Source organism: Nycticebus coucang, chromosome 4 (assembly GCF_027406575.1).
Source record: "Nycticebus coucang isolate mNycCou1 chromosome 4, mNycCou1.pri, whole genome shotgun sequence".
Lineage (NCBI taxonomy): Eukaryota > Metazoa > Chordata > Mammalia > Primates > Lorisidae > Nycticebus > Nycticebus coucang.
The window spans coordinates 68786188-69073021 of record NC_069783.1 but is presented as its reverse complement, the minus strand read 5'-3'; the positions used below and the strand labels follow the sequence as shown (position 1 = coordinate 69073021).

General features: G+C 43.6%; 5 protein-coding genes, 1 long non-coding RNA gene, 2 other non-coding genes and 2 pseudogenes across 29 annotated transcripts; 8 read left to right on the top strand and 2 right to left on the bottom strand.

Moving 5' to 3' along the window:
- The first annotated feature begins 45981 nt into the window (after nt 1-45981).
- Nucleotides 45982-54736, top strand: LOC128583178 (uncharacterized). Its single transcript, XR_008379401.1, has 3 exons — nt 45982-46411; nt 46912-47039; nt 54613-54736. It is a non-coding gene; the product is annotated as an uncharacterized LOC128583178 (long non-coding RNA).
- An 8140-nt stretch (nt 54737-62876) lies between these two features.
- On the bottom strand, nt 62877-83400 carry PCYOX1 (prenylcysteine oxidase 1). The gene is made up of 6 exons (XM_053587118.1): nt 83227-83400; nt 81669-81875; nt 80470-80644; nt 68635-68846; nt 67820-67972; nt 62877-67225 (listed from the first exon to the last, which is right to left on the bottom strand). The coding sequence occupies exons 1-6, from the start codon at nt 83336-83338 to the stop codon at nt 66567-66569; spliced, it is 1518 nt and encodes a 505-aa protein (XP_053443093.1). The 5' UTR covers nt 83339-83400; the 3' UTR covers nt 62877-66566.
- LOC128585037 (uncharacterized) lies at nt 68953-69032 on the top strand (annotated as a pseudogene).
- Nucleotides 83401-92761: 9361 nt separating the features above from the next.
- TRNAG-CCC (transfer RNA glycine (anticodon CCC)) lies at nt 92762-92832 on the top strand. Its single transcript has one exon. It is a non-coding gene; the product is annotated as a tRNA-Gly (tRNA).
- Nucleotides 92833-93115: 283 nt separating this feature from the next.
- FAM136A (family with sequence similarity 136 member A) lies at nt 93116-109677 on the top strand. Of its 2 annotated transcripts, none has more exons than XM_053587142.1 (3): nt 93116-93348; nt 105980-106120; nt 107955-109677. In XM_053587142.1, exons 2-3 carry the CDS (start codon nt 105986-105988, stop codon nt 108141-108143), a joined length of 324 nt encoding a protein of 107 aa, XP_053443117.1. In that variant the 5' UTR covers nt 93116-93348; nt 105980-105985; the 3' UTR covers nt 108144-109677. The 2 variants fall into 2 exon arrangements, with proteins under 2 accessions (XP_053443117.1, XP_053443116.1); XM_053587141.1 differs by lacking the exon at nt 93116-93348 and adding an exon at nt 104791-105159.
- A 1864-nt stretch (nt 109678-111541) lies between these two features.
- Nucleotides 111542-120223, top strand: SNRPG (small nuclear ribonucleoprotein polypeptide G). Of its 3 annotated transcripts, XM_053587146.1 has the most exons (4): nt 111554-111731; nt 115926-115948; nt 118006-118130; nt 120043-120223. In XM_053587146.1, exons 1-4 carry the CDS (start codon nt 111700-111702, stop codon nt 120091-120093), a joined length of 231 nt encoding a protein of 76 aa, XP_053443121.1. In that variant the 5' UTR covers nt 111554-111699; the 3' UTR covers nt 120094-120223. The 3 variants fall into 3 exon arrangements, with proteins under 3 accessions (XP_053443119.1, XP_053443120.1, XP_053443121.1); XM_053587145.1 differs by having other exon boundaries at nt 111543-111731; nt 118006-120223; XM_053587144.1 differs by lacking the exons at nt 115926-115948; nt 118006-118130; nt 120043-120223 and adding an exon at nt 111792-113102 and having other exon boundaries at nt 111542-111731.
- Nucleotides 120224-145899: 25676 nt separating this feature from the next.
- TRNAG-CCC (transfer RNA glycine (anticodon CCC)) lies at nt 145900-145970 on the top strand. The gene has a single exon. It is a non-coding gene; the product is annotated as a tRNA-Gly (tRNA).
- A 347-nt stretch (nt 145971-146317) lies between these two features.
- TIA1 (TIA1 cytotoxic granule associated RNA binding protein) lies at nt 146318-183423 on the top strand. Of its 16 annotated transcripts, none has more exons than XM_053587120.1 (13): nt 146331-146596; nt 159592-159694; nt 162730-162828; nt 163869-163923; nt 164096-164128; nt 165363-165450; nt 169497-169572; nt 173498-173606; nt 173995-174090; nt 174197-174281; nt 176760-176883; nt 178012-178160; nt 180743-183423. In XM_053587120.1, exons 1-13 carry the CDS (start codon nt 146571-146573, stop codon nt 180867-180869), a joined length of 1170 nt encoding a protein of 389 aa, XP_053443095.1. In that variant the 5' UTR covers nt 146331-146570; the 3' UTR covers nt 180870-183423. The 16 variants fall into 16 exon arrangements, 14 of the variants coding, with proteins under 14 accessions (XP_053443107.1, XP_053443108.1, XP_053443109.1 ...); XM_053587121.1 differs by having other exon boundaries at nt 146332-146596; nt 159592-159688; XM_053587122.1 differs by lacking the exon at nt 164096-164128.
- Nucleotides 183424-191355: 7932 nt separating this feature from the next.
- On the top strand, nt 191356-231006 carry C4H2orf42 (chromosome 4 C2orf42 homolog). 4 transcript variants are annotated; one of them, XM_053587109.1, is made up of 10 exons: nt 191356-194593; nt 204978-205247; nt 205929-206763; nt 207933-208043; nt 213542-213646; nt 217541-217645; nt 222975-223082; nt 223732-223832; nt 226531-226693; nt 230334-231006. In XM_053587109.1, exons 3-10 carry the CDS (start codon nt 205941-205943, stop codon nt 230540-230542), a joined length of 1725 nt encoding a protein of 574 aa, XP_053443084.1. In that variant the 5' UTR covers nt 191356-194593; nt 204978-205247; nt 205929-205940; the 3' UTR covers nt 230543-231006. The 4 variants fall into 4 exon arrangements, with proteins under 4 accessions (XP_053443084.1, XP_053443088.1, XP_053443087.1 ...); XM_053587113.1 differs by lacking the exon at nt 213542-213646; XM_053587112.1 differs by having other exon boundaries at nt 204978-206763.
- A 4249-nt stretch (nt 231007-235255) lies between these two features.
- On the bottom strand, nt 235256-286360 carry LOC128584324 (charged multivesicular body protein 5-like; annotated as a pseudogene).
- Between the last annotated feature and the right edge of the window lie 474 nt (nt 286361-286834).

Below are 286834 nucleotides of genomic sequence, written 5' to 3'. Positions count from 1 at the left end.
GTTTAGCCAGTGGCTTGAGTTTTTAATCAAGCCAGATGTATGACTGATGTGCTGCAACTGTGTGAAATGGTTGAGTGCGGACTGGGTATATATGTATGTAAAAACTTCTGTCAGATGCTGCTGTTGCCACCGAACATTGAACTTGTTCTAGTAGATTTTAATCACAGTGGCTAGTTCTATGATACTGTCTGTATTGTACAGCTGATGACAGGAGTAAGACTTTTTATTTGTTAAATTTTATTGTTTTGGCCAGAGATAATTTCAGAATAAAATTTTAATATCCTACCTTAAAAAATTTTTAAAAATAAAGTAGATGCCTTTAACTCATGTCTGTTTGAACAGCTCTGCGAGGAGGTGGGTGCAGAGCACACACGTCTTCTCTTGTCCACAGAAGTAGGATGACTTTCTAAAAGTAGATGGCTGCCCAGAATTTGCGGGTTATGAGGGCCACTTCACAGATTTCTTTTAGAATAATAGTCCCCACTGGCAGCACATTTCAGTGACACAGGATAGGTCGCAAAACTTGCTTACTTGTGTGACATATTCAACCTGCTCAACAAACTCAATCTGTCACTTCCGGGGAGAATGACAACTGTATTCAAGCTGGCAGAGAAAGTGGCCACTTCAAAGCCAAACTGGAATTATGGGGGCAACAAGGGAACACTGGGATTTTTGGCATGTTTGAAACATTAGCGAGACTTTGAAAGAGAGAGCCAGGGCCTTCTTTCTCCCAGCTGGTGCATGATCAACTATCTCAGCTTTCTAAAGAGTTTGAACATTACTTCCCAACCACAAAAGACCCCCAAACTGAGAAGGAAAGAATCCGCAACCCATCTGTGAATAAGCCAGATGAATCGACTTTGTCTGTGATAGGGGAGGAGCAACTACTTGAGATCGCAAATGACAGTAGCCTTAAAAGTATGCTTGAGATGACTTCAAATCTCTATACGTTCTGGGTTAAAGTCAACAGAGAATATCCTGAGATTGCCACAAAGCACTGAAAAGCCCGCTTTCATCTCCAACATCCTCTCTTTGTGAGGCAGAGTGTTCTGCAGAGACAGCAACCAAAACAAGATTACGGAGTAGCCTGGATGTAAGCAACACACTTCGGGTGTCACTGTCTCCCCTCACTCCCGGATGGGACCGTCTAGTTGTAGGAAAACAACCTCAGGGATTCCACGGATCCTGCATTATGGTGAGTTGTTCAATTATTTCATTATATGATACATTACAAATGTAATAAAAATAGAAATAAAGTGTACAATAAATGTGATGTGCTTGAATCATCCTGAAACCATCCCCATCCTAGCATGTTAAGAATTAAAGGTAGGAGGATTGCTTAAGCCCAGGAGTTTGAAACTTGCCTGTGTAACATAGTAAAACCTCATCTTTACAAAAAAATTTTTATCATTAGCCAAATGTGGTGGCACCCACCTACAGTCCCAGCTAGAGGAGGCTGAGGCATCACTTGAGCCCAGAAGTTTGAGGCTGCAATGAGCTATGATGATACCACTGCACTCCAGCCTGGGAGACAGAGTAAGACCCTATCTAACAACAACAACAAAACTGGAAGGAATATTTATTGAACTTCTTGCTTAGCTAAAGAGGTTTCAGGAAAACTCAGAGATAGAAATTACAAACTTACGGGAACCTGGCCCAGAAGCATTCTGCCTCATTCTCCTTAAGGTCTTGATCTTGCATCTTTTTATCTTCCTTTGCTCTTCTTTGTTTTTCTCTTTTTTATCCTTCATTTGGAAAACTACTTGTTTTTTTAGGACACTATCAAAATTTGTTTTAAATGCTTCTTTGGGGAAGGGGACACCACACTTCTACTCAATGAAGAGAAATATTTTTACAGTGGCCTTTTATTTTTGACACCTATTAAGCCATGAATTCATTGGGAAAAGGTTCCCGCAATTTACGCGCGCACACACACACACACCATTCATCTGCTTCTCTTGTTTCTTCTATGTGCTATGCTGTACACCTGTTATGCCATGAATTCACAGGGAATAGGTTCGAGCATGTTGTGTTCCTGTTCCATTGGTTCTCTTGGTTAACCTGTATGCTACACTGTGCACCTATTATGCCATGAATTCGTAGGGAATAGTCTCCAGCACCTTATACCCCCGTTCATCTGGTTCTCCTGTGTGTTACACTGTATGGCTGTTAGTCCACGAATCCACAAAGAATGGGTTCTGCAAGCCAGGCTCCTTTCCATTGGTTCTCACAAGTACTCTTCGCTGGGTAGAGCAAACTAAGTTTCAGTTGAACCCAGGTACCTTTCTCTTTGGCTTCTGATCATATTTTTCTGAACATATTTTTGATCATATTTTTCTGATCATTTTCCTTCACGCATTTTAGGAAGCTGTCTCGGCCCTTAGTGTGCTTAATATGCTCAATACGAACATTAATCCTCTTGGGAAGAATCTTGCCCTTAACATGAAAACTGCTTTTGTTCTTTCTTTCTACTGGCTACATTCATATAAGACACCTAAGTCAGAACAGCCCTACTGAACCCTCCCCAAATTCCTGCCCCACAGAAAACATGAAAGATAATGAAAATATCACTGTTGCTTTAAGCCATTAAGTTTTGGAATGCTTTGTTGTGCAGCAATAGTTAACTAGGACAGTGGATCATGAAATCAACCTAGTGTATCACGACTTTAAATATTAAGCGTAACAGAATAGAATGGAAAATGTAATGAGAAAAGTATGATTGAAAAAATTTTGTCAAATGTGTACATTTGCTTGTGTATGCTAAATCAAGTAGTATATATTTCTGTGAGTCATGTAAATTTTTTTAGGTTTTAAGAAACTAAACTATTGTTGCAATTTCAAAAGCTACTAAAACCAGCTGCCACTGAGGCTGACATCATCTCAGTGAGTCAAGGAGGCTGGGAATCCTAGTACGTTGTAAGCAAGTTACAGGTGGGCCCATCTAGTTTTATCATCTAAACTGGGGGCACATATATCTTCTGCCTGGGACAGCAAGAAAAAAAAGGCACTTCCTAGAAAGCAGTGTCCGCCAGTGGGTCTTATGTGTTTCTACTATAATACCTGGTACACTGATTCTCTGAGTAAATACTCTGCTATATTAATGGAATTTCTGAAACAGTTTGAAGATAAATTTCTCCATAGAACTCCTGAATCAGAATCACCTGGGGGCTTATAAAAATGCAGATTCCTGGGTCACTTTTCAAGCTTACAGTATCAGCGGCCTGGGGCTCAAGACTCTGCATCCTAAATCAGCTCCCCAGGGGATCATAGGCACACTAACCTTTGAGATCTACTGAGTCACAGGGAGGACTGTCGGACTGTCAGAGTATTTGAAATTCAAATTCTCCTAGAAAATAAAGGTTAATTCTATCATGCAAAGACCTTTATGTCAGAGTACTGACAGGTCTCTATGACACCATGGATGTACCTGGAAATAGCCCTGATTATCAAGAAAGCTCATCCAGAGCACCTATAAATCAAGAATCAAGGCTGGAGGGTGGCACCTGTGGCTCAGTGGGTAGGGTGCTGGCCCCATATACGGAGGGTAGTGGGTTCAAACCCAGCCCCGGCCAAACTGCAACAAAAAAATAGCTGGGCGGGTGCCTGTAGTCCCAGCTACTCAGGAGGCCAAGGCAAGAGAATTGCCTAAGCCCAAGAGTTGGATGTTGCTGTGAACTGAGACACCACAGCACTCTACCGAGGGCGATAAAGCAAAACTCTGTCTCTAAAGAAAAAAAGAATGAAGGCTGGAAACACCTTCATTTGGGAAAAAGGAGATTATATTCTGAGAAGTTGTGTGTGTGTGTGTGTTTGTGTGTGTGCAAACATGCACTTGTGCATGTCTGTGTGTTTGCATATGTGTGTCAGTCTATGTGTGTCTCTGTGTGTGTCTGGGTATGGATGTGTGTTTGTATGTGTATGGATGTGTGTAGGAGTTCTGACAAGAGCCTTTAGACAAGGTATTTTGCGATAAGCTCCGGGAACATTCCTATATATTCAGGTTATTTAAGCTTTGCCATATCTGGGTGTTTTTCTCACCCACCCACTGCACATGCAGGTCCACACAAATACACATACCTGTAAATTTCTACCTCCTCTTTTTTCTTCTTTATTTCCCAGAATAACATCCATATTAGTATAGACTCACCAGCCTAAAAAGAACTTCAGAGATCCTAGAATTCGATGCTTTCTTAAAAAAATTTAATAATAACACCTTTTAAAAATCATCGTGACTTGACAAAATGCTGGGAGGCCCTTGGATTCAACTAAACAGCCAAAATGGTTTCATGGGAGAGTTAAGTGCTACCCAAGATGATCCAAAGCTTATTCATATGTTGTTTTATCTCATAATGAAGTAAAAAAAATCAGATAAATTAAATCATTCTTATGACATTAAGAACAAAAAGCACGAGTGGCGCCTGTGGCTCAGTGAGTGAGGCGCCGGCCCCATATACCGAGGGTGGCGGGTTCAAACCCAGCCCCGACAGAACTGCAACCAAAAAATAGCCGGGCATTGTGGCGGGTGCCTGTAGTCCCAGCTGCTCGGGAGGCTGAGGCAAGAGAATTGCAGAAGCCCAAGAGCTAGAGGTTGCTGTGAGTCCTGTGACATCATGGCACTCTACCGAAGGCAGTAAAGTGAGACTCTGTCCCTACAAAAAAAAAAAAAAAAAGAACAAAAAGCACAATCTATGACCAAAATGTGTAATAAGACAAGAGACCTAACACAGAATGGTATCAGTTGGTAGCCACCGTCCACATGTGCAGCACACACGCCTGGTGTTCCCAGCCTGGAGTCATCCCTTAAAGTGTCACTATTATTACATAATAATAACAATATATGTGTGTTTCTATTTTATTCCATGTGCTTAAATACATTTGAGGAAAAATATTGTCTGCATTCTTTTAAGAGTTTAGTTTTGGTTGGTTGTGGGATGTTTGCGATCATTTCACAAAAGAGAGACTTAGAAACACCATATGTCTGTGTGTCTGTGGATGTATGTATGTTACTTGACCTCATTTTTAGTAGGCAAAGCTGAGGCCAAGAAGGAGAAATAACCTGGCCAGGATCATAGATTATTTTTTGCTTCAGTCTTTCAGGAGGAAAAAGGACTTGGGGAAGATTCACAGGCACACTAACTACCTCCTGGTCTCTGATCCTGAGACTTTGCTGGGATTCAAAGGCAGAATCAGAAGAACTGGAATTCTTCTATTACCAGAATTTTCAAGATGACAAGTATTTAAAACAGAGATCTACTCCTTGGATCTTATTTAAATCTTTCATTATTTTCTTAATATGCATAACCATCCAGAGAACTTATAAGTAACTTTTTTTTTTTTTTTGTAGAGACAGGGTTTCACTTTATTGCCCTCAGTAGAGTGTCGTGGCGTCATACCGCTCACAGCAACCTCCAACTCCTGGGCTTAGGCGATTCTCCTGCCTCAGCCTCCCGAGTAGCTGGGACTACAGGCACCCGCCACAATGCCCGGCTATTTTTTTGTTGCAGTTTGGCTGGGGCCGGGTTTGAACCCGCCACCCTCGGCATATGAGGCCGGCGCCCTACTCACTGAGCCACAGGCACCGCCCTATAAGTAACTTTTAATCTAATTGGGTAGGTCTAATTTGTCTGAGTATGTCCTTAGTACCAGCGATAGACTTGGGGAGTGGATACACTGCCATTTACTGTGACAATGCTGGCAAAAATCCCAACAAAGTCAGATCCACTGTTCTGTTTGGCTCCACTGTTCACTTGGCACGGTTACACAGAGCCAATGGGATAACCAGCCAGCGCCAACCTGCCCTGATTTCCCTTGAGCTAACTCTGGGAAGCTGGTGAAAAACAGGCACCTGGTTATAATCTTACATACAGTGACCTCTACTGCCAGGACCTGGAGACACATGTGTCAATCACAGTGCCAACCTCAGGAGCGGCTCTGCCCCACCCCAGTTGGCATTGGTTGGTAAGTTCAGATTACAAGTGTGGACCAGGAAGTGACACTGCAGAGAAGCTTAGGAAGTGAAGAACAGCTACAAAGGCATTTCGGTGAGCACAGACACTCAGAGGGAACCACTACCCACACACACCCCAGCAGAAGGAGTAGGGCCAGACAGAGCAATCTAGAGCAGTTATTCTCAAACTTGAGGAATGCATAAATTTCTTTTGAGGGAAGGGAAAGTCCAGACCTGAGACTTTCCCACTAGCCAAAGCCCACAGATGAAGACATTCTCAACTTTGAAGTTAAAAACACCACTTTGGGGCATCACTTAATGCCAATGTGAGGGTAAACTCAGATACAAACAGGAACCCTGAAATCACATGAAACAATCTATTTCGTCATCTAGATAATCCAAAACATAGTTATATTAATTTTTTAGATGATCACAAAATAAAAATACAATATTTAAAATTTACATAGACTACACAAACTGGAAGAACACACCTGAGGCCTTCAGTGGTTCATGAACCCTAGCTGGACAACCATTAGATGGACTAAGTGTGGACTTGTACAGATGGCTGTGACCTGGAGAATCAAGGTGAGCGTGCTATGCTCAGAGAGCAGTTTGACTCAGGTAGAAAAAATATTCCTAAGAAATAGCAGATTTGGATTGACAAATAATGTAGAGGGTTGTTGGGCCTCACTTCTGGACACTGAGTCTTCTGACTTTTACCACACTTCCCATCCCGCTCCATCAGCCATGAGAGACAGGCAAAGCTAAGGGTGCATAAAGACCCTCCCACTTACATGTATTGAGAAGGTGGGGGTGGGGCAACCAGGGGCAGAAGAGCCCATCCTTGAATGAGCTGAGGAGGACGGTGCTCAAGGCTGGAATGGCCCTGAATAAAGGAGGGATGGGATGGGGTCACTGGGTTCAGGGACACAAACTCAGGACTTCCCAAGGTCACCATCCAAGTCACTATAGAGAAGCAGAAGATTAGTACCTCGGTGGTAACCAGACTACCCAGTCTGTGTTAGCCAGACTAACACAGCTGCTGTCTGGGGAAAGGCCAGTCACTGCAGTACAACCAGAGACTTCCAACTCAAAACTCAGATAAACTGCAGATAAAATCTGACTGTAGAAAATGAAAAGATTCCACAATCCCACATAGTGTGGAATCCAAAATCGGTCAAGAAAAGTGCAAGCAAAAATATGACTTAACCCATTATCGCTTAGTTTTTTTTAATCCTAAATAAAACGTCAATAAATTGAACTTAGTAGTATTTAAAAGAATTATATATAACAACCAAATATGATTTAACTGAAGAATGTAAAGATAGTTCTACCTTATAAATAATATTAATGTAATTTATTACATTAATAGATTAAGAAAGACAATCTCTATGAGCATCTTAATAGATACAAAAAAAGAATTTGACAAAATTCATTGCTCATTCTTGGGAAGGAGAAGGGGAACTGGTAGGAAACCACAAAAATACAAAAAAAAGAAAGAAAGAAAGAAAAGAAAACTTCCTGAACTGGATAGTTTACCATTAACCAAAGAAAACATTGTACTTGAACTGACAACTAGCAGCATTTACTAGAGCCAAAGAAAAGACAAGGATGTCCCTATTATTAATATCACAACATTGTGTGAGCGCCCTGACCAATCCATCAAGACCAAAAACAATGCACACAGGCTGGGCGTGGTGGTTCACACCTGTAATCCTAGCACTCTGAGAGGTCAAGGTGGGTATACTGCTTGAGCTCAAGTGTTGGAGACCAGCCTGAGCAAGAGCCAGACCCATTTCTACTACAAATAAAAAACTAGCCCAGCATTGGGGCAGCACTGTAGTCCAAGCTACCAGGAGGCTAAGGCAAGAGGATTGCTCAAGCCCAAAAGTCTAAAGGTGCTGTGAGCTATAATGACACCACAGCTCTCTACCCAGGGCAACAGAGTGAGGCTCTATCTCAAAAAAACAAACCAAAATACAAAAAAACAATGCACATGAAAAGAGACAGTCATGGCTCAGCACCGTAGCTCAGTGGTTAGGACACCAGAGGGTAGATTCTAACCTGGCCCAGGCCTGCTGAACAACAATGACAACTACAACAAAATAGCCAGGCTTTGTGGCAGGTGCCTGTAATTCCAGCCACTTGGGACGCTGAGGAAAGAGAATCACTTAAGCCCAAGAGTTTGAGACTGCTGTGAGCTGTGATGCCATAGCACTCTACCAAGGGCAACATAGTGAGACTCTGTCTCAAAAAAAAAAAAACAGAAAGAAAAAGAAAAGAGTAATTATTTTCATTATTTGCAGACAATCATCTATCAAGAATATCTAAGTAAAACAATTGGCAAACTAAAAAGGGAGTTTACCAAGGTAACCTAACACTAAATCACTAAGAGCAAATCTATAGAGTATCTATACACCAATAACAGGTTCTCCCCTAGAGCCTCCAAAAAAGATCATACTGCCCAGACCTATATCAGATTCTGATCTCCAAAACTGTAAGATAATAGGTTTGTGTTGTTTTAAATCACCAAGTTTTTGGTGGGGGGGCTCACACCTATAATCCTAGCACTCTGGGAGGCAGAGGTGGGTGGATTGCTTGAGCTCAGGAGTTCAAGACCAGCCTGAGCAAGAGCGAGACCCATCTCTAAAAATAGCCAGGCATTGTGGTGGGCACCTATAGTCCCAGCTACTCGGGAGGCTGAGGCAAGAAAATCATTTGAGCCCAAAAGTTTGAGGTTGCTGTGAACTATGATGCCATGGCACTCTACCAAGTATAACAAAGGAAAACTCTGTCTCAAAAAAAAAATGTTTTTTGTTGCAATATTTGTCACAACATATATTCAAAATTAATACAGGAAAGAGTTGATACCATAAAAATAACAATTATTCTTAAATTATCCATATAGTCAGCATAATTCAAATCAAAATCACAATTTTTTTATAAAGATCATAGACTGACTTTAGAACTCCACCTAGACGAGTAAATGTACAACAGCCATGGCCTTTTTTAAAGGGAGCCACCATGTGCATAGTCTCACCCTTCCCTCCCAACTTGAGTTTAATTGTGTTTTTTTCTTGTGTAGGTGTGTATTTGATCATCTGGATTCATATTAGTATTGAGTACATTGGATACCTACTTTTCCATTCTTGTGATACTTTACTAAGTAGAATGTTCTCCAACTCCATCCAGGTTAATATAAAAGATGTAAAGTCCATCTTTTTATGGCTGAATAGTGTCTATAGTGTGTGTGTGTGTGTGTGTATCACAGATTATTAATTCTTTTATAAGTTGATGGACATTTGAGTTGATTCCACATCTTGGTGATTATAAGTTGAGCTGCAATAAACATTTTCATGCATATGTCCTTATGGTAAAATGATTTTTTTTCTTCTGGATAGATACCTAGTAATGGGATTGTGGGAGCAAATGGAAGATCTACTTTGAGTTCTTTGAGGATTTTTTATATTTCTTTCCAAAGACACTGTATTAGTTTGCAATCCTGCCAGCAGCATAAAAGTGTTCCCTCTTCTCTACACCCTCACCAGCATCAGCAGCTTTGGGACTTTGTGATGAGGGCCATTCTCACTGGGGTTAGGTGATATCTCAAAGTGGTTTTGATTTGCATTTCTCTGATAATTAGAGACAATGAGCATTTTTTCATGTGTTTGTTAGCCATCCATCTGTCTTCTTCTGCCCAGGGATATATGGGATTGTTTGCTCTTTTTTTGTTGATTAATTTGAGTTCTCTATAGATTCTAGTTCTTAACCCTTTGCCAGATTCATAATATGCAAATATCTTTTCCCATTCTGAAAGTTGTGCATTTGCTTTGATTGCTGTGTCCTTAGCTGTGCAGAAGCTTTTTGCCTTATTAAGTCTCATTTATTTATTTTTCTTGTTGTTGCAACTGCCAGTGGAGTCTTCTTCATAAAATCTTTCCCCAGGCCAATACCATAAGAGTTTTTCTCACACTTTCTTCTACGATTTTTATCATTTCATGTCTTAGATTTAAATCTTTTATCCATCAGGAGTCAATTTTTATAAGTGATGAAAGGTATGAGTCCAATTTCAGTTGTCTACATGTGACTATCCAGTTCTCCCAGCATCATTTGTTGATAGGGATTCTTTTCCTCAGTGTATGCTTTTGTTTAGTTCATCAAAGATCAGATGGCAATAAGAGGCTGATTTCATATCTAGGTTTTCTATCCTGTTCCATAGATCTATGTCTCTATTTTTGTGCCAACACCAAGCCATTTTGATCACTGTGGTCTTGTAGTATAACCTGAAATTCTGGTAAAGTGATACTTCCAAATTTGTTTTTATTGTTAAGTATTGCCTTGGCTATATAGAGTTTTTTCTGGTTCCATACAAAACAAAGAACTGTTTTTCAAGTTCTTCAAAGTATGATGTTGATATTTTAATGGGTATTGCATGCAATGTGTAGAATGTTTTGGGTAGTACAAACATTTTAATAATGTTGATTCTAGAGGAAAGAATTCTTCATTTGCCTGATTACAATACATGTTTGGATTGTAACATTCTGGGACATCTCCCCAGGTCCTGGTAGCTGATAGCCAGGACTGCATGGGACTCCTCTGCAGAAAACAAATGCTCCCACAGATGGTGCTGCAAGAGCATGCCACATGCAACCCCAGAGGCTGCTGTGGACCAGATGAGAGCTCCAAACTGACAATGGCCTGTGAAGGAAGACCAAACCCTTCACATGAAGGACAGTTAGGAGAGGACATAGAATGTGAAGAAGTTTGGCCAAAGCAAGCGGGCAAAGAAAACCTAACTATGTCCACCAGAAAGGTGGGTGCATATCTGGAGGCAATCTTCCCCAACTGCCCTTGACCCTGACAAAAATTCAGGATGAGAGGAGAAAACAAAATGTGTCCCAGCTGCATATCCCCTGAAGTGAAGACGAGAGACCATGTGGCTTCCCTGTCATACTTTGTTGTCATTCTCCAGGCAGAGCATATGACCTAGAGCCTTCTCTAAGGGACACTGGGGACAGAAGGAGTCTTGAATACAAAGCATGATCCCAGAAACTGATCTTTATCTTATTAAATTCTCCCCTACACTTCACATTTTTTTTCTTCTCAAGAATGATTATCAAGCCCAAATTACTATCTTTCTCTACACTTCACATCCCACCTCTCCCATCCCCACATTTGGTGTTGCCATGATGCCCCCATTAAAGCACATTCCTCTGATCTCAACTGTGCCTGCTGTCAACAGGCAGCCTTCCTGAGGGAAGAAGTATCTATGAAGTTTATTCTGTCAAATTAGGCAGAGGACAAAAAGAACTTGGCCCTGAAATTGGCCCTGGCTCTGGGTATGAGGCCCTGAGCTGACAGGGGCAAGGAAGGGGTCAGTGGCTGGTGACCTCTCAGACTGTGAGCTGGCTCAGGCCTGAGCGACCTTGATAAAAGCCTCCCCATGGAAACTGGGGACCTTGGCCATTTGCTCTTCTGTTCAGGCTACTCTTTCCCTCATGATGGTCACATGTATCAAAGTAGTGTGCAGGGCCCTTAAAAAATATTTGGCGAAATACTGAGAAAGTAGAAAGATGAACACAATTTCACCTTTTTTAATCATCAAACCATCTTTATAAAAGTGTATCTCCTTTTAAACTTTGATGAAATTTACAGTTTGCTCTAACTTGGAGCATTACCATCAAACATACTTGGTGGCCCTACAAGTCACCCCTTCCATCTCCCAACCTCTCTGCCCCTCCCTCAGCAAACTGCTTCTTCAGCCGTGTAGGGCACCAAGCCCTGTCAATCTTGGCAACCTCAGACTTGCCATTCTGCTCCTGATTTGCTGCAGGTGCTCACTTGGCCAAGTTCACAAACTCTCACTGGTCAAATCTTGCTTCTGGGGTCTCTCTTGGCATCTCTTTACCTTTTCCAAATGATACACCTCCCAATTTGTAATGATGCTCTTGATCTATTTGTTGGAGAGACATGAGCAGGGCCACATCTATTTTGTTTACCTCTGTTAATCTCCTCATTAGTGGTCTCTTATTTCATCTGCTGTTTCATCTGCTCCATCCCAACTTGCTCCCAGGCCTATCAGCTTCCAACCTCATGGTTGAAATCCAATTTACAGCCTCTCTTTGCATCCCCCACATAGTGTCTTCAGCCATGACCTCCACTTCTTTCAACTAGTGGGAGGCAAGGTGCATCCTGCTTCTCTGTAAGTGAACAGTTCCCTCTGCCCCCACCCAGCCTTACCTAAGCAGTGACCTCTACCTGGCCCCAGAATTTCCTACTGAGTTCTCTCTGCCCCTGGAATCAGACATGTCCAGTGACTTCAAGTTTGAGCCACAAACTTCCAGAGGCGCCAGTGGGTTGCTAAGAGGAGCAGGCAACAACTCATGCCAGTGTCTGCATATCAGGATTCAAAGGAGAGAGAGCCCCCCTCTGAGCTCACAACCTGAGTGCTGGAAGCCCAGGCTGCAGAGCATGTGCCACCAATGCCTTCGCTTGAGATACGTGGCCACTCAGATCTTCATAGGCACTTATGAATCTACATAGGCAAAAGGCCCCACCATCTTCAGTGAGACAAAGTACAAGAAATCTTCAGTATTCACAATAGTCATGTTCAGAACACTGAGTATAACATTCCCCTCCCTGAGCAAGGACTACCAATTGGCTACTCACATCCATGGCCAGAGCACCAGGGCCAGCCAACTAGAAAGCAACCAATGTATACTACTGGTCCAGAGGTTCCCTGCTATCATGTGGCCCTAGCTGACAATTCTAGGAACAGATCACATGACCCTTTTATCATTAACTGGCTCAGCAAAGTACAGCAAACTGGCCAAGTTGGAGGGTCTGTGCTGCAGGTGCTATACCTGCTCCAATGGGAAGGTTCAGACCAGGGTAATGCTGGCAGGAACCTTCATCCCACTTCATAAGTGCTCCAGAACATGTGGGTTAGTCCTGGCTCTCCAGGGAAACAGAACCAACAGGATGGAGAGAAAGACAGAGAAGTGACCTGGCTTGTGTGATTGTGAGCTGGCAGGCTAGAAATTCCAGCAGGAGTTGAAGTTTGTATGCTGGAGTCCGAAAGCAGTCTGGAGACAGAATTCCTTCCTCCTCGAGGAATCTTAGTCTTTGTTCCTAAGGCCTTCAACTGGTCGGATGAGATCCACCCACGTTATAGAGGGTAATCTGCTTTATTCCTCTACTGATTTATTACATGCCAACGTCACAATGTCTAGACTAGTGTTTGACCAAACAACTAGGCACTACAGTCCTGCCAAGTTGACATATAAAACTAACCATCAAAGCATGTTTCAGCACTTCACGGGAAGACACAGGGAGTGCCAGCTCAGCCCCTCTCAGCAGGACCCTCACATTGGAAATATGTGAGGGCCCTATCCTGTGGTGTAACATGATAGGGCCCTCATGAGCACTAACGCTGCATGGCCCTTGGAAGCCCCTGTGCACCATGTCTCCTTATACACGCCTCCTTCCAAAATCCTCCCACTGTTGATGGCCTTGGTCCTGCCCTCTTGCCCTCACCCTGTGGTGTTCTCAGGCACTACTTGCTCCAGAGCCTTCTGGTTTCTGACCTACTCACTGTATCTAATTACAGCCTCACATCCTCTTCAGATCCATCCTCAACATCATTTTTTGAGTTTTGTTGGGGAGGTTGTTTTTTTGTTTGCCTATAACCCTAATTTCTCTTCTAAGGGATGGTAGCATCACTCAGGTTCTCCCTCTGGACACACTGTATTCAGAAAGCCTGTATTCCTATTTAGGACAGACCCCAAGCACACTGGAGTTAGTAGGGGTGGAAAAAGAGAGGGTGAGTATTCAAGAACAGGCGATCTGGAGATGGAAATGAGTGTGGTTCACCATTTCTATGGTATGAAGAATACCAAGAGCCAACCCCAACTTCATGGTAGAGTTGTCCAGTCCAGATGCTCTGGGAGGAGAATCAAATACAGTCCCCACTAAAGCTTGGTGGCAAAGGTTTTATACATTCCTTCACATGCCAAAGTATGTCCCATGGGTAAGTTTGGATGGCCAGGAGCTCTTCTAAAAATTGACCAGTAGCTTAAGTCCAGAGTGTGCTGATGAAGAAACATAATTATTAAAGAAAAAGGGGTTTTCCATGTAGATAGAGGGCTGTTAATAAACACATGTAGAATGGCCAGGAAAAGTCAAGAATATGCAGTAAAATTTGAATCCAAGATAAGCAATAAATAATTTTATTTGCATAGGGTATACCTATACCAAAAAATTATTCATTATTTATTTTATGTATTGATTTATTTAGAAATAGGGTCTTGCTCTGTCATCCATGCTAGAGTACAGTGGCATGATCATAGCTCATTGTAACCTTGAACTCCTAGCCACAAGCAATCCTCCCACCTATGCCTCCCAAAGTGCTGGGATTACAGGCCTCAGCAACTATGCCTGACCTCATTGTTTATTTTAAATTCAGATTTATCTAGTATCTTGTATTTTTGTTTGCTGAATTTATTTACTTATTTATTTATTTGAGATAGACTCTTACTCTGTCACCATCTCTCACTTTTGCTCAGGCTAGTCTTGAACAGTCCTGAGCTCAAGCAACTCACTCTACTCAGCCTCCCAGAGTGCTAGGATTAGAGGTGTGAGCCACCGCACCCGGTCTTATTTGCTGAATTTAGCAACTCTGAATACTTGCCAATTATCAGGTGTGGGGCTGAGCCTTTTTATCCAGATGGGGCTTAGCTCCATCAGTGATATAGGAGTCCTTTCCCATGTTCTTTCCACCTCTCAGTTTGTGGATGTTGAAATTGGCATTTGACAGGTACTGTATATTTAAATTTGGAGTTAAAAGGTGATTCTTTCAATTCAGAGAATGAACTACGGCCCATAGTGAAAAAGAACAGCTTCTTTTGAATAAAAGAAGCCCCTCCTGGGCTGGAGGATAGGCTGGCCCAGATATAAAGTAGTCCTTCCTGCTCAGGACACCTCCTGGAAGAGTGTACATTAAAGAGTCTGCATGGAGAAGAAGGCAAAAGAAAACCTAAAGTTATAGCCACCCCATGCTTGAGTGTCAGTGTGACCCAGTGTCTAGGGCCCTCGATCAGGGCACTCTCTTCGATGGGTTCCTCTGGCCCTATAGGGGACCCATGTATCTGAGATCAATAAAATAAGTATTTATAAATAGATTAATTCATATAAAATAAATATTTATGGAACAGAGTACCTCATAGGTACATGATACCGACCTGGGAGTCAGACTTTCTCCCTAGCTGTAAGATCCTTATCTTCTTAAAACTCCCTTTCCTCATCTATAAACTGAAACCAATAGCAATAGCCAAGAGAGAAAGTAGTGTAGTGGCTGAAAACACAGACTCTGTCAAGAGCCCTGACTGCCTTGGATTCCCACCCCAGCTCTGCCATTTACTAGCTGTGCAACCTAAGGAAATCACATCAAGGCTCTATGCTTCAGATCCAGCCCTTAAAAATGGAGATGGTGACTCACTCCTGTACCCCTGGCAATCTAGGAGGCTTAAGTGGGTGGATTGCCTAAGCTCAGGAGTTCAAGACCAGCCTGAGCAAGAGCAAGACCCAGACTCTACTAAGAATAGAAAAACTAGTTGGGCGTGGTGGCCTGTAGTCTTAGCTACTCACGAGACTGAAGCAAGAGGATGGCTTGAGGCCCGGCGCCCATATACAGTGGTTACAGTGCCAGCCACATACACCCAGGGTGGCGGGTTCAAACCCGGGCCAACTAAACAACTGCAACAAAAAATTAGCCAGGCATTGTGGCGGGTGCTTGTAGTTCCACCTACTTGGGAGGCTGAGGCAAGAGAATTGCTTCAGTCCAAGAGTACAAGGTTGCTGTGAGCTTAACACCAAAGCACTCTACCAAGGGTGACATAGTGAAACTCTGTGTCAAAAAAAAAAAGGAAAGAAAGAAAATGTAGATGGAAGTAACAGTACTATCTCTTACTGTGATTGTGAGGATTAAGTGAATTGATGCACATGGAAATGTTTTCAACCATGGTCTGCCTGCTATATAATGAGCACTTCATGGGTACCATTGTTGTTGACAAGTATTATACAGCACAAGAGAGGTTACCAATATATAGCTGATGAATGAACTAGCATTTATTAATTGACTACTGAAGATATGCCAGTTTCAATCATGTGGTTATTTTATTTACTCCTCAGAACAATCCAGCAATGCAAGGCAACATTTTGAAGATATAAAACCAGTAATCCAAGGTCTCTGAATGTGCTCTTTGGAAACCAGAGTGCTTATTAGAGTGCCTGGCACATGCTGGATGCTCTGTAAATGTCACTTCCCTCTACAGCATGTTGAATAGTCCCTAAAAAACACAACGCAGGCTCTGCTTCTGTGAAGATGCTTAAGCTCTGGTCATGAATCTCTCCTTAAGAGGACAAGCTACTCCAGTGTCTGTCTTTGATTTCTTCCCATCTTCCCAACACTGATGAGCTCAGAAAAAATCAAAGCAAAAGGTCAGTGAGGAGTATATCTGATAAGAAAGTAACTAACAGGCCAGGCATAGTGGCTCACACCTGTAATCCTAGCACTCGGAGAGCTGAGGTGGCTGGACTGCTTGAGCTCAGGAGTTCCACATCAGCCTGAGCAAGAGCGAGACCCCATCTCTAAAAATAGCTGGACATTGTGGCAGGCACCTTTAGTCCCAGCTACTTAGGAGGCTGAGGCAACAGGATCACTTGAGCCCAAGAGTTTGAAGTTGCTGTGAGCTATTATGCCACAGCACTCTACCAAGTGTGCCAAAGTGAGACTCTGTCTCAAAAAAAGAAGAAGAAGATAACAATTGTAGAGCACTATAGCTCTTGACATATTTGTGTGTGTGTGTGTACACGTAAATATATGGGAAGGTTGACAACAGATCCTCAGGACTAACTACCTTACACAAGTCGCCAGGGTGCCTTCTCAATGAGAACTGTTTTGTACACCCTGGCAACCCATCAGAACAGAAGTCAAAGCACCAATGTGGCCCATCTGCACTCTGTACTCCAACTCATTTGCTTTCCCAAAGTGATGGACAGAGGATGGACAACCTTATGCAGCTTCACAGTGACTACCCTGGGCAGGGTGGCAGGAGAAGTGAGTAGGAGGTATTTTCTTCAAGTTGAAGGAGATGAGAAGAAAACAAATCCAGTTGTAGCAATCACATTGTTAGTACCAAAGACAGAGTGACTCAGCCCAAGTCCTTGGCAAATAGGCAGTGGGCCCACACCCTGGAGAATCAGAATAGCATTCTGTGACCCAAGCAGGAAGGAATGCATCCGCTCAGGAACCAGGTGAGGCAAGGCTGTCATTATGGTAATATGGGCAGAGCTGTGAGTACAGCTGGGCCACTCTGTCAGGATGAACACCGAAATCCCCACGTTTGCTCACTGCCGAGCAGCCCGCTTGCCCATGCTGCCCTTTTATCCAACTAATGTATCTGGCAGGGACGTGGTCTTCAGTGTTTGTGGATAAAGCACCTGAGAGTTAGTAAAAATAGTAATAATTTAAAAGTGCTGTGGAGTGAGCTGTAGTTTTGCATAAAGTGATCAATCTTTGTTCTTTTCCTCATTAACTAGAATGGAATGTCCTAAATTTAGAGACTTTTTATGATATATAATGAAGGGAGACACATTTCTTGGAGAAAATGTAGAAAGCCCATACAAACATTCAGAAGAAAGTTACAAATACGTTTAATCCCCTCACTTGTATAAACAACCCTTAACACTTTGTGGTGAGACTCTTCAGACTTTTTCTCTGCCTGTATATGTGTATATGTTTGTTTCTTTTCTTTTTTCTTTTTCTCTTTTTTTTTTTTAACTTTTTTTATGGTTAAATCATAGCTGTGTACATTAGTGCAATCAAGGGGTACAATGTCCTGGTTTCATATACAGTCTGAAATATTCTCATCAAACTGTTCAACATAGCCTTCATGGCATTTTCTTAGTTATTATATGTAGACATTTGTGTTCTGCCTTTAGTAAGTTTTGCCTGTACCCATTCTAAGATACACCGTAGGTGTGGCCCGACCCATTACCCTCCCACCACCCTAACCTCCCCCCTCCCTTTCCCTTCCTTGGCCCTTTCCTCATAGTTTTGTGCCGTAGTTGGGTTACGGCTTTCATGTGAAGGCTATAATTTGGCTTCATAGTAGGGCTGAGTACATTGGATACTTTTTCTTCCATTGCTGAGATACTTTGCTAAGAAGAATATGTTCCAGCTCCTTCCATGTAAACATGAAAGAGGTAAAGTCTTCATCTTTCTTTAAGACTGCATAATATTCCATGGTATACATGTACCACAATTTGCTAGTCCATTCGTGGGTCGATGGGCACTTGGGCTTCTTCCATGACTTAGCAATTATGAATTGGACTGCAATGAACATTCTGGTACAGAAGTCTCTGTTAGATTGTGATTTTTGGTCTTCTGGGTATAAAACTAGTAAAGGAATTATAGGATCAAATGGCAGGTCTATTTTTAGGTCTCTAAGTATTCTCCAAACATCCTTCCAGAAGGAACATATTAGTGTGCATTCCCACCAGCAGTGTAGAAGTGTGCCCTTTTCTCCACATCCACACCAACATCTCTGGTTTGGGGATTTTGTTATGTGGGCTACTCTTACTGGGGTTAGGTGATATTTCAAAGCAGTTTTGATTTGCATTTCTCTGATGATTAAGGATGATGAGCTTTTTTTCATGTGTCTGTAGATCGTGCATCTGTCTTCTTTAGAGAAGTTTCTCTTCAAGTTCCTTGCCCACCCTAAGAAGGGATCACGTGTTCTTTTCTTGCTAATATGTTTGAGTTCTCTGTGGATTCTGGTTATTAGACCTTTATCGGAGGTATAACCTGCAAATATTTTCTTCCATTCTGAGGTCTGTCTGCTTGCTTTACTTACTATGTTCTCGGCTGTGCAGAAGCTTTTTAGTTTGATCAGTAGTGTATTTTTGATACTGCTTCAATTGCCTGGGGAGTCCTCCTCATAAAACATTCACCCAGGCCGATTCCTTCAAGAGTTTTACCTGCACTTTCTTCAAGTATTTTTATACTTTCATGTCTTAAGTTTAAATCTTTTATCCAGTGAGAGTCTATCTTAGTTAATGGTGAAAGTGTGGGTCCAGTTTCAATCTTCTACAGGTTGCCAGCCAGTTCACCCAGCACCATTTGTTAAATAGGGAATCTTTTCCCCACTGAATGTTTTTAATTGGCTTGTCAAAGATCAAATAACGGTAAGTAGCTGGATTCATCTCTTGGTTCTCTATTCTGTTCCAGACATCTACTTCTCTGTTTTTGTGCCAGTACCATGCTGTTTTGATCACTATCGATTTATAGTATAGTTTCAGGTCTGGTAGCGTGATTCCTCCTGCTTTGTTTTTATTGCTCAGTAATGTTTTGGCTATTTGAGGTTTTTTCTGATTCCATATAAAACAAAGTATTATTTTTTCAAGATATTTAAAAGATGACAATGGAGCTTTAATAGGAATTGCATTGAAATTATATATTGCTTTGGGTAATATAGACATTTTAACAATGTTGATTCTTCCCAGCCATGAGCATGGTATGTTTTTCCATTTGTTAACATCTTAGCTATTTTTCTTAAAGTTTCATAGTTCTCTTTGTAGAGATCTTTCACGTCCTTTGTTAGATATACTCCCAAATATTTCATCTTCTTTGGCACTACTGTGAAAGGAATAGAGTCGTTGACTGTTTTTTCAGCTTAGTTATTGTTGGTATATATAAAGGCTACAGATTTATGGCTGTTGATTTTGTAGCCTGAGACATTGCTGTATTCCTTGATCACTTCTAAAAGTTTTGTAGTAGAATCCCTAATGTTTTCCAGATATATGATCATGTCATCTGTGAAGAGTGAAAGTTTGATCTCTTCTGACCCTATGTGGATACCCTTGATCGCCTTTTCTTCCCTAATTGCAATGGCTAAAACTTCCATTACAATGTTAAAGAGCAATGGAGACAATGGGCAACCTTGCCTGGTTCCTGAAGTGGAAATGATTTCAATTTAACTCCATTCAATATGATATTGGCTGTAGGTTTGCTGTAGATGGCCCCTATTAGTTTAAGAAATGTCCCTGCTATACCAATTTTCTTAAGTGTTCTGATCATGAAGGGATGTTTGATATTATCAAAAGCTTTTCCTGCATCAATTGAAAGAATCATATGCTCCTTATTTTTTAGTTTGTTTATATGCTGAATTACGTTTATAGATTTACGTATATTGAACCAGCCTTGAGACCCTGGGATAAATCCCACTTGGTCATGGTGTATAATTTTTTTTATGTGTTGTTGGATTCTGTTTGTTAGGATCTCTTTTTTTTTTTTGTTTGTTTGTTTTTTATTTTTTTATTGTTAAATGATAGCTGTGTACATTAGGGTTTGTTAGGATCTTATTGGGTATTTTAGCATCAATATTCATTAGTAATATTGGTCTATAATTTTCTTTTCTTGTTGGGTCTTTCCCTGGTTTGGGGATCAAGGTGATGTTTGTTTCATAGAATGTGTTGGGTAATAGTCCTTCTTTGTCTATATTTTGGAAGAGGTTTAGTAATATAGATACTAGTTCTTTAAAGATTTGGTAGAATTCTGACGTAAAGCCATCTGGTCCTGGGCTTTTCTTTTTAGGGAGATTTTGTATAGTTGATGCTATTTCAGAACTTGATATAGGCCTGTTCAACATTTCCACTTCATTCTGGCTTAGTCTTGGTAGGTGGCATACTTCCAGGTATTGGTCGAATTCTTTCAGATTTTCATATTTCTAAGAGTAGAGTTTCTTGTAGTATTTGTTAAGGATTTTTTTGAATTTCTGAGGAGTCTGTTGTTATTTCCTCATTACCATTTCTGATTGATGAAATTAGAGATTTTACTCTTTTTTTTCTGGTTAGGTTGGCCAAAAGTTTATCTATTTTATTGATGTTTTCAAAAAAACAACTTTTGGCTTTAGGGATCTGTTGTATAATTCTTTTATTTTCAATTTCATTTAATTCTGCTCTGATTTGGTTATTTATTTTCTTCTGCTGGGTTTGGGGTTGCAGTGTTTTTCCTTCTCCAGTTGCTTGAGATGTCCCATTAAGTTATTAACTTCCTCTCTTTCCGTTTTCTTGAGGAAGGCTTGCAGTGCTATAAATTTCCCTCTTAGGATTGCCTTTGAAGTATCCCAGAGGTTCTGGTAATTCGTGTCTTGATTGTTCTTTTGTTCCAAAAATTTGGTGATTTCCTTCCTAATCTCGTCTATAACCCATCTATCCTTCAGCATAAGGTTGTTTAGCTTCCATGTTTTTGTACAGGTATGCAGGTTCCTGTTGTTATTGAGTTCAACTTTTATTCCATGATGGTCTGAGAAGATGCAAGGAATAATTTCTATTTTTTTATTTTTTTGTGGCCTAGGATGTGGTCGATTCTGGAGTATGTTCTGTGGGCTGATGAGAAGAATGCGTATTCAGTTTTGTTGGGATGAAATGTTCTGTAGATGTCTATTAAGTCCAGGTGTTGAATGGTTAAGTTTAAATCTAAGATTTCTTTGCTTAGCTTCTTTTTGGAGGATCTATCCAGCACTGCTAAAGGGGTGTTAAAATCTCCAACTACTATGGAACTGGAGGAAATCAAGTTGCTCATGTCTGTTAGAGTTTCTCTTATAAATTGAGGTGCGTTCTGGTTGGGTGCATAAATATTAATAATTGAAATCTCATCATATTGAGTATTACCTTTAACAAATATGAAGTGTCCATCCTTATCCTTCCTTATTTTGGTTGGTTTAAAGCCTATTGCACCTGCAAATAGGATTGCAACACCTGCTTTTTTCTGTTTTCCATTTGCCTGGAGTATAGATGAGCATCCCTTCACCTTGAGTCTATATTTGTCTTTTAATGTAAGATGCTATTCTTGTATGCACAGATATCTGGCTTGAGTTTTTGTATCCAGTCAGCCAACCTGTGCCTCTTTAGAGGACAGTTTAAACCATTCACATTAATTGAGAATATTGATAAGCCTTTCCAGAGTCCGGTGGACATTTTTAATCCTTATGCGACTGTGGAAGTTGGAATTTGATCAAAATTTTCTGGGTGTGTTTACATTTGTGGTGGAGGATTACACTGGTATTTATGGAGAATAGGTCTGAGAATATCCTGGAGAGCTAGTTTAGTTATGGCAAATTTCTTTAACATGTGAATGTTATTAAAGTATTTAATTTCTCCGTTATAAATGAAACTCATTTTAGCTGGGTACAGGATACTGGGTTGAAAGTTATTTTGTTTTAGGAGATTAAAAGTCGATGACCATCCTTTTCTAGCTTGAAAGGTTTCAGCAGAGAGATCTGCAGTTATTCTAATATTCTTGCCCTTGTAGGTGATTGTTTTCTTTCGTCTGGCTGCTTTCAGAATTTTCTCCTTCATATTAACTTTAGTGAAATTGATTATGATGTGTCTGGGGGATGTCTTATTCAGGTTGAGTTGTGCTGGAGTTCTGAAACTGTCTGCTATCTGAATTTCAGAATCTCTTGGCATGTCTGGAAAGTTCTCCTTCATAATCTCATGGAGAAGAGACTCTGTGCCTTATGAAGCCACTCCATCACTTTTGGGGATCCCTATAAGACGAATATTGATTTTCTTCGAATTATCCCAGAGCTCTCTGAGAGAGTGATCTGTTTTTGCCCTCCATTTCTCTTCCTCTTTGAGAGTTTGGGAGCATTCGAAAGCTTTGTCTTCAATGTCAGAAATCCTTTCCTCTGCTTGGTCCATTCTGTTACTGAGGGATTCTACTATGTTTCTCAGATCTTTGAGGGATGCAACTTCTTGTCTCAATGTGTCCAAATCTTTGGTCATTTGGTCTTTGAATTCGTTGAATTCTTGAGATATCTTTCAGATTATTGCTTGGAATTCTAATTCGATCTTATTTGCTATCCAGATTCTGAATTCAATTTCTGACATCTCAGCTATTTGTTTGTGCATGGGATCTTGTGCTGTGTCTGCCCCATTGATCCTTGTGGGAGTTGATCTACTCTGATTATTCATGTTGCCAGAGTTTTTCTGTTGATTTCGCCTCATGATCGTTTTCACCATTGCCTCCCCATCCTCAGAGTTGGGGAGGTGTCTCTCCAAGATTAGACCCCAGCAGGATCACTCTATTGTTGCTGGATCTTTGTAGGGAGTGACCCTGTGTAGTTCCCCTGGGGCTGCCCCAGCCAGGGAGTTCTGGCTGTGGAAGCAGCTCTGGAGTGTGACACACCCAGATCCAGCAACAGGGCAGGAGGTGGTGCGCATGGTTCTGGGAGTGCCTGGCACCCAGTGACTTTGGCACGGAGAGCCCAAGGCTCCAGCAGTCTCTGGCCAGGAGAAGGGCTCTGCGCAGAGGCAGGGAGGGCTCCAGAGGGCACATGGCTACCAGAGTCCCTGGCCAGATAAGCTGTCCGGTCTGGAGGCAGGGAGGGTCCAGGAGGGACAACACAGGGTTGCGTGGCTCCCGCCGTTCCTGGGCAGGGCATGCGGAGGCCCAGCAGGCACGGGGCGCAGGTCAGGGGTTGCAGCACAGCTCTTATGGAGGTCCAGGCAGCGCCAAGCCCAGGAGTTTGTGGTTGCTATGAGCTGTGACTCCACAGCACTCTACCCAGGACAACACCTGAAGCTCCAGTGTGCCAAGACCAGTCTCACTCTGCCCCTGAGGGTTAAGGCTGTAAGGCAGCTCAGTCCCCGCCTTTAGGCTGCTCAGTCACTAGGTTACTAGCTCCCGCCCAATCCTTGCTCTGTGATCCTGAGGGTGGAGTTTGCTGGGGCAGTTCTCTCACAATGGCTCCCTGCGGCCCACAGCTGAACACTATTAGCTCTGTCGGCTCAGCGGCTCAGTCTGGGGCCCTAGACAATGCCCAACATTCTCCGCACTCGTGCTCAAGCTCTCCCCAAGGCAATTCAACTAAGTGCCAAGTCCAAAAACACCAAAACAGTTCACAGGTAAGGCCTTTCCAGTTTGTATTCTCCCTGCTGCTTGTACTTATGGCTGCTGGCAGGATTAGGTCGATCGAACACACACAACCACTTGCCAGTTTTCCACTGTTTTTGTCCTCCTCTTGGGGTCCAGAAGTCCCTTGCAGACTCCTTTGCACATCTGTGTGCCCTCGGTGGTGTGCCCAGGTCTCCGCTCCCCTCTGCTCCTGGCTGACCCAACCTTCGGACCCGGTCCCTGCCAGGCAAAGGTTGTAGCGAGAAAAGAACAAGCTCTGGGGACCGCGCAGCTCTCCTTTTTTTTTTTTTTTTTTTGAGACAGAGTCTCACTTTGTCATACATGTCATACATCTCAGTAGAGTGCTATGGCATCATAGCTCACAGCAACTTCTAACTCTTGGGCTCAAGCAATCTTTTTGCCTCATCTTCCCTCGTAGTTGGGAGTACAGGTGCCCAACACAGTGCCTGGCTATTTTTAGAGATGCGGTCTTGCTCTGGGTCAGGCTGGTCCCCATCTCCTGAGCTCAGGCAATCCAAGAGTGCTAGGATTACAGGCCTGAGCCACCGCATCCCCAGCCTCATCTGTTTGTTTCTTATAAAAAAAACAGCATCGGCCTGGCGCCTGTGGCTCAAGCGGCTAAAGCACCAGCCACATACACCTGAGCTGGCAGGTTCGAATCCAACCTGGGCCTGCCAAACAACAATGACGGCTGCAACCAAAAAATAGCCGGGCGTTGTAGCAGGCACCTATAGTACCAGCTACTTGGGAGGTGGAGGCAGAAGAATCGCTTGAGCCCAGGAGTTGGAGGTTGCTGTGAGCTGTGATGCCATGGCACTCTACCCAGGGCAACAACCTGAGGCTCTGTCTCAAAAAAAAACCAGCATCATATGTACAGGCTCTTCTGTTTTTCAGGGTTTTTTTTCACCCAATCAAAATATAACATACATCTTTCTGTGTCAAAAAAAAGAATACTCCCACAATGTCATGCTTTACGTCTGCAAAAAAACGGCAAGGTATTCCATTGTATGGTGTTTTTGTAAGTTATTGAATCTGTTTCCTGTTGTTTCACTTAGTAGCTTTCAAATATAGAATATTATAAATATTATACTAAAAGTGTTAGTTCATATATTTCTCCAAACATGTCTTTATTTCCCTGGGTTCCTCCTTGAAGAGGAATTGTTGGGTCAAGAGTGTTTTGTGTATTTGTGGCTTGTGATATTCATTGCTAAATGGTTTTGCTCTACAGACTAGTCATACCATGTGCCTCTCTGCCACCACTGTGTAAATGTTTCTTTAACCTCTCTCTGTCCAAGGTTTTATCCTAATATCTAACAGTGGTTGAACAGTGATATAAAGAACAGTAATTTCTTATTTTTTTATTTCTTAAATTTTAGTGGAGCAGAATATTATTTCACATGTGTATTCCTTTCTCAGGGATGTCACTAACAAAGTGTGACAAACTCAGTAACTTAAAAAAACAGAAACTGATTATCTTACAGACCTGGAGACTAAAGCCCAAAGTTCACGTGTCAGCAAGGCCGTGGGCCATACTCCATTAACATGCCAGAGAAGAGCCTATTCCGGGCCTCACTCCCAGCTTCAGGTGGCCTTAGGTGTCCCTTGGCTTGTAAATGGCCATCTTCCCTGTGTGCATGCCTGCCTCTGTCCAGATTCCTCATTTTATAATACAAGGACAACAGTCATATTGGATTAGAGCCCAACTTCATTTTACCTTGATTACAAGTAAGACAGGGAGACTGACTCCATTTCCAAACAAGGTTACATTGTAAGGTGCTGAGGGCTGAGACTTCAACAGATCTTTTGGGGGGACATAATCTCCCCCCAACAATGTGGTTATTAGCCATTTGTATTTTTTTCCCCGTGAATTGCCTACTTTTCCTTTTTTTGCTTATTTGGTTTTTTGTTTTTGTGTTTGTGTTTTTGAGACAGGGTCTCATTCTGTTGCCCAAGCTAGAGTGCCATGGCATCATCATAGCTCACAGCAACCTCAAACTCCTGGGCTCAAGTGATCCTTGTACCTCAGCCTCCAAAGTAGCTGGGACTTTGGTGCCCCTGACCACACCTAGACCCAGATAATTTTTTTTATTTTTTGTAGAGACAGTGGTCTCACTATGTTACTTAGATGATTTGAAACTCCTGCTCCCAAGTGACCCATCCTCCTGCATCAGCCTCCCAAACTTCTAGGATTACAGGCATGAGCCACTGGCTTGTCTTGCCCACTTTTCAATTATTTGCCTTTTTTAAAAATTGGTGGGGATTGCAAGAGGGACTTTACCTAACAATTGCAATCAGTGTAACCTGGCTTATTGTACCCTCAATGAATCCCCAACAATAAAAAAAAAAAAAAAATTGGTGGGAACATCTTATTACTAATACCCTGTTTCCCTGAAAATAAGACATCCTCCAAAAATAAGACCTACTTACAGGAAAGATAAGACATCCCCTGAAAATAAGACCTAGCACATCTTTGGGAGCACACCTTAAAATAAGACACTGTCTTATTTTCGGGAAAACAGGGTATATACCTTTAATGTGATACATATGTTGTAAATGCTTTCCCAGTGTGTGAGAAACAAGGGTTTTTCATTGTTTTACCTTTAATATTTACCTTTTCTTTTTTATTTCTCATTTTTATGTCCTACTTAAAACAATTCTACCTAAAGATTATAAAAATTGTTTGCCTCTGTTTCTTCTAGGACTTTTTGTTTTATTTTTAAAATTAAAATCTGGAGTTTATTTTGACATGAATTATAGAATGACTTTTTCCCCAATGGCTAGCCTGTTTATTGAACCACTCCTCTTTTTTCCCAGTGATCTGAAGCATCTTTATCTTTTATTACATTTTTTTATTTTTCTTCAAGGCAACATTTCCTGTGACTTTCATTAAATTCCATGATACTCCTCGGTCTATTTCTGGGCCCTTATTCTGTTTCATTTTGCTTTAGGTCTATTGGTGCTTCTCACTTCATAATGTATTTTAACATTTGAAGTAGATATTCTTTATCATATTCATGGAAAACTTTTGATTCTTAACTTTTTAGTTTGTTTCACCAAAAAAAAAAAATTGTATCAAATGACTTCTTACGCCAGGCATGGTGGCTCACACTTATAATCTTAGCACTCCGGGACGCTGAGGTGAGTGGATTGCCTAAGCTCAGAAGTTTGAGACCAGCCTGAGCCAGAGTGAGACCCCATCTCTAAAAATAGCCAGGCGCTGTAGCCAGCACCTGTAATTCAAGTTACTTAGGAGGATGAAGCAAGAGAATCACTTGAGCCCAAGAGTTTAAGGTTGCTGTGAGTTACAACACTATAGCACTCTACCAAGGGTGACAAAATGAGACTTTGTCTCAAAAAATAAAAATAAAATGACTACTTAATATATCTCTAGATAATGATATAATTTTTTCCATTTCTTCATTTATTCAAGAAGAACACTTTGAACATATACGCTTTGCCAGGCCCCATGCTGGGTAGTGAATACAACCATGAGCAAAACGTGTATGGCCTCTGCCTACCTGATGCTTATTAGAGTCCAGTGGAGGACATAGATGTTAATCAAATAATCCCATAAGGAACGTAAAAGTACAACCACAACTAGTGCCAGGAAGAAACAAGTTACAATATTTAATGATTCATGGACCAGAAGCATGGGCTTCATCTGGGAGCTTGTTAGAAACACAGAATGTACACAATAATTAAGAAAATGCCAGGAAGGCTATGCTAACCAGTGTGATGAAAAATGTGTCAAACGGTCTATCAAACCAGTGTATGGTGCCCCATGATTGCATTAATGTACACAGCTATGATTTAACAATAAAAAAAAAGAAGAAAAATGAAAAAAAAAAAAAAAGAAAGAAACACAGAATGTCCGGCAGTGCCAGTAGCTCAGTGAGTAGGGTGCCGGCCACATACACTGAGGGTGGTGGGTTCAAACCTGACTCAGGCCAACTAGACAATGACAACTGCAACAACAACAACAACAAAAAAATAGCTGGGCGTTGCGGTGGGTGTTGGGAGGCTGAAGCAAGAGAATCACTTAAGCCCAAGAGTTTGAGGTTGCTGTGAGTTGTGATGCCACAGCACTCTACCAAGGGCAACATAGTGAGACTCTGTCTCAAAAAAAGAAACACAGAATGTCCAGTCCTCCTAGACCTTCCAAATCGGAATCTGCATCTTAGGATGCTTCATGCACACACTGCAGTTTGAGAGGCACAGGAGTAGGACTTGAGTGATTGGAGAGGTAAGGAAAAATTCCTTAAGGAAGCAATGAGTAAGTAATCTTAGATCTGATGGGAGAGGAGGCATTAACTAAGTTGAAAAAGGAGGGAAGAGTGTTGCAGGCGAGGCAACACTATAGGCAAAGCCCCTGATGGAGGAAGCATGGTGCACAGGAAGAACTAAACAGGCCAACGAGTCTGAAACACAGAGTTTCAGGATGAGCACAGGGGAGAGGAGCCTGGAGAGAGGAGGGGCCCAACATAGACAGCCCTGTGTACTAAGGAGTTTTGTCTTTATAGTAAAAGCAGCAGGAAACCATGGCTGCATTTACTTACATGGGCAAAAAAGCCTGGAGAGAGGAGGGGCCCAGCATAGACAGCCCTGTGTACTAAGGAGTTTTGTCTTTATAGTAAAAGCAGCAGGAAACCATGGCTGCATTTTAAGCTTGGGCAAGAAAGTTACATTTGAACTATAACTTGTTCACTTCTGCTGCTTTTGACCCCCTGATGTGATATAATATGTACTAATAGACCATCTTATATTGAACAATATCAACATTCCTGGAATAAATCCTACCTAAGCATGGTGTTTCATCTTTAAATATACTCCTAAATTTTATTAAGAATGTATTCTACGGGCGGCGCCTGTGGCTCAGTGGGTAGGGCACCAGCCCCATATACCAAGGGTGACAGGTTCAAACCCGGCCCCGGCCAAACTGCAACCAAAAAATAGCCGGGCGTTGTGGTGGGCGCCTGTAGTCCCAGCTACTTGGGAGGCTGAGGCAAGAGAATCGCTGAAGCCCAGGAGTTGGAGGTTGCTGTGAGCTGTGTGAGGCCACGGCACTCTACCAAGGGCCATAAAGTGAGACTCTGTCTCTACAAAAAAAAAAAAAAAAGAATGTATTCTACTTAGCACTGATTTATTTTTAGAAGCGACATATTCTAAACCTATCTACATAACATTTTTTTCCATATTTATTCATTAGTCTACAAGTTCTACTTGTTTGGAGGATGTTTGGTTCTCTTTCTCTGTCATGATAGTTTTGTGAAATGAAATCCTCTGCTATCCACAATTCATATGTCATGGGAATTCTTTTATTTGAAGACTTGAGAAAACTTCTCTATGAAAGAATCTCCTTCTTTTTTCTTTTTTTTTTTTTTGACACAGAGTCTCACTATGTTGCCCCTGGTAGAGTGCTGTGACATCACAGCTCACAGCAACCTCAAACTCTTGGGCTTAAGCAATTCTCTTGCCTCAGCCTCCCAAGTAACTGGGACTACAAGTGCCTGCCACAAGGCCTGGCTATTTTTTGGTTGTAGTTGTCAATTGTTGTTTGGCAGGTCTGGGCTGGATTCAAAACCGCCAGCTCCGGTGTACGTGGCTGGCACCCTAGCCACTGAGCCACAGGCGCAGAGCTGAAAGAATCTTTTTAAACATATTTTGATAATTTATATTATCTTCTTAAAAAATTCGACTCGGGGGCGGCGCCTATGGCTCAATGAGTAGGGCGCCGGCTCCATATACCAAGGGTGTTGGGTTCAAACCCAGCCCCGGCCAAACTGCAACATAAAATAGCCGGGCGTTGTGGCGGGCGCCTGTAGTCCCAGCTACTTGGGAGGCTGAGGCAAGAGAATCACCTAAGCCCAGAAGCTGTAGGTTGCTGTGAGCTGTGTGACACCATAGCACTCTACTGAGGGCAATAAAGTGAGACTCTGTCTCAAAAAAAAACGAAAGCATAAGAGGCTATAATGAAAGTAATAAAGGTTGTTCTAAAAAAAAAAAAATTCAACTCGGCACCTGTAGCACAGTGGTTACAGCATCAGCCACGTGTACCAAGGCTGGCAGGTTAGAGCCTCACCTGGGCCAGCTAAGCAACAATGACAAAAACAACAACAAAAAAAAAAAAAAAATAGCCGGGCGTTGTGGCGGGTGCCTGTAGTCCCAGCTACTTGGGAGGTTGAGGCAAGAGAACAGCTTAAGCCCAAGACTTTGAGGTTGCTGTGAGCTGTGACGCCACAGTGCTCTACCAAGGGCGACATAGTGAAGCTGTCTCAAAAAAAAAAATTCAATCATGTTTTAAAACATATTAGCATAGGATTATGCATCATATTCTCCTAATAACTTTTGTTCACCATGGTATCTGTGTTTGAGTCCAGTTTTTTCTTTTTTTTTTTTTTTGAGACAGAGTTTCACTATGTCACCTTCAGTAGAGTACTATGGTGTCATAGCTCACAGTAACCTCAAACTTCTTGGGTTAAGCAATTCCCTTGCCTCAGCCTCCCAAGTAGCTGGGACTACAGGTGCCTACCACAACACCTGGCTATTTTTTTTGTTGCAGTTGTCATTGCTGTTTTAGCCAGCTGGGGCTGGGTTCGAACCCACCAGCCTTGATGTATGTGGCCAGCGCCCTACCCACTGAGCTACGTCCATTTTTTGATTACTCATTTTATTGAAGTAGATATGGTATATCCATTTTAGAGTTGCTTTATTGTTAATAAATTTTTTATTTATGGTAGTGGTTATTTTTTATAAATATATCTGGCAACTCTCTTCCAGACCCCTTTTTGCTAAGAAACCTAGTAGCCTTAACTACGGGGTACACATTGAGGAAACTGAGCCATCATAAGGCTTCAGCAACCTCATGACAGCAAGCGGACCAGAATTTACATGGGACCCAGCCAGGCCAATCAGAGTTCTTTCCCAGGATTTTTCTAGTAAAAGCTAGCAAGTCTGCCTCCTTTCCCTCTGCAGGCACAAGCTAGAAGGATGTCATCCTCAAGTTGCCAAGATCCATGGTCTTTTCCATGTGGAGGATAAAACAAAGGCAACACCAAAAGAAATGGAAAAACCAGAAACAAAAAGCACTTGGACTGCCCTGGGGTCCTTAGATTCAGGCAAGGCCAGCTCTATCTCTCTTCTTTCTTTGATTCGATGGCATAAATCAATAAATTCCTTTGTTAACTTCAGCTGGTCAGAGCTGGGTATTAAACTATGGGATTCATCTTTTTCCTTGAATGTCTAAAACAGTGGTTCTCAACCTTCCTAATGCTTTTAAGACAGTTCCTGTGGGTCGCGACCCACAGGTTGAGAACTGCTGGTCTAAAAGAACTTCAGTGCGCTCTTACCTTGTACTCATTGTTTCTGTTAATACTGGTTTCTTTTTGTCCCCCTTTGCGAGGCCTTCTTATTTGCATGCAGCCTTTCTGAGTTGCTTTGTTTTTAGTTGTCCCCTGACAAGAGCAGCACACACCCCCGCCAGGCTCACTCTGCCTCACTCACATGACCACATGGTGTATAGGACCCTCTGACTATCTACTCCAGTATTTTTGTCATCACCCACTCGAGGTTTCCAGGCCCTGACTCCACTTCTTTCCGTTTCTTTCTCTAACTTTTCCAGCATGCCCATCAGAATTAGTTCTGCATGTAATAAATCCCTCATACTGTCAACCATTCTATTTCCTTTAACGCCTTGCCTTAACTGAGACCTAGACTTTCCCACAGGATCCCCACTTTGAAAACATGCTTAAATTCTGTGGAACTATCACCACCAGCATTTCATTTCAAGGCATTCTTTCCTTTTTATTTCACCTTCCTTCCTTTCTGATTTATGTCCGACAATAGGCAGTTCCATCTTTATTTCTCTTATCTTATTAGCTCATCTTTTTTCCCATTTCCTAGAAACCACATTTTCTTGGCTTTTATCTAAAGAACAATAGAGACATTACCTGAAATCTTTTGTTTCCTGCAACGAATCTTTTCAAAGACATTTTTCCTCCACCTATCCTGTGTTATAATATCCTTCCTGCAAGTTACAGAAACTTTTTATAGGACTCTTTTTTTTTTTTTTGTCCTCCCTCAGTTTACTCATTCCTAAGATGTAAGCATCTTATCTGACTCTGGTGTTTTCTCCTAGAAACTGGGTGAGTGGGTTCCTATTAGCTGTCCTCACTCTCCATTTGTAAGCCAAATGTCTTCTGCCTCCATCTGAAGGATGTGGTACCTGTTCAGTGACCCAGGTGTCCAAGAGGAACCAGGGCCATTGGCCATCATGAGAAGGGAAATTTCTCTGCGTCTTCTCCATTTTTAATGTGAAGTTGCTGTAGTACTATGTAGCACCTGGCGGCTCTGCGGCCCTACTTAACATCCGTAACAAATCTTGCAGTCTCCATTGTGGCAACCTGCCCAGAAAACCAACACTTTTATCTACAATAAAAACAACGGAGGAAGCCAGCCCATTAGAAGTCAAACTTGCAGGAAGCTGAATTACTATCTCTAGTGACAACCTAGGAAGCAAAACAATAACTTCTGTAACAGCGCAAAATGGCCAGGACTGACAGCTTCCCTGATTGTTGGTCCAGCTTAGGACCAGCCAGAGACACCCAAATATGCCTCCCTAACAAGCCCCATAGGATGGCCTGCTTCTCCTCAGTCCCCTACAACTTCCCCATGCTAGCTGCCCCCAATCAGGGCACCTGAAGCCTTCCGTTTGTAACCACTATGCAGCATTCCCAGTCCTCTTCTTGCCAAACACGAACGATGGTGGCTGCCTCCCCTGCTGTAGCAAGGTCAGAGTAAATAAAAAGCAAAGCACCCTTTGCTTTCCTCTTTCAGTTGGGCTTTCTTTATTTCCACAGACCCAAGGGATGATCACTCCACATGATGCCCACCTCTCCTGGTTACAGGGACCTCAGTTACTATCAGGATATGGCATTTCCCAAAGAATAGTGATAGAAGACAAAAAAGTAGGGGGAATCTGGAGCTAAAATATCTGTGAGGCTCATGTACATACAACCTACCTGTACTCCAGGCAGTTCTTGGACACCTACGAGCTGGTTCCTTCCTTTTCCCTTACCTATCAGATAGCTCCCACACGGAGCACACGGAGCCCACTCCTCTGTGGCTGTCCAGACCTAATATCTTGTCTCCGTCCTTTCTGCCTATCCAGTACATTTCAGCATTATTAGTCCCGTGTAGAAATAATGGAGAAACCCAGCCTTATCCATGCCCTGGGTTGCACTCCTGCAAAGAAGACACAGTCTCACCCCTGCTGGCTTAAGAGCCTCTCGTGTAGGGGTTCCACTGGCACAGGCAGACCAAAGGCATTTGCTTTTCCTTTTCTGCTCCTCCATTAAGAATGTGCTTACCTGGCCCTTTAGTGAGGTACTCTCCATGCTCCTACCAAGCAAGAGAGAAACTCACACTGGTCTTGTGGTCATTGCCAACATTATCTCAAGTCAGGAAAAGATATGCACCCCACTTACTTTGCTGTTCAAAGGAGCCTCCCTGCAAGTCTGCTAAAAGTTTCACTGGCAGGATGACAGTCCCTCACTGCCTTCAACATCCCTCACCCCCCAACAGCACAGACCACCTACATGGCAGCCCTCCCCGCCCTGCCACATCACCCCCCTCATATACCACCAAGCTGTGTGGACTTAATGACACAGGTAAATGTACAGATCTTGTCCTTTGAAGTGGAAGGCACCCTTTTCATTTCATTTCCAGGATTAAATGCCCACAGCAGTCTCAGGCCAGATAAGAAAAGAGGTGCTTGTGCTCATCCTGTGAGATGTCAGATGTGACCAGTGACTTTATTTCAAGTGCCACTGACATCCTAATATCACCAAGAGAAACTACATCTGGTCCACTTGCATCACTCTTCTTGCTGAGTTTGGGTATATTTTCAGTATCTGTGCTGCCTACTTACATAAAGTATTCAGTATTTATTTTGAATTTTTTTTTTATTGTTGAGGATTCATTGAGTGTATAAGAAACCAGGTTACTCTGATTGCATTTATTAGGTAAAGTCTCTCTCAGTATTTTTTTTTTTTTTTTTTGAGACAGAGTCTCACTATGTTGCCCCTGGTAGAGTGTCGTGGCCTCACAGCTCACAGCAACCTCAAACTCTTGGACTTAAGTGATTCTCTTGCCTCAGCCTCCCAAGTAGCTGGGACTAGTATTCGGTATTTATAGTAGATAAAATGTCTTTGGCAACTCAGGATTCCTTCTCAAAACTCCTCACCTAATCCCTAGCTCTCTCAGGAGCCCAATGTCCTTATTCAGCTCTCTAACTGTCACACAATTTTGGCAATATTCCCTCTACCCCCACCATCTCCACTCAGTCATCTTTTTTATTTGTGGAGATGGGTTCTCATTATGTTGCCCGGGCTGGTCTGGAACCCCTGGGCTTAAGTCATCTTCCCACCTCAGCCTCCCAAGTGACAAGGCCTCAGAATGGATCTCTCCTCTACTCTTACTCTTCAAAATTTGGCTACCAGTATGTTCCTGGATTAGGGAGAGGCTCTCAGGCTCTTTAGTAAAGGGAGTCATAGGCAGCAAAGTTGATGAAAACCACAGAGATGCTTTAATCCAATCATGTTCATTTTATAGATAAAGAAACTGAGTAACAGGAAAAGGAAGGCCTAAGATCCAACCAAAGATCCAAAGATTTCAAGAAAAGTTCCCAAAACTTCTACACTGCTGGTGGCATTGCAAACTAATACCTTTATGGAAAGAAGTATGGAGAATTCTTAAATAACTAAAAGTCGACTTTCCATTTGATCCCACAATTCCATTACTAGGTATCTACCAGAAGAACAGAAATCATTTTACCACAAAGACATCTGCACCAGAATGTTTACTGCAGCTCAATTCATAATTGCCAAGTTGTGGAAGCAGCCCAAGTGCCCATCAGCCCATGAATGGATTAACAAATTGTGGTATATGTATACTACAGAGTACTATTCAACCATAAGAAAAGATGGAGCCTTTCATCTTACATATTTACCTGGATGGAGTTGAAACACATTCTTCTTAGTAAAGAATCTCAAAAATGGGGGGCTTGCAGGGGTGGAAATCCAATGTACTCAATACTAATATGAAACCAATATATGAACAACTACATGCCCACACAAATGATAAAACACAAATATAGTCTAGCAACAGGAAAGGGAGAGGAGGGAGTGGGGAGGGGACAGGAGGGAAGGCAACTGGCTGGAGGAGGGAGAGCAATTTGCGAGATCTCACCTAATGTGCACAATGTGAGGGTGTTCAGCGCACCCCCTGGGTAAAGAGCTCTACAACTTGAAGTTTACCTTAGAATTAAAAACAATGGTAACCTAAAAATTTGTACCCTCATATTAATTTGAAATTAAAAAAAAAAGAAAAGTTCCCAGAATGGGTCTTTGCTGTCAGGAGAAGCAGAGTCCTTTGGGCCAAGAGTGCACGTGACAGGCTCAGGTCTCCTCCTCCTGGGTGAACTGAGCACAACCACACTAGAGCCCTTCCTTGAGGCTCCTCACCACTTGTGCTCCCAAAGCCTGGCCCAAGAAACTTCCACAATTATTATCACTACCATCATTGTTTTTTTGCTACAGCAACCACAGTAATAAGGGGGGAGAGAGGGAAATACAAGATTCCCAACAACAATAATAATTATTTATTGCATACTGCAGAGACACTAACTCATGACCTGCCACCACACCCTTGAGAGTTAATAGTATTGTCCACGATTTATAAAAGGGAGAAGGAAGGAAGAGAAAAGGGAGTGGCTCTATCATTGAGTTATCTGAAGGACAGATTGTCAGAGGTAGGCTGAGAACACAGAAGAGTTAGATGCTCAGCCCAAGATTGAATTGGTAGACCAGTGTTTTTAACAGAACCTAGATCTGTGACCTACAAAATACTTGAGCTCAAGCCTTTCCAAATTCTTTTGATCATTACCCACAGTAAGAAACATACTATTAGCTGTGCATATATATAACTGAAATGAAGGCTGTCACAAAGGTGTCCTTTAAACATATTGTGATATTTTTTATTTCATTCCAATATGTTCTACTTTGTTTTTTAAAGTACTGATTGCAATCCATTAAATGTATTTTACCACACACTAATGACTTGTGTCTCACAGTTTAGAGAGGGAAGATGAATGAGCAGTCCTAACTGGAAAGGACTGGATGAGATTATTCCAGAAGAAAGTAGTAGAAATGTAGTTATGAGAGTAGAAGGAAATGAGTATAGAGTCAAAACAACATCATCTATGTAGAATTTTTACCCAAAAGTTGAACCTGAATCCAGTCATGCAGACACAATCAGGCAAACCCTGATTATGGAATGTTATAAGGCAACAAGCCTAGAAGTCTTTAAAAATCTAATTGTCATCCAGACAAGAAAGGCAAGAGACAGTTGTAATTGGCTCCATGAACAAAGTGACATTTCCCCCTAATATGTTTTCCCTATATATTTCTTATGCTTTGGATGTCCAGGCCAGTAAAGGCATAGTGACCAGAACATTATAATCCTTCTGCTTAACTAGCCCTTTCACCTTTTGAGTTGTCTCCCCAAAATAGCAGACTCTTTGCTGAGTAATAATGCCAAAATTCACCATCCATCGCCAACCTATGGTTTCTAAATTAGACTTCCTACACATGTTGCTTTCAATACAACCCATCCTGATACATACACATAGCCACCTTCCTGAACCCTTTATAAAAACCCCTACTTTCAGGCCAGGAGCACTAGCTCACACCTGTAATCCCAGCACTTGGGAGGCCAAAGCAGGTGGATTGCCTGAGCTCACAAGTTAGAGACTAGCTTGAGCAAGAGAGAGACACCATCTCTAAAAAAGAAAATAGCCGGGCATTGTGGTAGGTGCCTTACACCAGAGGCTGAGGCAAGAGGATCGCTTAAGCTCAAGAGTTGGAGGTTGTTGTGTGTTAGCTGTGATGCCACAGTACTCTACTGAGGGTGACAAAAATGAGACTCTGTCTCAAAAAAAAAAAAAAAACCCTACTTTCAATTGGTCAGGGAAATGGATTTGAATTAAGACATTTCTCCTATCTCTCAGATGATATCATCTGTAAAAATTCCCTTTCTTCTTTGGCAATTGTGTCAGTAATTGGCTTTCTGTGTAGTGAGCAATCAGACCTAAACCACTGACAAATTTTGGGTTCAGTAACAAATTTTGATGCCTCATACAGGGACTCGTAGCTCGCGGCTTGGGTGAAGTCTTGAAAGCCTCCCTAGCAGCTTCCAGCTAAATTTCTGAATGGTTGTGTTACTTAACGTGCGTGTGGCTGTGGAAGATCAGAATTTAATCCCAGAATGCAGTCCTCGGCACTGCATTCAAAACTGGTCTAAATATAGCTTTGAGCCTATAAAAGAATATGATATTTTCCTGTAATATTGTTTGGCCTCAGTACTCTCTCAACTCAGGAAAATATGACCCCTTAATGGATCACTAAACTATAATACTACTTTCCAATTAGATTCATTCTGTCCTTGTGTTGGGAAATGTTCCTGTGGAACTTAATCCTTTCATTCTCCTTATTCCTTTATCTGGAAATTCTGCTTGGTTCTCAGTGACAGATTAAAAGATGCTTTCTCTGCATTCCCCTTTCCCCTGAATCCCAAGAATGATTTTCTTTCCCATGGGAAGATTTAAGATCTCTAAAGCTGGGGTTGGAGTGCTCTCACTGAATGGGCACAGGGTGAGGGGAGGTGGCACACCTTTTATGTGTGGGACATAACCACAAGTTGAACTCAACCTAACAAAATCAAATATTTTGACCTAGTTGCTTGTACCCTCATATTAACCTAAAATAAATGTACTTAAAATTTTTAAAAATCTCTAAAGCCAAACGCCAATACTGTTGGACCATGCTCAGATTATTGACCAACTGTATTCTAGTTGCCTAGATTTGACTGATCAACCCTTTCCAGCCTGAATGAGGACCGCATTGTGGATGGATGGAAAGAGCTTTATGGAACAAGAACCACACAAATCTGGGTATGTAGTGGTTACTGGCCAAAAGGTAATTGAGGCACAACAGGTAATTCAGCCCCAAAAGGCTGAATGGATTGTGTTGACTATATCATAGGAAAAATAAGCATATCACTATACTGATTCTAAGCAGGCTTTCATAGAGCTATTTGAAAAGGGCAAGGGTATTTTACCTTTGGAAATAAGAAAGTTAAATGTGGGCCTCAGATTCTTGAATTATAAAATCTTGAATTATAAAATTATAAATATATACATATATATATATATATATTTTTTTTTTTTGGAGACAGAGTCTCACTATGTCACCCCTGGTAGAGTGCCATGGTGTCACAGCTCACAGCAACCTCAAACTCTTGGGCTTAAGCCATTCTCTTGCCTCAGCCTCCCAGTAGCTGGGACCATAGGCACCCACTACAATGCCTGGCTATTTTTTTGTTATTGTTGTCATTGTTGTTTAGCAGGCCCTGGCCAGGTTTGAATCTACCAGCCATGGTGCATGTGGCTGATGCCCTATCTTCTTGATTTTAAAATCAATTTTGCTGCCTAGGGAGGTGGCCATCATACACTGTTGAGGACATCAAAAGAAATACTCATTTTCCTAAAGGAAATGCTATGGCAGACTTGATGGCTAAGAAAGCAGCCCAGCAAATGAACAGCCAATTGACTTTGATTCCCTCTCTTCAATTAGATAATGATCCCTGATAATTCTGAAAAAGATTTAGAAAAAGTTAAAGAATGAGGATTCTCAAAGTATAATCAGTCAGGCATGGTGGCTCATACCTGTAATCCTAGCACTCTGGGAGGCCCAAGGCAGGAGGATGGCTTGGACCCAGGAGTTCGAGGAGGTTGCTGTGAGCAGGCTGACCCTATGGTACTCTACCCTGGGGCAACAGAGTGAGACTCTGTCTCAAAAAAACAATCTATAATTCTTGATCAAAAAAAGAGATGATAATCTTAACCTGTGATCACTCTTTAAAATATCAAGAAGTCTATTACCTAAAGAAAAAACTAGGCTCGGTGCCCATAGCACAGTGGTTACGATGCTGGCCACATGCACCAAGGCTGGTGGGTTTGAACCCCGCCCAGGCCAGCTAAACAACAATGACAACTGCAACAAAAAAATAGCTGGCTGTGGTGGCAGGTGCCTGTAGTCCCAGCTACTTGGGAGGCTGAAGCAAGAGAATCACTTAAGCCCAAGAGTTGGAGGTTGCTGTGAGCTGTAACGCCACAGCACTCTACCGAGGGTGACATAGTGAGACTCTGTCTCAAAAAAAAAAAGAAAGAAAGAAAACTAGATTCATTCTTCATGGACTGAATGGTTATAGCCATCACTGAAGTAAAGGTCACAGACCACGCTATGAGGTAGACATTTTAATTACCAACGATTACAGATAGAGGTTATTAAACAACTTGTCTAACATTACAAAGTAGCAAAACAGAACTTAAACCCTAACCTGCCTCAAGTTCTTAACACCATTATGCTGAATTTTCTGTTGACTTGAGCACCCAGAGATGCATATATAACAGAAAATACTAATTCATTGTACGGAACATTTCAGAAGCCACATACTTGCCTGTCTGTGTTATCTCCTTGGAACTAAGCTCTATGTCTCTCCAAGGAAGACTTGCTCTCTGCCCCACCAGGATGTTGGCAGATAAGAATTAGAAAAGGAGCTGCTTTAGATGCAAACCCCCTGAGTCTTGTCATAGGTGAATCATAAAATCCCCCACATTTCACCTTGTTCTCTATGGCAGTGGTGGCTCATGTGCTCAATGATTTGATTCATTACTATAATCCTTTGTATTGAAAAGGAGTTTTCTTCCAGGAACCTAAAACCTAAAAATACTACGTTCTTCTCACGTCTCTGAAACTGGCTGGATTATGAATTTTCCTCTCTCTCTCTCTCTCTCTCTCTCTCTCTCTCCCTCCCTCTGGCTCTCTTCCAGATTAGGAAACAGAGGCCTAGAGAGATGAAGAATCCTGGTCAGAAGCATCTACCCAGAATTCAGCAGGGCTAGGAACAACTTCCAGCCAGATTATCCTCACCACCACTCCCCTGCCACCCACCCCCTCCCAGATAAAGCTATTTCTCCACAGAGGCTTGGTTTTGCTCCTTTTATTCCAAGGGCCTCCCCTCAAGTGCCCCAGAACCATCTCGAGCATATAGAAGAAGCCAGAGGCCATGTAATCCACAAGGCTGACTTGGAAGGAGAGAAATTTTACAGAAAGGTGAGGTATCACCTTCCCTTTTATTAATTTATTCAACAAATATTTCCTGATCAAGTGTGTATGCTGCACCAATTGGTGCTAAGGAAGATACAGATAGCAAAGCATCTTCTCAAGAGCGGTGTTGTCTAGGGAGTGATAAAACCAGCATCAGGCTGGCCGAGGTGGATCGCTCCTATAATCCTAGCACTCCTGGAGGCCGAGGCATGCAAATCACCTGAACTCAGGAGTTCGGGACCAGCCTGAGCAAGAGCAAGATCCCATCTCTACCCAAAATAGGAAAAACTAGCCAGGCACTGTGGCACATGCCTATAGCCCCAGCTACTCAGGAGACTGAGCCAAGGGGATCACCTGAGCCTAAGAGTTTGAGATTGCTATGAGCTATGATGACCCCACCACACTCTACCCAGGGTACAAAGTGAGACTCGGTCTCAAAACAAACAAATGAAGAAAAATACAGACTCCCCTCAATGAATCCCCAACAATAAAAAAAAAAAAAAAAGAAAAGAAAAGAAAAATACAGACTCAATTACTTTGCTGAAGAGTTGTTTAGACAAGTTGTTTAATACTTTGTCTGGGCCCCATGGTGTTAGAGGAAATAAAATTGAGAAGCCTCTCCCAGTCTGCCACAGTTCCCATCACTCTGCACATGTAGGTACTTGTGCCCGCGCAAATCCACTGACCTGTGCTCTGGAGGCGTGAGATGGAAACCCCTCCTTCCCAGTGGGCTAAGAAAGGCCTCATGAAGAAGGATGGCAGAAAACATGAAGTGCTACGGGGGCAGAAAGGAAGGAACACCAGTTGTGGGGTGTCTGATCCAAGTTTAAAGTAGGAGCCCAAAGAGTGGAGAAAGGCGGTAGGAGGAGCATCCTGGACAGGGCACAGCATGCGCAGGGCCTGGGAAGGGCATGTTTAAAAGACTGAGTATTTGGGCACAGGCAGCACATGGTGAGGAGAAGTCAAGAGGTGATGTGGAAAGATAGGGTCCAGACATATCCTCATAGGCCTGGTAGTCATCCTAAAAAGCCTGTAAAAAGCTACTGGGGGACTCTGGACAGACAATGGATATGGGAGAACTACAATAAACAATGCCAGGGTTATACTTTAGAAAGCTCACTGAAGTTTGGAGGGCAGACTGTAGCAGGGCGCACTAAACCAAGAACTATTACTACAACAGTCTTGGAAGGATGAGGGTGCTGAGCCAAGGCAGATGCTAACATCATTCACGTCCCATCACTGATACTGGTGTCCTGGCACAAAGAACTAGAACTCATAATTTCTTTTTTTTTTTTTTTTATTTGTAGAGACAGAGTCTCACTTTATGGCCCTCAGTAGAGTGCCATGGCATCACACAGCTCACAACAACCTCTAACTCTTGGGCTTAAGCTATTCTCTTGCCTCAGCCTCCCGAGTAGCTGGGACTACAGGCGCCCGCCACCAACGCCCGGCTATGTTTTTGGTTGCAGTTTGGCTGGGGCCGGGTTTGAACCCGCCACCCTCGGCATATGGGGCCGGCGCCCTACCGACTGAGCCACAGGCGCCTAGAACTCATAATTTCTTAGTCACCGTGGAGTCCCACACAGCTAGTTGATTTTAACAATTCTTCATTGTACACAAACTCATACAAATCCCAATGTACAAGAATTGTAACTCTATTTTTCTCAGACTAAAGAATTTCTAATGTCATTGCCCTCTCCTGCGCAGCAGAGACAAAGTCTCAATCAATTAAGCAGCCCATCCCAGAGACGCATCTAAGCGACAAGATGTCTAGTGGGAGGGTGGGTTGGATCACCTGTCCACATTGGCAGCTGCAAAGGAAAATGTCTCCCTTCTTGGCTCACGCCAGCTGCCTCAAAGTCATCCCTCTTCCCAACCACAAGATCTGTCCAGGGCCTGCTCTCTCAGCTACTTCTAGGCTCTGTGCTTCTCTCGGTTGCATGGACAGCATTAGGTAGTTCCCATTCTGAGCCATGGGAAAGAGCTAAGCTTGGGCTGTCTGCAGCCCTATCTGGTTTCATGCTGCTTTTCACACTGAGTTTTAAAGAATGCTGTGGAGCTGCCTAAGGCCCTCTCTGCCTTGATCCCTCTCCACAGCCCTTTTTGGTCACCTCCTGGGGCTCTGTGCAGGCTTAGGTGCCTCCTCTGTTCCTGAATTGCTCAACCTACTGGGGCAGGATGGAGGGCGGGGGTGTTCTATCAGCCCCTATGCCAGGACTTACTTAAATCTTTGCATTTGTATTAAAATTTCGGTCCTCAGCTCGGCGCCTATGGCTCAAGCAGCTAAGGTGCCAGCCACATACACCTGAGCTAGTGGGTTCAAATCCAGCCTGGGCCCGCCAAACAACAATGACAACTGCAACCAAAAAATAGCCAGGCGTTGCGGTGGGTGCCTGTAGTCCCAGCTACTTGGGAGGCAGAGGCAGGAGAATCGCTTGAGCCCAGGAGTTGGAGGTTGCTGTGAGCAGTGATGCCATGGCACTCTACCCAGGGCAACAGCTTGAGGCTCTGCCTAAAAAATAATAATAATAATAATAATAATAATAATAATAATTTTGGTTCTCTTCTAATTAACATTGATCAGTGGCCAAATGCTATGTTCCTTTATTTGAATATTACATGGAAACATCTATAATTTATAATATAATTGTAAAAACAAGATAACAAAGTATATACATTTTAGTAATGCAATGTTAAAAAAAAAAAAAAAAGCCCACAGGCCAGGTGGACTTTTTTTCTGCCTTGACCCCTCACATGTGTAATCCTCGCACACATGTGTAATCCTCGCACCCCAGGAGGCCGAGATGTGTGGATTGCCTGAGGTTACACTTTTGAGATCAACCTTAGCCAGAGACCTTGTCTCTAAAAATAGCCAGGCACTGTGGTGAGCATAACCAAATTTTCAAATGTTAACGTATCTTTTCTTTTCTTTTCTTTTCTTTTCGAGACAGAGTCTTACTTTGTCACACTCAGTAGAGTGCTATGGTGTCACAGCTTACAGCAACCTCAAACTCTTGGGCTTAAGCAATTTTCTTGCCTCAGTCTCCCAAGTAGCTGGGACTACAGGGGCCCACCCCAACACCTGGCTACTTTTTAGACATGGGGTCTGGCTCTGGCTCAGGCTGGTCTTGAACGTGTGAGCTCATACAACCCACCCTCGTCAGCTGCCCAACTGTTGGTACAGGCATGAGCCACTGCACCCGGCAATGTATCTTAATAAAGTATTTGTGACTCCAAAATGTTGAATTCTTCATTCTACAAAAGACGATGGTTTTCGTGAGTTTTCTTTTCCCCAGCAAGGCATCCTAATTTACCAAAGAGTATAATGGCTAGAGAGTGATATCATAAGAAGTGGTTTCTAAATTATCCATTTAATTCACAAAGGTTCATCTGGAATTCTTCAACCAAGGTCGATGGTACCTGGGTTTACCCATTGCTAACCTGAGGGTAGAAAAGGTAGCCAGGTCTCCTGGCTCCCATTTAGCTCACCCATATCCTGAATTTGAGTAACCAGAATACAATCTCAGTCTATCTAATGCCATTATTAGCCTCGGGAAAAGAAGCTGAAAGTATATCTGCCACTATCAGGCCTGGGTTCACCAAATGCCATGCATGAGATGTGGGAAAGGAACTGACTACATAACTGACTCTCCAAGATGCTGAAAGCATTCAGACTTCAGTGGTCCACATAACCCTGAAGCCCCATTTCCCACCTCCAAAGCACCATATAGTAACCCAAACAGACATTGGAACTTCATAATATAAAATTAAATGTCAGTTCCACCATGACTCCTATTTGGTTTCCAAAGCCAACTCACCAGAAGTCAAGAATCATTTTTCATAAATACTAAAGAACCATTAATTCTATACACAAACTGACAAGACTACATTACTCAATGCATTACTAACCTCATTTGAATGTGATTAACTTGGCTCCTACAAGTAGGAGTTGTTGGAGAGATTCATTCTGGTATTCTAGGAATAAGGAGGAAAAGTAAGAAGTTAAAGATTGTTTTATACAAAAGAAAGGACTTTCTGTGGAATTTGAGACATACGACTAAACATTAAATCAGTCACAACAGATATTTCCTACTTTCTACAGTCTGGAGTCAGCCTATCAGGGATAGAATTCTAGCTCTACCAGTTCCTAAATGAGCAAGCTTTGGCAAGTGGCTTCATTTCCGTAGGCCTCAGTTTTCGGCCCTGAGTGGGAGAAAAATGGGTAGCAAAGTACCCACCTCCTGTGGAAACTCAATGAGATAATCCCATGTAAAGCACTTAAAACAGTGCTTGGTACATTGTATATAGCTGGGGCATCACCCTCCTCCCAGCTACTACTGAAGCCACCTCTAGTTGGGCTTTAGGTGGAAAGAATATTTCAGACCTGAACACTGGTTTCTGAGGAGCACAGGAGCTAGGGCCAACCTGGTTCTGGAAGAGCACAGCTTTCTGAAAGGACCTTGAGATAAGGCAAGGTCCCCACTGCCCTCAAACCAGAGATCTTCTGCCACCTAGTGCCCAATGTCAGCAAATGCCTAAATTCCCATGACGGGGCCTCCTTCCTTTCTGCGCCCACCCGCACCACCACCACCACCAATCCCAACGACCACTACAGATCTCCTCTTCTACTCCAGGTCCAGATTCAGCGTTACCACTTGGCGCCCAGCTTCAAGCTCTTTAACACTCTGCTTTGTGCATGGCAGCCCCCCATACCTACTCATCTCAATTCAACCCTAAAACTCAATTAAAGTCTTACCTCCTCCAAGAAAATGTTCCTGAGGCACATGGGTGGCTCACTTCCTTCTTGCCAGCCTGTGCCACCTCTTTTCCAACATTTCCCCTGTATCTTGCCCCATTCCTCTCACTGATGTGCCCCTCTGTACCTCAGGCTCCTAGAACAGCATCCAATGTCTATCAGGTGTCCAGTATTGTTCGATAGATGAATGCATAGGACAGTCAAGTTGGGAGTGGAAGGATAGGGCATTCCAGACAGAACCGTCCCAGGAATTCAGAAGCAGTTCCGTGTTGCTGGCATATAAAAGCCTCATTGTTGATTGAATATCTGAAGCCCCTGTTTTGCCTTTGAGGCTTATTTTTTATTAGAAAATAATGCATAAACATGCAGCTAACCTGTGTTTCAACAATTCCACTTCTACATATTTACCCAAAAGTAAAGAAAATCTGTGTCTACAAAGGATCTTGTTCAAGGATGTCCACAGGATGTCACTGCTTTATTTATAACAATGACTAAAGGGAAAAGGCCCAAATGCCCATCAACAATTCTACTCAGCAAGGAAAAGGAACCCACAGCATGGCTCATGCTCGAAAGCATCATGTTAAATAAAGAAGTCAGTAACATGAGTACATACTGAATATTCACGTACGTATGAAATCCTAGACAGGGAAAATGTAGTTTTCAGTGACGGAAAGCAGATCCTGGAGTCAGGAGTGTGGGGATGAGAGAGAGAGGGTGGAGACTGTCAGGGTAAGGAAAAGGTTTGTTAAAGCTCATCAAGCTGTACATCCAAATCTGGGTATCGAGCTGTTAAGTTACATTTCAATCACTTAAATATGTTTTAAGACTTTGAAGGAAAGGCTGGAGGAGAGGGAGGAAGGCAGGCAGGCAGTCTGGTGGGTGCACCCGCCCAGCTCCTGGCCCACTCGGCCCAGCCGGAAGCCAGCGCTGCCGCCCGGCGTGCAGTTGCTCCTCTCAGCCGCCAGGGGGCGGCGTGGCCCCGGGGAGGGCGGGCACGTGCGAGGGAGCGGCGGCGCGGGGGCGGGCCCTGCGTGGAGTCCCTGTGGGCTCCGGCGCGGAGCAGCACCGGGTTGTCACGGCGGTGGTGTAGCAAGTGTGTGCGCTGAAGTCAGGAGGTTTGGGGTTTGTCTCCACACTCTCGCTTCAGTTGCGGCCCTCCCGCAGATGAGCAGCCCGAGGCTCAGACAAGCCCCAGCCAAGGTGAAAGAGCCGAAAGGCGAAGGCTCCGGGTCTCCCCGCTGACCCGGTCGTGCCCGCTGCTGCTTCACCGCTTCACACAGCGCTGGTTACGTGCGGTTCTGCCATACCTTTCGCGTGTTTTTGTGGTGTTGGTCCTGCTTTCTCTTCCACGTAGCGCTCCTTTTTTTTTTTTTCTTTTTTTTATGAGACAGAGTCTCACTTTGTCACCCTCCGTAGAATGCTGTGGCATCACAGCTTACAGCAACCTCCAACTCTTGAGCTCAAGGGATCCTCTTTCCTCAGCCTCCCAAGTAGCTGGGACACAGGTACCCGCCATAATGTCTGGCTATTTTTAGAGACAGGGTGTCGCTCTGGCTCAGGCAGGTCTGGAACCTGTGAGCTCAGGCAATCCACCCGCCTTGGCCTCCCAGAGTGCTAGGATTACAGGCGTGAGCCACCTTGCCCGGCCTGCGTAGTGCACCTTGAGTCGTTAATTAATGGGTTGGCTGCCCTCTGGTGGGATGCACCTCTAAACTCTGGGCACCTTGTTTTCAGAACGTGTCCTCCTCTGACCCAGACCGACCTTCCCGATCCACCAAGCCTTCCGTACAAGTGCCAGTGATCCACCAGTAAGGAGCCATAGGACACTCAAGGCCTCGAGGATAATTTTCCCCAGTCGTGGTTGTGAAGTCCTGGCATCTACCCTTAGGAAAAGTGACAGCAGTGGAGAGGGAGGCACAAATACAGACGTGGCCTTCTGAGCATGCCCCGTGGTCATCTCTGTCCTCAAAGGCCTACCTAACCCCTCTCTGCCCTCTCTCCTCAGGGTGCAGCGCCAGCTGCTGTGAGGACAGCCAGCCGTCCCTGCAGCAGGTGCACCAGTGCATCGAGCACTGCCTTAGGCCTCTGGCTCAAGCTCAGGGTCTGGTGACCCACTAGTTGGAAAAGTTCCAGGTGAGGAATATGCCAGACAGAGCCCTGAAGTCCTTGATGTGCTTATTCTTTTACAGGAGATGACAAGCATTTGTGCAGAACTCTTGGCTTGTTCTGTTAACATTTCTGATGGTCCTGTGACCAACCAGTCTCCACAGGTTTGAATTTTAGAAAAAATCCTGGCAGTAGAGTGCTGTAAGTTGAACCATATTGTGGTGTTATGATATATGTATTGGTTTTCATCCATGGTTCCCATGGAGTTTCATAACTCCCACAGTCCTTGTAATGCTAGGGCACTTTAGGCTGAGGAACAGCCCTCCCAAGATAGAATTTCTCTCTCTCTCTCACCTTCCTGGGTCCTCTTTCACCTGCCCAAGGCAGGACTCTAACCTGATTGTGGGTCAAAATACCCTCATTTCAGAGATGGTCCAGCCCCATACCCTGGAGGAAGGAATGCTAGACAGAGAGGCCAGGAGGAATCTGAGCAGACAGGCCTTAGAACATGTGCTTTTTGTCCAGTCACATCTGTGCTCAGTTGTCAGTCATGCCCAGGTAATGAAGCCCCATAAAATACCCAGAGGACTGGATTCCAAGAGCTTCTAGATAGTTGAAGGTGGTGGTCCCAGGAAGGACATGGAAGCTCCACGCCTTCTCCCACTTACCTCACCCAGGGCATCTCTTCATCTGTGTGCTTTGTAATAGCCATTATAAGAAATTGGTAAGTATAACTGTTTCCCTGAGTTCTGTGAGCCGCTCCAGCAAATTAATTGAACCCAAAGAGTGAAGGGGACAAGGGAACCCCAAATTGAAGCCAGTCAGAAGTTGCACAGTCAGGACTTGTGACTGAAAGATGTTGTGGGGACTGACTCCTCATCCTACGGGATATAACATTCTCTCCAGGTAGAGTGTGATTGTGTCAGAATTGAATTAGAGGACAGCCACTTAGTGTTTGTTGCATGGAATGTGAGGAAAAAATGCCACATTGGGTCATAGAAGTTCTCTTCTGTTTTGATTGTTGTGAAGTTTAAAGGAAAACACAGTTTGGGGAGTGAGTTTTTTTCCCAAATCACATAGTTTTTCCATAAAAACAATGATGTGGGGCAGCGCCCATAGCTCCATGGGTAGGATGCCAGCCACATGTACTCAGGCAGGAGGGTTCGAATTTGGCCTGGGCCTGCTAAACTACAATGACAACTGCAACAAAAAAAATAGCCAGGTGTTGTGGTGGCGCCTGTAGTCCCAGCTACTTAAGAGGCTGAGGCAAGAGAATCACTTGAGCCCAAGAGTTTGAGGGTACTGTGAGCTGCGACACCATGGCACTCTACCGAGGGTGACATAATAAGACTCCATCTCAAAAAAAAGACGTAAGAGGAATATACCAGGAGAGCTCATGACCAAGAACCCTTCTTATGGTTCTAGGGTGTTCTTTGCCATAAGCCCTAAATATAATATGAATGTTACATATTATAAAACTTCCAAAAACATGGGGCGGTGCCTGTGGCTCAGTGGGTAGGGTGCCGACCCCATATACCAAGGGTGGTGGGTTCAAACTCGGCCCCAGCCAAACTGCAACAAAAATAGCCAGGCATTGTGGCAGGTGCCTGTAGTCTCAGCAACTCAGGAGGCTAAGGCAAGAGAATCACCTAAGCCCAGGAGTTGGAGGTTGCTATGAGCTGTGTGACACCTACTGAGAGTGACAAAGTGAGACTCTGTCTCTAAAAAACTTCCCAAAACATATTCATTTTAAACATTTAAAACTTTTAAAACACCAAAGTCAGGCTGGGTGAGGTGGCTCCAACCTGTAATCCAAGGCAGACAGATTGCTTGAGGTCAGGAGTTGATGACCAGCCTGACCAAGAGTGAGACCCTGTCTCTCTGAAAAATAGAAAAATTAGCCGGGCATTGTGGCAGGCACCTGTAGTCCTAAGCTGAGGCAGGAAGATTGCTTGAGCCTAGGAGTTAGAGGTTGCAATGAGCTAAGATGATGCCACTGCACTCCACCCAAGGTGACAGAATGAGACTCTGAGACTCTGTCTCCAAAAAATACGTAAATAAATAAGTAAAACACCAAAATCCCCAAGAAAATGGAATAGGATAGTTTTGAAAAGGTACAGATTAGAGCAAGACCTCTTTATGGACCTGTATACCCACTCAGGACTACCCCTACTCAGTACACCCACAGGGAAGCTCCTCTGTCACTAAAGGGGAGTCATTTATTCAAGTGTTATTGTTGATTCACTAGTGCCTGGTACACACACTGCTCTGAAGTTACTAAAAGAACTCCCTTCTTCCCTCTCTGGATCAAAGAGTATCCACAACTTAATTTTATTCCCTTCCTCTAAGTATATTTTTCTGGAATTTGGAGGGAAACTGGACTCACTTCCAAACCAGTCTTTCACATCTTGAGGTTCTATCCACATGGAAAAAGTATACCAAGTGGGATATAATTTTACATTCTGCTATATAAAACTCTTCAAAATTACCACCATTATGAAGGAATAATTTCTTCAAGATCATGAAACCAAAAGGTTTCTGTGTGTTCATTTTGACAGGTAATTTTATAGATGGAGTGTTTTGAAAATTCATTCTTGGATGGCTGTATAATTTTCTCCTTACATTTTCTTATTCCTCTCGAAGCAGACTTTCATTCCTCCACTGTGCCTAAACAGCTCTTGACACTCACTTCCTTTTGACTTCCCGCTAGAGCATGCTGGGGAGCCACAGGTTACATTTCTAGTCATTTCTAATTGTGCCAGGTAGGTCCCATGAGTAAAGTTCACCCTGCTGAGTTAAAAAGTATGTGTGAGAGCTGCTTGGAAGTGTGTTCCCATCCCTCAGGTCACCCTTCCCAGTTTGCCAGCTGTGATGGGCTAAATGGCTTGGACCCTTTCATCTCTTTTTTTTTTTTTGAAACAGCATCTCACTTTGTCACCTTGGCACAGCAACCTCAAACTTTTGGTCTTAAGCAGTTCTTATGCCTCAGTCTCCCAAGTAGCTGGGACTACAGGCACCTGCCACAATGCCCAGCTATTTTTGGAGACGGGGCATCGCTTGTGAGATCAGGCGACCCGTCCACCTCAGCCTCCCAGACTGCTGGGATTACAGGCCTGAGCCACCACACCTGGCCTTTCTTTTTTTTTTTTTTTTTTTTTTTTTTGAGGCAGAGTCGCATTCTGTGACTGTGGGGCTGTGGGTAGAGTGCCATGGCCTCATCATAGGTCACAGCAACCTCAAACTCTTGGGCTCAAGTGATTCTTTTGCCTCAACCTCCCCACCAGCTGAGACTACAGGCACCCGCCACAATGCCTCATCTAGTTTTTCTAATTTTAGTAGAGACAGGATCTTTCTCTTGTTCAGGCTAGTCTCAAACTCCTGAGCTCAAGCAGTCTACCTGCCACAGCCTCCCAGAGTACTAGGATTACAGGTGTGAGCCACCATGCCCGGCTGACTCAGTAGTTTTTAAATGGGGAGTAGGGAACCTGTGCTGCCAGCTTGTAGTGAGTGGGTAGAGGCCAGGGATGCTGCTGAACATTTTACTGGACAGCTTGCAACAATGAAGAATCATCTAGCCCCAAATGTTAGAGCTGAAGTTCAGATACCCTGGCTTACCTCTTAAAATTTACTGCCATAGTAGTCTTACCAATGACTGACTGCCTTAATAACTTATCAGGATATGCAAAATCAAGTCCCAACATTTAAGCCCCTCCACATGAAATCCAAGCACCAAATCTTACAGCCACTAATAATTAAGTGGCTGTTCTTTAATGTCACTGAACCATGTGTGTTTGCTGAAACTTTCTCGCTTGATGCGTGGTTTTGGACAATATAATTGACCTTTTTTTTTTTTTTATTTGAGACAGTCTCACTTGTTACCCTCAGTATAGGGCCATGGAGTTACAGCTCACAGTAACCTCACACTGGGCTCAAGCAATCTCTTGTTTCAGCCTCCCAAGTAGCTGGGACTACAGGCACTTGTCACAATACCCAACTATTTTTAGAGATGGAGTCTTGCTCTTGCTCAGGCTGGTCTCGAGCCTGTGGACTCAGGCAATCCACCCGCCTCAGCCTCCCGAGGGCTGGGATTACAGTTAGCCACCATGCTCGGCCCAATATAATTAACCTTTCTAAGCCTAATTCCCCAACTATAAAATGTCGTGATAATAGTACCTAATTGAAAAGTCATTGTAAGGATTTAATAAGCACTTGTGTGTTAGATTTACTGTGACTTGTATAGTATATACTATTAAAATATGTGGTTTTATACATCATACCACATAAATATATTTAGCTCTGTAAATGTATCTATTCCCACCTTCAGTCAGACTCCATGTTTAACTTGTCTTTGAATTCTTCCATGATATCTTTTTTTTTTGTTTTTAGTCAGAGCGTCAAGCTGTCACCCTGGGTAGAGTGCTGTTGCATCACAGCTTACAGCAACCTCCAACTCCTGGGCTCAGGCGATTCTCTTGCCTCCACCTCCCCATGGGTAGAGTGCTGTAGCTGGGATTATAGGCGCCTGCCACATTGCCCGGCTATTTTTTTGGTTGCAGCCATCATTGTTGTTTGCCAGGCCTGGGCTGGATTCGAACCTGCCAGCTCAGGTGTATGTGGCTGGTGCCTTAGCCGCTTGAGCCACAGGCACCGAGCTCTCCCATGATATCTTATACATTAAAATTCATTTCATGTTTTATAGCCTATAACTGAAAGAGATAAAGACTCCTTTACATGGCTTAGTTTTCCATTCTATCCCACTAAACTAGAATTTTCTCGTTTAATTCAAATTCAGTTTATTTTACTAAAATATACTTACATGTTGAGAACTATTCTGAACATTTAAACTTGATACTTTCATACTAAATAAAACACCACTATGTGTTATCTTAAATATAAAGTAAAATATCTATCTAATTAAATATGGTTTGATTACTATTGGCTGTCTTTACAACTTAGTTTATTTACTGGGAGATTGAGGCAGGTGGATTGCCTGAGCTCACAAGTTTGAGACCAGCCTGACTCAGAGCAAGATCATGTCTCTAAAAATAGCTGGGCATTGTGGCAGGCACCTATAGTTCTAGCTACTTGGGAGGCTGAGGCAAAAGAATGACTTAAGCCCGTGCGGCACCTGTAGCTCAAAGGAGTAAGGTGCTGGCCCCATATGCCAGAAGTGGCAGGTTCAAACCCAGCCCCAGCCAAAAGCTGCAAAAAAAAAAAAAAAAACAATACTCTACCCAAGGCAACTTTCTTGGAGACTTGATCTCAAAAAAAAAAAAAAAAGAAAAAGAAAGAAAAGAAAAGAAACTTAGTTTATTTAGTTTGGGAAATAATCAAAATGCAACCAAATCATTACTTTTCTATTATTACTATACTATAAAATCCAATCATTGAAAGTTAAGTCAGTGACAAGAGGGACTTTACCTAACAATTGCAATCAGTGTAACTGGCTTATTGTACCCTCAATGAATCCCCAACAATAAAAAATAAAAATAAAATAAATAAAAAAATTGGGGATAAAGAATAAATGAATTTTTAACAAAAGAAAAAAAAAAAAAGAAAGTTAAGTCAGTGAAACAACAATATTGAACAATAAGAATGTTTTTATAATTCACATTAGTATAAGTATGTGGTTTAATGTAAATTAATATAGGCTAAATGCATTTCATTTTCATGATCTAATTTTCCCCCTTCCCAATTTACATTTCTTTGTTGAATGTCTTATTTGAATAACCCTTTAGTCCTTCACTCTATATAGCAATACAAGGTTTTTACAGTTTTAAATGTCATTATCTCTTTTGTGTAAGTTTAACAGATAATTATTATCTTATGCCTTCTACCTACTTCTGTGCTTATTTATGTTTAAAATTTCTAAAGCAGTTATATAATCTTTAAGCTTTTGCTTTGTCATATTTATGGACAAAAAGTCATCATGTAAGTTTGTTTTGTTAGGTTTTTTTATTTTTTATTTATTTTTTAATTTTTTTTTTTGAGACAGAGTCTCACTGTGTCACCCTCAGTAGAGTGCCATGGTGTCACAGCTCACAGCAACCTCAAACTCTTGGGCTTATGTGAGTCTCTTGCCTCAGCCTCCCAAGTAGCTGGGACTACAGGCGCTTGCCACAATGCCCAGCTATTTTTTTTGTTGTCGTTGTTGCAGTTGTTTAGCAGCCCGGGCCAGGTTCAAACCCGCCACCTTCAGTGTATGTGGCTGGCACCGTAACCACTGTGCTACAGGCACCAAGCTGTTGGTTTTTTTTAATTATTCATTTGCTTTTTAGAGCAACTTTATAAAAATTCAAAGCACACAGAACTTCTAATTCATGTTTACTAATCAAGCAGATTAAACTCCTAACTAGACAATTTTATCTGCCAAATTTCTGATATTTAGTAAATTTTTTTTTTTTTTTTTTTGAGACAGAGCCTCAACTGTCACAGCAATCTCCAACTCCTGGGCTCAGCGATTTGCCTGCCTCCGCCTCCCAAGTAGCTGGGACTACAGGCGCCTGCCACAATGCCCGGCTAATTTTTGGTTGCAGCCATCATTGTTGTTTGGCGGGCCCGGGCTGGATTTGAACCCACCAGCTCAGGTGTATGTGGTTGGCGCTTTAGCTGCTTGAGCCACAGCAGCCAAGCCAATATTTAGTAAATTTAATAGCACTTTTTTTTTCTAGAGTCTCACCCTGTTGTCCCAGGCTAGAGTCCCACGGTGTCATACCTCACAGCAACCTCAAATCCTGGGCTCAAGCCAACCTCTTGCCTCAGACTCCCACATGGCTGGAACTACAGGCTCACACCAACACACCCACCTTATTTTTCTATTTTTAGTAGAGACAGGGTCTCGGTCTTGCTCAGACTGTTCTTTGAACTCCTGAGCTCAAGCAGTCCACTCACCTCAGCCTCCCAGAGTGCTGGGATTACAGGCATAAGTCACCACGCCCAGCCTTTAGCTTTTTAGACTTTCTTTTTTTTTTTTGTGGTTTTTGGCCGGGGCTAGGTTTGAACCCGCAACCTCCGGCATATGGGACCGGCGCCCTACTCCTTGAGCCACAGGCGCCACCCGTAGACTTTCATTTATTTTCTGTAAGCCCTCACTTTGGAAGAATGAACAAGATTTTCCTGTGTTGTAATATTTGAAAATTTATCAACTCTTTTTCCTTTAAACACACTACAAAGGACTCAGACAAGGAGCAATTATTCTATTTTGGGGGGAGTATGTATGAAAAACAGATTTATTCACCCTAACTAAAAATCTGACCCACACAGTATTTGAAGGATATCTGTGGATAAAAGCAATGGGCTTTAGAGGTAAGCAGCTTTCAGTTTGAACTCAGCTCTACCTTACAATAGATATGTAACCTTGAACCCTCTTATTTAAAAGCTCTGAACTTCACTTCTCTCTTGTAAAGGTAATACTAATTTATAGGATACTTATAAATTAAAATATGAAAGCAAATATAAAACACACATAACCCAGTGCTTGGCATATAGTAGGGATAGTGGGTTAAACATCTCAAATACCCGTGTTTTATCTCACCTAATTATTAATGAATAGTTGATGGATAGTGGACAGTTTTACTAAAACTTTTTCCCTTTATAATAGTGAAATTAAAGGGCGGCAGACATGTCCAAAGAATATTGTAGGGATTTGGTCCCTTTATGAATCTTGTGATGGATGAATGTGTGGAGACGGCAACTAGTGAACAACAGAACAATATTGGAATGGTGGTAAGTAAAGATACAAGACATCTCTTAGACATTTCTTTTTTTTTTTTTTGAGACAGAGTCTCATTATGTTGCCCTCAGTAGAATGCTGTAGCGTCACAGCTCACAGCAACCTCAAACTCTTGGGCTTAAGCAATTCTCTTGCTTCAGCCTCCCAAGTAGCTGGGACTACAGGCGCCAACCACAACACTGGCTATTTTTTTCTTGTAATTGTCATTGTTGTTTAGCAGGCCTGGCTGGGTTCGAACCCACCAGCTCCAGGGCATGTGGCTGGCGCCCTAACCACTGAGCTACAGGCACTGACCCTAGACATTTCATTTTCTTTTGGAATGTGTATTTACTTTCCTTATATCAAACTCTTGAATTAAATTGGAGTTAATAACCCCCAGAAAAAGCAAATAACTGGCAAGATTAGACCTCCTGTCTCCTTTTTAATGTATGGCAGTCTTTCAGCTGTGGTAGTTACCTGTAGGTAAGATCCCAACCATACAGAACTTGTAAGGTCCTAGAGCTTAAGATAGTTGTTGGAATTTTTTTTTAATTCTAATTTTTTGAGACAGAGTCTCACTCTGTCACCCTTGCAGTGATGTCATCACAGCAATATTATCACAGCTTACCACAACTTCAAGCTCCTGGGCTCAAGTGGCCTTCCTGCCTCAGACTCAGAGTAGCTGGGTCTACAAGCTCACAACACCATGCCTGGCTAATTTTTCTATTTTTTTGTAGTTACAGGGTCTCGCTATTTTTCAGGTTGGTCTTGAACTCCTGAACTCAATGAATCCTCCCAGGGCTAGGATGAGCCCCTATGAGCCCTACTAGAAATAGTTTTTGACCTTTATAATATGTAGTAGTGGCCCATAGTCATTCATTACAGCAGTAGTTCTCAAACTTTAACGTGTGTATTAATCCCTGGGAATCTTGTTGATGAGGTCTTGCTCTGGCTCAGGCTGGTCTTGAACCTGTGCACTAAGGCAATCCACTCACCTCAGCCTTCCAGAGTGGTAGGATTATAGGTGTTAGCCACTGTGCCAGGCCTTGGCAGCCAGGTTCTTATAAAAACAGTTTCTAAATACTCCAAGGTTTTCTTCTAACCCTTTTTTATACAAACTGGGAAATTTTCATTCTAATAGAGGATAGATTAGGTTTTTAGTTTTTTCCAACACATTTGCTGAAAAAGATTCAGAAAGGTCTTGGAATATTAAATGTCAGTTCTGATTTGAAAAGGTAACTTCTTAGAGACTTGCTGAAATACTGCTCATTGGAGCTTTATCTGCCACGGACCACCCTGTCGGTGGGCTCCAGTCCGAGGGAAAGCAGGGAGAAGGAACGAGGAAAGTTGAGAGGTCGGCGCAGGAATGACAGTCTGGCACACTACGGGTTAAAGTATGCAGCTGCGAATTTTACTGAGAGTATATGTTGGTATTTATACATTTTCTTTCCAAGGTTCAAACAATGCAATCTTCATTCTGCTTATGCTTGTAAACTATCTTTGTGTCTGCATATGCGGTTTATCATGCATTACATGTTTTCAAGGTTTTGCTCTCCGGAGGGAGGTGGTTTATCAGTAACACCTGCTTACTCCCTCTTCAGGAATGTCAAGGCTTACAACTTCTCTCAGTCCTGCAACTCTTTTCAGTTTCTTATGATTTTATTTTTAAAACAGCTGAACATATTCTTTTATGTATAATGCTTGACTACTTCTATATATATTTTCTATATATTTTTACTCTTATTAGTAACTATACTTTGATTCATAATTGATTGTTTGTCAAACATTAAAATTCCCTATTGATTTGTATTACATATGAAAATTAGTGAAGCAAGATGTTTTTCTAAGTAAAGTTTTACTGCAGGTGGTGATGGTGCATGTCGTGATGGAACATCTTGTTTGCTGTGCCTGCATTGTCTCAGTTCACTGACATTTATGGTGGGAAAGTTCTGTTGTGCAGGTTTTCTTGGAGCCATTGAGTCTGGCACAGTCACACTTTTTGTGCTGTTTCTGGACCAGCTACCTTTGTGTTCATTCTTATTGCTTACTTATCAGGACAAACAGACATTCAGTCTAACATGCACATACATTGTAACAGAAAGCCATACCCTTAGATTAATGCGATAGAAAACAGCATGCTGGGCAACATCTCTGTTGCTGCGCACACTGGGGGTGCTGGGGGCTTCGCTCCGGGGAGCACAGACCACCTTTCCGTCGCTTTACAACGCGGACAGCGCCACCTCGCTGCGGCTTGGTGCCGAGGGTGCAGCATTTATCAGAAAAGGAACTGAGTTTAGATCTTGAATCCTTTTCACAACTTTCTCCCTAAACTGATCAGCAGAGTCTTCACTTTGAAAATGAAGTAATGATAACACATCAATGATCTTTAATAAAAAGACATTTTAAAGAAAATGCAAGGACAGAAATGGACTTTTGACTTTTCTGAAGTTGGAAGAAGGGAAACAAACAGGTTAAGTTTATGTTCGTTTTGTTTTGTCAGAAAGTTTTTGGTAGACAGTTTTATAAACACCTGGTCTATGTCAGTGACCCATAAAGGTCATTGAAATTACTTAATACTACTGTATTAAGAATGTGTGTATTTTGAGGGGGAGTTAATTTATTTTTAGGATCTGTCAGCTGAATAGTTACCTAATGGTAAATCTTAACTACCCTCTTCTGAGACATCCCAGAGTGGTCAGTGGCATGACTTATTTCCTTTAGAGTCCACTACACCCCAGGTTACCTCCAAGAATGTAGTAAAAATTCTACATTTTATTATGCTACACAGTTCAGGAGCTGTTGCTACAGTTCTGCTTTTTTTTTGAGATAGTCTCAAGCTGTCGCCCTGGGTAGAGTGCCGTAGTATCACAGCTCACAGCAACCTCAAACTCTTGGGCTTTAAGCGATTCTCTTGCCTCAGCCTCCCAAGTAGCTGGGGCTACAGGCGCCCGCCACAATGCCCAGCTATTTTTTGGTTGTAGTTGTCGTTGTTTGGCAGGCCCAGGCTGGATTTGAACCCGCCAGCTCCAGTGTACGTGGTTGGTGCCCTAGCTGCTGAGCTACAGGCGCCAAGTCATACAGTTCTGCTTCTATAACGCCATTTTGGGTTCATATTCTTACTAGATAGCTGCCCTTTCAAGAGGCTGATAATAATTCTGGACCTGATGATTCCAGCTTTTTTGTATTTTAATTTTTATTTATATTTTTTATTTCATTTGTACCATAATATGATGGTACAAATGATTAGGTTACAGTGTTTGCATTGCTAGGTAAGGTCCCTATTGCAGTTGTGTCCTGAACCCAGGAAGTGTGCCATATATCCTTACATTGTGCCCATTAAGTGGGAGCACACTGATCTTCCCCCTTCCCCCCCTTACTCCTCCTCTTTCTCCCCTCACTCCTTCTCCCTCCTCCCCCAATTTGAATTTCACTGAGTTTTTCTCTTGTGTGGGTGTATATTTGTTCATCTACTGGTTTCATATTAGTGTTGAGCACATTGGATACTTGCTTTTCCATTCTTGTGATACTTTACTAAGGAGAATGTTCTCCAACTCCAACCAGGTTAATAAAAAAAGATGTAAAGTCTCCCTCTTTTTTATGAGTGAATGGTATTCCATGGTATACATATACCACAGTTTATTAATCCATTCATGGGTTGATGGCCACTTGGGTTGTTTCCATGTGTTGGCAATTGTAAATTGAGCTGAGATAAACAATGTAGTGCAAATGTCCTTATGATAAAATGATTTTTTTTTTCTGGGTGGATGCCTAGTAATTGCAGGATCAAATGGGAGGTCTATTTTGAGTTCTTTGAGAATTCTCCATACTTCTTTCCAAAGAAGCTGTATCAGTTTGCAGTCCCACCAGCAGTGTAAAAATGTTCCCTTCTCTCCACATCCACACCAGCATCTATCTGCAGCTTTGGGACTTTGTGATGGTTTCAGTTTGATTTGGATATTAGGCCTCAAACACAATGACAAAAGAGGAAGACCATTACAGACCTCCTTATCCTCAGAGTAGATGCCTAAAACCCCAGATAGTATCAAACTATATATATGTATATATATACTGTGTATGAATTGATTTTTCTTTCTTCACAATTTCATGCATAGAAGGTTGGTTCTTACTGTAGATCTTTGCAACCTCAGCATGTGATTTTTCTTTCCTTATCGAGGACTTCCATGCTTTCACTTTAAGGAAGCACTTTATGGCTTCTCTTTGGCATATATGTATTGCCAGAATCACTACTCTGGAGCTATGGGTCAATTATTAAGTAAAATAAGGGTTTCTTGAACCAAGTACTGTGATACTGCAACAGTCAGTCTGATAACTGAGATGGCTAAGTGACTAACAGGAGACTGACAGACACTGGACAAAGGGAGGATTCACATCCATGGCAGGACATCGTGAGAGTTCATCACACTACGCAAAAGGTAGGTAATTTATCTTCAACAGAGGTGCAAAACTACAGTGGGGAGAGGACAGTCGCTTTAATAAATGGTGCTGAGAAAACTGAATGTCCATATGCAGAGGAATAAAATTAGACCCTTATTGGGTGGCGCCTGTGGCTCAGTGAGTAGGGCGCCGGCCCCATATGCCGAGGGTGGCGGGTTCAAACCCAGCCCCGGCCAAACTGCAATAAAAAAAAAAAAATAGCCGGGCGTTGTGGCGGGCGCCTGTAGTCCCAGCTTCTCGGGAGGCTGAGGCAAGAGAATCGCGTAAGCCCAGGAGTTAGAGGTTGCTGTGAGCCGTGTGATGCCACGGCACTCTACCAGAGGGCGGTACAGTGAGACTCTGTCTCTACAAAAAAAAAAAAAAAAAAATTAGACCCTTATTTCTCACCGTCTACAAAATTGGATCAAATGTATTAAAGACTTAAATCTAAGACCTAAAACTATAAAATTAATAAAAGCAAGCAGTGGGGAAACACTTCAGGACATTGGTCTGGGCAAGGACTTCTTGGGTAATACTCAAAGAATAGGGCGACCAAAGCAAAATTGGACAAATGGGATCATCAAGCTAAAACAATTCTCAGTAAAGCTGCTCTTTAAATCTTTGCCACCTTCTCAACAAACTCATTGCTAATACTGTCAGCCTAGATCCAAGACATTCTTCCCACCAGTCATTTTCCCTTCTAATCTGTCATCTGCAGTAGTCACATGTGAGTTCATTTGTTTATTTAACAGGTGCTTGAGCCCTCTGCGTGCCTGTGGCTATCTTAGGCACTGGAGATTTCACACCAGACACTGCCCTTGTACAATTACATTTGCACAGGAAAGATCATAGTGTGTATATAAATGTAGCAAGCATATGAAGGGAGACAAGAACAAGTTATAATTATTTTTATTCTTACATAGCGCCACTTTGAATCTTTATTTTTTCTTTTTTAGAAACAGGATCTTACTCTGTCTCCTGAACTGGAGTGCAGTGGCATGATCATAGCTCATTGCAACCTTAAAATCCTGGCCTCAAGGAATCCTCCCACCCTGGCTTCCCAAAGTTCTGTCATTATAGGCATGAGCCACTGCACCCAGCCTGAATCTTATTATTCAGAATGCCTCCACTTGTAATAAGCAATTCAAGTTAGTATATTTTCTCTCATTTCCCCCCCTTCCCCTTTCACCTATTCAAAACTGATCACTACAGATTATTGTGATCTATAACCTATTGGGGAGTTCTTGTTTTCATTCCCCTAGCCTCCTAGTTTCGTGTCTTTTTCTACCCTCTTGAATTCAAATGCCAGCTGTTTCACCTATGCTTTCCTCAGTATTATTGCTTACCTTCATTTAGGCATGTCTATTATATCAGGTACTGTTCTCTTTGGGCCCTTTTTTGTCCTGCCTCTAAACTCTCTCCTATTCAAACTTCTATACTATATGTTGTTGCTAGAATAGTTGTGATTGTCATTCCCCTAACTATAACTTTCATTGGGTCATTGTGGGTTTCATGAGGCCCTTGAATACTTTAAGGTTGGCCTTTGAGGCCTTCTAAGATCAGATGCCAACTATCTCTGTTTCCCTTCATGCCACTGAGTCAAATTATTTTCCTATCCCTTTATGCTTCTTAGTCTGCCTAGACTTTCCTATTTTCTTCTCAAAATTCTACCTGATTTCCAAGGCCTAAGTAAAATGTCATTTTCATAAAGTCTACCTTTAAGAACTTCCATCCTAGGTGGTCCCTGTGGCTCAGTGGGTAGGGCGCCAGCCCCATATACCAAGGGCAGCGGGTTTAAACCCAGTCCCGGCCAAACTGCAACAACAAAAAAAAAAAAATAGCCAGGCATTGTGGCGGGCACCTGTGGTCCCAGCTACTGGGGAGGCTGAGGTAAGAGAATCGCCTAAGCCCAGGAGTTGGAGGTTGCTGTGAGCTGTGTGATGCCACGGCACTCTACCCAGGGCAATAAAGTGAGACTCTGTCTCTACAAAAAAAAAAAAAACTTCCATACTGGTTTCGTGATCTTACACCTCTAATAGGTACCTAACCTATTCTACTGTACCTGTTTGTCCTACTAATTTTATTACCTTAGGAATAGGATGAGCATATTTATTTGAGTCTTGCAGTTTAGAAGGTGAAGAGTAAGTGGAGACTTGGCATCTCATAATGGTAATTGTTAGCCTATGATCTTGAAGATGTGAATCTTACAAAGGGCTTAGTGCCTTTATGTCTAGACTTACTTGGTGTCCCTATGGCTTGAAAAAAGCCTCACAAATTGACATGTAATATTGAAAAACCATTAATGAGTTTGGCACCTGTAGCTCAAGCAGCTAAGGCACCAGCCACATACACCTGAGCTGGTGGGTTCAAATCCAGCCTGGGCCCGCCAAACAACAATGACAGCTGCAACCAAAAAATAGCCAGGCATTGTGGTGGGCACTTGTAGTCCCAGCCACTTGGGAGGTGGAGGGAGGAGAAACGCTTAAGCCCAGGAGTTGGAGGTTGCTGTGAGCTGTGACACCACAGCACTCCATCCAGGGCGACAGCTTGAGGCTCTGTCTCAGGAAAAAAAAAAGAAAAGAAAAAGCATTAATGATTTGGTCAAAATTCTTTTTTTTTTTTTTTTTTGTGGTTTTTGGCCAGGGCTAGGTTTGAACCCACCACCTTCGGCATATGGGACTGGCGCCCTACTCCTTGAGCCACAGGCGCCGCCCATAAAGCGGGTTTTTTTTTTTTTTTTTTTTTTGTTTTTTGGCCGGGGCTGGGTTTGAACCCACCACCTCCAGCATATGGGACCGGCAGCCTACTCCTTGAGCCACAGGCGCCACTTGGTCAAAATTCTTTAATCATCATTGATATTTTAAATTAATTACTCTCTTCAGATATACTTTTCTCTTTTTTAGGTAATATGAAGAAATAGTACGATGTTAGAGCCTAATATAAATAACGGGCATTCAACAGAGAAATCTGTGTCCTATAGGCCATTTGCAGAGAGGACACAGATTTCTCTGTTGAATGCCCATTATTTATATTAGGGTATTTAAAACCAGGTCATGAACATTTTCATATTAAACTTTTTGTTAAATTTTTGTAATAAAAACTTTCTCAGATGTTCTGAACACAGAATATTAACTTTTTAAAACTTTTTCTAACATGTATTTTAGAAACTAATTACTCTCATGGTTGACATTAATTTCTTTCTTTTTTTTTTTTTTTTTTTTTTAGTAGAGACAGAGTCTCACTGTACCGCCCTCGGGTAGAGTGCTGTGGCGTCACAGGTTCACAGCAACCTCTAACTCTTGGGCTTACACGATTCTCTTGCCTCAGCCTCCCGAGCAGCTGGGACTACAGGCGCGCGCCACAACGCCCGGCCATTTTTCTGTTGCGGTTTGACCGGGGCTGGGTCCGAACCCGCCACCCTCGGCATATTGGGCCGGCGCCCTACTCACTGAGCCACAGGCGCCGCCCGGTTGACATTAATTTCAAAGAGTTTTTTTATGCATTAAAGTGGAAAAATCTTATTAAATATAAAACATGGCAAGGATTTATTTTCTCCATCTTTCAACATTGAACAGATAAACTACAGACCTGAGGGGGTTTATTCTAAAGCATAACTGTAATTTTCAAAGTTTAAGGGTAGCAACTTTGATCACACATTTTTCCAAGTACATCTACATTCCACATATAGTACAACAAAAGTAAAACAGAGAAGTAATGTCGGCAAGTATTGATATAGTTGTTTATTTTGAAGAGAATCATTAACTGGGGAAAAAATTGAATACAATAGTAGAAACTGAATTCCAGAGAAAAAACATTCTAGTGTATTTTTTTTTTTTGAGTAGAGAAACAGTAGTGTCCACAATATATTCATTTAGTTGATGCATTTTATAGCCTACAAGCTCAGATGAGAGATATATTACAGATGGCTGTATTACAAACCTAATCTTAAAAACCCTATCGCAAATGCTTAAGGCCTATTCTTTTTGTGATCTAGTAAAAGTCTTGCAAATCTTGAATTACTTTAAAATGTATAGAATGGAATATACATTATAAGTTGCGTACAAGGTTCTTGTAAAGCACAGAACACAGTAAATGGCTTTTGTATCTCTCTAAAATGGTATTTCCTATTTATAGAAAATGTTTACAACAAAAGAACAGCTAGAGAGACCAAGCTAAATCACACTAACTAGAGTTGATGTGAAGTCCACACATTTTATTCTTCATTTCTTCATCAGCTCCTTGTAAATCTTACCAGCACTTTTTCACAGCAACATTGAGCTGAATTGTAGAACAAGTTCTCCAAGTATGGTTCCTAAAACAGTAGTTTCACCAGAGAACTTTTAAAAAAATGTAAATTTTTTGTCAGACTATTAACCTGTTGAATAAATAAATTCTGAGGGTCGGGGGCCAGCAATGTTTTAATAAGCCCTCCAGGTAATTTCTGATGCATGCTCAACCACTGGAGAGAGCCGACTTTCACTCAGAACCTGCATCATTTTTACCAGTTTATCTGTAAAAATTAGAGTACTAGAGTGGTCTCCTAGAGTAATAAGCCCTAACACTACTTTTTCTTCCCATAAAATTATTCTTTAATACTATGATTACATTAAAACTAATAAGCCTGGAGCAGCAAGATCTGATAGAATTTTTCTCTCACTAGTCTTTTAATACTGTAGGTGCATTAAAATTACCTAATATGCCTGATATATTGATAACCTGTTTTGGTTTTGAGAAAGCAATAATACCAGCAACATTTTAAATTGGTATTCTTAAAAGTAAAACTATGGGGCGGCACCTGTGGCTCAAAGGAGTAGGGTGCCAGACCCATAGGCTGGAGGTAGTGGGTTCAAACCCAGCCCCAGCCAAAAACTGCAAAAAAAAAAAGTAAAAATAAAATTCATTGCAAAACAAGTTTACAAAGTATAGAAATTAACTTATTTCATTAGTATGTACCAATATTTAGCATATATGTAACATTACATTCTCCACAAATTGTCTTCATTAAGACCACAAGAGGAAAAATATGTAACATGACATTCTCCACAAATTGTCTTCATTAAGACCATAAGAGGAAAAAAATATGAATGCCTCCTAACATATGTTCAGAATGAAATTACAAAAAAGCTGACCTTTGACAAACTATGAGTTTAATCCCTGCCTCTATATCAAATGTATCTTGGCAGTTTTATCAGCATATTAATAGTCAAAACTATAATAGGGAAATTATTTTTATTAAAAATCAATGTTCTTTTCACCACCATTTTGCTAAAGTAGCTATGCCAAAATCTGGGGAAGAACTTTCTCTTTAATACGTGTTAAACTTGCTTGTAGTTATTATTAGAATTCTTAAGTGTTTACTTTTCTGTTCTACCAGTGCTTATGATACCCGATCATGATCTTTGTACAGCAGGCGTAGAACTGCTTCTCAAGTTTAGGCTGCGTATTACAATTTGAGATGCTTTACAGCCCTATAGGCAATTCCAATGTGTAGCCGAGATTAAAAGCCACTGTCTATAGATTTCAGCAACCAGTTTCTCAACCAGAATGCTACAGTAACCGAAATATTTAATACTTTGAACACAGGCTAGATTTGGCCAACCTGGTGTCATTCTAAGAACATCTTGCTTTAGTGGTAACTGCTCTGGAGTTACCTAAGTTGCCTCTGCTGTTAAGACTGTCAGTGCTGGGCGGCACCTGTGGCTCAGTGAGTAGGGCGCCGGCCCCATATACCGAGGGTGGCGGGTTCAAACCCCGCCCCGGCTGAACTGCAATCAAAAAAATAGCTGGGCGTTGTGGCGGGCGCCTGTAGTCCCAGCTACTCGGGAGGCTGAGGCAAGAGAATCGCTTAAGCCCAGGAGCTGGAGGTTGCTGTGAGCTGTGTGATGCCACGGCACTCTACTGAGGGCCATAAAGTGAGACTCTGTCTCTACAAAAGAAAAAAAAAGACTGTCAGTGCTTCTTAATATCAACAGTACTACTAAAGTTCTCACTGAGTCAAATCATTCCTTGCAAAACAGATCCGCTTTGAAGGTACTAAAAACCCTCTGTAGACATCTTTTGCCCCCACATCAGTGGTTCTCAACCCTGACCACACACTGGGAATTTTTAAAGTTATACTGCCAATGTTCTATCCTCAATCCATTAAACAGAATCTCTGGTTGTGGGGGTCTCTTAGTATTTTTAAGAACTCCTTAAGTGGAGAAGTAATAGAATGCCAATTTCTAATGTAATAACCCACATTTGCTTTTTTTTTTTTTTTTGAGATAGAGTCTCACTATGTTACCCTCAGTAGAGTGCTGTGGCGTCACAGCTCACAGCAACCGCAAACTCTCGGGCTTACACGATTCTCTTGCCTCAGCCTCCCAAGTAGCTAGGACTACAGGTGCCTGCCACATGCCTGGCTATTTTGTTGTTGTTGTAGTTGTTATTGTTTTTAGCAGGCCCGGGTCAGGTTCAAACCCACCAGCCCCGGTGTATGTGACCCCACCCTAACCACTGAGCTATAAGCACCAAGCCCATATTTGCTTTCCATTAACTTGAGATTTTTGTATGACATCTTAAAAGTTAAACCACTAAGGCATAAAATTTTACCCCTAATAAAATCAAAACAGAGGCAATCAAAAGACAACATTCTGAAAGTCAAGGCTTTAGGCATGGGCACATTTACTGCAGAACAAGGTATAAAATTACTAAGAGCCAGGCATAAATACACCATATCCCCTATTAGTTTTATCTGATTGATGATCACGTCCAGATGTAAAGCTCAAATGGACTAGTCCCCAAATAAAATGTCTTTAAGATCTCAATTGCTCGACTTAAAGTGTTACATGTTTTTGATCAAAATCCAGGGCCCTGCCCTTTTTTTTTCTTTTGAGACAGTCTCACTTTGTTGCCCTCGGTAGAGTGCTGTAGTATCACAGCTCACAGCAACCTCCAGCTCTTGGGCTCAGGTGATTCTCTTGCCTCAGCCTCCCAAGTAGCTGAGATCACAGGTGCCTGACAACACCCGGCTATTTTTTTGTTGTTGTTGCAGTTTGGCGGAGGCCGGGTTTGAACCTCCCACCCTCAGTATATGGGGCTAGCGGCCTACTCACTAAGCCACAGGCACTGCCCGAGAATCCATATGTTTAACAAACTCCAGGTGATTCTTAGGGTGAAACAAGTTGAGCAACACTGCTAATGGACATTGAAAGAAAACTTGAGAAATTTTGGAGATGGCAAAAATGCAACAGTTATATCTTCACACTTAGTTAGAACCTTGTGATTTCTTATGACCTGCAGAGATGACTTTTGTTAAACAATGATAATAGCAAAATATTCAATTCAAAATTATCTCTGCTCAGACTCTGTACTTTTTTGCTAGTGATACTCATTTGGAACTAGGAGGGGGTAAGAAAGAGAGTGTTATTTTATAGTTCAGTCTTAAGTTTCTCATATAAACCATCCTGGTCAATCATGTCTGTGTTTTCATTCCAGCGGTGATAGGCAAGTAGCGCAGCATTGTAGCCTGCGATGGCACTCATTTCCATGGCACTTGCTGCACACTCTATGCCACTGGTGTAATAAAGTCGATCATGAAGTATGATGGAAGGACATTTCTGGGGAGGCTCATAGTGAGGATATGCAAGCCATAGCTTCTTCACAGCATAATCATAGGACAAAAAGAGCTTTAAAATTTGTGCTTTAGTAAGAGTTTCTGGGGAAAACATCTTCCAAACATATGTTCCATCTGTTGATGGTTGAGGACTTTCCATTTTCCTTATAGAGGACATGATCCCAAGACTATTAATGAACAAATCTGAATTATCAGTGGTTAAAATTGTACTAAGGCCAAAGTTATCTAAAGCTCTAGAACTAAAAATAGAAGAATTCAATTCCCCCTTAACTAAAGTCGCCACTATATGTTCATAGTATTGATGGAATTCCTGAATTGGAGGATCAAAGTTGAGAAAAGTAATATTGGACATTTTTCGATTCAATGGAGTGGCTACCAAGACGATATCATAGAAGTCTGAATGAGTCTCAGATCCAGTTTGATAGACCACTTCATACATCTTTGTGGGATTTCCTAGAATGAATAAGAAAGCAAGTATTTCTTTAGTGTTTCCAACATTCTATTTTTTTACACCTCCTAAAAATAATTCTATACCACCTGTTTTTTTGAGATGGAGTCTCACTATGTCGCCCTCAGTAGAGTGCTGTGTCATCACAAATCACAGCAACCTCAAACTCTTGGGCTTAAGCGATTCTCTTGCCTCAGCCTCGCAAGTAGCTGGGACTACAGGCACCTGCCACAACACCCGGCTATATACCACCTTCTTAATAGTTTCTCTATAATTCTAAAGATCTAAAGAGGTTTTATCCCTTAACATAGCTATTCTTTGCACTTTTATTACATTGAGGACAGTTTCCTCTTCAGAATGTCAGTAACTTCAAAATATGGAAGTTTTACTTTTGAGGATGAGATTATGTGTATTTTTTAAATCCAAGGAATCATGCCACTATATCTGGGTACATTTGGGAATATTTCTACATGGCATAACTTATAAAATTTAGCATTCCACCATGTGTAACTGAGTGAGAGATGGCAAAAAAGAGGTCTTTCACCCTGAGCAATCATTTTCTACAGAGGAAATGAGAAACAATGAAAGTTCAAGCTTACCTTTCTGCTTGGTCCTTGTTTTCTCCTCTATGTACATTACTGAGCCAGGTATAAGATTGCTTTTGGAAGCCTGAAGGAGGCCTGAGCAAACAAGCTTATTGCCACCTTCTACGGCCCAAAGGCCAGAATCAGAAGCAGACAGTGATACTGCCCCTGTCAACAGGTGGGAAAAATGTGTTTTAATTCTGAATCTTGATGAGATACTCTACCCAACTCCCCCTTCCCAATGAGATGTTCTGCTCTAAATCTGCCATCCCCAATCCCCAGGCCTAGCAATCCACAGAGCTCTGCCTCCTCATCCTCCACTGACCCCTCACCCAGACCCCCACTATGGGTCTGTAGAAAAATTGTCTTCCATGAAACTTAGGAACAAGGCCACACAGCAGGAGCTGACCAGTGGGCCATCCCAGCGAAGCAGCTTCATCCATATTTATGTATTTATAGCTGCTCCCCATTGCCGCATCACGGCCTGAGCTTGATAGACCTCCACCACCATCCGTGGAAAAACGGTCTTCCATTAAACCTATCCCTGGTGCCAAAAAGGTTGGGTACCACAGCTCTAAATGTTTCTAGACATTAAAAAATGTCTGCTAGGGTCAAAATGTGCCCTACTTGAGAACCACTGAACTACTGAATACTAAGGACCCTCTCCCCCTACAAATGCATATTTACATATACAAAATTTTGCTAACAATGTCTGAGGTTCACAGAGGAAGGCAGTCTTCCCAACCCCTGGCCTAAAGTCAGGGGCCACCATAGCATCAGATGAGCCCCTTTGTGAACTAATGCCCCAACTATTCCAAGCCCTGGCTTACCTACAAAAGTATTAATGCCCATGCTTTGGCCATAATTGACCCTCATAACAGGAGCAACCACTTCGTTGAGGAATTTCGCAGAGAAGCCTGCTTTCTGCAAGGTTTCAAGAAGTGTTCTGTTAAGCAGTCCAAGGAAGTCATCCCCTCCTACAGCATGTAGTAATTTTTCTACACTACTGAAGGCATAGTCGTGAGATTGGTAGCGGTAGATCCTTTTGAAAAGAAGAGAAATGGCCATTAAACACCAAATAAGAAGGGAAATCATGTCATTAAGAATCAAACTGACAACAACAAAAAAAAAAAAGAATCAAACTGACTAGCTTTGTGCAGTGGCAGTATGGTAGCCAATGAGGTGTATCCAAGGCACGATTATTGCTAATTGAAAAAGAATCAAACTGGTGGCACCTGTAGCTTAGTGGGTAGGGCGCCGGCCACATGCACTGAGACTGATGGGTTCAAACCCAGCCCAGGCCAGTTAAAGCAACAGTGACAACTGCAACAACAAAAAAAAAAATAGCCAGGTGTTGTGGCAGGTGCCTACAGTCCCAGCTACTTGGGAGGCTGAGGCAAGAGGATCACTTAAGCTCAAGAGTTAGAAGTTGCTGTGAGCTGTGATGCTACAGCACTCTACCGAGGGCAACAGAGTGAAAAAAGAAGGGAGGGGAAGGAGGGAAGGAAGTCCTCATCAGTGATCATATGTGGACAGTGTTTATACCAAGTTTCTTTTCTCAAAATAAATTTTTTATAGAACAAGGAACAATATAACTATTTCAATTTACCTACTGTCTGAGAGTGTAGTGTACAAAATGTTGAATAAATTTTTATTGGAAACATTGATTAGATATCAATGCCAAAACTGAAAAGGTAAAATAATGCCCTCAAACCCTATCATTTGGGTTCCACTCTACAGAAAACAGAAAAAAAATAGGGTGGAAATGCTGAACTCTTCAGAAAAATAATAAGACTGGATCTCTCATAAGATGAAGAATGATTTTTTTTTTTTTTTGAGACAGAGTCTCAAGCTGTCACCCTGGGTAGAGTGCCATGGCGTCACAGCTCAGCAACCTCAAACTCTTGGGTTTAAGTGATTCTCTTGCCTCAGCCTCCCAGCAGCTGGAACTACAGGTGTCCACCACAACACCTGGCTGTTTTGGGGGGGGGGGGGTTGCAGTTGTCGTTGTTTAGCAGGTCTGGGGCTGAGTTCAAACCCACCACCCTTGGTGTATGTGGCTGGAACCCTGCCAACTGAGCTACAGGTGCAGCCCATCTTTATTTTTTGATTTTTTGATTTTTGGGGGTTTTTTGACACAAGTCTTATTTTGTCGCCCTCAGTAGAGTACCGTAGCATCACAGCTCACAGCAACCTCAAACTCTTGGGCTGAAGTGTTTCTATTGCCTCAGCCTCCCAAGTAGCTGGGACTACAGGTGCCAGCCACAACACTACTTTTAGAGACAAGGTCTCTTGCTCAGGCTGGTCTTGAACGGTGCACCCAGGCAATCCACCTGCCTCAGCCTCCCCGAGTGCTAAGATTATAGGCACGAGCCATGGCACCCAGACAGATGAAGAGTGATCTTAAGCTAATGGTCTGCCTGATAAAATAGTAGTCAGTTAAGTAACCTATAACTGATGCTGTAAGAAATGTATTTGCTAACTCCTCCTGCCTGAGCTGCAATCCCACTCAAGCAAGCCTCCTAAGGAAAAGCCACCTGAAGGGTGAGATAAGACTGCATACACAATATAAAAACAGCACTGTAATTATTTAATGATACACCTTGTTGCCTGGAATCCCAACACTTGGGAGGCTGAGGTGGGTGGATTGCCAGGAGCTCACAGGTTCAAGACCAGCTTGAACAAGAGTGAAACCCTGGGCGGCACCTGTGGCTCAGTGAGTGGGGCGCTGGCCCCACATACCGAGGGTGGCGGGTTCAAACCCAGCCGGCCAAACTGCAACAAAAAAATAGCCGGGCGTTGTGGCGGGCGCCTGTAGTCCCAGCTGCTCGGGAGGCTGAGGCAAGAGAATCGCGTAAGCCCAAGAGTTAGAGGTTGCTGTGAGCCGTGTGACGCCACGGCACTCTACCCGAGGGCGGTACAGTGAGACTCTGTCTCTACAAAAAAAAAAAAAAATAGCCGGGCTCAATTGATGCCTGTGGCTCAAGCGGCTAAGGCGCCAACCACATACACCTGAGCTGGCAGGTTCGAATCTAGCCCAGGCCCGCCAAACAACAATGATGGCTGCAACTAAAAAAAAATAGCTGGGCATTGTGGCGGGCACCTGTGGTCCCAGCTACTTGGGAGGCGGAGGCAGGAGAATCACTTGAGCCCAGGAGCTGGGGGTTGCTGTGAGCTGTGATACTGTAGCACTCTACCCAAGATGACAGCTTCAGGCTCTGCCAAGGCTTATTGATTCAAGAAAAATGGGGCTGAATCTCAGTAAGAACAGTGAACCCTATGGCATTTTAATTTGCCCTATTCCCATCCCCCTCTTGCTAGCTCTGCAGTAGCCTTGAAAAGCAGTAGTCTTGTGACTGCAACAGATGTGAAAGCAACAAGTTATATGAAACCAGAGAGGACAGAGCACATTTGGAGTTCCCCAAAAGCACCATCCCCAGCGAACTGTCACTATATGACCCATGTGGCAGCTCCTATCTTCAGGGATTAGCAGCACTCACCCCAAGGGCACAGATCAAAAAAAAAAAAAAATCAAGACAGGCTCAGCATCCATAGTTCAGTGGTTATGGCACCGGCCACATAAACCGGGACTAGAGGGTTCAAAGCCAGCCTGGCTGCTAAACAACGATGACAATTGCAACAAAAAAACAGCCAGGCGTTGTGGCAGGCACCTGTAGTCATAGCTACTTGGGAGGCTGAGGCAAGAGAATCCCTTAAGCCCAAGAGTTTGAGGTTGCTGTGAGCAGCGACACTACAGCACTCTACTGAAGGCTATGTAGAGACTGTCTCAAAAAAAAAAAAAAAAAAAGGGTGGTGCCTGTGGCTCAGTGAGTAGGGTGCTGGCCCCATATACTGAGGGTGGTGAGTTCAAACCCAACCCCTGCCAATCTGCAACAATAAAAAAAAAAAAAAGAAAAGAAAATCGGGCGGCGCCTGTGGCTCAAGGAGTAGGGCGCCGTTCCCATATGCCGGAGGTGGCGGGTTCAAACCCAGCCCCGGCCAAAAAAAAAAGGAGAAAAAAAAAAGAAAAGAAAATCAAGGCAATTATTTAACTCACAGCATCCTGAGACTGTGATACCAACTGGGGCTAAAAGAGGCTGACCAAAAAACTTTAAAAAGAAATGCTAGGGAATGATATTAATGAACATGTTCCCAGAAATCTAGAAGGACATGTAAATATACAAGGCTGTTTCATTGGGTGGCACCTGTGGCTCAGTGGGGTGGCGGGTTCAAACCCAGCCCTGGCCAGCTAAAAAAAAAAAAAAAAAGGCTGTCTCATGACCGGCAAAGATATAAAAAGGCCCAAATCTGTGGTGACTTTGATGCTTTGAGCAAGCAGGAAATAAAGGCCAAAGCAGAGCTGTAAAGTGCCTGACAGAACATTGAAAACGTACCTAACACACATAATTCTGTGGCCTTACAGAATGAAGGATACAGACTTCACAGAATTACTCCTAGAGGGCAGTGCCATATACCAAGTGGCGGGTTCAAACCTGGCCCAGCCAAACTGCCAACAAATAATATAGCCGTGTGTTGTGGCAGGCACCTGTGGTCCCAGCTACTCAGGAGGCTGAGGCAAGAGAATCGCCTAAGCCCAGGAGTTGGAGGTTGCTGTGAGCTGTGTGATGCCATGGCACTCTACCAAGGGTGATAACATTAAGACTCTGTCTCTACAAAAAAAGAAAAATAAATAATTTCTCCTAGAACATCGCTAAACCAGTAGCCCTGAGATGAATGTGAATCTGATTTCCAGAGTTGCCATGTAATATTACTTTAAATAGCCAACTTTCAAAACTAGATGATGAGATACTCAAAGAAACAAGAAAGTATGGCCTATACACAGAGAAAAAAATTAAAAGGAGTCAATAGGAAATGGTCATTGAACTTACTCTAGATAAAGACTTTAAACCAGTTAGTATAAATAAAGTACTACTGGAACCCATGTTTAAAAAAATAAAGCAAGTGGCTCAGCGCCTGTAGCACAAGCAGCTAAGGCGCCAGCCACATACACCAGAGCTGGCAGGTTCAAAACCAGCTTGGGCCTGCCAAACTTCAATGATAACTATAAACAAAAATAATAATAATAGCCGGGTGTTGTGGCGGGCACCTGTAGTCCCAGCTACTTGGAAAGCTGAGGCAAGAGGATTGCTTAAGCCCAAGAGTTTGAGGTTGCTGGGAGCAGTGACACCACAGCACTCTACCAAGGGTGACAGCTTGAGACTTTGTCTCAACAACAACAACAAAAAACTAAAGCAAGTATGAAAGCAATGTCTCCACAAATATATATAAATATATATCAATTAGAGAAATGATTTAAAATTCTGGAATTGAAAAGTACAATATCTGAAATAAAAAATTCACTACAAGAGCTCATCAGCACATTTGAAATTTGAGAAGTAAGTAAACTGAGATTATACAGATTGAGGAAACAAAAAGAAAAGCTAAAAGATGCAAAGCCCCAGAAACCTCCAGGGCAACATGAAGCATACCAACATTCAAATAAGGGGAATCCTAGAAGGAGAGAATCCCCAAAACTTCTCAAATTTGATGAAAAACATTAATTTGCACATCTAAGAAGCTCAACTAACTCCAACAGGATAAAATCAAAGAAATTAATATCTAGATACATCATAGTAAAGATGTGGAAAGACAAAGAATCCTAAAAGCAGCAAGAGAAAAACAACTCATCCATAAAAAGATGCTCAGACAGTACCTGCAGCTCAGTGGGTAGGACGCCGGCCACATACTCCCAAGCTGGCAGGTTCCAACCCAGCCAGGGCCTTCTAAAGGACAGTGACAACTACAACAAAAAAATAGCCGGGCATTGTGGGAGGAGCCTGTAGTCCCAGCTACTTGGGAGGCTGACGCAAGATAATCTCTTAAGCCCAAGAGTTTGAGGTTGCTAGGAGCTGTGACACCACACACTCTACGGAGGGCGACATAGTAAGACTCTGTCTCAAAAAAAAAAAAAAAGATCCTCAATAAGATTAAGTGCAGGGCAGTGCCTGTGGCTCAGTGAGTAGGGCATCGGCCCCACATACCAAGGGTTCAAACCCAGCCCCAGCCAAACTGCAACAAAAAAATAGCCAAGCGTTGTGGCAGGCACCTGTAGTCCCAGCTACGTGGAAGGCTGAGGCAAGAGAATCCTCTAGGCCCAAGAGCTGGAGGTTGCTGTGAGCTGTAATGCCATAGCACTCTACTGAGGGCAACAAAGTAAGACTCTGTCTCTAAAAAAAAAAAGATTAACTGCAGACTGCTCATCAGTAACCAAGGGTACCAGAAGGTACTAGAATGACAAAAAAATGCTGAAAGAAAGTGTCAACCAAGAGTTCTATACCAACAAAATTATCCTTCAGAATGAAAACTTAAGGCATTCCCAGGTGTACAAAAACAGAAAATTCAACACTAGCAGACCTGATCTACAAGAAATAGAGAACACTAGGCAGAAACTTGAATCAAACATAAAGAACACCAGTAAATGTAATTACAATAGTAAACATACAAAAAAAGTATGAAGATATACTGGTTTGGAACTCTTTTATCCTATCTCACTTAAGAGAAACTGCATAAAATAATTATAGAACTGTGGTAATGGGCTTCTAATGTATAAAGATATAATTTGTATGACAATGACAAAAAGAGGGGTGAGATAATGAACTTAATTATAACAAGTTGGTAATGGTTTGAAACAATTAAGATAATAATTATCATTAACAATAAAGATTGGGGCCAGGCATGGTGGTTCATGCCTGTAATCCCAGCACTCTAGGAGGCCAACGTGTGTGGCTCAACTGAGCTCAGGAGTTTGAGGCCAGTGTGAGCAAGAGCAAGACCCCAGTCTCTACTAAAAATAGAAAAACAAGCCGAGTATTATGGTGGGCACCTGAAGTGTGCCCAACCAACTACTCAGGAGGCTGAGTATGGCTTGAGCCCAAGAGTTGGAGGTTGCTGTGAGCTATGACACCACAGCAACAGAGGGCAACAAATTGAGACTCTGTCTCAAAAAAAAGGAAGATTGTTTTAAGCTGTCAAGTAAAAGAAAATAACTAAAAAATATGTTGAAAAAAATTAAAATGATACACAGGGCACTTCTGTGACCTCCATTTCACCTGTTTTTAAGACACAAGCTCCCTGTCACGCAGCCCAGTGTACACTGGTGCCATCACAGTTCACTTCAACCTCATCCCAGGCTCAAGAGACCCTCCCACCTCAGCCTTCTGGGACTACAGGCCCAAACCACCACACCAAGCTGAAATTTTTTTTTGTAGAGATGGGGTCTATGTTGTTCATGCTGGTCTCAAAATCCAGACCTCAAATGATTCTCAAGCCTTTGCCTCCCAAAGTGCTGGGAGTACAGGCATGAGCCACCACACCTGGCCCCATTTCACGTTTCAACAGATAGAACCTAATTTCCTGCATTTAAATGGTAAAACTCTACCACAAAGTGAACATGGGACATATGTAACATACATGTTTACTTACTACATATGCACACACCCCCAACTGTGTAAATGTTCATAGCTTCTATAAATTGCTGAATATTTATCCTTAGCCAATCTGTTTAGCATAAGTTCCTGTCTTCCCCTTTTTCCTTCGAAAGGTCTCTGTCAACACAGATCAATAAATGTCAGAGATCTAACATGTTTTCAGAAATACTCTGAGTCTAAGAGACAAGAAAAAAGTTTAACCTAGCCTATAAGCCAAGATATCTCAAAAGGAAGCTGTTGGTAGACCAGAGCATTCAGTTCAACAAACATCTGAGCGAATATCTACACCATTCTAATTTTTGTGCACACTACAGAATAACACTAGCACATGGTATGCACCGTAAGACTCAGGGATGAATCAAAGGATGAACAGTAACTAAGTATTAGGGGAAGGCTTTGCAAAAGGGATTAGATAACAAGTTGGACATTGAAGTAAAGAATGTATCCAACCAGTGGAAAAGCTTTGTTGAAAGGGATGAGATAAGAGATTGGACTTTGGAGTATACAATGGCATCCAAGCAGAAGAAGAGTGTAAACAAACATACAGAATTGGATATTAACCTGGCAAGCACAGATTTCAGTACCACAAGATTTCCAACTTCCCACAGCAGAGAAGATATGCTAACGGGCTCAAGTGTTGCCTGCCACAAACTTCAAGCCCCTTCTGAGTTTCACAATTTACTATCATCACATGGGCCTTAGCTCAGTCTATGTACACTCTGAAGTGGTGGAACACAATGACAATGTGCTTCCCTAAACTGGTTAGCATAGCCCTAAATGTTTCTGCAGAAGATCACACCAGCTACTTTCAAGAGGACTGAATCTTTTTTAAAGGAAAAAAAAAACTTAAGAATATCCTCCAATTACACATTTTAACTGATGTTTCTCAACTTTGGCTGCAGGTATCTCTAGGGGTGAAGTTCAGCATTTGAATTTTAAAAAGACACCCCTGTGATTCTAATGTGCACTCAGGGTTGAGAACTACTGCTTTAACTGAAATGGAAGGGAATTAGTTGTTCTGCATTCCTCTCTGGTAACCTCTGTGGTTTCCCTTTTGAATATTTAGCAACCCATATCTGGCTATAGGTCTGGAACTAAATCAAAACTCAATGCTGGGGTCAGCACCGTAGCTCAATGAGTAGGGCGCCGGCCACATACACTGAGGCTGGCGGGTTCAAGCCTGGCCCGGGCCTGCTGAACAACAATAACAACTACAACCAAAAAAACAGCTGGGTGGGCATTGTGGCAGGTGCCTGTAGTCTCAGCTAGTTGGGAGGCTGAGGCAAGAGAATTGCTTAAGCCTAAGAGTTTAAGGTTGCTGTGAACTGTGATGCCACAGCACTCTACCCAGGGTGACATAGTGAGACTCTGTCTCAAAAAAACAAAAAACTCCTCAATGCTGGGGACAGAAAAAGAGGGACCTTGGGGAAGGGCCTCCGCACTCAGGCAGCAGCTATGTCACCAGTCCAGCAGTATTTCACTACTTTCAACAACTGAATACCACACTCTATCTCACAGGGCATGATAAACTTATCAAAACAAATTTACATGACCTTCATTTGCTGAAAGAAACAAGACATGTATGATGCAACATTAGCAGCATAAAGGTCAGTGTTGTATAATCAAATATCAAAGATGCAGGGCAATAATTCCATAAGGGTTGGAAATTATATTCTAAGGTAAAAAATAGCATAATCTATTATTCCTTCACTGAGTTTTTTCACAGTTCTATAATACTCTGAATCCCCATCAAAAGCAATTTCTTAATTTCTCAAAGCAAGCAATTTTTCATTGTCAAGCAAGCTATGGGTTAAAAAAAAGAAATGACACACCAACAAGCAGGGCTGCATCTGAACCTGACCTGCCTGCAACAGGCCACCCACCTTCTACAAAAAATGACTGGCTGTCTCTACACAGGTCCTGCCTATTTTCTTAGTTATTCATTTAGTGCCTGTCTCTCCACTAGAATATTTGTTATTTTTTTGAAACAAGGTCCTGGGATATTGCCAGGCTAGTCTCAAACTCCTGGCCTCAACCTCACACCTCAGCTTCCCCAACCTCCTGAGCAGCTGTGAGTACAAGAGCATGCTGCTCTGCCTGGCTAATTTTTTTTATTTTTAGAGGTAGAATCTCATTATGTTGTCTAAGCTGTCTTGAACTTCTAGCCTCTGGCAATCTTCCTACCTCAGCCCCCTGAGTAGCTGGGACCACAGGTACAAGCCACCATACCTAGCTTAAAATATACACACTTTGAGAATAAGTACATGTTCTAGTACGTAAGGCCTCTAACTAAAATAATGCCTGGCACGTAACAGACGTCTACTCAGTATTGTGTGAATGAATGAGTACTTTAAAATATGCATTGTAGCTGCACTTAATGTACCCAGAGGAAAGGCATTCAAGGAACTGACCTAAGAATCATGTTTTGTTTTGTTTGAGATAGAGTGTCACTATGTCGCCCTTGGTGGAGTGCTGTCGTATCACAGCTCACAGCAACCTCAAACTCTTGAGCTTAAGCAATTCTCTTGCCTCAGCCTCCCAAGTAGCTGGGACTACCGGCGCCCACCACAATGCCCGGTTGCAGTTGTCACTGTGGTTTAACAGGTCCAGGCCGGGCTCAAACCTGCCAACTTTGCTGTATGTGGCCAGCGCCCTACTCACTGAGCTACGAGTGCCGAGCCAAGAATGAGAAGAAACCCAAGAGAGAAAGAAATCCCTAACTAGGGCGGCGCCTGTGGCTCAGTGAGTAGGGCACCGGCCCCATATGCCGAGGGTGGCGGGTTCAAACCCGGCCCCAGCCAAACTGCAACAAAAAAAATAGCCGGGCGTTGTGACGGGCGCCTGTAGTCCCAGATGCTCGGGAGGCCGAGGCAAGAGAATTGCGTAAGCCCAAGAGTTAGAGGTTGCTGTGAGCCATGTGATGCCACGGCACTCTACCCGAGGGCGGTACAGTGAGACTCTGTCTCTACAAAAAAAAAAAGAAATCCCTAACTACTGTTAAGTTGTAGAAGCTACAGAAACCTCTCAACCCACATTAGTCATGTTCAATATTTGGTCACATGTCATTTTGCCTTTTTAACTATTATTTTATGTTAAAATAGTCACAGTAATGAAATATTAACATTTACAAGCCGAATTTCCCCTACACATAAAACTGTAAACCAGCATAAAAATTAACACACTCAATAGCTTTTAATTTTTTTTTTTTTTGATATAGAGTCTCACTATGTTGTCCTCAAAAGAGTGCTGTGATGTCACAGTTCACAGCATCCTCAAACTCTTGGGCTTACACAATTCTCTTGCCTCAGCCTCCCAAGTAGCAGGGACTATAGGCGCCCACCACAACGCTCAGCTATTTTGTTGGTATTGTTGTCATTATTGTTTAGCTGGCCCTGGCCAGGTTAGAACCCACCAGCCCCAGTGCATGTGGCCAGCGCCCTAACCACTGAGCTATGGGTGCTGATCCTCAATTGCTTTTTTTTTTTGAGACAGATCTCACTATGTCACTCTCGGTAGAATGCTGTGATGTCACAGCTCACAATAGCCTCAAACTCCTGGGCTTAAGCGATTCTCTTGCCTCAGCCTCCCAAGTAGCTGAGACTATAGGAACCCGCCACAACACCCGGCCATTTTTTGGTTGTAGTTGTCATTGTTGTTTGGCAGACCCAGGCTGGGTTCGAACCCACCAGCTCCAGGGTATGTGGCCAGCACCCTCGCCACTGAGCTACAGGCGCCAAGCTGCCCCAATAGCTTTTTTTTTTTTTTTTTTTTGTAGAGACAGAGTTTCACTTTATTGCCCTCGGTAGAGTGCCGTGGCGTCACACAGCTCACAGCAACCTCCAACTCCTGGGCTTAGGTGATTCTCCTCCCTCAGCCTCCCGAGTAGTTGGGACTACAGGCGCCCACCACAATGCCCGGCTATTTTTTTGTTGCAGTTTGGCCGGGGCTGGGTTTGAACCCACCACCCTCAGTATATGGGGCCGGTGCCCTGCTCACTGAGCCACAGGCGCCACCCGCCCCAATAGCTTTTTAAAAAATAGATTATACCCTTCAGAATTTGACTGGCTATTCATTTTACCTGATTACCAAAGTGATGTATATTCACACACATAGAAAATTTTTCAACTTTAGAAGAACAGGCGGTACCTGTAGCTCAGTGGGTAGGGCGCCAGCCACATACACGGAGGCTGATGGGTTTGAACCCAGCCCAAGCCAGCTAAAAACAACAATGACATCTGCAACAAAAAAAAAATAGCCAGGTGTGGTGGACACCTGTAATCCCAGCTACTTGGGAGGCTGAGGCAAGAGAATCGCTTAGGCCCAAGAGTTTGAGGTTGCTATAAGGTGTGACGCCACGGCACTCTATCCAGGGTAACAGCTTGAGACTCTGTCACCAAAAAAAAGAAAGAAAGAAAAAAATATTTAGACCAGCATAAGCAAAAGAGGGTACCTGTATTCTCACTACCCAGGACAGTGCTGGAATTTAATATTCTAATTTAAATTATCAGGGTACAGAATTTATACTGTAGATCAGACTGCTGGCTCCACTGAAACATGTTGTTATTAAAGCCCATTTACATTTGTTGATCCTTTCTACAAGCTCTTATATATGTTATCTCATTCATCTACACAACGCCAGCTCAGTGCAGGGATTAAGAGTAAGGACTCTAGAGCCAGACTGCCTGGGTAGGAATTCCAATTCCACCACTCACTAGGTGGGTGAACTTGCAAGCTCACAACCTCTCAGTGCCGGGCGGCGCCTGTGGCTCAAGGAGTAGGGCGCCGGTCCCATATGCCGGAGGTGGTGGGTTCAAACCCAGCCCTGGCCAAAAAAAAAAACCTCTCAGTACCTCCACCTTCCACATTTGTAAAAAGAAGCTAAAAACAGTACCTACCTGAGAAAGACATCATGAGAATTCAAGCAGTTAACATTTGTAAAACATCTAAGAGCATCTGCCAACTCTAAAAAGGCATCTGCAGATATTACGTCAAAATCAAAACTAAACTTCTTTTCAATTTCCAAGTTGATAGATTGTCTGCATTATTTTCCACAAAACATTTTGCCTGGCTATCTTACAAACAGGCTTGCAGTTAGGTAAAGAACTGTTTTAAGGGATTATAATTTCTAAAGTTCATCAAACTAAAAGGTCTTAGATTAAATGAAAGGGAAAAAATTACCTCATAAACTTGCCTAACAAGTCCTCTACCCACATGTGCATTCGGAGGGGCTGAAATCCGTAATGCCAAATTAGTTTGATCATGTTAATTATGAACCAGTTGCTCTCCTCAAACACTAGAGTTTCTCCATCATACACTCCCACGAGGCCACCAGAGACCTGAAGAGCAGAGAGACCTGCAAAAACAGAGAAAGGATAGCTAAGCCAATGGTTTCTAGGCTGATCAAATGAAAGATGGTAATCTAAAGCCCCTGGGGACACTCTGAAGTGAGTGAATTTGGGGGGCTTCCCTGGGTTCTCAGGAGACACATTAAAGGACCTCTATCTTTAGAATACTCATTACAGTCCAAAAGCAGATTCTCTAGACAATGGCTCAGATGATCATGCAACATGTCAAAATCAGATGTATTTTATCTGGCTGTTTTTAGTCTAAAAACACTAAATAGTCTAAGGAAACAAGCCAGAGAACACCAACTGAATACAATTTAAAAACAAAAATGTCAGACATGACTCTCTATGGCATGACTTGCTCTGGGTATACATTTACCCTCCTAGAGGACATGGAATAACAGGAAGCATCCATGGGGGATATGGACAGCAGCTGAGGGGAAAGAGGCACTTCCATTCCTATTAGAATCCTATTTTGCATAACTAGGAATTTCAGATAAGTGGTAGGAGGCCAAAATTATACAATACCCCCAGGAAAGGAATTGCAGAGGGCCTGGCAGACTTTCCTCACAACCTGTCCAACATCTCTGTGGCAGGGCAGCAATTGGTCATCACAAGTTCTAGGCACAGATCTGCACACACAGCTGTGTGACTGACAAAAAGCCAGACACTTTGAGCCTCTGGGTCTCACTTCTTCAGCTGTTAAATGAGCACACTAAAGTGGTCACTAGCTCAAAACAGTCTCTGATCTTTCTACACAGAACCAGAAGTTTAAGAACTGATCACAGCAGCCATGCCCTCTCCCACCTTGTCTGTAATTCCAGATAACAGAAGATACTGATAACTAGTGTTCTGTTACAGAAGAGCGGCTCCTAACTAAGGCAGTAGAAACTGCTAACAAGAAAGTGAGGAAAACAGTTTGTACCAACTTCTCTGTAAAAGACAACAAAAATTTTCAGTTCTGCATTTGATTAAAACTATCCGGAGATGTCACACAGAAATCTGATGAGCTTTAAGATTAAAATTACATACCCAGGTCTTTGACAAAACGCTTCATGTGCAGATTTAAAGGATGGATGATAGAACCTCCTGCCTCATATTCTTGCCCCTGCACCATCATAGTGGCCAGACGTCCCCCCACCTCTTCTCTTTCAAAGACGTCAATCTTCACATCTTTCCCAAATTTCTGGCGAAGAATATAGGCAGCTGAAGTGCCACCAATTCCAGCTCCAATTATGGCTAAGTGGAAAAAAGAAACAGTTGTGTGGGGTTTTTTTTCCTCCTCCCCTCTTATCACTGTGTGGGTTGTTTTTTGTTTGTTTGTTTGTTTTGCAGTTTTGGGCCAGGGCTAGGTTTGAACCCGCCACCTCCGGCATATGGGGCCGGCGCCCTACTATTTCGAGCCACAGGCACTGCCCTGGGTTGTTCTCTTTTATTTTTGAAAGGCCATTAGCTAATAATGGCGGTCACTCAAAGCTATTACCAACAATTTAGGGAAGCCAGGAGAAGAGGGGGCAACAACACCTGCAGGGAAGATGCAACTCTCCGAATGTAGACATACAATGCCCCTGACAAAAGCAATAGTACCTTAATATAAAAACTGATACTAATGAGGTTTGTTTTTGTTCTTTTCAAAAGTCCAGAGAGTCTCACACGTCTTTATGTCGGTACCAGTGGACCTGCACACCCCTCTTGGAGCCCAACTCATTGGAACAGAAGAGGTGGGCCTTTCTAGGAAGCATTTTAAACAAAGTTATCTCCTTTTCTGCCTAGCTTTGTTCTGTCTCACTATAGACTTAAAGTAGATAGGTTAATGATCCTGAAGAGCACAACTTTTTTTTTTTTTTTTTGTAGAGACAGAGTCTCACTGTACCGCCCTCGTTAGAGTGCGGTGGCGTCACACGGCTCACAGCAACCTCCAGCTCTTGGGCTTACGCGGAGCACAACTTTTAAAAGCGCGGGGTTAGGGAAACGGGGTGGGGAGGAGTAGCGAGCAAAATACCAAAACGTCTGAAATCTGTACAAAGAACAGATTCTTTCAGCAGTTGTGTTAGTCCTAAGCAAAGAAATTATGCAAGCCAGGGCCCTCTGACAGCAGGCCGACCTCAGCAAAGCGGAGATGGGGAAAGGGGGTTGCAGCATATCAAGTGAAGCCGACAAGCTCAGCTTGTTTCCACTGCCCTGTGCTGTGTCTGCGGGCGCCTGAAATCTGCACAGCAGGGGAGGTCCGGCACTCCAGGGACAGTCAGAAGACTGGCCCCCCCAAAGTGCAACAAAGCGAAGGGAGTAAGAGGGACCTTGGCCTCCCTGGACCCCAAGCCTACGAGACAGGGGCTGCAGAGACACCTGGCGTCCACCTGCCCGTGTCCCCATCCACGCCCATTCCTCAAGTGGGCACCTCTCCACTCCTGGGAAGGCAACAGCCCACTCCCAGGAGGACCGAAATCCGCCCGGAGGAGTGAGTGGGGTGAAGTACGCCCTGCGACGAGGGTTTGGCCCTCGCAGCCTGGCCTCCTTCAGGCCTGCAGAGCCTGGGCGCGCTACGCAGCGGCTGCCCCACGCTCTCCCGCACTGCCCCCTTCTCGCTTACCGATCTTATTCGGCGGGGCCCGAAGATCAGCGCTCCCGGGTCGCCCCCAGCTGCACAGCAACAACCACAGCCCCAGAAGCCACGAGACGAGCTTTGCAACACTGTGCCTCATGGCTTTCCTAAGATCCCCAGGCTACCGGTCCAGCAGTCCTCTAGCTGCTGCCCGTCCGTGCGCCTGCGCATTTGCATGCTCCACCCGCCTCGCCTCCAGCCCAGCGGCCCCCAGCCCCGCCCAGGTCCTGAGCAGACTTGCCTGCCTCCTCCCACCTTTCAAGCCCCGCCCTCCTCCTCCCACGTCCCAAGCCCCGCCCAGGCCCCTCACCTCTGGTCCGCCTGGCTGTCCAAGAGCTCTCCACCTTGCACACTCCACACTAGGCCCTCTAGCCCGCCTCACCCCTCCAAAGCCCACCCTTCTTCAGAAGACGTCAGAGGCACAGGTTGAGACGCACCCCCTTCCTCCCTCTCTGTTCGGTGAAACACCTTAATTCTTCACTTGCGGTTTTTCTGTCCTTCCAGTTGTTCCCTCTCAGAGATGCACACATAGCTAACACCTGCCAGAAACAGACCACTGGAGCAACAGTGTTTACTGATAGATCACTATGCTCTGGGAACTGCTGGGTGGGAGATGCATGGGCTAATGGTACAGGCGAAAGAAAAATGAGGGAGACTAGGGCTGGAGTGGTCGGAGGTGAAGGGAATGGAATAATAATGACTAACAGCATGAATAGAAGTAGTAGTCCTGTAAGGAGACCAGAATGTCCCACCCCAAATATGCCTCTTTGTAAGCCCACCATCCATTCAGACTACTGGTAGGATAACTAAAGCCATTTCGTTCCTGTTTATTTTTGGCTTGTTCTGTCTTAAAAGTTTAAAGTTAACATGCTGCTTGCTTACAAAAACCAGATTAAGAGTCAGGAACAGGCCAAGCATGGTTGCTTATGTCTATAATCTTAGCACTTTGGAAGGCTAAGGCAGAGGATTGCTTGCGACCAGGAGTTTGAGACCAGCCTGAGCAAGAGGGAGACCTCATCTCTGCAAAAAAATAGAAAAATTAGCTGCCATGGTGATGTGGGCCTACAGCTGCTCAGGAGGCTGAAGCAGGAGTGTGGTTGCAGTAAGCTATGATGATGCCTCTGCACTCTAGCCCAGACAACAGAGAAAGACCCTCTCTTTAAAAAAAAAGGATAGAGAAAGAGATAAAAAGAATCAGGAACAGTCCAACCACAGAAAGCTGATAACAAGATCTACCAGACAATTTATCGTTTGCCTATAACTAGTGAACAGGTCATAACGACTTGCACAAAGCTTGATTTCTGTTATGTGCCCCCTTTACCCTTTCCCTTTGTAATTGGTCAGTAAGTAGAGAAAGATGAAATGGTGTTTGAGACAATAGTGTGCCATCTTCTCGTGCTGTTGGCTCTTCACTCCTCTTTCTCAAACCAGCGCGAAAGAGAACAAACCTACGTGGAAATAGTGGGGAATAAGGAAATAAAACACAAGAGAAGAAGATGGGATTGGGAGGACTGGAGCAGCTAAGACTGCAGCCAACCCCAAACTGTGGAAACAGCTTTATTTATATAGTGTCTTAAACAAGGTTACTAAGTGACATAAATCTTGGCACGTGGGTAAAGATTAACTTTAGGAATAAAAAGCTGCCAAGATAACAAAGAAAGTATACAGGGGCTATCTGACTTCTGGCAGAGGAGGTAAAGAGAAAGGAAAGTTGTTGTCCACATTCTCTTGCCCAATTCTAGAATCACAAATAAAATTCAATTAAGATCTTTAAATTAGTTTTAATTTAAAGAGGTTGTGTTCTGTTCTCTGAGACAGAGTCTCACTTATTGCCCTCCCTAAAGTGCTATGGTATCACAGCTCACAACAACCTCAAACTCTTGGGCCCAAGTGACCCTCTTGCCTCAGCTTCCCACGTAGCTAGGGCGGATTTGTGGGAAGACAAACAAATAATAAAGTGTAATTAGTAAAATTTGTCTTATAGATTCCTGAAGAAGTTTATCAAAAGACAAAATTATGGCTGGGCATTTTGAAAGGCTCAGACCAAGAATGGTTTGAGGCTAGGAATTTGAGACAAACCTGAGCAACATAATGAGGCCTCATCTCTACAAAAAGTAGAAAAATAGTTGGCCCTGGTGGCTCCCTACAGGCTCCAAGCCTTCTTTTTTTTTTTTTTTTTTTTTTCTTTGAGACAGAGCCTCAAGCTATCACCCTGGGTAGAGTGCTGTGGCATCACAGCTCACAGCAACCTCCAACTCCTGGACTTAAGCAATTCTCCTACTTCCACCTCCCAAGTAGCTGGGACTACAGGCACCCACCACAATGCCCGGCTATTTTTTGGTTGCAGCCATCATTGTTGTTTGGCAGGCCCCTGCGCTGGATTTGAACCTGTCAGGTGGGGTGTAGGTGGCTGGCACCTTAGCTGCCTGAGCCATAGGTGCCAAGGCACTTTTTTTTTTTTTTTTTTTTGCAGTTTTTGGCCAGGGCTGGGTTTGAACCTGCCACCTCCAGCATATGGGGCCGGCGCCCTAATCCGTTGAGCCAGAGGTGCTGCCCCCCCCCCTTTTTTTTTTTAAGACAGAATCTTGTTCTGTAGCCCTGAGTATAGTGCTATGGCATCAAACTCTTGGGCTCAAGAGATCCTCTTGCCTCAGCCTCCGGAGTAGGTGCTAGGCACCTGCCACAACGCCTGGCTAGTTTTTCTCATTTTTTTAGTAGAGACAAAATGTTGCTCTTGTTCAAGCTGGTCCCAAACTCCTGAGCTCAGGTGATCGACCCGCCTCAGCCTCCCAGAATGCTAGGATTACAGTCATGAGCCAACACGCTCAGTTTTGAGATCATTCTAAAGGGTCTTCTCTATTTCCCCTTCCTCCCAAAATTAATTTCAATCGGCTTTTCTGTGCACTTTTAAAAGAGGAAATGGAACTGTCCACATGGTAGATAAATGACAGACCAAGTTCAAGAGCTTGGAAGAGAAAGGACATTTTACTCCTCCCAGCCAAAAGGTGCCCCTAGGTAAGTTGATACCTAAGTGGGAATGTCTGGGGTGATTCCCCATGACATAAAGTGGCCCTAGAGGGCAACCCCAAAACAAATTTAATTAAAAGAAGGCTGGATTGGCGCCTGTAGCTCAGCAGGTAGGTCACCAGCCACATACACTGGAGGTGGCAGGTTCAAACCCAGCCCAGCCCAGGTCTGCCAAACAACAATGACAACTACAACCAAAAAATATCCAGGCATTGTGGCGGGCACCTTTAGTCCCAGCTACTTGGGAGGCTGAAGCAAGAGAATCACTTAAGCCCAAAAGTTTTGGGGGTTTTTGGGGTTTTTTTGTTTTGTTTTGTTTTTTTCTTGCAGTTTTTGGCCAGGGCTAGGTTTGAACCCACCACCTCCAGCATATGGGGCTGGCGCCCTATTCCTTTGAGCCACAGGCACCGCCCCCAAGCCCAAGAGTTTGAGGTTGCTGTGAGCTATGACGCTACAGCACTCTACCAAGGGCAACATAATAAGACTCTGTCACAAAAAATAAATAAATAATAAAAATTAAAGAAGGCTAATTCAGGAAATACATATAAAAGCTGATCACTCAGTGTTTTCAGCCCCCTCGGAGGTAATAGACCCCCAAAGAGAGAAACTGAGATGTGTTAGAAGGTGATAATGACTCAGTGATGAAACACTAAACCCTAGACCACAGTTCAGTTGCTTCTTTTAAGGAAGAATGAGGGGGAAATTCTGTAAAGACAAGGAAGGACAAGGAGACTGATCCACTCAGGCATCCTTGTTGGCTTATGGCACCTCTACTTGCAAGTACTTGTGTAAATGGAAAGATTTGAAGGCATGCCAGGTTTCCTAGGACTCTAGCTGGTTATGGCCATTTCTTGTGCACATGTTTTAACTGATGGGCAAATTACATCAAGGAAAATTCAGAACTCAGATGATCAATCTGCCTATAAAGTTAAAATGTCTCCCCCTGGGTGAGGGGCACAACTACAACTTGGACCCTACCTAAGAAACACAAATAATATAACCTAATCATCTGTACCTTCATATTAATCTGAAATTTTTTTTTTAAAAGTCTCAAGTGCTTTACCTCTCTATTTTCTTTTCTGCCAACTCTGAACCTGGTAACTTTTTTTTTGCTGTTGAGAGAAACCCAATGTTTATGGCATTGCTAGTTCATGGCTACTTGGCGATCTTGTAGCCAGTTTTGCTAGAATGTAAACACTGAAAATTCATATTAAGCTGAAAGGGAAAGTGGCTTTTTTTTTTCTTTTTTGAGATAGTCTCACTCTGTTGCCCTGGATAGAGGAGCAGGGCCCCACAGCTCACAGCAACCTCTAGGCTCAAGAGATTCTGCTGCTTCAGCCTACTGAGTAGCTGGCACTACAGGTGCCCACCACAACACCCGGCTAGTTTTTTTATTTTTAGTAGAAACAGGGCGTGTGTGTGTGTGTGTGTGTGTGTGTGTGTCTCAATCTCTTGCTCAGGCTGGTCTTAAACTCCTGAGCTCAAGGGATCCTCCCTAGGCTTTCCAGAGTGCTAGGATTATAGGCGTGAACCACCGTACTTGGCCTGGACAAGAGACTATTTAAAATCAAACTGCAATGGAAACTGCTTTACCCAAAACTTTGGTCCTCAACCATTATTAGATTACCTATCTAATAATAGGTAAAAAACTAAAACTTAGCCATGTGAACAAGTTACAGTTTTGTCAGAAGTAATTGGGATCCAGTTATCTTCTGTAAACTGGTCAATTGTGTTACTGTCTCATGTCTAGACATGTTACTGTCTCATGTCTAGAGGTAAAACCTAGTGGAACCTGTGTGTATGGGTGTGAGTGTGTGTGTGTATATTCAGATATGTTTCGTGTGCATACATGTTTTATAGGCTTATAAATAAGAAAGTACCCAAAAACTAATTTTAAAAACCCAAATGCAGGTGGCGCCTGTGGCTCAAGGAGTAGGGCGCTGGTCCCATATGCCGGAGGTGGTGGGTTCAAACCCAGCCCCGGCCAAAAAAAAAAAAAAAAAAAAAACCCAAATGCTTTTCTAATTCATGTAAATTTAGTAATCTTTGGTAAATAAGCAGGATTTTTGAAAATTATTATTATTGCCCAGAATCAGTAGTTCACACCTGTAACCCTAGCACTCTGAGAGGCCAAGACGGGACGATCCCTTAGGTTCAGGAGTTCAAGACCAGACTGAGCAAGAACAAAAGATCCCATCTCTACTAAAAATAGAAAAACTAGCCTGCCTGGTGGACATGCCATAGTCCCAGCTATTCAGGAGGCTGAGGCAAGAGGATTGCTCAAATCTAGGAGTTTAAGTTTGTTGTGAGCTATGATGCCACAGCACTCTACCCAGAGTTGATAGAGTAAGACTCTGTCTCAAAAAAAATTATTATTGTTATTGATAAACTAAAAATAAGAATGTTTTCAAATTGTCAGCATACATTTTTAGCAGGATTAACTGGCATTTTATGTTTTTAAGATAGTAGGTTTTGATACAAAGGTTATAAAACTATAAACCTAACCAAAAACAAAATGAGACCTTTTTTTGAGAATTTCACTTTCAACATTAGCTGACATGCATTAAAACTTTCTGGTTAGATTGTTTTCATTCAGTGGTAATCATGTCTTACTTTTCTATATGTACCTGTAAAATTTTTCCATCATGTCTTAAAGGCTTTAAGAAAAAATAAAGATTAAAAAGAGTGTGCTAGGCAATAAGAAAGCATGGCATATTCGAGAGACAGCAAGGAGGCCCATGAAACAGAATGAAAAGAAGGAGTGGAGGTGTTAGTGGAACAAAATGCGGATCCTATAGGAAATAAGCACTCTCCTTATTCCAATCAAAGTGTTTTGTCCTCAACAAGAATAAGTCCTCTTTCCCACTACTCAGAAATTACAAAGAAAAAACTAAACTACATGTCTTTTACTTTCCATTTTCCAAACTACATGATGACCACGATACCTCAGTATAAGTCCAATAGGCCCTTAATAAGTATTTGTTGGTTGATTGGAATGGGCCATGTTAGTGACTTTGACTGAAGTGTTATATTAGGAAACTTTGACTATGGAAATGAAACCTTCTGAAAGAATTTACTGAAAGGGCATTTGGAGGCAAAGACAACTTAGAAGACTTGTAAAGCGGGAGGCAGATGGCTCTCTCATTCTGCACCCTTTCAAAATAATAGTGCCACTGAAATGCAAAAGAGTTTTTAAAAAAAATCATGGAGGGAGGGTGGCACCCGCGGCTCAGGGAGTAGGGCGCTGGCCCCATATACTGGAGGTGGTAGGTTCAAACCCAGCCCCGGCCAAAAACTGAAAAAAAAAAAAAATCATGGAGGGAAAATGTTACCATGTATATGAAATGTAACTTTAGGTCAATGGAGTGTTGTCCAAGACAGCAGTGTTCTTAGGAATTTAACAATGGGGAAGATTCTCTCCCTGCTCAAATTCTACCTAGACTCCTCTGAGCCCACTTCTCAACGAAGCCTCAACCTTGGCCTTTAAAGACTGGAACAACACACTAACATAGTTTCTAACAGCTCAAAGATGCATCCCTAGGTTGACCCTAGCCCCCTGAAAGTACTTACCTGAGAAAACTCAGGGTTGCCAAAAGAACTTATGGTTTGTTCCAAACAACATGAAAATAGGGCCCCATCCCAGCTTCTGTAGGTGGACACGTTAACAAACCTACCTTGGTTTTTCTCCACTTCCTATATTTTGTAAATTTTTTGCCCTTTGATTCTGCTGAGCCCTTGCTCACTCCTTTCTCTATTCCCTTGTTCTCTTTTAAAATGCTCAGTCACTGCTGTACAAATGGGAGTTCAGTTCAGTTTGTGCTGGACTTTTTTTCTTTTCACAGTAATATATTACGGATTAAAACCTGCCTTTTTAACTTTAATATCCAGCTTTGTTTATATTTGACCATACTCAGATCCAAAATTCTGCCATTCTTCCATATGGTTGTTTTTCTTCTTTGAAACTGACTTGAAGAAAATCATTTTCACATTTTGGTTACTTCCTCCCATTTCATTTCTTTATTATTCTAAATACCTAATCTAAATAATATTTGTTTTATCTTAGGCAAGACAAATTCAAAAGTAAGACTCTGTCTCAAAAAAAAAAAAAAATGATTGGGTGGCTCAGTGAGTAGGGCGCCGGCCCCCTATACTGAGGGTGGCAGGTTCAAACCTGCCCGGGCCAAACTGCAACAAAAAATAGGTGGGAGTTGTGGCCGGTGCCTGTAGTCCCAGCTACTGGGAGGCTGAGGCAAGAGAATCGCCTAAGCCCAGGAGTTGGAAGTTGCTGTGAGCTGTGACGCCACAGCACTCCACAGAGGGCAATGGAGGGAAACTCTGTCTCTAAAAAAAATAAATATTTATTTTAATATGTATTATTTAATTCAGTAATCCCATATCTGGGTATCTGTCCTACAAAAATAAAAGAATCAACTTATAAGATATATTAATAGGACATCATTGCAACACTGTTTGTAGTGGGGGGGGAGGGAAGTGTAGTAACCTCAATACCCATCAATAACATTTATGGTAGTTTATTCAATTTACCATTGAATAAATCATGAAACATTAATTCTAGGGACCATTTCATACCTACTAAAAACTATTAATTATATCTCTATTGTTGAACTGCAAAATATCTAAAGTATAAGTTTTTTTTTTCTCTAGTCTCTTCTTTCCAGATGGGAGGTATAAATTTAAGTGAAAAAAAAGCAAGTTATCAAGTAATAGCTATGGCATATTCTAATTTTTTGGAAATATCTAAAAATCTCGAATACCTATATACATGTCCATCTGTGTGCATTTAAGCAAAATGTGGAAGTTTACAGAATAATCTATTAATATTAGTTACTTCAAGAGGATGAGAATGAGGGAATTTTTTTTTTTTTCCCAGTACAGAATCTTCATGATGTCACCCTCCATAGAGTGCTGTGGCATCACAGCAACCTCCAACCCTTGGGCTCAAGCGATTCTCTTGCCTCAGCCTCCCAAGTAGCTGGGACTGCAGGCGCCCAGCTAAAGGAATTATTTATCTTATACATCTATAGTTTCACTTGTAACTGTGAGCATTTACGTGTATTACTTCTGTAATTAAAAAAAAACTACCATACTAAAAATAAATTTGCGAAATATCCACATAATGGAATTTTATTCAGAAATAAAAGGAATGGGGTGGCGCTTGTAGCTCAAGCGGCTAAGACGCCAACCAAAGCTGGCGGGTTCCAATCCAGCTGACAACTACTACCAAAACAGCCGGGCGTTGTGGCGGGTGCCTGTAATCCCAGCTACTTGGGAAGCGGAGGCAAGAGAATCCTTTGAGCCCAGGAGTTGGAGGTTGCTGTGAGCTGTGATACCACATCACTCTACCCAGGGCGACAGCTTGAGGCTCTGTCGCAAAAAAAAAAAAAAAAAAAAGAAAGAAAGAAAGAAAAGAAAAGAAAAAGAAAGAAAAGGAATGAATAACTGATACATGGTACAGCGCGGATGAACCTTGAAAACATAATTCTAAATGAAAGAAACAAGTCACAGGAGACTATATTCTATTCATGTGAAATGCCTAGAATAGGCTGGGAAGTCGGGTGGGAGGGGAACAGGGAATGACTTCTGATTTGTAAAAGTTTCCTTTTTGAGGTTATGAAAATGTTCCAAAATTATCTGTGGTGTTTTTTGCACACCCAAATAAATAAAGGGGGAAAAAAACACCAAACTGAAAATCATTTTAAATGGGTGTCTCAAAAAAATGTTTAAAAAATACCATCCACTGTTCAGCCTCAAAAGACTAATATTTGGTATTTTTAAATGTAATCTGAAGAATTTACCACAGATTCTAAAGACAATTCCAAAATTGAAAATCCAGATTTTATCAGTCTAAAGCAACTACTTTGAAGAGGACAACACGTGTTTTGATGTGTAAGTTCTCCTATGTTTAAAAAATAGTCTATAACTCATAAAAAGCATTATGAAATGCTTTATATATACAATGAAACACATTTCAGGGCCCTAATTTCTCTGCCTCCTAAAAAAAGACTCAGTTTTCTGACTTATTTACTGTTAAGATTCTAGTGACCGATTTGAATAACATTTTCTTTTTTTTTTTGAATAACATTTTCTTAAATAATTTTCATTGTTTGTTGAATATCTTAAAGAAATGAAAATATAAAGAAAAATCGGCATCTGAGTACATTTTTCTCTTTCTCAAGCATTTCGTTAGCACCCAGGCTAATTTTTCTTAATGAAATTCTGACTTTTCTAAGTAAAAAATTTTTAATTAAGATTTTTCTGTACAGAAAAAGCAGAAACGTCCGTTCAACTGTTTTGGGATGAGAGAAGGTAATTTTTTCGTACTTCAACGAAAAACAGAGTATATATTGTCAATAAACTTTAGTTTTTAAATAAATAAATAATATATGAAAGTTATTAAAGTTGTCTTCCCATGAAAACAAGCAGTTCCTTGCATTTATTTACTCCTAAGATATTCAGATGGGAAGAGGCAGTGTCAGCGCCGCTGGTGTAGTGGTATCATGCAAGATTCCCATTCTTGCGACCCGGGTTCGATTCCCGGGCGGCGCAGTCGCCTTTTACCTCTCTAAAAACAAAACAAGTTGAAGAATCCTGATAAATCTACCCTCCTGTGGAAATATTTAGGATTCCTAATCTCCTTGCATATTGCTATTTTATTGTAATTCACTTTTGAAATATTCGAATGTGCAACTTAAAAAAGTTAACACGACTACTGATCTTTGCGCCTGCGCAGTCTGAGACATCCCTCAGGGCGGGTGGAAAGCGGCTGCGCAACAAGTGAAGCTGTAGGTTTAGATATAATCTGCCTGCCGCGAAGTTATTCTGCGCCTGCGCTGTCCGGATCGCTTCTCTGGCTTCTCCCCCGCACTTGACTTCGGGGCTTAGTTGTTTTACAGGAGCTCTGGCAAAGGAGGAGGCGGAGTATCCTCTGGTCAGCCGAGAAACCCAGCTATTCTGCAGCTTTTGCAGTTCAAACGATTTGGGACCTAGTGAAGGGCAGGGAACTGGACCCGGAGGCGCCGCCACGACAGCTGCAGCCATGGAGAAGGAGATGCCCAAGACTCTGTGAGTCTGGGGCAGCGATGAGGGAGGCGGGATGGTGGTCGTCCCGGAGGGAAGGCCTCGGCCCTGCGCCGCTCCCCGGCCTATTGTTCTCCGTGGACGCAGCGATATGGTGGTTCTTCTTAGCGCACACCTGGACGCTTAGAACCGAGCCCCGGGCTGTGAGAGGACGAGGGAGTGGGGGCTCAACTCTCGAAATTAATCCCTTCGCCTTAACTACACCACTGCGTGGAATTTCACCTCCGTGGTCTTAGGAGAAAACTTTAGTTCAAGCCTGTTTTTAGAACTCAGCGAAACTTCCTTTTTGGTTTCATGCTTTCTTCCCTTCCCTTCGCCGCCCACCCCCCCACCCCCCGCTTCTTCCTCACACCCCTTTTCGGATTAACCTCTTTTTATTTTTGCAGCCTTCTTTTAATTTTACTTTTAATTTCCTCCTGGAATTCTTCCTTTCTTTATCTTCTCAACGATGTTTTTTTTTTTGAGGCTGCACATACTCATTTTCTTTTTTTCGCAGTTGCCAGCTGAAAAAGGGCAAGTATTTTTAACTTCACTTTAGCTTTCCTTCTGTAGCACCCCCTACCAAAAAGCCTAACCGGACACTCCCAAAACTTTGAAAGTGCATTATGGACATAGAAATATCACCTGGAGGTATATGTAAAGTGAGGGAAGGTAGATTTAATAGTTTTTATAGTTTTATAATTTTATAATCTTAGTTACTCTTATGATTGGCATGTTGCTGAACGAGCGCAATAATGTAAGCAATAATGGATAAGTACCATAGGACACTGAGTCAAATCTGAGAATTTTTAGAGTTACTGTTGTTACCTGAGTGTTTTGCAAACGGTTCACTTCGCATAGGCGGAAGGGAAACTGCGCGGGAGGGCGAATATAACAGGCTCGCTATTCAGCTCTTGGTGATGGAGGGCGGGGCGCAGCGCAGCAGGTCTCCCTTATCCAGCTCCTGGCGCTACTGGGAAAGCCCCAATGTTACGTTCTCCCATCTACTTTCAGCACAAGGCGAAGGTCCTGTACACCTTTATACCCGCGGAGTATAAAGTCGCAATATGCCAAGCAGCTGCAACATAAGTATCATCATACATAGTTATGGTTATCTAAAAGCACAGAGAGCCTTCTGTCCCACCTAGGAGGCGGGGGGTGGGCAAGAGAGCCCAGTTTTATTTCTTCTCAAGCCCAAGGGGCAAGGAAGCCCAAACATTCTGTCTCTACACTGATCTAAGTATTACATGAGATGATTCTGCCTTGTTATATTTCTCAGAAAAATAAAAAAGGAAAAATCTCGATTAGTTCTCGACTTAGTTTTTTTATTTTAATTTTGGAAAATTGGCAGTTTGAGAGCTCTGTATGTTAAAGATAAAATTTTATGTTTCTTTTTGAAGCCCTCTACATATTGAAGTTATTCTGAAGTACACTAATTTTTTTTTTTGGCCGGGGCTGGGTTTGAACCCACCACCTCCGGCATATGGGACCGGCGCCCTACTCCTTGAGCCACAGGCGTCGCCCAATTCTTTTTTTTTTTTTAATTATGCATGGATTTTTTCATTTTTATTATTTTTTTTATTTTGCTCATCAGCTTTCATTACTATTTGTGTATTTATTTATTTATTTGCAGTTTTTGGCCGGGGCTGGGTTTGAACCTGCCACCTCCAGTATATGGGGCCGGTGCCCTACTCCTTGAGCCACAAGCACCATCTACACTAATTCTTTTTCACCTCGGATAGGCGGAAACGGTTTAAAATTTTTTCACTTTTAAGTTAATGTTTCTTATCTGTGTGGGAAATATGGTTACACTTGTTTTCTTAATAGATTAACAAATGTTTTGCTAAAGTAGCTTATCAACAGGGTGCAGCAATTGCACCAGCCTTTGTTTTTGGAAATATTGTAGGTAAAAACTCTCTAAAAAGGGCTTGGTGCCAATACCCCAGGGGTTACAGTGCCAGCCAGATACACAGAGGGTGGCCGGTTCGAACCCAGTCCGGGCCAGCTGAACAACTGCAACAACAAAAAAATAGCTGTGATGGGGGCAGAGCCTGTGGCTCAGTGGGAAGGGCTGCAGCTCCATATACTGAGGGTGGCAGGTTCGAACTTGGCCCCGGCCAAACTGCAACAAAAAAAAATAGCTGGGAGTATGGCAGGAGCCTGTAGTCCCAGATACTCAGGAGGCTGAGGCAAGAGAATCACCTAAGCCCAGGAGTTTGAGGTTGCTGTGAGCTGCGACACCACCCACTCTACCCAGGGTGGCATAGTGAGACACTGTCTCAAAAAAAAAACTCCCTAGGGCGGCACCTGTGGCTCAAGGTGTAGGGCGCCGGTCCCATATGCCGGAGGTGGCGGGTTCAAACCCAGCCCCGGCCAAAAAAAAAACTCCCTAAATGGGGCGATGCCTGGGGCTCAAAGGAGTGGCAGGTTCAACTCAGCCTGGCCAAAAACTGCAAAAAAAAAAAAAAAACCTCCCTAAGAAAGTATTAGTCTCAGGGTGTTAGTAGAAACTTTTATTCCCTTGTCTCTTAGCCAGAAGTATAATAGTCAACAGTATATTGGTTTAAAGCTGTCATCATCTTTTATAAAGTTTTTGTTTGGCTCAGGCCTGTCGTTAAAGCAGCTAAGGCACTGGCTACGGCACCGGCCACATCTACCATTTGAACCATCTGGCAGGTTCAAATCCAGCCCCGGCCTGCCAAACAGCAATGACAACTACAACCAAAAAATGGCTGGGTGTTGTGGCGGGCCCCTGTAGTCCCAGCTACTTGGGAGGCTGAAGCAAATCTCTTCAGCCCAGGAGTTGGAGGTTGTTGTGAGCTGTGATGCCACGGCACTCTACCCAGGGCGACAGCTTGAAGCTCTGTCTCAAAAGAAAAAAAAAAAGTTTTTGTTTGTTTTGTTTTTTCTGAGACAGGGTCTCACTCTCTCACCCTGGGTGGAGATGCCGTGGCATCATCCTTGCTTGTCAAAGCAACCTCAAACACTTGGGTTCCAGAGATCCTCTTGCCACGGCCTCCAAAGTAGCTGGGACTACTGGAGGGTGCCACCACACCCAGCTAGTTTTTTCTATTTTCTGTAAAGACAAGGTCTGACTCTTGTTTAGGCTGGTCTCACACTCCTGAGCTCAGGTAATCCACCTGCCTCAGCCTTCCAGAGTGCTAGTTTTACAGACATGAGGGCACCCTACCTAGCCCTTTAATAAGGTTTTTTTTTTTTTTTTGAGACAGAGCCTCAAGCTGTCACCCTGGGTAGAGTGCTGTAACATAACAGCTCACAGCAACCTCCAACTCCTGGGCTCAAGCTATTCTCCTGCCTCCTCCCAAGTAGCTAGGACTACAGGCGCCCGCCACAACGCCTGGCCATATTTTGGTTGCAGCCATCATTGTTTGGTGGGCCTGGGCTGGATTCGAACCTGCCAGCTCAGGTGTATGTGGCTGGCGCCTTAACTGCTTGAGCCACAGGCCCGAGCCTTTAATAAGATATTTAAATTTTTTATTTTCTTTTCTTTTTTTTAAGGAGCAGGGTCTGGCTCTCGCACTCTTGGTTGGTGTGCAATGGCATAATGGTAGCTTGCTGAAGTTGTGAACTCCTGGGCTCAGCTGCTGACACAGCTGACCACTACAGACATGTGGCACCACACTAGGCTAATTTTTGTGTTTTTTGTAGAGTGAGAGTCTCATTTTGTTACCCAGGCTGATCTGGAATGCTGACCTCAGTGATTTTCCCACCTCACCCTCCTAGAGTTCTGTGATTACAGGCATAAGCAACCATGCCCAGTCTTAAGGTTCTTAATACTCTATTAAATTTATTTAATTTCAGAAACCACAAGAAATACCTGGGAACTTAACATTTTTTAGTAGGTTGATTTGGGAATGTCAAATAATGAAGACAACTTCAACTTTCTCTGGCCAGTCTAAAAAAGCAGAAAATTAAATAGTAACTAGTTTGAGGCTACTGCCAGAGAAACAACAGAGTTTTATTCACAGATAGTTATCAAATGCTTATTGAATGCCAGCCTCTTTGTTAAGTGATTTACATGCTCATTTCATCCTCACCAGAACTCTGGCATAAATTATTCCATTTTGCAGCTGAAGAAAAGCAAAGCTTAGAATTTGAGTAACTCACCCAAGATCATATACCTTTTGTTTTCTTCCTGCAGTTCTGCTGTCCTCAACTCTTTATTATATTTATATTTATATATATTTTGACTTGTATCCCTCACTAAGACACTCTCTATCCAAGAATCTTTGCCCCAAAGTAGTCCATGCTCTAAAAACATCCTGTCTCCTCTTCTTTCTACCTCCCTCAGCAAAAAATTTCATATTCAGCGAGGCCTGCTGGCTCATGCTGGCACATGCTAGGACAACAGAGTGAGATTCTGTCTCAAAAAAAAAAAAAAATTTCTTGATTAAATATGAAGGTACTAATCCCTAAGTTTTCCAATGTAAAATGTTTCCTTTTTTTTTTTGCCTTTTAATTCTTTATCTTTTTTTTTTTTTTCTTTGAGACAGAGTCTTACTTTGTCGCCCTTGGTAAAGTGCCATGGGGTTATGCATAGCTCACAGCAACCTCAAACTCTTGTGTTCAAATGATCCTCTTGCCTCAGCCTCCCAAGTAGCTGGGACTACAGGCACCCTCCACAACGCTGGGCTATTTTTAGAGACAGGGTCTCACTCTTGCTCAGGTTGGTCTTTAACTCCTGAGCTCAGGCAGTTCACCTGCCTTGACCTCCAGGAGTACTAGGATTACAGGCATGAGCCATCAGGCCAGACCTTAAAATGTTTGATTTAATGACCCTGGAAGTGATGTGCTTTTAACATATTCTAACAGGGCGGTGCCTGTGGCTCAAAGGGGTAGGGCGCTGGCCCCATATGCCGGAGGTGGTGGGTTCAAACCCAGCCCTGGCCAAAAAACGCAAAAAAAAAAATCAACATATTCTTAACAGAGTCTGCCCACTGTAAGTGATCCACACATTATTTTAAAGGATTGGTACAATTTCAACTAGTGAATCAAGATTTTACTCATTTTTGAAGATAAAATAGAGTTTTACTTTTATTTTATTTATTTATTTATTTAGAGACAGAGCGTCTCTCTGTTGCCCCAGGCTAGAGCGCACATTTAGGAACTGGGCTCAAGCGATCCTCTTGCCTTAGCCTCCTGAGTAGCTTGGACTACAGGCACCCACCACAATGCCCAGCTGGTTTTTCTATTTTTAGTAGAGACCAAGTGTCACTCTTACACAGGCTGGTCTCCGAATGCCCGAGCTCAAGTGATCCTCCTGCCTTGTGTGCTAAGCACATCCCAGTGTGCTAAGATGATAGGCATGAGCCACCAAGCCTGGCCAGAGTTTTACTTTTAGTATGAGCACTATACCTAAGGAAATAACCCTTATTTGTCACAAGTTGAGTGTTCAGCATCACCCGGTTAAGTTAGAAATTGCCAGTATTCAGTGTCTTGTAAGCAATACTTTAGAAACGTGTTGTGGGGCAAACTCTCTTAAAGTTTATAATGCTAGAGCATTTCAATGAGTATTCAAGTTACAATAAGTTCAAACCTCTGTAGTAAATGGATTGGATGATGTACATATACCTCTATACTCATGTATATTCTCAAAATTGTTTATTCCTTCATGAACTCTTTTGTCTTACAGAAAATTCACCATTTCTAAGAAATAACTCAAAAGTTCAATTATTTTAAGTTAAGAGAGAATTATCAAAAACATAGAAGTTACTGAATTGCATTCATGAAGGCAGTTATAGTTTCCTCGTTTTTAGTTAATTCCTCTGAAGTCTTGGGGAATCAGAACTTCTTTATATCTGACTGCTTCCTGCTGAAATGGGATATAGTCGGGGAATGAGAAAAAATGAAAATGTTTGGCCTGTAACTGAAAATTTTTCATACATGTTGTTAAGTTGCTACTCTCTCCCCACCAAGATAGTAAAGTTTATCAAAGGAAATTTCCATTACCATCTGTGATCCCACCTATGAGATATTTGCCCAATGACCCCCAGATGGAAGGTCCATCCAAAAATCCCCTAGTCATTCATGAAGCAGTTTTAGGGAGCTAGTTTAATGGGCAATTTTTTACCTATTATGGACTGACAAGTGGATGGTAAGGATTTCCAACAAGCTAGTGTCCCCCATTATGTAGCTTTTTAAATAATCATAGGCCCAAGGGTTGTTTTTTTTTCCCACTGACCCCACAGACAAAAAATATACTCGGAGGGTATACCAACAGTACCTGCTCCTGTTTACTTGTTCCTCTGAGAGCTGGTATGTTATCGATTTTCCTAGACCTTTGTGTACTATCGTTTACTGATGTGCTATTTATTGTACAAATAGGAGTTCCCTGGCTATTAAGTTGGAGTAAGGGGATTAAGGCCAATTGGTTGGATTATTGCGAGGCTGTTCTTTTATTCCCCAAGTCAACATAGATAATTCTCTGATGTCTCCCTCAGCGCATGATGGTTACTTACTTGAACAACAAAACAGCTTTTAAAAATTTAAGAACTGGCCCAGCACAGTGACTCATGCTTGTAATCCTAGCACTCTGGAAGGCTGAGGTGGGTAGATTGCTTGAGCTCAGGAGTTCGAGACTGAGCCTGAGCAAAAGTGAGACCCGTCTGTACTAAAAATAGAAAAACAGGCAAGAGGATCACTTGAGCCCGAGTTGGAGGTTGCTGTGAGCTATGACACCACGACACTCTACCCAGGGCGATGGCTTGAGACTCTGTGTCAAAAAAAAAAAAAAACACTCAAGAACTTAGGCCAGGGCTCCGCGCCTGTAGCTCAAGCGGCTAAGGTGCCAGCCACATACACCAGAGCTGGCAGGTTCAAATCCAGCCCTGGCCTGCCAAACAAAAATGACAACTACAACAAAAATGACAACTACAACCAAAAATAGTCGGGCGTTATGGTGGGCACCTGTAGTCCCAGCTACTTGGGAAGCTGAGGCAAGAGAATCGCTTAAGCCCAGATGTTGGAGGTTGCTGTGAGCTGTGATGCTACGGCACTCTACCCAGGGCGACAGCTTGAGGCTCTGTCTCAAAAAAAAAAAAAAAAAAAAAGAACTTAGGCCAGGTGTGGTGACTCACACCTGAAATCCTAGCACACTGGGATGCCTCAGCAGGTAGATTGCTTGAGCTCAGGAGTTCCAGACCAGCCTGAGCAAGAATGAGACTCCGTCTCTAAAAATAGCCATGCCTTGTGGTGGGCACCTGTAGTCCAAACTGTTTGGGACGCTGAGGCAAAAGAATCACTTGAGAATCACCAAGAGTTTGAGGTTGCTGTGAGCTATGACGCCACAGCACTCTACCCAGGGTGACAAAGTGAGACAGTCTCAAAAAAAACAAAAAAAAATTAAGAACTTGTTTCTTTCTTGTTTTCATAGGTAAGATACTCTTATTTCTTCTAAATAGGTTTATGAGCATGTACCACTGTAAAGGCATGCTTAGAATCAGTCTAGTTAATGCAGTTAACTAAATCTTCCAAGCAGATGTCCCAGGGGTAGGGCTTTTGGCTCAGTTATTTATTGGCCACAAACTATAGAATACCCAGATTGCATTGTCCCTATTCCATAGGCTGCTTCCATCTGTAAAGAACTCCTCATCTGGGTCCAACAGGGGCTGCTCAGTCAAATATAGAAGACTAGAATACACTTGGTCAATAATCTGACTGTAATCCTACAATGGGGAACTAGAGTCCCGGGAGGCCAGATTTAAGGTAGATGCAACCTTCAGTGTTATGTTAGGATTATCTGACAATGTAGCCTGATATTTATCAATCTGGCCACTGAGTCTTAAGGAAAAGCCTACCTATGATACTAGTGGGAATAATACAATATGCCTGGAATAATACAATACAAAAAGTCACCAGTTACCCACGGGTAAACTTTTTAGCTTCCAGCGAAATATCATAAGTAGCAGACACCACTATCACATGAGTTTTATTTTATTTATCAGACATCCTTTTATTACCACATTCAATTTCTTACAGAAATTTCTTACAGGCTGCTTATGATCCCCCAAAGATTGTATTAATACCCTAAGTTCAATTTTTTGTCTCCTCCCACCTGCCATTGCTTTGTGAGAATCCTTGTCTTCCTTGAGCAAGCAAATCAGAAGGCTTGTTGGACAGGCAAATCATAAGTCTGGGAGGCCAAGTGTGGGGACAGTCATTGTTTTAACTGTCAAGAAAGCTATGTGGTGGAGGCACCCGTGGCTCAATGGTTAGGGCATCAGCCACATGCTCCAAGGCTGGTGGGTTTGAACCTGGCCCACACCTGCTAAACGGAAAAAAAAAAAAAGGCTATGTGGCATTCCCTGGTTCAAGGAGGTGGTTCTTTTTCTTCCCCTTGTAAGGCTTTTTATTTATTTTTTTGTAATTACCATTTTTTTTTTATTGTTGGAGAATCATTGAGGGTACAAAGATCCAGGTTACACTGCTAGTATTTGTTAGGTAAAGTCCCTCTTATAATTGTGTCCCGCCCCCAAAAAGGTGTGTCAGACACCGTGACCCCCCTCACCTCCCTCCCTCCTTCCTTCTCTTTGCTTCCCCATTCCCCCATCTCCTTTTTAGAGTGGTTTTGCTACTATCCTGAAGTTAGAAATCTAAATCTGGCAAAACCGAGGCTGACCCTAGAACCCAGGCATATCCAAGAATACTTTCAACTGTTTGCAGGAGATAGGAACTGCTATTCTATTTGTAGGCCCCTTCCAATCCAAGAGTAGGTTCTGAGTCCCAAGAGATAATTCAAACACCAAGTATTTGGCAAAAAAGGTAAGAAATGAGATCTTAGCTTTTTCTGAAATGAATTACATCCTTTGTCACCTAGGAAATGTAATACAGTTACAGCTTATTGCCTTGGTTCAGTTTCAGTCTCATTGGTTATCAAAATATCATCTACATATTTCCCCTGTCTAAATTTATTTCCTCAACTCTCTGGCCAGAATTTTTTGGAAGATTGTCCGGGAGTTTTTTATATGTAGGGTTTTTTGGGTTTTTTGTTTTTTTTTTTGTAGTGACAGAGTCTCACTTTATGGCCCTCGGTAGAGTGCCATGGCCTCACACAGCTCACAGCAACCTCCAACTCCCGGGCTTAAGCGATTCTCTTGCCTCAGCCTCCCGAGTAGCTAGGACTACAGGCGCCCGCCACAACGCCCAGCTATTTTTTGGTTGCAGTTTGGTCGGGGCCGGGTTTGAACCTGCCACCCTCGGTATATGGGGTCGGCGCCTTACCGACTGAGCCACAGGCGCCGCCTGTCCGGGAGTTTTTTAAACCCTATAGGAAGAACAGTCTCACTTAGTTTCCAAAGCTAACAAGTTGGGAATCATTTATCATAAATACTAAAGCACCATTCATTCTGTATACACAACTGACATACTCAAACTAACAAGACTATTATTCAAGGACTTTTAAACTCATTTTAGCGTGATTAACATGGCTCCTAAAAGTAGGAGTTGTGGGAGAGATTCAGTCTGGCATTATCCAGAGTAAAGAAAAAAAGTGAGGCATTCAGATTATGCTATAAAGAAGAAAGAATTTTCTGTGGAATATGAGACATAAGTATAAACGTTGAATTAGTCACAACAGATATTTCCTACTTTCTACAGTCTAGAGTCAGCCTATCAGGGATAGAATTCTAGCTCACCCAGTTCCTAAATGTTCAAGCTTTGCTAAGTGGCTTCATCTCCTTAGGCCTCAGTTTTTGGCCCTGAGTGAGAGAAAAGTGGATAGCAAAGTACCCACCTTCTGTGGAAACTCAATGAGATAACCCCATGTAAAGCACCTACAACAGTACATTGTATGATAGCTGGCATCACTCTCTTCCCATCTGGTACTGGAGCCACTTGTAGTGAGACCTGAACACTGGTTTCTGGAGAGTTACCAGCACTGGAGCTAGGGAGGACCTGGTTCTGGAAGAGCACAACCTTCTGAAAGGACCCTTGAGTTGAGGCAAGTACCCCACTGCCCTCAAACTAGAGATCTCCTGCCATCTAGTGCCCAAGGACAGCTAACCCCTAATTCCCATGACAGGGCCCCATTCTATTCCAGGGTCCAGATTCAGCATTACCACGTGGCTTCCCCAAAGCTTCAAGATCTTTCACATTCTGTTTTGTTTGTGGCATTCCCTGATGCCTGGCATGGCATTCTTTTCACCCCATGTGCCAATGCCAGGGGGCAGCTCATCTCATTCAATTCAAAGACTTAATTCAAGTCTTACATCCTCTAAGAAAATGTTCCCCTGGTGGCTCACTTCCTTTTTTCCAACATTGCCCCTGTATCTGCCCTGTTCCCTCTCACTGATGTGCCCCTCTGTACCCCAGCCCCTAGCACAGTATCCAGTACTAGCAGGTGTCCAGTATTGGTCTGATAAATGAATTCATAGGACAGTCAAGTTAGGGGTAAAGGGATGAGGCATTCAAGACAGAACTGTCCGAAGAATTCAGAATCAGTTCCGTGTTGCTGGCATAAAACCTCCATTGTTGATTGAATATCTGAAGCCCCTGCTTTGCCTTTGAGGCTTTTGCAGTTTTTGGCCGGGGCTGGGTTTGAACCCACCACCTCTGGTAAATGGGGCTGGCGCCCTACTCTTGTGAGCCACAGGCGCCACCGGAGGCTTATTTTTTTATTAGGAATTAATACATACAGCTCGGCAACCTGTAAGGCACCAACCACATACACCAAGGTGGCGGGTTCAAACCCCGCCAGGGCCAGCTAAATGACGATGACAATTGCAACAAAAAATATCTGGGCATTGTGGTGGGTGCCTGTAGTCCCAGCTAGTTGGGAGGCTGAGGCAAGAGAATCGCTTAAGCCCAGGAGTTGGAAGTTGCTGTGAGGTATGACGCCAGGGCACTCTACTGAGGGCGACATAATAAAACTCTGTCTCAAAAAAAAAAAAAAAAATACAGCTAACCCGGGCGGCGCCTGTGGCTCAGTGAGTAGGGCGCCGGCCCCATATGCCGAGGGTGGCAGGTTCAAACCCAGCCCCGGCCAAACTGCAAAATAAAAAAAAAAAAAAAAAATACAGCTAACCTGTATTTCAACAATTCCACTTCTACATATTTACCCAAAAGTAAAGAAAATCTGTGTCTACAAAGGATCTTGCTCAAGGATGTCCACAGGATGTCACTGCTTTATAACAATGACTAAAGGGAAAAGGCCCAAATGCCCATCAACAATTTACTCAGCAAGGAAAAGGAACCCACAGCATGGCTCACTCTCAAAAGCATCATGCTAAGTAAAGAAGCCAGTCACAAGAGTAGATACTGAATACTGACGTATGTATGAAATCCTAGGAAGGGAAAACGTTGTTTATAGTGACAGAAAGCAGATCCTGAAGTCTGGGGTGTGGAAATGGGAGAGAAAGGGCGGAGACTGCCAGGGTAAGGACAAGGTTTGTTAAAGCTCATCAAGCTGTACAGCCAAGATCTGGGTTTCGAGCTGTTAAATTACATTTCAATCACTTAAATATTTTTTAAGACTAAAGGAAAGGCGGAAGGGGAGGAAGACGGACAGGCAGTCTGGTGGGTGCACCCTCCCAGCCCCAGGCCCTCAGCCCAGCGGGAGTCGAGCGCGGCCACCCAGCGTGCAGTTGCTCCGCTCGGCCGCCAGGGGGCGGCGTGGACCCGGGGAGGGCGGGAGCGAACGGAGGAGCGGCGGCGAGGGGGCGGGCCCTGCGCCGAGTCAATGTGGGCGCCGGCGCCCGGCAGCGCGGGGTCGTCATGGCGGAGGTGCAGCAAGTGCGGGTGCAGGAGGCCGTGGACTCTATGGTGAAGAGCCTGGAGAGAGAGAATATCCGGAAGATGCAGGTACCTGAACGAGTGCCGAGCCAGAGTCTTCCCTCGCCCGCCGCGCGACGTCTGGCACTGCGGCCGCCCTCCCCGGAGACCGGGTCTGGGCGTCCCTAGGGTGGCCGCGGCGCCCTCGGCGGTACCCCTCCTCTCACATGGAGTTTCGAAGCTCTGGCCGATAGGGCGAAGTCATGCACCCACGCCGTGCGCAAGGCCGTTCCCACCCAATCCTGCCTGGGCCGGGGAAAGGGGCGTCCAGGTGCCGCAGTCCGAAGCCTGGGGTTCGCCTCAGGTGCGGCCCTTCCGCAGATGAGCAGCCGGAGGCGCAGAAAAGGCGGCCCAGGTGAAAGCCGAAAGGCGAAGGCTCCCGCTGGCCTGGTCGTGCCCGCTGCCGCTGCGCCGCTTCACACAGCGCTGGTTACGTGCGGTTCTGCCTCATCTTCTGCGTGTTTTGTGGTGTTGGTCCTGCTTCCCGCCCGATCGTGGCTTTCTCTTAACACGTAGCGCTCCTTGAGTCGCTAATTAATGGGTCGGCTGCCCTCTGGTGGGATGCACCACTAAACCCTGGGGTCCAGGCACCTGGTTTTTAGAACGTGTGCTCCTCTGACACGCACCCCCCAACTTTCCCTATCCACCAAACCATCCGTGCAACAAGTGCCAGTGAACCAGCAGTAAGGAGCCATGGGACACTGCAAGGCCCCGAGGAAATTTTCCCCAGTGGTGATTGTGAGCTCCTGGAGTCTACTCTTAGGGAAGGTGAAGAGGGAGGCCTTCTGACTATACTTCGTGATCATCTCTGTCCTGAAAGACCTAACCCCACTCTGCCCTCTCTTCCCAGGGCCTCATGTTCCGGTGCAGTGCCAACTGCTGTGAAGACAGCCAGGCGTCCATGCAGCAGGTACACCAATGCATCGAGCGCTGCCATGCGCCTCTGGCTCAAGCTCAGGCTCTGGTGACCCTTGAGTTGGAGAAGTTCCAGGTGAGGAATATCCCAGACAGAGCACTGCAGTGTTTTTGGGGGGGGGAGGGGAGAAGAGATAGAGTCTCACTTTGTCGCCGCAGGTAGAGTACTATGGCATCATAGCTCACAGCAGCCTCAAACTCTTGGGCTCAAGCGATTCTCTTGCCTCAGCCTCCCCAGTACCTGGGACTACAGGCACCCGCAACAATGCCTGACTACTGTTATAGGTGGGATCTCGCTCTGGCTCAGACTGGTCTCCCACATGGGAGCTCAGGCAGTCCACCTGCCTGGGCCTCCCTGAGTGCTAGGATTACAGGCGTATGTCATCATGCCTGGCCAAGCACTGCAGTTCTTGATGTGCTTGCTCTTGTGCAGGAGATAACAAGCATTTGTGCAGAACTCTTGGCTTTAGTCTTGTTTGTGTTACCATTTGTTTTTTTTTTCTTTCTTTCTTTCTTTTTTTTTTCCAGTTTTTGGCGGGGGCCGGGCTTGAACCCACTACCTCCGGCATATGGGGTCAGCGCCCAACCCTTTGAGCCACAGGCACTGCCCTGTGTTACCATTTGTGATGGTCCTATGACCAACCAGTCTCCACTAGTTTGACTTTTAGAAAAAAACCTGGCAGTCTAGTGCCGTAAGTTGAACCATATTGTGGTGTTATGATACATATATTGGTTTTCATCCATGGTTCCTATGGTGTTTCATAACTCCCACAGCCCTTGCATAGTTGAGGCACTTTAGATTTCCAGAGCAGGCCTCAGGAGATTTCTCTCTCTCTGACCTTCTCTAGTCCTCTTTTGTGATACAATTTTACATTCTCTTACACAAAATTCCTCATAATTACTGCCACTGTAAAGGAATAACTTATTCAAGATCATGGAACTCCAAAAAGTTTCTGTGGGTTCATTCTGACAGCTAATTTTATAGATGGGGTATTGATTCTTGGATTTCTATGAAACTTTCTCCTTTCATTCTTTCAGTCTTATCAAAGCAGACTTTCACTCCTCCACTGTGCCAGAACAGCTCTTGATAACCTCCATGGGCCTAAATCCTGTGGTCATTTCTCAGTCCTCGTCTTACTCGACTTATGTGCAGCATTGACACAGTGGATCACTCTTCTACTTAAAGCACTTTATTCATTTGGCCAGCAGGACACCTCACTTTCATTGATTTCTACCTCCCTCCTTTCCCAGCCTCTATTGCTTGCTCTTCCTTTCTCTACTCTCTAAGTGCTGGAGTGCCCAGGATTATCCTTGGTCCTTTATAACTACTTGTCTAGTATCCTCTAGTCTCACAGCTATAAATATTATTTATATGCTGACAACTCCTGCATTTGTATCTCTCTAGTCCAGACATAACTCCTGAATTTCAGATTAGTATATACAACCATTTCCCCAACATCTCTGCTTATTTTGTTTCTCTTCCCTCACTGTAATGTAAGTTGTAGTAAGAACTTTATCAGATTTTAACTAATTGCTGTTAATATATTCCTCAGCATGAAAGGAGTGCCTGGGACATGACAGATGCTTAATAAATAGTTGTTGATTGAGATTTTTTTCTGTAATAAGAACAAATTAAGGAAGCAAGATGTTTGTAAGTCTAAGAGTAACTAGTGACCTCTTATTGGAAGAACCTTTTGTATTTTTTATTCGGTCATTGACCTGCTTTCTAATAATAGTGGTTTTTTTGGACCCTCCTCCTGTTTCAACACAGACATTCTTGGTCATTGCCCTAAAATATCCCTTTAATGGATGAAGATAATGTATGTGAAACCTATAGCACAGGGCCCAGGAGATGAGCACTTGGTAAATGGGGGTCAAACTCAGCCTTCTCTGTCCTTTTCTTGCCACAGGACCGCCTGGCCCGATGCACCATGCATTGCAACGACAAAGCCAAAGATTCAATAGATGCAGGGAGTAAGGAGCTTCACGTGAAGCAGCAGCTGGACAGTTGTGTGACTAAGTGTGTTGATGACCACATGCACCTCATCCCAACTATGACCAAGAAGATGAAGGAGTCTCTCATATCCATTGGGAAATAAAAATATTTGCCAGTGGCCATTGGGGCTGAGGACAAGAGTCTGTTTTAAAAAGGAAAGGGAATTTTAGTCTTTTAAGCAAAGTCTGTGAATGAAGAAATTAAGGATGGCAGTGGGTTTAAGGCATATGTCACTTGCCTCTGGACATTTGTTCCTTTGTTTCAAACCTGAAAAGTGAAATGGAAAAAAATTGATACTAAAATTTTTGTCAGAGATGGTACAGGAGAGTGTTTTAGACCCTATATTGTACATGGCAAGTGTTTGTCCTAGCAGTAAGAATCTATACCATGCCAATTCCCTCCAAGGTACCAAATTCTTACTGCATAGATACTATCAGGCTGGCAGTTTCCTCTAACCTGCCTACGATCTGGTAAAGTTTAAGTGGAAGCATTTCTGTTTGTTGTTAACCTCCTGTTTACCAGAAGTGTCGCCACACCATTTCCACAATCTGCACCACAAAATTCATGAGGTCACTAATTTAAAAGTAGGAAAAAAAAGTTTCTGGGTTTTTATTTTTCTTGGTTTTATTATATTTGTACAAGGGCACAAAATTGATTTAAGATGTGGAGCTGGGAGGGAGAGTAGTTTGGATAGGAACTTTGAAAAGTTTTCTTGAGATATCCTTTTCTGACCATCAAGGTGTGGATGTACAGTTCTTAAAATTGTTACCTGTTGCATCTTTCAGGCAGATACCTTGCAAAAACATGAGAGGCAACATCAGAGTGATTTGGGGAAGCAGAACTTTTCTGCTTATTAGCTGGTAGGCCCTGATGCTGTCTGCAGCAGAGTGACATGACAATGTTGCACTAACACTTTCTCCTTGAAAAGAAATAGGGTTTTGATTGTGGTAAATACCAGTATGGAGAAGCCAACAGTAAAAAAGGAACTGTTGGCTGCCTGAATAGAATAGAGTTGTGAAATGCTGGATTTGGAAGAACATGGTTTTCATAGAATGCAATGAAAGCTTAAACCCAGCTTTGCTTACTTAGGCCCCTAAATTACGAGGACCCTATTGAGACAATCCCCTGCTAACAGGAAATTCAAGGGGAAAGTAAGCAAATTGGGCTAGGAGCTGTGCTTTCCATTGCCGAAAGCCATTTTTGCCTGGGGTCTTTTCAACAAGCATTGTTCCTGCCCTCCACCTGTGGTTTTGATAAAGACCTCATTTGTCAGGCGGTGCCTGTGGCTCAGTGTGTAGGGCACTGGCCCCATATACCAATGGTGGCAGATTCAAACCCACCCTCAGCCAAACTGCAACAAAAAAATAGCTGGGTGTTGTGGTGGGCATCTGTGGTCCTAGCTACTTGGGAGGCTGACACGAGAGAATCACCTAAGCCCATGAGCTAGAGGTTGCTGTGAGCTGTGGCACCACGGCACTCTACTGAGGGCGACAAAGTGAGACTCTGTCTCTAAAAAAAAAAACCTCATTTGTCTATCAACCTATACTTGAAATGATAATATAGCCTGTTTTCTTTTTCCAGGCTGTGATATATTTTCCTAGTAATATGGTTTTAAACAATAAATGACGTTTATCTTTCCCCTCACTGTTTTGTGGGGTTTTTTTTCTTTCCTTTTATCTGGGCAGCAAATATATAACTTTCTCAGTATGCGTCTTTCAATTTGTGAAATAAGAAATTTAAGATGGGGTGGCGCCTATGGCTCAGTGAGTAGGGCGCCGGCTCCATATACCGAGGGAGGTGGGTTCAAACCCAGCCCCGGCTGAACTGCAACCAAAAAATAGCCGGGCGTTGTGGCAGGCGCCTGTAATCCCAGCTGCTCGGGAGGCTGAGGCAGGAGAATCGCGGAAGCCCAAGAGCTAGAGGTTGCTGTGAGTCCTGTGACATCATGGCACTCTACCGAAGGCGGTAAAGTGAGACTCTGTCTCTACAAAAAAAAAGAAAGAAATTTAAGATGACCAGAAGAGGGTGGCGCCTGTGGCTCAGTGAGTGGGGCGCCAGCCCCATATACCGAGGGTGGCGGGTTCAAACCCAATCCCGGCTGAACTGCAACCAAAACATAGCCGGGGGTTGTGGCAGGCGCCTGTAGTCCCACCTGTTCGGGAGGCTGAGTCAGGAGAATCGCGGAAGCCCAAGAGCTGGAGGTTGCTGTGAGTCCTGTGACATCATGGCACTCTACGAGGGCGGTAAAGTGAGACTCTGTCTCTACAAAAAAAAAAATGACCAGAAGAGTGGAAATTAGTTATCTGTTATAGTTTAAGTGTCAAAACTAGTTGTATTAATTGCTATTAACAAAAACTTAAGGCTCGGCGCCTGTAGCTCAAAAACTAAGGCTCCAGCCACATATACCAGAGCTGGAAGGTTTGAATCCAGCCCAGGCCTGCCAAACAATGACAACTACAACCAAAAAATAGGGCATTGTGGCGGGCGCCTGTAGTCCCAGTTATTTGGGAGGCTGAGGCAAGAGAATCGCCGAAGCCCAGAAGTAGGAGATCGCTGTGGGCTGTGACGCCACGGCTTTCTACCTAGGGCGACAGCTTGAGGCTCTGTCTCAAAAAATAAATAAATAAATAATGAGAAGCTTTAATGAGGGAAGAGTTGGGCATTATGCCTTAAATTTCATTAATGTAGAAGAGAAACTGCCCATGAGGCTGACTAGAGCAATTCAGTATCCAAATAAGATCTCTAGTTTCAACTAAACACATTAAGTGAAAGCTACTTTGCTAGCCCCGCCCTAGATAAAATTCAGTGTCTAGATCTTCACCACCAAAAGAGTACAAACTGTATGAAGGCTGGTCTTTATTATCATTGGTATTTAAATGGAGCCATTCCTGAACAATAGGAATTAACTGAATTTTGAAAAACCATCCCCTACTTAAAATCAACAAGAACTTCTATTTTGGCCTAGTTTCCTGTAATTCCTCGATTAAGTCGGAGCTGCTTTTACATGTACACTTATGATATGGAAAATCAATAACCTCATGCGTGTATTAGAGAACCTTTGTGTGCTGCACTTCATGTTTTTTATACAGGGGCAATGGCACATTAGTGGGATGATGGAGGCAGTTGCAGCAATTGAAGACAATCACTCAGGCATAGACTAAAATACTTGGAGACGGGCCCAGTCACTTTCTTCTGGTGCAAAGAGGCTGCTAATGGACATGTTACTAGAACTTTAAGCTTGGCCTGACAGTATGCTGCAGGTTATAACACGTCATGCCAAAGAAATATGAGGTGCCCGCTGCTACAGAGCTCGTTCACATTTGTCATATGTACATGAAGAAAACCGCCCAGAGACTGGCAGGGTTTGATCTGAAGATAGGGGCGGGACCGTTATCTCAATTTTACACAAAGGAAACGGAATTGATGGTGCCCAGAAGGCCCACCCCCTCCGCCCTGGCCAATCCCTGAAGACAGCCATAAACTCTCTGGGACAGACGAGCTCAGACCCCCACCCCAGTATCGCGAGATGAAAAGGACCGAAAGCCTATTGGCTAATGGAATACGTGGCGTCAGACGCAAGACGTCTGGCTTCCCGCCGGAGCGTGGTGGAGTCTGCGAATTACATTTCTGCTCATCCTTGATCTGGTGGAGCAGCTACCATGAGCAAAGCTCACCCTCCCGAACTGAAAAAGTAAGTATGTGGGAGGGCCGCACGAGTGTGGTGCTTTATTTGCGTATTCCCGTTCTTTAGGTCATCCTCCGTTTCCCGTACGTTCGCCCGTCCCGGCGAGCGTGGACCGAATGGTGCGGGCCTGTTCACTTCATCTCTTACTCTGTTCCGAGCCCCTCGGGAACCCGACCAGGATCTCGCGCTTCGGAACTTGCAGCCCGCTCAGATGTCGCGTGGCTGCTTGGGCAGCGTGGTCACCCATGGCAGCCTTTCGGCCGTCTTGCCTCCCAGTCCCGAGGTCCTGGCCTCTGGTCTTCCGCACGCTCTTTCTCCTTACTGAAGAAGGCGAATACGTCCCTTTGTTGATCATTTTGAATTGCATCGTGTTTTAGTTAAGATGCCTAGAGCAGTAATTCTATAAGGAACTAAAGAGGGCGGTGGATGCAAGTATTTTATAGCGCAAGAAGAATCAATCAAAACCACTTTAGGGCGGCACCTGTGGCTCAGTGAGTCGGGCGTCGGCCCCATATACCGAGGGTGGCGGGTTCGAACTTGGCCCCGGCCAAACTGCAACAACACAAAAAATAGCCGGCGTTGTGGCGGGCGCCTGTAGTCCCAGCTACTCGGAAGGTTGAGGCAAGAGAATCGCCTAAGCCCAAGAGCTGGAGGTTGCCGTGAGCTGTGACGCCACATTATGGAGGACGACAAAGTGAGACTGTCTCTCAAAAAAAAAAGCCACTTTAACCTTAGAAAGTGCCTCTTTGTAATAAAGTTGAACTTGAATGTAGTGTGGTATTTTGTTCTGAAATTAGAACTATGTAAGAAAATTTGTTTTTCTAATCCAAGAAAGCTCGTGGGGCTTTTGGAATTGTTTTCGACATCCATAAAAGTCAAACTTTAAGTGGGAAGTCCTTTAGATAAGACCCAGTTTAAAGTTTGTACCTCCTCAAAGTTCTTTATTGAACTTAATATGTTCTGTGTCTCCTGAGTACTTCTGCATCGTTTTACACTATCTAATGCTGGAATTCTGCAAGTAATGTTGCACGTAAACTGGACACTTGCATGATAGCAATCTTTATGGGAAAACTCAGTGCACATTTTAGTTGGGTCCTTTAAAGTATTTATTGTGTAATCAGAAACCCAATATTAAGACAATAGAAATTGTTAAGAAATTCTCGGGGTGGCGCCTGTGGCTCAGTCGGTAAGGTGCCGGCCCCATATACCGAGGGTGGCGGGTTCAAACCCGGCCCCGGCTGAACTGCAACCAAAAAATAGCTGGGCGTTGTGGCGGGCGCCTATAGTCCGAGCTACTTGGGAGGCTGAGGCAAGAGAATCGCTTAAGCCCAGGAGTTGGAGGTTGCTGTGAGCCATGTGATGCCATGGCACTCTACTGAGGGCCATAAAGTGAGACTCTGTCTCTACAAAAAAAAAAAAGAAAGAAATTCTCATGAAAATGTTTATCTAAAAATTATTCTTTTATTGGTGAGCCAGGAAAGTCTTTTAAGTATCCTCTGGGTTCATCAGGGACTTATGAAATGGCAATTTTGCTATTAACAAAAAGACTGTTCTCTAGTTAACTAGGATTTCCTTTTTTTTTTTTTTTTTTTTTTTTTCATTTTTTTTGAGACAAAGTCTCACTATGTCACCCTTGGTAGAGTGCTGTGGTGTCACAGCTCACAGCACCCACAAACTCTTGGGCTAAAGTGATTCTCTTGCCTCAGCCTTCCAAGTAGCTTGAACTACAGGTGCCAGCCACAATGCCCAACTATTTTTTTTTTTGTTGTCATTGTTTGGCAGGCACGGGCTGGATTCGAACCTGCCAGCTCCAGTGTATATTGCTGGCACCCTAGCCGCTGAGCTACAGGCGCTGAGCCATAAGATTTCCTTTCTTTATTCTTAAACATATTATTTCACAATTTTAGAGAATGAAGCTAGATTTTTTCCCTTGGCCCTGTGAGTTAATGAGACTAGTTTTGATACCTTTCTCTTTTTGTCCTTAGATTTCATGAATTGTGATGTCCTGTCAGATCTTCCTCCAAAGTGACTTTCACATTTTTCTTTACTTTCTCACAAATACCATCTTCTTTTACATCTTCAAACCTTCTTTCTGGGTGGTGCCTGTAGCTCAAGTGGCTAAGGCGCCAGGTACATACACCAGAACTGGCAGGTTCAAATCTGGCCTGGGCCTGCCAAACAACAATGACAACTACAACCAAAAAATAACCGGGTGTTGTGATGGGCGCCTGTAGTCCCAGCTACTTGGGAAGCTGAGATAAGAGAATCACTTAAGCCCAGGAGTTGGAGGTTTCTGTGAACTGTGATGCTACAGCACTGTACCCAGGGCAATAGCTTGAGGCTCTGTCTCAAAAAATAAAATAAACCTTCCTTCTGGTTTGATATGACACAGTGGGTTCAAAATGGGAAGTAGGGAACTATGGTACCGCCATGTAGAGAGTAGAGGCCAGAGCTGCTGCTGACCATCCTCAATTTACTGTATACCTCCCCAACAATAAAAATTATTTGGCCCCAAGTGTCAGTAGAGCTGGAGTTGAAATTCCTGTGCTTACCTCTTAAAATTTTCTGCCACTGTCCCCTTGCCAATGACTGACTACCTTAATAACTTACCAGGGTATGCAAAAGTCCTAACATTCAAAACCCTCCATCTGATTGATATTCAAGCCCAAATTTTTTTTTTGTTTTTTTGAGAGAGAGGGTCTCACTATGTCACCCTAGGTAGAGTGCTGTGGCATCACAGCTCACAGCAAACCCAAATTCTTGGGCTTAAGCGATTCTCTTCCCTCAGCCTCCCAAGTAGCTAAGACTACAGGCACCGCCACAATGCCCAGCTGTTTTTTTGTTGTGGTTGTCATTGTTTTGCAGGCCTGGGCTGGGTTTGAACCCTCCAGCCTTGGTGCATGTGGTTGGTGCCATAACCACTGTGCTACGGACACAGAGCCATAATGTGTAGTCTTAATCATACTCCATAAAAATATTTTTCTTGGGCGGCACCTGTGGCTCAGTGAGTAGGGCACTGGGCCCATATACCAAGGGTGGTGGGTTCAAACCCAGCCCCAGCCAAACTGCATCAAAAAAAATAGATGGACGTTGTGGTGGGTGCCTGTGGTCCCACTAACTAGAGAGGCTGAGGCAAGAGAATCACCTAAGCCCAAGAGCTAGAGGTTGCTGTGAGCTGTAACGCTATGGCACTCTACCGAGGGCAACAAAGCGAGACTTTGTCTCTAAAAAAAAAAAGAAAGAAAGAAAAAAATAAGCTGGGAGTCATAGCAGGTGTTCGTAGTCCCAACAGCTCTGGAGGCTGAGGTAGGAAGAGCACTTGAACATACGAGTTTGAGGTTACTGTGAGTTATGTTGAGGTGACTGTCTCAAAAAGGAGAATGGATGCTGCTCATAGCTCAGTGGAACGGGTGCCGGCCACATACACCGAGGCTGGTGGATTCGAACCTGACCTGGGCCAGCTAAAAACAAAGACAACGCAACAACAAAAAAATAGCTGGGCATTGTGGCAGGTGCCCGTAGTCCCAGATACTTGGGAGGCTGAGGCAAGAGAATTGTTTAAGCCCAAGAGTTGGAGGTTGCTATGAGCTGTGACACCACAGCTCTCTACCAATGGCGACATAGTGAGACACTGTCTCAAAAACCCAAAAAACCAAAAAGAATGTTTCTATAATTCGCATTACTATAAATACTTTGCTTAATGGAAGTTAATATAGTACATATGCATTTTTTTGAGACAGAGTCTCACTTTATCACACTCTTAGAGTACGGTGGCATCATAGCTTACAACAACCTCAAACTCTTGGTCTCAAGCAATCCTCTTTTCTTAGCCTCTCTAGTAGCTGAGACTACAGGCACATGTCACAATACCTGCCTATTTTTTTTTAGAGACAGGGTCTCGCTCTTGCTCAGGCTGGTCTCAAACTCGTGAGCTCAAGTGATCTGCCTGTCTTGGCCTCTCAGAATGCTAGGATTACAGGTGTGAGCCACCACTCCCAGCAATGCATTTTTATTGTAATTTTTCCTTCTCTGAATTTACATTGCTTTATAGCAATACAGAATTTTTACTGCTTTAAATTTTACTATTTCTATTGTATAAATTTTAGCAAATTATTTTAACTGTGGCTACTCCTGTGATTGCTTACACTTAAAATTTCAAAATCAGTTATATAATCTTTAACCTTTTGATTTTTTTTTCAGATTTATGGACAAGAAGTTATCATGTAAGTTTGTTTTATTATCATTGCTTTTTATGTGTGTCTTCACAGTGTATAGTTGGAATAACTATTAAAATTTATAGCCAGGCGTTGTGGTGGGCACCTGTAGTCCCAGTTACTTAGGAGGCTGAGGCAAGAGAATCACTTAAGCCCAAAAGTTTGATATTGCCATGAACTGTGAACAAAAATGTAAAACACACAGAACCTCTAATTTATATCTGCTAATTAAGTAGATTTATTAGGTTCCTGACTAGATAATTTTATTTACCTAATTTATGATACTTAATACATTTAACAGATTTTCAGTAATTTCCTGTAAGTCCTCCGTTGCTTTGACAAAATTAGCAAGATTTTCTTATGTTGTGGTGTTTGAAAATTTATCAACTTTTTTCCCTTTAAACAAGCTACAAAGGACTTAAACAAGGAACAGTTGTTATGTTTCTTGGGCATGGGCAGTAAAAACAGATTTTTTCAACCTAACTAAAATTCTGAACCACATAGTAATTGAAGTATATCTATGGGGCAAAACCCTGGATTTAGATGTTAGCAGCCTTGGGCAATACCCGTGGCTCAATGGGTAGGGCACTGGCCCCATATACTGAGGGTGTTGGGTTCAAACCCAGCCCCAGCCAAACTGCAACAAAAAAATAGCTGTGGCAGGTGCCTGTAGTCTCAGCTACTCGGGAGGCTGAAGGAAGAGAATCGCCTAAACCCAGGAGTTGGAGGTTGCTGTGAGCTGTGTGACACCACGGCACTCTACTGAGGTCTATAAAGTAAAACTCTGTCTCTAACAAAAAAAAAAAAGTTAGCAACTTTGGCTTGAATCTCAGCTGTCCCACACAATATCTACATAATCTTGAACCCTCTTCCTTAAAAGCTCTAAACTTCAGTTTTCTCTTATAAAGTAAAGTTAAAACTAATTTATAGAATATTTATAAATTAAAATGTGGAAGTAGGGCCAGGCATGGTGGCTCACGCCTGTAATCCCAGCACTCCAGGAGGCTGAAGTGGATGGATCGCTTGAGCTCATAAGTTCAAGACCAGCCTGACCAAGAGTGAGACTCCCCATCTTTAAAAAATAGCCGGACATTGTGGTGGGTGCCTATAGTCCCAGCTACTTGGGAGGCTGAGGCAAGAGGATTGCTTGAGCTCAAGAATTTGAGATTGGGCGGCACCTGTGGCTCAAAGGAGTAGGGCACCGGCCTCATATGCCGGAGGTGGTGGGTTCAAGTCCAGCCCTGGCCAAAAATTGAAAAAAAAAAAAAAGAGTTTGAGATTGCTGTGAGCTATGATGCCATAGCACTCTAACAAGGGCAACAAAGTGAGACTCTGTCTGAAAATATATATATATATGGCTCGGCGCCTGTGGCTCAAGCAGCTAAGGTGCCAGCTACATACACCTGAGCTGGCGGGTTCAAATCCAGCCTGGGCCCGCCAAACAACAATGATGGCTGCAATAAAAAAAAAATAGCTGGGCGTTGTGGTAGGCACCTGTAGTCCCAGCTACTTGGGAGACGAGGCAGGAGAATCACTTGAGCCCAGGAGTTGGAGCGTTGCTGTAAGCTGTGGTGCCACTGCACTCTACCCAGGGCCACGGCTTAAGGCTCTGTCTCAAAAAAAAAAAAAATATATATATATATATAATAAAAAATATATATATATATATAATAAAAAAAATATATATATATATAAAAATATATATATATATATATAATAAAAAATATATATATATATATATAATTATATATATATATAATATATATATATATATATAATATATATATATATATAAAAGAAAATGTGGAAGTAAATATAAAACACATGTAACCCAGTGCTTGGTATATAGTAAGGATAGTGGGCCAAACATCTCAAATACCTATGTTTTATCCCACCTATTATTAATGAATAGTTGGTGGTTAATGGACAGTTTTACTAAAACTTCTTTTCCTTTTTTTTTTTTTGACTGGGATTAATGTTTTATTATTGATATCCTATATCCATACTGTGCATTTCTAAGATTTACATCCTTAGAGCATATTGTATTCTTTCCCCTTTTTTAATAGTGAAATTAAATGGTGGCAGACATGTCCAAGGAATATTGCGGGGGTTTGATCCCTTTATGAATCTTGTGATAGATGAATGTGTGGAGATGGCAACTAGTGGGCAACAAAACAATATTGGAATGGTGGTAAGTAAAGATAAAAAGATTTCTCTTAGACATTTCATTTTTCTTTTGGAATGTACATTAAATTTCCTTACATCAAACTCTTGAATTAAATTGGAGTTACTAACCCCCAGAAAAAGCAAATAACTGGCAAGGTTAGACTTTGCATCTCCTTTTTAGTTTAAGGTGTGGCACTCATTTAGCTGTGATTATTAGTCATTCCTTTCAGCAGTAGTTCCCGAATATTAGCATATGTATCAGTCCCTAGGGAATTTTGTTAAAATGCAGATTCTGATTACTAAATGTGGGGGTGGAGCTTGAGATTTTATGTTTCTAACAAATGCCCAGGTAATACAGAACTGCCAGTCACAGATCACACTTTATTTTACATAGTTAACCTGAATTTTGTGTTTTTTCATGCCCTATATTTAAAAGTAACCAAGGTAAAAGTTACAAGGGATAATCACAATGATAGCCATACACATTCACAGGTAAAAAACAGAGGCAACCAAAAAAAAATATATATATTGAGTTGTCATCATAGGAGCAAACTTTCCTACATTCATTAGGCAATAGTTGTAGGACTACTGAAGAGTTTTTTCTTTGTTTTTTTTGAGACAGAGTTTCACTATGTAGCCCTCGGTAGAGTGCCTTGGCGTCACAGCTCACAGCAACCTCAAACTCCTGGGCTTAAGTGATTCTCTTGCCTCAGCCTCCCAAGTAGCTGGGACTACAGGCTCCTGCCACAACGCCCGGCTATTTTTTTATTGCAGATGTCGTTGTTTAGCTGGCCTGGGCTGAGTTTGAACACACTGGCGCCCTACTCACTGAGCTATGGGCACCGCCCTCCTAGAATTCTTTATAACTTCTTTTCCTGCCACTCCTGTTCAAGCTTTATGAGGATTGTTACCAAAAGAATTATGGTTATCTTTCCTCCAAATAGTAACTTTCATTAACTTGGTTTTCCCTGTCCTTTTTTATTGTTAAGGATTCATTGAGGAGGATCCATAGATCATTAGCTTGTTATAGGTTTCATGGTGCTCCCCACCCCAACACTTTAAGATTGGCATTTGAGGCTTTCTAAGATTGAATACCTTCATGTTCACTTAGTCAAATTAGATTTCCCCCCCACCTCGCCTTATATTTTATTGTCGTCATAGTCTATATAGAATTTCCTATTTTCTTGTCAAAATTCTACCCAATTTCCAAGGCGTTGGTAAAATGTCATTTTCGTAAAGCCTATCTTTAACAACTTCTATCCAGGTTTTGTAAATGATCTTATACCTTTAAGCTGTACCTATCCTATTGTATTATACCTGTTTTTCCCATTAATTTTTGAATACCTTAAGGATGTGTGTTATTTGAGTTTTTAGTTATAGAGTTTAGTAGATGAGATAAGTCAGTGGAGACTCTGCATCTCATAAAGGTGATTGTTAGTCTTTGATCTGGAAGATGTGTGTCTTACAAAGGGCTTCATATTTAAAAAGACTAAGATTGGAGACTTAATTGGGTGGGCCATGCATGATGGCTCACACCTATAATCCTAGCACTCTAGGATGCCAAGGCGGGTGAATTGCCTGAGCTCACAGGTTTGAGACTAGCCTGAGCCAGAGTGAGACCTCCTATTGAAAAATAGCTGGGCGTTGTGGCAAGTGCCTATAGTCCCAGATACTTGGGAGACTGAAGCAACAGAATCACTCGAGCCCAAGAGTCTGAGGTTGCTGTGAGCTGTAATGCCACGGCACTCTACTGAGGGCAACAAAGTGAGACTCTGTCTCACGGAAAAAAAAAGCCTTAGTTGGTGTCACCCTGACTTGGAAAAAGCCTCACAACTGACATGTAATATTGAAAAACCCTTGATGATGATAAAAATTCTTTAATTATCATTGGTTTCTTAAATGAATTATTCTTTTCATTTTACTTTTCTATTTCTTAGGTAATACGAGGAAATAGTATCATCATGTTAGAAGCTTTGGAACGAGTATGAATAATGGCTGTTTTGTGGAGAAATCCATGTCCCGTCTCCAATGAGCCTGTTTTACTATGATGTCAAAATCGAGTCTTGTACATTTTCATATTCAACTTTTTGTTAAATAAACTTTTCTAATAGTCAAAAATGGTTTCTCAGATGTTCTGAATATAGAATATTAGCTCTTAACATGAATTTTAGAAACTAGTCTCATGGTTGAAAGTACTTCCAAAGTGTTTTATGTACTAAAATGGAACAGTCTTATTAAATGTAAAATATGGCAAGTATTCTTTTACTATATCAAGCTGAACAGATAGTTGCAAACATCTTTGGGTTTCTTCTGACATATTAACATTAATCTTGAAAATTTAAACTCGGCGTCTATATTTTTGGGCTAGGGCGCAGGCTATATACACCAGGGCTGGTGGGTTGGAACCCGACCTGGACCTGCCAAACAACAATGACAACTACAAAAAAAAAAAAAAAATAGCTGGGCAGCACCTGTGGCTCAAGGAGTAGGGCTCAGGTCCTATATGCCTGAGGTGGCGGGTTCAAACCTAGCCCTGGCCAAAAACCAAAAAAAAAAAAAAAACATAGCTGGGCACTGTGGGGGACACCTGTAGTCCCAGCCACTTGGGAGGCTGAGGCAAGAGAAAGCTTAAGCCCAAGAGTTTGAGGTTGCTCTGATCTGTGACACCACGGCACTCTACTGAGGGCAACAAAGTTAAACTCTGTCTCAAACAAAAAACTTGAAAATTTAAAAATAGTAACTTTAATCTCCTGACTTTTATAAGAACATCTGCATTCCAATTACAGTACAACAGCAGTAAAACATGGAAGTAATGATATAGTTACTTATTTTTAACATTAAGTGGGGGAAAATTTGAATACAATATTCCTAGAAATAAGAGTCCAAGGCGGCGCCTGTGGCTAAGTGAGTAGGGTGCCGGCCCCATATGCCGAGGGTGGCGGGTTCAAACCCGGCCCCGGCCAAATTGCAACAAAAAAATAGCCGGGCGTTGTGGCGGGCGCCTGTAGTCCCAGCTGCTCGGGAGCTGAGGTGGGAGAATCGCGTAAGCCCAAGAGTTGGAGGTTGCTGTGAGCTGTGTGACGCCACGGCACTCTACCCGAGGGCAGTGCAGTGAAACTCTGTACCAAAAAAAAAAAAAAAAAGAGTCCAGAGAAAAGGGGCGGCGCCTGTGTCTCAGTGGGTAGGGTACTGGCCCCATACACCGAGGGTGGCGGGTTCAAAACCATCCCTGGCCAAACTACAACAAAAGTAGCTGGCCGTTGTGGCGGGTGCCTATAGTCCCAGCTACTCAGGCTGAGGCAAGCGAATCGCCTAAACCCAGGAGTTGGAGGTTACTGTGAGCTGTGATGCCACAGCACTACCCAGGGCAATAAAGTGAGACTCTCTCTACAAAAAAAAAAAAAAAAGTCCAGAGAAAAACATTCCAGTGTATTGTGGTCTTTATTAGTAGACAAAGGGTAATGGAAATAGTGTCCACAATAATATTCACCTAGTTCAGGAGTATCCAGCCTGTGGCCTGGGAGTCGCTAGAGCAGGGGTCCTAAAACTGCGGCCCGTGGGCCACATGAGGCGGTGTGATTGTAATTGTTCCCGTTTTGTTTTTTTACTTCAAAATAAGACATGTGCAGTGTGCATAGGAATTTGTTCATAGTTTTTTTTTTTAACTATAGTCCGGTTCTCCAACGGTCTGAGGGACGTGAACTGGCCCCGTTTGAAAAGTTTGAGGACGCCTGGTCTAGAGGATGCTATCCTCTTTGGCCCTTTTCACTACCACCAATTCTGTGAGTCAGTCTTCACTCATTCTGTCCTGGCTTTCAGCAAGCTCTGCAGGGGAAGTATCACCAGACCCTCTGCCTGAGCCCCCTCCACCCTCCATTCTCACACTTGACCTGATGACCCCCTTTCCTGACTTAACCTCCACCTTCACCACTGGGTGACTGCACCAGCGTGGGTTTCTCCCTTAGTTTCAAAATCCTAAGTGGATCCTTCTTTACCCCAGCTGCTTGCCTTTTCCCCACTCCCACCAATCACACTCGGAGCAGATCCTGTTCTCCAACCACAGGCTACTTTATTTCTGAACATTATCATGTTACTATACCCCAGCCTTCCTCAACATAGCAACCTCTTTCCAAATCTATCCCTGATAATGGATCAAACCAGTTTCCATGCTCATGCTTATGCACTGCCAACCCTGTCTGCTTCACCACCACCAGATGGCACTTAAACTGATTCAATATGAATCAATTACCATCTTATGGAAGCTTTTTCTGGAGATGTTCTCTCTGGGAAATGCTGATGAATTGTCCACTTAAATCCCAGTAGTCAGAGGCACTGACCTTCCAAGCCTGGCAGTATCAGATTTCTGGTGGTAGTGTTATACACAAGACTTGTTCTCTAGCTTGGCACAAATAGATTTCAAGCAAAAGCTTCTTGGCTGATCGCAGTGGCTCACTTGTAATCCTAGCACTCTGGGAGGCTGAGGCAGGCAAATCGCTTGAGTTCAGGGATTCAAGACCAGCCTGAGCATGAGCAAGATCCTGTCTCTACTAAAAATAGAAAAATTAGCTGGATGTTGTGATAGGTTCCTGAAGTCCCAGCTACTTGAGGAAGCTGTGGCAAGAGGAACACTTGAGCCCAGGAGTTTGAGGTTGCTGTGAGCTATGATGCCATAGCACTCTACCGGGGGAAACAAAGTGAGACTCTGTCTCAATAAAAAAAATTTTTAAAAGTTTAAACATACACAAGTGCAGATAGAACACTAGAACTCCCCAAGTATCCACCATTCAACTTTCACAATTACCACGTGTGACGTGACCCATCTTTTACACTATGATTAAAGTGTCAAAGTCCACTTAAACATTTTGTCATGTATCTCAGGAGACATGCTATGCACCCTATGTTAATGCTCTCATATTTCTTTCTTTTTTTTATGTTTTTGAGACAGAGTCACCCATTGTCACCCTCGGTAGAGTGTCGTGACGTCACAGCTCACAGCAACCTCCTACTCTTGGGCTCAAGTGATTCTTTTGCCTTAGCCTCCCAAATAGCCGGGACTATAGGCACCTGCCACAATGCCCAGCTATTTTTAGAGAAAGGGTCTTGCTCTTGCTCAGGATGGTCTTGAACCCGTGAGCTCAGGCAATCCACTCACCTCGGCATCCCAGAGTGATAGGATTACAGGTGTGAGCCACCATGCCCTGCCTGCAACACGTTTTTGGAAGATGGAAATCCAGGTAACTGAGTCAGCGCAGAAGAGAAAGCACCTGCAAACCAATTCACACCACAAAACCACACACACAATATATTACTCCCCTGCCTGCACAGAGACCGACAGAGGAATCTCTTTGTAGCCTCTCAGCTGTACAGACATCTTACTTTACAGCATTATTATGTTTCTTTTTTCTTTTCTTTTTTTTTTTTTTGAGACAGAGTCTCATCATGTTGCCCTCAATAGAGTGCTGTGGCGTCACAGCTCACAGAAACCTCAAACTCTTGGGCTTAAGTGATTCTCTTGCCTCAGCCTCCCAAGTAGCTGGGACTACAGTCACCTGCCACAATGCCCAGCTGTTTTTTTGGTTACAGTTGTCATTGTTGTTTAGCTGTCCTGGTTTGGGTTCGAACCAGCCAGCCTCAGTGTATGTGGCTAACACCATAACCACTGTGCTATGGGCACCAACCCGCATCATTATGTTTCAAAGAAATAGGTATATAAGCACTGTTTGTGAGGAATAGGATACCATTTAAGAACTTTTCCCCAGCTCGGTGCCCATAGCACAACGGTTATGGTGGCAGCCACATACACCGAGGGGGGTGGATTTGATCCCAGCCCAGGCCAGCTAACCAACATGACAACTGCAACAAAAAAATAGCCGGGTGTTGTGGTAGGCGCCTGTAGTCCCAGCCACTTGGGAGGCTGAGGCAAGAGAATCGCTCGAGCCCAAGAGTTTGAGGTTGCTGTGAGCTGTGACGCCACAGCACTCTACCCAGGGAGACATAGTGAGACTCTGTCTCAAAGAAAGAACTTTTCCCCCACTGTCCTCTCATACTTCTGTGGATTAGCCACTGATGTAAGGAGTTATGCAGCTGGCATTGCCAAGATCCTGTCCCCTTCCTGACTGGCGTCCTCTTCATACTCAGATGGAGCCCACATCCCTAGAGCTCAGCCATCCCCAGGCTTCAGGGTAATCCTCTTTCTCCTCTCCTTGCTCCAACTGGGAGATAACATCTGATTTTCTTTCTTTCTTTTAGATGGAGCCTTAAGCTGTCACCTGGATAGAGCGCTGTGGCATCACAGTTCACAGCAACCTCCAACTCCTAGGCTTACGGGATTCTCTTGCCTCAACCTCCCAAGTAGCTGGGACTATAGGCACCTGCCACAATACCTTGTTGCATTGTTGTTTGGCAGGCCCGGACTGGATTCAAACCTGCCAGCTCTGGTGTATGTGGCTGGCGCCTTAGCCACTTGAGCTACAGGCGCCAAGCCTACATCTGATTTTCAAAGCTGATTCCCTGTTCATGACTACAATGTATGTGAATTATGAACTTTGTGTGAAAAACCGTGTCTAATTTTTTAAGTCCACAATATGTTACCAGTGTATAACAAAGTGAATGTTGAAGAACAGTTTAGGGAAAAACCTCGAAGGTCCTTGGCCAGAGCAGGAAGGACACCTTGACACCAAACCCTAGTTGCAGATGGGCATGACCAAATTGCAAAGTAGAAAATAATATGACCGGGCACTGTGGCTCATTCCTGTAATCCTAGCACTCTGGGAGGCAGAGGCGGGTGGGTTGCTTGAGCTCGCAGGTTTGAGACCAGCCTTAGCAAGAGTGAGACCCTAGGGCAGCACCTGAGGCTCAACGGAGTAGGGCGCCAGCCCCATATGCAGGAGGTGGTGGGTTCAAACCCAGCGCCGGCCAAAAACTGCAAAAAAAAAAAGAGTGAGACCCTATCTCTAAAAATAGCTGGGCGTTGTGGGGGGCACCTGTAGTCCCAGTTACTCAGGAAGCTGAGGCAAGAGGATTACTTGAGCCCAAGAGTTTGACGTTGCTATGAGCTATGACGCCATAGCACTCTACCAAGATTGACAAAGTGAGACTCTGTCTCAAAAAAAAAAAGAAAAAAATATGAAAGACTTCCTAAGTCTACATTGCTTGAATCTAGACTTCTACAACTCACCATTATTACCTTTTTTTTTTGCAGTTTTTTGGCCAGGGTTGGGTTTGAACCCACCACCCTCTGTATATAGGGCCAGCACCCTACTCCTTGAGCCACAGGTGCCACCCACCATTATTACTTCTTCTTTTTTTTTTTTTTTTTTTTTGTAGAGACAGAGTCTCACTTTATCGCCCTCGGTAGAGTGCCGTGGCATCACACAGCTCACAGCAACCTCCAACTCCTGAGCTTAAGCGATTCTCTTGCCTCAGCCTCCCGAGTAGCTGGGACTACAGGCGCCCGCCACAACGCCCGGCTATTTTTTTTGTTGTTGTTGTTGCAGTTCGGCCGGGGCTGGGTTTGAACCCGCCACCCTCGGTATATGGGGCCGGCGCCTTACCGACTGAGCCACAGGCGCCGCCCTATTACTTCTTACCACATCATTATCGCATCCTCAGCCCAGCTCTGCCTTGGCCCTAAGCAGTGGATCACAAGAGTGGAGCCATCCATGACTTCGAAGACAGGAGGTGAAGTGTGATCTGCAGAAACCCCAGGTTAGTTGGTATCACAGCAGTTCCCACTGTAGCCTGAGGGTGGTTTGCATTAAAAAGAAAATCCTCATTCCAAATCCCATAAGGTAATCCTTGGAATATTACAGGCAGGGACAGAGCTGGCAGTAGAAGCCTGAGTACTTAGAATGGTTTAGAGCCATGAAGGCTGCAAAACCATCTCCCTACCTTGAGGCAGGGCCACAGTGACCACTGCTTGTTCCTTTTCCAGGGCTGTCAGAATCAGTACTATATGCCAGAAAGTCATGTTTCATCTCATCTGGTTTCTCCACCACAGGCAGCCTGCTTCCTCGTATTCTTGGGAAGAAGATAAACACCCAGCCCAGCCTTGATCCAACAGCCCTTCTTCATGTCGAGGGCTGATGCTTATTCACAGGTCCTTCACTCTCCTGCAGGATAGGTAGTTTAACCTTGAGTCACCTGAGTGACTTCTGGGAAGCTGCACAGCCCCTCTGGGGCCTGTCACAATGGGACACCACAAGTGCCAGAGACATGGGGACCCAGCCTTGACCACTGAGCAGGATGAAGATGGGAGAAGGAAAGGGAGTGGCTTAGAGAGAGGAGACTGCACTAGGACACCGTTCTCCAGATTGAGCACATCAAAATCCCCCATGGGCTGGTGAAGACACAGATGTCTGGGCCCTGCCTAGCATTTCTCACTTAGGAGGTCTGGGCAGGGCCTGAGAATCTACATTTCCAATGAGTGCAGGGAGGTACTGGTGCTGCTGGTGCAAGAACCACTGGGACAGGATAAGGATGCTCCTCTTGGGAGACACAGGGACATCCATGAAGAAGGGACGAAAGCATCATTCACTGCTCCCTCACACACCCAGACAGAAGTACAGGCCCCCAGTCTTTGCTATTCCAGACCCACTGCCGATGTGACTTTCCAGGACGGTGTGCCAGGAGTCACCAGGGACCAGCTGTGAAACTGCAACTCTGAAGCCATCCAGGTTACCCATGTGAACCTGGAGTTCATACTGAGGACACTTAACAGACAGACCAAAACCAATCCCAAGTGTCATAGATTTCCCTGACGGGCAGAGGCAAGCATGGCCCCAGCCAACACTGAACAGAAGGCAGCATGTGATTGTGGGACAGTAAGCCCCTTGCAGTGGCAATGCAGCTTCTCACTCTGGGTAGTAATATTTGAATAGAGAGGCCTAAAAGCCATTCCATGGCATTCATTGCCTCTAAAGTCCAGTGATGCTGACTTCCTCCAAAAAAGTACTCTGAGTCATCTCCTCAAGGCCAGTCCCTGGTACCTCCTTTCTCAGGTACCACAGTGTAAGCCACCCAGCATCACAAGCAATCCTGCTGAAAAAGTGGTTCCCTGCCCTTGCTGTACGCTGGGCTCCTCTGGCTTAGGAGCCTGGGGCGTCCCTAGGGACACTGGCTGAGAAGACCCAGGGTATATTCCAGACAGTGGGTCTAAGGTGCAGGCCAGGTTGGGTGAGAGCCCTAGGTCTGTCATTAAAGTCCCCAGGTGACCCAGACACAGGTGTCCTGTTAGTAGAGAAGAGAGGCAAGGATTCAGCAGAGCTCAGCTCCACAAGACCTAGAGCATTTTGTACATATGTGAAGGGGCTTGACAGGGGGAAGGAGGCACGAAGGTGGGGGGACAAGGTGAGAGAAAACAAACATGTTTTTGTCTTCTCAGGATGTCTGACCATCCCGTGGCTAGTTACTTGCCATCTGAAGGGAAAGGATCAGCATCGCATCCTCAGACTCTCACCCTCCCTGAGAATCAGTCCCAACTTTCTAGCCAGGCCAGGATTCCCAGCTGCTGAGCTCTCCATGCTGGACATTTCTGGAAGGGACACACTTGCCCTCTGTTGCCCCAGGACCATCCCCAGCACCCTCCCCTTCCGTCCCCTACCTCATTTCTCCAGCCTCCACTAGCCACCTCACCTCCCTCCTGTTGCTGGACCCCCCTCCTCAGACACTGGGTGGTACACTGCTCTGCAGAGAATTTCTAAGAGCTGCCCAGGCCTACACCCTTGGTGGGGCCCTGGCCTCCCTGATTTACCATTTGTTGATATTTGCTTCTCTAAACCTTTCCACTATAGCCCCACAGATGAAGTCAGGTCATCTCTTATCTTTATGTGACATCTTCCTCCTGTCTGTCCCCACCCAGCCTTCCATCTGCATGCATCTAAAACCATCCTGTCTTCAGAAGCCCAGCACTCTCTTCTTTAATACATCCCAATTCCCAGCCAGGTAAGGTAGCTTAACCTGTAATCCTAGCACTCCAGGAGGCCGAGGTGTCTCAAAAATAAATAAATTAATTAATTAATACACACTAATGCAAAGATAAAAATCGTTTTTCTCTTTTATTTTGTTTCGTTGGGGTTTTTTTGAGACAGAGTCTAAAGATGTTGCCCTAGTTATAGTGCCATGGCGTTATCATCACAGCAACCTCCAACTCTTGGACTCAAGCGATGCTCTTGCCTCAGTTTTTTCTACATTTAGTAGAGACGAAGTCTCACTCTGGCTCAGGCTGGTCTCAAACCCATGAGCTCAAGCAACCCACCTGCTTTGGTCTCCTAGAGTGGTAGGATTACAGGCGTGAGCCACCATGCCTAGCCTGGTTTTCTCTCTCTCTCTTTGTTTTGAGACAGTCTCATTTTTGTCACCCTTGCTAGACTGCCACGGCATCACAGCTCACAGCAACCTCCAGCTCTTTGGCTTAGGTGATTCTCTTGCCTCAGCCTCCCATGTAGCTGGGACTATAGGCACCCGCCACTATGCCCAACTATTTTTTGTTGCAGTTTGGCCAGGGCCGTGTCTGAACCCACTACCCTGGTATATGGAGCTGGCGCCCTACAAGCTGAGCCATAGGTGCAGCCCCCAGTTTACTTCTTTATTTTTCAGATTGTCTTTATTAGGTCTTACTGTTTGGAAAACTTCTTCTTCATCTTCTTTTTTTTTTTGTTTTTGCAGTTTTTCGCTGGGGCTGGGTTTGAACCCGCCAACTCCAGCATATGGGGCCGGCGCCCTACCCCTTTGAGCCACAGGTGCCACCTGGAAAACTTCTTTTATTTATTTATTTATTTTATTTATTTATTTTTTTTGTAGAGACAGAGTCTCACTTTACGGCCCTCGGTAGAATGCCGTGGCCTCACACAGCTCACAGCAACTTCCAACTCCTGGGCTTAAGCAATTCTCTTGCCTCAGCCTCCCAAGCAGCTGGGACTACAGGCGCCCGCCACAACGCCCTGCTGTTTTTTGGTTGCAGTTCAGCCGGGGCCGGGTTTGAACCCGCCACCCTCGGTATATGGGGCCGGCGCCTTACCGACTGAGCCACAGGCGCCGCCCCTTATTTTTATTTATTTATTTATTTATTTTTGGAAAACTTCTTTTTTTTTTTTTTTTTTTTTAATTTTTTTTTGTAGAGACAGTTTCACTTTATGGCCCTCGGTAGAGTGCCGTGGCGTCACACAGCTCACAGCAACCTCCAACTCCTGGGCTTAGGCAATTCTCCTGCCTCAGCCTCCCGAGTAGCTGGGACTACAGGCACCTGCCACAACGCCCGGCTACTTTTTTGTTGCAGTTTGGCCGGGGCTGGGTTTGAACCCGCCACCCTCGGTATATGGGGCTGGTGCTCTGCTCACTGAGCCACAGGCGCCGCCCAGGAAAACTTCTTTATCAATGGATAGTGTTCTGTTACCCTGGCTAGAGGGCAGTAGCATGGTCATAGCTCACTGCAGCCTCCAACTACTAGGCTTGAGGGATCCTCCTTGTCTCAGCCTCCCAAGTAGCTGGGACTATAGGTACTCCCCATAAGGCCTGGCTAACTTTTCTATTTTTAGTAGGGATGGGTCTTGCTCTTGCTCAGGGTGGTCTCAAACTCCTGAGCTCAAGCAATCCACACACCTCAGCCTCCCAGAGTGCTAGGATTACAGTCACAAGCTACAAGCCCAGTCAGAGATAGTTTTTGCCTTTAAAATCTTTGAATGATCCCTTTAACTAAATAAATGACTTATTTTATAGTAACCTGTAATCCTGTTTTATGAGATTTTTTTTTTTTTAGACACAGAGTCTCACTTTGTTACCCTCAGTAGAATGCTGTGGTTTCACAGCTCACAGCAACCTTAAACTCTTGGGCTCAAGCGATTCTCTTGCCTCAGTCTCCCAAGTAGCTGGGACTGCAGGCTTTAGCCGCAACACCCAGCTATTTTTAGAAATGAGGTCTCTCCCTGGCTCAGGCAGGTCTTGAACTTGTGGGCTCAGGCAATCTACCTACATTGGCCTCCCAAAGTGCTAAGATTATAGGCATGAGCCACTGTGCCCAACTTTCGAGTTTTTTCTTTTTCTTTTAACTATTTATGTTTATATTTATTTATTTATTTATTTTGCAGTTTTTGGTCAGGGCCAGGTTTGAACTCGCCACCCCTGGTATATGGGGCTGGTGCTCTACTCCTTGAGCCACAGGTGCCACCCTATTTTATTTTTCATTTTTTGGAGACAGTCTCACTTTGTCACCCTTGGTAGAGTGCCATGGTATCATAGTCGTAGTTCACAGCAACTTAGAATTCTTAGGCTGAAGCAATCTTCTTGGCTCAGGTTCTGTAATAGCTGGGACTACAGGTGCCCCACCACAATACCAGGCTATTTTTTCTTTTCTTTTGTAGAGACAGAGTCTCACTTTACTGCCCTTGGTAGAGTGCAATGACGTCACAGCTCACAGCAACCTCCAACTCCTGGGCTTAGGCAATTCTCTTGCCTCAGCCTCCCGAGCAGCTGGGACTACAAGCGCCTGCCACAACGCCCAGCTATTTTTTTTTTGTTGTTGTTGCAGTTTGGCTGGGGCCGGGTTTGAACCCACTACCCTTGGTATATGGGGCCGGCGCCCTATTCACTGAGCCACAGGCGCTGCCCACCTGGTTATATTTTCTTTTTTTTTTTTTTTATTGTTGGGGATTCATTGAGGGTACAATAAGCCAGGTTACGCTGATTGCAATTGTTAGGTAAAGTCCCTCTTGCAATCATGTCTTGCCCCCATAAAGTGTGACACACACCAAGGCCCCACCCACCTCCCTCCTTTCCTCTTTCTGTTTCCCCCCATAATCATAATTGTCATTAATTGTCCTCATATCAAAATTGAGTACATAGGATTCATGCTTCTCCATTCTTGTGATGCTTTACTAAGAATAATGTCTTCCGGGGCGGTGCCTGTGGCTCTGTGAGTAGGGCGCCGGCCCCATATGCCAAGGGTGGTGGGTTCAAGCCCAGCCCCGGCCAAACTGCAACAAAAAAATAGCCGGGTGTTGTGGCGGGCACCTGTAGTCCCAGCTACTCGGGAGGCTGAGGCAAGAGAATCGCTTAAGCCCAGGAGCTGGAGGTTGCTGTGAGCTGTGTGATGCCACGGCACTCTACCAAGGGCCATAAAGTGAGACTCTGTCTCTACCAAAAAAAAAAAAAAAAAAAAGAATAATGTCTTCCGCCGGGCGCGGTGGCTCACGCCTGTAATCCCAGCACTGTGGGAGGCTGAGGCGGGAGGATTGCTTGAGCTCAGGAGTTCGAGGCTTGTCTGAGCGAGAGTGAGACCCCAACTCATGAAAAAAATGGAAAAACCCAGCCGGGCGCAGCGGCGAGCGCCTGTAATCCCAGCGGCCCCGGAGGCTGAGGCAGCAGGGTGCCCACAGCCGGAGTCCGAGGCTGCGGTGAGCTCCGACGCCACTGCCCTCTGCTCAGGGCATAGGGTAGAACTCTGCCTCGACAAAAAAAAAAACAAGGGAAAAAAAAAAAAAAAAGAATAATGTCTTCCACGTCCATCCAGGTTAATACGAAGGATGTAAAGTCTCCATTTTTTTTAATGGCTGAATAGTATTCCATGGTATACATATACCACAGCTTGTTAATCCATTCCTGGGTTGGTGGGCATTTACGCTGTTTCCACATTTTGGTGATTGTAAATTGAGCTGCAATAAACAGTCTAGTACAAGTGTCCTTATGATAAAAGGAATTTTTCCTTCTGGGTAGATGCCCAGTAATGGGATTGCAGGATCAAATGGGAGGTCTAGCTTGAGTGCTTTGAGGTTTCTCCATACTTCCTTCCAGAAAGGTTGTACTAGTTTGCAGTCTCCTTACCTGTACAGAAGCTTTTCAGTTTAATGAAGTCCCATTTGTTTATTTTTGTTGTTGTTGCAATTGCCATGGCACTCTTCTTCATGAAGTCTTTCCCCAGGCCAATATCTTCCAGTGTTTTTCCTATGCTTTCTTGGAGGATTTTTATTGTTTCATGCCTTAAATTTAAGTCCTTTATCCATCTTGAATCAATTTTTGTGAGTGGGGAAAGGTGTGGGTCCAGTTTCAGTCTTTTACATGTAGACATCCAGTTCTCCCAACACCATTTATTGAATAGGGAGTCTTTCCCCCAGGGTATGTTCTTGTTTGGTTTATCAAAGATTAGGTGGTTGTAAAATGTTAGTTTAATTTCTTGGTTTTCAATTCGATTCCAAGTGTCTATGTCTCTGTTTTTGTGCCAGTACCATGCTGTCTTGAGCACTATGGCTTTGTAGTACAGACTAAAATCTGGTATGCTGATGCCCCCAGCTTTATTTTTGTTACAGAGAACTGCCTTAGCTATACGGGGTTTTTTCCGGTTCCATACAAAATGCAGAATCATTTTTTCCAAATCTTGAAAGTACAATGTTGGTATTTTGATAGGAATGGCATTGAATAGGTAGATTGCTTTGGGAAGTATAGACATTTTAACAATGTTGATTCTTCCCATCCATGAGCATGGTATGTTCTTCCATTTGTTAATATCCTCTGCTATTTCCTTTCTGAGGATTTCATAGTTTTCTTTATAGAGGTCCTTCACCTCCTTCATTAGGTATACTCCTAGGTATTTCATTTTCTTTGAAACTATGGTGAAGGGAGTTGTGTCCTTAATTAGCTTCTCATCTTGACCGTTATTGGTGTACACAAAGGCTACTGACTTGTGGACATTGATTTTATATCCTGAAACATTACTGTATTTTTTGATGACTTCTAGGAGTCTTGTGGTTGAGTCTTTGGGGTTCTCTAAGTATAAGATCATGTCGTCAGCAAAGAGGGAGAGTTTGACCTCCTCTGCTCCCATTTGGATTCCCTTTATTTCCTTGTCTTGCCTAATTGTATTGGCTAGAACTTCCAGCACTACATTGAATAGTAAAGGTGACAGAGGACAACCTTGTCTGGTTCCAGGTCTAAGAGGAAAAGCTTTCAGTTTTACTCCATTCAGTAAAATATTGGCTGTGGGTTTGTCATAGATAGCTTCCATCAGTTTTAGAAATGTGCCACCTATGCCTATACTCTTCAGTGTTCTAATTAGAAAAGGATGCTGGATTTTATCAAATGCTTTTTCTGCATCTATTGAGAGGATCATGTGATCTTTATTTTTGCCTCTGTTAATATGGTGGATAACGTTTATGGACTTGCGTACGTTAAACCAGCCTTGCATCCCTGGGATGAAGCCTACTTGATCATGATGAATGACTTTTTTGATGATAAGCTGTAATCTATTGGCTAGAATTTTGTTGAGAATTTTTGCGTCTATATTCATGAGTGAGATTGGTCTGAAATTCTCCTTTTTGTTTGGGTCTTTTCCTGGTTTTGGTATCAGGGTGATGTTTGCTTCATAGAATGTGTTGGGGAAGATTCCTTCTTCCTCAATTTTTTGGAATAATTTCTGCAGTACAGGAATAAGCTCTTCCTTGAAGGTTTGATAGAATTCTGGAGTGAAGCCATCTAGACCAGGGCATTTTTTGGTTGGAAGATTTTTTATTATTTCTTTGATCTCAGTGCTTGAAATTGGTCTGTTCAGGAGCTCTATTTCTTCCTGGCTGAGTCTAGGGAGAGGGTGTGATTCCAAATATTGATCTATTTCTTTCACATTGTTAAATTTCTGGGCATAGAGTTTCTTGGTTATATTTTCTTTAGAGGTGGGGTCTTGCTCTTGTTCAGGCTGTTCCACAACTCAGGCAATCCACCCACCTTGGCCTCCCATAGTGCTAGGATTACAGGGGTGAGCCATGGCCTTCTGGCTTTACAGGTTGTAATTTTCTTCATGATGTTTTCAGTTGGCTCCCTAACAGAATAGGTTCCTTTTTTCCCATTATGAGACCCAAATTCTCCTTTGCTTGTCAAATAATTAATGTTAGGCCGGGTGTGGTGGCTCAGGCCTGTAATCCCAACACTGGGAGGCTGAGGCGGGTGGATTGCCTGAGTTTATGAGATTGAGACCAGCCTGTGCTAGAACGAGACCCCCTTTCATCTCTAAAACTAGCCAGTTGTGTCAGGCACTTGTAGTCTCAGCTACTTGGGAGGCTGAGGCAAGAAAATAATTTGAACCCAAGAATCTGAGCTTGCTGTGACCTATGACTCCATGGCACTCCACTGAGGCCCACAAAGTCAGACTCTGTCTCAATAAATAAATAAAGTTATTTATTTCTTATTTTAATTCTCAGAAAACCTGAATCATGATATCCTAAAGACTAGACAGATGATTTAACAAAGTCTGCAGATCTTCCTCATCTAAAATCCCCCTAAACCTGAATTGTTTCTCATTGCCAGTGCCCTGCTGCTTCACAAACAGTCCTTCCCCCATCTAGGCCCAGGAACTTTCACAAAAGATGGAAGCATGTGCGATTCTTTTTTTTTTTTTTTTTATAGAGACAGAGTCTCACTTTATGGCCCTCGGTAGAGTGCCGTGGCCTCACACAGCTCACAGCAACCTCCAACTCCTGGGCTTACACGATTCTCTTGCCTCAGCCTCATGATAGCTGGGACTACAGCCGCCTGCCACCACGCCCGGCTATTTTTTGGTTGCAGTTTGGCCGGGGCCGGGTTTGAACCCGCCACCCTCGGTATATGGGGCCGGCGCCTTACCGACTGAGCCACAGGTGCCACCTGGCATGTGCGATTCTAAGAGCCAGTTTGAGGGACAGAATTAGTTTAGACCTTCCAAATCAAGGATGGAGACACAGATACAAAAGCCTCTAAATTCCTGGCTCAGCACCTGTGGCTCAAGCAGCTAAGGCACCAGCCACATACACCTGAACTGGTGGGTTTGAATCCAGCCCAGGCTGCCAAACAATAATGACGGCTGCAACCAAAAAGTAGCCAGGTGTTGTGGCAGGTGCCTATATTCCCACCTACTTGGGAGGTAGAGGCAGGAGAATCACTTGAGCCCAGGAGTTGGAGGTTGCTGTGAACTGTGATGTCACAGCACTCTACCCAGGGCGACAGCTTGAGGCTCTGTCTCAAAAAAAAAAGAAGTCTCTAAATTCCTTAATTCAAATCTTACAAATACTTATGTTTATGTAGTTAATTGCTACAAGTCTGTCAGACCAAGACTACGGTAGCTGGATAATTTGACAAGCTTGTTTTAAGCTTTTGGTTTTTAATTATATTGCTTAAATTTTTAAGGTTGAGGGGTTAATGAGTGCCTGTCTAGCCCCCTTCCTTGTCTAACTTAAAATTGACTTTATACAACTATGGCTCCTTTATGGCTCTAAATCTCTCTTCCTGAATTTAAGGGTCCCACTGAGGGTTTACACCTGGGTCAAATAACCACACCACGGTAGCAATGATGAGACAAATGACCTGCTGTTGCCTCTGAAATATGTTGGACCAAGGGAGGATTATGAACTAAAAATAAAATCCTAAACCCTTTTCTTTGTCATGATAATTGGTGCCTCTTCACTATCTATGGGGAAGGAATCTTGCTTTGGAAACTATCTTACTTTGTAAACCTATCATTCTCTTCCTCAATAAACTTTGTTTCATACTTGCCTTAATAAAAAAAACCCTAAGCTCCGGGGTGGCACCTGTGGCTCAAAGAGCAGAGCGCCGGCCCCCATATGCTGGAAGTGGCGGGTTCAAACCCAGCCCGGCCAAAAACTGCAAAAACAAAAACAAAAACAAAACCTAAGTTCCCTGGCTAACTGAACAGAACCCATTTATCCAAGGGTACCCCAGAAAAAAGTCTTTAAAACTGAGTTCCCAGCCATGACAGAATGGAAGGTGTAAAGCAAAATTTATACATGTGTGTTTTCTCTTCAGAAATATTCATGACTTCTTTCGTTGTTGTTGTGGAGACAAGAGTCCCAGCCTATGCCCAGAGCAGAGAGCAATAGCGTCATGGCTCACTGCAACCTCAGACTCAGGCTGTGGACATCCTGCCGCCTCAGCTTCTGGAAGCCGTTGGGATTACAGGCGCTCACCTTGGCGCCTAGCTGGATTTTTTCCTTTTTTAATGAGCAGGGGTCTCTGTCTTAGACTAAGTCTCAAACTCCTGAGCTCAAGCAATTCTCCCTCCTCAGCCTCCCACAGTGCTGAGATTACAGGCGTGAGCCACTGCGCCCCGTAATATTCATGACTTCCATAGATAGTTAAATATTTATAGTTAGCCACCCCACTGGGTATAAAATCCTGTTCTCTTTTAGCCTTAACTTGAAACACATGTTCCTGGCTTGTGGCCAGCATAGTGTTTTCTCAGCCTGTCAGAATGGCCACTGCTGGGTAAGAACCCTTCATAAGGGCGGCGCCTGTGGCTCAGTCGGTAGGGCGCCGGCCCCATATACCGAGGGTGGCGGGTTCAAACCCGGCCCCGGCTGAACTGCAACCAAAAAACAGCAGGGCGTTGTGGCAGGTGCCTGTAGTCCCAGCTATTCGGGAGGTTGAGGCAAGAGAATCTCTTGGGCCCAGGAGTTGGAGGTTGCTGTGAGCTGGGTGAGGCCACAGCACTCTACCCAGGGCCATAATGTGAGACTCTGTCTCTACAAAAAAAAAAAAAAAAAGAACCCTTCATAAGAAATAAAGCTGTCCTTTAAAAAATATACATATAAACGTGTTTTTTAAAAATTTACTCCTCTTCCCAGTTCATGGGAACTCCATCCTGGAATGGCAAATAAAAGCCAATTTCGGGGTGGCGCCTGTGGCTCAAAAATGTATGCCAGAGGTGGCGGGTTCAAACCCAGCCCCTGCCAAAAACCACAAAAAAAAAAAAAGCCAATTATGATCTTTAAACTAAATTAATTGTAAATTTGCCTTTTAACACACCTTTATCAGCCAGGAATGCATACACAAACTCTACTAATTAGTCTTTCTCTATCACTGATTTGCCTCCTCACAATCTGCCACCCTTAGAGACTGAAAAATCATTTTCCTTTGTCTTGTCACTTTAAAAAAAATTTACTGTTCTTTTTCGAAGATGTGACATAAACCTGGATTGAAAGCCACCTGCTAGAGTAGTGGTTCTCAACCTTCCTAATGCTGAAATGGAACAAAGGGGTCATGACCCACAGGTTGAAAACCTCTGTAAAAACTAGAGATTTATTCATTTTCCAAGTATCTCCTTAATACATGTGAGATACACATGTTATTAAAATTATTTATTTATTTTTTTAATTTTCACATATACATGTGTTCATTAGGCTTCCACTTTTTGCCTTCACAAAATTAAAAAGACTTAAAATTTAACAACAATAACAATGTTTAAGATAGGGACTAGAAACAAAAACCTCGCAAAGAACGAACTAAGACAAATACATTTAGAAAAGAAATCAGACGATTGCTGCAAGGAAGTATTAAGCAATAATAATAGTAATGCAAAGAAAGTAACATTCACTTTTTTTTATTTTTTGTAGAGACACAGTCTCACTTTATCACCCTGCGTAGAGTGCTATGGCGTCACACAGCTCACAGCAACCTCCAACTCTTGGGCTTAGACGATTGATTCACTTGCCTCAGTCTCCCGAGTAGCTGGGACTACAGGTGCCCACCACAATGCCCAGCTATTTTTTTGTTGCAGTTTGGCCAGGGCCAGGCTTGAAGCTGCCACCTGTGGTATATGGGGCCAATGCCCTACCCACTGAGCCACAGGCACTGCCCCTGTTATTAAATTTCTATTTGGTTTTGTTCGTTAGGGTTTTTTTTCTTTCTTTCTTTTTTTTTTTTTTTTTTTGAGACAGAGCCTCTAGCTGTCACTCTGGGTAGAGTGCCTTAGTGTCACAGCTCGCAGCAACCTCCAACTCTGGGGCGTAAGCAATTCTCTTGCCTCAGCCTCCTAAGTAGCTGGGGCTACAAGTACCTTCCACAACACCTGGCTAATTTTTGGCTGTAGTTGTCATTGTTGTTTGGCAGGCCTGGGCTGGGTTCAAACCCACCAGCTCTGGTTTATGTGTCTGGTGCCTTAGCCATTTGTTGAGGTGCTGAGCCTCAAAAAAAAAAAAAAAGAAAGAAAGAAAGAAAAAGGTGCTGAGCCTTTTGTTGTTGTTGTTGTTGTTGTTGTTTTTTAAATAATCTGTCTTTTGTAGCAGGGGTCTGTCCCAACTAAAAACTTAGACGAATACAGGCAAAATTATTTTTTTCCTCCCCTACACACCATACAGTTGAACATAATGCATGTATTAAAAAGACTGTTGGGACCAGCATGATGGCTCATGGCTGTAATCCAAGCAATTTGGAAGCTAAGGCAGAATAATTCCTTAAGACCAGGGAATCTGTAGTCTTCACTATTTGGGATGCTGAGGCAGGAGGAATACCTTATCCCATTAGTTTGAGGCTACAGTGAGCTAGATGGTGATGCTGCTTTAGAATGTTGAGTCTATAGTCTTCTGGCACTATTAGTTGAGAACAGCTGGTGGCTGAATGATGATTTATCTTCACCAAAGAAACAAAAAAGAATAACTAGTATATGAACTTGAAGTACAGTGTGGATATGAGAAAACTAAGTTGGATACAAAGTAAGGCTGAACTAAGAGAAAAAGAGAAGAAAATCCAGGGCAAAAGGCATTCATTCTTTGGACAAATGTTTGAGTTCCTTTTAAGTGGTAGGTGATATTCCCAAGAGCTTAAGAAAAATCAGTGGATAGGGCGGCGCCTGTGGCTCAGTGAGCAGGGCGCCAGCCCCATATACCGAGGGTGGTGGGTTCAAACCCAGCCCCGGCCAAACTGCAACAAAAAAATAGCCGGGCGTTGTGGCAGGTGCCTGTAGTCCCAGCTACTCGGGAGGCTGAGGCAGGAGAATTGCCTAAGCCCAGGAGTTGGAGGTTGCTGTGAGCTGTATGATGCCATGGCACTCTACCAAGGGCAATAAAGTGAAACTCTGTCTCTACAAAAAAAAAAAAGAAAGAAAGAAAGAAAAATCAGTGGATAAAACAGACTTTTAAAAAACACTCTAGGGCAGGGCCTGTGGCTCAGGGTGGTGGGTTCAAACCCAACCCTGGCCAAACTGCAACAAAAAAATAGCCGGGTGTTGTGGCGGGCACCTATAGTCCAAGCTACTTGGGAGGCAGAGGCAGGAGAATCACCTAAGCCCAGGAGTTGGAGGTTGCTGTGAGCTGTGTGATGCCACGGCATTCTATCGAGGGCGATAAAGTGGGACTGTGTCTCTAGAAAATAAATAAATAAATAAATAAATATTAAAAAATTAAAAATACTCTAATGAAGCTGACGTTTTAGTGGAGAAAAACAGACAATAATTATAATAAACGAGTAAATGATAGGCTTGGTGCCTGTGGCTCAAGTGGCTAAGGCGCCAGCCACATACACCTGAGCTGGTGGTTCGAGTCCAGCCTGGGCCCACCAAACAACAATGACGCCAATAAACAAAAAATAGCCGGGCATTGTGGTGGGTTCCTGTAGTCCCATCTACTTGGGAGGCTGAGGCAGGAGAATCCCTTGAGCCCAAGAGTTGGAGGATTCTGTGAGCTGTGATGCCATAACACTCTACCCAGGGCAACAGCTTGAGGCTCTGTCCCAAAACAAACAAACAAAAAACAAGTAAATGATATAATACATAGAGTGGGATAAGAGGAATGGGAAGTGAATTTCAATTTTAAATAGGATGGCCAGGATAGTCCTCCTTTATAGATGGTATTTGGGCAAAAGCTTGCAGGAAAGGAAGAAGAGGGCCATTAGAATATGGGTAAAGAGTGTTGTAGGCCAAGAGAAAGCCTGCGGGTTTGAGAGACAGCAAGGAGGCTAGTAGAACAGAATGGAAACAGGTAGTGGAGATGTTAGTGGAACAAGATGTCTGTCTAGGGTGGCACCTGTGGCTAAATGAGTAGGGCACCAGCCGCAAATATCGAGAGTGGCGGGTTCAAACACGGCCCCAGCCAAAGTGCAGCAAAAAATAGCCAGGCATCGTTGGCAGGTGCCAGTGGTCCCAGCTGCTTGAGAGGCTGAGACAAGTGAATCGTCTAAGCCCAAGAGCTGGAGGTTGCTGTGAGCTGTGATGCCACAGCATTCTACCGAGGGTGACAAAATGAGATTCTGTCTCTAAAACAAAACAAAACCCCCCCAGGTGTCTGTCTAATTGGAAATAAACACTCTCTTTAGAAACACAAAAATAGGGCAGCGCCTGTGGCTCAAAGAGTAGGGCACTGGTCCCATATGCCAGAGGTGGCGGGTTCAAACCCAGTCCAGGCCAAAAAGAAAAAAAAAGAAACATAAAAATAGGAAGATTAAGTCCCCTTTCCACTATGTCTAGAAATTACAAAGAAAAAAATAAACTATGTGTCTTTTTCTTTCCATTTTCCAAACTATATGATGAACATAATACCTCAGTGTGTTAAGTCCAATAGGCCCTTAATAACTATTTGTTGGTTGATAAGAGTAAGCCATGACCTTGACCCAAGTGTCATATTTGGAAACCTTGAGTCTGGCTCTGAAACCTTCTGAAAGAAGTTACTGAAAGGGCACTTTGGGGCAAAGACAGTTTAGAAGGCTTGTCAAGTAGAAGGCAGAGGGCTTTCTTGTTCTGTACACTTTCAAAATAATGGTGCCATTGAAACTCAACAAGATTAAAAAAAAAATGTGGAGTGGCTTGGCACCCGCAGATCAGTGGCTAGGGCGCCAGCCACATACATAGGACTGGTGTGTTCGAACCCAGCCTGGGCCTGCTAAAAACAATGACAACTACAACAAAAAAATACCCAGGTGTTATGGTGGGTGGCTGTAGTCCCAGCTACTTGGGAGGCTGAGGCAAGAGAATCACTTAAGCCCAAGAGTTTGAGGTTGCTGTGAGCTGTGACACTACTGCACTCTATTCAGGGCGACAGCTTGAGACTGTCTCAAAACAGAAAGAAAGAAAAAAAGAAAGAGGGAGGGAGGGAGGGAGGGAGGGAGGGAGGGAGGGAGGAAGGAAGGAAGGAAGGAAGGAAGGAAGGAAGGAAGGAAGGAAGGAAGGAAGGAAGGAAGGAAGGAAGGAAGGAAGGAAGGAAGGAAGGAAGGAAGGAAGGAAAAATTAAGTCAAAGAAGCAGTGTCCTTAGGAAACTAAACACTGAAGAGGATTCTCTCTCTGCTCATACTCTAAGTAGGCTTGTCTGAGCCCTCTTTTCAACTAGTCTTCAAACTTGACCTGTGAAGACTGGAAGAAAACACTAACATAGTTTCTAAAAGCTCAAAGATCTGTATCTAGGTTGACCCTAACTCCCTGAAAATACATACCTGAGAAATACTCGTGGCTGCCAAAAGAACTTACGGTTTGTTCCAAACATCTGAAGATAGGGTCCTAAGCCTCAGCCTCTGAGAGTGGTTAGGGGTACCAAACACTACTTTCTGCAATTTTTTTTTTTTTTTTTTTTGAGACAGAGTCTCAGGCTGTTGCCCTGGGTAGAGTGCTGTGGCATCACAGCTCACAGCATCTTCAAAGTCTTGGACTCAAGCGATTCTCTTGCTTCAGCCTCCCAAGTAGCTGGGACTACAGGCACCCACCACAACGCTGGCCTTTTTTTTGTTTCAGTGTCATTGTTGTTTTAGCTGGCCCGGGCTGGGTTTAAACCTGCCAGCCTCGGTGTACGTGGCCCATGCCCTGCCCACTGAGCTATGGGCACCGCCTAATTTTTTTTTTTTTTAGAGACAGAGTCTCACTTTACCGCCCTCGGTAGAGTGCCGTGACGTCACAGGACTCACAGCAACCTCCAGCTCTTGGGCTTCTGCTATTCTCCCGCCTCAGCCTCCGGAGCAGCTGGGACTACAGGTGCCCACCACAACGCCCGGCTATTTTTTTGTTGCAGTTCGGCGGGGCTGGGTTTGAACACGCCACCCTCCTACTCACTGAGCCAAAGGCGCCACCCTTTTTTTTTTTTTTTTAAAACAAGTTCTAGCAAGTTTTAATTGAAGAAAAAGTACACATGATTTACTTTTCACCAGTCTGTTGTTGGCATGCTTCTATCAGAGCCACCTGGATCAATGATGGCCTACCCGAGCCCATACTTTCCACTTTTCCTTTCGTAATGAGCTGGAGCCTCACGTTGATCCACTCCAGAGACTTTTTTTGCCGGGGCCGGATTTGAACCCGCCACCTCCGGTATTTGTGGCCAGCACCTTATGGTACCTCACAGCAACCTCCAACTCCTGGGCTTAGGTGATTCTCTTGCCTCAGCCTCTGGGGGAGCTGGGACCCAGCTCGGCCAGGGCCGGGTTCAAACCGGCTGCCCTACCCGCTGAGCCACAGGTGCCGCCAGACTCCAGATACTTTTTCATCTTCGTCAAGACCACGGTCTTCCTGCCTTAGGTGCAGGACGGCCCCCAAACAAGACCAGCACCAAGATGCCGCAGGATTGAGAAAGCTGCTTTTTGTAATTATTTTGCCTCCTGATTCTGCTCACTCCTTTCCCTAGTCCCTTGTTCTCTTTTAAAATTCTCAGTGACGGGCGGTGCCTGTGGCTCAGTTGGTAGGGCGCTGGCCCCATATGTCGAGGGTGGCGGGTTCAAACCCGGCCCTGGCCGAACTGCAACCAAAAAAAAAAATAGCCGGGTGTTCTGGCGGGCACCTGTAGTCCCAGCTACTCGGGAGGCTGAGGCAAGAGAATCGCTTAAGCCCAGGAGTTGGAGGTTGCTGTGAGCTGTGTGAGGCCACGGCACTCTACCGAGGGCCATAAAGTGAGACTCTGTCTCTACAAAAAAAAAAAAAAAAATTCTCAGTGACTACTGTACAAATGGGAATTCAGTTCCGTTCAGGCGGGACTTTTTTTCCTATTGTAATAATATATTATTAATCAAATCTGTTTATAATTTTAGGATAAATTTATCTTTGACTATACTCAGATCCAAAATTCTGCCACTGTTCCATATTGTTTTCTCTTCTCTGAAACTGCCTTGAAGATATTTTCATACCTTCGTACTTCTTTTTTTTTTTTTTTAGAGACAGAGTCTCACTTTATGTCCCTTGGTAGAGTGCCGTGGCGTCACACAGCTCACAGCAACCTCCGGCTCCTGGGCTTAAGCGATTCTCTTGCCTCAGCCTCCCGATAGCTGGGACTACAGGTGCCCGCCATAGCACCCGGCTATTTTTTTGTTGCAGTTCGGCCGGGGCTCGGTTTGAACCGCCACCCTCGGCATATGGGGCCGGCGTCCTACTCACTGAGCCACAGGCGCCGCCCATACCTTCGTACTTCTTTACATTTAATTTCTTATTCTAGCTAGCGTAGTCTAAATGATATTTTATCTTAGACAAGAAATTCAGAAGCAACATGGAAAAAGATAAACAAATTTGGCTACATAAAACATAAATGTTTTTATTTTTTATTTTTTAACGATGTTTTGAGAGTTTATTTTGAAGGTCATTTTAAAAACAGAGTTAGGGCGGAACCTGTGGCTCAAAGGGGTAGAGCGCCGGTCCCATATGCTGAAGGTGGCGGGTTCAAACCCAGCCCCGGCCAAAAAAAAAAAAAAAGTAAATAAAAAAAAAACAAAGTTAAAGACAATCTGAGAAAAAATTGCACAGAATACACTTATTAAATAAATATGATGATTCAATCAAATTAAGGGAAATGTGTTCTCTTCTGAAACTCTGGAAATAAGTTCTGTTGTACTGCTGGTTCTTTTACTTCCATGGAGTCATAGCCTATAGCAACCTCAGTTTCTTGAGTTCAAAAGATTCTCTTGCCTCAGCCTCCCAAGTAGCTGGGACTACAGGCGCCTGCGACAACGCGGGGCTATTTTGTTGTTGTTGTTGTTGCAGTTGTCATTGTTGTTTAGCTGGCCCGGGTGAGTTCGAACCCTCCAGACTTGGTGAGTGTGGCTGGCACCGTACCCACTGAGCTACAGGCGCTGCCATTATTACATATTTGGATGTGTAAATTCCATGTTTAAAAAAAAACATTTCCATAACTTGGGGCGGAGCCTGTGGCTCAGTCGGTAAGGTGCCGGCCCCATATACCGAGGGTGGCGGGTTCAAACCCGGCCCCCGGCCGAACTGCAACCAAAAAATAGCCGGGCGTTGTGGCGGGCGCCTGTAGTCCCAGCTGCTGGGGAGGCTGAGGCAAGAGAATCGCCTAAGCCCAGGAGTTGGAGGTTGCTGTGAACTGTGTGAGGCCACGGCACTCTACCGAGGGCCATAAAGTGAGACTCTGTCTCTACAAAAAAAAAAATAATAATAATAATAAATAAATAAAATTTAAAAAAAATTTCCATAACTTACAATTTTTTTATTTTTTGTAAGCCCAGGAGTTGGAGGTTGCTGTGAACTGTGTGAGGCCACGGCACTCTACCGAGGGCCATAAAGTGAGACTCTGTCTCTACAAAAAAAAAAAAATAATAATAAATAAATAAATAAATAAATAAAATTTAAAAAAAATTTCCATAACTTACAATTTTTTTATTTTTTGTAAGCCCAGGAGTTGGAGGTTGCTGTGAACTGTGTGAGGCCACGGCACTCTACCGAGGGCCATAAAGTGAGACTCTGTCTCTACAAAAAAAAAATAATAATAATAATAAATAAATAAATAAATAAAATTTTAAAAAAATTTCCATAACTTACAATTTTTTTATTTTTTGTAGAGACAGAATCTCACTTTATGGCCCTCGGTAGAGTGCCGTGGCCTCACACAGTTCACAGCAACCTCCAACTCCTGGGCTTAGGCGATTCTCTTGCCTCAGCCTCCCCAGCAGCTGGGACTACAGGCGCCCGCCACAACGCCCGGCTATTTTTTGGTTGCAGTTCGGCCGGGGGCCGGGTTTGAACCCGCCACCCTTGGTATATGGGGCCGGTGCCTTACCGACTGAGCCACAGGTGCCACCCCATAACTTACAATTTTTACAAGTTTTATTAAATGCGTAATGTGTACAATGAACCACATTTCAGAGCATTAATTTCTGTCACCCTAAAAGTAGACTGAACTTTATGACTCAATTACATTAAAAATTTTTTTTTGACCAGGGCTGGGTTTGAACCTGCCACCTCTGGCAAATGGAGCCAACACCCTACTCCTTTGAGCCACAGACGCTGCCCTAACTCATTTGCTTTTAAGATTCTTGTGACCATCCCAGCTACTTGGGAGGCTGAGGCAAGAGAATCGCTTAAACCCAAGAAGGTTTCTGTGAGCTGTGACGCTACAGCACTCTATCGAGAGCGACATAGTGAGACTCTGTCTCAAAAATAAAAAAAGATTCTTGTGACCAATTTGCATTAAATAACTTTTTCTTAAATGTTAATATTTTCCATGCCCTTTGACTATATCAAAAAATGAAAATATAAAGAAAAATTTGTCATTTGGATATGCATTCTTTTATTATTATTATTTTTATGGCCCACACCCTCCCCCTGGATATATGTCCTTTGCTCTCAAATATTTAGCACCAACAGAGCAAATTGAAAATCTGACTTTTTTTTTTCTTTCTCTTCTGTCATCCCCATTTTATAGATGAAAAAAAAAATTGACTTTTCTAAGTAAAAAATTTAAAGTTAAGACTTTTCTGTATGGAAAATCCATACAATTGTATTGTAATAAGAGAAGGTAATTTTTTATATCAATAAAATGGCTAATCACACGTTGTCAATGAACTCTTATCATTATTATTTTTTTTTATAGAGACAGAGTCTCACTGTACCGCCCTCGGGTAGAGAGCCGTGGCGTCACACGGCTCACAGCAACCTCTAACTCTTGGCTTACGCGATTCTCTTGCCTCAGCCTCCCGAGGAGCTGGGACTACAGGCGCCCGCCACAACGCCCGGCTAAATGAACTCTTATTTTTAAATAAGTAAAATAATACATGAGAATTATTTTTACGCGTAAAGGAATGTCTGCTTCATTTCTTTCTAGAGAATTTTGGTGACAACCTGAACTTACAAGCGCCGCTGGTGTAGTGGTATCATGCAAGATTCCCATTCTTGCGACCCGGGTTCGATTCCCGGGCGGCGCAATTGTTCTTGCTTCCCTCTATAAAATATTATTTTTGCTTGCCTCGAAAACAGGACTAGTTAAAGATTCTTTTTCTTTTTTTAAGTTAAAGATTCTTGATAAATATTTCCTGCCAATAAAATGTTTCTATTTTTTAAGGCTCCTTCAGATTTCTGTTTTATAATTCACTGTTGAAACATTCAAATGTGCCGCGGGAAGAGAAAAAGGTTTACACAAGTCTAAAAAGAGTTAATCTTCACGCCTGCGCAGTCTGAGACATCCCTCGGATCGGGCGGAAGAGCGGCTGCGCAACAAGTGAACCTATAGGTTGAGATGTAGTCTGCCGGCCGGAGGTTGATCGTGCTAGGTTATCCTGCGCCTGCGCGTCCCGGGTCACTTCGCAGGCTGCTCCTAGGTTCCCCGGCTCGCCGCCATCTTGTATTGGGGCTTCATTGTTCGCTCCGGGCTGGCCGGTTTAGTGTAATTGCTGGCGAAGGAGGTGGAGTAACCTCTGGTCAGCCGAGAAACCCCGCTATTCCGCAGTCATAGCCGCTTAAACGATTTGGCACGTAGTGAAGGGCAGGGAACTGGACCTGGAGGCGCCGCCACGACAGCAGCAGCCATGGAGGACGAGATGCCCAAGACTCTGTGAGTCTGGGGCAGCGATGAGGGAGGCGGGATGGTGGTCGTCCCGGAGGGAAGGCCTCGGCCCCTGCGCCGCTCCCCAGCCTATTGTTCTCCGTGGACGCCGCGATATGGTGGTTCTTCTTAGCGCACACCTGGACGCTTAGAACCGAGCCCCGGGCTGTGAGAGGACGAGGGAGTGGGGGCTCAACTCTCGAAATTAATCCCTTAACTACACCACTGCGTAGCCTTTGGCCTCGCCACGGGCCCGCCGAGGTGTTAGACCTGGAGAAAGGACGTTTTCATTCAAACCTTTTTAGGACTCGACGAACCTTCCTTTTGTCCCATGCTTTCTTTCGTTCTTTTTTTATTCCGCCTCCACTCCGCACACCTCTTTTCGGATTAACTTCTTTTTATCTTTACAGCCTTCTCCTTTTAATTTCCTCCTGAAAGTCTTCCTTTTTTTCTCGGCGGTAATTTTTTTCTTGGGGCTGCTCGTATTCATTTTCTCTGATGTAAACTTTATTCTCGCGTTGCCAGCTGGAAAGAGCCAAGTATTTTTAAGTTGGCTTTGGCTTTATTTCTGTAGCACCCCCTAATCGGACACCCCGACGACTTTACAGTGCTTTATAAAAGTAGAAATGTCACCCGGAGGTATATATCAATTGAGGAGAAGTAGATTTAATAATTTTCATTGTTGATTAACATAATGTTGCTGAACGAGCGCGCATTATTTATGAAGCAACAATTTTAAATACCTTATATTTAGTCAAGTCTGAGGATTTTTTGGAGTTAGTGTCAAATTATCTGAGCTTGGAGTATTTCTTCATCTGGTCGCTTTCCCTACTGTATTCTTTGTTTTTCAAAGTATTGTCAGATGAGATGATTCTGCCTTTGTTGCATTTCTCAGAAAAAAGGAAAAATCTTTAAGAGTTCTTGACTTAACTTTTTATGTTTTAAGTCTTTTTTGTAATTCTTTCTATATTAAAGTTGTTCTGAAATACAATGCAATTCTTTTTACACCTCCAATTTTTTTCACTTTTAAGTTGATACTATAATATGGGAAATACCGTTACACCCGTTTTCTTAATTGATTGATAAATGTTCTGGTAGCTTGTGTGATCTGTTACCTTGAAATAGCTTTTCAATAGAGAGTAGCATTTAGTTTTGGGAAATGATGTATTTATAGGTGAATACTCCCTTAAAAAACTATTAGCCTCGTAGTGGTGGTGGAAACTTTTTTCCCCCCCCTCTTATCCAGAAATGTGACAGTCAACAGTATCTTGGGTTAAAGCTCTGCTAATCTTTTACACTGTGTTTCAATTTAAGATTTTGGGGGGGGACCTGGGGATAAGACAGGATCTCTGTCACCATAAGCTAGAGTGCTGTGATTGGATCGTAGCTCACTGCAGCCTCCAACTCATGAGGTCTCAAAGAATTCTCCTGCCTCAGCCTTCAGAGTAGCTGGGACTACAGGCATGTGCCACCACACCTGGCTAGTTTTTGTGATTTTTTTGGAGAGAGGGTCTCACTTTGTTGTCCAGGCTTTTCCTGGCTTCAATAGATCCTCTCACCTAAGCCTCCCCAAGTGCAAGGATTACAGTTGTGAGCCATCCAACTCGGCCTGAATTTAAGATTCTTAATCTTATTCTGAAACTTTTTAATTTCAGAAACTTCCAGAAATATCTGGGAATTTAACATTTTTTGGTAGGTTGATTGGGGATTATTAAATAATGAAGACCAATTTAGCTTTCCCTGGCCAGCCTACACAAGCAGGTAGTTAAAATAGTACTAGCTTGAGGACGGGACCAACCATTTCAAGACCAGTAATGGACTTTAATTCACAGATAGTTACTGAATGGCAATTATATGCCAGGCTCTGTGTTCAGTGTTTACTGGCTCGTTTAATTCTTATCAAAACGCTGATGTCACTTGCTCCATTTTACAGCTGCAGAAAAGTAGCTTGAGTAACTTACCCAAGAGTTACTGAGTAGCTGAGTAGTTTGAGTAACTCACCCAAGATTATATACCTTTTTTGTTTGTTTGTTTGTTTGGTTCTTCTGCAACTCTTGTCCTCAACTCATTACACTTTGGACTTAAATCTTGCCTTATTCTTCACTAGACCATCCTATCCAAGAATCTTTTCCCCAAAGTAGTCCATGCTCTAAAATTTCCTATCTCCTTCTGTCCACATCTCCCTCAACACAAAGTCCCATTTTTCCCTTCAGGCTGATTTTGATTAAGTATGAAGATAATAATCGCCAAGTTTTCTCAGCAGTGTTTTTACTTTTAATATGAAGTGTTCGCTTTAATGACTTGTGAAGTAAGGGGCTTTTTTTTTTTTTTTTTGAGACAGAGTCTCACTATGTCACCCTCAGTAGAGTGCCATGGTGTTACAGTTCACAGCAATCTCAAACTCTTGGGCTTAAGCAATTCTCTTGCCTCAGTCTCCCAAGTAGCTGGGACTACAGGCGCCCACCACAATGTCCCGCTGTTTTTTTGGTTGTGGTTGTCTTTGTTGTTTAGCTGGCTATGGCTGGATTCGAACCACCAGCCTCGTTACCTGTAGCCAGCACCATAACCACTGTGCTACGGGAACTGACCAGTAAGGGGCTTTTTAATATGTTCTTAGCACAGTGACTATCCATGGTGAGTGATCCATAAATTTGTTTTTACAATGGATATAGTTTCAAGCAGTGAATCAAGATTTTACTCATTTTTGAAGATAAAATAGAATCTGAATCTTAATTATCTGTGTACCTAAGTTACTCAGAAGAAATACCTGCCACATCTGAGTGTCCACCATCATATTGTTAAGTTAGAGATTGCCAGTTTTCAGTTTCTTGTCAGCAATACTTTGGAAACATATTGTGAGATAAACTTTCCCAGAGTTCATAATACAAAATTATTTTGAGGAGTAGTCAAGTTACAATTAATACGTTAAACATCTTTAGTGGGTTAATGGGTGATGTATACATACTACTATGCTTATGTATAATCTTGAAATTTTCTTTAATAAAAAAATTAAAATATGTGTGTAGTGAGTCTGAATGGGCCTTGATCACTGTAAAAACATTGAACTTATGAATTAAAACTGTACACTAGGATAGAAAAACATTCTGGGTAATAGTTTATGGAAGTTCATTTCCTCAAATCCAGACACTTTAACATCTTTTGTGTGTTTTACTCTGAAATGCATGTGAGTAATCTCTTCTGAGATAACTGTGCGACTATTGTGTGGCTTTCACATTTCATAAGAATGCAGATCTCTAAATTACAGATCTTTAAAACTCTACAACTTATTAATTACTGCATACTAAATATGGGCCTTGCCTTTCTGCCAGCCCATGCTTATCTTTCATTTGTTTTTGTCCATCACATTCCTTTGCACACACTTTTGGCCTTGTATTTGTATGAAATAGCATCTCTTTGGTATTCATTTGAATTTACTTGTTCAGTCTTATCTAAAGAATTAAGGCAAAGTTGACTAAAATGGTACATTTAATTATTTGAGAATACTTAGGATGCTTTCAAATAACTTAGTAATTAAAAATAGGCTGGGAGCATTACATTCATGCAATACTGTTGAGATCATACCACATGGCTCTCACTGTTCTGGGAGGTATGGATACAATAGTAACCTTTCAAGAATTTGTGTAAGGGCTGGGTGGGATGGCTCAAGCCTATAATCTCAGTGCTTTGGGAGGATAACTTGAGCTCAGGAGTTCAAGGTTCTAGTAAGCTATATTTGTGTGCCACATGCCAACCTAGGCCAATAGCAAGACCTGTGTGTAAAATAAAAAGAAATTATACATAGTGTAGGGTATTTAGAGAATGTTTAGGGAAGGTCGCATTTTCTTTCTTTTTTTTTTTTTGTAGAGACAGAGTCTCACTTTACCACCCTCGGTAGAGTGCCATGACATCACAGGACTCACAGCAACCTCCAGATCTTGGGCTTCCACGATTCTCCTGCCTCAGCCTCCTGAGCAGCTGGGACTACAGGTGCCCACCACAATGCCCGGCTATTTTTTTTTTTTTTTTTTGTAGAGACAGAGTCTCACTTTATGGCCCTCGGTAGAGTGCCGTGGCCTCACACAGCTCACAGCAACCTCCAACTCCTGGGCTTAAGCGATTCTCTTGCCTCAGCCTCCCGAGTAGCTGGGACTACAGGCACCTGCCACAACGCCCGGCTATTTTTTGGTTGCAGTTTGGCCGGGGCTGGGTTTGAACCCGCCACCCTCGGTATATGGGGCCGGTGCCCTACCGACTGAGCCACAGGCGCCGCCCCCGGCTATTTTTTTTATTGCAGTTCGGCCGGGGCTGGTTTTGAACCCGCCACCCTCGGTATATGGGGCCAGCGCCCTACTCACTGAGCCACAGGCGCCACCCAAAAGCTTTTTCTTTTTCTTTTTTTTTTTTTTTTTTGCATTTTTTGGCCGGGGCTGGGTTTGAACCTGCCACCTCTGGCATATGGGGCCGGCACCTTACTCCTTTGAACCACAGGCACTGCCCCACCTTTTCATAAGTGACATATGAGTAAAAAACTGAAGGAAGTGAGGGAGCTCCCTGCATATATCTAAGGAGGAGCTATCTAGGAAGAGCTAGTGCAGAGGCCCTTGGGTGGTGGTGGTAACTTTAAGAGGGGAGTAGGAAATGAGGTTGGAATGGTAAATAGGGATGATACAGGAAGTAGAAGATACCAGATTGTACAGGGCTTTAGGAGGGCTGCGTCTTGTCTGAGTGGGAATGGAAGCCATAGGGAGGGTTTTAAGTCCAGAGCAGCGGTATACTCGGTCATAACCTTTTAAAGTACAGAAACAAGTAGCCTAGTCAGGACTCCAACTCAGGTGAGAGATAAAATGGTAGCTTGTAAGAGTAGTTAGTACTAGTGGAAGTGATAAAAAGTGGTTGCATTCTGGGTGGCGCCTGTGGCTCAGTGGGTAGGGCGCCGGCCCCATATACCAAGGGTGGCAGGTTCAAATCCGGCCCCCGCCAAACTGTAACAAAAAAATAGCTGGGCGTTGTGGTGGGCGCCTGTAGTCCCAGCTGCTCAGGAGGCTGAGGCAAGAGAATCGCCTAAGCCTAGGAGTTGGAGGTTGCTGTGAGCAGTGTGATGCCATGGCACTCTACCAAGAGCAATAAAGCGAGACTCTGTCTCTACAAAAAAAAAAAAAGTGGTTGCATTCTGAGTATGTTTGAAAATAAAAAACAGGAATTACCAGTGGATTAGATGTGGCATGTGAGAATGACATCAGCAATACTTGGGTTTATATAAAAGTATGTAATACCAGTTGTTTAAAATGTTAGTTTGAAATGGAAACAATCTTGAGAGCACTCATAAAGCCTAAGATGTCTCCAGGCATGTAAGTATATTAGGTACCTTTATTCAAGCCAAATGAAAATGACCATAGCTAATAAATAAGGTGGTTTCAGCTATCTCATGCAACAGACTATCCTTTTTATTTTATTTTATTTTTTTAGACAGCCTCAAGCTGTCGCCCTGGGTCGAGTGCTGTGGCATCGCAGCTCACAGCAACATCGAACTCCTGGGCTTAAGCGATTCTCTTGCCTCAGCCTCCCAAGTAGCTGGGACTATAAGCGCTTACCACAGCACCTGGCTATTTTTTGTTGTAGTGGTCATTGTTGTTTGGCAGGCCCAGGTTGGATTCAAACCTGCCACTTGAGCTACAGGCACTGAGCCAGACTATCCTTTTTAAAGAGTAGACAACAATTATAAGAGGGACTTTACCTAACACATGCAATTAGTGTAACCTAATTCTTTGTACCCTCAATGAATCCCACTCAATCAATAAAGAGTAGGTAGGTTATTAAATAATAGTAATGTTAGTATGCTGACACACCCACACATATAAGCACTTAACTATTTTACACAGTTTCATCATTAGTAGAAGACATAATTAAGCTTTTCCTTCTAGGATTACTCAGGCAAAATGAGATAATTTCCTAAGAAATTTCAAGTGTTCAGAGGTCATTTTGAGAGATTACGGTTATCTGTTTTAACAAATATTTATAGAGCCCTTAAAGTGTTCAGGCATTGCTCTAAACAGTAGATACCTAGTGTGAGTAAAAATAAAAATTTCTACTTTTGAGGGTTTTTTGAGACAGAGGCTAACTCTGTCACCTTGGGTAGAGTGCTGTGGCATTATCCATAGCTCATAGCAACCTCAGGCTCATAGCAATTCCCGGGCTCAAATGATCTTCCTGCCTCAGCTTCCTGGATACCTAGGATTACGGGCACCTGCCACAGGCCCTCCTAATTTTTCTGTGTTTAGTAGAGACAGGGGATCTTGCTCAGGCTGGTCTTGAACTCCTGAGCTCGAGCAATCCACCCACCTTGGCCTCTGAGAGAAAAATCCCTACTCTTAATGGAATTTATTGTTAGGTAAAAACTTATTCATGCTTTTTACTCTAGATTTTCATAGGGACCTTATCAAATCCTTCATTTTTGTGTGGTGATTGTGTCAGGAAACAAACCCGATGTAGTATTGTGCTTTATGAATTTTATTTGTAGGTTAATTTTCTATAACTGTATTAATAAAAAGGGATGTTTAAGTGTTGGCAGGGTAGGTGCAGTGGCTCACTCCTGTAATCCTAGCCTAAAGTATCATGATGTCTATAGTTGAAATGGTTCAGAAATATGAATAAGCCAAATTTGGTTAAATATTAGTAATTGGTAATTCCACACGAAAGGTATCTTAAGTTTTCAGTGTACTTTTTTTTTTTTGAGACAGCCTCACTATGTCACTCAGCGTGCTGTGGCGTCACAGCTCACAGCAATCTCAAACTCTTGGGCTTAAGTGATTCTCTTGCCTCAGCGTCCTGCATAGCTGGGACTATAGGCACCTACCACAATGCCTGTTTTTAGAGACAGGGTCTTGCTGTGGCTCACGCTATTCTCAAACCCATGAGCTCATGCAATCCACCCGCCTAGGCCTCCCAAGTGCTGGGAGTACAGGTGTGAGCCACTGTGCCAGCACTTTTTTTTTTTTTGGAGAGAGTCTCACTTTGTTGTCCTGGGTAGAGCTCCTGGCATCTTCAAACTCTTGGAATCTTGGTAGAGTGCCATGGCATCATACAGCTCACAGCAATCTCCAATTCCTGGGCCCAAGCAATTCTCTTGCCTCAGCCTCCCGAGTAGCTGGGACTACAAGCGCCTGCCACAACGCCTGGCTATTTTTTGGTTGCAGTTCAGCCAGGGCCGGATTTGAACCTGCCACCCTCAGTATATGGGGCCGGCGCCCTACTCACTGAGCCACAGGCGCCGTCCCAATTTTTCTATTTTTAGTAGAAATGGTATCAGACCTACCATAGTATCTGACAATTAAATTTGCCAACTTGCCACTGTATGCTTACATTAGAAGCACCATGCAAATAACTTGATTAGGTTTTATAACCTTGGTATATCAGTGTCTCACAGCTGTGTTCATGTCAGTGGGCAGCGGCGTCTTGGTGAGTGGTGCTCATTTTTGCATGTTTTTGTGTGCTGTACAACGACAGCTCTTACGGTCATTCCAGAAAAAGTTTCAAAATTGCATTGAAGTATGAACTAGGTGCTGGTGTCAGTGTATAGCTTTCCAAGGGAGGTACTTTGAAGGTGAGAATAGTGATATTTAGAATGAGCTATGTAGCACTTATTTTAGGATGAGTTCACAAACTCAGTTGTCAGACTTTGCATACACAACATCTCATAGCACTTCTATAGAATAATTTAAAGTTTGATCACTGGGCGGCGCCTGTGGCTCAAAGGGGTAGGGTACCAGGCCCATATGCCGGAGGTGGTGGGTTCAAACCCAGCCCAGGCCAGAAACTGCAAAAAATAAATAAATAAATAAATAAAGTTTGATCACTAACAGCCAAAGCTCTCTCCTTTTTTCTTTTCTTTTTTGAGACTGTTACTCCTTCATGGGAGCTAGAGTGAAAAGACATCAGCCTAGCTCACAGCAACTTCAAAATCCTGGGCTCAAGCACTTCTCCTGCCTCAGCAACCTGAGTAGCTGAAACTACCGGCGTGTGCCACCATGCCTAACTAGTTTTTATATATATATATATATTTTTTTTTTTTTTAGTAGAGACGGGGTCTCACTCTTGCTCAGGCTGGTCTGGAACTCCTGAGCTCAAACAATCCATCTGCCTCAGCCTCCCAGAGTGCTCCATGCCCAGCCTCACCTAATGGTTTCAGCATAAACTAATAATCCTTCCCAAAATTTCATTAGGGCAAATTTAATTGTCAGATACTATAACAGGTCTGATGTTCACTCCAGAAAAAGTTTCAAAATTGCTTTGAAGGGTGGACTAGGTGCTAGTATTGGTATATAGCTTCCAGGGGGAGTACTTCAGAGGTGACCATAGTGATATTCAGCAATGAGCTATATAGCACTTTTACTAGGATGAGTTCAAGAACTTGTCAGACCTTGTTCAGTTAAAACCTTCTTTATCGGGCGGCGCCTATGGCTCAGCGAGTAAGGTGCCGACCCCATATACCGAGGGTGGCGGGTTCAAACCCAGCCCCAGCCAAACTGCAACAAAAAAATAGCCGGGCGTTGTGGCGGGCGCCTGTAGTCCCAGCTGCTCCGGAGGCTGAGGCAAGAGAATCACATAAGCCCAAGAGCTGGAGATTGCTGTGAGCTGTGACGCCACGGCACTCTACCCGAGGGCGGTACAGTGAGACTCTGTCTCTACCAAAAAAAAAAAATCCTTCTTCCTCCACTTTTATTTTTTGTTTTTTTGAGACAGAGTCTCATGTCATCCTCGGTAGAATGCTGTGGTGTCACAGCTCACAGTGACCTCAAACTCTTGGGCTTAAGCGATCCTCTTACCTCTGCCTCCCAAATAGCTGGGACTACAGGTGCCCGCCATCACGCCCTGTTATTTTTTGTTGTAGTTGTCATTGTTTAGCAAGCCCGGGCTGGGTTTGAACCCACCAGCCTGGGTGTATGTGACTGGCGCCCTAACCATTGAACTACAGGAGCTGAGCCCTTTCTCCACTTACTATCATTTTTCTGTAAAGGAGAGCTTTTCCTTAGCAATTACCACTATTAGATTATATAGTTCCAGAGTTCCTACTCAAAAGACAAGATAAATGCTTAATTTTTTCCCTTTAATTAACTAATCTTCAGAATAAGGTAATAGTAACCCCAATACTGGTAAATTGCTGTTAGGTAAATGTTGCTGTTACTGTCTCTTCTTTTGAGTACTGTTACTCCTGATCTTTGATTTATTTTATTTTATTTTTATTCCTGATGTTTAAATGATTTTTTTTTTTTTTTTTAGACAGATTTTCACTTTGTCACCCTCGGTAGAGAGTGGTGGCGTCACAGCTCACAGCAACCTCCAGCTCCTGGGCTTAGGTGATTCTCTTGCCTCAGCCTCCCAAGTAGCTGGGACCATAGGCACCTGCCACAATGCCCGGCTATTTTTTTTGCTGCAGTTTGGCTAGGGCCAGGTTTGAACCCGCCACCCTTGGTGTATGGGCCCAACGCCTCACTCACTGAGCCACAGGCACTGCTGATATTTGTTATTCTTTAAGACTCAAGATTTCTCTCTTTCACATGTTAACCTATTCCAAGGGCTTTATGTTAAGCCCTCAATATGTGTTTACTTAATGGTATTTGGAACTAAGAAATTTAATCCATAGTTCATAAACAGGTATAGATGTTTATTTTTCTGGGGTGAGAGTGCATACCTTTCATCAAATTCTCTGAAGAATATCTGGCAGAAGAATAAGACAATCTACTAAAAAAAAAAAAGACAATTTACTATTCTTGGGAGACTGAATATATTCTCTGATTTCAGACATGATAAACCTCTACCTCTATAATATGCCTAGAGGTAACCTCATTTCAAAATCTCATTTTGAAAAACTTATTTATAAACCCTTTAAAGATTGTCCCACATGGCTGAATTGGGAAGATTGCTGAAGCCCCGGAGTTTGAGACCAGCCAGGACAACATAGTAAGACCCCCATCTTAAAAAAAAGAAAGATCATCCTAATCTTGTGGTCTTGCAATATATTATTTATATTAATTAAATTTATTGATCTCCAACTTATTTTCTGGAATCTTTCTACTCTTTTACCCCTCCTCCACTGATCAGTGATATTGAATAAAAGATTTCCTTACTCTTTGTACGCATCCACAGCACCTAGTAAATGATTTACCCATGACTTCAAAAATTTGCTCACTGTGTAACCAGTCTTACTTATATTGGACAATGTTAGGGAAATCATGTGAATTAAAAATTAGGAGAAAGTAATAGTGTGCTGTGTACAAGCTATAGCTTCCTCCCTCCCCCCAGTCCTGTTGGTCCTGCAAGTCCATATAGGGCCCCATGCACAGGTCTCTATTCCACAGGATCGAGTTTGTAAAGTTGTGGAGAATAATGCCTACTTTAAGAGATACCAAGTGAAATTTAGAAGATGATGAGAGAGTAAAACTGATTACTATACTCAGAAACACTTGCAATACCAGATTTAAAAATAAGTCCAACACACCCAAATACAGAGTGATAGTTTGTGTAACAGGTATCATTTGTCAGATTGCTTACATCCACACAGAAGGGGATATGATAGTTTGCGCAAACTACCAACATACGGTGTGGAGGTTAGCCCGATAAATTATGCTGCAGCATGTTCCTGGCCTGCTGGCCCACAGGCTTCTCAGTAGGTTTGGCATGGATGAGATCTGTGAAGGCCAAGTGGAAGTGACTAGAGAGGAATACAACGTGGAAAGCATGGACAGCCAGCCTGGTGCTTTTACATGCTATTTGGATGCAGGCATTGCCAGGACTACCACTGGCAATAAAGTTTTGGGGACTCTGAAGAGACCTGCGAATGGAGATTTGTCTGTCCCTCACAGTACCAACCCATTCCCTGATTATGATTCTAAAAGCAAGGAATTTAATGCTGAAATACATTTGAAGCATTTCATGGATTAAAATTTTGCAGGTTGTATATGTTATCTAATAGAAGAAGAAGATGCTTATAAAAAAACAGTTCTCTCGAGACATAAATAACAACATTACTCCATATATGGAGGAGATGTATAAGAAAGCTCAACCTGCCAGGTGTGGTGGCTCATGCCTGTAATCCCAGCACTGTGGGAGGCTGAGGCGGGAGTATTGCTTGAGTTCAGCATTTCGAGACTTGTCGAGCAAGAGTGAGACCCCGACTCATGAAAAAAATTGAAAAACCCAGGCAGGCACAGCGGCAAGTGCCTGTAATCCCCGTGGCTTTGGAGGCAGCGGGATGCCCACAGCCCCAAGTCTGAGGTTGCAGTGAGCTGTGACACCTCTGCACTCTGCTCAGTGCATAGGGTAGAACTCTGTTTCAACAACAACAACAAAAAAAAAAAGGAAGAAAGCTTATGCTGCTATATAAGATAATCCAGTCTATGAGAAGAAGCCCAAGAAAAAGCTAAAAAGGAGATGGAACTGTTCCAGAATGTCCCTTATCCAGAAGAAAGATTGGGAAGCTCAAAAGAAGAGAAGCTTGGGCGGCGCCTGTAGCTTAGTGAGTAGGGCACTGGCCCCATATACTGAGGGTGGCGGGTTCAAACCTGGCCCCCGCCAAACTGCAACAACAACAAAAAGTAGCCAGGCGTTGTGGCAGGTGCCCTCCCACCTACTTGGCAGGCTGAGGCAAGAGAATCTCTTAAGCCCAAGAGCTGGAGGTTGCTGTGAGCTGTGATGGCACAGCACTCTACTGAGGACAACAAAGTGAGACTGTCTCTAAAAAAAAAAAAAATGGAGGGAAGCTTCCTCAGAGCTCAGGACCAAACAGCAATTTTATATGAGGATTTTTCAGGCAGAAACAATAAACTTACTAAGCAACTAAAAAATGAAATTAAGGGAAAGTAATGTTCTTAGTAATATCATACTATAGAAGCAACAATAATGATAATGCTTCCTAGGATTAATTATACACTACAAAACATATATCTAATGGTGATTTATTTGAGGGTTTTAAAGGCATTTCTTCTAAAGGTAGGCCTAGACAATTAGAAAAAAGTATCAAGTTTCATTTGTAAAACTTTGACTAAAACACACATGCACACACGTACTAGCTTCCCCTCTACTAACAGTGTTTACAGGGTCTCCCCCAAAGTTGCCCCTACAATAGCCATATATAGGGAAAATGGGAAATTGTAGCTAAATATACCTTATATGTATATATAATCTTTTATATAATGTTCATTATAAAATTTTACAAAGAGGTCAACACATAGAGAATATTTTGTTTTTTGTTTGTTTTTTTTGAGACAGAGTCTCACTATGTCACTCTCAGCGTGCTGTGGCGTCACAGCTCACAGCAACCTCAAACTCTTGGGCTTAAGTGATTCTCTTGCCTCAGCCTCCCAAGTAGCTGGAACTATAGGTGCCTGCTATAACAGCCCACTGTTTTTTGGTTGTTGTTGTCATTGTTTGGCAGGCCTGGGCTGGGTTTGCTTAGCTGCTTAGCCTGTAATGAATATTTTGTAAATAAAGATACATTTAGCTACAATTTCCCATTTTCCCTGTATATGGTGACTGTAGGGATAACTTTTGGGGATACTCAGTATTTGCAAATAACATTTTACATCTGTTTTGAAAGAGGTTGGTTGGTTAGTTTTGTTTTGACACAGGGTCTCTAGTCTCAGCTAGAGTGCAGTGGCATTGTCATAACTCACTATAACCTCAGACTCCTGGGCTCAGACAATCCTCCTGTCTCAGCCTCCCGACTAGTTAGGACTACAAGCTTACCCACTACTTCTCGCTTTGTTCAGGCTGGCCTTGAACTTTTGGCCTCAAGCAATCCTGCCACCTCAGCCTCCCAAAGTGCTAGGATTACAAGTTAGCTATGGTGCCAGCCCTAAAAGAGATTTTCAAGTGTTGGCAAACTTTCATGAGTTGCTCCCCGATAGTATACTGCCTCTTCCCCAAATTCATTTTGCAGTAAGCAGCTTTAGAAACTGATGTAAAAGAAGCAAATTTAAAGTGGTAAGTTGCTTTTCTTTTTGTTTCAGATACGTTGGTAACCTCTCCAGAGATGTGACAGAAGCTCTAATTCTTCAGCTCTTTAGCCAGATTGGACCTTGTAAAAACTGCAAAATGATTATGGATGTAAGGGTATTTTACTTTATTCTTTTTTTAGAAATTACTTAAAGCCATTACTTCCAGGAAGTCATAGTTTGTATAGTCTAAATTCATAAAAATTTTGCTGAATTTATAATGAATCCATTTTGACAATTGGATTTGTTTTTTTAAATAAAGCAGGAAAAGAGAATAGAACCAATCATTTATAGGAGAAATACTCTATATAACTTTCATTTGTTACATATGTATACATGTATATGTAGGCTTTTGTTACAAGGTGCAGTGAGTCATCAGAATTTTTTTTTTTTTTGAAACAGAGCCTCAAGCTGTCGCCCTGGGTAGAGTGCTGTGGCATCACAGCTTATAGCAACCTCCAACTCCTGGGCTCAAGCCATTCTCCTGCCTCCGCCTCCCAAGTAGCTGGGACTACAGACGCTTGCCACAACGCCTGGCTATTTTTTGGTTGCAGTTAACGTTGTTTGGAGGGTGCAGGCTGGATTCAAACCCGCCAGCTCAGGTGTATGTGGCTGGCGCCTTAGCTGCTTGAGCCACAAGCTCGGAACCAGAGTCGTCAGAATTTTTTTTTTTTTAAAGACAGAGCCTCAAGCTGTCACCCTGCGTAGAGTGCTGTTACATCACAGCTTACAGCAACTTCCAACTCCTGGGCTCAAGCGATTCTCCTGCCTCAGCCTCCCAAGCAGCTGGGACTACAGACGCCTGCCACAATGCCTGGCTATTTTTTGGTTGCAGCCAGCATTGTCATTTGGCGGGCCTGGGCTGGATTTGAACCCATCAGCTCAGGTATATGTGGGTGGTACCTTAGCTGCTTGAGCCACAGACACCGAGCCCAGAATTGTTTTTTGTTTTTTTTTTTTTATTTTCCCCCCTTTTGTTCCCTGTTACTTTATTTTGTTTTTCTTTTTTTGGCCGGGTCTGGGTTTGAACCCACCACCTCCAGTATATGGGGCCAGCGCCCTACTCCATGAGCCACGGGAGCTGCCCCAGAATTGTTTTTTAATGAGTGATGTCAGTTGGTTGGCTGATACATTGAGTTATTACAATTAAATTAGGAAGTGGGATAGAAAATAATAGACATTTGATAAAGAAAGCGATGGTGGTATTTTTGCTTTTTGAGACAGTGTCACCTTGTTGCCCCAGGCCAGAGTGTATTGCGTCAGCCTAGCTCAAAGCAAGCTCAAACTCCAAGACTAAAGTGAACCTTCTGCCTCAGCCTCCCTTCTAGCTTGGACTACAAGCAAACGCCACAATGCCCAGCTAATTTTTCTGTTTTTAGTAGAGACAGGGGTCTCGCTCTTGTTCAAGCTGTTCTCAAACTTCTGAACTCAAGCGATCCTCCTGCCTTGGCCTCCCAGAGTGCCAGGATTACAGGGGTGAGCCACTGCATCTGGCCAAGGGGAAATAATTTTTATTTTTATTTTTTAAATTTAATTATTTTTTCTTTATGAGAAAGCTCTCTTCTGGTTACCCTCAGTAGAGTGCAGAGGCGTCTTAGCTCACAACAACTTTAAAATCCTGGGCTTAAGCAATTCCCTTGCCTCAGCCCCACCAAGTAGCTGGGACTATAGGTGCCCACCACAATGCTGGTCTATTTTCAGAGCCGAACTATTTTTTCTCACTCTTGTTCCGGCTAGTCTCAAACCTGTGAGCTCAAGCAATCCACCTGCCTTGGCCTCCTAGAGTGCTAGGATTACAGGCGTGAGCCACCCAACCTGACCTCATTGTTTGGTTTTGAATGTTTACTTTTAAAAACCTTTTTAATTGGGTGGCGCCTGTGGCTCAGTGAGTAGGGCGCCGGCCCCATATGCCGAGGGTGGTGGGTTCAAACCCAGCCCCGGCCAAACTGCAACAACAACAACAAAAAAATAGCCGGGCATTGTGGCAGGCGCCTGTAGTCCCAGCTGCTCGGGAGGCTGAGGCAAGAGAATCGCGTAAGCCCAAGAGTTAGAGGTTGCTGTGAGCTGTGTGATGCCACGGCACTCTACCTGAGGGTGGTATGTGAGACTCTGTCTCTACAAAAAAAAAAAAAAAAATAAAATAAAAACCTTTTTAATTTATTTTTCAGAATCAGGATCTCATTATGTTGCCCTGCCCAGGCTGAATATGAACTCCTGGGCTTGAGCAATCCTTTTGCCTCAGCTTCTCAAGTAGCTGGAGCTACAGGCACATATCACTATTTAATTGGTATCTAAATTAGTCTGAGGTGGTGTACCACACATACAGTCCCAGCTACTTGGGAGACTGTGGCAGGAGGATCCTTCGAGGCCAAGAGTTGGAGGTTGCAGCCTGGACAACAGAGTGAGACTCCATCTTTAAAAAGTAAATTAGTCAAAAATAAAAATTTAAGGCTGGGCACAGTGTCTCACACCTGTAATCCTAGCAGCTTGGAAGGCCAGGCCAGGTAAATTGCCTGAGCTCGTGGGTTCGAGACCAGTCTGAGCAAGAGGGAGACCCCATCTCTAGAAATAGCCAAGATTGGCTCGGCACCTGTGGCTCAAGCGGCTAAGGTGCCAGCCACATACACCTGAGCTGGCGAGTTTGAATCCAGCCCTGGCCCACCAAACAACAATGATGACACCTGCAACCAAAAAATAGCCGGGCGTTGTGGTGGGTGTCTGTAGTTCCAGCTACTTTGGAGGCAGGAGAATCACTTGAGACCAGGAGTTGGAGGTTGCTGTGAGCTGTAATGACATGGCATTCCACTTAGAGAGACAGCTTGAGGCTCTGTCTCCAAAAAAAAAAAAAAATCCAGCATTTGTGCTGGGTGCCTGTAGTCTCAGCTACTTGGGAGGCTGAGGCAAGAGAATTGTTTGAGCCCAAGAGTTTGAGGTTGCTGTGAGCTATGACACCATGGCACTCCACCGAGGGCAACAAAGTGAGACTCTGTTTCAAAAAAATAAAATAATAAAAATTTACTTGTTGGTTGAACCTTTTATTCTCCATGGCTTGATAACATAGATGCATCAAACTTGTGGGGGAAATCTTTGCATAATTTTAAGATAATGGGAGAATAAAGCTTAAAATTGACTTTGGTGTTTCTTCTCCAACAGACAGCTGGAAATGATCCATATTGTTTTGTGGAGTTTCATGAGCATCGTCATGCAGCTGCAGCACTAGCTGCTATGAATGGACGGAAGATAATGGGTAAGGTAAGCTGTCGTAATTAAAGAAGGTGACTTGAGCTGGAAAAAAAAATTTTTTTTTTTTTTTTGAGACAGAGCCTCAAGCTGTTGCCCTGGGTAGAGTGCTGTGGCATCATAGCTCACAGCAGCCTCAAACTCCTGGGCTCAAGTGAGTCTCCTGTTTCTGCCTCCCAAGTAGCTGGGACTACAGGCGCCTGCCACAGTGCCCAACTATTTTTTGGTTGCAGCCGTCGTTGTTTGGCAAGCCCGGGCTGGATTCGAACCCACTAGCTCAGGTGTATGTGGCTGGCGCCTTAGCCACTTGAGCCACAGGCGCCGAGCCTGAGCTGGAAAATTTTAAGTTACATATGATATTGTTTCCTTTTTAGAAATATATTTACTTTATAGCAAAATGTCAGAGCGGTGCCCATAGCTCAGTGGGTAGGGCACTGGCCACATACACTGAAGTTGGCAGGTTTGAACGGCCAGGGACAGCTAAACAGCAATGACAACTACAACAAAAAAGTAGCTGGGCGTTGTGGTGGGCGCCTGTAGTCCCAGCTAGATGGGAGGCTGAGGCAAGAGAATCACTTCAGGCTGAGGTTGCTGTGAAGTATGATGCCAGGCACTTTACTCAGGGCGACAGCTTGAGAGTCTAAAAAGTCAGTATCTACATTTAATAAAAGGTGAGGTAAAGCTTTTAGAAGGTAGAGGCCTGTGTTTGTTAGTATTTTTTATGTTGCCTTGTATTTGGTAAATACTAAAATACTTGTTCAATTATTCAAGCTTGGTTTAAATGTTGGATTGTAATGGGGAAGAATAAAACAAAAAGTATTGGTTCTTTAGGCAAGAAAGGTCAATAGAATGTTAACAGAAATGTGTAAAGATGAGGATTTATGAACACTATTTGCTTAAGTGTAGGTTAGAAGTTAAGTACTGAAACTTTGACTAGAACTGGCATATGCTTGGATGTTTCTTATCAAACATATAAGTCACTATTTGTTCATAATAGAAGTCTAAGTTAAAGATTGATTTTTATGAAATTAAATGTAGAAAAATTTTTTTAGGAAGTCAAAGTGAATTGGGCAACAACCCCCAGCAGTCAAAAGAAAGATACAAGCAGTAAGTATATTTAATACTCTATGAACATTGTTTTTTATTAGACCCAGTAGTTTTATTGTAAAGCATTTAATCATCATACATGTTTGCAGTAATGTTTTGATCGTTATCCTAAGATATGATTTAATGTGTTTGTGTTAATAAATTTAAGAACAAATCTAATCTTTGTCATCAGGTAGTACCGTTGTCAGCACACAGCGTTCACAAGGTAATTGTATCTTCTTAAACATAAAATGAAATCTCTTGAAAGGGTATTCACTAACCACTTGAAGTTTTTTTTGTTTCATACTGGGGTGGGGGAGAGGGGAGGGAGGAAGTGTAGTATTTCTTTTTGTCTCTCTGGCAATATATTTACCCCTTCTTCCCAGTGTTGACCATGTGTGGCTTGTCCACTAAGTTCTAGTCCAAGCTTTCAGATCCCCTTGATAGCAGCTGATGCCTTAGAAATACTCTCACAAACTGAAGGGCAGTATACCCTGTTTCCTTGAGGTCACCTTCTGACCTTCATACCCAAATATTCCAAATGGTAGAGTTGCTCCTGAAACTTTGTTTCCCAAAGAGCAACCCTATATGTTGCTTAAGGCCTGCCAAATATGGGTAACTTCTTTCCAAATGTACCTTGTCAAAATTGATATATATATATTTTCACTTTAAAGTGTTGGTCCAACAATTTTGTGTTTTAAAGTGTTTCTTTTTTTGAGAATTGTCTTTTTTAAAAAGTTCAGATATTTCTCTCCAATGCTTTTTTAATGGTTCTGATATAAAGTGAAGGGATTACTGTTTTCATTCTGTTGCCTTCAGTCTTAGTTCACTTGCACATGGATTCACATAAACTGAATGGTGTAATGTCTGGGCAACCAAAACTGTTGGCTTTTGAGAAAACTGTCAAATACTTTAACATCAAACTGTTGCAATGCAAGGTATTTCTTTGATTGTTCTTCACAAAATATGGTTAAACCAAGTATATCATGTAGCTAGCTTCGGTAAATTGTGTTAACTGAGGCAAATCTAGTCTTCGTAATTCACAATACCACTACTTTATTTTAAAAATTTATAAAGCCTTAATATAGTGGTAAACTTAATAAAAGTAAAGAATTATTATTAGAATGGTAACTATGTGATTAAATTTTTTGCAGAACTGAAATTTCTTATATAATATTAGTTTATTGTCTTAGATCAGTATAATAATTAACTGTATATAGAAATATAACTGTCAGTTTCTAGTTAGATGTATCACAGTCTTTTTAGGAAAATTTGTACTGTATTATTACCTTGATTCATTATGTTTAACATTGATAGGATTTGTATAGGTAGAAGATAGTGTTTTATGGATACTTTATTATAATTCATAAATCATTTTGAGAATACTAGATAGATTTTAGTATTCGTTAAATTCTAAAGTTCTGTTTTTCTTTTCACTTCCCCTTCCTTCCCCTTAAAAGATCATTTCCATGTCTTTGTTGGTGATCTCAGTCCAGAAATTACAACTGAAGACATAAAAGCTGCTTTTGCACCATTTGGAAGAATATCGTAAGTAACAGAAGATAAATAAAATGCTTTTCATTAGAAAAAATCTTAGATTAATTTGAAAATAATTCTATTGTGAATTTTGGACATTAATTTTTAACAATTGAATGTAATGTGTTATATTGTTTAGAGTTTATTCCAGAAGTAAATAGCCAAAGATTGTTCTTTCATCTTTGAAAGAACAATGAATAAATCTATATTTGGTCTTCAATTATCTTAAAATCCTTTTTCAATTAGCATTAACTTTTAAGTGACAAATATAAGAAATGTAATATTTCTTATATAGATACTAGCTTGTTTATAATCTTTAATAATTTGTGCTATGACTAAGAAACTTAGATCACTTGGGCCCTTCTATGATACCATGCATTTTGTGTTAATATGTTTTAAAAGAAAGAAACCTTAACAGCCTAGAAAAAGCAGTTACTAAATATTATTTTCTAGGTATTTACCCCCTTTTTCTAAATTGTTAACAATAGTAGTGCCTTATAGTATTTTGTGAAGCACTGTCTTGCTTGCGCTTATGATTAATCATCCATTTTAAGCCCTCTGTAATTAACTTACTTGAGGTATAGCATCCATAAAGAACTTTAATACTTTGAAAAGCATATCATATTAGAGTAAGAGTAACAGTTTTTAGTAGTACTTTCTTAGGAGTAATTGTTGAATTTAGAAAATTTTCATAGGATTTCTGGTTGCTTTATTATTGTTCCAGCGAGAATAATAAAAAGGAAAGATTAGCTGTGGTTTGGTTTGAACACAGTAACAGTAGACATGTGAATGAAGATGAGGGAGACTGGAAAGTAAATAAATGCCTTAGTATTGGTGATGAATTTGGGGGAGTTTTTGAGAATTTTGAAAAGTTACATAGTTCATTGTTAAGAGGATGACAATGCACAGTGACCAAGGAATGGCCAATTTTAAAGGTAGTCACAAGATTAGGATTTATAAATGGACTTTTCTATTAGATGATGTTTTTCTTTGTAAGGAGTGATTAGGAAAATAAAGTTTTAATTAATCGTCTTTTTAACCTTAGCGTTTTAGTAATGGTTAGCTTGTGTTCAAATAACCTAGTCTTGGAGGGTCTTAAACGTTGACCTCTTAAGGGCTCGGTACCTCGGTATGCAAAATTTTGTGTGTTTTCATTTTGGTGTGGAAAGTAACTACAGAACCATACATTTAAGAACCCTGAACTAGATTTTTGCTGCTACTTAGTGAATCCTTTCAAAGATTAATAAATAAGGCCAGGCATGGTGGCTCATGCCTGTAATCCTAGCACTCTGTGAGGCCAATTGGGTGGATTGCTTTAGCTCACGACTTCCAGACCAGCCTGAGCAAAAGCAAGACCCTGTCACTACTAAAATAGAAAAACTGAGGCAGAGGATCACTTGAGCCCAAGAATTGGAGGTTGTTATGAGCTATGATGCCATGGCACACTACCCAGGGCGACAGCTTGAGACTCTGTCTCAAAAAAGGCGGGGCAGGGGTTCTCATAGCTCATGGGTTAAGGTGCCAGCCATATGCTCCGGGGCTGGTTAGTTTGAACTCTGCCCAGGCCTGCTAAACAAAAATAACAACAACAAAATAGCCGGGCGTTATGGTGGGCGCCTATAGTCCCAGCTAGCAGGGAGGCTGAGGCAAGAGAATCACTTGAGCCCAAGAGTTGGGTTGCAGTGAGCTATGACACTAGGGCACTTTACCGAGGGTGGCAAAGTGAGACTCTGTCTCAATTAAAAAAAATATATATATAGGGTAGCACCTATGGCTCAAGGAGTAGGGTGCTGGCCCCATATACAGGAGGTGGCGGGTTCAAACATGGCCCTGGCCAAAAACTGCAAAAAAAAAAGAAAAAAAAAAAAATATATATATATATATATAAATAAAAGTTAAATTTTTTTGAGGCTGACATTTCCTGGATCTAAAGAAGAAAAAACCTTTTCTGACATTATGAACAGATTAAATAACTATTGTATTAAATGCTTTGATTTTAATTAAAGTAACTTTTTTTAAAACATGGGAATTTTAATTTGGGATTAGACGAAAATTGTGTGATAATTGGTAAGTTTAAGTTAAATAACCTTCAAATTTTAGCAGTTTCTTGACTTTTAAAATCATGGATCGGCTCTGCACCCGTAGCACAGTGGTTATGGTGCCAGCCACATACACTGAGGGTGGTGGGTTCGAATCCAGCCCGGGCCAGCTAAACAACAATGACAACTGCAACAACAACAAAATATAGCCAGGCATTGTGGTGGATGCCTGTAGTCCCAGCTACTTGGGAGTCTAAGGCAAGAGAATCACTTAAGCCCAAGAGTTTGAAGTTGCTGTGAGCTGTGATGCGATGGCACTCTACCCAGGGCGACATAATCAGACTCTGTCTCAAAAAAAAAAAAAAAACGTGGATCGATAATTTCTTTTTGTTAGATATGTTCTGGTATCATATTTTTAGTTTAGAGATTTTTTTTATGGTCCCATATATATTGATATATACATTTTTGTTTGTTTTCTTTGGTAAGGTCTTTGTTTTTTAAGTTTTATAAGATTTTTAGTTGAGGTAATGTATAATGTTTGAGTTTTAGGTGAAAGAAGGAGATAGTTATCCTAAATTTAGAAGAATCATTTGGCAGTTGGAGCATATTTTCCCGATTTTTGTTTTTGTTGTTGTTAAAAGGAGATAAGCTGTTAACTAGATATCGAAAGAATACTCAGTCTCTTTAGAGTGCCTATAGCAGTGCTTGATTTATACAAGGTGTGTGATAAAACAGTGGTCTGTTAAAATATATAGTATAAAAAACGTAGTACTCGTCCTGGTTTACACAGTTTAAACTCTTTTGTTCCTTGAGTATAGAGGGTAGACTAACAAATTATGATACAGAAGTGAATCAGTTACTAAGTTAAATGCATGTGTACCATACAGATAATTGAATAAATATTTTTACATATTGAGAATAACTTGCATTAGTTTTCCCTTTCACCCTCACCTCTTTGTCATTTTGACCCTAAACACTTATTAAATCACTCAAATTGATCTGAAATATGCTTATGTATACTTTAATATAAAATTACATTGCATGGCTTTCTGACTTGGGTTTTTGTTGTAAAAGTGCCTGTTTTGTTCATGTGTCCTGAGAGAACAAGCATTGTGACATACCTGGCTAACTTAAAAGCAGATTGCCTGTGAAGCACAATTTGAGTCCAATTTTTTGAGGTATGGAGTTTTAGCTATCATGGCTGGGTTTTTACTCAATCTCAAATAATAGGGCTCTGGTTATTTTGCAGAGTGTCTCTGAAGAATGGACAGAATTGCCCTGGCTAACTACAAGCTACGGTTCACAGTGGATAAATGTTGGCGTGCTTTTTTACTTTCTGACTTTAAAATTTTGCTTATATATCTTATAGTTTCCGATCAATTTTATATGAATATTATATTATAAAATTCAGTAAAATCTTACCGTATATAGTTTAGTGTGTGCTTAGTATTTTTCTTCAGTGATTTAACATTTCTGAAAATGTCAAGTTTTCAAAATTTACTCTAGTCCAGAAGGGGGGTGTAGATTGATTTGAGAAAAAATGGAATAATTTATTTAGTTTAGGGAATATACAGCTTTTTCATTCTTTAATTTCCAGTAGTGTATTTTAAGTTTTTCACATAGGTAGAATATATTATCAAATACCAAATTATAAATTGCATGGTTAAAGAAAGCCATTCATTTAGTGTGCCTGTGAACCTTATAAGTGGTTAAATAATTCATGTGAATAGCTACTTTCACCATGCTTAATATTTAAAAGTTTAAAAAACTTTTTGAAGTGGGAGACAAATTCTGTACAATGTATGTATGCATATCTATTTAAGAAGTTATTGATTTGCATGTCTATATAATTAAGACTCATTTGCTAATAGATGATAAATTTTATAGAATAAAAGGCGAATTTGCATTAAAGGTTCACTTTAATGAAGGTAAAACATATAAATGAGTTGTGTGTGAAATTCTCATTTTATATCCGAAGACAGTTTGCAGACCTAAACTTCTGATTATTTCTGATTTCAGAGATGCCCGAGTGGTAAAAGACATGGCGACAGGAAAGTCTAAAGGATATGGCTTTGTCTCCTTTTTCAACAAATGGGTGAGCTCAATCAGATGTGCATGTGCAGTGCTAATTTTTAGAGTAAAGAAAGGAAATGCTGGGCGGCGCCTGTGGCTCAATTGGTAAGGCGCTGGCCCCATATACCAAGGGTGGTGGGTTCAAACCCGGCCCCGGCCAAACTGCAACCAAAAAATAGCTGGGCGTTGTGGCGGGCGCCTGTAGTCCCAGCTACTCGGGAGGCTGAGGCAAGAGAATCGCTGAAGCCCAGGAGTTGGAGGTTGCTGTGAGCTGTGTGAGGCCAAGGCACTCTACCAAGGACCATAAAGTGAGACTCTGTCTCTACAAAAAAAAAAGAAAGGAAATGCTCTGTTTTCATTCATTTTTCTTTGATCTGCCGTTGTTCATTTTACTGATAATTAGCACCTCACCAGAATATATCTTTTTCTGTTTCATTATTTACTTACCATTTATTTAACATGTGATGCATGCAGAATACTGATGAAAAGGTTTTGTTGGGAGGCCAAGGCAGGAGGATCATTTGAGGTCATGAATTTGAGATCAGCCTGAGCAAAGCAAGACTATCTGTACTAAAAAAACAGAAAAATTAACTGGGCATGGCTTGGCTTCCGTAGCACAGTGGTAACGCTGCTGGTCACATACACTGAGGCTGGCAGGTTGAAGCCCGGCCCAGGCCAGCTAAACAACAATGACAACTGCAACAAAAAATAGCCAGACATTGTGACGAGCACCTGTAGTCCCAGCCACTTGGGAGGCTGAGGCAAGAAAATTGCTTAAGTCCAAGAGTTTGAGGTTGCCGTGAGCTGTTACACCACTGCATTCTACTGAGGGCGACATAGTGAGACTGTCTCAAAAAAAAAAAAAAAAAAATTAACTGGGCATCATAGCACTCGCCTATACTCCCAGCTACATGGGAGGCTGAGACAGGAGGATTACTTGAGCCCAGGAGTTTGAAGTTGCTATAAGCTAGGATGAGGCTATGGCACTCTAGTCTGGGCAACAGAGGAAGACTCTTACCTCAAAAAAAAAAAAGTTTTTGAAATATAGAAAGTAAAGATATTTAAATTATCAGCTCAAGGTAGATGTCAAAGATCTTGTATATGGATTTAATTCATTATCTCCCTGTAATATATTCCATGATAATTAAAAAGTACCGAATAAAATGCTGTGATAAGTGGGAACTTTTTTTTCTTTTGGAGACAGAGTCTCGCTTTGTTGCTCTAGGTAGAGTGCTGTGGCATCACAGCTCACAGCAACCTCATTGGGCTTAAGCGATTCTCTTACCTCCTAAGGAGCTGAGACTACAGATGCCCACCGTGGTGCCCGCCACAATGCCCGACTATTTTTTGTTGTAGTTGTCATTTGGCAGGCCCAGGCTGGGTTCAAACCTACCAGTTCTGGTGTATGTGGCTGGCACCCTAGTCGCTGAGCTGCGGGCACACACCGACCCATAAGTGAACTTTTATTTTACTTACTTAATTTTTTTTTTGAGACAGAACCTCAAGCTGTCACCCTGGGTAAAGTGCTGTGGCATCACAGCTCACAGCAACCTCCAGCTCCTGGGCTTAAGAGATTGTCTTGTCTCAGCCTCCCAAGTAGCTGGGACTACAGGTGCCCGCAGCAACGTCAAGCTATTTTTTGGTTGTAGTTGTCGTTGTTTGGCAGGCCCAGGCTGGATTCGAATCCGCCAGCTCTGGTGTATGTGGCGCCTTAGCCACTTGAGCTACAGGCACTGAGCCAATAAGTGGGAACTTTTAATAAAACTGTACATCAGGGTGGCACCCATAGCTCAGTGGGTAGGGCACCGGCCACATCCACCCAGGTGGGTTCGAATCGGGCCTGGGCCAGCTAAACAACGACAACTGCAAAAAAAAAAAAAAGCCCAAGAGTTTGAGATTGCTGTGAGCTGTGACGTCACAGCACTCAACTGAGGGTGACGTAGTAAGATTCTGTCTTCAAAAAACCCCAAAAAACTATACATCAGTGTATTTGAAATATTTTCTTCTTTTTTTTTTTTTTTTTGTTGATGTTGTTGAGACAAGAGTGTCACTATGTCACCCTTGGTGAGCCACCACACCAGCTTGAAATTTGTTTTTTTGCAGAGAAATGGGAGGTTACTGCAGTAGTAATCACGGAAAGGTTTTGTACTGTGTATGGTTAGGTGAAAGGCCAACATGTATAAAAAGGAAAGAAACATTTGTTAGTGTGGCAAGTGTGGATATGCTTGTAGTGAGACTGTCTGTTTTCCCCTGTAAGGGTAAACAGAAACTTATGGCAGAGCTTCCTGTTTGGAGGTAGGTGATGAGAACTAGGAAGATGGGGTAAGGAGGGAAGTGTCTCCCTGTTTTTGTTTTTCTTTCTGAGACATAGTCTCACTTTGTTGCCCAGGCTAGAATGTTGTGGCAACATCCTAGCTCACAGCAGTCTCAAACTCATAACTTCAAGTGATCCTCTGGCTTCAGCCTCACAAGTAATTGTGAGTACAGCCACCTGCCGTGATACCTGGCTAATTTTTTTCTTTTCTTTTTTTTGGCCGGGGCTGGGTTTGAACCTGCCACCTCTGGCATATGGGACCGGCGCCCTACTCCTTGAGCCACAGGCGCCGCCCTAATTTTTTTATTTTCATTCATTTATTTATTTATTCGAGACAGAATGCCATGGCATCATAGCTCACAGCAACCCCCAACTTGGGCTCAAGCGATCCTCTTGCCTCCATTTTTCTATTTTTAGTAGAGACGAGGTGTCACCTTTGCTTAGTCCGTCTCAAACTCGTGAGCTCATGCTATCCACCTGCCTTGGCCTCCCAGAGTGCTAGGATTATAGGTGTGAGCTACCGTGCCCAGCCTAATTTTTTATTTTTAGTAGAGTTGGGGGTCTCACTCTTGCTCAGGCTGGTCTCAAACTCCTATCTCAGCTTCTCAAGCAGGAACTTGATGCTACTTTGTTCCCCTCAAAATAATGTAATGTGAATGTAAGAGAGCATGTGTACTTGTTCACCAGTATATCCCTGGCTCTTAACATGCTAACTAGAACATAACTGCTCAGTATTTGCTTGTTACATAAATGAAAAACCAAACCTTGTCATTAGCAAACTTGTTGGATTTTTTAAAATAAGATGTCCATTCTTTTTTTTTTTGAGACAGAGCTTCAAGCTGTTGCCCTGGGTAGAGTGCTGTGGCATCACAACTCACAGCAACCTCCAAGTCCTGGGCTTAAGCGATTCTCTTGCCTCAGCCTCCCAAGTAGCTGGGACTACAGGCACTCGCCACAGCACCCAGTTTTGTTTTTTTTGTTGTTTTGTTGTTTTTGAGACAGAGCCTCAAGCCTGGATAGAGTGCTTTGGCATCACAGCTCACAGCAATCTCCAACTCCTGGGCTCAAGCAATTCTTCTGCCTCCACCTCCCAAGTAGCTGGGACTACAGGCGCCTGGCTGTTATTTGGTTGCAGCCGTCATTGTTATTTGGTGGGCCCGGGGTGGATTCGAACTTGCCAGCTCAGCTTAGCCGTTTGAGCTACAGGTGCCCAGCCTTTTTTTTTTTTTTTTTTTGGTTGTAGTTGTCGTTGTTTGGCAGGCCTGGGCTGGATTTGAACCTGTAGCTGGCACCTTAGCCCCTTGAGCTACAGGTACAAGCAAAGATGTCCATTCCTAATAGTCTGACTTGTATATGTGTTGCCGAAGCGAGCACCTAATAGTTTGAGTTGTTGTATGAACTTTATAATATCTACCTCATTAGGCTTATGACTTTCTCAGATGATAAACATTCCTGAAGTCTGATAATCCACATAAAAGAAAATTAAAAAGTACCATTGCATTCTAGGAAAGCTACATTTTGTATTTCATAAAAAAAACATTTGTGAAAAGCACTAAGTTTTCTCTACTGCTAAAAATTCTTTAACATCAACTTACAGTGGCTTCTTTGTTATTTCCCATGTTGTGTGAAACAGGATGCCGAAAACGCCATTCAACAGATGGGTGGCCAGTGGCTTGGTGGAAGACAAATCAGAACTAACTGGGCAACCCGAAAGCCTCCAGCTCCAAAGAGTACATATGAGTGTAGGTGTATTGGAGAAGAAAAGGAAATGTGGAATTTTGGAGAAAAATACACTAGATTTTAAATGTTAGTGCTGTTCCCGGAGACTTATTGCAGAAATAGATGAGAAGCAAATCAAGACTACTGTTCAAAAATGTACTTAGTTTTCATTTTTGTAATTATAAATGATAATGATATTATCTCTAATGTCAAGTCTCCTTTAAATAGAGAATGCTGGGTAATTTTTTACATATTCTTAGGGGAGGTTTAATCCTAAATTCAAGTATAATGTCTTATGTAAGCATTTTGATCAAGGTAAATATTACTATTACAGTAGTGTAGTTCATGCTGTTTTTCTCTTTCTGAACATTTATTTAATGAATTAAAGATACAAACATATTTTTTCCCCAGCTAACACCAAACAGCTGTCATATGATGAAGTTGTAAATCAGTCTAGTCCAAGCAACTGTACAGTATACTGTGGAGGTGTAACTTCTGGGCTAACAGGTATAGAAGCTCGACTGTATGTCATTAATTTATAAACTTCAGAGCTTAATATTTGTAGGATTTTAAGATAATTTAATGTGGTTTCTTTTTGTTTTTTGTCTAATAGAACAACTAATGCGTCAGACTTTCTCTCCATTTGGACAAATAATGGAAATCCGTGTCTTTCCAGATAAAGGATATTCATTTGTTCGGTAGGGTTGGTTTTTTAAAACATCCTTCCCTCCCCCTCAATAATTTTTGAACACTTACCTTACTGATTTTTTTTTTTGCAGTTTTTTTTGGCTGGGGCTGGGTTTGAAACTGCCACCTCTGGCATATGGGGCCGGCACCCTACTCTTTTGAGCCACAGGCGCTGCCCATTACTCATTTTCTTTTTCTTTTTTTTTTTTTTTTGAGACAGAGTCACTTTGTTGCCCTCGGTAGAGTATCGTGGCATCACAGCTCACAGCAACCTCCAGCTCTTGGGCTTAGGTGATTCTCTTGTCTCAGCCTCCCAAGTAGCTGTGACTACAGGCACCCGCCACAATGCCCAGCTAGTTTTTGTTGTTGTTGCAGTTTGGGCAGGGCTGGGTTTGAACCTAGCACCCTACCCACTGAGCTACAGGCACTGCCCACCTTACTGATTTTCTTAAAAATTTATCTTGGTTGTAAAGAAATAGAAATTTCTCTAGCATATAGCATTTTTTGTTCTTTCTTTCTTTCTTTTTTTTTTTTTTGAGATAGTGTCTTATTATGTCTCCCTCAGTAGAGTGTTGTGGCGTCACAGCTCACAGCCTTCTCAAACTCCTGGACTTAAGTGATTCTCTTGCCTTAGCCTTCCAAGTAGCTGGGACTACAGGCACCCACTACAACGCCCGGCTGTGTGTTTTTGTTGTTGTCGTTATTCAGGAGGCCCAGGCCAGATTGGAACTTACCAGCCCCTAGTGTATATGGCTGGCACCCTAAGCACTGAGCTATGGGTGCTGAGCCAGCATAATTATTTATTTATTATTATTTTTTGAGACAGAGTCTCAAGCTGTTGCCCTGGGTAGAGTGGGTGGCATCATGGCTCACAGCAACCTTCAACTCTTAGGCTCAAGTGATCTTCTTGCCTCAGTTTTTCTATTTTTAGTAGAGATGGGGTCTTGCTTTTTGCTCAGTCTAGTCTCAAACTCATGAGCTGAAGCAATTCACCCACCTTAGCCACTGTGCCCAGCTGCATTTTTTGTTTTTTATAGCTCCTGTTTTTCAACACAAGTCTAAGAGAAAACATTCTCTATTAACACAGGTTTCTCCAGAACTACAAAATCTTTGAGAAAAAAATAGCAAAGAAAAGAAGCCATTTGGCTCGGGGCCTGTAGCTCAGTGAGTAGGGCGCTGGCCACATACACTGAGGCTGGTGGGTTCGAGCCTGGCCCGGGGCCTGCTAAACAACAATGACAACCGCAACAAAAAAATAGCTGGGCGTTGTGGCAGGCGCCTGTGGTCCTAGCTACGTGGGAGGCTGAGGCAAGAGAATTGTTTAAGTCCAAAGAGTTTGAGGTTGCTGTGAACTCTGATGCCATAGCACTCTACCGAGGTTGACATAGTGGAAAAAAAATGAAAATTAGCCATTTTATTTATTTTTTTTTAATGTAAATTGCCTGTTTTATCTCAAATTCACCTTGATTTTTTTTTATTATTTTTTATTAAATCATAACTTTGTACATTGATGCATTTATGGGGTTCAGGGTACTGCTTCAATATACAATGTGAAATATTTACAGGGATGTAACACCTTAATTTTTCTTTTCTTTTTTTTCTACATTTGGAGTTTTATTTATTTTATTTATTTTTTTGAGACAGTCTCAAGATGTTGCCTTGAGTAGAGTGCTGTGGCATCATAGCTCACTGCAACCTCCAACTCGGGCTCAAGCGATCCTCTTGCCTCAGTTTTTCTATTTTTATTAGAGACAGGGTTTCCCTTATGCTCAGGCTGGTCTCGAACTGGTGAGCTCACGTAATCCATCTGCCTCGGCCTCCCAGAGAGCTTGGATTACAGGTGTGAGCCATTGCGGCCAGCCCCTACACTTGGAATTTTAAAAATAGGTTCTTTTCGGCTCAGCGCCTGTGGCTCAAGCCACTAAGGCGCCAGCCACATACACCTGAGCTGGCAGGTTTGAATCCAGCCCGGGCCCCCCAAACAACAATGACGGCTGCAACCAAAAAATAGCCCCACATTGTGGCGGGCACCTGTGGTCCCAGCTGCTTGGGAGGCAGAGGCAGGAGAATCGCTTGAGCCCAGGAGTTTGAGGTTACTGTGAGCTGTGATGTCATGGTACTCTACCCAGGGTGACAGCTTGAGGCTCTGTCTCAAAAAAAAAAAAAAAGGGCGGCACCTGTGGCTCAGTCGGTAAGGCGCGGGCCCCATATACCCAGGGTGACGGGTTCAAACCCGGCCCCGGCCAAACTGCAACCAAAAAATAGCTGGGTGCTATGGCGGACGCCTGTAGTCCCAGCTACTTGGGAGGCTGAGGCAAGAGAATCGCTTAAGCCCAGGAGTTGGAGGTTGCTGTGAGCTGTGTGAGGCCATGGCACTCTACCAAGGGCCATAAAGTGAGACTCTGTCTCTACAAAAAAAAAAAAAAAAGTTCTTTTCATAAATATTTAAAGGAATTTGTATTGGTGATTCTTAATATTGTTTTCAATAGGTTCAATTCCCATGAAAGTGCAGCACATGCGATCGTTTCTGTTAATGGCACTACCATTGAAGGTCATGTTGTGAAATGCTACTGGGGCAAAGAAACTCTTGATATGATAAATCCTGTGCAACAGGTAAGAGGGTTCTTAACTTTAAGAAGTAATTCTCTGCTAATACTACGTGTTTTTTAATAATCCTTGTTAATAAGTTTATAACTAAAGAAAAAATTATTCACAAATGATCACCATATTAACAGATACTTTATACACATATAAGCATGTATGCAAATGTTAAGAATTATCAAAGACTATTAAAATTTAAAGTGAATTTTGAAAAAAAAAAAAATAAGTTTATAACTAAAACGATAGTATACGAGGGCTCTTCCTGTATGAGGTTCGTGGATTGCAGTGATGATATGAGGAGTGGAGTGTGTCAGTTGATACATGCTCACACAGTGGATTTTTAAATGTTCCGAAAAGGCTGGGTGCGATGGTTCATACGTGTAATCCTAGCACCCTGAGAGGCCAAAGTGGAGGATCAGGGGAACTCAGGAGTTTGAGACCAGCCTGAGCAAGAATGAGAACCCATCTCTACTAAAATAGAAAAAATTAGCTGGATATTTTGGTGAGGACCTATTAGTCTCACCTACTTGGGAAGCTAAGGCACGAGGATCTCTTAAGCCCAAGAGTTTGAGGTTGCTGTGAGCTGTGATGCCATAGCACTCTACCCCAGGGTGACAGAGTGAGATTCTGTCTCAAAATAAATAAAGTACTCAGACAAATCTAACAGGGTATTAAATCTTTTTCAGCTGAAACAAAAATAATGCTATAAATATATTTAGACATTTTCTTCTAGAGTTTGCTACTTTTTGTTCTTCTAAGAAGCTTTAGTGGTTCAAACTTGATACCACAAAGTTTATGAGAAAGTTGTAAATTCAGCACACAAGTGGGAATAAGAAAATCCTAAACTGTATAGTTTTCTTAGGTAAGCTGAGTAAAGGAATAAGTACTTAAACATACTGAGTTTAATATTATTATTAGGGGAGTCACCTGCTGCCTTGCAAAAACTATGCCATTCAGAGCATCTTGTAGAGTTATAGCAGTAAAACTTCTAATTTTTCTACTAGTCACTATTATTTATTCTGTCATTTTAATTATAGCCATATGTGTTTTGGCTAAGTATTTGTGGTGATAATGTTGTGACTATGTATCTATACAAATAACTTCAACTAATACTAAATTATCTGTTATAATTTTATTTAGCAGCAGAATCAAATTGGATATCCACAGCCATATGGCCAGTGGGGCCAGTGGTATGGAAATGCACAGCAGATTGGCCAGTACATGCCTAATGGTTGGCAAGTACCTGCATATGGAATGTATGGCCAGGCATGGAACCAGCAGGGATTTAAGTAAGTATTGGTCTTTTTCTATTTATTTATTTCTTTTTGAGACAGAGTCTTATACTATCAGTCTTACACACTGCCACCCTGGGTAGAGTGCTGTGGAGTTACAGCTCACAGCAACTTCAAACTCCTGGGCTTAAGCAGTTCTCTTGCCTCAGCCTCCCAAGTAGCTGGGACTACAGGCACCCACCACAAAGTCTGGCTATTTTTTTGTTGCAGTGGTCATTGTTGTTTAGCTGACCCAGGCCGGGTTTAAACCCACCAGCCCCGGTGCATGTGGCCGGCACTGTAACCACTGTGCCACAGGTGCCAAGCCTGATCTTTTTGTTTATAAACCTTTAAGGCCAGGCTCCGTGGCTCATATCTGTAATCCCAGCACTCTCGGAAGGAAAGGCGAGTGAATTGCCTGAGCTCAGGAGTTCGCGACCAGTCTGAGCAAGAGTGAGACCCTGTCTCTAAAAATAGCCAGGCGTTGGGCGGCGGCTGTGGCTCAGTCGGTAGGGCGCCGGCCCCATATACTGAGGGTGGCGGGTTCAAACCCGGCCCCAGCCAAACTGCAACCAAAAAAATAGCCGGGCGTTGTGGCAGGCGCCTGTAGTCCCAGCTACTCGGGAGGCTGAGGCAAGAGAATCGCTTAAGCCCAGGAGTTGGGGCTGTGAGCTGTGTGAGGCCACGGCACTCTACCGAGGGCCATAAAGTGAGACTCTGTCTCTACAAAAAAAAAAAAAAATAGCCAGGTGTTGTGGCTGGCGCCATTAGTCCCAGCTACTCCAGGGGCTGAGGCAAGAGAATTACTTGAGCCTGAGAGTTTGAGGTTGCTGTGATCTATGATGCCACAGCATTCTACCCATGATGACAAAGTGAGACTGTCTCAAAAACAAACAAATCCTTTGAAGATGTCAAAGGAAATTTTAAGTAATTAATAGTATGGTACCTTGTAAAGCATAACCATAGCTTTTGAAGGACTTAAGAGTACTTTTTAAATTTACAGGTTTTTTGGTTGTTTTTTGAGACAGTCTCAACATGGGGCCCTCGGTAGAGTGCTGTAGCGTCACAGCTTACAGCAACCTCAAACTCCTGGGCTTAAGTGATTCTCTTGCCTCAGCCTTCCAAGTAGCTGGGACCACAGGTGCCAGCCACAATGCCCAGCTATTTTTTGTTGCAGTTGTCATTGTTTAGCTGGCCTGGGCTGAGTTTGAACCTGCCAGCCTCAGTGTTTGTGGCTGGCACCATAACCACTGTGCTACAGGCGCCAAGCCTGAATTTACAGTTTTAAATATTTTGCTTTAAAAATTAGCCTAGAAATATGTTGCCTTGAAGAGTAATCAGGATCTTATGAATTTTGGTAATGCTTGATAATGAATCACCTGATTTTTTAGAGAGAAAATAAGAGCTTAATAACTGTTAAGCTTTTTACATGACTAATGATCACTTAACCATTCTTAGAAGCACTCATTTGTTATGCTTTTTTCTTTTTCTTTTCTTTTTTTTTTTTTGAGACACAGTCTTATAATATTCCTCTCAGTAGAGTGCTGTCGAGTCACAGCTCACAACAATCTCAAACTCCTGGGCTTAAGCGATTCTCTTGCCTCAGCTTCCCAAGTAGCTGGGATCACAGGCACCAGCCACACGCTTATCTATTTTTTGTTGCAGTTATCATTGTTATTTAGCTGGCCCAGGCCAGGTTCGAACCCACCACCCTTGGTATATGTGGCTAGCACCGTAACTATGCCATGTTAATACTTTATTTATGCAAAAGAGTTCATTCATTGTTATATATGGCAAGCTTCCTTATATACCCAGAATTATGCTATTTTACTTACTGAAAAACTGGAAGTATTACTTTTCAGACTAACAAAGTATTTTGTTTTTGTAATGTTGAAAAAAGTATGAGGTTATATACCTAACAATGACTTAAATTTCTTCTTTGAGTAATATAAACTCTGGTTCTTACTGTACCAGATGATTGCGTTTCTTTCAGGTAGTGCCTTGCTTAACATATGTATAGCCAAATTGGAGATGGACAGTTTTCCTTTCTGAGCTGGGGGATGGGTTTGCCGTGTTCAGAGGGGATAAATGTTTATAGCTTAACTACACTTTCTAACGAAATTAAACTATCCAAATTAAACATGCTTGTTCTTAAGAAAAAAGACTTAGTTTTGTAAAAAGCCTTTGCTTTCCCTGCATAATAGTTACCATTTTATTTGGGTTTAAGAAAATACTTGTTGGGCGGCGCCCGCGGCTCAGTGGGCAGGACGCTGGCCCCATGTACTGAGTTTGGCGGGTTCAAACCTGGCCCCTGCCAAACTGCAACAAAAAAATAGCCAGGCGTTGTGGCAGGCGCCCTTAGTCCCAGCTACTCAAGAGGCTGAGGCAAGGGAATTGCCTAAACTCAGGAGTTGGAGATTGCTGTGAGCTGTGTGATGCCACGGCACTCTACCATGGGCGATAAAGTGAAACTCTGTCTCTATCCAAAAAAAAAGAAAGAAAATATTTGTTTCCCATTTCCTATGTATGTTTTTTTGGTGTTACTTTGTTTTAATCAGTGGACTTCCTCTCCCCTCTGCTTCTTTCACATTATTTACCAGTCAGGCTCAGTCTTCTGCACCATGGATGGGACCAAATTACGGAGTACAGCCGCCTCCAGGGCAGAATGGCAGCATGTTGCCTAATCAGCCTTCGGGGTATCGAGTGGCAGGTTATGAAACCCAGTGAAAAAGGACTCCAGAATCTAAAGCCAGTGGCTTGAGGCTACAGGGCGTGTAGTGGAGCCATTGTTTACTTAAAGATTTATCAAATCAGTCAGTGCAAATGTCAGATACAATGTATTTATTTAAAAGATTCATTTTTTAATCATGAAATTACTTATCATCCACATTGTTTAAAAAGAAACAAGATGCTGGATGTCTGCCAATTTTTGCCTTCATTACCTTTTTTGATAAAGTTTCTCAGATCCTTGTTTCAAATACAAAATGCAGGGATTGCTGCCACTTTTTAAAAATTAAGAGGCAGAAAATTGCACAATGTTGAACTTTTTTCCACTAAAGTAGTGTGCAGTTCTAGTTTGCATTCCTGATATGATTTAAAACATGTAATATAAAGATGTTAAAAAAAAAGAAAAAGAAAAACCAAAACTGTGCAGAGTCTAGAAGTTATTTGTAATCTTCAGCTTGTGCACATTTCTGTTTTAGGTTAAAAAAGTAGGCATTGTTTGAGCTGTCCCATCTCCACTGTTATCCCTTTGGAATTTTTTAATATAAATTATTAGTTTACGTTGTTTTTGTATACATTTTTTCACAGATTTGTCTTGCCTTATTAAAGTTCTGTAAAATATACTTAAATGGAAAAAAATGATGTTCAGTTAGATTGAAAACTTTTCTCAGATGGATTGATAATTGCATTCATCTTGTGTTTTATATGAGAAGGTGCCTCAAGAACTCCCTGTTGGATTTGTTTAAAAGGATTTTTATCTTCTGTGATAAATTTTGCTGTGTACCAGGAACTATGAAAACAAAAACTTGTTACTAAAGAAAATCTCTGAAATGTGATAAGTTCTTATGCCATGTTAATTTCACGTGTCAACATCTACATGTACATGTATTTTTTCATTATGTAAAACGTTTTAGCAATTTAATATTTTGCACAGTTAGCAAACTTTGTATGTCATTTCCTTCTTAAAGGCATCATGCAGAGCTGACATGAGATTTATAAGGTTTTAAGTTGTTTGCATGTGAAAATCAAATACACACTTTGGTAGTCTTCGAATAGAAAGTCATCCGCTCTTGTTTTTCAAGAATTTTGAGACGAAAAGTTGTATGTAAAGGAGTATATTAATTTGCCATTTTCTAGTTAGATTTACTCAAAAGGAGTAAATCAGTTTAATTTTAATATGTACAAATGATAGCTGTGAAACTGTAGAATATCTTTATGTCAGGCTTGAGTTACATTGTGAACTCCAAAGCTAGCCTGAAGGACCAGCCGGGCAAAGCATTTTTAAATGTTCAGAGGCCAAAAGATTAACAAAAAAACCTTAAAATCCTACCTCCTTAAACAGCCTTCAAAGAAGAGAATCCTCGGTGCAGTTATTATTTTGATTCTTTTAGTACTTGTTTTCCTGGAGTTCCCAATTTTATTATGTTTGGGTGGCTCCAAGCATTAAGAGGGTTAATCTTTGATGGCATTGTTGTAGTTTTGAAATTTCTAGTACATTTCAGAGTCTCCTAGAAGAGTTGTGGGAGGTTTTATTTTCAGTGAAAGTCACAAAACTCCTTCCTTTACTCACAGACAGGAAGGGTTCCCAGGATACATATTTGAATGGTTGGTGGTTTTCAGGACCTTTAGAGAGCTCCCAGCATTTTATTTAGAAATAAAAAAGGCCTATGAAATCTCAAATTTCCTGGCCTGTATCTTCCAGGTAGGGGCAAATGACTCTAGCTAGTCTCTAAGCCGATACCCTGTAATCAGAGCCCAGGAAAAATAGCTCATAAGTATATGATTCTCTGGAGCTCAATTCTATGCAGTTGTACTGATATTCCATTAAGTCACTGTGTATTTTTAAGTGTTGATACATGAAAAATTGCTTTATAAAAGATGAGTAAATTTTTTAAAATACTTGGAAATTTAATTTCCTTGTTAACTTCTATAGACCAGGGCATGGAACCAAAAGCAGCTTAAATGAAATACTGAAAAAAAAAAAAATATCAGGAAGTTATTTTTAGATTCTTCTGGCTATGTTCCTACTTTAGGACCCTCCTTTTTCTCTTATTAAAAAATATTTTATTTCCTATACATCTCATGGACTGCAGGGTAAATTATTTGGGCATAAATAATTTAATCCAAACAAAAGTATAGTTTTTCTTTAATTTTGACTAAAGTAATAACAGTTTTTATTAGCCAACATGGTTTCTTATTACACAAGTCTTAAAATGTTCATTGACTACTACTTTTTGAGAAGAAAGTGGTGTCAGTACTCATGGTGAAAATGTTACTACTGAACAAACTCACATTTCAGGAATATGCTAACTCTGGTTTAAATCTTACACTGAGTGTTAAATCATTGAAGGAATTTTCAGTCTAAAATTCATACTGGTAGAAGAATCAGGTAAGGAAATTAAAGTTTTTTAAATGGTTTCATTCACTATAATATACATTTAGATTTTACTTTCTGGTACTGTAAAGAAACTGAAGTGATTCACACATAATGGGTCATGAATTCAGTATTCTTTACCCTGACTGTTTGGATATTAAAATTCCTTTATGTTTTCTATAACTTGTGGGATCTTCTTGCAGTGATTGTTGTGTGTGAGATTTTCCTTTTTGGTCTAGCTGTATTGTTATATTAACTCAGATATTTTTTAATGTTTAAAAATCTTAGTCCAGAAACAGTGGTTTGTATCAGATTACTGTTTAATAATACCAAGAAGTGGCATTCATTCTGCAGATTTTTTTTTTTTTTTTTTTTTAATTTGGCCAGGGCTGGGTTTGAACCCGCCACCTCTGGCATGTGGGACCGGCGCCCTACCCGCTGAGCCACAGGCGCCGCCCTCATTCTGCAGATTTAACTAATTATGAAAACAGGGTCTCATTCCTTATTCATATGATATCCCTGTAGAAAATGAGATTCCCATTCTAGTTCGTGTTCTCCTGTTTTGTCCCTGTGATTGCTCAACTTTCTTTTTACGTGTTTTATAGTTCTTTTCCTTTTGAAAAGGCAGTTCGTCAGGACTAGATTGCATTTACAAAGGGAATTCAGTTTAGTAAGTATGAAACTAAGTATAAACTAGGGTTTCCTGAGGGTGTTCCTGAGCTTACAGTTGAATTAGAAAAACAGAATGTGTTTATAGGAAATAAAAAAGCAAATTTTTCAAACGAGAGTGATGATTTCTAATAACAATCATTTCTTCATAGGGGATATTACATTATTCCAATCACTGTATTTTGACTGTTTAGAAGTTGAAGAGCATATCTCCAGAATGATGAATTATAATTTAAGAGCCTTGGTAAAACGTATGAATGTGTCTTGGTTGAATAGGATTTTCTCCCTTCATTTAGTGACCTTAAGTCATATGAGTATATAGTGAGGATTAACCAATGTGAAACCTGGAGGCGTCATGGTAACATATCTTGGGTGTCATTCAGTTATTAGAAACTACTTCTGTTTTATCCAAATAATTGTTAGTAGCACTGGCTTCAGAGATGAGATTTTTGCCAAAACTGATAAGTAAATACACTATGGATTCTAAATTTGGAGGCTGAGGTTATTGTGTTAGTAATTCAATTAATAAAGGAAAAAGTGAACTTTTTTTTTTTTGTAGAGACAGAGTCTCACTTTATGGCCCTCGGTAGAGTGCCGTGGCCTCACACAGCTCACAGCAACTTCCAACTCCTGGGCTTAAGTGATTCTCCTGCCTCAGCCTCCCAAGTAGCTGGGACTACAGGCGCCCGCCACAACGCCCAGCTATTTTTTGGTTGCAGTTTGGCCGGGGCCGGGTTTGAACCCATCACCCTCGGTATATGGGGCCAGCGCCTTACCGATTGAGCCACAGGCGCCGCCCCTAAAAGTGAACTTCTTTACTAGGCTGTGGTATACAGAACATAGGGATTAAGCACAATGTTGTATAATGGATAAATGAAATTCCTAACTTACTTTATTTATTTATTTTTTTTGAGATAGAGTCTCACTTTGTCGCCCTTGGTAGAGTGCCGTGATGTCAGAGCTCACAGCAACCTGAAACTCCAGGGCTTAAGCGATTCCCTTGCCTCAGCCTCCAGAGTAGCTGGGACTCCAGGTGCCCACCACAATGCCCAGCTATTCTTAGAGATGAAGTCTTGCTGTGGCTCAGGCTGGTCTGGAACCTGTGAGCTCAGGCAATCTACCTGCCTCGGCCTCCCAAGTGCTGGGATTATAGGCATGAGCCACCTCACCTGGCCCTTAAAATCCCTAACTCTTTATCCTTGTTCATCTCTAGAATACCAACAGACGTCTATTGGGTGAGATGTTGGAGGGTCCTTCTGTGGAAAAATCAAATGACTCCTGTGAGAAATGACATTCGAGGGTCACCACTAAAAAAACTACTGGCCATTAGTCCCTCTCATTGAAGTGTCCCAGTCAGTAAGTCCTGCCTATGTATCCAAGTCTTCTAAACAGGTTTTGGGTGCTTTACTTTTGTTGTTGTTGTTGTTGTTGAGACAGTCTTACTATGTCGCCCTTGGTAGAGTGCCGTGGTGTTATAGCTCACAGCAACCTCCAACTCTTGGGCTTAAGTGATTCTCTTGCCTCAACCTCCCAAGTGGCTGGGAGGCACCCACCACAATGCCTATTTTTTTTTTCTTTTTTTGGTTGTAGTCATTGTTTGGCAGGCCCGGGCTGCATTCAAACCCTCTACCTCCTGTGTGTGTGGCTGGCACCCTGGCTGCTGAGCTATAGTCACCGAGCCTGCGTGCTTTACTTCTAAATAGGTACAGCCAAATAGTACTAGAAATTTGACTGTGAAAGTGAACTAAACAAAAAGGTACTTTCAGGGCGGCACCTGTGGTTCAGTTGGTGGGGTGCCAGCCCCATATACCGAGGGTAGTGGGTTCAAACCCGGCCCCAGCCGAACTACAACAAAAAAATAGCCGGGCGTTGTGGTGGGCACCTGTAGTCCCAGCTACTCGGGAAGCTGAGGCAGGAGAATAGCCTAAGCCCAGGAGTTGGAGGTTGCTGTGAGCTGTGTGACGCCACAGCACTCTACCAAGGGCGATAAAGTGAGACTCTGTCTCTACAAAAAAAACTACTCTCAAAAATCAGAAAATTTCCAAAATCTAATGTCCAAAAACTAATTTAAAAAAAAGATGCTGTATTCAAGAAATTAGAAGTCCCAGCCTGAGCAAAAGCGAGACCCTGTCTCTACTAAAAAAAGAACTGGGCTTGGCACCCATAGTATAGTAGTTATGGCACCAGCCACATACACCAAGGGTGGTCGGTTCAAACCCGGCCCGGGCCAGCTAAACAACAATGACAACTGCAACAACAACAAAAAAAAGTAGCCGGGTGTTGTGGCAGGCACCTGTAGTCCTACCTGCTTGGGAAGCTGAGGCAAGCGAATTGCTTAAGCCCAAGAGTTTGGGATTGCTGTAAGCTGTGACGCCACGGCACTCTACCAAGGTTGACATAGTGAAACTCTGTCTCAAAGTGTGGCACTTGTGGCTCAAAGGAGTAGGGCCTCATATACCGGACGTGGTTGGTTCAAACCCAGCCCTGGCCGAAAACTGCAAAAAAAAATAGAGGTGGTGCCTGTGGCTCAGTGAGTAGGGTGCCAGCCCCATATACCGAGGGTGGCAGTTTCAAACCCAGCCCCTGCCGAACTGCAACCAAAAAATAGCCGGGCGTTGTGGCAGGCGCCTGTAGTCCCAGCTGCTTGGGAGGCTAAGGCAGGAGAATCACGGAAGCCCAAGAGCTGGAGGTTGCTGTGAGTCCTGTGACATCATGGCACTCTACCGAGGGCAGTAAAGTGAAACTCTGTCTCTACAAAAAAAAAAAAAAGAAAGAAAAAATAGAAAAACTGAGGCAAGAGGATTGCTTCAGCCCAAGATTTGAGGTTGCTATGTGCTATGATGCTACAGCATTCTACCCAGGGCAACAGCTTAAGACTGTCTCAAAAAAAGAAAGAAAAAAAGAAATCAGAAGCCAAAGTTGGTGGCTTATGCATGTAATCTCAGTATTTTGGGAAGCTGAGGCAGAAGCATCACTTGAGCCTGGAAGTTCAGGGTTACAGTGAGCTGTGATTGTGCCATTGCACTCCAGCATGGGCAGCACAGCAAGACCTTGTCTCAAAACAACAACAAAACCCCCAAAACATGAAACTAGAGAAAGACACTAGTAAAATACCAGAACACAAAATTGAAAATGTAAACAAATTCAGTGAGAAAGTTAAAAAATAAGGAAATTTTTTTGTTTGTTTTTTTGAGACAGAGTTTCACTACGTTGCCCTTGGTAGAGTGCCATAGTGTCACAGCTCACAGCAATCTCAAACTCTTGGGCTTAAATGATTCTCTTGCCTCAGCCTTCTGAATAGTTGGGGACTGTAGGCACTCAACACAACACCCAGCTATTTTTTTGTTGCAGTTATGGAAGGTTAGCAGGCCAAGGCTAGGTTCGAACCCGCCAGCTTTGGTATATGTGGTCAGCGCCCTACTCATTGAGCTATGGGCGCAGAGCCAGGAAATGTTTTAGAACAGAAATCAAAGGTGGAGGGAGAAAAATAAAGTTGGATGAATACAGCCAGGCATGGTGTCTCATGTCTGTAATCCTAGCACTCTTGAGAGTCTGAGGCCGGTGGATTATGTGAGCTCTGAAGTTTGAGACCAGCCTGAGCAAACGTGAGACTTCATCTCTACTAAAAACAACAAAAAAAGTTGGGCCAGGTACTCCTGGTGGCTCACTCCTGTAATCCCAGCTACTCAGGAGGCTGAGGCAAGAGAATTGCTTAAGCCCAGGAGACTGAGGTTGCTGTGAGCTATGACACCATGGTACTCTACTGGGGGCATAAAGTGAGACTCTGTCTCAAAAAAAAAGAAAACAAAAGAAAATCACTGATTTATAAAATGAAAATAGTAGGCCTGGCACAGTGTCCCATTCCTATAATCCTGTCACTTTGGGAGGCTGAGGCAGGAGGACCGCTTGAAGCTAGGAGTTTAAGACCAGCCTGGGCAAGAGCAAGACCTTATCTCCACAAAAAAAATTTTTTTAACTAGCTCAGTGTGTTGGTACATGCAGGCTGAGGCAAGAAGATTGCTCAAGCCCAAGAGTTTGAAGAAAAGTAAAATGGAAATAGTGTTATATCATGTAAAGGATCAAAATAGCACATTTTAAAAAAACACTCTTAACAGTAAAATTCAAAATGTTAACTATCCATAAATTCTCAAGGGCGTTTATAAACAAAAATTCTGTGTGTGTGTCTTACATTATGTAGGTCTGTTTTTAAGTAAGTCAGTTTCTCTTCTTGCATTTAATGACTTACAATGTTTTACAAAAAGCAGTACTCAGCCGGGTTCCGTGATGCACACTGAACATCTCTAGAGGCTGGAGCGGGAGGATCTCCTTAAGCCCAGGACTTTGAGACCAGCCTAAGCAACATATCTAGACCCTGTCTCAACAATAAAGATTCTATGCTAATCGGGTGTCCATACTTAAATTCAGCTTCAGTATGGTTTGAAAGCAGCTTGGGCATCCAGACCCCGTGACTGTTAAAAAAAATTAGCCAGACATAGTGGCACAGCTGCTTGGGAGGCTGAGGCAGGAGGATCACCTGAGCCCAGTTTGAGGTTGCAGTAAGCATGTGATCATGCCACTGTATTCTAGTCTAGTGTAAGACCCTGACTAAAAAAAGTAATGTTCTTAGGCTTTTTGCCTTGCCCTGAGGGATCCGCTTTATCTTAAGCATTCCTTCCCTGTGGTAGATAAGCCCCAGCGTGTGGGGAATAATTAATGCAGGGATCTACCATCTAATCTGCAGCCCCCAAAACAGGCTGCTTCTGTTATTAAACCCTAATTCTTTTTTCCTCTCAACTAACTCAGCCTTTGGGGGTGGGTTTTGCAAAGACTAGGTTCATAGAGGAACAGACTGGTCTTATAGTAGATCAAAAGATGAAAATGCAGGGGCCGGTCAAGGTGGCTCATTCCAGTAATCCCAACCTTCTGGGAGGCTGAGGCAGGTGGATTGCCTGAGTTCACAGGTTCGAATCCAGTCCAAACAAGAGCAAGACCCCATCTCTGAAAATAGCTGGGTGTTGTGGCAGGCTCTTGTAGTCCCAGCTAGTTGGGAGGCAGAGGCAAGAGGATCACTTGAGCCCAGGAGATTGAGATTACTGTGAGCTATGAAGCCACAGCCCTCTACCAAGAGCAATAAAGTTGAGACTCTTGTCAAAAAAAAAAAGAAAATGCAAAAATAACTAAATGGCATATAAACTTTGTATAACAGATGAAGCTTCTAGTAGTGATGACAGCAGCTCAAAGGAACGGAGCTGTTTGTTTAAGTCAGAGTCTTATTTTTTAAGAAGAAGGGCTGGGCGCAGTCCCTAGCAGTCTGGGAGGCTGAGGTGGGTGGATTGCTTGAGCTCATGAGTTCAAGAATAGCCTGAAGGCTTGGCACCGGTAGCACAGTGGTTATAGCGCCAGCCACATACACCGAGGCTGGTGGGTTTGAACCCAGCCCAGGCCTGCTAAACAGCAACAACCACAACAAAAAAACAGCCAGGTGTTGTGGCAGGCGCCTGTAGTCCCAGCTACTTGGGAGGCTGAGGCAAGAGAATTGCTTAAGCCCAAGAGTTTGGAGTTGGTGTAAGCTGTGATGCCACAACACTCTACTGAGGGCGACATAGTGAAACTGTCTCAAAAAATATTTTTTTAAATAATAAGTAAACAAACAATACCAGCCTGAGCACAAGCCAGACCCTGTCTCTAAAAATAGCCGGGTGTTATGGCAAGCCCCTGTAGTCCCAGCTACTTGGGGAGCTGAGACAAGAGAATTGCTGAGCCCAAGAGTGTGAGGTTGCTGTGAGCTATGACACCATGGTGCTCTTCCCAGGGTGACAAAGTGAAACTCTGTCTCAAAAAAAATAAAAATAAAAAGAATATTGGGAACAATGTACTAATAACTGGAAAACTTAGATAAAATGGATGATTTCCGGGGGAGGTGGGAGTTAAAAATTGTCTCAAGAAATAGAAGACTCTATAATCATATAGAATTCAAAGTAGTAATTACAAATCTGGCCCACCAAAAAACTCCCCCAAACATCCCCATGTCTCCAACAGCAGGTACAAATAGCTTTTGAGGTAACCAAAACACTCCACCATCCATCCATCCATATAAACTTCCTGGGAACAGAATAGGAGAGAATAATGTTAAGTTGATTTTTTCAGTACTTTTGAGTACTGAAAGTCTTGCAAGCAAAACCAGACAAAGAACATTAGGAGACAGGGGAAAATGACAAGTTGGCTTTACTGATATGATAACATGATGTCAGGCATCTGTTGGGAGTTTAATTTACAGAAATTTGAGCATCTCAGACAAATTGGTAGACTTTTCATTGTAAGAGGATTTTATTTCCCTAGGCTGTCAAACTCAAGCCATATGACTTGCTTTGGCAAAAAAAAAAGTAAACGAAAATGACTTGCTGTATTTGTGGGCGGAGGCTGTAAAAGCGAGTGTATCTGCCGTGGCTGCCAGCAGTGTACCAGATATCGGGCATTCTGCCTACCTGAGTCTGGGGTAAGGAAGGTAATAATGAACAGATCCCCAGCTGAGCTAAGGTTGTTGGCCCTAAACAATGACAGGTGTTTTAAGACACAAAGATTTGGGGGTCGTCTCACTTCCAGGGCCTAGTAATGTCTTGACTACTATAGTCATGCAGTGGAATCCAATACTTTGTCATCATTAACCAGAGTGAGATTCAGTTATGTGTACTAACTTGGAAATATGGCAAGGGTACATTTTATTTATTTATTTGAGACAGTCTCAAGTTGTTGCCCTGGGTAGAATGCTGTGGCATCATAGCTCACAGCAACCTACAACTCTTGGGCTCAAGTGATCCTCTTGCCTCAGTTTTTCTTTTTAGTAAAGACGGGGTCTCGCTTTTGCTCAGGCTGGTCTTGAACTCAAGCTATCTACTCACCTCAGCCTCCCAGAGTGGTAGGATTACAGATGTGAGCCACTGTGCCGGGCTGACAATGGTACAGTTTCTTAAGTGAAAAAGGCAAGTTGCAGGAAAAAATAGGTAGCATTTATTTATCTTTGAAAGTAACAAGGTTTGAATACAGTAAGTTGGAACTTAGACATCTTTCTTCTACTCAAATATAAGTAGAGTAAAAGCTGACCTCATGCAAATCGGAAAACCCTAGAAACAGTCTCCTAAGGCTAGGAAGAAGTGAAGGTTATACACTCTTTCCAAATTAGTATATTCTGAGATAATTAGAAAAACTGTAAAAACAAGAGAATTCTCTAAAGTAGCTGGGTAAAAAAATATTAACATGCTGAAAATTAATATACCATAAATTATTTATACATGTTTTTGAATTTCTATACTTTTTGATTTCTTTTCTTTTTTTTTTTTCTTTTTTTTTTTTTTTGCAGTTTTTGGCCAGGGCTGGGCTTGAACCCGCCACCTCCGGCATATGGGGCCAGCGCCCTACTCCTTTGAGCCACAGGTGCCGCCCTACTTTTTGATTTCTTACCTAATTTCTTCATAGTTGAAATTTTGTTTTTGTTTCACAGAAATTCTGGATGTTATGCGGCTTAAAAGAGATAAACACGTAAAGCAACTAGCACATAGTATGCAGCATTGCTAGTTCTTGGTAAAAAGTCACTATATTTCTTAGATCCTAGTTTGTCATATACCTGGAACTTTTAGAATATCACTTTTTCCGTTTCCTTTCCTTATGTAATAATTACACCATTATAATATGTATTATCTTGATGCCAGGGAGGCTCATTGTGAATTAGTTTGACTAAAGGCATCACAACAAAAATCTACCTCAAGGCTCAAATAATGTTCAAACAACTGACAAAGAGGCAAACCATAACTTGAAAAGTCTTCACAATTTTTTTTGTTTTTTGACACAGAGTCCCGCTTTGTCACCCTCAGTAGAGTGCTATGGTGTCACAGCTCACAGCAACCTCAAACTCTTTGGCTTAAGCGATTCTCTTGCGTCCCAAGTAGCTGGGACTGCAGGCGCCCATCACAAACACTGGCTATTCTTTTTTTTTTTTTTAAGAGACAAAGTCTCACTTTGTCACCCTGGGTAGAGTGCTGTGACATCACAGCTCATAGCAGCCTCCAGCTTTTGGGCTTAGGCGATTCTCTTGCCTCAGTCTCCCGAGCAGCCGGGACTACAGGCGTCCGTCACAGCACCTGACTATTTTTGTTGTTGTTGTTGTTGCAGTTTGGCTGAGGCCGGGTTTGATCCTGCCACCCTTGGTATATGGAACCGGCGCCCTACTCACTGAGCCACAAGCCCGCCCAAAGGGCTATTTTTTTGTTGTAGTTGTCCTTGTTTAGCAGGCCTGGGCTGGGTTTGAACCCACCAGCCCCACTGTATGTGGCTGGCTCCCTAACTACTTAGCTACAGGTGCTGAGCCCAGTTTTTACAATTCGGAGAATTCTATTTATGAGAAGAGGGCTCAGAAAGGATTTCTGTGATGGCAACACTTTGTTTGTTTTGAGACAGTGTCTTACTTTGTTGCCCACAGTGGAGTGTAGTGGCATCATAGCTCACGGCAACCTCAAGCTCTTCGGCTCAAGCAATTCTCTTGCCTCAGCCTCCCAAGTAGCTGGGACTACAGGTGCCGGCCACAACCCCCAGCTATTTTTTGGTCCGCACTGGATTCGGACCTGCCAGGTCCGGTGTATGTGTTTGGTGTCCTAGCTGCCTGAACTACAGGTGCTGAGCTAGAACCACTGCTTTAAATGATCACTTGGCACCAACATGAGCATAAGCACAAGGAGACACAGAAAACCCACAGTATTGGCTTGGTGCCGGCCACATGCACGGGGGCTGGCGGGTTTGATGTTTAGCTAGCCAGGGCCAGCTAAACAAGGACAACTGCAACAAAAAATAGCCAGGCGATGTGGCGGGTGCCTGTGGTCCAGCTGCTTGGAAGGCTGAGGCAAGAGAATTGCTTATGCCCAAGGGTTTGCGGTTGCTGTGAGCTGTGACTCCACAGCATTCTACGAGGGTGACATAGTGAGACTCTGTCTCAAAAAAAAAACAAAAAACGAAAACCCACAGAATTGTTAGGTGATCATTCAAAAAAAAGATCATTCAGAAGATCCAGGAAGTACTGATGATCATTTAAAAAAAATTTATAATTGAGGGCGGCGCCTGTGGCTCAGTGAGTAGGACACCGGCTCCATATACCGAGGGTAGCGGGTTCAAACCCAGCCCCAGCCAAAACTGCAAACAAAAAATAGCCAGATGTTGTGGCGGGCACCTGTAGTCCCAGCTACTCGGGAGGCTGAGGCAAGAGAATCGCATAAGCCCAAGAGCTGGAAGTTGGTGTGAGCCTTGTGAAGCCATGGCACTCTACCGATGGTAGTAAAGTGAGACTCTGTCTCTACAAAAAAAAAAAAAAAATTGTAATTGAAATTGGAAGAAAACTGAAACATCTTCTGATGCATAAAAAGATCTCAAAAAAAAAAGAAAACTAAAACATCTTCTGAAAAAATTGTGTCCTTCTTTCTTTAATAAACAGTATTACAAATCTTAGTCCTTAAAAGGATCATTGAAGACTAAGGTTTTTCAATGGGAAAGCAATCTGCTCACAGGGCCATTACTCCTAAGTAGCTGAACTAGGGCCAGAGGTGCAGAAAATCTCATTCCAGGGGCTTTCAACATACAGGCCTCACCCTGAAATACAACCAGTCCCCGAGTTACAAACATCTGACTTACGTTCTACTTGCACTTATATGAATGGAATTTATTATAGGTAATAGGTAAATAATCTGTACCTGTTCCAACTTAAGTACAGATTCAATTTAAGAACAAACCTTTAGAACGTATCTTGTTGGTAATCGGGGGAATGTCTGTACACTGCATTGGAGCTACCTTCATGAACGAAGAAAATCTAGATTTACACTGTATGATTCCAAGGACTGTAACTAGATATAGAAGAAGTCAATTCCAGGGGCGGCACCTGTGGCTCAGTGGGTAGGGTGCCCACCCCATATACCAAGGGTTGGTGGTTCGAACCCTGCCGGCCCAACTGCAACAATACAAAAAAATAGCTGGGCGTTGTGGCAGGTGCCTGTAGTCCCAGCTACTCAGGAGGCTGAAGCAAGAGAATTGCTTAAGCCCAAGAGTTGGAGGTTGCTGTGAGCTGTGACGGTACAGCACTCTACTGAGGACGATAAAGTGAGACTCTGTCTCTTTAAAAAAAAAAAACAAAACTCAATTCCAGCTCAGCATATGAAGGAAGATGTTCAAGTATTATGTCAAAGCTCAGTTTCACGTTATAAACACACATGATAGAAAGCAACAGTAAAAAGTTCGGTGGGCAAGGCTTCCAAACAAATGATAAATTCGCTGCCAGTATCTGCTAATGTAGACAATCTTAAGCAATTTTTGCATCAGTTACCAATGGGACTCTACTCAGAAACAGAATTCTCTCCAGCACGAAGTAGTCATAATCAGCCTTGGAGCTGTGCGGGTGCCTTTCGTATCAGCAGGGTCGGCCCAGCCCGAGAACGCTAGTCCCAAAGAACAGGTCATCACAAGTTCTGCCACCGCATCCCCCTACAAGCGCAGCGGTCTCCAGGAGGAAACTACAACTCCCATCCGACAACGCGAGCACAAATAGGCGGGCGCTAGTCGCGCGTGGGCGGCTCTGACCAATAACGACTGTCGTTACAGAGAACAGTTTGGCCGTGTTTGTAAAAGGCCGCGCCAGGCGAAGAGAGAAGAGGTGAGGGCGGTCATCTGCTAGGGGTCCTGGGGCTCGCGGGGGGGCGCAGGGCAGGTAAGGGGATCGTGCTGAGAAAGGACCATGTGGTGGTGGGATAGGGTTGTAGAGCTGGGGAATCCGGCAGAGGGCGTGTCTGAGGAGTAGAGTGCCAGCGAGGTGATGCTTCTACTAGGCCTACCTGGGACCGGAAGTGAGCGTTCGCGCGGGGAGGATGCCGGGAAGCAGGCCCGGAAGCGGTTGGGAAGTGCGCTCCCTGAGGCCGGAGGCCGGACACCTGTCCGTTGGGGCTAGTCTGCGTTTCCGCTCTGTTCAGAGGCAATGCTGGGCTAATGTGCTGGCCCCTGCCACTCGCTTGTGGTTTGACAGGGTATGCGGCAGATTCTAAACTCACGTTAGATACCTGCTGGCAGTGACACTTTCGTGAAATCCGAGCCATAGTTTTTTTTTTTTTTTTGTAGAGACAGAGTCTCACTTTATGGCCCTCCGTAGAGTGCCGTGGCCTCACCCAGCTCACAGCAACCTCCAACTCCTGGGCCCAAGTGATTCTCTTGCCTCAGCCTCCCAAGTAGCTGGGACTACAGGCGCCCGCCACAACGCCCGGCTATTTTTTGGTTGCAGTTTGGCCGGGGCTGGGTTTGAACCCGCCACCTTTGGTATATGGGGCCGGCGCCCTACCGACTGAGCTACAGGCGCCGCCCGCCATAGTTTTTTTTAAGATGTATAAGATAGTATGTTTCACAAGACCTTGTGAGCAATGCATGAGTAAATGCATAGAAATAGCGTAACACGGCGTGTACTTACCTAATTTTATGTTTTAGTCCTTATGATCATTCGTTCTCTTCATCCGGCCGTGCTTCACAAGCATTAAACAGCATCCACTAAACTGTATAGATCTACAGCCAAATAGTACCTGGAGGAAACCCACCATTTCAGGGAGCTTTCTTTTTTTTTTTTTCTTTTTGAGACAGAGCCTCAAGCTGTCGCCCTGGGTAGAGTCCCTGGCATCACAGCTCACAGCAACCTCCAACTCCTGGGCTCAAGCGATTCTCTTGCCTCAGCCTCCCAAGTAGCTGGGACTACAGGCGCCCACCACAACGCCCAGCTATTTTTTGGTTGCAGCCGTCATTGTTGTTTGGCAGGCCCGAGCTGGATTCGAACCCGCCAGCTCAGGTGTGGCTGGCGCCTTAGCCTCTTGAGCCACAGGCGCCGAACCCAGGGAGCTTTCTTGGATTAACTCTTCCACTACCAGTCCTTTTGCACTCTTACGTTGAGGAGGCTGATTTGTAAGCCTGCCAAGAAGAGACAATCCACAGGAGACCTTTCTGGTTTCAAAACCAGTTTCTTTACAAGTTGTGTTGTTTTCTTGTTTGTTTCTTTTTATTTTTTTTATTTTTTTGTTTGTTTTGTTCAGCAGGCCTGGGGCCAGGAACCCACCACTCCCTGGTGTATGGGGCCAGTGCTCTAACCACTGAGCTACCAGCTGATTGTATTTGCTTTCAATATAGAAACTCTAACAAGTGATACCAGTACATATTTTAAAATTCAACTAATGCAAACAGTGAAATGTAAGTCTCCCACCCCATATTTTCCAAGTCTCAAGTCATTTCTTCAGAGAGAATAGACATACTCTATGTATATATATCTCCTGATGGTCTTTTTGTTTTTTTAAATCAAGAGTAGCTTATTACACACAAAATACTCTGCCTTCTTTCACTGTGGAGTACATTTTTATACTTGTCCTTATCAAGAAGTGTAGATTTGCCTGATTCTTTTTCGCTTCATAGTATCTTCTGTGTTTATACCATAGTTTGGTTAGTTCTCTTAGACTGTTTCTGTTCATGTGCAATTACAGACAACTTTTCAGTGACTATCCCTGTATATTTTGTGAGACTATAATGTGAGACTATAATTAATGAAATCTTAGAAGTAGAAGTCACGGTATGTGTTTTTACATTTATTTACATCCCTTCAAAGACTGTTGCAACTTACACTCTCACCAACAATGTAAGAGCCCGTTCCTCACAAACACGGTGATAACATTCATCTTTTTTTGTCCCTTTACCAAAGTATTATCTTGTTTTAATTTGCCTTTCATTTATAATGCTGAGTATCTTTTCACACATTTACAAAGTATTTTATTTTCTTTTTTTCTTTTAGAGTCAGAGTCTCACTTTATCGCCCCTGGTAAAGTGCCATGGCATCATAGCTCACAACAACCTCTAACTCCTGGGCTTAGGCGATTCCCTTGCCTCAGCCTCCCCAGTAGCTGGGACTACAGGCACCCGCCACAATGCTCGGCTATTTTTTTGTTGCAGTTTAGTCGGGGCCAGGTTTGAACCTGCCACCCTCAGTATATGGAGCTGGCGCCCTGCCCAATTAGCCACAGGCACCGCCCCTTTCACATTTAAATGAGAATTCTTTTTTTTTTTTTTGTAGAGACAGAGTCTCACTTTATGGCCCTCGGTAGAGTGCCGTGGCCTCACACAGCTCACAGCAACCTCCAACTCCTGGGCTTAAGTGATTCTCTTGCCTCAGCCTCCCGAGCAGCTGGGACTACAGGGGCCCGCCACAACGCCCGGCTATTTTTTTGTTGCAATTTGGCCAGGGCTGGGTTTGAACCCGCCACCCTCGGCATATGGGGCTGGCGCCCTACCGACTGAGCCACAGGCGCCGCCCTAAATCAGAATTCTTTTTTTTTTTTTTTCATAGCTGTCTTTTCATGTCCTTTGCACATTTTTCTGGTGGATTTGTTTTTCTCATAGATTTGTAGAAACTCTTAGGAAATTAGCTTTCTGGATTTCAAAAATTTTTGTTCTTTTTTGTCACATATTAATTGAAATATAATTTACATGACATAAATCCCACCCTTTTATTTATTTATTTATTTATTTATTTAGAGACAGAGCCTAAAGCTGTCGCATTCGGTCAAGTGTGATGGCATCACAGCTCACAGCAACCTCCAACTCCTGGGCTTAAGTGATTGTCTTGCCTCAGCCTCCCAAGTAGCTGGGACTACAAGTACCCACTACAATGTCTGGCTATTTTTTTTTTAGTTGTAGTTGTCATTGTTGTCCCGCAGGCCCAGTCTGGATTCAAATCTGCTAGCTCTGGTATATATGGCTGGTGCCCTAGCTGCTTGAGCTACAGGCGCCCAGCCAATCCCACCCTTTTAAAATGTTACAATTTATTTATTTATTTTTTTTTTTTTTATTTATTTTTTTTTTTGTAGAGACAGAGTCTCACTTTATGGCCCTCGGTAGAGTGCCATGATGGCCTCACACGACTCACAGCAACCTCCAACTCCTGGGCTTAAGTGATTCTCTTGCCTCAGCCTCCCGAGTAGCTGGGACTACAGGCGCCCACCACAACGCCCGGCTATTTTTTGATTGCAGTTTGGCCGGGGCCGCGTTTGAACCCGCCACCCTCGGTATATGGGGCTGGTGCCTTACCGACTGAGCCACAGGCGCCGCCCTAAAATGTTACAATTTAGTGGTTTTGGTATATTCTTGTTCAACTTTTCATCACCCCAAAAAGAAACCTCACCCCCGTTAGCAGTTACTCTGCTTCTTTCCCCTGGCATCCATTAAATCTGCTTTCTGTTTATATGCATTTGTTAATTCTGGATATTTATTTAGATGGAATCATATAATATATAGCCTTTTATGTCTGGCTTCTTTCATAATTCAAGTGGCTAAATAAGCATGTGAAATATTGCTCAGCAGTACAATATTGAATATTATTGCTCAGCAGTGTTCTAGTGAATATTATTCACTAGAAAAATGTAAATAAACCAACATGAGACACTGTATTATATCACTGTCATCAAATGGTTATTATCAAGAAGACAGTAACAGGTTTTGTCCAGGAAGTGGAGAACTAGGAACCCTCTTGTGTTGCCGGTAGGAATATAAAATGGTATAGTCACTTTGGAAAACAGTTTGGGAGTTTCTTAAAAAGTTTTATGTATATTTAAATGTATAGTCTAACAATTCCACTTCTAGGTGTCTGCTTATGAGAAATGAAAAAAATGTGCTCATGCAAAGCTTTGCGTGTTAATGTTCTCAGCAGGGCTGTTCATAATAGCCAGAGGTTGGAAACAATCCAAAAATCTGTGGGCTAGTGAGTGGAGAAACAAAATGTGATGTATCCACACAATAGAAAATGACTCAGCAATAAAAGGAATGAGTACAGATACATGCTGCAAAGTGGATGAACCTGTAAGACATTATGCTGAGTGAAAAATAAAAAACAGACACAAAAGGCCTCACATTTATATGAGTGTCCAGAAAAGATAAATTTGTAGAGACAGAAAGCAGATTAGTGACTGGGTGGGGGTGTGAATGATGATTGACTATAGAGGCCAAAAGGGATCTTTTTAAGATGATGGAAGTGTTTTCAAACTAGATGGTAGCGGTATATGCTGGACTTTATAAACTAAATATCATTGAATTGTACACTTAAAATGGGTGAATATTTTGACATGTAAAATATATCTCAATAAAGCTACTTTTTAAAAAACACTTATGGTACCATTTCTACAAAACATTTAAAAACTTAGCCATGTGTGGTGATATATACCTGTAGCCCCTGCTACTCCAGAGGCTAAGGCAGGAGGATTGCTTGAGCTCAGGAGTTCAAAGTTACAGTGAACTGGGATAGTACTACTGCACTCTAGCCTGGGTGAGAGTGAGACTCTGTCTCTAAAAATATATAGAAACTAAAAATAAAAATTATAGGCTCAGCGCCTGTAGCTCAACAGCTAAGGCGCCAGCCACATAAACCGGATCTGGCAGGTTTGAATCCAGCCCAGGCCTGCCAAACAACAATGATAGCTACAACCAAAAAATAGCTGGGTATTGTGGTAGGGGCCTATAGTTCCAGCTGCTTGGGAGGCTGAGGTAGGAGAATCACTTAAGGCCAGGAGTTGGAGGTTGCTGTGAGCTGTGATGCCAGGGCACTCTACCCAGGGCGACAGCTTGAGGTTCTGTCTCAAAAGATAAAAATTATAAGGGCCGGGAGTGGTGGCTCACATTCTGTTATCCAGGCACTCTGGGAGGCTGTGATGGGTGTATTGCCTGAACTCATGAGTTCAAGACCAGCCTGAGCAAAAACCAGACCCCGCCTCTAAAAATAGCCAGGCATTGTGGCAGTGCCTGTATTCGCAGCTACTGAGGAGGCTGAGGCAAGAGAATTGCTTGAGCCCTGTTGAGTTTAAGGTTGCTGTGAGCTGTGCCGTCACGGCACTCTACCAAGGACAACAAAGTGAGACTCTATTTCAAATAAATAAAATCTACCCTTCCCCTTTGTTTTTTGTTCTAATTTTTTTTTTTTTTTTTTTTTGCAGTTTTTGGCAGGGCCGGGTTTGACTCCACTACCTCCAGTATATGGGGCTGGCACCTTACTCCTTTGAGCCACAGGCGCTGCCCCTGTTCTAATATTTTAACACTCACTTCTTTTATGCTTGAATGTTTTCTCTGTCTGGAATATTTAGATATAGGAAATGAGACAAGATGGATAAGATATATGTGGTGATAATCTTTGCCCTGACATTTTCCCTTTGTTTTATATAATTTTAAGATCTTTTTTTTTTTTTGTAGAGACAGAGTCTCACTGTACCGCCCTCGGGTAGAGTGCCGTGGCGTCACACGGCTCACAGCAACCTCTAACTCTTGGGCTTACGCGATTCTCTTGCCTCAGCCTCCCGAGCAGCTGGGACTACAGGCGCCGGCCACAACGCCCAGCTATTTTTTTGTTGCAGTTTGGCCAGGGCTAGGCCTGAACCCGCCACCCTCGGCATATGGGGCCGGCGCCCTACTCACTGAGCCACAGGCGCCGCCCAAGATCTTTTTTTTTGAGATAGTGTCTCACTCTAGGTACACACCATCATGCCCAACTAATTATTTTTTTATAGAAATGAGCTCTCACTATGTTGCTCAGGCTGGTCTTAATCTCCTTGCCTTAAACAGTCCTCCCACCTTGACTTCCCATAGTGCTGAGATTGTAAGCATAAGCCACCTTGCCTGGCCAAGACTTTATTTTATTTTTTGAGACACAGTCTCACTTTGCTGCCTTCGGTAGAGTGCTGTAGCATCACAGCTCACAGCAACCTCAAACTGTTGGGCTTAAGTGATTCTCTTGTCTTAGCCTCCCAAGTAGCCAGGACTAGTACAGGCACCCACCACAACGCCTGGCTATTTTTAGAGACAAGGTTTGGCTCAGGCTGGTTTTGAACCTGTGAGCTCAGGCAATTCACCTGCCTCGGCGTCCCAGAGTGCTGGGATAACAGGTGTGAGCCACCACGCCCGGCTGTTCTTTTCAATTTTAATGATATGTTAAATCATCATCATTATAATTTTTAAAATTATAATTAAAATTAATTTTTAACAATTAAAAATTATATTTTTGCGAAGCTCTTTCATATGTGTAAATCATATATTTTATATATTATATGTAATATATTTCATTTTGTAAGTGAAAAAAATTGAAGCTTAGAATTAAAGGATTTGGTTACAGAGACAATCGGTGGTAAAGAGCAGAGTCAATCCTTCGTCCTTTGACTTTGGAGTCTCATTTTCCTAAGAATCCATGTGCAGCTGAATGAGAATGTTTAGCAAAGAAATTCATTGAACAGAGGGGAAGGAATGTTGTATGAATGAGCTAATATGTATTAGATCTATAATGTCTATAGATCAGTGGGGTTTTTTGTTTTTGTTTTGGGGGGCCAGAGTCTCACTTTATTACCCTCAGTAGAGTGCTGTGGTGTTATAGCTCATAGCAACCTCAAACTCTTGGGCTCAAGCGATTCTCTTGCGTCAGCCTCCCAAGTAGCTGGGACTACAGGCGCCTGCCACAACGCCCAGCTATTTTTTAGAGACAAGGTCTCGCTGTGGCTCAGGCTAGTCTCAAACCCGTGAGCTCAGGCAGTCCACCTGCCTCAGCCTCCCAAGTGCTAAGATTACAGGCGTGAGCCACTGCAGTCGGGCCAAATCAGTGGTTTTTAACTGGGGTGATTTTGGCTCCAAAGGACATTTGGCATTAGCTGGAGACGTTTTTGGTGTTTTTACAATTGGATGTAGGTTTTGCTACTGGGATCTAGGGGTATTGCTAAACATTGTATAATGCATAGGATAGCTCCCACAACAAAGAATTATTCAACCGCAAATGTCAGTAGTGCCAGTGTAGAGAAACCTTGCTATAGATATTATTTTACAAAGCTTTATTTACAAAATAGATTGTCAGGGCGGCGCCTGTAGCTCAAAGGGGTAGGGCGCCAGCCCCATATGCTGGAGTTGGTGGGTTCAAGCCCAGCCCTGGCCAAAAAAAAAAAACAAAACATTAGATTGTCAGCAAATATTACAGTTGTGGATTAGTTCATAACAAAAGATGAGAATTTTTAGACTATTATTGTTTGTACTTTCCAGTTTGTTCATCAGTGGACAACAGAGATTTGATTTAGAAGAGGTTGGGCGTGGTGGCTCATTCCTGTAATCCTGCCTCTCTGGGAGGCCAAAGTGGGTAAATTGCTTAAGTTCAGGAGTTTGAGACCAGCCTGAGCCACAGCAAGAACTCATCTTTACTAAAAGATGGGAACTCCTGTAGTTAGTCCCACCTACTTGGAAGGCTGAGGCAAGAAGATCTCTTGAGGGCGGCGCCTGTGGCTCAGTGAGCAGGGCGCCGGCCCCATATACCAAGGGTGGCGGGTTCAAACCCAGCCCCGGCCAAACTGCAACAACAACAACAAAAAAAGCCGGGCGTTGTGGCGGGCGCCTGTAGTCCCAGCTACTCGGGAGGCTGAGACAGGAGAATCACCTAAGCCCAGGTAGTTGGAGGTTGCTGTGAGCTGTGTGACACCACGGCACTCTACCGAGGGCAATAAAGTGAAACTCTGTCTCTACAAAAAAAAAAAAAGATCTCTTGAATGCCAGAGTTTGAAATTGCTATGAACTATGACCCCAGGGTGACAGAGTGAGACTCTTATCTCCAAAAAAAAGAAAGAAAGAAAGAAAGAAAGTAAAAGGTTTGGCTCAATGCCTGTGGCTCAAGCGGCTAAGGCACCAGCCACGTACACCTGAGCTGGCGGGTTCGAATCCAGCCCGGGCCTGCCAAACAACAAAGATGGCTGCAACCAAGAAATAGCCGGGCATTGTGGTGGGCGCCTGTAGTCCCAGCTACTTGGGAAGTGGAGGCAGGAGAATTGCTTGAGCCCAGGAGTTGGAGGTTGCTGTGAGCTGTGATGGAACAGCGCTCTACCTAGGGTGACAGCTTGAGGCTCCTGTCTCCAAAAAAAAAAAAAAGAATGAAAGAAAGTAAAAGGTATTAAAAAGTAATGAACTTGGGCCAATGGCTCATTCCTATAAGACTAGCACTCTGGAAGGCCGTGCTTGAGGCTTGGAGTTTGAGACTGGCCGTAAGCAAGAGCTAGACCCTGTCTCTACACAAAATAGAAAAATTAGCTAGGTGTGGTGATACACACTACTACTCAGGTCCCAACTACTCAAGAGGCTGAGGCAGGAAGATGGCTTGAGCTGGGAATTGTGAGGTTACAGTGAACTATGATGACACCATGGTACTCTGGCCCAGGTGACAGTGAGACTCTGTTTAAAAAATAATAATGAACTTGGGCCAGGCACAGTGGCTCATGACTGGATTCTCAGCACTCTGAGAGGCTGAGGCAAGAGGATTGCTTGAGGACAGGAGTTCAAGACCAGCCTGGGTAACATAGAAAGACTCTGTCCCTACAAAAAAAATTTTTTTTTTTTTTTTTTTTTTTTTGTAGAGACAGAGTCTCACTTTATGGCCCTCGGTAGAGTGCCGTGGCCTCACACAGCTCACAGCAACCTCCAACTCCTGGGCTTAAGCGATTCTCTTGCCTCAGCCTCCCGAGTAGCTGAGACTACAGGCGCCCGCCACAACACCCGGCTATTTTTTGGTTGCAGTTTGGCCGGGGCCGGGTTTGAACCCGCCACCCTCGGTATATGGGGCCGGCGCCTTACTGGCTGAGCCACAGGCGCCGCCCCCCTACAAAAAATTTTTTGAAAACTAGCCCAGGACACTGGTGCCTGCTTAAAGTTTTAGCTACTTGGGAGGCTGAGGTGGCAGGATTGCTGGAGCGCAGGAGTTCAAGGCTGCAGTAAGCAATGATCACACTATTGCACTCCAGCCTGTGTGACAAAACAAGACCCTGTCTCTAGAAAAAATGTTTTTAAGCTGGGCATGATGGCTTATGCATGTAATCCTTGAGCTCAGAAATTCAAGACCAGCCTGAGCAAGAGCAGGATCCCATCTCTACTAAAAATATAAAAAAATTATCTGGGTTGTGATGGGCACCTGTAGTTTTAGCTAATAGGTTGAGACAGGAAGTCTCTTGAACCTAGGAGTTTACAGTTGCTGTGAGCAAAGCTGATGCCATGGCACTGTAGCCTAGTCAACACAGTGAGACATTATGTAAAAAATAAAATAAAATAGATTTTATTTATTTATTTATTTTTGAGACAGTCTCACTTTGTCACCTTCTGTAGTGCTAGCATGTCTTAGCTCACAGCATCTTCAAAGTCTTGGGCTTAAGTGATTCTCTTGCCTCAGTCTCCCAAGTAGCTGGGGCTACAGGCACCTGCCACAACGCCCACTATTTTTTTGTTGCAGTTGTCATTGTTTTAGTTGGCGTGGGCTGGGTTTGAACCTGCCAGCCTTGGTGTATGTGGCCGGTACCCTACCCACTGAGCTACAGGCACTGCCCCCAGCCAACATCTTTAATTTTCATCCGTGGAACAGTTCTTTGGTTTAAATGAGGTGCTACTATAGTGAAATTCAAATGAAATAATGTGAAAATACTTTGAAAAGTGCTCTAAAAATGTGACATATACTATTAGGAAGGATGAGTGTTTGGCAAGTTATATAGCCTGGCTCTAGGTGTTTTTTTTTTTTTTTTGAGACAGAGTGTCTGTCACCTTCGGTAAAGTGCCATAGCATCACAGCTCACAGCAACCTCAAAGTCTTGGGCTTAAGCGATTCTCTTGCCTCAGCCTTCCAAGTAGCTGGGATATAGGTGCCCACCACAACACCTGGCTATCTTTTTAGAAATGAAGTCTCACTCTGGCTCAGGCTGGTCTCGAACCCCTCAGCCTCCCAGAGTACTAGGATTACAGGTGTGAGCCACTGAGCCCAGCTGGCTCTAGGTGTTGTTAACAACCCTCTGTGTAGTGACATTAGCACTGTTTTACCCTCTTGCAGTTGGAAGTGCAAACACTTAACCATTTTCATTAAAATGTCATCATGTTATTTCTCAAATAATTTGAAAGACTTAGATTCCTGTTCTGTTTGATTTCTAAAATAAGTGGATTATCCTTTTGTATAACTTTAATATTTCTTCTTGTTTTACTTATAGACTGCCAAGACCTCTAGTTAGGGCAGTGGGAATCTTCTCTGACTGTGGAACATTGGGCAGGAGGTTTGCCATTGGTTGGTCCAGGAGGAGGAAGCAGAACATTTGCATTGTTACACCACAGTGTTCAAACTTCAGAAGACTGCTGGCTAAGTGGTGTCATTTACTGTGCAAGTGATTATGTCTTTCCCTGTCCTCTCTGATCATCAGAAACTAATGAAACACCTTTTAGGTTTGATGAATTCAGGTCAGATGCCCTGGCAACTGGTACAGGTAGGATTTTACTGGGTTTTGTGGGGGATGGTGAAAGGGAAAGAACTCATCTTTCCTGTTCTCCCATCCTTACTGAGGTTAAACATCTGTGCTTATAAAGATTAGGTTAACTAACCTTGGCTGTTGTATACAACAGACTGGAGAAATGCTTTTCTTGTTATGTTAGGTTTGTTTTTTTTTTAATATATAGAGATATGAAAGGAAAAGTTTCTTTCATTTTTTGTTTTGTTTGAGGGTTTAAAGTTATGGGGTTTGTTTCTTTTGAGACAAAGTCTTACTCTGTTGCTCTCCACAGAGTGCTGTGGCATCATAGCTCACAGCAACCTCAAACTCTTGGGCACAAGCGATTCTCTTGCCTTAGCCTCCCAAGTAGCTTGGACTACAGGTGCCCACAACAAAACCCCGCTATTTTTAGAGACTGGGTCTTACTCTGGTTCAGGTTGGTCTTGAACTCCTGAGCTCAAGCAATCCAACCGCCTCAGCCTCCCAGAGTACTAGGATTACAGGCGTGAGCCACTGCACCCAGCTAAATTTATCTTGTCATATAGTACTGTTTGAAAATGGTGGATAACTTCTTTATGTTTCACTTACTGTACTAAGTATCATAAGTGATTTGAACTTTGTGTATGTCTACTTTGTTTGAATGTCTACTCATGCTGATGAGCTTATTACCTGTTATAGGGCCTGTGAAAAATGGAACCAAACTCTCTGAGGACTAAAGTCCCAGCTTTCTTATCTGATTTGGGAAAGGCCACATTGAGGGGAATCAGAAAGTGTCCCCGATGTGGCACATACAATGGAACCCGGGGACTGAGCTGTAAGAACAAGACTTGTGGAACCATATTCCGCTATGGTGCACGGAAGCAGCCTAGTGTTGAGGCTGTCAAAATCATCACAGGCTCCGATCTGCAGGTCTACTCTGTGCGACAAAGAGATAGGGGCCCTGATTACCGATGCTTTGTGGAGCTGGGGGTTTCAGAGACAACGATCCAGACTGTGGATGGGACCATCATCACTCAGCTGAGCTCTGGGCGGTGCTATGTCCCCTCATGCCTAAAAGCTGCCACCCAAGGTGTTGTGGAAAACCAGTGCCAGCACATCAAGCTGGCCTTGAACTGTCAGGCAGAGGCCACGCCACTGACGGTAAAGAGCTCGGTCCTGAATGCAATGCAGGCTTCCCCCGAAACCAAACAGACCATCTGGCAGTTGGCCACAGAACCCACGGGCCCCCTGGTACAGAGGATTACTAAAAACATCTTGGTGGTAAAATGCAAGGCAAGCCAGAAGCATAGTTTGGGGTATCTGCATACATCTTTTGTGCAGAAAATCAGTGCCAAAAGCTTGCCTGAGCGCCGTTTCTTCTGCTCCTGTCAGACTCTGAAATCGTACAAGGTGAATGCCTCCAAGGATGAAGCAGCCCAGAGATGTATTCATTTCTTTGCTTGCATCTGTGCCTTTGCCAGTGATGAGACATTGGCTCAGGAATTCTCAGACTTCCTAAATTTTGACTCCAGCGGTAGGTGGTATGCCTGACACATTTCCTCTGGTTTTCTAAAATGCAATGAAAGAATTCCACTGATGTAATTGTCAAAAGCAGTTGCTGGATAATTCAAGTGAAAAGCATTCCTTCTTTTTTTTTTTTTTTTTTTTTTTTTTTGAGACAGTCTCAATTTGTCATCCTTGGTATGTGGCGTCACAGCTCACAGCAACCTCCAACTCCTGGGTTTAGGCGATTCTCTTGCCTTTGCCTCCCAAGTAGCTGGGACTACAGGCGCCCGCCACAACACCGGCTATTTTTGGTTGTAATTGTCATTATTGTTTGGCCAGCCCAGTCTGGATTCCAACCCTCCAGCTCCAGTGTATGGGGCTGGCGCTCTAGCTGTTTGAGCTACAGGCACCAAGCCTTTTTTTTTTTAAGAGACATGATCTTGCTAGGTTGCCCAGGTTGTCCTCAAACTCCAGGACTCAAGGGATCTTCCCACTTCCACATCCCAAGTAACTCAGACTACTGTCACTGCACCAGGCTTTAAATGAACATTTTTCTTTTCTTTTTTTTTTTAATTTTGCGACAAGAGTCTTATTATGTCGCCCTCAGTAGAGTGCCATGGCGTCACAGCTCATAGCAACCTCAAACTCTTGGACTTTGAGCGATTCTCTTGAGAATCAAGCAATTCTCTTGCCCCAGCCTCGCAAGTAGCTGGGACCACAGATGCCCACCACAACGCCCGACTGTTTTTTGGTTGCAGTTGTTGTTGTTTAGCAGGCCCAGGCTCGAACCCACCAGGCAATCACTCCGTAATTATTTAGGGTGAAATATATATTTCTTTTTTTAATTTTTCTTTTTGTAGAGACAGAGTGTCACTTTATCACCCTCAGTAGAGTGCTATGGGATCACAGCTCATAGCAATCTCCAACTCCTGGGTTTAGGCGATTCTCTTGCCCCAGCCTCCCAAGTAGCTGGGACTACAGGTACCTGCCACAACGCCCGGCTATATTTTTGTTGCAGTTTGGCCAGGGCTGGGTTTGAACCCACCATCCTCGGTATATGGGGCCAGCGCCCTACTCACTGAGCCACAGGTGCTGGCCAGGGTGACATATATTTTTATAAATTAAATTTTTGCCAGATATGGGCCTCATACTTATTCTTGGATGGTGTTAGTAATTCATAAATCTTTTGTTTTTTAGGTCTTAAAGAGATTATTGTGCCCCAGTTAGGCTGCCATTCAGAACCAACAGTATCAGCTTGTGAATCTACGGCCTCTAAGCCAAAGAAGAGGAAAAAGGATGAAGTATCTGGTGAGAGGATGGTTGGTTGGTTCATTGGTTGGTTGGTTTGGTGGTATTGTCATTAGATATTATTTCACTGTGTTTTATGTTTTTCACCAAATCTCAGTGATTATAAGAAATAGTTTTGGTTCTTTAGGGTTTCTATTTTTTTTCCAGAAAAAAAATTTTTTTTTTGAGACAGAGTCTCAAGCTGTCACCCTGGGTAGAGTGCCATGGTGTTACAGCTTGCAGCAACCTCAAACTCTTGGGCTCAAGCGATTTTCTTGCCTTGGCCTCTCTTGTAGCTGGAACTACAGGCGCCTATCACAACGCCTGGCTATTTTTTTTTGTTGTTGTTGTTTGTTTGTTTAGCAGACTTGGGCCTGGTTCTGAGCTACGAGTGCCAAGCCTTTTCCTGAAAAAATGTTTACCCTCTATCGATGACTCTTTGTCAAGTCAAGCTTAAAGTTCATTCTGTTGGCCAAAAAAAAAAGATTCAACCAAACTCTGCTTTTATTGTATATGTTTGTTCATCCCTTAAAAACATTCAGGATAGGGCAGCGCCTGTGGCTCAGTGAGCAGGGCACCGGCCCCATATACCAAGGGTGGCGGGTTCAAACCCGGCCCCGGCCAAACTGCAACAAAAAAATAGCCGGGCGTTGTGGCGGGCGCCTGTAGTCCCAGCTGCTCGGGAGGCTGAGGCAGGAGAATCGCTTAGGCCCAGGAGTTGGAGGTTGCTGTGAGCTGTGTGATGCCACGGCACTCTACCGAGGGCGATAAAGTGAAACTCTGTCTCTACAAAAAAAAAAGAAAAAAAAAGAAAACATTCAGGATAGGGTGGCGCCTGTGGCTCAAAGGAGTGGGCACCAGCCCCATCTGCCGGAGGTGGTGGATTCAAGCCCAGCCCCAGCGAAAAACTGAGAAAAAAAAAAAAATTTCAGGATAATCTTATACCTAAATCTGCTTTAGGATAGTATTATGACATTTTCATCCATAAAGGGTTATTAAAAACTTGGGTCAGGGGTGGCGCCTGTGGCTCAGTGGGCAGGACACTGGCTCCATATACCGAGGGTGGCGCGTTCAAACCTGGCCCCAGCCAAACTGCAACAAATAAATAGCTGGGCATTGTGGTGGGTGCCTGTAGTGCCAGCTACTTGGGAGGCTGAGGCAAGAGAATCGCCTAAGCCCAGGAGTTGGAGGTTGCTGTGAGCTGTGTGACGCCATGGCACTCTTCCAAGGATGATAAAGTGAAACTCTCTCTTTACCAAAACAAACAAACAAACAAAATACTTGGGTAAGGCTCACACCTGTAGCTCAAGCGGCTAGGGCGTCAGCCACATACACCAGAGCTGGCAGGTTTGAATCCAGCCTGGGCCTGCCAGACAATGATGACAACTACAACCAAAAAATGGCCGGGCTTTGTGGCAAATGCTTCTAGTCCCAGCTACTTGGGAGGCTGAGGTAGGAGAATCGCTTAAGCCCAGGAGTTAGTTGCTGTGAGCTGTGATGGTGCGGCACTCTACCCAGGTCGACAGCTTAAGGCTCTGTCTTAACAAAAAAAAAAAAAAAACAACTTGGGTCATGGGTTAGCTATATTCCCCACACTAGTTTAGGAATATAGTTTGTTGTCTGCATTTGCAATATGTGGAGATACACGTATATTTTTAAGTTCAGTTTCTTAAAACCAGTGTCACTTAAGGATTCATAAATCAATATGAAAATGCTGAAGTGTGCTTGTAGGTAAGTGTAAAGTGATCTAGACTCTAAACGGAAAAAAAAATTTTTTTTTTTTTTTTTTTGAGACAGAGTCTCACTTTGTTGCCCTGGGTAGAGTGCCCTGTATTATAGCTCATAGCAACCTCAAACTCTTGGGCTCAAGTGATCTTCTTGCCTCAGCCTCCCAGGTAGCTGGGACTACAGGTGTCCTCCACAACACCCAGCTATGTTTAGGGACAGGGTCTTGCTGTTGCTTAGGCTGGTCTCAAACTCCTGAGCTCAAGCAGTCCACATGCCTTGTCCTCACATAGTGCTAGTATTACAGGCATGAGCCACTGCATCATACCCTAAATGAAAATATTAACTGGTCCATACATGTGGACCAAACTCATTAGTAGTAAACAGAACAGAAACATTTTCAAATGGGAAATTAAAACAATATACGTTTTGCTATCAAAATAGCAAATATATATGTGTGTGTGTATATATATTTTAGAGACAGAGTCTTACTTTATTGCCCTCGGTAGAGTGCTGTGGCACCACAGCTCACAGCAACCTCCAACTCCTTGGCTTAGGCAATTCTCTTGCCTCAGCCTCCTGAGTAGCTGGGACTATAGGCACCATACCCACCACAACGCCTGGCTTTTTTGTTGCCAGTTTGGCCGGGGTCAGGTTCAAACTCGCCATCCTCGGTATGTGGGGCCAGCGCCCTACCCACTGAGCCACAGGTGCCACCCATAATTAGCAAAAATATTTTTTAAATGATGAGACCAAAGGTAAATCCAGGCTCTCTAGCATGGCTAGGGCAGCGTAAGCTGCTATAATCAATCCCTTGTAAGCAGCTAGGGCAGCGTTAAGCTGCTATAATCAATCCCTTGTAAGTAGCTTGCGCTGTCTGTTAAGAACCTTCAAATGGTCCTACCCATAGGGAATATTTGTGGAGGCATGTCAGGTGGTCATGAATAGGAATTTGGTACTGGAAAGTTGAAGAAAGATGGAGAAAAAAAGTGACATGGTCATTTATGTGTTTTAGGGAAGCTATTCTGGCAGCAATATAAAACAGAGATTATTGCTAAATGTTTACTTATTTTATAAAACAACTTCTGGGCCATGTGTGGTGACTTAACTAACACCTGTCATCCAAGCACTCTGGGAGACCAAAGCAGTGGGATTCCTTGAGCTCAGGAATTTGAGACCAGCCTAAGCCAGGATGAGGCTCTGTCTCTACTAAAAATAGAAAAAATTAGCTAGGCATTGTGGTGGGTGCCTGTAGTCCCAGCTACTGGGGGCAGGCTGAGGTGGGAAGATCGCTTGAAGTTACTGTGACCTGCATTGATGCCATGGCACTCTAGCCTGGGCAGCAGAGTGAGACTCTGTCTCAAAAAAAATTTTAAAATGGCTTGTCTCAGAAAAAATTTAAAAATGGCTTGGCGCCTATAGCTCAGCAGCTAGTGCGCCAGCCACACATACCAGAGCTGACAGGTTCAAACCCAGCCCCAGCCTGCCAAACAACAATGACAACTACAGCAAAAAAAAAAAAATAGCCAGGCATTGAGGCAGGTGCCTCTAGTCTCAGCTATTTGGGAGGCTGAGGCAAGGGAACCCACTACCGACGGTGGTGGGTTCAACCCAGCCCCTGTCAAACTGCAACAACAACAACAAAAAAGTGGCAGTGGGTGGCGCCTGTGGCTCAGTGAGTAGGGCACCGGTCCCATATGCTGAGGGTGGTGGGTTGAAACCCAGCCCCAGCCAAACTGTAACAAAAAAATAGCCGGGTGTTGTGGCAGGTGCTGGTAGTTCCAGCTGCTTGGGAGGCTGAGGCAAGAGAATCGAGTTAAGCCCAAGAGTTAGAGGTTGCTGTGAGCCGTGTGACATCATGGCACTCTACCCGAGGGCAGTACGTGAGACTCTGTCTCTACAAAAAAAAAAAAGTGGCAGCTGTGGCTTAGTGGGTAGAGCGCCAGCCCATATACCGGAGGTGGCAGCTTCAAACCTGGCCCAGCCCCAAAACTGCAAAAAACAAACAAACAAAAGCCAGCCATTGTGGTGGGCACCTGTAGTCCTGGCTACTTGGGAGCCTGAGGCAAGAGGATCACTTGAGTGCAAGGGGAGTTTGAAGCTGCATGAGCTATGATTGCCAAGGCACTCTACTGAGGACGACAGAGTTGAGACTCTGTTTCAAAAATAAATAAATAACAGTTCTTACCCTTTGATTTAGCAGTCTCTTTCTCTCTAAGGTCTTGTTTTGCTGTCCAGGCTGGAATGCAGTGGTGTGATGATAGCTCACTGCAGCCTCAAACTCCTGGGTTCGTGGGATCCTCCTATTTTAGCCTCAAGTAGCAAAGTCTACAGGCACCTGGCACCTGACCCAGCTGTTCATTATATTTTTTGCAGAGATGGGGTCTCACTGTGTTATTCAAGCTGGCCTCAAATTCCTAGGCTCACTTGATCCTCCTATCTCTTACCAAAATGCTGAGATTATAGGCATGAGCCACTGTATCCCTCCCAGTAGTCCCACTTATAAATAAATCTTTTTTAAGGCAATAATCTTTGGTGTAGGAAAAGCATTTTGTCCAGATACCCATTTTATGATTATTTGTGATACTGAAAAATTTAAAACAACTAAGGGCCAACCACTTGAAATAGTTAAATGAACCCTGATCAAGCCACTTTACCTTAGAATGTTAGTCAGCCATTAAAAATGATTATAAAGGGGCGGTGCCTGTGGCTCAGAGGGGTAGGGTGCTGGCCCCATATGCTGGAGGTGGCGGGTTCAAACCCAGCCCCAGCCAAAAACTGCAAAAAAAAAAAAAAAAAAAATTATTATAAAGAATTTGGGGGGCTGAGTGCAGCAGCTCAGGCCTGTAATCCTAGCAGTATGGGAGGCTGAGGCAGGTGGATAGTTTGAGCTCAGGAGTTTGAAATCAGCCTGAGCAAGGGTGAGAACCTCATCTCTCTTAAAAATAGAAAAATTAACCAGGCATTGTGGCGAGTCCCTATAGTCCCAGCTACTCAGGAGGCTGATGTAGGAGGATCACTTGAGCCCAGGAGTTTGATGTTGCTGTGATGCTAGGGCACTCTAGCCTAGGCAACAGTGAGACTCTGTCTCAGAACAAAGAAAAAAAGAATTTGGGACAATGTTTATATCACTTAGGTAGCCAAGTAAAGTATAGAATGCATGATTAAACTTGAATCAGATGAAATGACAAATAATTTTTAGTAGAAGTATTTCCCATGCAATATTTGGAATGTACTTAATACGAACAAATTACTTGTTTATCTGAAATTTCAAATAATTTTTTTTTTTTTGCCAAGTCTTGTGTTGTCAGATTTGGCAAAAAAAGTCTGCCAACAGATTTGGTATAGTCACAGCTACTTAAAAATCACAAAATCAGCAAAACAAACTATTCATGGGAAAGAAAATGGGAGCCCAAGAGTTAAGAGGTTGCTGTGAGCCATGTGATGCCACGGCACTCTACCTGAGGGCGGTACAGTGAAACTCGGTCTCTACAAAAAAAAAAAAAAAAAGGGAGACAGTGCACCAGAATATTAATTATGATTGAGAGGTGGGAGTAATGGGTAAACTTTTTTCTTCATTTCACTTTTGTTTAGTCCCCTAATTTCCTATAAAAAGTACAAGAGAGTTAAAATGTTATGTATAAAGGCTACTGTTAATTCCTTCTAGAAACTTGGAAACTAACCTAGAAATTAGTAAAGATTGTTCATACTTTTTAGACTGTAAAGAAATTAATATCAAATCAATTTATATTCTGTGGTCATGTTATTAAACACAGGAATGATTTGTGGTTTAGGTGCACAGATGAACAGTTCACTATTGCGTCAAGATGCAGTGAACAGTAATCTAAGGAAAAGTGGCCTGAAAAAGCCTGTGGTTGCTTCTTCATTAAAAAGGCAGGGTAAGTTTCCCATCCCTAGAATAGGTAAAAGTAGTGGAAAATTCTTCTTCTTTTTTTTTTTTTTTTTGTAGAGAAAGAGTCTCACTTTATGGCCCTCGGTAGAGTGCCGTGGCCTCACACAGCTCACAGCAACCTCCAACTCCTGGGCTCAAGCGATTCTCTTGCCTCAGCCTCCCCAGCAGCTGGGACTACAGGCGCCCGCCACAACGCCGGGCCATTTTTTGGTTGCAGTTTGGCCGGGGCCGGGTTTGAACCCGCCACCCTCGGCATATGGGGCCGGCGCCCCACCGACTGAGCCACAGGCGCCACCCCTTCTTTTTTTTTTTTAAGAGACAGAGTCTTACTTTATCGCCCTCGGTAGAGTGCTGTGGCATCACAGCTCACAGCAACCTCCAACTACTGGGCTTAGGTGATTCTCTTGCCTCAGCCTCCCGAGAAGCTATGACCACAGGTGCCCACCACAACGCCCGGCTAGTGGAAAATCATTCTAAAAAAGCCAGAAGCAGTATAATCAAAATAAATGTTTCATGTTGTCCCCCAAAGAGTGCTAATATAAACTTTAGCAGGCAATGAGGCTGAGGTCTTTCCTGTTCCACTGGTTTCAAATGATGCTCAAAGCTAAACTATATTAACAAATCGTAGAGAGGGAGAACCATTAAGTGGTTGCCAGGGAGGGGTTAGGGAAGGGTTTGGAGGGGAGTTATAGTAGCAATAAAAGGGTAGTACAAGAGAATCTTTTTTATTTTTGCAGTTTTTGGCCAGGGCTGGGTTTGAACCCGCCATCTCCGGCATATGGGGCCAGCGCCCTACTCCTTTGAGCCACAGGCACCACCCCAGTACAAGAGAATCTTATGATAGAAGTGTTTTATGTCTTGACTGTGGTTGTAGTCACACAAGTCTTCACATGTCTTAAAATTCTAAAATTGCATAGAATCATATGCATGAAGGTTGGGCAAAGTGGCTCAGCTGTAATCCTAGCACTCTGGAAGGCTGAGGCGGGTGGATTGCCCTGAGCTCACTGGTTTGAGACCAGCCTGCCCACGAGCGAGAACCCACCCCTCCATCTCTAAAAAATAGCCAGGCATTGTGGCAGGCGCCTGTAGTCCCAGCTACTTGGGAGGCTGAGGCAAGAGAATCGCTTGAGCCCAAGAGCTGGAGGTTGCTGTGAGCTATGACACCACGGCATTCTACCAAGGATGACAAAGTGAGACTCTGACTCAAAAAAAAAAGGACTAGTGGGCGGCGCCTGTGACTCACAGGGGTAGGGCGCCAGTCCCATATGCTGGAGGTGGCAGGTTCAAACCCAGCCCTGACCAAAAACCCCACACACACACACACAAAAAAGGACTATATGCGTGCATTACCACACATCAGTGCATAAAATTGGTGAAATCTGAATAAAGGTCACAGGATAGGCTGGACGAGGTGGCTCACACCTGTAAATCCTAGCACCCTGGGAGGCCAAAGCTGGTGGATTGCCTGAGCTCATGAGTTTGAGACCAGCTTGAGCCAGAGTGAGACCCTATCTTTAAAAATAGCCCAGTATTGGGCGGCGCCTGTGGCTCAGTGAGTAGGGCGCCGGCCCCACATGCCGAGGGTGGCGGGTTCAAACCCAGCCCCGGCCAAACTGCAACCAAAAAATAGCCGGGCGTTGTGGCGGGCGCCTGTAGTCCCAGCTACTCGGGAGGCTGAGGCAAGAGAATCGCGTAAGCCCAAGAGTTAGAGGTTGCTGTGAGCTGTGTGAGGCCACGGCACTCTACCGAGGGCGGTACAGTGAGACTCTGTCTCTACAAAAAAAAAAAAAAAAAAAATAGCCCAGTATTGGGCAGCGCCTGTGGCTCAGTGAGTAGGGTGCCGGCCCCATATGCTGAGAGTGGTGGGTTCAAACCCAGACCCAGCCAAACTGCAACAAAAAATAGCCGGGCGTTGTGGCGGGCGCCTGTAGTCCCAGCTGCTTGGGAGGCTGAGGCAAGAGAATCGCGTAAGCCCAAGAGTTAGAGGTTGCTGTGAGCCGTGTGACGCCACGGCACTCTACCTGAGGGCAGTATAGTGAGACTCTGTCTCTACAAAAAAAAAAAAAAAAATAGCCCAGTATTGTGGCCAGTGCCTCTAGTCTAGTGTTTCGCAACCTTCCTAATGCCTCCTAGTGCCGTGACCCTTTAATACAGTTCCTCATGTTGTGGTGACCCTCAACCATAAAATTATTTTCGTTGCTACTTCATACCTGTAATTTTGCTACTGTTATGAATTGTAATGTAAATATCTGATATGCAGAACGTATTTTCATTGTTACAAAGGGGTCGTGACCCACAAGTTGAGAACCGCTGCTCTGGTCCCTATAGTGCCATACTCACAGCAACCTCAAACTCTTGGGCTCGAGCAATCCTCTTGCCTCAGATTCCCAAGTAGCCTGGATTATAGGCATGTGCCACTAAGCCTGGCTGGCTTTTTTTTTCTATTTCTATTTTTTTTTTTTTTTTTATGTAGAGACAGAGTCTCACTGTGCCGCCCTTGGTAGAGTGCCGTGGCGTCGCACGGCTCACAGCAACCTCTAACTCTTGGGCTTACGCGATTCTCTTGCCTCAGCCTCCCGAGCAGCTGGGACTACAGGTGCCCGCCACAACGCCCGGCTATTTTCTTTGTTGCAGTTTGGCTGGGGCTGGGTTTGAACCCGCCACCTTCAGCATATGGGGCCGGCACCCTACTCACTGAGCCACAGGTGCCGCCCTCTATTTCTATTTTTATTTATTTATTTATTTGAGACAGAGTCTCACTTTCTCCCCTCAATAGAGTGCCGTGGCATCACAGCTGACAGCAACCTCAAATTCTTGGGCTTAAGTGATTCTCTTACCTCAGCCTCCCGACTAGCTGGGACTATAGGCACCTGCCACAACACCTGGCTATTTTCTGTTGCAGTTGTCATTATTGTTTAGCTGGCCCAAGCTGGGTTTGAATCCACCAGCTTTGGTGTATGTGGCTGGTGTCATAACCACTGTGCTATGGGTGCCGAGCCTTTTTTTTCTATTTTTAGTAGAAATAGGGTCTCTCTTTTGCTCAGGTTGGTCTCAAATTCCTAAGGTCAAGCAATTCATTCACCTCAGCCTCACATAGTGCTAGGATTATAGGCACTCACGCAGTTGTTAGTGATCTTAAGCCTATTAGTCTCTAAGAGCTTCTTATTTCTTATTTTCTAAGTAGATTTAAAAAAATAAATAAAAAGGCCAGGCGCTGTGGCTCACACCTGTAATTCTAGCACTCTGGGAGGCTGAGGTAGGTGGATAGCCTGAGCTCAGGAGTTGGAGACCAGCCTGAGCTAGAGCCAGACCCCATCTCTATAGCTGGGAGTTGTGGCTAGTGCCTATAGTCCTAGCTACATGGGAGGCTGAGGCTGTTTCTTTCTTTTTTTTTTTTTTTTGAGACAGTGTCTCAAGCTGTCACCCTGGGTAGAGTGCTGTGGTGTCATAGCTCACAGCAACCTCAAACTCTTGGGCTTAAGTGATCCTCTTGCCTCAGCCTCCCAAGTAGCTGGGATTATAGGCGCCTGCCACAACGCCCAGCTATTTTTTGGTTGTAGTTGTTGTTTGGCGAGCAAAACAACAAGGGCTGGACACCAAACACTCCAGGTCTGGTGTATGTGACTGGCGCCTTAGCCGCTTGAGCTATAGGCACCGAGCCCATTTCTAAATAAATCAATAAATAAAAATTATAAATAACTAAATAAATACATAAATGTATTTAAAAGTCTCAGAATATTCCATTTTGTTTATTTTATACACTTTCTTTGAATTTTAGTTTCATGTTCTTTTTTTTGTACTTGTTAACTTCAATTAACTGTTTATTCTGTAAGAAAAGAAAAATTACTGAAGAGGCATATTTTTTTTGTCCTTTTCCTAGCCTGTGGTCAGCTACTAGATGAGGGACAAGTGACCTTATCTTTCCAGGACTGGCTGGCTAGCGTCACAGAACGCATCCATCAAACCATGCACTATCAGTTTGATGGTAAGTATTCCTCATCAAACTGGACTCTGGCAAACAGGCAAAATTAAGGTAACTGCTATATTTCTACTCTATTTTGGTAGAAGTAATTATACTTCAGAGAGCATTGGGCCACAGAAAAGTAGAAATCTAAGTTGAAAAAAAGGAATAATCACACGATTAATATGAAGGACCAACAAAATGACATTAGAGGTAGAAGAGAAAAAACACAGAAAATAATAAACAAAATATTAAGTAAAGATAGATAACCTGATTTGTGTGTGGAGATGAGGGAAACACCAAAGTTTTCATTTTAACCCTCAAACTTAAAATCAAAGCAAGGGGGATGGGCGGCGCCTGTCGCTCAGTCCATAAGGCTCTGGCCCCATATACCGAGGGTGGCGGGTTCAAACCCGGCCTCTGCTGAACTGCAACCAAAAAATAGCCGGGCGTTGTGGCAGGCGCCTGTAGTCCCAGCTACTCGGGAGGCTGAGGCAAGAGAATCGCTTAAGCCCAGGAGTTGGAGGTTGCTGTGAGCTGTATGATGCCATGGCACTCTACCAAGGGCCATAAAGTGAAACTCTGTCTCTACAAAAAAAAAATCAAAGCAAGGGGGAAAAAATCTTAGAGAAAATATAATTGTGTGAGACTACAATAGTTACATAAAATTATATGGACATGCTAAGGAAGAATGGAGCACACAGGCTGGACTTGGGTGCGATTTGTTATAGTCATAGATGTGAGGAAGGTCTTCCTTATGCTTATATGCTTTCCATTGGTTCTAGTACTGTGCTTCAGCCACATATAGGTCTGTTCCCGTTTCCCGTCTTTACAGCTGCACACACACAAACCCACTGTCCCACTTGACAGTTCTTCTCTTGTCCAAGTGATACATCTCAGGTTCTTTACATGCTCCTCATATCATCCTGGTGTTCTTCGCTGAATATATTCCAGCTTATGAATATTCTTTAACGTACCCTTTGCTGTATATGTGAAACTTAGTAAATATGGAATGTAAATGTCTTAGCACAATAACTAAGAAAATGCCAGGAAGGCTATGTTAACCAGTGTGATGAAAATGTGTCAAACGGTCTATGAAATTAGTGTATGGTGCCCCATGATCACATTAATGTACACAGCTATGATTTAATAAAAAAATAAAAAATAAATAAATAAAGTATCCTTTGCTGAATAGTATCCTAATGGCACTCAGTGGGAGGAAATGAGTTTTAAATGTTTAGAACAGTTATGGTGGGCGGCACCTGTGGCTCAGTGGGTGGGGCGCCAGTCCCATATACCAAGGGTGGCAGATTCAAACCTAGCCCCGGCAAAACTGCAACAATAAAATAGCTGGGCGTTGTAGTGGGTGCCTGTAGTTCCAGCTACTCAGGAGCCTGAGGCAAGAGAATTGCCTAAGCCTAGGAGTTGGAGGTTGCTGTGAGCTGTGTGATGCCACAGCACTCTACCGTGGGCGATAAAGTGAAACTCTGTCTCTACAAAAAAAAAAAAAAAAGAACAGTTATGGCTCCCTGAAATAGTCATTTAGATATTAATGCAGACTAAATAAAAATTAAGAATAAGCTAAGAAGGGTTGTAAAAAAGAGATTCAATTTTTTTTTTTTTTCATAGAGACAGAGTTTCACTTTATGGCCCTCGGTAGAGTGCCGTGGCCTCACACAGCTCACAGCAACCTCCAACTCCTGGGCTTAAGCGATTCTCTTGCCTCAGCCTCCCGAATAGCTGGGACTACAGGCGCCCGCCACAACACCCAGCTATTTTTTGGTTGCAGTTTGGCCGGGGCTGGGTTTGAACCCATCACCCTCAGTATATGGGGCCGGCGCCTTACCGACTGAGCCACAGGCGCCGCCCAGAGATTCAATTTTTTTAATAGGAAATGATTTAAGGAGTCAATTTTTTATATTGTTACATTTTATTTATTATTTGAAGTAATATTATATAGGGTTGCTGGGGGGTGGGGTAGAAAAAGTTGAAATAACATTAAAATACCTATTAACTCACCTCCAAACAGAAAATAGAATATTGAAATACTGTAAGCTGGGCGGCGCCTGTGGCTCAGTCGGTAAGGCACCAGCCCCACATACCGAGGGTGGCATGTTCAAACCTGGCCCCAGCCAAATAGCAACAAAAAAATAGCTGGGCGTTGTAGTGGGCACCTATAGTCCCAGCTACTCGGGAGGCTGAGGCAAGAGAATCACCTAAGCCCAAAAGCTAGAGGTCGCTGTGAGTGGTGTGACACCACGGCACTCTACCAAGGGTCATAAAAAAAAAAAAAAAAAGCTCAGTGTCTGTAGCTCAAGTGGCTAAGGCACCAGCCACATACACCAGAGCTGGCGGGTTCAAATCCAGCCTGGGCCTGCCAAACAACAATAACAACTACAACCAAAAAAATAGCCAGGTGTTGTGGTGGGCACCTGTAGTCCCAGCTACTTGGGAGGCTGAGGCAGGAGAATTGCTTGAGCCCAAGTGTTTGAAGTTGCTGTGAGCTATGACACCAAGGCACTTTCCCAAGGGCAACAAAGTGAGACTCCATCTCAAAAAAAAAAAAAAAAAAAAAGATTAATTCTTAAACCTAAGCTCCGGCATCACATTAGTTGAGTTCTAGTAAATTAGCACTTCTTTGAAAACTGTAATGATCCTTGTAATGTAGGCTGTAATGTAATTTCAAGATGAACAATCTTAAAATTGTATGTAGTGACTTCTCTGATGTACCCAGATATTAATATTTTAGTGGCTCAAAAGCAGTGAGTTTTGTCATTGACATTCTGCATTCAATAAAGTAAGCAAAATCAATGGGAAGAACATAAAGACTTTTTATAGAATTCTAGAAAATCTTTCATTTTTATTTTTCTTGGCTTAACCTGTTTTCAAAAGACATCTGAAATGTCTTCTTTTAGAGTCTGTCTTAGCTGAGTGTAGTGGCTTGCTCCTCTTGTCCTAGTTACTGGGGAAGCTGAGTCAGGGGTATCACTTGAGGCCAAGAGTTCAAAACTAGCCTGAGTGATACAGTGAGACACCTGTCTCTATTAAAAAGAGAGCGAATTTGTTTATAGACTTCTTTCAGTTGTATCCAGGCAGGTGGAAATTAGGTGCTTATCTATGTGGTTCTGAATGTTTTTCCCTTTGCGGAGACTAGCCCCAGGGCAAAAATTTTAAGGAGAACTCTGAACTCACGCAACCCCTCATGAACTTTCTTTTTTTTTTTGGCAGTTTTTGGCCAGGGCTGGGTTTGAACCCGCATGGGGCTGGCACCCTACTCCTTTGAGCCACAGGCACCGCCCTGAACTTTCTTTTTCTTTTTTTTTTGTAGAGACAGAGTCTCACTTTATGGCCCTCAGTAGAGTGCCGTGGCCTCACCCAGCTCACAGCAACCTCCAACTCCTGGGCTTAAGCGATTCTCTTGCCTCAGCCTCCCGAGTAGCTGGGACTACAGGCGCCCGCCACAACGCCCGGCTATTTTTTGGTTGCAGTTTGGCCGGGGCCGGGTTTGAACCCGCCACCCTCGGTATATGGGGCTGGCACTCTACCGACTGAGCCACAGGCGCTGCCTTTTCTTTTTCTTTTTACTAACCACCATACAAACAAGGACCATGACCTGTTCTTCTGTTCACTTTTTTTTTTTTTTTTGAGACAGAGTCTCACTGTGTCGTCCTCGGTAGAGTGCTGTAGTGTCACAGCTCACAGCAACCTTAAACTCCTGGGCTTAAGCGATTCTCTTGCCTCAGCCTCCCAAGTAGCTGGGACTACAGGCACCTGTCACAATGCCTGCCTATCTTCTGTTGACTTTCTGTTGGCTTAATGTTGTACAAATTTCTTTAAGATATCTGTTAAGTTTCTTTTGTTTGTTTTTTAAGACAGAGTCTCACTATGTTGCCCTTGGTAGAGTGCCATGGCATCACAGCTCACAGCAACCTCAAACTCTTGGGCTTAAGCGATTCTCTTGCCTCAGCCTCCCAAGTAGCTGGGACTACAGGCGCCCGCCACAACACCTGGCTGTTTTTGTGTGTGTGTGTGTGATTTTTGGCTGGGGCTGGGTTTGAACCTGCCACCTCCAGCATATGGGACCAGCGCCCTACTCCTTGAGCCACAGGTGCTGCCTGATATCTGTTAAGTTTTAATACTTTAAAATATTTTACCTGCCTTGAGATGATATTTAGAGGAAAATGCTGATGCTCAGGCAGTGTACGGTGGTTCACTCCTGTAATCCTAGCACTCTGGGAAGCCAAGGCAGGTAGATTGCCTGAGCTCACAGGTTTGAGACCAGCCTGAGCCAGAGAGAGACCTCGTCTCTAAAAATAGCCAGGTGTTGTGGCACCTTGTAGTCCCAAGCTACTTGGGAGGCTAAGGCGAGAGAACTGCTTGAGCCCAGGAGTTTGAGGTTGCTGTGAGCTATTATGCTATGGCACTCTACCAAGAGTGATAAAGTGAGACTCTGTCTCAAAAAAAAAAAAAAAAAAAGAAAGAAGGGCAGTGCCTGTGGCTCAAAGGAGTAGGGCGCTGACCCCATATGCGGGAGGTGGTGGGTTCAAACTCAGCCCCAGCCAAAATAAAGGAAAGAAAATGCTGATGCTCATGGGATGAGTAGTATCCTAACCTTGCAGTTCCTCAGTACTCCTGGTGCTGACCATCCTTATTAGTATGCCTAGACTGGAATGTGAATAGCAGGTGCCAGTGCATAGTGAGCAGGAGTGGATCATGTGGAGGCAGCCAGCAAGCTGCTCCTCTGCTGGCCTCATTATTCGAATCCCGTCTTATTTTAGGGAAAAAGTCTGTGCTATCATGTTGTTTACAAAATGGGGATTTGGCCAGGTGCTGTGGCTCATGCCTATAATCCTAACACTCTGGGAAGCTGAGGCAGATGGATTGCTTTAGCTCATGAGTTCAAGACCAGCCTTAGCAAGCGTGAGACCCCGTCTCTAAGAATAACTGGGTGTTGTGGTGGGCGCCTGTAGTCCCAGCTACTGGGGGGGCTGAGGCAAGAAGATCATTTGAGCCCAGAAGTTTGAGGTTGCTGTGAGCAATAATACAGCACTCGACCCCAGGGTGACTGAGTGAGATTCTGTCTCAAAAAAATAAATAAAATTGGGATTTGAAAAGTTATCCTTGTGTGATGACAAGAGTTCAGTGTAGGTTTTTATGAATGCGAGGGATCAGGAGTCGAGCTGGTGACAGTGCTTAGCTCAGAAAAGTCAAAGCTTCTTTTTGTTTCTGTATTAAGAAACTTCAGTGGTATGTTTAGTTATTACTACCCCACAATTCCTTTTCTTCCATCTCTACCTGCATGTGAGGAAGTCCACAGAGTTTCTTTAAATGTGTTTCTTCTTATTTCCTATAGGCAAACCAGAGCCACTGGTGTTCCATATCCCTCAATCCTTTTTTGATGCCCTGCAACAGAGGATATCGATAGGAAGTGCGAAAAAACGGCTTCCCAACTCTACCACAGGTATGGGATTTTTCCTCAGGAATAGTGATTTCTTGACCTTAGAGAATTATGTTTGGAAAAAATCCAGGTAAATTTTTAGGGTTAGGACTTCGAGTCACATGTTTGGATGACGAAGTCTTTTTAGATAACATACCAATTATCTATACTTATAGCAATTGGTTTGTCACATTTCTGCCAAGCCCTATTATATATTATATACTGCCCCTAGAATTTCTAAGTGCTGAGATTCTATTTTATATATTTATTTAGCTATTTATTTATTTTTGTGAGACAGAGTCTCACTTCATAACCCTTGGTAGAGTCGTGTTTTATAGCTCACAGCAACCTCAAATTCCTGGGCTTAAACAACTCTCTTGCCTCAGCCTCCCAAGTAGCTGGGACTATAGGCACCCACCACAACGCCTGGCTATTTTTGGAGATGAGATATCACTCTGGCTCAGGCTGGTCTCGAACCTGTGAGCTCAGGCAGTCCACCCACCTCAGCCTCCCAGGTGTTGGGATTATAGGTGTGAGCCACCTCACCCGGCCAGTGCTGAGATTCTATAAGAAAATAATAGCAGTGCAGTGAACTCTTCAGAAATTGAGTAACAAGTAGAATGAAAGAAAATGTTTTTCAGCAGTCTAATTTTGTCCCTTTTTTACATTAAAGCTTTTGTTCGGAAAGATGCCTTGCCACTGGGAACATTTTCCAAGTATACCTGGCATATCACTAATATCCTACAAGTTAAACAAATCTTAGATACCCCAGAGGTAAGTGTTTGTTTGTAAAATAGTGGGAGGGTGGAGAGGGGAAGAGAGGGAAGCAGATGCAGGGAGTATGCTTATATCTGTTCTTTAGCTACAGATGGCAAAGAGAGTTCTTTTTTTTTTCATGCTAAGATAAAATTCAGAAATATCTGTGGTTTTACAGTTCCAACTCTGATTTTGATGGGCATTCCCTATGGCTTGAAAAATATCTTAAATTGGGGGCGGTGCCTGTGGCTCAGTTGGTAAGGCGCCGGCCACATATACCGAGGGTGGCAGGTTCAAACCCGGCCCCGGCTGAACTGCAATCAAAAAAATAGCTGGGCGTTGGTGGCGGGTGCCTGTAGTCCCAGCTACTTGGGAGACTGAGGCAAGAGAATCGCTTAAGCCCAGGAGTTGGAGGTTGCTGTGAGCCGTGTGACGCCACGGCACTCTACCGAGGGCCATAAAGTGAGATTCTACACAAAAAAAAAAAAAAAAGAAAAATATCTTAAATTGGAATATCCTCCAATTTAAGGGAGGATTTTTCTTGCAAATTAAGTAATAACCCCCTAGTAACTATGATGAGCCTTAGATTTGACTGGAAGGCAGCTAGAAAGTATATAAATATACCAAGGCTGGCAGGTTCGAGCCCAGCTTAGCCTGCTAAACGACAATGACAACTGCAACCAAAAAATAGCCAGTCGTTGTGGCGGGTACCTGTAGTCCAGCTACTGGGAGGGTGAGGAAAGAGAATTGCTTAAGCCCAAGAGTCTGAGGTTGCTGTGAACTGTGATGCCATCGCACTCTACCAAGGGTGACATAGTGAGACTCTGTTACAATTAAAAAAACAATATTTTTTGAGATGATTTACTGTTTCTGAAGTCAGTGGCTCCAGCACAACTAAACCCTCCCATCCAAATTGCAGTTTTGTTCTCATTAGAGAAATGACCCTTAATAATTATTCTCTTTTACTAGGATAGCATTAGATGTTAGAGCCTTAAGCTATCGCCCTGGGTAGAGTGCTATGGCATCACAGCTCACAGCAACCTCCAACTTCTGGGCTCAAGCAATTCTTCTGCCTCAGCCTCCCAAGTAGCTGGGACTACAGGTGCCCGCCACAACCTCTGGCTATTTTTTGGCTGCAGCCATCATTGTTGTTTTGCAGGCCCGGGCTGGATTTGAACCCAGCCAGCTCAGGTGTATGTGGCTGGTGCCTTAGCCGCTTGAACCACAGGCGCGGAGCCACATTAGATGTTTTTAAACATTTTATTTGGGCAGAGGCTAAAAATTTGGCATCTTTCCTTCCTACAGTAATGAGATAGTATAGAAAATTCAGCATGATGTGATTTGATATATTAAGATTAGCTTCATGCAAAGCATTGTTATGTTCAGAAAAAAAACAAGTTGTTTGGTAACAACAAACAATTTACATGTGAACACTAGAAAAGGCCGATGTTGGCATTCAAGACACCTGACGAACTCCTTTAAATGCAAGATGTTACAGAGGCAACTCCCAGCCTGGAACAGATGGGATTCAGGGGGGGCACTGAAACAGCTCAGAGCAAAAGCAAGTGGGGAAGAAAGTGCCAGTGATCACTGAGTTTCTGTCTGTTGAGTGTTACTTACCTACATCATCTCATTTAACCTCCCAGCTATGCGCTGGTTAAATGCATTTTGCAGATGAGAAAACAGGCTCTGAAAAGTTTGGTAACTGGCTCTGGGTCACCATAGAATTCAGTTCAAGTTCTGTCTGGCTCAGTTTCAAGGTCCGTGTGAAGCATACAGGATGTGAGGTGAGCTCTAGGTGGCTTTGCCAGAGTACTCAGGAGAAAAATGCTGCTAGCAAAGCAGCAGGGGAAGTAATAAAATTGATTTTAGGGGCTTGGCACCTGTAGCTCAGCGGCTAGGGTGCCAGCCACATTTACTGGGGCTGGTGGTTTTGAACCTAGCCTGGGCCTACCAAATGATAACAACTACAACAAAAAAACAGCCGGGCATTGTGGCGGGCACCTATGGTCCCAGCTAGTTGGGAGGCTGAGGCAAGAGAATCGCTTAACCAGCTGTTCTCAACCTGTGGGTCATGACCCCTTTGGGGGTCGAACGACCCTTTCACAGGGGTCACCTAAGACCATCAGAAAACACATTACGATTCATAACAGTAGCAAATTACAGTTATGAAGTAGCAATGAAAATAATTTTATGGTCGAAATTTTATGGTCGGGGGCCACCACAACATGAGGAACTGTATTAAAGGGTTGTGGCATTAGGAAGGTTGAGAACCACTGGCTTAAGCCCAAGAGTTTGAAGTTGCTGTAATGGAGCTTTACCGAGGGTGACATAGTGAGACTCTGTCTCAAAAAATAAAACAAAACAAAAAACTGATTTTAGGGCAGGTTTGTGCCAGTAGCAGTTGTGTAGCCATGAAGATGTTAGAGGTTTAGTTGATATATGGTTCACCTGGGGTTGAAATTAAGTTTACAGGGAAAAAACTGAAAGCCACAAATGATGTAAGGCAGAATTTACTTGAAATACGTAAAGTTATAATTTTAATTTTTATAAATTATATAAATTATAAAAATATAATTAAATATAAATTAAAGTTATAATTTTAAATGTGCTTAAACAAGAAGGAAGAAGTTATAAAAGATCTACTGTCATCCAAGTATTATCTACTTTGAAAATTTCCTGTTCTCACCTTTCTTGGTATTTTCTTGATGTTCAGATGCCCTTGGAAATCACTCGTAGCTTTATCCAGAACCGAGATGGGACTTATGAGCTGTTTAAATGCCCTAAAGTGGAAGTAGAGAGCATAGCAGAAACCTATGGGCGTATAGAAAAACAACCAGTGCTTCGACCCTTGGAACTAAAAACTTTTCTGAAAGTTGGTAAGTCATTTTCAACAATGCATCTTCCTTTGAGTATAAACTTGTATACAGTATACTGTCTGAGCCTTTAGATCTTAACTTTAAACAAACACTCATGGCGGCGCCTGTGGCTCAAGGAGTAGGGCGCTGGTCCCATATGCAGGAGGTGGTGGGTTCAAACCTAGCCCCGGCCAAAAAAAACAAAAAAAATAAATAAATAAAAATAAACAAACATTCATAAGGCAATCATGGTATAAGGTGTTTTGTTTCACTTGAGCTAGTGCTTTCAAAATAAAATTACAGAATTGGTATATGTTAATTATAGAGAAATCATAAATTTCATTATAGAGCATAAAAGACAAAAATAAAAACCACCTCTAATCCAAGCCCCCCTTGGGTGACATCAGCATTAATATTTTTAGGCCCTTTCAGATTCCTTTTTGTGTACAAATTGTTTCCAAAACATGGGATTATACTTCATTGCTTTTTTTCTTCACTTAATGATATACCATGAACTGCTTTCCATCTCTGTTTTTTCTCTCTCTTTTTTTAACCAGTTTACCTGAGAGCTGGAATCCATGTCTATCTTAATTTTTTTTTAACTTTTTTTTTTTGAGACAGAGTCTCAAGCTGTCACCCTGGGTGCAGTGCTGTGGCATCACAGCTCACAGCAAACTCAAACTCTTGGGCTTAAGCGATTCTCTTGCCTCAGCCTCCCAAGTAGCTGGGACCATCGGCGCCTGCCACAACGCCCGGCTGTCTTTTGGTTGCAGTTGTCATTGTTGCTTAGCAGACCCAGGCCTGGCTCAAACCCACCACCCCAGGTGTATGTGGCCGGTGCCCTTGCTGACTGAGCCATAGGCTCCACCAGTTTTTTCTTTAACTTTTAAAAATTGTTGGCCATGTGCAGTGGCTCACTTGTGTAATCCTAGCAATCTGGGAGGCCAAGGTTGGTGGATAGTTTAAACTCAGGAGTTTGAGACCCCCATCTCTACTAAAAATAGAAAAATTGAGGCAAAAGGATCGCTTAAGCCCAGGAGTTGGAGGTTGCTGTGAGCTATGATGCCATCGCATTCTACCCAGGGCAACAGCTTGAGACTCAGTCTCAAAAAAATCAATAAAAAAACTTTTAAAAATTGTAAACTGGCCAGGTATGGTAGCTCATCCCTGTAGTCCTAGCACTCTGGGAGGTCGAGGCAAGTGGTCTCTGAACTCATGGGTTAGAGACCAGCCTGAGCAAGAGCGAGACCCCGTCTAAAAATAGCTGAGACTTGTGGCAGGTACCTGTAGTCCGAGCTACTCTGGAGGCTGAGACAAGAGTATCACTTCAGCCCAAGAGTTTGAGGGTGCTGTGAGTTATGATGCCACAGTAGTCTACCAAGGGCAACAAAATGAGACTGTCTCAAAAAATAAATAGGGCGGCACCTGTGCCTCAAAGGAGCAGGGCGCTGGCCCCATATACCAGAGGTGGCAGGTTCAACCCAGCCCTGGCCAAAAACTACAAAAAATTAAAATAAATAGCCAGTTGTGGTGGTACAAACCTGTAGTCCTAGCTACTTGGGAGGCTGAGGCAGGAGGATTGCTTGAGCAAAGGAGTTTGAGGCTACGGTGAAGTATGATTATTACACTATACTTAAGCATGGGTAACAGAGTGGGATCCTTTTTTTTTTTCTTTGAGAAGAGTCTTTCATTATGTCGCCCTCGGTAGAGTGCTATGGCGTCACAGCTGACAGCATCCTCAAACTCTAGAGCTTAAGTGACTCTCTTGCCTCAGCCTCCCAAGTATCTGGGACTACAGGCACCTGCCACAATGCCCAGCTATTTTTTTTTTTTTTTGTAGTTGTCATTGTTGTTTAGCCGGCCTGGTCCTGGTTTTAACTCACCAGCACCAGTGTATATAGCAAGTGCCCTAACCACTGAGCTATGGGCATTGAGCTCAGAGTGGGATCCTGTCTCAAAAATAAAAAGGAAAGAAAAGAAAGGAAGGAAGGGAAAGGAAGGGAAGAAAGAAAAGAAAGATGGGAAGGCGCCTGTAGTCCCAGCTACTTGGGAGGCTGAGGCAAGAGAATCGCTTAAGCCCAGGAGTTGGAGGTTGCTGTGAACTGTGTGAGGCCATCGCACTCTACCGAGGGCCATAAAGTGAGACTCTGTCTCTACAAAAAAAAAAAAAAAGAAAGAAAGAAAGATGGGAAGGGGCTGAGTATAGTCTCTCATACCTGTAATCCTAGCATTCAGGGAGGCTGAGGCCAGTGGATCACCTGAGCTCAGGAGTTTGAGACCAGCCTGAGCAAAAGGGAGACCCTGTTTCTACTAAAAATAGAAAAACTAGCAGGCATTATGGCAGGCACCTATAGTCCCAGCTACTCCACACACTAAGGCAAGAGTATTGCTTGAGCCTAGGGGTTTGAGGTTGCTATAAACTATAATGCCACGGCTCTCGATCCTGGGTAAAGAATGAGACTCATGAGACTCTATCTCAAGAAAAAAAAAAGACAGGGTTTTGCTTTGTGACCCAGGCTAGGATGCAATGGCACAATCATAGTTCACTATAACTTCCAACTCCTAAACTCAAGTGAACCTTTTGCCTCAGCCTTCTGGGTAGCTGGGACTATATATATAGATGCTCACTGCCACACCCAGCAAATTTTTTTTTCTGAGACAGACTGTCACTTTGTCACCCTTGGTAGAGTGCCACGGCATCTTAGCTCACAGCAACCTCAAACTCCTGGGCTCAAGTGATTCTCTTGCCTTAGCCTCCCAAATAGTTGGAACTACAGGAACCTACCACAACGCCTGGCTATTTTTAGAGACAGGGTCTCACTCTTGCTCAGTCTGGTCTCCAACTTGTGAGCTCAGAGGATTCCACCTGCCTCAGCCTCCCAGAGTGCTAAGATTATAGGTGTGAACCACTGCACCTGGTCAAACACACCCAGCAAATTAAAAAAAATTTTTTTTTTTTTTCGAAACAGAGATCTTAATCTCCTGGCTTCAAGGGACCCTCCCATCTCAGCCTCCCAAAGAGCTGGGATTACCAGGGTGAGCCAATGTGCCTGGCCTGTTTTTTACCTTTCTCCTGAAAAGCTTTATTCTTTTAGCTGGCAGGTAGAAATTACTGAAACTGGGGGGGGGGCGTCTGTGGCTCAAAGGAGTAGAGCACTGGCCCTATATCCTGGAGGTGGCGGGTTCAAACCCAGCCCCGCCAAAAACTGCAAAAAAAAAAAAAAAAAAGAAATAAAAGAAATCACTGAATCTGAATTTTTTTGTTTCATATCTGTCATCCAGTTATCACCATAATTTACAGCATCAGTAAGCAAGACCTAAGATTATTAAATATATATATATATTTTTTTTTTTTTAATTATTTTTATTTTTATTTTTTTTTTTTTTGTGGGTTTTGGCTGGGGCTGTGTTTGAACCCTCCACCTCCGGCATATGGGACCGGTGCCCTACTCCTTGAGCTACAGGCGCCGCCCTATTAAATATATTTTTTAAGTTCATGATGACAAATCTGATATCCCAGTCACCACTGAATTTGCATACCCTATTCAGCCTTCTGATTATCAAACCTCAGTAGTCTCTGTTCCAAGTCAAGCTTCTTGATATTAGGAATACCCATTTGAAGTGGAATTGTACTAATAGTGTTTCTTTTTTTCCTGTTTAGGCAACACTTCCCCAGATCAAAAGGAGCCAACACCTTTCATCATCGAGTGGATCCCAGATATCCTTCCCCAGTCCAAGATTGGCGAGTTGCGGATCAAGTTTGAATATGGTCATCACCGGAATGGGCATGTGGCAGAGTACCACGACCAGCAACCTCCTCTGGACCAGCCCTTGGAACTGGCCCCTCTGACCACCATCACTTTCCCTTGAGGCAAAATAAGAAAATCTTTTAATTGCTGAATTTGCACATCCCCACCCCTTGAAAACTTTAAATACTAGTTAGGCACTTACCTATCTGCCTTTGTTCCTTAGTAAACTTCTCTTAGCTAAGATACAATTTCTCAACACTTTCAAGTAGATTCTGTTGAAGAAAAAACTCTTCTTGTAAATGGCCTTTCTGGTGCTGCTGTGTACAGTCTTCATTATACATTGGGCAGTATTTTTGAAAGGAACAAAAAGAAAACAAGCTCATTTCCCTTCTTAAGGATTCACCTTCAGAATGTTTCAGCCTTTGTCTAATCTCTAAGAAGTTAGGACCACTTAGCTTTACGCCAGCAGTGTTGGAAAGTTAATTATACCTTGGTTAGGGCAGAATGTTAAGGACTATCCAGGCAGAGTTCTAGCCCTGCTCTTTATTCTGTTCTCAAATAAAGCACAGTGTCATTAGTTTTTCCAAATTATTCCTCATGTTGGCCTAAATTATCAAATTACAAACTTTTGAGGGTATTTCACTGATAGAGAAATAGGACAGAGAGATCAGGTATCAAGGGAATACTGACATTTCAAACTAATGCTTGTAATTATATATTCAATATTTATTTCCTTCTTTACTCTCCAAAAAGTTCAACAGCTGGTAAAACACAATTGTTCTGAGTTCTTTGTTTTTTTTTTGTTGTTGTTGTTGTTGTTGTTTTGAGACAGAGTCTTACTTTATCACCCTCGGTAGAGTGCTGTGGTGTCACAGCTCACAGCAACCTCCAGCTCTTGGGCTAGGGCCATTCTCTTGCCTCAGCCTCCTGAGTTGCTGGGACTACAGGCGCCCACCACAACACCCAGCTATTTTAGTTGCAGTTGCCACTTATATTTTAACTGTCTGGGGCTGGGTTCGAACCTGCCACCCTAGGTACATGGGGCTGGTGCCATTCAGAGTTCTCAGTTCTTTGATGATAGAATAGAGATACTGAAAGACTCAGACGTGGAATCCTATCTTTTTTTTTTGCAGTTTTTGGCTAGGGCTGGATTTGAACCTGCCACCTCCTGCATATGGGGTCGGCGCCCTACTCCATTGAGCCACAGGCACTACCTGTGGAATCCTATCTTTAAGGAGGAAAGAAAGAAATGAACATTTCCTACATGCCTTTTATGTGCCAGGCACTTTCATTTACATTCTCAATCATTCTTCTGGCTGGGCACAGTGGCTCACACCTGTACTCCTAGCACTCTGGGAGGCCAAAGCAGGTGGATTGTCTGAGCTCATGGATTCCAGACTAGCCTCAGCAAGAGCAAGACCCTGTCTCTAAAAATAGCTGGGCATTGTGACAGGTGCCTGTAGTCTCAGCTACTCGGGATGTTGAGCCAAGAGGATCACTTGAGCCCAAGCGTTTGAGGTTGCTGTGAGCTATGACACCATAGCACTCTACCGAGGGCAACAAAGTGAGACTCAGTCTCAAAAAAAAAAAAAATCATTTTTCACATTGAATCATCATTTTATGTTTAGGTATCACTCCTTTTTTTAAAGTTAAAGCCTCTCTAAGGTTAAATATCTTGCTGGAAACAGCCTTAAAAATAATGTTCAGGGGTGGCACCTAGTGCTCAGTGGATAGGGTGCGGCCCCATATACCGATGGTGGTACCTTCGTACCCAGCCCTGGCCAAACTGCAACAACAACAAAAAATACCCAGGTGTTCTGGCAGGCACCTGTAGTCCCAACTACTTGGGAGGCTGAAGCAAAAGAATCGCCTAAGTCCAGGAGTTGGAGGTTGCTGTGAGCTGTGATGCTACGGTACTCTACCGAGGGCGATAAAGTGAGACTCTGTCTCTTAAAAAAATAATAACGTTCAGTTTTACTCCAAAGTTCATGCTCTTTCCATTTTATAATGTTACTTTGATATAAATTTCTTATACTTCATTGTCCTTGAGAAGACAAAAAAAATCCATGTGAAGGAAGCTCTTAGTTTTCTTTCAATTGCAATTGACAGAGAAAACCAGCTAACCAGCTCGGGCAAAATAGGAGTCTGTGACTGGTTCAAGGACGCTAAAATAGAACTAGACAAATGCTGGGCTAGAGCTCGGTGTGGCTGGGCCTTGGGACCCCTGAAATCAGGGTCCTTGTGACCCACTCTGCTTTGTCTGGGGCTTCATTCGCTCTCAGTACAGAGCAGCTCCTTTTCCTGGTAGGACTTCAGGCTCCTGGAGTGCCTGAAAGTATGGCTTCCCCCCCACTCCCTGCCCAAGGAAAATTGATTACTCCACTCACTGATTCAAAAAGTAACCCCACTCTCAAGAAAGTAACTGAAGGCACTAGAGGGGACCCTCCACGTCTACACAGCTTCCTGTCCACTATACAGAATGATTATCCTCAGGCTGAGTGTATTGATGGGTCTGAGAGGGATGTCATCCTAACTTGTCCTCATCTGGAAACCTGGCTTGGCACCTTAACATCATGACCATCAAGAGAACAACCTGCTACTCTTCCACCCGGTGGGTGTTTCTAACCTACTATGGCCCTGCCCTTACCAGTGCTGCTGTCATCACAACAGCTTGCTAGTGTTTAGAAGCCACTTGGTAACCACTAGAAAATCTAACTCCAAGAACCACCCACCTAAGTGAAAGTGCAAGCCTGCCATCTGACTCTCTCAAGGTACTAGATGTCATCAGCCCTGTGGTCTTCTGGGGCAGCAATTCCCAATCATATACATTCACCCCATCTTTCAAGGACTGCTGTTGTGGGAGGCTGGTGCTGATACCCTGCCCTTCCCTCCAGCCCACATGCACATACCACACTTTAGCACCCAGCTACAGAGTAAGTACCTCAGTCAACTCCTATCCCCAGTTCTTCCATATCACTAAAAGCCCAGAACATGCCCTCCACTAGAAGAACCCGGTAAAATCCCACAACTCTGCTGAAGGGGATGGGCAGGAGTTGCCCTTCCTCAGCCCTTTGAATTAACTGGACTTTATCAAGCATAAGTCACAGACAACAGAGAAAAGTCAGCCACAGGGAACAGCCCTTTTGTCTATTATTTGTGTATTTTCCCAAAATGGATCTCCCTCAACCTATTTCTCCTTTTTAAAAAAAAACAAATCTAGGTGGCGCCTGTGGCTCAAGGGGGTAGGGCGCGGGCCCCATGTGTCAGAGGTGGCAGGTTCAAACCCAGCCCCAGCCAAAAACTTCAAAAAAAATACTCAAATCCTGATTTCCTAGTTTTCCTCTTTTGCATCTTGTGATTATTTTCTGACATTTCTTATTTCTTTTTAATCCTCCTTAATGACCTTGCTCTCTGCCTGTCCTCTCACTATCCAACTCGGCAATCACCCTTCACACCTTTCTACCATCCCACCTGCTTCACCAAGGCAGCAGGGTAACTTACAGTAGCACTTCTCAAACTTGAATGTGCTTAGGACTCACTTAGGGATTCAGTTAAAATGCATATTCTTATTCAGAAGTTCTAGGATGGGGTCCAAGTGTCTGAATTTCTATCAAGTTCCCAGGTGATGCAGAAAAGTACTGGTCTGCACACTGCACTTTGAGCAGCAAGGTCTAAAGTCTGACTCCCTACTGTAGCCTCCCTCCCACTTCACCACTACTGAAGGGAAGGGCGGTGATACTCAGCGACGAGTGGCCCCAGGTGGCATTGCTCCAAATGATGGGGACACTAGCTTTGCTCCTTGGAACTAGTTGCAACTCAACAGTTCCAGAAGCAGAAAGTGGGTTCTTGTAGCTGAGTAAATTTTCTGCCGTTTTAATCAATTTTGCCCAGGGCCACTTTTCACTGTCTTCACCACTCCCTCTACATTAAGGTTCAGCCCTAAGGCTGGGTTTGAAACCCCACTTCTACTGCCCTTACAGTCACACGTACAGCCTCGGGCAATTTATCGAATCCTTTGTTCCCCGGTGTCCTCATCAGGTTGATGTATCAGCAAACCAAAACCTCCAAGTGAGTCGCTTATTTCTGCTCATTTCTTCTATTGTTTGAACTTTAGTCCTCTTCAAACTTAAGCCTTAAGGCTTGAATAGTGCTTTTTACACTTTCTCTGTACTGTACTTAATACCATCTTACGTTGTAAAATCAGAATTTTGTTAAATGAAAAAAAAAAGGCTTTAAGTAAATATAATGAAACACTCTAAGGTCACAATTTTGTTAAATGAAAAAGGCTTGGCCGGCGCCTGTGGCTCAGTCGGTAAGGCGCCGGCCCCATATACCGAGGGTGGCAGGTTCAAACCCGCCCCGGCCAAATTGCAACCAGAAAATAGCCGGGCGTTGTGGCGGGCGCCTGTAGTCCCAGCTACTCGGGAGGCTGAGGCAAGAGAATCGCTTAAGCCCAGGAACTGGAGGTTGCTGTGAGCTGTGTGAGGCCATAGCACTCTACCAAGGGCCATAAAGTGAGACTCTATCTCTACAAAAAAAAAAAAGAAGAAAAAGAAAAAGGCTTAAATATAATGAAAAGTTCAAGATGACTGAGGTACTGATAATCACTTTCAATCATTTTCTTCCTAGTTTTTCCCTTTCTCCAAATTTTCTGTGACGGACATTACATTGTTAACTCCGAAAACAGGCAAAAAGGGGCACAAAATCAACCTTCCACACTCCTACAGCCAGCCAGAGAGCAGAAAAAAAAAAAGACAGCAGGGCTCGCCGGGTGGGGCCTGGTCACGCGCAAGCGCCCCCTCGCCGCCGCGAGATGACGTCAGACACGCTCTCTTTAGGTCCTCCCGCCGCTTCCGGCCGGCTTGGCGGCTTTTCCTCCACCAGGAGGCGCCGCAGGACGTTCAGTTGTCGACGACGCCTGCGCAGCCGCACTGGCGCCTGGACGCGTCACCACCTTCGCGTCTTTTCTGGAGAGCGCGGGAATGCAAGCGCCGAGAGTGGTGACGTCACCGGGGTTCCCCGCGTGGCTCTCGGGGGTGGGGCCGGGGACGTGGCGCGCTCTGAGGCCGGCGCTGGGAGGAGAGGAGAAATAAAAAGAGAAGAGGAGAAGGGGTGGCACCCAGCCCAGGGGTAGGCAGGCCTGGCCGGGCCTGACCGGGCTGTGCCCGCCTCGTGACCCACTGTGGGGCCGAGCGGCGAGAAAGGTGCTGACAAGGCGGGCGCGCGTGCTCGGTGGGGAGGGGCGCGGTTGGTCGTTGGCCAGCCAGGGACCGACTTACTGACACTCTGGGCGGCGCACCTGGAAGGGGCCTGCAGGTCCTCTAGTCCGCGGTGTGGATGCTGGGGACGTGGGGCCAGGTCGCACTCCGACCTTCAGGCTGCTACGCCCCGGGTCCGGGCCTCTCCCTGCCTCGGCTCACGTCTTCCGCCTCCCTGGCATTAGCGACCCTTGCCCGGGTTCGGGAAAGGAAAGGGACGGGCTCTCTGGAAGGAGATTTCGACTCCTGGGCCGCCATTCCCTGTTCTGTTCGCCTTGAACAAGCTATCAGAACCTCTCAGGCTCGGTTTTCCCCCTTTGTAAAGTATCGTTGGCACTGTCCACTTAACACACTTGTTGGTCTCTGCTTAGCACGTGGTAGGGCGGTCAGTCAAAATACATAAATTGCTCTTCCGCTTTTTCCCACCAGGTCTATAGAGCCAGTTTTGTAAAGGCATTAATGTCTGGTAGCCCTTAAAACAAAAGGCTTTGTGTGCTGGCCCCTTTTCTCAATATGACCTCCACAAAGTCGCTTTGGAAGAAAAGGTGGCAGAGAGCTCATCCATGACCTGATGAGTTGGACCTGGGACCTGATAAGAATTTAGGGGAGGGCCGGGCACGGTGGCTCAAGCCTGTAATCACCAGCACTTTTGGAGGTTGAGATATACATACAGATTGCTTGAGGTCAGGAGTTAGAGACCGCCTGACCAAGAGCAAGATCCAGTCTTCAAAAATAGCCGGGTGTTGTGGTGGACGCCTGTAGTCTCAGCTGCTCAGGAGGCTGAGACCAGAGAATCACTTGAGCTCAGGAATTTGAGGTTGCTGTGGGCTGTGATAGCACAGCACTGTACCAAGGGTGACAAAGTGAGACTCTGTCTCAAAAAAAAAAAAATTCAGGGTGGGTGGCGCCTGTGGCTCAGTCGGTAAGGCGCCGGCCCCATATACCGAGGGTGGCGGGTTCAAACCCGGCCCCGGCCAAACTGCAACCAAAAAATAGCCGGGCGTTGTGGCAGGCGCCTGTAGTCCCAGCTACTTGGGAGGCTGAGACAAGAGAATCGCTTAAGCCCAGGAGTTGGAGGTTGCTGTGAGCTGTGTGAGGCCATGGCACTCTACCAAGGGCCATAAAGTGAGACTCTGTCTCTACAAAAAAAAAAAATTCAGGGAAGGATGTTACCCATTTTTTCTCTGTGCCCCAGCTCCTACTACTAACTACTTACCACTGGTACCTTCATCTATGGCACTTTTCAGATCTCTTTCTCCTCTGTGTCTTCCCATATTCTTTCACCTCTTGACATTGCTATGGTCAAGTCATCCATCATTCCTGGGATGGCCTGACTCCTGGGGACAGGCCAGCATCCAGGATCTTACATGAAGCTGGTGTAACAGTCCAAAACCATCTCCTGTGAGGAAGAACAGGACTATCCTGAAGTGCTTATTTGGCTTGTGTCAAGGACTGTCCTTTTCTTTTCACACATGTGATCTCATTGATTCCCACAGGACCTGTGAGGGAGGTGGACTCATTAACCCTGTTTATATAGGTGAGAAAACTGGTTCAGCAGGTTTAAATAATTCACCTCACATTTTGTAGCAGGGATGTGGGGTTGTAGGGCTCTGAAAAGAGGTAGTACCTAGTGAGGCCTTCTCTATATTATGAGATGCTCAGGACCATCTAGAGCAGCAGTTCTCCACCTGTGGGTTACAACCCCTTTGTAACAATGAAAATACATCCTACATATCATATATTTACATTACAATTCATAACAGTAGCAAAATTACAGTTATGAAGTAGCAATGAAAATAATTTTATGGTTGGGGGTCACCACAACATCAGGAACTGTATTAAGGGGTCATGGCATTAGGAGGCATTAGGAAGGTTGAAAACCAATGATCTAGAAGGATTGAGTGAAGAAGGCATATTACGCTGTGAGTTTCCTCTCCATACCCCCACTCTTAGCCCCCTTTTTTTTTTTGAGACAGAGTCTCACTTTGTTGCCCTGGGTAAAGTGCTGTGGCATCATAGCTCACAGCAATCTCCAACTCTTGGTCTCAAGCCATTCTCTTGCCTCCTACTCCTGAGTAGTTGGGACTACAGGCACCCACCACAACACCAGGCTATTGAAAGAGACAGGGTCTCACTCTGGCTCAGGCTGGTCTCAACAGCAACCTCTAACTTTTGGGCTCAAGCAGTTGTCTTGCCTCAGCTTCCCAAGTAGCTGGGACTACAGGTGTTGGCCACAACACCAGGCTACTTTTAGAGACGGGGGTCTCGATCTGGCTGAGGCTGGTCTTGAACCTGTGAGCTCAGGCAGTCCACCTGCCTTGGCCTCCCAGAGTGTTAGGATTATAGGCATGAGCCACTGTACCCAGTGGAGGGGCTCGTTCTTTACGGGAGAAACCTGACTTTAGGTTGGTTGCTTTTATTGTAAATCTACATTTACCAGACAGTCTTTAGCTCATAGGGAGAAGATCAGCCACTTAGGTAAATTCAAGCACTCCTGTCCACTCCTTAAATGTTTACTATTCCTTAGAATAAATCAATAAATTGGTATTTAATATATATGTCCTTCAACTCTGTGTGAACTTGGTAAATAGGTGTTTGAGAGATGAGTCCCCTTGCAATGGGCCAGCCTGAAAGTGTAAGGCCCTCATCTGAGTCCTTTAAATTCAACAAGATTAGTACTGCTTCACCAGGAACTTCAGGAAAAAGCATTGGGGGCAGTGGTACAGAAAGCCAGCTTTGCCCAGGAATCCTAAGGTGTGTTTTTCTGTTAGATGTACTACTATAATCACTTCAGAAAAATAACATTATTAACACAAAGTAAAAAGTACTAAATTCTAGATGAGTGGTACATGCACTGGTGCTATGGATTCAGAGGGTGAGATTGCTGTGGGAGGTAAAAGGATGATGCCACAGAGGAGGCAAGTGGAGCAAAATGGAGGTGCTGTCAGTATGTGGAGATGTAGGTGACAGAGAGGAACAGCCCACTGCCACTACAGTGATGTTTGCTTCTAGAGCTGATATAAAATATACAGCCTTCTGATCTCTTAACTGGTAAGCCACCCTAAAAACACTGTTGTGGCAGGAGAGGGAAGTTGTAGGCCTCGGAGAGAAGGAAGGAGAAATCAACTATTCATTCACCCATTTGTTCAACACATTTATTGAGATGGTAAGATCTACTATGTGCCAGGCACTGAGCTGGGTCTAGGAATACAGCAATTAACAGAACAAACAAAAGCCTCACCCTCAAAAAGTTTACATTCTAGTGAGAAAAGAAACAATGAATGAACAAACTATTGAACAAATGAGTGAGCTAAATAGTATGCCAGATAGTGACAAGTGCTATAGAGAAAATGAAAACAAGGGGTGGGAGACAAAAGGAAGTACTGAGGTATTTTCTTCTGAATTTTTATTTTATTTTTAATGAATTAATTTTATTTTATTTTTATTTTTTTTTTTTTTTATTGTTGGGGATTCATTGAGGGTACAATAAGCCAGGTTACACTGATTGCAATTGTTAGGTAAAGTCCCTCTGAATTAATTTTATTTTTTTTGAGACAGAGTCTCACTTTGTTGTCCTTGGTAGAGTGCATGGCATCACAGCTCAAAGCAATTTCAAACTCTTGGGCTCAAGTGATTCTTTTGCCTCAGCCTCCCCAGTAGCTGGGACTACAGGTGCCCACCACAACACTGGGTTATTTTTACAGCCAAGGTCTTGCTCTGGCTTAGGCTGGTCTCGAGCCTGTTACCTCAGGAAATCCACCTGCCTTGGCCTCCCAGAGTACCAGGATTACAGGCTTGAGCCACCACACCCAGCCCCTTATTTACTTATTTTTGAGACAGAGTCTCACTCTGTCACCCTGGGGTTGAGTGCCGTTATGTCATCACAGCTCACAGCAATCTCAAACTCTTGGGCTCAAGACATCCTCATGCCTCAGCTTCCCAAGTAGCTGGGACTACAGGTGCTGGCCACAATGCCTGGCTCATTTTTCTATTTTTAGGAGAGATGGGGTCTCTTGTTCAGACTGGTCCAGAACTCCACCCACTTCGGCCTCACAGAATGTTAAGATTACAGGCATGAGCCACCATACCCAGCCTTTCTTCCAAAAGTTAAATAAATTTTGTGGAAGTGAATAATATAAAGGAAAAAGGGACACACAGTGTTTGATCATTTTCTGTGAGTTGGGGGAGGTGACCAGGTTGTTTCTCAGGAGATAAAATTTGTTTGTGAATATGACTTACTGCTTGGGTGGAAATAAGCCAAGATCTCTGAATGAAAACATTTTCTCTGAAAGCCAGAAAAGCCAGGTGTGATGATAGAGGAAAATGCAATTTTACTGTAGACCCCAAATATAAACACTGTAGTTCTAGGAAAATAGTAGTGTTGACTTGATGAGATGTGTTATAACTAAGCAGGGAACAGCTGAAGGAGCACCTTCTTATCTCCTTGTCCAGCTCAGGAGTGAGGAATGTGCTGGAGGAGGGGAGTAAGTCAGGCCTTGGGACAGGCCATGGAATCTATGAAAACCACCTGTGTGGTCTCTCCTGCAGGCATGAGGCTGGAGGGGCTGCAAGTTGATGGCAAGATCTCAACTTGCCCACCTTGCTCTTCAGGATACTATTTTTTGAAGCAAGAGTTTCAGAACTGTAACATTTACCATACTGGAGGCGAAATTGGAACACAAAGTAATTTGGCATTCTGAAGACATTTTGATGGTTTGTGAGCACAATGGGACAGAATAGCAGAAGGAATTAAAATTTGTGGTCGAGGCTGGGCACCGTGGCACAGTGATTATGGCACTAGCCATATGCACCAAGGCTGGTGAGTTCAAACCCAGCCCAGGCCAGCTAAACAACAATGACAACTGCAACAAGAAAATAGCCGGGCATTGTTGCGGGCACCTGTAGTTCCAGCTCCTTGGGAGGCTGAGGCAAGAGAATTGCTTAAGCCCAAGAGTTGGAGGTGGCTGTGAGCTGAAATGCCACAGCACTCTACTGAGGGCGACATAGTGAGACTCTGTCTCAAAAACAAAAACAAAAAACAAAAAAAATTTGTGGTCGAGAAGGTAAAGGTCAAATGTAAGACAGTAGAAATCCTAGTATTAACTGATAGTGTCCATTGTAACTGGCTGAGAGATGGATAAAAGGCCCTTGAGTTTGCACTGACCTGTAGGATCTCTGGGCCCGTGAGCACCTACATGCTCTTCGAAGCTAAAGAAATGAGGGTGTCAGGGTGGAGCTATACAACAGAAAAAGGAGCAGGACTGGTGGCTGAGCTCTGCTCATTAACTATCATTCCTGGTATAACTGCCTCCTCAAAAGTCCTCCTTTGTTAATTGTGAGATTAGGGCTAATTAAAAGGTTTCCTGGCTCAGCACCCGTAGCATAGTGGTTACAGTGCTAGCCACATACACCAAGGCTGGCAGTTCGAATCCAGCCTGGACCAGCTAAAACAAGAACAACTGCAACAAAAAAAAATAGCCAGGTGTTATGGTGGGCACCTATAGTCCCAGCTACTCGGGAGGCTGAGGCAAGAGAGTCGCTTAAGCCCAAGAGTTTGAGGTTGCTGTGAGCTGTGATGGCACAGTACTCTACAGAGGGCGACATAGTGACACTCTGTCTCAAAAAAAAAAAAAAAGTCTGTGAAACAGACAGGAAACTGTGTCTTAGTCACCTTTGCATTCCCAGCACCTAGTATGGTGCTGGAAACCAAAGAGGTACTCTGCAAATGTCTTTAAATGAGTAAACGAATATATAGGGGTATATATATTTTTTTTTTTTCTTTTTTGGAGACACAGTCTCATCATATCGCCCTCAGTAAAGTGCTGTGACATCACAGCTCACAGCAACCTCAAACTCTTGGGCTTAAGAGATTCTCTTGCCTCAGCCTCCTTAGTAGGTGGGACTATAGGTACCCACCACAACACCCAGCTATTTTTTTTGTTGTAGTTGGTATTGTTGTTTAGCAGGCCTATCCAGGTGTATGTGGCTGGTGACCTAACCACAGGCGCCAAGCCAGTAAACAAATTAATGAATAGATGAGTGTCTGATCCTGAGTTTGCCATGATAAGGCTAGAAAGCAAGGGCCTGGCCCACATCCTACTTTTTATTTTTTATTTTTTGTAGAGACAGAGTCTCACTTTATGGCCCTCAGTAGAGTGCCGTGGCCTCACACAGCTCACAGCAACCTCCAACTCCTGGGCTTAGGCGATTCTCTTGCCTCAGCCTCCCAAGTAGCTGGGACCACAGGCGCCCGCCACAATGCCCGGCTATTTTTTTGGTTGCAGTTTGGCCGGGGCCAGGTTTGAACCCACCACCCTCGGTATATGGGGCCGGCGCCTTACAGACTGAGCCACAGGCGCCGCCCTACATCCTACTTTTTAATGGCTTGTTCTTCAGGGACTGATTCCCCCAGGAAGACAGCTTAGACTGTTCTACTGACCTGGATGCTAGTCCTGTTCGTGTCAGATGGTGAGCATGCAGGACCTGTGGGCGTTGGAGAAGTCACAGACAATCTTCAGAGTCACAAAGTGGGGCCTGTCAATTATGTGGTAATGCTTATACCCCAAATTTGTCACATTCTTATGACATTTATATATATTTATTTATTTATCGAGACAGAGTCTTACTTTGTCGCCCTAGGTAGAGTGCTGTGGCGTTACAGCTCACAGCAACCTACAGCTCTTGGGCTTAGGCAATTCTCTGAGTAGGTGGGACTGCAGGCACCTGCCACAACGCCTGGTTGTTTTTTGTTGTTGTTGTTGCAGTTTGGTTGGGGGTGGGTTTGAACCTGCCAATCTTGGTATATGGGGCCGGCACCCTACTCATTGAACCACAAGCGCTGCCCTCTTATGACAAATTTTGTTCAAAACTATTGTTTAGGACAGGGCTCAGTGTGCTCTCCCCAGACCAGATTCCTCGAATAAGTTCATGTCCCCGTGCTCCTATATTCCCCTTCCTCTGAAAAAAAAAACTACCTGCCATTAATAGGTAATGAGTGATTTTCATACTTTCTTTTGAGTTCTGTTTCACAAGCTGACAGTTTGCTAAGATTCTCAAGAACATGATCTGGAAGTTTCCCTTTCTATTTGATATCTTGTATTTTTTTTTTTTTTTTTTTTTGAGACAGAGCCTCAAGCTGTCGCCCTGGTGGAGTGCAGTGGCATCACAGCTCACAGCAACCTCCAACTCCTGGGCGCAAGCAATTCTCTTGTCTCCGCCTCCCAAGTAGCTGGGACTACAGGCGTCCACCACAACGCCCAGCTATTTTTTTTTTTTTTTTTTTTGGTTGCTGCCATCAGTGTTGTTTGGTGGACCTGGGCTGGATTTGAACCCACCAGCTCAGGTGTATGTGGCTGGCGCCTTAGCCGCTGAGCCACAGGCGCTGAGCCGGTATCTTGTATTTTTAAGCAACAGACCTGTTTTTCAAGCCAGGATATCCTGAGAGGAAACCTGAGTAACATGTTGCTCCTTCTTCCTGCTGCTGTGTTTTGTGTGGATGTGTAGGAGTCACAAATGTGCCATAGCTTCTTACTGCCTCTCACAGTCTGTGGTGTTCATTATCCTCAGGTTGGGGTTTTCCCCAGAGAATAAGCCAGTAAAGGAATGAATCTTGAGGTATCATTCCTAGTGATGCTGTATATGTGTAATAAGGAGTAAGCATGCTACATCCATGGAGCATCCTGCTGTGTGCCCAGACAAATTCAACAATGCTTGAGGGAATGAAGTGTTCTGGCCTAGCATCCTCTGAGGAGGTATGTGGTGTGGTTCTAGACACCTGAATACCTGCCAAGCTCAGCGTCTGTGAGAATGACTTGCTTTTAGACCAGCGGTTCTCATCCTGTGGGTCTCAACCCCTTTGTAACAATGAAAATATATTCTGCATATCAGATATTTACATTACGATTCATAACAGTAGCAAAATTACAATTAATGAAGTAGCAACGAAAATAATTTTATGGTTGGGGGTCACCACAACATGAGGAACTGTATTAAAGGGTCATGGCATTAGGAAGGTTGAGAACCACTGTTTTAGACTCACATTTGATTTGGGCAAAACCTTTCATTGAACACACCTGGCAGACATCTCAAATTTCCAGCGCATTAGCTGAGTTCTAGCTAATGAAAGCTGAAAGCTACGACACTCTTATGATAAAATTCATACACTGAAAGGTTAGTGAATCTTATGTGCATCACATAACCTTTAGTTTGAATTTTAGCTATTATCTTTGCAATAAAAAAGCTATTTTTCCAAAACCTTAAAAAAGGGAAAAAGGAAAGAAAGCCATTTCCATAAACTATATTTCTGACACATAGTTAACCATGAAAATGTCCACAACTCAGTGATATAATTGATCCCTTTTGGATTTTAAAAATCAACAAATCAAGCCAAGGCACATGGAGGAGCTGAAGGTATCCTAACACAGTGGTTAGAGATTTGAGGGCAGGAGCTGGGTCTCATGTTTGTTTCTGTCCTCAGCACAGAGCTTCAGACGGCCATGGATATATATTGGGTGTCAATTAACAGTCACTGAATTACTGAATGGAAATTTACTGGGGCTCATTGCACTCCACACACAAATAGACTTGCCCCGTGGGATTCTTCATAAGAACAGATACTTTATAAGAGCTGTCACTCCAAGTTGATTAAATGAACAAAGTGAAACCACAGGATTGGGTTTTAAAACCAAATAGATTTACTGTGCTAAATTTTACAACTGGTATGTTCTGCTTTGGTTGGAGAGTTGGACAAAATAACTTCCAATTTGAGGTTTTAGGTTCTATGAAAATATAGGGTTTTTTGTTTTGTTTTTTTAAGACAGATGAACCCAGCAGGCGAGCTGGCAGGAAGTCTGACTGCAGCCTTTCCCTGAGAGGATGACACAGGCTAAAGGAGAGAAGGAAAACAACAAGGCAGCCAGAGCTAGCAAAGCATTTTGCAAAGTAATTGCAGAGCTTTCCAGGTTTTTCTGGAAAAAGGAAGAAAAGGAGAGTAAAGGGAAGGAAGGGGATTGGTTAACAACTGGCTGCAGAAACGCTGAGGACTGGATTTGCCTATTGGTTTTGTTTTTCTAAGTCAGGGATAACCTTAAGAGGGTGTGCTCAGCCTGGCACTGCTTGCTGGCAAGGTCATTTTCCCCAGGCAGTGCTGAAGTTACCCTTAGAGCCTCCAGGGAGTCCAGAGGCCTGCTGCCCTGTGAAATTCATTGAAAAGAGGGACACAAGCTGAGCATAGTGGCTCACGCCTATAACCTAGCACTTGGGAGGCCAAGGCGGGTGGATTGCCTGAGCTCATGGGTTCGAAACCACGCTGAGACAGAATAAGACCTTGTCTCTAAAATATAGCTGGGTGTTGTGACAGGTGCCTATAGTCCCAGCTACTTGGGAGGCTGAGGCAAGAAAATCGCTTAAGCATAAGAGGTTGAGGTTGCTATGAGCTGTAACGCCATGGCACTCTACTGAGGGCGACATAGTGAGACTCTGTCAAAAAAAAAAAAAAGAAAAGAGGGACACAGACTGCCCTCCAGAGAAGTCTGAGGCACATGGTATGGCAGAAGGGACAGGCATTGTGTTTAATCTAATTTTGCTGGGGGTTTTTTGAGACAGAGTCTCACTGTGTCGCCCTTGGTAGAGTGCGATGGTGTTACAGCTCACAGCAACTTCAAACTCTTGGGCTTAAGCAATTCTCTTGCTTCAGCCTCCCAAGTAGCTGGGACTACAGGCACCCGCCACAATGCCTGACTATTTTTTTGGTGTTGTTGCAGTTGTTTACCTATTGTTTAGCTGGCCCCAGCCGGGTTCAAAACTGCCAGCCTCAGTGTATGTGGATGGCACCATAACCACCGTGCTACAGGTGCTGAGCCTAATCTAATTTTGCTTTTAAATGTGTGTTATTATTTTTTTTTCTTAAAATGTGTGTATTTCCTATTTTTTTTTTCTTAAAATGTGTGTATTTCCTTTTTTGAACAGGTCATCCATTTACTAGGTTCAAAACTGAAAAACAGAGGTTGGGCGCAATGGCTCATGCCTGTAATCCCAGCATTATGGGAGGCCAACGCAGGTGGATTGGCTGGGCTCAGAGGTTCAAGACCAGCCTGAGCTAAAGGGAGACTCTGCCACTACAAATAGCCAGGCATGTGGTAGGTGCCTATTGGGGGGCTGAGGCAAGAGAATTGCTAGAGCCCGGGAGTCTGAGATTTTTTTTTTTTTTTGTAGAGACAGAGTCTTACTGTACCGCCCTAGGTAGAGTGCCATGATGTCACACAGCTCACAGCAACCTCTTAACTCTTGGGCTTAACATGATTCTCTTGCCTCAGCCTCCCGAGTAGCTGGGACTATAGGCGCCCGCCACAGTGCCCAGCTATTTTTTTGTTGCAGTTTGGCCGGGGCTGGGTTTGAACCTGCCACCCTCGGCATATGGGGCTGGCACCCTACTCACTGAACACAGGCGCTGCCTTTTTTTTTTTTTGTGGATTTTGGCTGGGGCTGGGTTTGAACCCGCCACCTCCAGCATATGGGACCGGCACCCTACCCTTTTGAACCACAGGCACCACCCTGGAGTCTGAGATTTTTTTTTTTTTTTTTTTGTGGTTTTTGGCAGGGGCTGGGTTTGAACCTGCCACCTCCGGCATATGGGACCGGCGCCCTACTCCTTGAGCCACAGGTGCTGCCCGGAGTCTGAGATTTTTATAAACCACAGCACTGTACTGAAGGTGACAACATGAGACTGTCTCAAAAAAAAACAAAAAAGAATAAAATAAATAATAAAAATAAATAAAAAACTGAAAAATAGGCTAGACACCCATAGCACAGTGGATAGAGCACCAGCCACATACACCTGGGCTGGCGGGTTCGAACCTGGCCTGGGCCTGCTAAACAGTGATGACAACTACAACAACAACAAAAATAGCCAGGCATTGTGGTGAGCACCTGTAGTCCCAGCTACTTGGAAGGCTAAGGCAAGAGAATGGCTTAAGCCCAAGAGTTTGAGGTTGCTGTGAGCTGTGATGCCATGGCACTCTACCAAGGGCAATATAGTGAGACTCTGTCTCAGAAAAAAAAAAAAAAAGAGGATACTTTGCACCTCCTAAAATAGAGCAATCATGAACATGTTTTATTAACATTTTTAGAACCAGTACATTTTTATTGTAAAAAATGTAAAAAGCAAATAAGAAAATATAAATTGCCTATAATCTTACGACCCAGAAATATATATTATTGTTAACTTCTAAGTCTTTCTAGTTTTTTCCTTAACCAGATATACGTATAACATAAAATTCTAAATGGAATGTATTTTTTTTTTTTTTTTTGCAGTTTTTTGGCCAGGGCTGGGTTTGAACCCACCGCCACTGGCATATGGGGCCGGCGCCCTACTCCGTTGAGCCACAGGTGCCACCCTGGAATGTTATTTTTAAACCTGCCTTCTTTATTTAACAGTGATGGTGATCATCTCCCGCTTTCATGAAATATTTTCTCACATTGGGCGGCGCCTGTGGCTCAGTTGGTAAGGCACCGGCCCCATATACCGAGGGTGGCGGGTTCAAACCCAGCCCTGGCTGAACTACAACCAAAAAATAGCTGGGCGTTGTGGCAGGTGCCTGTAGTCCCAGCTACTCGGGAGGCTGAGGCAAGAGAATCGCTTAAGCCCAGGAGTTGGAGGTTGCTGTGAGCTGTGTGATACCATGGCACTCTACTGAGGGCCAAAAAGTGAGACTCTGTCTCTACAAAAAAAATAATAATAATAATAGGGCGGCGCCTGTGGCTCAGTTTGTAAGGCGCTGGCCCCATATACCAAGGGTGGCGGGTTCAAACCCGGCCCCGGCTGAACTGCAACCAAAAAAAAAAAAAATAGCCAGGCGTTGTGGCGGGCACTTGTAGTCCCAGCTACTCGGTAGGCTGAGGCAGGAGAATCGCTTGGGCCCAGGAATTGGAGGTTGCTGTGAGCTGTATGATGCCATGGCACTCTACCAAGGACCGTAAAGTGAAACTCTGTCTCTAAAAAAATAATAATAATAATAATTTCTCACTGTTATAATTAATTAATTCTCATAGTATGAGGTAACAAATCTAAATTTAGGTGGTTTTTAGTTTGTTTTTTGAGACAGAGTCTTACTTTGTCACCCTTGGTAGAGTGCTGTGACATCATAGCTCACAGCAACCTCAAAGTCCTGGGCTTAAATGATTCTCTTGCCTCAGCCTCCCAAGTAGCTGGGACTACAGGCACCCACCACAATGCCCATCTATTTTTAGATGTGGGGTCTCGCTCTGTCTCAGGCTGGTCTCAAATCTGTGAACTCAGTCCACCCACCTCGGCCTCCCAAGTGCTGGGATTACAGTGTCTAAATTTAGTTTTTGACAAATAGTACTGGACATGGTGGCTCCCACCTATAATCTGAGCTCTTTGGGAGGCTGAGGCAGGTGAATCACCTGAGCTCAGGAATTTGAGACTAGCCTAAGCAAGAGTCAATACCCCTCCCTAAAAAAAGCCCCCCTGTTATGGTAGGTGCCAGTAGTCCCAGCTACTTGGGAAGCTGAGACAAAAGGATTGTTTGAGCCCAAGACTTTGAGGTTGCTGTGAGCTGTGATGCTAGAGTACTCTACAGAGGGTGATAAAGTGGGGCTCTGTCTCTAAATAAATAAACTCATTAATTGATTATTTTGTTTTTTTACAAATGGTTACTTAGCAACTTATCTCACATCCTTTATTGAATAAACCATCCTTTCCCCCCAATTTGAAAAGCTGTTTTAATCACATTCTAATTCTTTTTTTTTTTTTTTAGAGACAGAGTCTGACTACGTCAGACTCAGTAGAGTACCGTGGCATCATAGCTCACAGCAACCTCAAACTCTTGGCCTTAAGCGACTCTCTTGCTTCAGCCTCCCGAGTAGCTGGGACTACAGGTGCCCGCCATAACATCTGGCTTTTTTTTTTTTTGCAGTTTTTGGCTGGGGCTGGTTTTGAACCCGCCACCTCTGGCATATGGGGCCAGCCCCCTGCCCCTTTGAACCACAGGTGCCACCCCCGGCTATTTTTTTTTTTTTTTCTTTTTTGGCCGGAGCTGGGTTTGAACTCACCACCTCCAGCATGTGGGACCGGTGCCCTACTCCTTGAGCCACAGGCGCCGCCCCCAGCTATTTTTTTGTTGCAGTTGTCGTTGTTGTTTAGCTGGCCTGGGCCGGTTTGAACCCGCCACCTTTGGTGTGGCTGGCATTGTAACTACTGTGCTCTGGGCACCGAGCCTGCTTTTGTCTTATTTCAAATACCTAGAGCTCTCAGGCCGGGCACAGTGGCTCATGCCTATAATTCTAGCACTCTGGGAGGCTGAGGCAGGTGGATTGTCTGAGCATGGGAGTTTGAGACCAACCTGAGCAAGAGACAGACCCCATCTCTAAAAATAGCTGGGATTTGTGGCCAGCACCACTAATTCCAACTACTTGGGAGGCTGAGGCAAGAGGACCACTTGAGCCCAAGACTTTGAGGTTGCTGTGAGCTGTGATGCCAGAGCTCTCCACTGAGGGTGACAAAGTGAGACTCTGTCTCAAAAAAAAAAATGCAGGACGGTGCCTGTGGCTCAGTGGGTAGGGCCCCAGCCCCATATACCAAGGGTGGCGGGTTCAAACCCAGCTCTGGCCAAACTGCAACAACTATATATATATATATATATATATATATATATATATATATAGTTATATACATATACACACACACACACACACAAGATCTTATTTCTTTTTCTCGTCTTCAGTGCTAGAATTTCTAGAACAGTGTTTTAAAACAGTGAAAGTTCTTTCCTTATTCTAGACTTAACTTTAAAGGAATACCTCTAGAATTAGGCTAGCATTGTTTGCACAAAAAGTTGGTGATTTCCTCCCCCAAAAAGTAGTGAAATTACTTGTTCAGTAAACTTTTTATGGCATCTTATAAAAGCTAGAAAAAGCCCTTTGTTTCTATTTATAAAAAAAATGCTTTTCTATGTGTACCCTTGATAACAGATTTTGAAGAAATCATGTAAGATGATAAAGCATTTGAATTGTACAATAGATGTAAAAAAATTCAGTTTAAAAGAACATTTGTTTTTACATTAAATGTTTATTTGAAATCAAATGATTTTGTACATAAACTTCAATAATATAAAAGCTGAAAAAAAAAAAGGAATACCTCTAGAATTACTCCATTGAGTGTAATCTGGCTGTTGGTTTATAACAAGAAGATTCTGTGGTTTTCTTTTCTTTTTTTTTTTTTAGACAGAGTCTCACTTTGTCACCCTTGACAAAGGGTGGGGGACCAGAGTCTTGTTATGTTGCCCTCGGTAGAGTGCTGTGGCATCACAGCTCACAGCAACCTCAAACTCTTGGGCTCAAGCAATTCTCTTGCCTCAGCCTCCCAAGTAGCTGGGACTACAGGCACCCGCCACAACACCTGGCTATTTTTAGAGATGAGGTCTCACTCTGGCTCAAGCCAGTCTCAAACCTGTGAGCTCAGCCTGTCCACCTGCCTCGGCCTCCCAGAGTGCTAGAATTATAGTCATGAGCCACTATGCCCAGCCAAGATTCTGTGATTTTCTAATTATAAAAGGAAGTCTTCTATCAATTACCTTTCCTTCTAGTTGGATCAGTATTAAACCCAAACCAGGGCAGCACCTGTGGCTCAAAAAAGTAGGGCGACGGCCCCATATACCAGAGGTGGCAGGTTCAAACCCGGCCCCAGCCAAAAGAAAAAAACAAACAAAAAACCAAACCAAAATAGAGGTGGCAGGTTCAAACCCGGCCCTAGCCAAAAGAAAAAACAAAAAACCAAACCAAAATCAAATAATTCACCTTTTTCTACTTTGTTTTTCTCTGCCTAATAAATTGTTGCTTACAGAACCTACACCCAAGCAAGTGAGGTCCTAACTCTGAGACCTGTACTTTAAAGAGCCCCATATCTAGCCGGGCGTTGTGGCTGGCGCCTGTAGTCCCAGCTGCTGGGGAGGCTGAGGCAAGAGAATCATGTAAGCCCAAGAGTAGAGGTTGCTGTGAGCAGTGTGACGCCACGGCACTCTACCCGAGGGCGGTACAGTGAGACTCTGTCTCTACAAAAAAAAAAAATAATAAAATAAATAAAAAAAAATAAAGAGCCCCATATCACAAACATACAAAATAATAAATTATTTAAAAAAAACTGTTCGAGGCTCGGGGCCTGTGGCTCAAGTGGCTAAGGCACCAGCCATATACACCCGAGCTGGCGGGTTCAAATCCAGCCCGGGCCCGCCAAACAACAATGATGGCTGCAACCAAAAAAATAGCCGGGCGTTGTGGTGGGTGCCTGTAGACCCAGGTACTTGGGAGGCGGAGGCAGGAGAATTGCTTGTGCCCAGGAGTTGGAGGTTGCTGTGAGCTGTGATGCTACAGCACTCTACCTGGAGTGACAGCTTGAGGCTCTGTTTAAAAAAAAAAAGAAAGAAAAGAAAACAGCTCAGCATCCATAGCTCAGTGTTGGCCACATAAACCAAGGCTGGCTGGTTCAAGCCTGGCCTGCGCCTGCTGGACAATGAGAGCTGCAAGCCAAGAATGGTCAGGCGTTGTGGTGGGTGCCTGTAGTCCCAGCTACTTAAGATGCTGAGGCAGGAGAATCACTTAAGCCCAAGAGTTTGAGGTTACTGTGAGCTGTGATGTTACAGCACTCTACCCAGGGCTACATAACAAGACTCTGCCCCCCCACCACCCAAAAAAAAAGAGGGTTGGCACCTGTGGCTCAGGCAGCTAAGGTGCCAGCCACATACACCTGAGCTGGTGGGTTCAAATCCAGCTCAGGCCTGGCAAACAACAATGATAGCTGCAACCAAAAAATGGCTGGGCGTTGTGGTGGGCACCTGTGGTCCCAGCTACTTGGGAGGCGGAGGCAGGAGAATCGCTTCAGCCCAGGAGTTGGAGGTTGCTGTGAGCTGTGATGCGACGGCACTCTACCCAGGGCGACAGCTTGAGGCTCTGTCTCAAAAAGAAAAAAAAAATAAAGAAAACATGGAAATCTTTGTCACTGAGGACATGTTGCCCAGTGCTAGTTCAGTCCCACTCATAGCCCTAAACATCTACTCTTATAACTAACCATATCCAGGCTTCAGGACACTGTCTTCCATCTGAACCTGTGTCCTCAAGTCAAAAGGGAACTGCAGGTAGGGACTGCACACCTGCACAGTGACCTATATCTGTACTTCCAGCTACTCAAGGGACTAAGGCAAGAGGATCAGTTGAGTGAGGGGTTGAGGCTGTAGTAGACTATGGTCAAATCTGTGAATAGTTACTCCACTGGGACAACATAACAAGATCTCATCTCTAAGAAAGAAAGAAAAAAAAAAGGTACGGCCAGTGACAGTGACGTAGCTCACACCTATAATCCTAGTATCCTGGAAGGCCGAGGTGGGAGGTTTGCTCCAGGTCAGGAGGTCAACACCAGCCTAAGCAAGAGTGAGACTCCATTTCACTAAAAATAGAAGAAAATAGCCCAGAATGGTGGCATGGGTACCTATAGTCCCAGCTACTTGGGAGGCTGAAGCAGGAGGATCCCTTGAGCCCAGGAGTTTGAGGTTGCAGTGAACTAAGATGACTCTACTGTACTCTAGCCTGGGTGATAGAGTAAGAATCTGTATCAAAAATAAAATAAACAGGAGTGTGAAGGTATAGGTTATGTGCTTTTATTTCTATGTTGGAAGACTGTTCTGGGGTTTGGGGGGAATGTGAGGAACAGAACTACTTAAGTTAATTTGTGGAATTCATCTCAGCAGGTGCATTAGTTTCCTATTGCTGCTGTAACAAATTACTATGAATTTAGTAGCTTAAAACAACACACTTCTAGAAACCAGAAATCCTAAAATCAAGGTGTCAGCAGGTCTACATTCCTTCTGGAATCCTTAGGGAAGAGTCTAGTTCCTGTCCTTTTCTAGTTTCCAAATTTTGGAGGCCACTTACATTTCTTGGTTTGTGGCCCTACCACCCATCTTTCAAGTCAGTGGTGTAGTCTTTCAATCCCTCTCCCCTCCTCCTCTTCTTCCACCCTCCCTTTCTCTCTGTTCTTCCTCCCTCTTGTAAGTACCCTTGTGATTTTTGTGTGTGTGTTAGTTTTGAGTGATGTAGATGTGCTAAAGGTACAGGGAAGTTGAAGAATTCAGATCATAGACATTATTGAATGGCTCATTAGTCAGACATCCAGATGGAGATAACTGGTCAGATATTAGAAAATCCATTCTGGAGGTTAGGAGAGAGTTTTAAGCTAGGGGTAGGATTTAAGGGATGTTTACATTGAGGTGTGAAGACATGAGGAAGGAGGGGGGGAAGGACCAAAGGAAAAAGCATCAGGAAATGTCAGCGTAGCTGAGAGGAAGAAGAGCAGGGAGAGACGGAGGTGGAGTAGTAGACAGAGAAAGTGGAGACCCTTTGTGAGTGACAAACCTGAAGGCAGAGACCAGGCATCTTATCCTTGGGTCCCCTGCATCCATCACTATGCCTGATGACAAAAGTTACTCAATAAATATTTGACGATTGAGTGAATAAATAAATAATCAATTGGGGGCGGCGCTGTGGCTCAGTCGGTAAGGCGCCGGCCCCATATACCGAGGGTGGTGGGTTCAAACCCAACCCCAGCTGAACTGCAACCAACCTGTAGGCCCAGCTGCTCTGGAGGCTGAGGCAGGAGAATCGCTTAAGCCCAGGAGTTGGAGGTTGCTGTGAGCTGTATGATGCCATGGCACTCTACCAAGGGCCATAAAGTGAAAACTCTGTCTCTACAAAAAAAAAAAAAAAAATCAATTGGAAGGGAGATAATGTAACCATAAAGAAAGAAAAGGAAAAGGGAATTTTGAGAAGGTGGTTGGTTAATGCTTAAAAGGCTGCTGACAGGAAGAGGGTAATGTTGACAAATAAGGGGCCTCAGATTTCTCACTCTTCTTTTTCACAAAGCTCAAGTGGTCACAGGGACATGATCTAGGTGGGACAGAAAGTGACTGCAACCACTAAACGGCAGAGAACTGTCCCAGGGAAGAAAGAAGTGGGCTCTGAAGGCACTGTGCAAGCTGCCCTTGGAGAGGGCACTGAATGAGTCTGGCTTCGCCCAGCCCTCCACTTCTGGCTTATGCAGTTTCTAGTGTTTGGGTGCTGGGCCCTTCCCTCTGAGTCAGGAAAGACTCATTTCTCATGCTTTATCAGACCAACGTGAGCTGCCTGTGTTGGTTTCCTTAATGCTAGATTTTTGGGGAGTGGAGGAAGCAGGGAACACCGCGTGTAGTGGAATCTGGCCTCACATGGAGCAGGAACTAAACTAAAAGTTTAGTTCTGAACTTCAACTAAAAGCATCTTTAGCACTGGCTTCAAACATAAGTATTCTTTCCTGGATGCACAGAAAGCTGTGGGTTTTTCCTCCAACTCAGGAGCCTGGAAATACCTCCAAAGAGAGGTATTTATGATACAATAAAACAGAGTTTGAAGGAAAGGAGGGGAAAAGAGTGACACACTCAACTCTGGTCCCACTCCTAATTAACCTCCTGTCTCTCATTTGGGCTCCTGGACAGTCTAGGAACTTTCTAGAAGTTAGTGCAGAGAGACAGAATAGGGTCACCAGACTGGCCACCCACAGAGATCCCCATGGTGTCAACTCACCTCTGAGTTTTCTCTGACTGATCCTTAGCCTTGCTTGGCTCAAGACATCAGTTAGCAACACATACACAGTGGATCAACTCTCTGGGGGCTGACTCATTAACCTAGCTCTCAGACACTGCTGAATGTGCAGGGATAATATTTTGATCTCCTAGCCAATGTTTTTTTTTTTTTTTCTCCTTTCAGTGTTTCCTGTTACTATGTGACCCTTCCTCCCCTTGGCTGGACCAGGAGACATCTTTTGCCTCAAGACATTGCCATAAAGCAGAATGCAGAGAACAGTAGACTAAGGACATAGGTCAGTCAGAGTTAGTCTTCTCCTTCCTCCCCCCAGTGGATCAAGGTTCCCAGACTGGGAAATTCTCTCTGTCTCAGGTAACTACAAGGGCCTGCACTCACCTCTGAAGGAGTCCCATGCCCAAGGGTGTGCAACAATAACTAGGGAGTAAAAAACACCATGACCTGTTGCAAGAGAGAATGCAAAGAAAGGAAAAAGCTTTTCTCCTTTTATGAAAAAGGGGCCCATGGCTCGGCACTGTAGCTCAAGTGGCTAAGGTGCCAGCCACATACATCTGAGCTGGCAGGTTCGAATCCAGCCCAGGCCTGCCAAACAGCAAAGACAACTATAACCAAAAAATAGCCAGGTGTTGTGGCAGGTACCTGTAGTTCCAGCTACTTGGGAGGCTGAGGCAGGGGAATCGCTTAAGCCCAGGAGTTGGAGGTTGCTGTGAACTGTGATGCCACGGCATTCTCCCCAGGGCAACAGCTTGAGGCTCTGTCTTAAAAAAAAAGAAAGAAAAAGGGGCCATGTTTTCATTTTGCCCTGGGCTCTTTAAATTATGTAGCAAATCCTGCTGGCAGATAAAACATTCCTGAAGGGAAGGAGTTAGCCAGAAGTCTAAGAATATTCTGGGGGTATAGTGGCTTAAGTAAGAATGTCAGTTAGCCCTGTCCAAATTTGGAACAATGTTGGAGGTTATTTCAAGAATTGTGAAATGTCAACACCTGTGGTAAAGGACTATTAGTAAAGCTAAGGTGAAGTGACTGCCCATGGGACAAGGAAAAAAGTCAAACTTGCTAGAAGAGTTTGTTGGCTGTTCAGCATCATTTGGAAGCTGAAAAAGGTGGGTAGAGAAGGCTGTCTGGATAGTTCCTCTTTGAAGCAAGAGCTCAGCTCCTTTACCCTCATAATTTGAGGTCAGATCTAGCAACACTTCAGGAAATCTTGATTTAAAAAGAGAGCTGATCTCCTGCCCACACTTTCTTTAATACTAGGTGCTACAAAATTCTGAATGTTGCAGGTTTGTTACTCGACAATGGTTATCTTTTCTTTTTTTTTAGAAAGAGTTTCCCTTGTTGCCCGGTAGAGTGCTATGATAGCATAGCTCACAGCAACCTCCAATTCTTGGACTTAAGCAAGTCTCTTGTCTTAGCCTCTCAAGTAGCTGGGACTACAGGCGCCTGCCACAATTCCCAGCTATTTTTTGGTTGTAGTTGTCATTGTTGTTTGACAGACCTGGGCTGGGTTCGAAAGCGCCAGCTCCAGTGTCTAGCACCCTAGCAGCTGAGCTATAGGCGCCGAGCTTCAACAATGGTATCTTACATTTATTTTTATATCTGATTCCTAGGAGAGTTGAATTTAAAGTAGGTCTTCCTTTTTTTTTGGCCGGGGCTGGGTTTGAACCTGCCACCTCCGGCATATGGGACTGGCGCTCTACTCCTTGAGCCACAGGCGCCACCCAAGGTCTTCCTTTTTTTTTTATTGAGACAGAGTCTCACTATGTTGCCCTCAGTAGACTGCGTTAGCGTCACAGCTCACAACAACCTCAAACTCTTGGGCTTAAGTGATTGTCTCACCTCAGCTTCCCAAGTAGTTAGGACTACAGGCGCATGCCACAATGCCCAGCTATTTGTTGTTGTTGTTGTTGTTGTTGTTGTTTTGTTGTTGTTTTTGTTGTTTTGTTTTGTTGTTGTTTTTGTTGAACCCGCCAGCCCCAAAGTATGTGGCTGGTGCCCTAACCACTGAGCTACGGGCCAAGCCAAAGTAGGTCTTCCTTAAAAAATAAATAGATAAATTCAGGCTCAGCACCTGTAGTTCAGTAAGTAGGGTGCAGCCACATACACCAAGGCTGGTAGGTTCAAGCCCGGCCAGGGCCTGCTAAACAACAATGACAACTGCAACCAAAAAATAGCTGGGCTTTGTGGCAGGCACCTGTAGTCCCAGTTACTCAGGAGGCTGAGGCAAGAGAATCACTTAAGCCCAAGAGTTTGAGGCTGCTGTGAGCTGTGACTTAACAGCACTCTACAGAGGGTGACATAGTAAGACTCTGTCTCAAAAAATAAATAAATACATAAATAAAACAAAAATAAAATAAAATAAACATCACTTCAGGGCCAGCACAGTGGCTTACACCTATAATCCTAGCACTCTAGGAGGCCAAGGTGGGTGAATTGTTTGAGCTCACAAGTTCTAGAGCAAGACCCTGTCTCTAAAGATAGCCAAGAGACCAGCCTGAGCAAGAGCGAGAACTGCATCTCTAAAAATAGCCGGGTGTTCTGGTGAGTGCCTGTACTGCCAGCTACTTGGAAGGCTGAGGCAAGAGAATTGCTTGAGCCCGAGAGTTTGAGGTTGCTGTGAGCTGTGACACCATGGTACTCTACTGAAGGGGACAAATTAAATAAAATAAAAGCCGGGCATTGTGGTATGTGCCTTAGGAGACTGAGGCAAAAGGATCACCTGAGCCCAATAGTTTGAGGTTGCTGTGACTTATGAAGCTACCACACTCTACCAAGGGTAACCAAAAAAAAAAAAAAAAAAAAATTGGGCGGCGCCTGAGGCTCAGTGGGCAGGGCCCTGGCCCCATATATCAAGGGTGGCGGGTTCAAACCCGGCCCTGGCCAAACTGCTACAAAAAAATTGCCAGGCATTGTGGCGGGTACCTGTAGTCCCAGGTACTTGGAAGGCTGAGGCAAGGGAATCGCCTAAGTCCAGGAGTTGGAGGTTGCTGTGAGCTGTTTGAAACCATGGCACTCTACTGAGGGCAATAAAGTGAAACTCTATCTCTACAAAAAAAAAAATTGAGCTGGATGAGGTGACTCATGCCTATAATCCCAGCACTCTGGGAGGCCCAGGTGGGTGGATTGTCTGAGCTCACGAGTTTGAGACCAGACTGAGCCAGAGCGAGACTGTCTCTAAAACTAGCCAGGCGTTGTGGTGCTTACCTGTAGTCCCAGCTACTCAGGAGGCTGAGACAAGAGAATTGCTTAAGCCCAAGAGTTTGAGGTTGCTGTGAGCTGTGATGCCACAGCACTCTGAGGGCACCAAAGTGAGACTCTGTCTCAAAAAAATAAATAAAGGGCTTGGCACCTGTAGCGTAGTGGTTACGGCACCAGCCACATACACTGAGGGTGGTGGGTTCAAACCCAGCCTGGCCAGCTGAACAACAATGACAACTGCAACAAAAAATAGTTGGTGTCATGGTGAGTGTCTGTAGTTTCAGCTACTTGAGAGTCTGAGGCAAGAGAATCACATAAACCCAAAAGTTGGGGGTTGCTGTGAGCTGTGATGCCATGGCTCTCTTACCGAGGGTGACATAGTGAGACTGTCTCAAAAAAAAAAAAAAAAAGGGTTGGGGGGGTGGAGCTGGGAGGTAAAGATCCCTTAGGACCTAAACTGACCAGAGCAGCTGTGTCATGTTGGCCCTAGCCTGAGTGATTCCATCTTTTTCTCACTACAAGGGTTTTCAATCACACTAAGCTAATTTCTTTATTTTTTGTGGAAATAGGATCTTGCTGTATTGTCTAAGCTGGTCTTGAACCCCTGCACTTAAGGAATTTTCCTGCCTTGGTCTCCTAAATTGCTTGGATTATAGGCATGAGCCACAACACCCTACCTGCTTGCTCCTTTTAAATTTGTAGTTAAGGCCAGGTGCCTGTAATCCGAGCACTCTAGGAGATTAAGGAGGGGTCACTGCTTGAACTCAGGAGTTGGAGACCAGTCTGAGCAAGAGGGAGATCCCATCTCTAAAAATAGCCAGGTGTTGGGGCGGGTGCCTCTACTGGCAGCTACTAGGGAAGGTATGGCAAGAGGATGACTTGAGCTGGAGAGTTTGGGGTTGATGTGAGCTATGAAGCCACAGAACTCTAGCAAGGGTAAATCAATAAATAAAAAAATAAAATAGGGCAGCGCCTGTGGCTCAATGGGTAGGGCGCCAGCCCCATATACCGAGGGTGGTGGGTTCAAACCTGGCTCTGGCCAAACTGCAACAAAAAAATAGCCAGGCGTTGTGGTGGACGCCTGTAATCCCAGCTACTCAGGAGGCTGAGATAAGAGAATCGCCTCAGCCCAGAAGTTGGAGGTTGCTGTGAGCTGTAACACCACAGCACTCTACCGAGTGTGATAAAGTGAGACTCTGTCTCTATAAAAAAAATAAACTTATTATTAAACTGAAACCTCCAGTTGTTTGTTTTTGTTTCATGAATTGACATCAACCCAAGATGTCTCTTTCTTGGACATTGTTAGTTTTCTCCACTCTTTTTTTTTTTTTGAGACAGAATCTCATTATGCTGCTCCTAGTAGAGTGCTACGGTGTCGCAGCTCACAGCAACCTCAAACTGTTGGGCTTAAGTGATTCTCTTTCCTCAGCCTCCTGAGTAGCTGGAACTACAGGCTCCCACCACAATGCCCAGGTGTGTGTTTGTTTTTTTGGAAACAGTCTCAAGCTGTCGCCTTGGGACTCTACTTGGGTAGAGTACTGTAGTGTCACTGCTCACAGCAACCTCAAACTCTTGGGCTTAAGCGATCCTCTTGCCTCAGCCTCCCAAGTAGCTGGGACTACAGGCGCCCTGCCACAACACCCGGCTATTTTTTGTTACAGTCATTGTTGTTTGGCTGCCTGGGCGGGATTCAAACCTGCCTGCTCTGGTGTATGTGGCTGGTGCCTTAGCTGCTTGAGCTACAGGTGCCCATCCTGCCCAGGATTTTTTTTTTTTTTTTTTTTGAGACAGGGTCTCACTTTATCGCAGTCGGTAGAGAGCTGTGGCGTCACAGCTCACAGCAACCTCCAATTCCTGGGCTTAGGCGATTCTCTCGCCTCAGCCTCCCTAGTAGCTGGGACTACAGACGCCTGCCACAACGCCAGGCTATATTTTTTGTTGCAGTTTGGCCAGGGCTGGGTTCGAACCCGCCATCCTCAGTATATGGGGCCGGCGCCATACCCACTGAGCCACAGGCGTCACCTGCCCTGCTTTTGTTGTTGTTGTTGTTCACCTGGCCGGGACCAGGTTTGAACCCGCCAGCCTTGGTGTATGTGGCTGGCACCGTAACCACTTTGTTACTGGCACCTAGCCCTCTCCATTCTTTTTCTGATTTCTGGTAGGGCTAAATTTTGTCATCCTGATCATCCTCTCTCTGTCCCTCTCACTCTCCAAAGTGGGAACACCGCCCTCCATAAGGCCACTGCAGATGTTCCAGAAAGGTGAAGTCACCAAGTTCATAGGAACACAAAGTAAAGGGGTAAGAGGAGCTTTTAAATAGGTGCAGGGTTTCAGTTTGGGAATAAGAGAAAACTCCTGGGTGGCGCCTGTGGCTCAGTGACTAGGGAACTAGCCCCATATACAGAAGGTGGTGGGTTCGAACCTGGCCCGGGCCAAACTGCAACAAAAATATAGCTGGGCGTTGTGGCAGGCGCAGGTATTCGGAGGGCAGCAAAGTGAGACTCTTTCTCAAGAAATAAATAAATAATATTAAAAAAAAAAAAAAGAAAAAGAAAACCCCTGGAGAGGGACGGTAGGATGGCTGCAAAACCATGCAAATATGCCTCCTGACACTGAACTACACAGTCTACAGTAAAAACTGGTTAAAAAGATAAATTTTATGTTTATGTACATTTTACCACAATTCAAAAAAGGGATGAAGTTCTCTGCTACAATATGGATGAACCTTGAAAACATTATGCTAAGCAAAATAAGCCTGACCAAAAAATAATTATAGGATTCTATCTCACAAAACATCTAGAATAGGCAAATTCAGAGACACAAAGTAGATCAGAGTTGGGGGGTGCTAAGGGGAGAGGAAAAGAGGAGAGAAAAACAAGGGGTGGGAAGCAAATGGCTGCGCGAGAAATGGGGAGGAGGTGGCCACGTGGGCGATAGGGAGAGGGGACAGATGACCCTGCCCGGTGCATAGTGGGCCTCAGCGATCCTGCCCGACAAGACGTCTCTTTGGAGAGGCGGCGGTAGCCGGCAGGAGCTAGGGGCCCCGACCTGTCCCCGCCGCCTGCCTGCCGGGTCCCACCCTGTACACTAACAAAGAGCTCAGAAAACCGACACGCCGGCGGCGCTCCCCGGAGCTGCGCAGCTGCGGTAAGGCCACTGGGGCTCCCCAGCGGCCTTCTCTTTGCAGCTTTATCGCTGAGCCTGGGGACCCGGGGGTTTGGTTTTGCTCTGTTTACTCGGAAAGTATTAAAGATTCCCCCCTCATTATCTTCCACCGTCCGAGCTTGAACAAGCAGAAGTAAATACTTCCGTAATTTCCCCCAGCCCACGTCACGCCTCTGTGTGTGTGACACACACACGCACAAAACAGTGTTTGCTTTTGTTTTCCAAAACGGCATCATCTAGTAGGCGCCTCTTTGTCTTGCTTTTCTACCACATCGTGGAAACCCTAAGTCCCGGCTGGGATTCACTCTTCTAACGGCTGAACATTAATCCAGGGCACCAAGGCAGCGCAGTTCGTTTAATCATTCCTTTGTTTTCTGTGTTTTGCCACCAGAAACTGCGGCGAGGAATGTGCAGTCCTCGGAGCAGTTAACAATTCCCGCTTTTCTCCAGGCGGTCTGAGAACTCTTTCCCTTCAACCCTGAGCGCTCTGCCAGTGTGAGGGGTGTCCATGTCCCTGCATGCGTGTCTGCTTTCCCAGAGGGGCGCCATCGGCGAAGCAGTCCTCGCCTCCTCCTGTTTTCCACCCCGCCCCTCCTCCCCAACAGCCTGCCGGAGGCCTCAGCCCTCCCAGCCCTCCCCGCCGCGTTCCACCGAGCCCCTCCCCCTCCGGTTTTCAATGTCATCTTCCAAAGGCGCCCACTCGAACCTGCCACGGGCCTATGGTAGCGTCCTTCTTCTTTCCTCCTGTTTACTACACAAAGTGAACAACTTTTCCTAATGATTTTGTTTATCATGTGTAACATGCCCAGGGCTTATAATGAAAAGGTGTGATAGAAAAGAGAGACAGCAGTTTAGTGTGTGTCACACTTTATGGGGGCAAGACATGATTGCAAGAGGGACTTTACCTAACAATTGCAATCAGTGTAACTGGCTTATTGTACCCTCAATGAATCCCCAACAATAAAAAAAAAAAAAAGAAAAGAGAGACAGCAGACCCCTGTCTGCCCACTGTGCATTTGCCTCCCACAAGGCCAGGGTGTGATGCTACTTTCTTGTATTTTTCTGGAAAAATTATAGCTATGTATTTATAGTTCACGAACGGTAGCATACAAGGCACAGACTGCCCTGCAATGCGCCTCACTTCTTGGAAGTCTACCTGTTCTCTCTGGCTCTTTACCAACTTATCCCTTCCCCGGGCTGCTGCTCTCACACCGCCAAAGCGGCTTTCTCCAGGGGCTGAGCGCTCAGCTCTAGTCCCTTCTCGAGGTGGCCTCTTCTCGAGGTGGCCTCCTGGCTGATCAGTTGCCCATGACTTGCGACCTTTGCAGTATCTATTTCTCCAATCCCTCCCCCTTGTTCTCCTGACTCCACCTTCTTTGGGCTTCATTTGTCACCTTGCCAGGCCACTGCAGTAGCCTCCTGGCTGTCCCCTGACAAGATCTCATTATTGATCCCTCATCTGTCACTGGTTGATCCAGTACCGAACAGCAAATGCTGTTCCAAGGAAATGGCCCCTTAGTTTGAGGCGATTGATATAGTTTACATCATGGTGGGACCATGTGGCTGGGTGGCCAGAGGCCAGGGTTAGAACTGGAGCCTGCCCTTTCCTTGCCTGGTTCCACCTTCAGCATATTGCACCACGGTCTCTGGTTTCCTCCCAGATGCTCTCCAAGGCCCTGCTGGCTCCAGCCTCTATGAGGCTATAATTATAATTCCATTGCTCCCTGGCCTTGCCACTTCTCTTGCTCCCTGTGCTGGCCCTTTCCCTGGTCAGGCACATGTTTCTTTACCACTGGCTGTACCTCTGGAAAGCCCTCCTTCTTTTTCTGAATATCCAGATCTGGTTCATCTTTGAAGACCTGACTTGGAGGTATTTCTCCCAGAGTACGCTGCATGTCCTCTGTGGGAGGAACTGCTCTGTTCTTGTAAAGCCTCTGCCTGTAGCACTGTATCTGTATCTCAGTAATGGCAACGGCCCCTCTGCCTGCAGAGCTGTTCCATACCCTACCTTCTTCAGCTGCGTCCACCTGTCCCACAAGACCCCTCACATAGTACTTTGGACATGGTAAAGGATATGGTTAGGGGAATCTCAAGACTTTGTCTAAGTCTCAGCTTTGACACTAGATAATTGTATTACCTTGGACATGTCACATAGCCTTTTTGAACTTCAATTTCCCAAGTGTAAAATAAGAATAATTACCTATTTCACAGTATCGTTTTTTGTTGATTAACTGAGGCAAATATACGAGAAAGTGCTTCGTGAACTGTTAAGCCATTTGCAGACATAAATAATAATACTAAAGATAAATATTGGGCGGCGCCTGTGGCTCAGTGAGTAGGGCGCCGGCCCCATATGCCGAGGGTGGCGGGTTCAAACCCAGCCCCGGCCAAACTGCAACAAAAAAAAATAGCCGGGTGCTGTGGCGGGCACCTGTAGTCCCAGCTACTCGGGAGGCTGAGGCAAGAGAATCGCTTAAGCCCAGGTGCTGGAGGTTGCTGTGAGCTGTGTGATGCCATGGCACTCTACCAAGGGCCATAAAGTGAGACTCTGTCTCTACAAAAAAAAAAAAAAAAAAAAAAGGATAAATATCACTCAGTTCCTGGCAAGAGTGATTGCCTTTCTAAAATTAAAAAAACAAAAGGTGAAGAAAACTGTGGGAAATGAAAGGATTTTTCTCTGTGGTATAGTCTCAAAATTTGGGGACCGATTTCTAATCATTCCTTTTATTTTTTATTTATTTATTTATTTTTGTTTTTATTTATTTCTTTATTTTATTTTTTTTTTTTTCTGAGACAGAGCCTCAAGCTGTCACACTGGGTAGAGTGCGGTGGCATCACAGCTCACAGCAACCTCCAACTCCTGGACTCAAGCGATTCTCCTGTCTCAGCCTCTCAAGTAGCTGGGATTATAGGTGCCTACCACAATGCTCGGCTATTTTTTGGTTACAGCCATCATTGTTGTTTGGCGGGCCTGTGCTGGATTTGAACCCACCAGTTCAGGTGTATGTGGCTGGCGCCTTAGCTGCTTGAGCCACAGGTGCCAAGCCTATTTATTTATTTATTTATTTGCGGTTTTAGGCCGGGGCTGGGTTTGAACCCACCACCTCTGGCATATGGGACCGGTGCCCTACTCCTTTGAGCCACAGGTGCCGCCTATTCCTTTTTTTTTTTTTTAGCCATTTTATTTATTTTTTTTAAGTTTTTTTTCTTTTTTAATTGCAGTTTTGATTTGACCGAGCTGGGTTTGAACCCATCACCTTTGGCATGTGGGGCTGGTGCCCTACCCCTTTGAGCCACAGGCACTGCCCCTATTTTTATTTTTTAAAGAGAGTCTCACTTTGTCACCCTCGGTAGAGTGCCGTGGTGTCACTGCTCACAGCAACCTCATAACTCTTGGGCCTCCCAAGTAGCTGGGACCACAGTCACTTACCACAATGCCTGGCTATTTTTTAGAGACGAGGTCTTGCTCTGGCTTAGGCTGGTCTTAAGCTCATGAGCTCAGGCAATTCACCTGCCTCAGCCTCTCAGAGTACTAGGATTACAGGCATGAGCCACCATGCCCAGCCTTAATTATTCCTTTTTAGATGAATTTCCAAAGTGTTAAATATAATAGTAAAAGCTACAAATAATCTAACTTTTTTTTTTTTTTTTTTTTTTTTGGAACAGAGTCTCACTTTGTCGCCCTGGGAAAAGTGCTGTGAAATCATAGCTCACAGCAACTTCAAACTCATGAGCTCAAGTGATCCTCTTGCTCAGCCTCCCAAGTACCTGGGATTATAGGGGCCCGCCACACTGTGCATGGTGGCTCATGGTGATTGCCTGAGCTCATGAGTTCAAGAGCAGCCTGAGCCAGAGCCAGAGAGAGACCTCATCTCTAAAAAAATAGCCAGGAGCGTGGCACCTGTGGCTCAGTGGGTAGGGTGCCAGCCCCATATACTGAGGGTGGCGGGTTCAAACCCAGCCCCAGCCAAACTGCAACAAAAAATAGCCAGGTGTTGTGGCGGGGGCTGAGGCAAGAGAATCACCTAAGCCCAGGAACTGGAGGTTGCTGTGAGCTGTGTGATGCCATGGCACTCTACCGAGGGTGATAAAGTGAGACTCTGTCTCTACAAAAAAAAAAAAAAAGGACAGCTCATTTTTGCCCTCTTCTGTGGCCCACATGGCCCTTCTCTTTGATTAAGTTCTTGAATGTTTGTACTTGGGGCTCTTTTTTTCTTTTTTCTTTTTTGGTCTGGAGGGGGCTTTTCTGATAAATCAACTCTGAAAACAGTGTTAAAGCAGGACACAAAAGGTTGTATTTGCTTGAGGCCCACAATTGAGCTGGAAGAAGTGGCAGAGAGAGTACCCTGGTTGTTAGGCCATGAGGACACAGAGGGAAGCCTGGATCTGGGACAGGCTGTGGCCTCCCCAGAGGCACTAGGTTCCTGGTTCATTGGAGTGAGCTATTTGTGTAAGACTCAGGCCTTGGAATGTGTCCCAAGTTCTTTGGCACCAAACACCCTATTCGGAGGCCTAATCCAAAGCTATGAAGAGTAGTGGTAAGAAAAGTCTCTTTACTTCTTACACTTCCTCTCTGCAAACACTATTTAGTATCTTAATCTTTTAACTTTAATATATGTCATTAAACATTCTTCAGAAATATATTTTGGTGATAGCATATTATTCCCTTTAACTATAATTTAATCATCCCCTTCTGTTTAAAAGTGAGATTATTGGCTGGGTGTGGTGGCTCAGTCCTGTAATCCTAGCACTCTGGGAGACTAAGGTGGGTGGATTGCTTGAGCTTATGAATTTGAGACCAGCCTGAGCAAAAGTGAGACCCCATCTCTACTAAAAATAGAAAAACTGAGGCAAGAGGATCACTTGAGCCTGAGCTAGAGGTTGCTGTGAGCTATGACGCCATGGCATTCTACCCAGGGTGACACCTTGAGACTCTGTCTCAAAGTAAAATAAAATGAATTAAAAATAAAAATTAATAAAAGTGAGATTATTTTGGCCGAGTGGGTGGTTCACATAGATATTCCTAGCACTCTGGGAGGCCTAGGCATGTGGATCACTTGAGCTCAGGAGTTTGAGACCCACCTGAGCAACAGTGAGATCCAGACTCTGCTAAAAATACAAAAATTAGATAGGGATTGTGGCGGGCACCTGTAGTCCAGTTACTCTGGAGGCTGAGGCAAGAGAATTGCTTGAGCCCCAGAGTTGGAGGTTGCTGTGAGTTACGATTGGCACAGCACTTTATCCAAGGTGATAGCTTGAGACTCTATCTCAAAAAAAAAAAAAAAAAAAACTTTTTTGTAGAAGATGTGGAAAAGTTTCCAATAACCTCATCATCTACAGCAGAGCTTCTCAACCCTGGCTGCATGTTACTTTCTCTTGGGTAGCTTTTAAGAAATAATAAACTCTAGCCGGGTGTTGTGGCTGGCACCTGTAGTCCCAGCTACTTGGGCGGCTAAAGCAAGAGAATCGCTTAAGCCCAAGAGTTGGAGGTTGCTGTTAGCTGTGACATCACAGCACTCTACCAAGGGTGACAAAGTGAGATTCTGTCTCAAAAAAAAAAAAAAAAGAAAGAAAAAGGTATACCATAAACTCTTTTCCCTCTTCTGGGAACACTGTCTAGAGTCACTCAGAATGGTGCAGCATTTGACATACTGTCCTAGGCTTTCCTACAAAATAGCCTCTAACAAAACCAGGCTGTCCCGAACCCCTGGTAATAGAATTGTTTACCTTTATACCAAGAAGGTTAGGATAGTGCCAAATTCTGCATGTGGCATGTCCTCAGGCAGACTTCAAGGGATTCACACTGTGAGACCTAAAGTTCTTATGAGGCTGTCTAAAACAAAAAACATGTCAGCAGGCCCTATGGTGGTTCCATGTGTGCTAAATGTGTTCGTGACAGGATCAAGCAGGCTTTCCTTATTGAGGAGCAGAAAATCGTTGTGAAAGTCTTGAAGGTACAAGCACAGAGTCAGAAAGCTAAATAAGAGGGGCGGTGCCTGTGGCTCAAGGAGTAGGGCGCCGGTCTCATATGCCAGAGGTGGCGGGTTCAAACCCAGCCCCGGCCAAAAACCAAAAAAAAAAAGAAAGCTAAATAAGAAAATGAAGCTTTTTTGAGTAATAAAAATTAAAAGACTTAAAAAAAAAAAAAAGAAAGAAATACCATGAACTGGGCTACAAAATCCTATCACTCTGAAAAGCCAAGGCAAGTGGATTGCTTGAGCTCAGGAGTTTGAGACTAGCCTGAACAAGAGCAAGACCCCATCTCTAAAAATAGCTAGGCATTGTGACAGACACCTATTGTCCCAGCTACTTGCGAGGCTGAGGCAAGAGGATTGCTCAAGTTCAAGTACTTGAAGTTGCTGTGAACTGTGACACCACAGCACTTCACACTTTACTTAGGGTAACAGAATGAGATTCTTTTTTTTTTTTTTTTTTGTAGAGACAGAGTCTCACTTTACCGCCCTCGGGTAGAGTGCCATGGCGTCACACGGCTCATAGCAACCTCTAACTCTTGGGCTTACACAATTCTCTTGCCTCAGTCTCCCGAGCAGCTGGGACTACAGGTGCCCGCCACAACGCCCGGCTATTTTTTTGTTGCAGTTTGGCCGGGGCTGGGTTTGAACCCACCACCCTCAGCATATGGGGCTGGCGCCCTACTCACTGAGCCACAGGCGCTGCCCCAGAATGAGATTCTGTCTAAAGAATAAATAAATAGGCTTGGTGCCTGTTGCACAGTGGTTACAGCACCGGCCACATGCACTGAGGTTGGCAGGTTTGAACCCAGCCCAGGGCAGCTAAACTATAGTGATAACTACAACAAAAAATAGCCTGGTGTTGTCATGGGTGCCTATAGTCCCACCTACTTGGAAGCCTAAGAGTTTGAGGTTGTTGTGAGCTGTGACGCCACATCACTTTACCGAGGGCAACATAGTGAGATTCTGTCTCAAAAACAAACAAACAAAAAAATAGAATAAATTGGATGGCGTCTGTGGCTCAAAGGAATAGGGCGCCGGCCCCATATGGTGGAGGTGGTGGGTTCAAACCCAGCCCCGGCCAAAAAACTGCAAAAAAAAAAAAATAGAATAAATCAATAAAGTAAAGAAATACCATGAACTTCCTCTACCAATAAGTTGGAGTTAAAAAAAAAAAAGAAGAAGAAGAGACACCATGAATCATCTCCAATCTGGTTTATGTGGGATAAGGTAGGTCCATATGTTCTCACACACCACACACATACTTGCATATATAAATCCCACTTCTTATCCCATTCATTAGCAAATCCTACCAGTCTACCTTCAAAATACATCCAGGATCTGAACACTTCTCACCAATTTCTCTGCTATCACTCTGGGTCCAACCACTGCTTCCTGCCTGTATTATTATAGCCTCCTAACTGGTACTATCCAGCTGCTATCTTCAACCCCATCCTCTTCCCGTCCCTCAAGTCTGTTCTTTGTACTTTCCGGAGAGATTGATCTTTTTGAAACATAAGTCAGTTCAAGAATATACCTGCCTTTGGAAAAAGGATGCAAAAAAATAAAAACGGGCCTGGCACTGTGGCTCATGCATGTAATCCTAATACTCTGGGAGGCTGAGGCAGGTGGGTTGCTTCAGCAAGGGCGAGACCCTGTTTCTACTAAAAATAGAAAAAGTAGCCAGGCACGGTGGTGGGTGCCTGTAGTTCCAGCTACTCAGGAGGCTGAGGCAGGAGGATCACTTGAGCCCAAGAGTTTGAGGTTGCAATGACCTTGATGATGCTACGGCACTAGACTGGGCAACAGAGTGAGTCACTATCTTAAAAAATAAAATAAATAAAAATAAAAGTAAATAAAACATAAGTTAGGACATGCACCTTTTCTTTTTTTTTTTTTCCTTTTTTGGCCGAGGCTGGGTTTGAACCCACCACCTCCTGCATATGGGTCTGGCGCCCTACTCTGTTGAGCCACAGGCACCACCCTGCACCTTTTCTACTCAAGATCCTCCCATGGCTCCCCATCTCACTCAAGGTAAATGGCAAATCCTCAGAATGGCTTCAGTGTCCTACATGAGCTGATCTGGCTAGGTCCCTATTCTTGCCTCCTCCTACTCTTCTGCTGGGCTAACCGTGTTTCAGCCACACTGGCCTCCCTACAGTTCTTCAAACACAAGGACCATGATTCTGCCTCAGGGCCTTTGCATTTGCTGTTTTGTCTGCCTAGACTCCTTTGGTAGTTCTGACCATTCCTTCCCGTCTCTGACAAATCTCAGCTTATCAGAGGGGCCTTCTGGGCCCACCTTAAGTAAAGTCTCCCCAGCTCTGATTTTTCTCCAGGGCACTTTTTTTTTTTTTTTTTTTGAGACAGAGCCTCAAGCTGTCGCCCTGGGTAGAGTGCTGTAACATCACAGCTCACAGCAACCTCCAACTCCTGAGTAGAGTACTGTTGCATCACAGCTCACAGCAACTTCCAACTCCTGAGCTTAAGCAATTCTCTTGCCTCAGCCTCCCAAGTAGTTGGGCCCACCACAATGCCTGGCTGTTTTTTGGTTGTAGTTTGGCAGGCCCCCCGGGCTGGATTTGAACCTGCCAGCTCTGGTGTATGTAGCTGGCACCTTAGCCACTTGAGCTACAGGCGCTGAGCCATCTCCAGGGCACTTTTGGTATCTTTTTTGTTAATCCCAGGTCCCAGACGTAGAGTCTCAAGAAATCTCTCATGAAAACAGCTCTTCTGCTTCCATTTCTGTCTCTCTACTGAGGTTCAATCTTCTCATTGTCTGAATCTTCCCAAGCATAAGCCTGTGTTCCCCAAACACCTCCCTCCTCTTGCCTTTATCTGTCAGGTCAGGAAAATGAACTCCCAGAATAGTCACCAGGTTTCTAGCCCTCAAAATGGCCCAAATACAAGTTGCAGGTTGAGCCTTGCCAGTGAACTTATTAATTCATTAATTTTCCTTTTATACAAAGGAGATCATAACATTCCTATTTGTTGGACAGTTGGGGTTTTTTCCAAGTTTTTACTATTGTTGACAACCTTGAACACACCCATGGTTGTTTCCTTGAGATAAATTATTTGAAGATGATTATGAGTCAAAGGGTGCATGAGTTTCAAAGCTTCTGGTGTGTATTGCCAATTTTTCTTCCAGTTTATCTAATTATACTCCCACCATCAATATGTGGTGCCTTTTATAGTCTTACATCTTTGACAAAACTGGCAGGTGAAAAGAAAAATATCTTGTTTTAATTGACATTGGTGAAATTGCACATCTTTTTATGTTTCCTTTTTCTAATGATTTGCTTCTGCTCTTTTTCTTTTATTGGGATATTAGACTTTTTTCTCTTCCTGATCTCTAATCCTTATTTTAAAGTAAAAACACGCATCCTTGGCAATGTGTGTACAAGTATTTTTTTTCAGTTTTTCACTTTTCAATTTTGTTTTATACTTTTAACCTAGATAATTTAGAAGAAATACTTACTAAACCCAGTTTCAAAATCTTTTCCCTTGCAGCTTTTGGTTTTGGTTTCACGTTTCTAGGTGACAAGTTTTAAATAGTCTCCATGGTATTTCCTGACATCTGAGACCTAATATTAGGTTGGAGAGGGCTATAAATCTCAGACATTCCAGCTCTTAATCCAGCCTAACCAGTAGCTTTCAAACTTTTTCGTTTTTTACTGTGACTTGTAGTAAAAAAAAAAAAAAAATGCATTTTACATTGCAAACTACCACACATACAAATATTTACTTTAAAAAATTATTTTAAGACTGGGTATGGTGGCTCACACCTATAATCCTAGCACTCCGGGAGGCCTGTTCAGAAGGTGGATCTCTTGAGCTCAGGTCAAGATCAGTCTGAGCAAAGCAAGACCCTGTCTCTACTAAAAATAGAGAAAATAGCTGGGTGTTGTGGTGGGGGCCTGTAGTCCCAGCTACTCGGGAGGCTGAGACAAGAGGATCACTTGAGACCAAGAGTTTGAGATTGCTGTGAGCTATGACCTCACGGCACTCAACCTCAGGGGGACTGATGAAACTGTCTCAAAAAAAAAGTTTTTTTTTGGAACCATTACTTACCCTAACTACATGTCATTAATCTGATATTTCTTTTTTGAAATTTAATTTAATTTTATTCTATTCTATGTCATTTTTTTTTAAAAAGTGCTGATTTTGACCCAGTAAATTGGCTCAACAACCCATCAAAGAAATCGTGACCTAGAGTTTGAAAAACACAGACCAGGACTAGTAAGAGGCTGATTGTCTCTCCCCAAATTTTACCTACTTCCATGCCACTTTAACTTATTTCCCACTCCAAAGGGGTGATGGAGAGGTCAGACAATCATAAATCTGTGAAGGAACACTGAAGACTTGTGTGGGAGCGCTCAGGCTGAACTAAGCTTTGATTGACATCTAACAGGCAAGAGCAAAAACTGTGGTTTTGAATTTCAATCCCAAAGTTCAGAATGAGGTTCCTTCTAGTTTCCTGGTCCTGAAATGCTCACCCTAACTATACTCACTTTAATATAGTCCTAGAAAACTCCTCTTGTCTGCGGTATAATCCAGGACTTGGCAAAAAACGGTCACCAGGATCTGTTCCAGCTCAGCTGTTCTTGCAATTACAGCCCAAGAAAAGGGTGACATTACTTTCTCGGGCAGAGAAAGTAATCTGATGCATTCTTTGCACATGCATTTAGATTGGCATGGAGAAGCTAGTCCGACCATGTAAGGGTGAAGAATCATTAGGACACTTACTCCAGAAAAAAAAAAAACCGATGATATAAAGGGAAAAAAGAAGTGATTAGAAAGTCACTTATCAGATACCATTGGAAAGTTCTCATAAGATACATCCATGGTCTAGGCTTTGGGGTCAGAAGGCCCAAATTCAAGTCCCCATTCTGTCTGGGATTTCCCAACATTCTGATCTGGGTCAAGTCAAAACTCCTCTGTGCCTCATTAAAAATCCATAAATGATTATAAGAACTTGAGCTTTCTCAGGATTATAGAGCAATGCAATTGAAACAGCAGTAAGGTACCATACTAAGCAACTGTAGTTGCTGCTGTTGTTTGTTCATATGCAGGGCTTCCTGACATTGAAAGCTTGTTGAACTACCAGCCATTTTTTTTTTTTTTTGGCGATTTGTTTTGGTTAGTGATTTGTGTGTATAGCTTAATTCCAATTACAGCAAATGGTCCTTATATTCTTTATAGGGTTTTAAAATTTAGGTCAAGCATCTCTGATTATGGCTCATAGGACTGTCTGTACAAGGGCAGGTTTCTATGCAATGATCCCAAAAGCACAGCTACACCGAGTCAAATGCATGGCACACATTTTTGTTTTCTTTTTTAGAGAGCCCTCAGGGGTTCCTCAAGAGTAAGCACAGCCTGCCTCCCAGGCACTTCTGAGCTTTCTCAGAAGCTTTCTGTAGTTTGTGTGTCTTTTTATTCCTCTTGCTCTGAGCTATCCTCTCACTCACTAAACCCCCAAGGGTGCCTTTGGAAGACACGCTCTAGCAATCTCGGAGAAGTTAAGATAAGTTTAACACTTTTAGGGATACAAGGAGGAAAAAATTGCAGATATGCTATTCAAGTTTACTGCTTCTGATAATAACGAAACTCTGAAGGTAGCAATATGCAAAGCTTAGGCTGAATTTATAGCTCAGAACGTTCCTATGGAGGTTTCTTGGGTGACAGGGCATTTCTGTTTCCTTTTCTCTCTCCCAGAAATTTCTTTGCTGGGCTGGCTTGGTGCCCGTAGCACAGTGGTTATGGCACCAGCCACATGCACTGAGGTTGGTGGGTTCAAACCCAACCTGGGCCAGCTAAACAATGATAACTGCAATGAAAAAAAAAATAGCCAGGGAGGTACACATAGCTCAAGGAGTAGGGCGCTGGCCCCACATACCAGAGGTGGTGGGTTCAAACCCGGCTCCAGCTAAAAACTGCAAAAAAAAAAATAGCCAGGTGTTGTGATGGGCGCCTGTCGTCCCAGCTACTTGGGAGGCTGAGGCAAGAAAATTGCTTAAGCCCAAGAGTTAGACATTGCTGTGAGCTGTGACTGACACCACAGCACTCTACCTAGGGTGACTTAGTGAGACTCTGACTCAAAAAAAGAAAGAACGAAATTTCTTTGCTGGAGAAACACCTTGGTGGAATGCCTGGCCTATAGGGATTTCCCTTTTCTGAGAAGAGCCACAAGGTAGGATGAGTCTCAGAGGCCATGTTTGAGGGCCAGAAGCCACTTTCCCTGTGCAGAGCTGACTGATAGGCTGCAGACACCTAACCCAGGCAGGCAAACCAGATTCTCTCTCCTGGGAATTTGAAACCTGAACAGAGAGTCTCTAAGCCTGGCAAGCCTGGAGCAGTGTCACATGAACAGAAAGAAGGTCCTTGGGCTGCCCCGGTTCCTGCCTATCTGGGGTTATTGTTCGCTCTTCTTTCAGTTCTCTGAGCCACTCCCTCCCCTTCCAATAAAGTTCTGTTTAGATTAGGTAGTCAGTGTTGCTTTGGGAGAACTCAAAACAAAACAAAAGCAAAAACAAAACCAAAACCAAGTAAAACAAGAAAAACAGTATAACTATTGTAGCATCTAGGGAGTGGAGGCATGGTGTAGGTAGAAAGAAGGTAGACTTTGGGAGTTTTTATCTTTTTTTAACTCTTTCTACACTCAAGGTAGTTTTGAATCTTGGTTTTCAACTGGCCAGCTGTACATTTAGTCAATTTATCTTTTATAAGCCTTAAATTCCTCAACTATATTAAAGTGGGGATCACCTACTTGGTAAAACTGGTTCTTCGATTAGTCAAATGACATTTCTTGTGGTCACGTAGAGGCTGTTTTTGCTTATTTCCTAATCCTCAGTTGAGTAACAGATAGCTGAAGCCTCTGGACATTATCACTTTATTTGAACATTTTATTAAACCAGGAATCCTGGTTAATACTTTTCCTACTTGAAGGGGTTTTTGTTTGATCACCTTAAAATCCTGCTGCACACAAAGGCTGTATGGTGGTAGCAAGTGCCCATTCAAGATTGTCTTTTTTTTTTTTTTTTTGTAGAGACAAAGTTTCACTTTATGGCCCTCGGTAGAGTGCCATGGCATCAACACAGCTCACAGCAACCTCCAACTCCTGGGCTTAAGCGATTCTCCTGCCTCAGCCTCCTGAGTAGCTGGGACTACAGGTGCCCGCCACAACGCCCGGCTATTTTTGGGTTGCAGTTCTGCCGGGGCCGGGATTGAACCCGCCACCCTTGGTATATGGGGCCGGCGCCTTACCGACTGAGCCACAGGCGCTGCCCCAAAGATTGTCTTGTTTTTTAAAAATTGTGGTGAAATACACATAACATAAAATTACCATCTTAGCCCTGTAGGGGTACACTTATACGAATTGTGAGTGTACAGGTCAGTGGCATCAGTACACTCACCTTGTTGAGCAACCATAGAATGACCTCGTTTCAATGTGATCTAAAATATTTAATTGTATTGTAAATTAATTTTTATCCTTTATGAAAATTTTTTATCTGAATAAAAAACATTTAAACACTTTGTCAGACCACTTTTTTCAAACTGAGGTAACTGTTAGCATGAACTCAGTCAAATTCTAAGTAGTTTTGAGCTTTGCCCTGGGGAACAGTTCTCAGAAGTTAATGCTGGAAGAAAATTGCAGAGTTGTCTAGTCTAAATACATCAGTTAAAACAGTTGCCCATCTAGTTGTTCATTCGGGTTATCAGACCTTTACTGAGCCACCGTGCCAGGAACTGGAATACAGCTAGAGGAAGGATACAGCCAGGGGTGGCCAAGCCATTGTCTTTGCTGGTGCTCATGGCTGTCCAGAGGCAGACACCAGCTCAGCATGACAGGGGAAGGAGCTCAGTGTGCTAAAAGGCAAAGGAAGGTGCAGATGTGCACGAGAGGAGATTAAAAATGTAGCTTGGGACCAGATTATAAAGCCTTCAAACTGACATGGAGAGGAGTTTAGATTTTCTTTTTCCACTACAAGTAATGGAAGCAGCAGGGTAGGCGTGGAGGATGGAGGTGGGGGGGGTCAGACACTAATGAGGACAGATGTGCATTTTAGAGCCAGGGCTGGCAGCAACGTAGGCAGAGGATGGGCTGGAAGGGCGCAAAACGCAGCTCAGTGAGAGTCCCGCTGTACACAGCAGCTTGGAAACCTTGTCTTTTTAAATCACACAGTGATAGAGCCAGGTCTGCTGCCAGCCCTGGGTTCTTTCTAAGCAAATGCGATAGAATGACTTTTTCAAAACTCAGTATTGGAATTTGCAGATACTTCCTTCCAAAGAAGACTCTTCCGCCCAGTCTGGATTCTTTCCCTCATCCCTCATTTCATGGCCGGTTTCCCCACAGCCTCCCTGGGGGAAGATCTCTCCTTGAGACTATGCTCATGGGAATGAAACTTGCTTGAAAAATGTGAAGCATTCCTAAACACCACCTCCACATCAGCAACAGACTTCACAAAGCTATCTTTGTGCTTTCCAGATAAAGAGATCAAAGTTTCTCCAAGATCTGATTCCACAGATTGATTTACATGAGGAGGGGTTTGGGTGGGGAGGGGGAATAGGCATGAACTGCTGGAGAGGCTGCATATGGAAGTTTCTGTTCCAAAGGTGAAATCTCCATCATGCTGGCAGCACTGAATCTGTTCTAACAAGGAAACCACCCCCCACCCCCCCACCCCCCGTTCCCTGGCAGTGGGATCAGAAACAAAATCTAGGGCAAAGTCCGACCTGGATCTAGAAGCTTGAAATATCTAAGCCTAAAGGGTCCTTAGGCCTATTTTATGAATGGGAAAACCAAGACCTCGGAAGTGGCAAACTGGACCTAGAAATGAGTGCCCAGTGTACTTTCCACAACTTAGGGTCCTCTCCTCTCCTCTCCCTCTCCTCTCCTTTCTTTTCCTTTGAGTCTTACTATGTTGCCCTTTGGTAGAGTACTGTACCATCACAGCTCACAGCAACCTCAAACTCTTGAGCTTAAGCGATTCTTTTGCCAAGTAGCTGGGCCTACAGGCGCTCACCACGACATTCAGCTATATATATATATATATATATATATATTTTTTTTTTTTTTTTGTAGAGACAGAGTCTCACTTTATCGCCCTCTGTAGAGTGCCATGGTGTCACAGCTCTCAGCAACCTCCAACTCCTGGGCTTAGGCAATTCTCTTGCCTCAGTCTCCTGAGTAGCTGGGACTTCAGGCACCCGCCACAATGCCCGGCTATTTTTTTATTGCAGTTTGGCTGGGGCCGGGCTTGAACCCTCCACCCTCTGCATATGGGGCCAGCACCCTACCCACTGAGCCACAGGAGCCACCCTTAGCTATTTTTTTGTTGTTATTGCAGTTGTTACTGTTGTTTACCTGGCCTGAGCTGGGTTCAAACCCGCCACCCTCAGTGTATGTGGTTGGTGCCGTAACCACTGTGCTATGGGCACCGAGCCTTAAGGGTGTTTTCATTCAGTAGTGTGTACATATGTGTGTCACAGGTTTATAAATAAGTAAAACTTGGGCCACACCTTTAACTTAGTGGGTAGGGCGCCAGCCACATACACCCAGGCTGGCAGGTTCGAACCCAGTCCAAGCCAGACAATGACAAATGCAACAAAAAATAGCCAGGCATTGTGGCCAGTGCCTGTACTCCCAGCTACTTAGGAGGCTGAGGCATGAGAATCACTTGAGTCCAGGAGTCTGAGGTTGCTGTGACGCCATGACACTCTACCAAGGGTGACATAGTGAGACTCTGTCTCCAATATATATATATTTTATATATATATAAAACTTGAGGGATGAATAAAACTGAATAGAATTTGCCTAAAGCAGCTGCTTTTTTTTTTTTTCTTTGGTAGAGACAGAGTCTCACTTTATGGTCCTCGGTAGAGTGCCGTGGCCTCACACAGCTCACAGCAACCTCCAACTCCTGGGCTTAAGCGATTCTCTTGCCTCAGCCTCCCGAGTAGCTGGGACTACAGGCATCCGCCACAACGCCCGGCTAAGCAGCTGCATTTTTTAAAAGGTACTAATTCAGAAAGGGTCCAAGACAAAATGGTCAGCCTTTGCAGCAGCTCTATGGCCCGGTTTCCCTTGCGTCCTGCAGTGGGCTCCACACCTTCCCACAATCCTTTGCCATTAGTTTAGGATGTTGGCATAACTTCAGGTGGTATTGGTTTGGTGGGCAGAATGAGCTGGGAGAGAACAAAGGAGCTAGCTATACTGGGGTTGAGGAATCCAGTCTCCATCTGCACCAATTAACTTTTTACTCCGATGGTTCTCAGCCCTGGCTACACAGTAGAATCACCTGGGTTTGAGACTGTATGTCAGCCTGAAAAAACCCCAAAGTTCAGGCCCCAAACCAGACTAATTACATCAAAATATCTAGAGGTAGGGGCCAGGTGTTAGGATTTTTCCAAACTCCTAAGGTGCCTACCCTGGGCAGGTAAGGTCATATCCGCACCTCTTACTCTGACTAGCATGTCATAATGTTTGTTAATCTTTGAATAAAAAAATAAAAGATTCAGAAAGAGAGTTCAGAGAGGTTGCTGTGTCTTTTTTTTTTTTAATTGTGACAAAGTCTCACTTTTTTTTTTTGAGACAGAGTCTCAAGCTGTCACCCTGGGTAGAGTGCTGTGGCATCACAATTCACAGAAACCTCCAACTCCTGGGCTCAAGCGAGTCTCCTGCCTCCTCCTCCCAAGTAGCTGGGACTATAGTCGCCCGCCACAGTGCCCCGTTATTTTTTGGTTGCAGCCATCATTGTTGTTTGGCGGGCCTGGGCTGGATTTGAACCCGTCAGCTCAAGTGTATGTGGCTGGCGCCTTAGCCGCCGGAGCCACAGGTGCCGAGCCCTGACTATTTTTGTTTTGTTTAGCAGGCCGGATCAGGTTAGAACCCACTACCCCTGGTGCACGTGGCCAGCGCCCTAATCACTGGGCTATGGGGTGCCCAGCCTGCTGTGTCTTTCAATCAGGTTAAAATACATGTAAAGTGGTAAGTGTAAGTGTTTCTGGGGGTAGTCTTCTAACTTGTGTTTTCTTTTTGTATTGGCAGCCTATATTGTGTCAGGGCATGTATTGGTGGTGTACCCCAATTAGGCCCTAAGGTCTTTGCCACCAGAGAGGCAGTTTGGACTAATAGTTAACAGAGAGTTCTAGAAGCTGACAGACTGGATTTCTGACCTAGGGCAAGTCACTAAATCAGTGCAAAGTGCCTGGAGAGTAGTCAACCTTGTAAAAACTGGAGCTATTGTTATTATATATGGCTTTGTACTTTCACACTTCATTGGGCAAAGTGTTGTCCATGAAAAGCCCATTGTTTGATGGGCGTAGTGCAGCACTGTCCAGTAGAAATTAATGTAAGCCATACATGTAATTTCAAATGTTCTAGTACCCATAATACAAAGAGTGAAATGAAGTAGGTGAAATTAATTAACAGCACACATTCCTTTAACTCAATATATTCACGTACTATCATTTTGGCATGCAGTCAGTATAAAAGAGTATTAATAAATTAGTGAACTATTTTATACTTTTTCCTCCTAACCCCATCCTAAATCTTTGAAATCTAGTATGTATTTTTACATCTTAATTCAGAGTACACTTCCCAAGTCTTCAAGAGTCCTGTGAGACAAGTGGCGACCATGTGAGGTTAATGTTTCCTTCATGTCTCCAAGCCTGCACATTGTAAGTTTCCGTTAAATGTGCTCCCCTGGGTTGATCTTGTCTCCTCTTTCTTTTTTTTTTGAGACAGAGCCTCAAGCTGTCGCCCTGGGCAGAGTACGGTAGCATCACAGCTCACAGCAACCGCCAACTCCTGGGCTCAAGCGATTCTCCTGTCTCTGCCTTTCAAGTAGCTGGGACTACAGGTGCCCTCCACAATGCCCGGCTATTTTTTGGTTGCAGCCGTCATTGTTGTTTGGCAGGCCTGGGCTGGATTCAAACCCACCAGCTCAGGTGTATATGGCTGGCGCCTTAGCCCCTTGAGCCACAGGCACGGAGCCGATCCTGTCTCCTCTTGAGGAGCTCTCCACATAGCAGCATCCACACTCTACCCAGGCCTTTTCTTGTTCCACCTTGAGCCCGATTTGAAAAGGTCACATTTTATAGCCTAATACTATGTGCCCAGATCCTTATGCAAGCATTTCTATGCCTTTGCACGACTCATCAGCCTCATCTTTGCTTCAACTTGTCTGTTTATACCAGATTTATGACCCTAAGAGGAAAGTTACATTTTCTGTCTTAATTTTTACAAAAGTATTTGGTTGACCCAAAAGGCAGCCTGCCCAGGGGCAGGGTGGGAAGTTCATAGGAGCCTCTGTACCTGGGACTCTTTCCACTCAGGCCCTGCCCCACTGTGGGTGGCAGCCCTGTGGCCTTTGCAGCCAAACACCATGAGTCATTGTAGTCTCTTGTTAAACCTGAGCTCCAAACTCAGAGTCATTTTTGTTTTTCTTTTCTTTTCTTTTTTTTTTTTGTGGAGACAAGACTCTCACTTTATGGCCCTCGATAGAGTTCCACGGCATCACACAGCTCATAGCAACCTCCAACTCCTGAGCTTAAGCGATTCTCTTGCCTCAGCCTCCGGAGTAGCGGGGACTATAGGCGCCCGCCACAACGCCTGGCTATTTTTTTGTTGTCGTTCGGCTTGGGTTGGGTTTGAACCTGCCACACTCGGTATAATGGGGCCAGTGCCTTACCAACTGAGCCACAGGCGCCACCCGCCATTTTTGTTTTTCAGTTGAATAAATAGGCAGCCCTGGACACAAACACACACATACACGCAAATGCAGGGAACCAGGATGAGGACTTGGTTCTTAACTGGGAGAACATATTGTTTGTCATAATTACTATCATATTTCTGAACCTGGCCTTCCATGGCCGCCCCAGGAGTTTATAGTCTCTGTCAGGGAAGCTCTCTATGGTTTAACTTATGCAAGAGGTTAGGGAAGAATTCAGATCCTGACCCAACGGCAGGGCAAGGGAGGAATTCATTTTCCTATGATTGGGGGGGATGTCCACGGGACTCCCCAAGGACCCAGTGCTCCACCCAGGGCAGCAGAGCCTCCCCTTATCCTCCCACACAGGTCCAGTATTCAGAATGTATCAATTTGCTTTTTAACTGCAGTGATGGTTATGGCTGCACATTAGAATTACCTAGGCAGCTCAGTGCCTTTAGCTCAAAGGCTAGGGCGCCAGACACATATACCAAAGGTAGCGGGTTTTAGCCCATGCCGGGCCTGCCACACAGCAATGACAACTACAATCAAAAAAAACCATAGCCGGGCGTTGTGGTGGGTGCCTGTAGCCTGTAGACCCAGCTACTTGGGAGGCTGAGGTAAGAGAATCGCTTAAGCCCAAGAGTTTGAAGGTGCAGTGAGCTGGGATGCCACGCATTCTACCAAGGGTGACATAGTGAGACTCTGTCTCAAAATAAATAAATAAATGAAAAAAAATAAAATAGAATTACCTAGGCAGCTTATAAAATTCCTGATGCTCAGGTCAGAAACTAGACCAATTAAGTCAGGTTCTCTTGAGGCCTTTACTCTCTCTACCTTTTTTTTTTTTTTGTAGAGACAGAGTCTCACTGTACTGCCCTCAGGTAGAGTGCCGTGGCGTCACACGGCTCACAGCAACCTCTAACTCTTGGGCTTACGCGATTCTCTTGCCTCAGCCTCCAGAGCAGCTGGGACTACAGGCGCACGCCACAACGCCCCGGCTATTTTTCTATTGCAGTTTGGCCGGGGCTGGGTCCGAACGCTCCACCCTCGGCATAGGGGGCCGGCGCCCTACTCACTGAGCCACAGGCACCGCCCTTTTTTTTTTTTTCTGAGACAAAGTATCACTCTTTGCTCTGGGTAGTGTCATCATAGCTCATGGCAACCACAATCTCTTGGGCTCAAGTGATTTTCATGTCTCAGCTTCCCAAGTAGCTGGGACTACGGGTGGCTGCCATAACTTTCAAGTTGTTTTTTTATTTTTTTTAGTAGAGAAGGGATCTTGCTCTTGCTCAGGCTGGTCTAGAACTCCTGAGCTCTCACAATCTGCCTGTTTTGGCCTCCCGGAGTGCTAGGATTATAGGCATGAGCCACCATGGTGGCCAAGGCCTTTACTCTTTGATCAGGTGTATTTATGATTTCCAGGCTCAGTGGGAACCCTAATCTTTGTCTAGCAGTCCTTGAACCCTCCCGAGTCAACAGGCCCAACACTTTCCAGGACCAAGAACAGTGACTAGACACCTTCACTGTTCTCTGGGCCCCTCTATCTTTCCTCTGCCAGTCTGTTTGAGGAGGGAACTTCTTTTCTCCTGAGGCACCAATCCTTCCCACATTCTTCCCTCCCACAGGGTCTCCATCGCAGAGTGTGAACCTTCGTCACTGTCTCTGCGTTTTTTCTGTATACTTTTCCCTTTGTCTCCTTCTCAAACTTTTAGTCTGTCTCACAGTCTTTCCCCTTGTGTCATGACCACCCCTAAAATCCAAATCCCGGCTTCTACTCTGTCTCCCCTTCAACTTCGATGGCTTGGCTTCACTTCCCTGTTGATCTTCTAGAAGGAAGAGCCCTCAAGGCAGTCTGCACTTTCTCTCCTCTCCTTAACCCATCACTGGTGACTTTGGCTCCAGCCCATCACAATAGGGCCACTCTCAACACTCCCTAATGTGACTAATCACCTCCTAGCTGCTACATCCTTGGCTTATTTTCAATCTCCTCTTCTTTGTTCTTTGGCTATGTCAATCACTTCCTCTCCCTTGAAATTCATCTTTGGTCTCTGGTGACTCTTTTTTTTTTTTTTTTTCTGATTTCCACTCATCTCTGTGATGTTTTCTTCCTAGTTTCCTTTTCCTTGGCTCAGCCCTGAGATTGGTGTTCCCCAGTTCTGTCTTTAGCCATCTTTCTAATCTGAATTGATCTATCCCAAGGCTTTAAGTACTATCTATGTGATGTTAACTTCCAAATTGTTGTCTCTGGTCTTGTAGGTCCAGCTGTCTACTGGACATCTCCATACTAATATCCTTCTGAACATGCTCAAAATGGAACCCATCATTTTCTTCCCATCAAATTTGTTCTTTCTTTAGTCATCATACTCAAGAGTGAAACACTGGACATATTACCATAAAAGTTAGGAACAGGGGTGGGTGCAGTGGCTGGAGTTTGTAATCCTAGCACTCTGGGAGGCCAAGGCTGGTGAATTGTCTGAGCTCAGGAGAACAGCCTGAGCAAGAGGGAGACCACATCTCTACTAAAAATAGAAAAAATAGAAAAACTAGCTGGGGGTAGTGGCCTGTAGTCCCAGCTACTCAGCAGGCAAGAGGATCACTTGAACTCAAGAGTTTGAGGTGAACTCAAGAGTTTGTGATTGCTGTGAACTATGATGCCACAGCACTCAGCTGAGGGTGATAAAATGAGACCCTGTCTCAAAAAAAAAAGTATACATATATACATATATATGCGTGTATATATATAAATATATATATAAAATAAAGGCATTACACATCCATAGGGGAAAGGATGGATTAGAGAATGATAGAAAGTTTCACATCTATGCCAGATCACACAGGTAGGAGGTGGCTGTTGCCTAAAGTTCTAGCAGGGTTGTGAGGCCTAATCTATGTTTAGCCAGGAGTTCTGCATTTGATTAGAAATGTCTTCCAGGGGCCCAAGAGGGGGAGATACTTCACTTGGGCCAAGTATTTGCCATTCCTGGATTATTCAATAAATATCATTGGGACAACAAGCTAGCAATTTCAGGAAAAACAATTAGTAGCTCCTCTTTGGTTCATATATACTCAAGTAAATTTCAGATGGATTAGATTTAAAGAGTATTTTTAAAAAATAGAAACATAAAATACTAGAAGAAAAAAAAAGAGGAAATTTAAAGAAACAATTCCTGCAGTGAAGGGAAGAACTTCCCTAGTATGACATTAAAAACAGAAGCCCGGCCACAGTGACACATGCCTGTAATCCTAGCACTCTGGGAGGCTGAGGTGGGTGGATTGCTCACAAGTTCGAGACCAGCCTGAGCAAAAGTGAGACTCCCCCATCTCAAAAAACAAAAACAAACCAAAAAAAACCCAAAAGAAGCCATAAAGTTAAAGATTGATAGATTTAGCTACTTAATCATTCCATTCAAAACTTCTGTGATCAGAAGTTTAAAGGGCACTAACAGATTAAGAGAAAAATGCAGTACATATGATGAAGGGTTAATATCTTACTACATAAATGAGCTCCTCAATCAACAAGAAAATCCGATCACCCCCTAATGAAAAAAGTGGAAAAGATGTGAATAGGCAATTCACTGATGGAGAAATGCAAACAGCTGAGAAATACATATCTTTTTTTAAAAATTTACTAGTAATCCAAGGAATGAAAATTAAGACAACACTCTACCCCTTTTTTCACTAACTAGACTAACAAAGAAAAATTTCTCATATGTTTAAAGATGTAGAAAAATAATATTAAAATGGAAAAAAACCCAGGCAATTGGGCCTAGTCACGATGGACACAAAATCTACTTTGTAATAGTTTCTGACTTCTTTCTCAGAAAGCAGTCAAACAGTAGAAGGTGGTATTTACTGGAGACATCCGCAAGAAGTTGTGCAAGGAGGAGAGCTCTGTAGCTAAACTGCAATTCTGTAAATTTGTGGTTAGCGAGAATATCCTGTCAGACTGTTCAATTCTAGTTTCCCTTTCTGATTCTAAAACGTCTCTTCTGAAGAAATGGGTCATGAGGGCTTAGGCTATTTTCTTCTAGCAACATTTTAACTTTTTGAATACATGGATCTCTAGCTAACATTTTGGGAGTAAGTTGGCTCCCGGGTACCCTGAGACAGCCCCCTGCTGGGCACCACCGTGTTGGCCTGAGGCCAGGAGGCCCACCCAAAGGGGCAGTCTAAGGAACAGAGCACTCTGAGGTCTCTAGTCTTTTAATCAGGTGACATCAACCACATCTGACCCATAAACACTAAAACACACGTTGGTCACCTGGTTCTAGTTGAGCAGGAACTGTCTCCCCAAGGACATTTGGATGAGAGGTGTGTCTTGGAATGGTGTCATCAAAGATCATCTTCATTCTGGTTCAAATGAGATTTCACTTTTGTTGTGAAATACATAAATAATCAACAGAATAAAAGTGGAGAGGTTTCATTAATAATATAAAAGTGCACATGGAAGGTACCTCCTGATACTTTTCTAGACTAAATAGGCACATGCACACACTCTGGAGGGAAATTAAATTGGAGGCCAATTTATTTGACTTTTTTTTTTTTTTTTGAGACAGAGTCTCACTTTGTCACCCTCGGTAGACTGCCCTGGAGTCACAGCTCACAGCAACCTCAGACTCTTGGACTTAAAAGCTTCTCTTCCCTCAGTCTCCCAAGTAGCTGGGACTACAGGTGCCCACCACAACACCTGGCTATTTTTTTGTTGCAGTTGACATTGTTGTTTAGCAGGCCCTGGCTGGGTTCAAACCTACCAGCCCCAGTGTATGTGGCTGACACCCTAACCACTGAGCTATGGGCACCGAGCCCAATTTATTTGACTTTTGACAGGGGAAAAAAACAGAGAGAGACCATTAAAAATAGTGATACTGCAGGGTACAGTAGCTCCCACCTATAATCCTAGCACTCTGGGAGGCCAAGGCAAGAGGTTTGCTTAAAGTCTGGAGTTCAAGGCCGACCTGAGCCAGAGCAAGACCACATCTTTACTAAAAAGAGAAAAATTAGCCCAGCATTGTGGTGGGCTCCTGTAGTCCCCAGCTACTTGGGAGGCTGAGGCAAGAAGATAGCTTGAGCCCAGAAGTTTGAGGTTGCTGTGAGCTATGACACTATGGCACTCTAGTCTGGGGTAACAGAGTGAGACTTTGTCTCAAAAAAAAAGAAAGAAAGAAAAATTATCCAGGCATGATTACACATGCCTATAGTCCCAGCTACTTGAGAGGCTGAGGCAGGAGGATCTCTTGAGACCAAGAGTTTGAGCTTGCTGTGAGCTGTGATGACGCCTGGGAATTCTAACCAGGGTGACACAGTGAGTCTCCATTTTTATTTTTTTTTCGAGACAGAGCCTCAGGCTGTCGCCCTGGGTAGAGTGCTGTAGCATCACAGCTCACAGCAACCTCCAACTCCTAGGATGCAGTGATTCTCCTGCCTTTACCTCCCAAGAGCTGGGACTACAGGCGCCCGCCACAACGCCTGGCTATTTTTTGGTTGCAGCCGTCATTGTTGTTTGGCGGGCCCAGGCTGGATTCAAACCCGCCAGCTCAGGTATATGTGGCTGGCGCCTTAGCCACTTGAGCCACAGGCACCGAGCCATCCATTTTTTGTTTAAAGATTCCCATTTTCTTGATTTTATTTTAAATGATCATTAATGAATGAAAATAATTCATACAAAGCCAAAGATACTTTTAAGTAAGTTAGTCTTTCATAAGAGAAAAAGGAATAAAATTTTAGTACAAAGAAAGCATCTCCAAAAGGATGAGTCTCTTCCTGGGGGTGGAGGAGGAAACAATGTAATTAACCTTTCTTTTTTTTTTTTCGCAGTTTTTGGCCAGGGATGGGTTTGAACCTGCCACCGCCAGCATATGGGGCCGGTGCCCTACTCTGTTGAGCCACAGGTGCCACCCCAACCTTTCTTTCAAAGAAAAGAAAAAAACCGAAATCTGTTATGGCAAATTTGGAAAGATAACACATTTCCCAGTCCCACAATGTATGTTCGTTTTATACGAGGTACTTCAATGATGCAAGTCTATGAACCAGGAATCTGTCGATCCAAATTAATCCACCAGGACTCCATCCTTGTTTTTTGTTATTGTTTTTTTTTGAGACAGAGTCTCACTATGTCACCCTCAGTACAGTGTTGTAGTGTCACAGCTCACAGCAACCTTCAACTCCTGGGCTTAAGCCATTCTCTTGCCTTAGCCTCCCAAGTAGCTGAGACTACGGGCACCTGCCACAACACCTGGCTATTTTTGTTGTTGTTGTTGCAGTTGTCATTGTTTTTTTTAGCAGTCTCAGGCCAGGTTCGAACCCACCAGCCCTGGTGTATGTGGCCAGCACCCTACCCACTGAGCTATGGGTACCAATCCCATCCTTGTTTTTTGTGTCAGTGGGAATTCACCTTCTGGAATTGCAGGCGCATATGCTGCTTCATCCAAATAGGAACTATCTTCATCAGCCAGAAGCTCATCACCCAGTGCATCCAACTCAGCTTTCAGGTCATCTTATCTAATTCTGGGGTGCCATAACTGCGACTCAGTGCTTCTTAGATTTGCATTTTCCATCATATCCTCTAACTGGTCTTGTAAATCCTCAATCTGGTCAGTTTTCACTTGCTGGTATGCTTTTTTCATTTCTTTTACTCCCAGTTTCATAGCATTAACCGTGGTCTTGGTGTCCTTCAGTGACTGGATGGTGTAATTGGCTTGTTCCATGTTAAAAGACTGTTGGGCGAGATTGTCCCACTGCTGCTCATACATCCATTTTTGCTTTAAAACCCGCAAGGCTTTCTGCTTGACCATATTCTTTGCAGGACCTTCTGTCATCTTTTTGATCTGATCCTTAGACTTCACTAGCTTAGCATCCAATCAAGAAATCTTGGCAATGGATTCTACCCAGCTGTCCACTGTGACAATGCAGTCAGTCAGGCTGGGTGGCAGAGCCTTGGGTTTCACTTTCCCCAAGAATCGGTTCTTCTTGGGCGGCAGAGAAGAAACCCAAACACTGGAGCCCGAGTCTCCATTTTTATTTCTCATTTTTAATTTTTTTTCGAGACAGGGCGGCGCCTGTGGCTCAGTCGGTAAGGCGCCAGCCCCATATACTGAGGGTGGCGGGTTCAAGCCCGGCCCCGGCGAAACTGTAACCAAAAAATAGCTGGGCGTTGTGGCAGGAACCTGTAGTCCCAGCTACTCGGGAAGCTGAGGCAAGAGAATCGCTTAAGCCCAGGAGTTGGAGGTTGCTGCGAGCTGTGTGAGGCCACGGCACTCTACTGAGGGCCATAGAGTGAAACTCTGTCTCTACAAAAAAAAAAAAAAAATTTTTTTTCGAGACAGTTTCACTTTGTCATCCTTGGTGCTGTGGCGTCACAGCTCAGAGCAACCTCAAACTTTTGGGCTTAAGTGATTCTCTTGCCTCAGCCTCCCAAGTAGCTGGGACTATAGGCGCCTGCCACAACACCCAGCTATTTTTAGAGACAGGG

Excerpts from the sequence above, each read along its gene's own strand:
- PCYOX1 (XM_053587118.1), bottom strand. The coding sequence starts at position 83,338 with ATGAGGCACAGTGTTGCAAAGCTCGTCTCGTGGCTTCTGGGGCTGTGG. Across the intron at positions 81,876-83,226 it reads GGCCCCGCCGAATAAGATCG|CCATAATTGGAGCTGGAATT; the intron begins GTAAGCGAGAAG and ends TTTTCCACTTAG. Across the intron at positions 67,226-67,819 it reads AACAAGGACCAAGCAGAAAG|GAAATCCCACAAAGATGTAT; the intron begins GTAAGCTTGAAC and ends TATTCATTCTAG.
- FAM136A (XM_053587141.1), top strand. The coding sequence starts at position 105,073 with ATGGCGGAGGTGCAGCAAGTGCGGGTGCAGGAGGCCGTGGACTCTATG. Across the intron at positions 105,160-105,979 it reads AGAATATCCGGAAGATGCAG|GGCCTCATGTTCCGGTGCAG; the intron begins GTACCTGAACGA and ends CTCTCTTCCCAG. Across the intron at positions 106,121-107,954 it reads TTGAGTTGGAGAAGTTCCAG|GACCGCCTGGCCCGATGCAC; the intron begins GTGAGGAATATC and ends TTCTTGCCACAG.
- SNRPG (XM_053587144.1), top strand. The coding sequence starts at position 111,700 with ATGAGCAAAGCTCACCCTCCCGAACTGAAAAA. Across the intron at positions 111,732-111,791 it reads CACCCTCCCGAACTGAAAAA|GTCATCCTCCGTTTCCCGTA; the intron begins GTAAGTATGTGG and ends CCCGTTCTTTAG.
- TIA1 (XM_053587120.1), top strand. The coding sequence starts at position 146,571 with ATGGAGGACGAGATGCCCAAGACTCT. Across the intron at positions 169,573-173,497 it reads TCTCCTTTTTCAACAAATGG|GATGCCGAAAACGCCATTCA; the intron begins GTGAGCTCAATC and ends TGTGTGAAACAG. Across the intron at positions 174,091-174,196 it reads TGTAACTTCTGGGCTAACAG|AACAACTAATGCGTCAGACT; the intron begins GTATAGAAGCTC and ends TTTGTCTAATAG.
- C4H2orf42 (XM_053587109.1), top strand. The coding sequence starts at position 205,941 with ATGGAACCAAACTCTCTGAGGACTAAAGTCCCAGCTTTCTTATCTGAT. Across the intron at positions 217,646-222,974 it reads CATGCACTATCAGTTTGATG|GCAAACCAGAGCCACTGGTG; the intron begins GTAAGTATTCCT and ends TATTTCCTATAG. Across the intron at positions 226,694-230,333 it reads AAAAACTTTTCTGAAAGTTG|GCAACACTTCCCCAGATCAA; the intron begins GTAAGTCATTTT and ends TTTCCTGTTTAG.